This window comes from Oryzias latipes, chromosome 16, assembly GCF_002234675.1.
Source record: "Oryzias latipes chromosome 16, ASM223467v1".
NCBI lineage: Eukaryota > Metazoa > Chordata > Actinopteri > Beloniformes > Adrianichthyidae > Oryzias > Oryzias latipes.
The window spans coordinates 3,282,956-3,571,313 of NC_019874.2; the positions used below are offsets into that span (position 1 = coordinate 3,282,956).

The 288,358-nt window shown below is 41.2% G+C and overlaps 3 protein-coding genes across 3 annotated transcripts; 1 reads left to right on the plus strand and 2 right to left on the minus strand.

Annotated features, from left to right (window-relative positions):
* Positions 1-14,664: 14,664 nt before the first annotated feature.
* On the minus strand, positions 14,665-98,234 carry rspo2 (R-spondin 2). The gene is made up of 5 exons (NM_001252245.1): positions 98,135-98,234; positions 65,333-65,521; positions 40,466-40,609; positions 40,031-40,219; positions 14,665-14,780 (listed from the first exon to the last, which is right to left on the minus strand). Exons 1-5 carry the CDS (start codon positions 98,232-98,234, stop codon positions 14,665-14,667), a joined length of 738 nt encoding a protein of 245 aa, NP_001239174.1.
* An 8,468-nt stretch (positions 98,235-106,702) lies between these two features.
* eif3e (eukaryotic translation initiation factor 3 subunit E) lies at positions 106,703-144,853 on the minus strand. Its single transcript, XM_004086632.2, has 13 exons — positions 144,723-144,853; positions 141,422-141,539; positions 141,120-141,237; positions 137,639-137,681; positions 136,518-136,622; positions 127,949-128,074; positions 127,497-127,621; positions 122,806-122,932; positions 122,077-122,178; positions 119,657-119,766; positions 108,196-108,298; positions 107,750-107,884; positions 106,703-106,862 (listed from the first exon to the last, which is right to left on the minus strand). Exons 1-13 carry the CDS (start codon positions 144,810-144,812, stop codon positions 106,827-106,829), a joined length of 1,338 nt encoding a protein of 445 aa, XP_004086680.1. The 5' UTR covers positions 144,813-144,853; the 3' UTR covers positions 106,703-106,826.
* A 20,994-nt stretch (positions 144,854-165,847) lies between these two features.
* Positions 165,848-200,851, plus strand: emc2 (ER membrane protein complex subunit 2). Its single transcript, XM_004086631.4, has 11 exons — positions 165,848-165,924; positions 166,407-166,520; positions 169,207-169,271; positions 169,887-169,972; positions 172,456-172,513; positions 181,162-181,247; positions 181,483-181,542; positions 186,819-186,900; positions 189,154-189,264; positions 191,465-191,569; positions 200,390-200,851. The coding sequence occupies exons 1-11, from the start codon at positions 165,885-165,887 to the stop codon at positions 200,474-200,476; spliced, it is 894 nt and encodes a 297-aa protein (XP_004086679.1). The 5' UTR covers positions 165,848-165,884; the 3' UTR covers positions 200,477-200,851.
* The last annotated feature ends 87,507 nt before the right edge of the window (positions 200,852-288,358 follow it).

Genomic DNA, 288,358 nt, shown 5'->3' on the forward strand with positions numbered 1-288,358 from the left:
GGAGGACCGCAGAAGGCGGACATGCTGCTTTGTTGTCCTGAGAAGCTGTGTAAACTCATCAGAAGTTCACAACCAACTCAAAGCCGTCTTCTCTGCCGCTAACAGCTCCACTGTGTGTCTGTGTCTGTCAGCGGCCGGACACACGGAGAAAGCAGTGACGTCATCGCCCCGCCTCCCCTCTGCTAATGCTTTTCCTAAATGAATATTGCTACAAGTTTCCCAGGGTGGATTTGAAAATGCAAATGCAATCCCCTCTTTGCATTTTCGTTTTAATTATGACACAGAATAAACGGTTTTAAGTATAAAATGAAAAAGCATTTTGAAATATTGCTTTTTCATTTGAATTTTGAGGCATTTGATGCAGCTTCATTTTGAAAATGAAAAAGCATTTCTGTTAATCCATTTTAATTGTCAAATTAGACATTTCTAAATGAATTATGCTACACATTTACCATGAACCTTTTTGAAAATGAAATGTCAAATAACATTTTCTTTATCATTTTAATTAAGTGACAGAAAAAGCAGTGTTGAGGAAGGAAATGAAAAAGCATCTTGGTGGATTGCTTTTTCATTTTATTTTTGAGTCATTTGATGCAGCTTAAAACTGCAGATAAAACAATGTTCCTCCAGAAACCAGGCAAACACAGACCCTCAATACTTGCACGGATCTTATGGAGGAGGGGCTCCAGGGAGAGAGCGTAGAGCATGCCAGACAGAGCACAGCCCTGCCGTATGCCCCGACCCACCTTAAAAGGAGCACACAGACTGCCGTTCACCTTCAGCACACTCTCAGCCTCGGCGTAAAATACTCTGATTTTGGCAATGAAACCAGCGCAGAACCCAAACTTCTCCATAACTTTCCAAAGGAAGCTGTGTTCAACGCGGTCAAAAGCTTTTTCCTGGTCCAGAGAAATCAGACCTGTTCGTATGCCCAAAAGCTCAGAGACCTCCAAAACATCTCGAATTAAAAAGACATTATCGACCATGAGTCTACCTCGGACACAGTAGGTCTGGTCCCGGTGGATGATCTGCTCCATAGCATCCCTCAGCCTATTGGAGAAGGTCCTGGATAAAATTTTGTAGTCCACGCACAGCAGAGAAACGGGTCGCCAGTTCTTAATTTCTTGAAGGTTCCCTTTCTTTGGCAGGAGAGCTACAACAGCTCTGCGACAGGACGTCGGTAGAGCACCAGAGAACAAACAGTCATTGAAAACCTCCAAGATGTCAGGAGCAAGGATGTCCCAGAAAGCTTTGTAAAACTCCACAGTGAGGCCATCAATCCCAGGAGCCTTCCGGCCCTTCATGCTCTGAAGGGCAGCAGACAGTTCAGGAAGCTGGAGAGGCCGGTCCAACTGAGAGTTCATCTCCTCGGCGACATGAGGCAGTCCACTGCAGAACTCGTCCAACAGGCCGTCATCACCATCACACTCACTGGCGTAGAGTGAGGAATAAAAGTCCACAGCCCTCTGTCTGATCTGGTCAGGTCCAAGCAACTCCTCTCCGGTGTCAGACAACAAGGAGTGCATCACCTTCATCTGTCCATGCTTCTTCTCCAGACCAAAAAAGAAGCTAGAGGGAGCATCCATTTCAGAAACATCCTGAAACCGAGACCGAACCAAGGCCCCCTGAACTTTAGAGTCCAGCAGGCGCTCCAAAGTCAACCGTTTTGCTTTTAGGAGCTCAATATGCCCCTGATTTTGAGTGGACTCACTCAAAGACTCCAAGCCCACAATATCAGTCTCCAAGTCTTCAATAAATCGACAGTAATCACGCGTAACGTTGAGAGTGTACTGCTGGCACAAAAGCTTAATTTCACTCTTACCACCGTCCCACCATTGCCCAAGAGAACTAAAATCATGTTTCTTTTGTCGGAACTGAGTCCAAAAGAAACTTAAAACATCCTTAAAACCAGCATCAAACGTTAAAACTGAATTAAAATGCCAATATGCACTTTTAGGCGTAAAATCCTTCACATAAAAGACACAAACCACAAGAGAATGGTCAGTAAAAGCAACAGGAAAGATATTACAGGACTTAAAAACATTAAAATGGTGCTTAAAACAATAAAAACGATCAAGACGGGCGAGAGTCAACCGGCTCTCGTACATGCGGGACCAAGTGTATTGCCGGCAGTCTGCATGCATCCTTCTCCATACGTCCACCAGGCCATGAGAGCAGACCAGCTGCCCCAAAGCGCGCTGTGAGGCCGGATGAGGCTCTATGTGGTTGCGGTCCAAAAGCTCATTTTCAGTACAATTAAAATCCCCCCCCCAAGAATAAAAAATCCTCCAAACTACAGCTATCCAGTTTTACACTGAGTCGTGCAAAAAAACTCTTCCTCTCAGCACCAACAGTCGGAGCATAAACATTCACTAAAAGCACAGCAAAACGCTCAAACACCGCTCTGACCAGTAAAACCCTTCCTGCAACCAAATGTTCCACCTCCGTAGAAATTGGAGTAAACCTCCTGGAGAACAAAAAACCCACCCCACCACTAGCTGAGGTGAGATGGCTCAGAAGGACCTCACCATCCCACTCTCTGTTCCAGTTCACCTCTAGACTGGGATCACTGTGGGTCTCCTGAAGGAATAAAACATCCAGGTGTTTGGCCCTCATGGTCTCAAAGAGCAGGGCTCTTTTCAAGGGTTCTCTGGCACCATTAACATTCAAGCTGCTCACTTTAAAGGAATCCATCAAATAAAAGGGGGGAAAAAAACAGGAAATAAAATAAATAAGCAAACCCATCATGAATTTAAAAACCAAGTTGTTGTCGGACTTTCTGCATCTGTTTCCTCAGTCTGTAAACCTCCTGATCAGTCAGGTCAGACTCAGCTCTGTGTTTTATGAGGTGCTTAGCAGACACATAAAAAGCTTTCAAATCAGGGAAATGCGAGGGAATGTGCAACTTCTTAAAACCTTTAGTCTGTTGCAGAAAACGTTTGAACATCTGAGCTGGATACAGTTTCATGTCCTGACTATTGGACAGCAAAGAGCTGCCCTGAGACAGTTCACTGCAGTCAGACCAGCATCCCTCACTGTCGCTGCCGTCAGTCACAGCCGCCCCCGCCGCTGAGACCACCAGTCTGCTGGCTTTAACGCCCACATCTGCAGACGTGGAGGCCCGCTTTCTTCGTTTCAGAGAAACCCCCAAATTCCCCGATCCACGCGCTTCAGCATCGACGTCATCAATCCCACCTTCTAGACACGCCCCACCGTCACCCACCACACACTCCACAGACGCACCCGAACCACAACACTCAGAGGGCTCCACCGCCCCCTCATCCACACACACAGCTGCGGAAGCATCCACCCCAGACGCCCCACCAGAAACTTCCAACACATCCACCCCCTCAGTGACATTCACGACACCCTCCACCGAAACCCCTCCCTCTGCAACCTGACTCACCGCTTCCTCCACCTGACCGTCTCCACTCACCACGTTCCCATCAGACTCGCCCACCGGCTCAGGCCCGTCCTCCACGGGTTCAGGACAGGCTGCCAATTCCTCCGGAGGACGCTCAACCAAAGCGGCGCTTCGCGGCGCGGGCGCGGGGCGATCAGCGCGCAACCCACGCTGACCATCAGTCGCTCTACCCGCCGCCGCCGCGGCCACGCCCCCCGAGGCAGAAACAGCGCGGTGTGGACAGGCTTTCACCAAATGCCCCTCATCACCGCAACCAAAGCATTTGAACGAGGCAGAAGTAGCAAAAAGCACATAGTCATAATCATCCACACGCACCTTAAACACAGAATTCAAGTCCTCCTCCTTCTTGTGGAGGATCATGAACACATGTCTGCGATGAGACACGACGTGTTTCAGCAGGGGGGACTTACATCCTGACATAACTTTACGCACAGGTGACACCACCTTCCCGTGTTTGGACAGTTCTCGCACCAGAAACTCGTCACTAATGAATGGAGGGACGTTAGACAGCATGATCTTGGTCGCAGGCTGAGAGAGCGGCGTGACGGTTTCAAACACGCCATTGATGGAAATGCCCTTCTCAACCAGCGTGTTCACCTGCTCCACCCTCTACAAACAAAACAACGGCTCCATTCATACGAGCAGCAGATTTAATTGCAGCATGCCCGATAACTTCCCCCACGGCCAGAGCCACATCCTCCACGCTGTGCAGGGAGCCGGCACCTGTTTTAACGCCGTGTTTCCTGGTAAGTGAAGTGAGGGCCATGGCGTCCAGAAGAACGCCACCGGCAGCTCCACACCCACCACCGGAAAAAACCCACAAAACACCAAAAAAAAGCTAACAATACACCTAAACCATCAACAACTAACACCAAAGTGAAAAAGTAAAGAAAAGAAGAACAGAAAAGGCAAAGAAATCAATCACTCCTCAGCTCCTTCAATCACCCTCCTCTCAGAAGAAGAATAAGAATAAGAATAGATTCGATTTATCTGTGCTATTTCTTGGTGCTCAAACTTTTTCTAATGTGTCCATCATTCAGTCATACTTGGTGATGGTCACTACTGATGTCGCCTCAGCTGTCCTGGGGCAGACTGACGGCCCCTCTGCCCATCACCGGGACATTCATGCACATTCAGTGGAGCCTCACTGGAGGCAGGGAGGGTGAAGTGTCTTGCCTAAGGACCCAACAACAGCTGGCTGGGGGGAGCTGGGATCGAACCGCCGACCCTTCCATCAATGGACACTCCGCACTACCGCCTGAGCCAAGAGTGGATTCTCTCTCTCTCCCCCCTTGCTGGGGGGGGGGGGGGGGGGACAGCTGTTTGACCACCGGGGGACAGTCTACCAGCTGTCCCCAACTTACCCCCTTCCTCATATAACCTCATATTAGGGTGAGGGGGTGGGGGGCTTAGCCTGCGATGAGCCTTGGGGGGGGGGGGTTACTAGGCAGTGGCCCCCCTCCTATGGTTGCCGTATGGAGTGGGCCCCCCCTCTTTCGGTTTTATTTGCACCTTAGACATGTAGGGCCCTTGGAAGGGGGGGTGCTTGGACATCACTGCCAGCAAGCAGCAGATGTCCTCCTAGCACCCTACCCGCCAATTTTAACCGCACCTTAGACATTTAGGGCCCCTTGGTGGGGAGGGTGAGGGGACGTCACTGTGAGTAATCAGGAGATGTCCCCTTAGTGCCCTACCCGCCAATTTTAACTGCACCCCCCTTAGTACACACACCCCTCCCCCCTCAATATATGCATCCCAACATAAACACACACACATGCACACCCACACCCTCTCAAACACACATACACGCACACATATTTTGCAAGGAAGGTGGGACCTAGGACCATCTGTCCCCTACCTCTTCCCTGGTGGGGGGTACGGGCCCCTTTGCGACGGCGGCCGTGTCCCCGGGGTGCCGGCTTCCTGTGCCCGGCGGTGCTCTCTCCGCGCGGTGGGGGGGTTCACATCACATCTGAGCCGGGGGTGTTCGTGTCCCTGGGGGGTGGGTTCTGGTCCTTGCTCCTGAGCGCTGGGCCCCGCCAAATTTCCAACTGTGGCCGAGCCTGGTCGGGCCATATTTACAACACCCCTTGTGGGCCCTCTTTTTTCCCCGGGGTTCCCCCCTCCTGGGCGGGGGCGGCGGGCCCCTGCCTTGCTCCTCCCTGGACCAACCGTGGGCCGGGCGGATGGCTGCCTGGAGTGCGGAGCGGGTCTCCCTTGGGGGGTCCTGGCTCGTACCTGGGGTTGGGGCGGGGGGATGCCCGGAACTCCTGGGTGGTGGTGGGGTGCTCGTCTGGGGCTGTGGGCGTCCTTCTCCGGTGGGGCCCTGCGTTAGGCTCTTCCGGCGCGGCGGGGGGGCTGCTCTCCTGGTTGGGCTGGGGCGGCGCTCTCTTTCCCTCCGTGCCTCCCTGCTCTCTGGCTCTGGGGGCCTTGCGGCGGTCCTGCTGGCCCTGGCCTGGGTGGCGGTCTTGGTCGCCCGGGCGGCGGTTGTTCCCTGCCGGTTCCCGTGTGGCGTTGGGGGGATTCCGGCTGCCGCCGCTGCTGTGGCGGGGGTCTGGGTGTGGGGGTGGCTGGGCGCTCCTCCTCCTTCTTTTCACATTCCACCATCCATTTTAGAAGAACATAAACACTCACCTGAGCACAGGTGTTAGCTCACCTTTGCACTAACAGTTTGCATGATTGAATGACTGAAATATTTCACACTAGTTGGTTTTAAGGCATAAGTATGCGTGTGAACACTATCTGTTTTGTGTACATGTCGACAGGTGGACATTTTTGTAGCTAGCAGGTGTGTTTATAACATTTGAGTGTGTGTGTGGACAGGCCCCGCCCTTTTTGTACTACATTTGAACCGTACCATAATGATTAACAACCAGTAAACTTATTGCTTTATGCTGCTTCATGGTCTTATCCCCCCTCCCCTCCTATTATCACCCTCCTACCCCCCCCTCTCCCTAACGTCCCTCTCTCTTCTTCCCCTCTTTCCTTTTCCGTCCGGTCCAACACCAAAGATTTTCAAACATGATTGAAATTAATAAAGTTTGGCCTCAATTACAAAAGGGGTTTGTTCAGTCACACCTTTGGTTTGTCTGAAGATTAATAACCCCTCTTGTTAAAGTAAAATATGTCCAACACAAGAGGCCCTCAGCTCTCATCTGTCTGCCCAGCTGTTGGACAGGACAAGTTAAAAAAAAAAAAAAGAGTGGATTCTCTCAAACATTAAAACCTTCTAAATGTTTTTTGGCAATCTTTGCTTCCTCATTGCTAGCAAATACATTGACACTGATTAGCCACATGCCTTAGTCACACAAATAATTGACCCGTACGGGTGCGGTGGATTTTCGGAAGTTCCGGGCCGGTAGACAGTTGCAGGGAGGAGGGGCTGCATCTGTTCATCCTACGAACTGACTGAGCGGTCTACCATCTTAATATCTTGTCTGGACCACCTGCGGGCCCCATGCAGGTTTGCCCATTTTTCACCTACGGCCAGCCTGTACCCACCCATGAGAACAGTTGTGACTAAGGCCTTATAACCAGCAACAGCAGCGAGATACGATACGTATGAGCAAGAAGCTTCACTTTTTACAGTGAAGGCTGGGAAAGGTGCTCAACCGTTCCTGCACAAGTAGACAAAAAGTAAAGATGGAAAACTGCAGTGGGGTCAAGACCTCCCCTACAGTTTATTTGATTAAACACATGCAGCCCCATAAAATCTGCATGGCTGAGATTGTTGCTGTTTTGCAGGGACCATGCCTGACATCAGTTGTCTTTAGGCCTTTGGCCACAGCTCTACTCCAGAATTATTATTTTATGTGTATCAGTGACGTGCGGTGAGGTTAATGGCTGGTGAGGCACTGACGTCATCAATCAGATTTACAAACATATGAACCATACTGAGTAACTTATTCACCATTTAATTGACAACAGTTAACGTGTTTTGTTTAAAATATCATTTCAACATGTTTTTTCATATACAAACTGCAGCATAGAAAAAAGCACAAACCTTATTATCATCTTACCTTTACTTGTAAATAAAGCCCATATGCCGCTCCTTCTGAAGAAAATGACTTGCCGCTTGCTATCACTTCTTCTATTATTTTTAGCGTCATAATCTCAGGGCTCATCGGCGCCCCCTAACTTGAGGCACGGGGACTTCTGGCCTCACCCAGTTGCTTTTTTGCCGGCGTTTAGCGTTCAGCACAAGAAACACGTCCCTCACAGTTATTTATAAAAACAAACACTGTACATCATATACGTCTGTTAAATTATGTAAACTCAGCTCATATAGTACAAGTGATTGAACCGACATACAGAGAGACAGCAGTACCGACTGACTGCATAGGTATTGCGCAATCCAAGGTGAGGCTCAGCGGGCTGGTGCCTCATCGCACGTCACTTCTTAGTATCTGAACGGCAAATGCGGAAATTCAGCGATTTTGAAAAGAAAAAACACCCAAAAATTATACATTTAAATGGAAAATGACTGCAAAGCACAAATTACTGAACTTAAATATAATAATAATTGAATTTATTTTTCTCTTTTCTTCCCATAATGACAGGTGAGGCACACCCCCCCCTGCCTCTCCTGACTGCACGTCACTGATGTGTATATATATATATATATATATATATATATATATATATATATATATATATATATATATATATATATATATATATATATATTCATAAAATAATAATTCTGGGGTCGATCTTACAAAGTGAGGTAAAGGTTGCTTCAGAGGCATGCTTCTGCATAATCCGGTACTGAATGAGAGCAGGGCGGGGGACAAACATTCCAGAACAATGAAGCCTTCTTCTACCCCCCGCTGTGTCCATACCCACTTAAAATCTGATTACCTACAATTCAACATTTGGCTCAAGTAAACTGGCCCCCTGGAACCAACGCAGGGCCACTGCAGAACAACACATCCTCTCTCAGAAGCCATGAGTGTCAGCTGTGGCTCACATACAGCCTTTCAGGCCCTTACAGAGCACATTATTTCCAATTCAAGTGGTCTTAATATACTTTAATAAGATCTGTTTTTGATTAATTCTCCCTTGAAACCGGTAGTAGCACAGCTACCAGGCAGTGGGCACATATAAAAGTTTGAATGAATGGAGAAGGGCTGCCAGAAAGTCAGGAGGTGGAAACAGAAATCCTGGAGGATTTGTCCTCACCAGCTGGCGTTCCAATCCAATATAATGGTGGTGCCCATGGCTAACAAAGCTGCAGTAAGGGGAAAAGTTTGCCCGGCCTGTTATGTGCTTAAGGTGTGCTCTATACGATTCAGTCGAAGTCATAAAAGCCTTGTGTGTCACATCCTAAGTGGAAGTACAGAGCTGCTCTGCGTATGTTTCCCTCAAGCAAGAAGGGACAATGGCCCTGTGTTGAGCCTGGATTCTGAAATACAGTACATCCAAAAGCAAGGTATTCCAGACCCCCCCCCCCTTCAATTAATAATATTCATTATAATACAACCTAAGGATACACGCAAGGCTAATATAAAAAGAATGCTTGTTCTCAGCAGTAGATGAGGAAATAAGGGGAAAAAAACACGAAAGTCATGTCCGGCCACTACACCTGTTTTAGTGCCTCATGACATTTTCTCCTTTCACCATCTTGACCGAAAACAGAAAATCTGTCAAATTCATCCTTGTAGTACCCAAGGTGAGCAAAGATTTGCAAACCCATGTCCTAAAGGTGAGGAAGAAGAAGCTCAGGACCTCTGACACTGATCTTCATCAACACCTCTGAGTGTTATTTTTTTAAAGGTTTCTGCTACAAAGCAAATCACTGCTATGGGCAATAAAGTTTTATTGATAGACATGTTTATTTGTGGGCCTAACTCGTTATCAACCAACTCAGAATGATGCCAAACTCCTTGCAGAGAGTTAACTTTGAGTTAAATTGTTCCAATTAGTAGAAAGTTTGGTAATAAAAGTCAGCCATTAATGCCCCCATTTAGCCGATTTGTACACACTATGATGTTAAACATATGGCAAATGTGTTTCAAAAATGTCTCCAACTCCTTTGACACCACTCAGTTCCTGCTCATTGCTGCCCTGCCAAACATTATGGTGAACACACATAAAGGTTAATGACTCCAGATTTCCTTCAACTCAAAGAGCATTCAATGGGTCATTATATAGTTATTAAAAAGAGGCAATTATTATACCATTTAATGTCTCCGGAAATTTTTGTTGCTCCACCAGTGTCACAACTTCCACTCCTGCCATTTACACTGGAAAGGTTGGCATCACATGTGCCACAACTGCACACTGCTGAAGGCTGCAGGTGGATGCAGAGCAGAAGCCATGATGTTGTGCGAGTTACATATAATAAATGCAATTATGCATCAACCTGTGCTGCAAGCACAGACTGCTATCGACAATCCATCCAACTTAAAGCCTGCTGCGTTGTTTCCTGTTGGTGGTTGTCCTCGTTGTGCCTTTGAAGAAAGCTATAATAATAGGATCCAGCAGAACTAATAAAAATGCTCTCGCTCAGATTAAAAGGGAGCTTCAGACTCAGCCACGTAACCGCATTCGGCACAAACAGCGAAACACACTTAGAGGCAGAGGCACACAGTTTACAGAAGTGGTTTATACAAGAACGAGCAGTTCTTCTGATGTGTGGATCACTCCTACCTCTCCTATTAACACAGAATGGTGTCAATGTTCCACAATTGGAGAAAGAACAAAAAAAACAATAAATGGAACACAAAAATCTGAAGTGCTGTGGATGTCTGATTAACCGGAAGAGACATCACATCGATGGTTTACTGTCTATTTTCCATTGAGTATACACTGGTTGATGTATGTGCTTTAGTAGTTTTGTGTGCCCAATGAATTCACCTCTGTGAAGTTTCCCTTCCTCAGGTTTAATCCCCAGTCTGGAGCATTGATAGTCTGGCCTGGAGGATGACATCTGTGAATCGTTCATTAACTTGTAACCAGCAGCAGATGTCTTTTAAAACAGCATGCTGCATCTACGCCTTATTTCATTCCAAGAAACGACCATTTTTGCCTGCTGTGCTCAGATGGCTCTATCCTCGTTTCTCTTGCGCTACCAACAATTACACTGGAAGTGCAGTTCATTCCACAATGATAGTTAATACGAGAAAAGAAAGTTTTTTTTATGTCTCCCAAAACTTGTGTGTTTGGTCAGAGAAGCATTTTCCCATTTGCTTTTGAGTAATACAGTTGGCTATCCACTCAGACAAACACAAGCTCAGTTTCATTTCATGGTGATAAAATTGCTGCCATGGATACTAAGTGACTGATAGGAAAAGTAATGTTGGTGCTGAAACAATGAAATGATATTGAGTTGAAACTCAAATGTGTTGTCCTCTCTGTGGCAAATAGTCATGTTTAGGAATCGATGCAAAACCTGGGCTGTGTTTTCAAATGCAAAGACCCACTCTGATGAAAATAGTTTTTTGGGTGAATTTCTTTTTTAAGGTTTTTTTCTATGATGGACAAATATAAAGAAAATTAAGCTTAAAAGTGGATTACTATGTTTTTTTTTTTTTTTTTCCCCCCCCCCCCCCCCCCAAATTGTTGTGAATCAGGAGCAGATGAAAAAAATTCGGTTTGAAAAGGATTGTATTTGTGACCTAGAATATACGCTGGGTGCGCCACAAGCTCCCTGCTCCGCTCCATTCTGAAGGCATCTATTTAAACAAATAGATCCATGTACGTCTTTATTTTCTTTGTCTGAGCTGGCATCTTGCCCACAACTGGATGGCACCAATATTGCGCACCATTTTTGTTGCACCAGTAGTGTTAGGTTGGGGGTGTGAAGGCTTGCAAGGTAGCAGGAGAACGTATAAACAGACAGCTTGATCTAGAAACCCCAGAAGCACTCATTTTGCGTGTTTACCAATAGAGATTGCACAGAACAAACAGTCTCAAAAAGCTAATCGGATGTTGTACCATTATCATCTGTTGAGTTGGTTTTAGGCTCATTCTGAGGTTTTTTGAGTGTGCTAAAAGCAGCATTACGGTATTGACAATCGTTTTGAAGAATTGCACATCAGCCCGTTTTTAGTGATCACACAAAAATTGAAGCATATTAAAACCTCTGAACCACAATGGCCAACCGCTTCAATTACCCCCTGTGCTATCCTAGGCACTTTAACATTGGGAGTTGGGTCATCTAGACCCACTAGACAGTGCTCTGAACCTTTTTTCTTCAATGATTTGTGATCTTCACTGGTGTCCATGGATTACATGAAATCTTTCCACCTTTATCCACCTTTGTCATGGTAGGGAGAACACGTCAATGCAAGGGGGGGGGGGGTCATCTAAGATAGCACAAGGGTTACCTGAGTTAGCTTATTTTGGCTCAAGCCTGGAACTGAGTGACACAGAGACAAATTAATCCAAATTTGATAGTCAAATGTACTTGGGCGTCCTACTGGCTGCCTCGACTGACAACCATAGGTCTACGAATTTCATTATACTGTGACATCTTCTGGCTCACATATGCAGATGATCAAAGATGGAATTGGAGTCACAGGGCTGATGTTGTCTCCCAGCAGCTGTTTGACCTGGAACTAACCTTAACATATGGTTTTGCTGCTCTTGGTGACATATTAGCTTATAGAATGCTGTTTCGGGGGGGCTCCATTTACCCAAGTGATCAACCTGCGCCCACTCAGCAACTGACTTGGAACATTTGAGCCTTCATGGCCACCATAGTGGAGAAACAAGGCTAGAGCACCAGTATTGGAAATCCATCCCAGCCAGATTTAAATCTGGGACTTGAACCAGCAACCCTTTAGCCAAAAGCCCATGTCATTAACCACTAGGCCACAATCCTTTCTCAAGATTTCAACATTCATTAAACTTCTGCAGCCACAAAAGCCTTACTTATGCTTACTAGTTAAAATGATATTGAATAAAATAATTTTTGTGGTGGATTAAACTGGAAGCTTTGTCAGAAAGTGTGAGTGAGAGCAATTTTTGCTCGACATCATTACCCTCATAACTCTCTCAAACGGTCGTGCCATTTTGTCATTTTATGCCTTTCAACATTTTAGGTTGAAATTATCTGTAGTATGTTTTTAGACCACAAAAGACCCCACTTCTGCATTGATGTGTACCAGGGAAGCTAACTGATGAAGGAAAGTATCCAGTAGATCTTGGATTGTATGTGCTTTGGATTGGTCAAATATCCTTTTCACTTCATTTAGTCACTTTTGTGGCTCCTTGGGGCAAAAGTCCCTCAGAGTAAATGTTAAGTTGTGAAAATGAATAGCCTCTGGTGTTAAATCCACAAACACCTGGGAAAGATGTTCGGAACGTTGGAGTCCGGCATAGAGCACATCGACGTTTCCACCATGACATCCACCCTGTGGAAATATCATGCGTAAATTTTCTGGATGGGGGAGGGACAAACCAGAGCAGGAAAACTGTGGTTGGGCTGATATGTGACAGAGTGTAATTCATCTGCTACTGTGCATCCTTAAGCTGTCTGGCAGATCTGGAATTTTTCCCTCTTTTCTCCCTGTACTTGGGTTTAAACTCCATTGATCTAAGGCAAAATTGTCCATGACTTCTCTTAAAGACTTTTTTTTACCCCCCCCCCCTCACACACACACACGCACACCCACACACACACCCACACACCCACACTCCACACTGATTTAGTAACATTTTACATGGCTTCATGGATGTTTCAAAAGTCATAAAAGTAAGAGTGCTGATTGATTAAGTGTTGTGCGACCAATGGAAAACGGCTAAAGCAAGTTGTTAGAGAGTTACAGAACGACACGTGCTAGCTTTGTAGCTCTCATGAGGAAACGGTTAACAGTGCCGTCATGCCGTTAAGGCCCAACAGACCATATCCAATAATTTGGTCTGAGGTAGAAGTAGTGTTGTGCAGCGAAACTTAATGGATTTCCCAAACATCTGCACTCAGAAGTGAGACAAGGATGCAATGGATTCTTAGCTTAGCTGCATGTATTATAGCTACAGACATTACTGAAAACTTTATCATCATACAGACACATAAAATGTAGATTTAATAAAACACAATGTACACATATGCAGTCCTATGACCATACATTTGCTGGAGCCTAAAAATTAAACATAGCATACGTCAAGCGTTTTCTTTCTTCCTTCTTCTTCTTCAAAGCATTGAAATCAGTAGATGAGGTCAAACGACACTTGCATGACAGACGTAAACATCTTCTGCATGTTAAAGATACACACTGCTGTAAGGAAGTCAAAGAATATCTCAGCATAACAGTTATAGCACGAGGCAAAATTAAAAATTATCACTGAACAAAAAAAAAAAAGTACAAAACAGAATTAATAAATAAATCAAATATATACCATATAAATGACAAAGCTACGAAGTGGCTAAGTTTATTATTTGTTTTCAATTATTTCATCTGTAGCTTGTATTACAGCCTTTTTTTCTTATTTCTAAAACATTTAGAACGATGAACGAGTCAATACTGAAAATACAGTAATAAGCTTTAATAATTAGAACAACTATGTACATGGGAATGTTGCCATGCTAGTCATGTGACGATATTCTATTGTTCTTGGACGACACATTACAGTTACAGCATCAAGCAGTCTGAACGTAAACAGTTTGTGCTGAGAATAAAATACTTTGCCTCTAAGCATGGTAATTTCTTTAATATTACTCTCAGGAATGTACAGAACGTAAAGGTCACACATGGGAACACTCAGTCTTCATTTGGAGGGAAGGTGAGGCTAGCTTTGACATAAATACATGAATAATAAAACAGTCTCTCTCAGTTCGAGATGCCAATGCGTGTCCATCGACATCGTTGGCTTCCACCGAACCTCCTCCACTTCATCCCTCCTCGAGCAGCTCGGCTTCCCTTGATACCTCACCTATCGTTGCTCTCTTCTTTGCTCTCCCACCTTCACCTCAAGAGGCCCTGGCACCTTCTGTCAGCCTGGACGGTAATGACTTTGTAATAACGGGAAATTGGGTCAGTTCTGTCCGCTTTAAAGGTCTTCCTTCCGGGAGTGGGGCTGGGGGAGGGGTCAGAGAAGCAGCTGGAGGCGGGGCATGTTAGGTATTGATTTGACACGTTTTCAGAGAAGCGGATCTGTGAGGAGTGTAGTGTCCTGGTAGTTAGAGCATTGGTGGGCTGGAAGGCAGGTGGGGAGGTGGTGACATTAGTCTGTAAGAACATGGGTGCAGCAGCAGCTAGTAGCTTTGTGTTTGTTCACTAGGTATGTTTCAGTTCTCACTGGCTGGAGCGAGCAGAGGCCAAGTGGTCGCTGTGCTGGTTCTGGGCCCGAAACCGCAGCCTCTGCTTGTTCTTCTTCTTTGGCTCTTTGGATCGGTGCTTCCCTGAACCACCTGGATTAACAAAACAGGAGAAAGAGGGACTGGTTAAGTCATTACAACTCTCACTGGCTGTGGTTTTCACAGCCTCATGTTCAGGTTCATCTTCAGAGAACCTCGTGCTGTGATCCAGTGAGTTTGCTAATGTATCGTAAAGCTTCGGTTTAGTGTCATGGCCAGTAAAATTGCTGGGCCACTAAACTGATAAGTGTACTCACACAAGTTTCAAGCATCAAGATGTCTATAAAGATATCACTGCGGGTGTCTCCAACCTTTCTCAAATCATTTTCCAGGACGCAAAAATGGGTGCTAATGTCACAATTTGTGAGTGACTGAGTGGAACATTTTGGAGTTTTTATTTCATAACTTGTGGTTTATGTTTTCATTTTAATGTCAATTTCAGCATTGGGTTGATGTCCCACAGGGAAAAAAATTTAGAGAAATGCTGCATACATGTGGTGTTGGAATAAACGGAAAAAGCCAACTCAAAAAACATGTAGAAACGTCAGAAAAACAACAAATATTCCAACCCCACATGATTGCAGAATAACTTTCTGCACCTAAAAGGTCAATTTATTTGTAGTGCACCAGAATTACAAGGAAAATTAAACATTAACAAGATATATGAACATAATTCATGCCAGTTTGGTGGGCCGCATCAAATTGTTTAACTGGGCCGTAACTTGCCCACCCCTGCTCTAAAAGGAGTCAAAAAGGCCTTTACTGTTTTCTATTATTCTGAAAATGTTGTTTTTGGTAACTTGACCTAGATTTTTTTTTTAGTAAAAATATTGGGACCCTTTAAGTGAGTTTCTATAGTTATGTTTTAGTTTTCTGTGAAGAACACATATGATTGCTTGCTGCCTAATTGAAGCGACTGTAGCACCAACAACAGAAATTCTCTTGATTTGCTTCTCTAGAAAGCACAGGTATTATCTTAAATTCCATTAATAAACAGTTTGTGCAGGTCCAACTCTTAAGTTTACACAAGAATAATACAGATTTTGATGATTATTTTCCTTTTTTTTCTTTCTGAGGACCAAACCTTAAATAAATAACTATTTAGCGCTATACTTTTCAATGTCACTCCCATAAAAAGGCAATACAAGTGCGGGAAGTTGCATAACTCCCTTTCCAAATTGAAGAGGTCCCACTGCCTAAGGTTAATCCATCCCAGGTTTCACTGAGATGGGCAAAGCATGCAGGGAACAGACTTCCTGCTTTGTGAAAGCCTGTGTGGTGGAGGCTGTGCACTCTTCGGCTACCGAACCACAAGGCAACAATCTGGCTGCCAAGGCCACAAATAAGATAACGAGGTGTGTGTGCGAGATGTGTGTGTGCAGGCATGGGGGGTGAGTGTGACGGAATTTGAGGGGAAAAAGAAAACCTAATGGGGGGAAAAGTGGAGTAAGGGTTGGATGATGAGACACTATCTGGAAGCTGATCTAGACCTCAGCGAAATGAGCCACGTTTGTCACAATCTTCAGTTCTGTGTTGTTGTTGATATGCAGGTTGGCTGTGGGTTCACCTGGAGGGCTCCGCCCCCTTCCAATGGCTCTTCATGAGTGGTGCACAGCTGTCTGTACTTTCGCTTAATTTGTTTGAGCTCTATTTGAGTGTGTCCGTTTGTGCTTTGTGTCAGAAGAGAAAATGGTGAAAATGTTCATGTCTGTGTGAGAAAAGTGTATTTATGCAGTGAGGAGTTTTACTGCCATAAACGTCTGTAATCATTCTTTGTGGATTTCACCGATCACAGTTATTTTTAGAACGTAACTCCTGCAATAAACGGTGGAACTCTGTACTGGTGAAAAGATAACGCAGAAATATGCGTAGCTGCAGCCAGAGACAAAGAAATGAGCTTTTTTCATTATTACTGGATGAGAAACAGACACGAAGGACACAGCTGCTCAGTTTTAGTGCAAACTGTGAAACATGTGAGGTCTTTATTAGGATTATGAAAGGAAAGGATCAACTATTTATTGTTTTTTGTTTTTCTAATGTATCAGTATATTTTTCCTGAATTTTTGTCATAGAGAGTGCTATTTGGTCATTGCTTTATTTCATAAATAATGTTATTTATTTTCTTAAAAGGATCATGAATGAATGAAACTTTATTCAAATAGCACTTTACAACTCTTTGAATGTACCAAAGGGCTTCACAATAAAAAAAATCTAAAATGGGAACAAAAGTTTTAAACTAAAAACTCTAGAATCTTCTGTTTAAGAATATAATTTTTAATCCAAATGTTTTCTTCTACATTCCATGTTATATCATTCTCACTGCACACATCTGCTCCTGGTCCGGCCCTTCAATCGATGTGGCCCTCGAGTTAAAATAATTGCCCACCCCTGCACTATCTCCCTGTGGATCACACTTAGATGTGAAACATCAAACAATCTTAGAGCAATTTCCTTCAATTAATTGTGGAATGGTGAAGGTTCTACACCCCCCCCCTTCTGCATTGCCAATCTGATCTAAGGAAATATAACAAAAACATGTTTTTCCGGCCTTGAAGGTCATCAATGAATAAAAAAAGTCACAGGTGCTATTACTACAGGTTAGTTTTCCTAAATTCAATTTAAAGAATACAAATAGTGGAATTATGCGCTAGTTAAATATGACTTTTAGTGCAATCAGTCCACCTCCAATTCCATTTGATGGCAATAAAGTGCCTGTTGCAGCATTAAACCACCCCTTTGTAAGAGGGGAAACCCTTTTCAGTCATTCCTTGAATGCAAGGCTGCATTTAAACTAAAACGACCTGCATTTACTGCAACTGCTTGAAACATAAATAAAGTTAGCAGAGTTAAAAGGAGTTTTTCCTAATTGTTCTAACGAGGGCTGAACATCTTAAACCCAATAGTTGCCATGGGGATGTAGAAACAAATAGAGATGCAGTAAAACAATGTATTTAGTTACAGCGATTTGAGAAAACAAAGTGGAATTATTAGGATCCATAAGAAATTGTAAAAATGTTTTATGAGTAGTTTAAATAATATTTGCTTATTGATCTAAACTGTATTTTATCAAGATGTAAGATTGGCTCTACTTCATTGGGTGTCCTTTTGTTTCTTCACAATCACCTTCTCAGGCCTGCTTTGTTTCAGAGCTTTTTCCAGTTCCTTGTTTTGCTCATGGCTACAGCAAGTTGATGACAGCTGTCATGACAAAGTAGAAGTAAATTCATCCACCCACACTGGGTTTGCACTGTGCAGCACCCTCAAAGTTGTATAGGTCTTTAGGAACCAGAGCCTCCCTGTGAGCTCATGCCTGCTGTAGACTCGTTATTCTACCTGTGAAATGAAGACAAGCAGATGTTTTTCCAGTCTGGGAGATTGTTTTCTTTTGTTAGCAGATGCTGACAAGTCCTGACTTTTATGAGCCAATGAATTATCAGCAGGAACTGATTTCTTCCAATTCTGATTCCCCATAACAAGAAGAAGATTCAGATCAGCAGCCCCCACCAAACTGCCAAAAGACCCTTCACAAACTCTACGGCAAATTTCAAAGATTTTTTAATAACTTAGTCTCTCCGTTGACAGCTAGAGGGCAACCAAGCCCCACATAAGCCCCTTCCCCAAGCATGGGACCAGCGCTCACATCCACCCCATGAACTCCCATTTAGCCTTTCCTCAGGGCACCACAGCCTCTGAACACGGAGCTTTCATCATCTCATATTTACAACTGATGTAATCACTTAAGCTGATTACCAGGGTTCACAGAGGAAACAGTTTAATTTGCCTCAATTGCTTTGAAAACCAAGAACAAATTCATAAATCTCAAGCATGTAAAGATAATTTCGTTTTGGAACGCTCAGTTGGTATCAAATCTTTTTTTTTTTGGTCTAAGTTTTGCGTTGCAGCTGACACTGTGGGCAAAGGAATCAAAGGAGCATGCCTGTTAGGAGTCCGTGGCAGATCCTCTCCACAGCCTTCTTTCTCTTCTACCTGTAATCGCTGTGACTGGACCAATCCTCAACTTCCCCAGCAGTTAGCCTTCCTTCTAACATGCAGCTGTCAGGCTTGGAGAGGAAAAATGAATCAGGTAAATTATCAAAAATCTCCAAAGCATGTTAAAATGTTTGGGAGTTCTGCAGCAGGATGCTTCTTGAGTGTGTGTGAGAATCTGTGTGTTGGAGATACGTAGTCTCTCTGCCTCACAGATTGGGAGGTTCAGTATCACCTACGAGCTTGAGAAACACTTAGTGTCTCATCCAATCTCCTCAGCTGCCAAACCAGCGCACAAAGAAATATTAAACTCGTCTGCACGCACTGTGGTGGACGTTCCTCTGTAACCTCTTAAAGCCAGTCGCCCACTTCTCGGCTTTCCTCTCTCTCGTCTCCATCATCCCTTTTTCCTCCGTGTCCTTGCAATGCTGTTTGAGGCTCTTGGGTAGACGACTGCATGGTCAAGATCCAACAAGGAGTTGAGGAGTGTTCGGCGTATCATATTATTAGGCTCAAACTCCAGAATTATATCTGCTTGTGGAATGGCAATATGACTACTTGCCCAACTGATGCACTGAAAGATAATCAGTCAAATCCATATCCAGGAGGAAGAAAGTCAAAGCCAAAGCTCTCCTCATCTGTGTCAAAACTAATATCTTTGTTTTGGAAAAGGGGACCATATTCAGAAATATGTGTGAGCTTGGTATTCCCTTGAAACTTAGTCCATTTTTACATTCTTGTTTTTTTTCCTCGCAGAGTTAGTGAGAAGTCTTTGCCTTTTTTATTTGCCTCCCAAAAAGGCCAGCATTAGGGCATCCAAACTTCAGCGTGCACTCCCTCTGCTGGGATGAGCCATGTGAAGTCATCCTGTAACGCTTTGGTGGCAGGACAGAAATCAAAGTCCTAATCTTATCTGCACTGCTTTGCGGTCGGAGAAAAATCAATGTTTGACCTCGAGAAGGCATTAAGACATACGGTAAATAGGATCCTGCTCTGCAGAAAGTGCGCCCTTGATCTCCTGTTACCTCTTCCCTCCACTCGACGCCGATGATAAATTAATAATTGTCATAGGACACACTGGAGACATGGGTGGGGAAGGGGCAACAACAACAAAAACATCCAAACAATTCTGCTGAAGATCCCAGTGGACTTAAAGACGGTAAAACCAGCATTTCTGGTGGCTTTTCTTTTTCATAAACAGGCCAAAGCAAGGCCATTATTTGTGAGGGAAGGAGCAAACTACTGGCGCCAGTGAGATTTGATTTCAGTGGCAGAAATTGGATTAGCAGCCATTAAGGGCCTCCTCACACATACATTTATAATGCCGTGAAGGGGAAAGGATCTGCAGCCAGCCAGGGCTTTCTTCACTCACACACCGACAACTCCTCTGTCTGGGAAAATGTTCCGGACGCTGACACTGCCTCGCATTGCTGCTCAACTTAGTTTGTTGGGGATTTCTAGGTAGGACACACATTTAGACCTCAAGTGGCCCACAGTTCATTAAAGCGCAGGGCAGAGGTGAGCCAAGACCGGTACAGCACTTCGTGATGTTGACCGTTTGCAGGAAAATACAGCAGAAATGGGACAGAGCATTTCTAACCAAATAGAACTTGATCCTGATTAAAATGTGCCGTAAAGTCAGACCTGGATAAAGAAGTAAGGGCAAAATAAAAAAATTAGACTTTTGTCACGGAGTAATTTACAAGAAGCTCATCTCGTCAGAGAGCTGACAGGAGGTTCTCTGCAAAGTGTCACTTAGATGCAACAAGGTTACAATGCATGACACTCTTTCAGGATATCCTTCCCTTTCCGCAGGGCTCTGTTTACTGTCATTGCATCGCTTGGTGAGACTCATTAACGTCAACATTAAATAAACAATATTAGAACAAAGGTTGCTCATCTGCTGGATCTCTTTCCTTGATGGAAAAAAAACAGGTTAGCCCACAGTTGGGCTGTTTGATGCTGACATTTGAAGAAAACTGGAAGTGAGAGTTTTTAGGAGAAGTCCCTTTGCTGATGGCAATTGTCAACAAAATATCACTTCTCCGTCTGGATATTGGTCCATCACAGCAGCAAGAAGCAGCCACAACCAGCACGAGAAGCTCATAGAAATGGAGAGGATCCAGAGCTTTTTGAGCCCTGAAGCTGTCTTCCGATTGAGCACCTAAAGCGGAGTGTTTCCATGACAGCTGTTGAATTCGCTTGGATTGGAAAGTGATTATTTCAAGCAATCAAAGCAAAGGTAATGCATAAACAAGACAAGCAACAGAGACGATATATATCAAACATAGGACATTTCACAAAGGTCTCAGCAACATGGTGCGTTCGAGCGACCAGTTTAATGAAAAGTTTATGTAAACGCACATGCACGTTCAAAACTGTCTCGTTTACGCACGTTAACTTTTCAAGTCAGTTTTCCGGCTCTACGTACAAAAGGCGTAGCCATTAAAGGCACGTCGAAAGTTAAACTATTGGACTTTGACCAATAAGGGACTGGGATTTTTTAGTGAGGTCTGGGAGCATTTTTTAATTCATCGAAGTGCCAATTTTTTTTGAAAGTTTTGCATTTATCGGAATAGAGCTGCGGAGGAAAAAGCCTGGAGGAAGATTTGTGAGATTTGCACCGCTGCGACCTTTTGCACCAAGCCTCTTTCCAGTACATGGATTAGTGTCCAGTCTGAACACCACATGCTAATAGCTCATTTAAGGTGCTGAGGTGGATTCAAAAATCATTTTTACAACTACAGCTTCACACACTCAAGTAGAAAATCTAACTTAAAAAAAATACTAATAAATTCCCAGTGGCTTCTTAGGGCACAAAATAAAGCTTAAAATTTGGATCCCAATTTAGGCAGGTCCTTGAAAAACATAAAATATTTATGGTGGATATTAGGGATGCAATGATTGACTTTCCCCATAATTCGGTCCAAACCTCAATTTTTTTGGGTCACGGTTTTGTTTCAGTTTGATAAATAATTTCTGTATTACAGAACAAAAACAAAAAACTAAAGATTCAGAAAGATCCTTTTGCTAATGACCAAGAAACAATATAGAAAAACCTTTTACTTAGCTTTTAAGAAGCCTGATACAATGTCATACAAACGTATTAAACATACTGAATTTAACACATCAGGTGTTCAACTTAAACATTATGTAATTTTGAGTAGTAGGGATGTAAAGTGGTCAGTTTTTTCCATGATTAGGTTTAATGGTTGGTTTTAAACCACCAATTGTGGCATATCTTGTGGATGACAAAACTTAAAGATGTAACACATAAAAATGTGTTGTGCAGTCTTAAGATGTCTTTGTAATTGCCTTTTGTGAAGAAAAGTCGGCAGATGCTGAAGCTGAAGACAACTACAACCAACCAGAGGGAGTTGGACTTCCTCATCTCTGATAAATCAGTTCAGTCATCATGCCTAGTGGTCTGGTGGGGGTACCAGACAACACAGAAGAAGAAATTAGTTCTGCAGAGACATATGACGCAATATGGTTTCTGGTCCATGACAATCTGCCAACCTCCACAATTTCCCCACTTCCACTCGGAGCTGCCAAAATGTAAAGGCTTGTAGTTTATCTTGAAAGCAGAAATGCCAGCACTTATTGTGGCCCCAACACCAATAATGGATATTCTGTGCAGAGACGTCCATGTGGGCTTAAAAACATGAAAGTTATTAGGGAGACAAAATCTTTACTGTTGACCTTCACCTCAAGGTATCACTGTGGATGTTTACATGAAGTTACTGTCTTTGTGGTGATGGCAGCAGCAGAACCAGCATCAGGACTAAGCTGCTGAGTCTGACACGCCTGCAAAACACCGGACTCAAAGAGACTCTGTGGTCTCCTATCTCCAGACTGACTCATCCACACATCTGGGTCTAAGTATACAAAGCTCTCCTGCCTAACGGGCGCTCAGGCAAATGAGGGATAATTAACTCTAGTTGACTTTAATGAATGGTTTAATGTTGTGTTTTATGTCTGATGAGAGAAATATAAAGCTAAACAGTTATCAAAGAGAGACCCAGAGCTGGTTTTCCTGCAGGACCACTTATAGGTCCTTTTCATATGTGTTGTGTGCTCAGGAACATGCTGCCTCAGGACATCATGCTGCGTGTGAGCACAGATACAAGGATCAGGAAACCTGCTGTGATAAACAGAACAGTAGCAAATTCATCCATCAAGCTGGTGAGTACTGCAGATGGGAAATCTGTTTGTCTTCACTCTGAGATAATAAGAGCCGTTTAAGTTGCCTTTAATGTCTTCTGTAGCATAATGAGATTTTTCCAAAGCCTTTGATCCATCCTATAGCTCCCTCAAGCTGTAATATGACGCAGGAAACGTCTTGCGGTGTTACGATAGTCATCCATCAGAGTCGCTGATAAGCATATTATATTAAGATGATGAAATGAATCGGTTTCAATGAGTACGTTTTAGATTGGATCTATTCGCTGCTTCATGACAAGGGCCTTTTAAAGGGGTATGACCCACCATCATTCATGTTTTTGCATCGACATCCTGAAACTCTGGCTACTTAAGGATCTTTGCTTAAAGACAAATTAATACAAATAGATATGGCAACATACCTACGTGTCTTTTCATGCAATCAACCTCTTACTTTTTTTATAACAGATCAGACTTTGCCTCCACAAACAACAAGAATGAATTAAATATGCTGCCTTCTCAAGACCCCAGGATTGTTAAACTTGATAGGAAACCCAAGATTGACACGGGTTCAAGGCAGAAAACGATAATCTGGTCATAGAAGTGAACTCCTTCAGTCAATATTTAATAATGATGGAAGAAATGTTTCAACTGTCTATGCAGTGGAATGTGAAACACCAGGATGCTCTCTGTACCTCAAAAGGTGTAAAAACAAGAAAGTTCAAACATTTCAAACATCTTTTGTGGTGGAGGGTTGATAATGTGGGCCAGTCTCAGAAATGCCTATTCTGCCAGGATTTTGCCCCTCCGGTGTCTGCTCTGCTTTTCCCAGCATTCACCATCATCACCTGCACCTGTTCACCTAGTTGTTTATTGCTTTGCTCACCTCTGGTTCTCTACCAGAAAGCAGAAAGATGTTTCTCTGCAGCTCTCCAGGCTGTTGGTTCAAGTCCTGCTCTGCCTACCTGCCTGACCCTGTTTTGACCTTGATGTGCCCTAGAATCACTCCTGCCTGCCCCCTGTTGGTACTTCTGCCTGCCTATTGAGAAAACCCTGGTTTTGGATTGTGTAGTTGAAAACTTTAACTAAGAAGACAGTGGACTTGGAGTGTAAGAACTGCTGGAAGAGGACGTCTTGGTGAGTCAATCAGCCTCCCTTTCCTGGACTGTGTTGACATCCCTGATCCTAATGCGAACCAACCACCAATGTTTCCTGCCTGTTTAGAGCTGCTGAAATCAACCCGGTGTTGGTACCAAAACCTTTTGGCCTGCAATAAGTGTTCGGGGGCCTGCGACTAATGATGACGTCACACTCTTTGATTGGCTGTATGTTGGTCTGATGACGTGTAAGACTATGATTGGTCTGGATAAATTACGGTTCAGCAGTAGAAGAAGAAATGGCGAGCCCCGTTGTAAACAATCAAAGCCACAGCATAGAGTGAGATGATCTTCTAAACCCGCTTTTATTGTTGTTATGATTCTTATTAAGTGCTCGTTCTCTTATAGTTTTTTAGATCCATGCGGCCAGTGCTTTATTATTGGCAGAACGGACCTGGAAGAAAGGTTCGGATGAGACTAATATGTGCCAACAACATTTAACCACGGATGAACTTTAACTGGAATAACATCAGCCTTTATTTTGTCTGGACCCAACTGGTAACACAAGTTCACATGATTGTTTGGACGGTTTCTCAGGACTGTTCATTCAAAAGCGCCTCCTCCACCTCCCTCCGTCCTTATACCGTCATTATAAACATTTAACTGCAATGTTGTGGTTCTGTTGCCTCCAGGATTCTTTTTTTGGAGATACAAATCTCCCAGGTTCTCCTGAGTCTGGCTGCTCTATGTAACAATAAAATGTAATACGTAACAAAGCACCCTCCCCTACCCGCAAACACAAAGCTACAAGTCCAGCTGCTCTGATCAGAGACATGGTTCACCTGCGTGGAGCAGCCGCTTCATTCTAAAAGCCACAGATCTTTTTACAAAGTGGGTTGTAGCAAAATCTCTTTATAAACACCACAAAGATTAATGTCAGACACAACTTATGAAGGAAAAGAACTTTAGGTTACAAAAGGAAATGTGAAATGAAAATAAGTAGAGCTCGAGCAAATCTCCAGGCTACGTAGTTTGTCCAAGTGAGGCTACCGTAGTGTGACATCATCATTAGTCTCAGACCCCCGAACACTTATTGCAGGCCGAACAGTTTTGGTACCTACCCCTCTTCTGTGCAGAGGTTCGGGTCCTATCCCTCTCGGCCTAGTTTTCTGCCTGTGTGCCAAGACTGAATAATAAATAAAAATGACGGAACAAAACTTTATTCTTTCTGTCAATTTGAAGTGTTTTGCACTTTGGATTCAGTTTTTCCTGAAGTTGAGTATGTTTAAATGTACAGCAAAACCTTGACCAACACCACATGATGAAAAAAGGACAAGACCGCCTGGCAATCCAGAATTGATTAACTGAAGAAGAGAGGCATGGCAGCAGCCCATCAAAGCTCAACCTTAACAAAAAAGATGTGCAGACAACTCAAGCTTCTCCATCAGAACAATGCCAGGTAGAATTAGTGTCTTCACTGTGCTCACTAACAGATTTGTTGATTATGGCTGTTGTCAGGTAGGTGTGTTTTTACAAGTCCAGACATTCTTGGGTCTCCATTTCTGCTGCTCAGAACCCCCCTCCTGTTGTCTCAGTGGGACTGTAAGGGAATGCAGGAGGGGATATGGGGGGATCATGTCCAGCATGAGTTGGTCTTTATCTTTCATTTCTACAAAAGTCCTTTATACCCCCTTCGTTGCCCTCGGAAACCAAAGAGGAAATCTTTTTAAATATCTCAACATGAATAACAACTGTCCCAAAACAGGACTGGCCCCTAATTAGCTGGAAGCCAAACAGAATCAGAAAGGCTCAGACACAAAAACATAGAAGGGGCCAAAAGGATCATATCACATTCCCATATGCAGTCACCCAAAAAACATGGAGGGGGGGGGGGGGGGGTTAAAGCTTGATTGGTTATGTTCTTTCTCTTTCCTATTTACTGTTGCACTATCTCCTACTTTAGTGACTGTTCCCAGCAGAGGGACGTTCTGTTGGATCTCCTGTTGGAGCTACCGTTGCACAGAAGTGAAGCCCTGGGCTGCATCAAGCCCTTGTCAAACAGAAGGCACACAAACAGCTGAGCGACTTCGACAGCCACAATCCCAGGCTGCCTGCTCTGCTCCACTATTAAGGCACCAGCCACACTCCTGTCAATGATTCCCCATCAATTCATCGGAGCACAAGCTTTCAGGCGTACGGCAGACATGATTACAGAGTAATTTCAACACTCATGTCAGAGTATCACCTCACTCAAGCAGAGGTTTTGTGTACTGCAAAAGGCAGCAGAGATGCAGCATAGAAAGTAGAGAGCAAACAAATCAAAGGGACCTCTAAGCTCCCACTAATCCAGAATGAGGCGTCTCATTGCCTGTCAGGATCACGGTCCTGGTCCCTGCCACCCACAGGAAGGTGTCTCTGTGCTTGAAAGGGTTTGACATGGTAACCGAAATGAGGTTGAGTTTCATGACAATGACCGGTTAATCGTGTCTCAGGCTTTTCCTTTACCAGAGTCCCAAAGTCTCACTCTAATCATCTTTTGATCTATTGGAAAGTAGGGATGTAGCGGTACACCTAGTTGGACCGAACCGTTTCAGTACGGCAATTTTGGTTCGGATCACTTTTGTACCGTTTCGTTATTCTGTTTCCCCCCAAATGAATTAACTTTGCGCCGAGGCGGAACTAATGTTAACCGGGAGTTTGCGCCGAGACGCTCAGTGGTGTCTGCGCTCACGCGTGTTTAGGACAGAGTGTGGCAGTGCGTAGCGCAAGAGTGTGTGTAAGCGCACGTTCAGGGTGTGCTGCTCAGTTCACCGGAACAGTAATAAAAACGGTTTCCTTTAAAAGAACGGGGACTGGTTCTTTTTATTAACCCGCTCTGGAGGCTCTGAGGATCCTTTCATTTTTTATTGTTTAGATCTTTTTACATTCAAACATTTTAAATAAGAAAACATGATTCACATGATTGCACGGTTTCTCAGGACTGTGCATTCAGTAGCCGTCTTCTCCAGCTCACACTCCGTCCCAAAGCTGCTCCTCTGCTCGGAGACACAGTTCTCCTGGGAGACCCGGTTTTCCTGAGTCCAGCAGCTCGCTCATGCAGAGCAGACTGCGGTCTGAAGCCTCCTCTGGAGCGCACACCCTAACAAAGCACCCTCCCCTGCCTGCAAACACGAAGCTACGAGGCCAGCTGCTCTGCTCAGAGACATGCTTCACACGGGTAGAGCAGCCGGTAAGTAAGTAAGTCATAGGTTAGTTAAAAATTGGGAAATGTTCTTCCTCCACCAGTTTCATATTGCAAACCTGTTACATCACTGTGTGTTGTTCCTTCATAACGTTGATGAGAGCTCAGTCCTACACAGTCCTGTTAAGTTAACCCTGGCCTCTATTTATCGCTGTAATGGTAGAGCTGTTGGTGTCTTGCCCTGTATTTGTGACTTTTAATGCACAAGACGCACAAGCAGGCCCATACTTGTTTCTTTGTTGTGTCTGCACGTCTGCTCTTTGGGTCCACGCTCGTGGCCATGAGTGGGTGAGAAGCCACAGCTTCTCTCTCAATCACCGGCTGTAATTAAAAGCTGTGATGTCTCCATGCAGACACTCGCTAGAGATGGAGGAAAACAAGGAGTGTGAGGGGGAATGAGAGGAGCTCCTGATGGGAGAGTCAGTGCAACTGTTCACCAGATGTTTTCAGGCTCCTCGCCTTCTTTCTTTTTCTTCTCCAGCCAGACCACTGGAGAGTGAGGACTGTAGCACCCGCAGTGCTGCCTGTTCTAACAGATACGCGCCACGCAAACCTATTTTCCTCTTCAAGCATGAACCTTCTTCTCTAAGCCTCTCCCAGTATTGCATTATAGAATTGGCACAAGCAACAAGTCTGATAACCGATTCACTTCAATATTACATCTTCTGAGCAAAGCTGCAGCTCTAGATACTTTACAATTGGAAACCATTTTGAAAAACACTCAAAAAACAAAATGAAAATATAAAAACAGATTCAAATTAAAAATCCCAAAGGTAAGATAAACTGAAATAGCAGGACATTACAGTAAAAGCAGAAATATTAAAAAAAATTCCCCCCAAAATGTTTGTTTGTATGTTTTATGAGACCTAATAGATCTGGTGTTACAAACACAGACAGACGGCTTGTTCACAGGTGGGGGATCTGAGAACTGTACGCACTGCCACTCTCTTTGTGGACTCTTTGGGGGTGGTGAGTAAGCCAGCACTTTGGGAACGCAGCGTTCTTGTTGGATAATAAAGTGAAACAGAATCTTTAATGTAATGGGGGGCTAAGTCGTTGACTTCTGTGTAGGCTATAAGAAGGATTTTGGATTCTCTGCTGGATGAGCAATCAGTACAAACCCGCCAAAACGGGTGAAGTGTGGCGTCTTTTATGAGTAGCATTTGGATTCTGGCTGTGCCTTTCAGGAACAAGTCTGGAAGATATCTGCAACTGAGATATCTGTTTATATTTTTTTTACTTTGGTGTGTGTGGATATGAGTGAGCGTCTTCATCAGTCTGACTTGATTGAAAGCTTTTCCAGACCCACTGAGAACATGCAGAAGCATTTCAACCGTCTGGGAGGCATGTTGAAGAAGTGAAGCCTGAGGGATGCAGCAGAATCCAAAAATCCCGCTCTAACTACAGCTAACATCAAATTATAAGAAACATGAGCGCCACTCTAAAATATCTCAACATGAGAATTAAATTAGACTGAAAAAGAGAAACAATTTCAGTAGATGTTATTTTTACTATCGGTACAAGAACAAAGTTTGATGTTTTTCACAGTTCAGAGCTGCAGAAAATGAGTCAGATTACAGTGTTTCCTCGTTACTTCAGACCATCTTTTTTTTTTTTTAACAGTACATTGTGTTCTGCATCCTGATTGGCTGTTGATCTTGTCAGTTAATCTCCTTGGTGTCTTCTGTACAGAGATGCTGCGCATGCAGCTTGCCGGAGTTGAGTTACAGAAATCTTCAATCGTGAGCAGATCTTTATTTTCATTCTTTAACACTTATTTATTTTTGTATAAAGGTTACATTTTAAGAGATCAAACGTGTGAAAATGTTCATGTCTGTCTGAGAAAAGTGCATAAAGAATTTAGTGAAGGGTTTTACAGCCTTAAACCATCTGTAATCCTTATTATTAACCTTATTATTACTATAGGATTTTACCTTTTTGGGACCAGAGGGTACTTCCTGTTTGGAACGCAAGAGGGGAAGGTCACTCAGTCCAGTTTTTGTATATAGTCAATATTTTATTGCTCCTTATTTGATGGCGTTGTTGATGCTAGACCTTACACCTCGTTTCTTATGCCATAAAACAAGAACTGAATCAAACTCCTACACATTGACAGTGTTCCACCTGTGAGAAAAAGCTACACTTAGTGAGTTATATGTATTTTTGTCTTCAATTCAACTTTGGATTTTAATCCAACGCAGACTCTGGGTAAAGATGAGAGCAACCGTTCAGAAACTTCTGGCTGTTGGAACATCAACATGGAAGCCAAGAAGATTTGTAGCCCAACATCTAAAGTCAGTCAGAAAGCCAGTTCAGTTAAAATATCACACAACCAGGCCAAATTATCTGAAAAAAAGCATCACACCCCTCATGATTCTTAAAGGCCAGATGACAACAATGTGGAGTATGGAGTCCTGGTGAGCAGCACTGACCCCTCCTCCTCCACTGGTCTTTGAAATGCCTCCACATGTTTATGGCTCATGCCTGTGGTATGACGATGGATTCTCCCGTAAAGAAAAGCCAGCCGGATCATGGGGTGTCTCAAATATTGCTCTGTGAAGACAGCTGCTGACAAAATTGACAGCAGCCACATTTATTTTGGTTAAACAGCATGCCCACTTAGTGGGAAGTTAATCAGAGACCATGCCCCCCCAACTGGCTTTAAGCAGCAAAAACTTCCAAACCATAGAAGCCTATAGAGGAGAGTCTTTGAAAATCACTCTCAGAAAGATCGGCACTAAGTAATTTCAAATATGACATAACAAAACACAAACTGGGAGTAGAGGTGACCCTAACCGACACTGGCAACAAAACAGTGGAGGGCCAGCTTAGTTACTGACACACTCACAAGTCTATCCTCAGTGCAAAGTCTCTGTCTGTCATGTCAGCGTCACAGTCAGACACCAGTCCTGACCTCGAGGCCGGAGCCAGCCCATCAGTGAGTCCAGAGCAGACAGAGTGCTTCTGAGGCCTCGCCAGCTTCTGTGTCGGCCCCTATGGAGAAGCCTTATTAAATAAAGATTAAGCTGTGGCTCCATCTATCACAATAGGCTGCAGAGAGAGGCACAAATATTCACCCTGACAGGGTGGATGGCAATTAGTGCTTGCCTTCTGTCATGGGAAAATGCTTCGTTCTCCGCTCCTGCTGGCGGGACGAACTGATCCGGATTGTCCACTATATTAGCTGGGCCAGAGATCACCGTTAATTACCACCTGTCATTCCACCAGGGCAGGAATCAGAGGAGGATTTGTTTTCTGCACACCAGCCTTTCCCAAACTGGAGAGTTCCTTAACAGAAGTGCTGGCAAACCCAACCTCTGAGCACCTCTGAGCACATGTCTTTTAGATTGGAGGTTATTGCTGACAAAATTATGAAATGAAGGAAAATTAATGTAATGAAACTTGTGCCTTTTTTTTTTCTAGGCAAGTGATTCTGACTCATGATTAAAATACACTGCGATCAGTTCTGCAGAGACAAGCAGAGCATGCTTCATCGGTTTAGCTCAAATGATAATTTTCATTTTGTTAACAAAAGGTGTTCTAGTGGCACATAAGATGGCATTCAATGTTCACAAATGTGTTTATAATTTAAATTTAAAAACTGAAAATAAGCTAGACGTAAAGAGGACCATGTGCAGTGCGTAGCCAAAGACGTCAGAGGTTAGAGTCTGTTTACTCTGAGCTACAACACCTTTGGCTCAGTTGTACAAACAGTAAAACCTGTGCAGCTAGTTCACATTCATGTATTAGCGCTATAATGCTAATTCTGTCTGAGACTGGATTGATCAGTGTTGCAGACTGCCTCACAGACATCACCACCGAGGCGGCCACTGCAGCTCTGTGCTTCATAAAAGAGCTGAGACTGCATAGCAGATGGTGGGCAAGCAGTCCACAAAACTGCAGACTCACTGCAGAGCAAGATACAGCTACTGAGCAAATCCTCTCCAGGTCCCATCTAAGTTCATGTTGGTCCCATGAACCAGACCGTAGGCGTTTGTGCTGCCGTGTAAACAAACTGCCCACCTCAATGATGTCAAATGACCCTAAATACACATGCAGTGCCAGTTGGTCTTCACAGCCCAAGTTAGACAAGCATGAAAGATGAACCGAAACTCCGACACAAACAAAGAAACATACTGTGATTGCTGCCCACATGTTGACTTTACATTGATTAAAAGCTTTCAGGGATTCAGTTACAAATTGGTAACAAGAAGGCTTTTAAATCAGATCTTGTCCAACAGATGAACTGATTTAAACTCACAAACAGAATTTTTTACGGTTGTAGAAAAATCCTTACTTCCCTGCACCTGCCTCCTGCTGCATTTGTTCCTTTCTTCAACAATGTGCTATTGTAAAGGCTCTCTTTACTTGCTACATTCTGAATTTCATTCAACACAGACTAAAGCCATCGACTGTATATGAGAACTGGACTAAGTGACCCCTCACCCCTCGCTATCCAATTAGTAAGATCTCACTTGTTCTAAAAAAAGCCAAAATCCCATAGACTCCTATTGAGAAAAAACAGCTATTACTCTGTCATTTTATTTTGTCAAATACCTATTCTCTACTACTTTTGTTTAACATGTTCTTGATAATCTTATTTTTATGATATTTCTTCTGTAGTCCAAGTTATTCAAATTACAAACTGGCCAATCAGATGCCTCAATAAAAGTAGTTGGTCTCACATCCAAATGTAGGCGCATTTGGTTGACAGATTCTCCCGAGCCCACTTTCAAGTAGCAGGGGTGTGGCCTTCCAAAAAGCTTATTACTGATTGACGAGAGCGAGCGGTTGCCACAGAAACGTTGGCTTGGACCCAGAACCAATGGACTCGGAACCAATCACAGCTTACTGACGACATCTGGTTCCACCATGACAGCATCCATAAGATGAGAAAATGGGAACTTGATTTGATTGGAGCTGGAAGCAGGTCATTTTTGTGATGTCACACTCACCCAGTTCTTCTGTACAGTCAATGACTTGAACTAAACAACAGTTAGCAATTGTTAGCAACGAGTGTGTCAAACACTGTTCCTGCACACAGAACATCAAAATGTGAGTCCAGTTGTAAATGATTGGTGAAACATGTATGCTGGAGCTTCAATAATTCTGAAAGGTTGTTTTTTTTTTTTTGTCATTTCGTGGACAACTTGTGCAGGGCAGCAGGAGTTCATCAAAAATTAGTTGTGGGCATGACTGTTGGTGCGGAAGTAAGCCTCCATTGATATCCCATCATTCCATGGTTTACACTCGCTCCCATTAGCTTTTAGCCCCTTACAACCCCAGGCTAACATTAGCAGTGTAACAGAAACTGCAAGCAATGTCGGAGCTACCCAGATGTACAGTTTTGAACTAGATGCCAGCTCAGATGAAAATGAACATGGTAATGTATCTACTTGTCTGCGAGTGGATGTCAGAATCAGCGACTGTACGTAAAAACTGGACTGATTGACCCCTCTCCCCCTCATGTTTCTAAATGACTGAATTGGCTTGGAGGTGAGGCCTTTTCTATGGGTGATGTTACATTCAGCTGTGTCCATCTGTGTCCATCACAGCCAATGGTCGGAATGGAGTCTTTGGGTGCCCCCACACTCAGAAATGCAGTTTTAATCTTACATTATTTTATGTCCTTCATCATCAAGAAAATGCCCCAACAACTTGTTAAAGGCACCAAAACCACAATATAATTGAAGTGGGTCTTAAAAGATCTGCATTGACTCCCTGTTTATTTAAGAATTAATTTTAAAATCCTTTTGTAAGATGGGTGACATTCACCACCTCTCTCCTCAAAGACTGTTTAACCTTATCTATATTGTCATCTTTACCTGCTTTCTTAGATCATCCTTGACTAACCAAGTCATTGTAAACTCTGTCTACCATGGGGAGCACTATTTCCAGCCAATCTATCGAAGCTACCCAACTTTACAAGTCACTCCCATCTGACAAATAAAACATCCACTCTTCAATAGTAAACACACCTTTTGGGAGGCCACTTTTAAATTTATTTGTATTTTTAGCCATTTTTAACCCTATCCATCTTCAGAACCCACATTAATCCTTTTGACGTTGTGTGGCTGCTGTTTGGCAAAGGCAGGGTTAACCCAAAGAACAGGTTGGTAGTCTGTTGCAGGGGCAAACACTCACATGCACACCTAGGGACAATTTATCATCACCAATCACCTATAAAGCATTTTTTTGCACTGTGGGAAGAAGCCAGAGTGCCCAGAGAAAACCTACAGGAGAACATGCAAACTCCACACAAAAGGACCCAGCTGGGATTCAAACCAGGGTCTTCTCATTGTGGGGCAAGAGCGCAAACCACTACACAACTGTGTGGTCCAGATTTTAAAAGTAAAATAGGAAAAGTATTTTTGGGGATTTTAAAACATCAAATTACTTAATTATATTATTTTTGTCATTTCAATTATCTGTGCAATAAAAAAAACAGACAACCATAACAGGTGGTGAAGTCATGGAATTCAGTGAAGGGGTCGGGTTAAGACAGGTTCTTGAGGTCAATAATCTAGTGCTTTCCTAATTATATCTTAATGTGAACATCAGTAACCTTGGATCCAGCTCATACACTTATATATAGAATAGGTTCTCCAGGGAATCTTTGTCATTAACTGTAGGCATGGATGGATACAAGTTATTGATTGGTTTTAAGTGGAGCTCATTTAAAATATGTCTTTGGCTCTCTTGCAGCTATTATCTTGACAGGATGTGACATCACTGAATCTTGGGTTTTCAAAAATTATTCTTCATATTTAGGTACCTTTATGTTTGCTTGTGTAACAAGTACCCAGCATTTCGTTGGTGAACCGCACTTGGTTCAATACAGGGTGTATTCAGACTGGAAAAATCCGTTGATCTGGATCCAGTCCTGAACTTCCCATTTCAACTGTATTCAGACTGCCATCAAACGATTAGTCCGACTGGAAAGGAACCGAGTCCACCTGGAAAGACGGGTCAGAGAGTGGTTCCCGGTCCCACACCAGGTTCTGCTTGGGTGCATTCACACTGAGAATTTGTTCCGTGTTGTCGGGGAAAACAAACTCTGGTTCAATTTAAGTGGACCAAATTTGTCCAGTCTGACTACGACATTAATTTCCTTTAAGAGGAGTTTCACTCCGGAAAGCAGATGACGGCTTCTTGGATAGAATGCAGCTAGTTCAATTCATAAATGCCACATAAAACATGACTGCATACAAAGAAGGCCTATGTTATTCAGAGGGGCATCTCCTCCTCCAGACTTGGGGGGAATCTGGGGTTGGTCACTTCTCGGGTGGAAGCGGCCGATGTGGTCAGATAAATCAGTTGTCCTGATCTGTTTCAGTAAAAAAATGGAAGCTGGGTACGCTGAACGAAAGAAAAAAAGTGGCTGTTCAAGTTAAACAGCAGGGGAACAATGAAGTGTTTCACCAAACTGAGAAGTAAGTTGTGTTTTTTTTGTCTTTCGAAAACCAGTCGTGGTATCCGGTACAAAGCTCTCTAAGACTTTACAGTGATGAAAGTCAGAATGGAATAAAACTGTGTAATCTGCACAGAAAAGTTATGACAGACAGGATCAGTGGTGGCTGGATCCTTGCTGTCGGATGACTAATGGGATGGAAGGCTTGGCCTCTCCTGAGCCCTACAGCAGAAGGGGTTTCTCTAGTTACACACACAAGAAATCAATACTTCCACAAAGGCCTGTTAGCGCTCCAAAGCACAGGTACACACAGTGGTCCCATGGCCAAGATAATCACTCGAGGTTTCTTCCCTCATTCTTCTGCTCCTTTCCTGCTTCCCCTCCATTTTCCATGCAGTCAGCATGTATTGGGGGTCTTCTTGGGTTCAGCAGAGCACTTGCAGGAGCAATTTGAGTATAAATTGTACTGCACTTCTCCTGAAAGCTGAGTCTCCAGTGTGTTTTGGTTATGGGTTCCAAAATTTGCTAAGCTATAAATTTTTACTATTTCATAACTCTATACTATAAAACTTTTGTCTTTTGGAGGGGTCAATGGTGGGCTTGGCCGGCCTTCATGCCACAAAAGGATTTCCTTTTACCTGCAAATCACAATAGCAGAGCTTCACAAATGTCAGTCCTGCCTGCGTCTGAGAACCTGTAAGCCGATTTACAGAATGTCAGGCGTGTGTGTGCGCTTAAGCTGGACTTTACCCTCTCAGAAATCTCAAATCAGGGATCAGATTAAGAATGGAAGTTTCAAACACTTAGTTGTTATGCATATCCAATGTTACTGACATGACAGTGGCTGCGTTGTTTTGAAGGGCAAAAGACAGCAAAAAGGGCAGGACATGTGCTGACCAAGTTGTCACTCGCATCTTTTTACAAACCAGTGAATCTGAAGACAAGAGTTGCTGGGAATTCTCTGTAGAGACTTTTTTGAAGAAGCAGGCATGCACTGTCATGTGACTGCCCTCTTTACCTCTCCTCTCTTCTCCTTCCTTCAGCTAGAACAACACTTGTTCGGTTGATCAATGCTGACAGAAAATAGCCTTTTTTTTATTGTTTTCCTGCCTACGGACACATGCACTGGATCCAGAGTGTCTCAGAATAATGTTGGCGATTTCTGTCCACTATTTTATATTTTAGCATTTATTTTCAACAAAAATGTGTGTAATGTTTAAGTAATTCCTTTCAGAAAAAGCCCAAAACATATGGAAGAATAACCCTTGTGCTATCCTAGGCACTTTAACGTTGGGAGTTGGGTCATCTAGACCCACTAGACAGTGCTCTGAACCTTTTTTCTTCAATGATTTGTGATCTTCACTGGTGTCCATGGATTACATGAAATCTTTCCACCTTTATCCACCTTTGTCATGGTAGGGAGAACACGTCAGTGTAAGGGTGGGGTCATCTAAGATAGCACAAGGTTAAGCAACATCTTTGATTATGATTAAAGACGATATTACTTCAATTTTCCACCATTCTAATCAGTCAAAGTAGTAACATCGGCTGTGAGTAATCCTCTCATATTCATTTTTGGAGAGCTTTATCTCTATAAAATGTTCTTTTTTACATTCATTTTGTCCGAAAAGTTGAGTGGCTACTAAAATGTGTAAGACGTTGGTTAGTGTGTGCTACACAGGCTTCTGCTTGAGAAACAATTACAGTGGAACCACAAACTAAGCACTATGCAAATGTGCTTTTCTGAAACATTTTTTTACTTCAAACTGTTTCAGAGGTGTCCCTAATCCTAGTGTAAAACTCTTAATGTCTTTAAGTACAAACTACAACATCCACAGCCACTGAAAAACCTGTGCTTGGATTTTTTAGTAAAGGTTTTCAAAGTCCAGATCCTGCTGACATGACACAATTGACAAACTTAGCTGATAATAAGGGTAAATATTTGAGTATTGTTCTTGATTCAAAGCTCTGCTTTGAGAATCAAGTAGAAAAAAAAACTAGACTTAACTCTTACAATTACAGATATATCAAAGGTAAATCTTGAAGTAACCGTGGTCCATCTTGATGCAAATAACCATTTTAATCAGGACAGACTACGTAATAAATTGTATGCAGGATGACTCTAAAACAGCATAAAGCAACCTCTAAATTTCTAGATTAAACATTTCCTTCATTATTTCTTCATCTTTTCTGAATGTAAAATGCATTTCATGTGTGTTTTGTAACTGGCTTTGACCTGCCAAAGTACTGAAGAGGGAAATGAAGCATGCCTGGAATCTCGCAGAGTTACATGTTAATTTATATCTGTGTTAATCAAAACACCTTTTCTCATTATAAATCTCTCATTCCTTCTGTGTACAGTCTGAACTTGATGTCATGTAGTTGTAGTAAAACTGTTTACTTAGTAATTTATTCTTTAAAACATTTGCTTCAGGCCAGCTTTCCAGAAGAAGAAAGAAAAGAAGAAATTCCCAGTGTATCTGTGCTCCTTCCTAAGCTGGCTTTCAACCTACTGGACATTTGAAAGGAAAAACGGAGTCTGACGGTGAACCGCTGTGTAGGTTATCTCTGAGAGTGCTCCACACTGGTTTGGCTGTCATTTTCAAGACACAGCAGAGTTATCAAGGGACTGCTGTTCTGGCAGACATGGACAAAGACCAAAAAAGAACTCTCAGCAACATGTATGATGCATGCTGTTTACAACGGTCTCCTTTACTGGGACTCAACACAATGATCACCTAAAAGCCATCCTTCTTCACATTATCTGATCGTGTTCATTTCTGTGTGATGAACAAAAACACGACCAAAGATCCCTGTGTCAAACAGAGAGAGGAAAATGTGTTGATGTCATCTAAAGCAATCCAAATATGTTAATTCACTGTAATGCAAACCGGGCTGATAGGATGTGTGTTGTAATCAAATTTCAGCTTTCTCTTAGTTTCTATGATTTTATTTATATAATATAGTTATATAATAATTCAGTGCAGATCCCAAACCCAGAGAATCTTCAGAGAAAAGCCGACAGTGGTCTATAGTTTTTATCAATACTTGGGGTGACTGTGGTGCAGGGGTAGAGTGGTCAATCTCTGATCAGAGGGTTGCAGGTTCAGTTCCTACCTTGCCTGCCCATGTTTCCTAGAGCAAGACACTGAACCCCACATTGCACTGGCGCCTTGTATGATTGGCAGCAGAGTCAGTGTGTGCATGAGCGCATAGGACTGTGACTGTGAAGCACTTTGGGCCTTAAAGTCCCACTCAGATCATCTTTTAATCTATTGTAAAAATGTTCTGTATGCCGATTTTAGCCAATAGGGCATAGTTTTTGCAGAGCGGCAGGAGTTCAGAAATTCACCTCTGAGTTGTGGGCGGGAGAGCTGGTGTGGAGTAAGCCCGTCCCCACTTCCTGTCATCCATCCTCCATCATCAGAAAATAGCACAAGAACATGATAAAAATCAACAAGACCACATTCTTCATTGGAGTGGGTCTTTAAAGTAAGGTGAAAAGGCACAAATTACCATTTTTTTTTGTCCATAAAATTGATTTTGTGAATTCAGAATTTTCTAAATTCACTAATTGAAAAAGTAATTACTAGTCATTAGCAAAGCTCCTCTTAAAGCATCATTTTGGCGTGAAAGCTCTCCAAGTCTTTGCAGTTTGCACAAATCCAAGTGTCTTTTAAGGAGGCTCCTAACCATTAACTCTCCAGCAGACCTTCCCCTGTCTGTTCACCTGTGTGTGTGAGGGTGGCCTTCCTTCCCTCTGGGTTGCACTTTAATACCACTTACATCAAGTGCTTATTTTACAACAGATGGAGTTACACGCGACACCCCTGCATCTGCAGAGGGTTTCTTCTCCCATTTGACTTAAGTGGCCCACATTTTCCCTGTGTTTATTTGAAGCTCAGAGTGCTGCATTTCACTGGCTTTTGCCAAGTTGGGATTTTTCACCTGCCGAATGGAATTAACAACACATGCCCCACACTGATATTTGGCTTTATTAAACGGGCCACCACAGTACCTCACAAGACCAGCGACCTCCAAAATGCGTGTGCAGTGACACTTTTAACTCACAGCTTGTGGCAACAAGGGATGCATCCGTCACTGGATGAGGAATTGCACTCGGAGGTTTACAATGACCACATCACCAGGGAGCAGTGGGTTCCAGGCAGACAGACACAGGGAGTCTGCTTTTGGTTTCCATGGAACTCCAGGAAAATGCCTCTGCTATGCATTCATGCAGCATCCCTAACGACTGAGACTTCATACCTGAAGTCTCTGACAGCCGTGTCAGCCATCAACAATGCAGGCTCTTAATTAGAGAGGCTCATAAAGTTGCAAAGGAAAAGGTCGTGCAGCGTGTCAGAGTCAAAAAGAAGTGCTGGGGGGGGGGGGGGGGGGGGGGGATTCCCGAAAAACAGGACACGGCTTTAGGAGCCAAGTGTGCCATGGGACCACTGTTTCCAACCCAAACAGCAGCCGCTGCCCCAGTACTGCTGAAACATGAGAACGTTTTAGAGCTTATTTCAAGTTTATTTACTCTTGCACCACTTGACTGAAAGACCCACCAGTCCAGCTCTCTACGCCAAAAATGGATAAAATCCTTGAGGTTAGAATATTATCCTCTTTCTGCTAAACACCATTCACTTTTTTTTTTCTTTTTTGTTTAGAAACTGAGTGATATCTGCCACTGTAATGGCTTCTCTTTTCTGGGGAATTAAATATTTACACTTGGTTTAGCTTAATCCACAGTTTATGAAGGAAGTAAAAGTACATTAAGGGGAAAATGCGTTTATTTTAAAAGTGCTGCCCTTGCCTCAAATGGTGTGTTTGGACCATCTGTGCAAACGAAAAAAAAAAATTCCTTCAGCTGTATTTGCACACAGAGAAAGGCCATTGACTTTTCATTTACCAGCCGACATAAATGCCACAAAAATCCCTCAACCTGACAGGAGAAACAGAGACAGCTGCTGAGGAAACCTGCAGCTCCCACGTTTAGGAATTCCACTAGGAAGATGAAGGGAGATGGAAGACAGGGGTTTGCAATAAAGTCCAGGAAAAGCGCTTTCTGGAAACAGTGTGCCAAAATCCAATAATAACATTTTATGCAAAAAAACGTCAATGTTAATCTCAGTAACACAGAAATTGAAAATAACAAGGCTGCATGTGATGCACAACTGTTCCACAATAAAGGCAAGCACCATTTTTCTCTTTTGTTTCTAAAGTCAACTTTAGCCTTTTAAGACCTGGCGTCCACATGCGCCGACATCACAATTTGTATTTTATTACCACAATAGTTATTTCTGCTTCACTGGGGCCCTGTGACTACTGTGTATAGAGGTTTAGCTCAAGTCTTAAGATGTCAAAGTAAATGTAAGAACTCAAACTCAAAGGTGCCAATAACCCTTACCTCTCCTGCAATGCCTCATGGCCATTTTGCACATCCTGGACTCGGCGATGGTGGGACAAGGGATTGTGTCCTTGGGTGGTTTCTTTACAATGTGCCGGGTTCGGGTCTCCAGACCCCACTTATAGCCGCAGGTTTTGTTTCTTCTGGTGCAGGCTCCCCAGTCGCTCCACTGCCCCACCTCGCAGCCCTCTGTCAGGGGACATTCAGACCACAGACGAGTGAGAGCAACTCAAGACCCCAGGCTAAGCTTTGATACAGGTTAGAGGGGCTTCACTAAGAAGCCTTGTCTTTGTGTGTGGTCCAAGTTCAACTGCTGTTTTAGAGTCACAAATGGACAGCTACTTAGATACGTGCGATAATGTGCACAGGCGGAAGAACGGATGAAAGACAGTCTTGGTATACCCTTCTGTTGCATGTTTGTTTAGCTTCACATACCTCCACACTCCATGTTGTCCTCCAGCGGCGCAAAACCCTCAGGGCACTTATCAAAGCAACGCCCCTTGTGGAGGTAAAAGCCAGACTTGCACTTGGTGCAGAAGTCTTTGCTGAAGCAAGACTCGCAGTTATCTATCCTGCACCCTGGAGGAAAAAGCAGAAAACGGGGAGAGTTATTGGGGTGTGAGGAACCCTGTCATCTGGAGTTAATTGAGACCTAAAATGTTTGAGAAAGAGTCCTGATAAGGTTACGGTATGTCTTCCTAAAAAATCCTCTGAAGGGGACGTGGTTCACTATTCTCCTCCTCTATTCGACCTCTATCAATAGGTTGGTCTAAAAACATGGACCTATGATGTGCTGCAATAGGAATACTAATATTCGTGATGCTATCTTGTCCCTCTACGCTGCTCAAATTTGTGTCTTTTCCCATAACCCAAAACTAATGAAAAGTAAGGTTTTCATTAAATTGTGAATGATGGCCCATGATCTCAGAGCAATGTGGACCCTTTGGGCTTTGGCTCGCTTTTCAAAGAGGGAAGGTGGGTTTGTTAAATAACATCTTGCCAAATAAATACAGAATGGTTTAGTCAGCAAACCTATCGTCTCCTACTTATCGTCTCACGCCACACCCTGCTGCTATGCATCTCACACAGCACAGCGCTAGAAAAGAAAGACCTGGCAATGTGTCATCAAGCTTTCTGCAAATAGCACGTCAAGCAGGGCTAAATTACAACAACCACACCAACGGGGCGACGCACAGGCCCACATGATTAGAAGGAGTCTCCTGGTGCTATCTAATTTATGCCGCTTCTCAGAAACTCCATGTGGCCCTCTTGCCCAATAACCAGGAGACACCTTTTTTCTGCACTCGCAGGCGCTTTCCAGGTAAAGATGTCATTCCTTCCTCTTTTTGTGACTTGTGAGGGATGGCAACCATGTATTATCATGCGCCTTTCTTTTGACTGCGATACTGTGTGAGAGAGACGGAGGGCTGCTCCTTTATCTGTGACCCCTGCAGGGCCCGGGGAAGGGAAGATTCTCACAATCACACCCCTTAATTACACCATCTCCAGCTAACCATCAGGCCTCCTCCTCGACATTCCTGCAAAACGAGGGGGTCCCTCCCCGCTTCACTTTGAACCCTAAAGTATGGCCTCTGCCCACTCACTCTGGTCTCACGCTTTCCCGACCAGTCTAAACAAACTGCGGACACACATACCAATAAGACGTGGTTAGAGATCGACCCCAAGACAACACAGATGTACTCCACCTTCTAAAACATCATAGGCACTTCTCTCTTCAGCTGTCTCCTATCTCCTCTGGTGATTTGTATGTATTTTGTGCAATGAATTATTGCAGCCAGAATGTTTATTTTTGCTTTTTAACCCATTAAGTTTTTGCTGCTGTGTGTCAAATAATTAAAACTCAGCTAAGTAAGCCCTGTAATCGAAGATGTCTGCTTATTATCTTTGTTTTCTATTAAATGATTTCACTCAAACAAATATGATAGAAATTTGTATTCAAATTGTCTGTAAATGGAAGAGTCAGTGAGGACAAGTTGCAGACACTGCTTGACTGTAAAAGTGTGTCATAATGTATTTATTTAATATTACCAGATGCATAAACTAGCAAAACATTTGGGAACATGTTTAAAAATGTGATCTTTACAAGAAAAAGATTCCAAACTCCACAAATGTATCCAGGCCTGGAAATCTATGGATCAGTTGGGTAACTTTTCATAATACTTTTCTGTTTTATAAAGATAAGCACACAAATGTAATTTAACATTACAAAAAACTAATATATCCATCTCCAAACTGCTCAGATTATTGTTTTTAAGAATAAAATTATGTTTTGCAAGGAGAAGCTCCTCAGTGTCATTCTTCATGCAAGACTTTTCCTTTTCAAGTGAATAACTGCATGATCTAGCTATGAGAGAAAGCCATGACCTTCTGAATGCTTAGTTTAGTAACTGAAGCTGCGGCACTCATTTGTTTGTTTTCAGGCTCAAAAAGAACAGAAAGAAACCATTCTAATTAGAGATCAGTCAGTCTAATGTCGATTACATAAAGAAATGGGGAAAAAACGTTCCAGCTCTTATGGGAGATTCTCCGGGGGGGGGGGGGGGGGGGGGGGGACGACTTTATTCAGTGCTTCAAGTCTGCTCTAAGGCCGTGTAGATAAAATTCCTTCTAACTGTGTTATAGTTGCTGCAAATTGTTTTTCAAGAAGACAAACTTTGAAGAAAGGAATATTTTGAAATGAAAAATCCAGCTGTAGGATGTCCTGTTCACTTTTCTATTATAAAAACAAAACATTTCCATCTAATCCTAGACTTTTGATCTTTAGTGTGCAACTACAATGTGGTAAAAAAATCAGAAATACCGCTTATCACTGTTACCCTCAGTAATTGGTAGGTTATTTTAAAATCTGTCTAATTTATATTTAGAATTAATTAAACAACTAATGTTTTATGTAGATCTAAGCTAGGATGTTAGCTTCTTGGGTGTCAGCTAGGGGTGTGACGAAAACCGCATCACCGCGGATTTAGTGTTAATAAAGAATCAATCACCGATCCTCTGGAGGAAACCTTTCATTAATGTTGTCTTTCACTCTGTAACAACAAACATGAACGCGCACCCCCAACACTTGTGCACGCTCTCACTCCTCTTACACACGCAGCGCGCTGACACACACACACACACACATCCTCATTCTACAACATCTATATAGTTAGTTCATTAGTTAGATAGTTAGTTGTTACTGTTATTTGTTAATAAAGAATACTGCGTTGTAATTATAAATTGCATTAATTTGCGACGTGGCCACAGGGGGATTTTGTGTTTGGCAGCAGCTGCGGGGGGAGGGGTTAACCGCAACTCCTGCTGCTTCATCACCGCGGTGATCAAAAATCCCACACCGTCACAGCTTTAGTGTTAGCCAATGTTGCCATCTCATTAAGGAAATAACTGTTGCTAGGAAACATCATGCTGAATGGGCATGATCATCTCACATGTATGTCTTTGCAAAGTGTGATCTGTGGGAAGGGTGGAACTTCTGTCAGCGAGTCAGGCGTGCTGCTGCTTGGTGTGAAGCAGCTGGTGATATCAGGGCTTTCATCAAAGCTCAATTCATCATTTGGATCACATCAGGGATGTGATGTGCCTTTGGAGATGTATCTCAGGACACACTAAATTAGCTTTTAATAAACTAGTGTCCAACACCAAATTCAAGTGACAGAACCATTGCAAGCGCTCTTATTTACATCATTTAGTCAAGGCTTTGAGATATTAGAACCAAACTGTGATTCGCAGCGTGAATGCCCTGGTTCAAAACACGACTGCAATCTTTCTGTGATGAGTTTGCATGTTCTCACCCTGTCTGTGGGTTTTCTCTGACAGTCCACAAACATGCTTCATAGGTTGATTGGTTGCTCTCTCAGTGTCCCTATGTGTGGGAATACTTGTGTACCCGTGTGACAGACTGGTGACCTGTCCAGAATGTACCCTGACTTCATCCAACAACAGCCACATTATGGCTTTGGATACAGCAGGTTAAGAAAATGGATGGATGGGTTTGATAAACATAAAGCCCTTTGTTGTTCATTGTCATAACTAATTATTATTTGTTGTAAGCCACATTTTTCAAATCTATTATTTCTAATTCATCCTTTCCAGGCTTATCATTCCCTGAGACTTCTAGCTGGTAAACAAACAGTGAAGGAGCAGCAGGGAGACATCTGGTAGCACTCTCAAGCAGTCAGCTTGTCAGTCAATATCAGTAACACAACATTTTACACTCTTGAATCAGCAGTAGTCTTCGGCAAGGTTTTTGATTGATCTTGTTGTAAATACATGATAAGTTATGTCACTTTGTAGGATGGATGAAGTCTATAACACGCACTGAGGCACCATAGAAGTTAGAAGCCAGCAGGGGAAGCCTGGGGGGTCAGAGGTCATGTGAAAGTTAGGTGGGTTCCTCCATGATAAGCATTTATCCTTCAGTCCTGCTATCGGCCATGAAGGCTATCTGGGACAGTGTGGGCTATCTGGAGCACTGCAAGGGCTCCGACATGGACCTCAGACCCAAATCAACAGTGAAGCAGCTTGTCCAGCAGTGCCAGAAACAGATCCAGGGGACCGGGTTCATTCCTCCTGAAGGATTAACCTCAGGACCACCTTTAAAGTCTTCACCGGGGTGCCTGAAGGAGGCTAATGAGAAATAATGAGGTCGTCAGACCCTGCTGAAGTTTCAGTGTATCTGGTTCTTAAATGTAATATTATCAATATCGTCATTCTTTTTATGGGTCTGAGGTATTTTTATATAAATACAGCTTAAAGAAAGCACACGCATGGTGAGGAGCTAAAAAAACTGCCATTCAAGTGGCTGAGGAAGTTCCATTTTGCAGAGTTGCCATCAGCTCTGCATCACTTCCACCGTCACCCCTTTGCCTTTCAGGATGAGTTTTGTGATTTAGCTTTTGCGTGGTTTGCATGTCAAGTGGATGTGATCTAACAGCGGATGCCTGGCAGAATCTGGCCCCTCAGCTGTGGTGTGGTTGGGAAACCTGCTGATTTCATCATAGATACTCAAAGCCTCATGCCAGCTTGTGTCAATTGCTGTCCCCCCACAGGATGACTGCACCATGTGTTATCAGTCCATTAACTAAGAAGGAGCATTAAAAAAGACAACTCAGGAAGCTCATTTACCCAGAAATGGAGCAGGCTGTCAGGCCACACATCCTTCTACCTGGAAAGCATGGATCTTAACAAGAAATCCTACCCAGACTCTGTTTGGCGCTGCATTCATGTCCACGTTGTAAAAATATATTATATTATTATTATATATATCTTTTTCATTTATCATTATAAAACATGTATCTAAACAAATCATTTTTAAAAGCCAAGTCAAATAAAAAATAATCTGTAAATAACTGACTAAAAAATTAAAGAAAGCTCAAACATGATTTAGGTAAATATTAAAGCATAAATATTACGTTAATAAAATGCTGGATTAAACTTTTTTTCCAAAACAAATCATCAGTAAAAAAAAAGGGGGGGGACATAATCGTTTCAGATTTACAAAATATTAAGGGCCTTAGATGTGAGTGAACATAAAATACTGATTTTGCTGTGTAGCAAACAAACTAATAAACTCTCAGAGTGCTGCACCTCAATCTTAGTCTAGGACAAACTTTGCAGTTTGAATGTTTGTAGTTTAAGGACATGGACCATCCTGTGTGATTTCAAAGGCAGCGATCACACGTTGCTAGTGAGACACATCGTCGTACCTACAGAGCAGATATAGAATGTGGGCAAAACACTGCTGGTGTTTTCTATGGGGCACTGAATGTAAAAGTTCTGAAATAAAAAATATGCTGAAAGTTTTGTAACTTTGACACAACTTTTCCAATGTGTCATTTAAAAGCAGTCAGATCTATAAGCTAATTATGATAGCAAACAGAAATTTTACATAGAATTTAAATGTATACATTATCTGCAATGTTAAATCTGTATAGAAAAGTTAAATTTAAGTCCATCCATTTTTCTTAACCTACTATATCTCTTTCGGGGTCATGGGTGCTTGTCCCAGCTCCTGGTGGGTAAAGGCAAGGCGCAGGTCTGTCGCAGGGCACACAATCACACACACACACTTATGGATGCTTAGAGTAACCATAGTAACCTATGAAGCATATTTCTGGACTGGGTAAGCCAGAGTGCCTGGAGAAAACCCACACATGCACGGGGAGAACATGCAAACTCCACACAGAGAGAACCCAGCTGAGATTTGAACCACTGTGAGGCTAGCGTGATAACCACTGCACCACCATGCAGCCTGTGTTTGGATAGTAAGCTAATTTGGCTGTGGACCATAATTTTTTTGGAAAGGTTCTGCAAGTGGAATACAATTTAAAAGCAGGGTGCTTCTGTCCCACAAACCAGACTTTGGACATGCTTAATTGGAAAAAAAAAATACACATTTGAAGCTGCTAATGGCAGATATTTGTGGCTATAGTGCTCAGTATTCAGTAGTATTCGGTCCAGCTCTGCCCTTTTTTTGTTTTGTTTGGATGGGTGAACCTCTGCTCAGATACACAGACATAGGTGAAGCTGAGATGGTGTTACTGTCAATCAGCGCACCCCCCTCCCTCCCAGAGAGATACAATGGAACATGACCGATGTGTCAGCCATGCTCCTAGCTTCTCCACCTAGGGAAACAGTCTGTGATGTGCCCTGCTCGGCTGGCCCTAGCGCTCAAGAAGACAGCACAAGCATCAGATGACCGGTCAAGCACAGAAATCCTTCAACTCATTCAAGGTAGCACACTTTTGAATTCTGTTACCGCTGAGAAGAAATGCTTATTTTCATGGGCTGATGGATTCATTGTACTGACAAAAACTTTGAAAGCAGGGTTTACAGAACTGTCATAAAAGCCAAATATCCAAAACTAACTGCTGCTTTTTATTAGACTGTGCAACTACAACAATCCAAACTATGGGACCAGCTTGAAATGAATGAAAAACTAGACTGTAAATTAGAAAAATAGAAATTGTAAAGTAGAAACTTTGGAAGAGCATTATCACTGATATACAGTAATCCCTCGCTATAACACTGTTTACTTTTCACGGTGTCGCTACTTCACGGATTTGCATCGTGCATTGTATTCTGCATTCTGATTGGCTAAAAAGTCACTCCGCTTCTTCTCTACCTGTGCGTCAATAACGTTGCAGTTTAATATGTAAACGTACGTAAAACAGCTTGCCCAATTTACAACACGTACGTGCAAATTCTCTTGCAGTTTCTCTAAAACCCATAGAAAAAAGAGCGACAAAAACTGCCTATCACTATGTTCTTCTCCTGAACAAACACAGCTGCACCGCGGGCTTCAAAAGAAGAAAACACTGCAGAACGGAGTCAGGATGCAGCGGTTCAATATGAATAGCAGTGAAATACACCTGAGTTACAATTTTTCCGACTGTACTTTGTATTTTTTTCATAATCATTTTAAATTTTCTCCCGTTTGATCCAATTACTCTCGGGTCGCGGTGGGCGGGGCTAATCTCTGCAATTTGAAGCCTTCTGTTCACATTGATGATTCAAATTATCATTTGAGAGTACAGTACAGAAGTTATTTGTTGAAAAAAACGTTTCTAAAGTACTTTTATTTGTGAAACAAATGCTTGAGCATGTAAAATAGTTTGTTCTTTCTTTTAATGTATAATAGAGTTTTTAATTTTATAATACTTGTTCAAAAAATAAAGGTTTCTACTTCACGGATTTTGCCTATCACGGGTTCTTTTTGGAACCTAACCCCCGCGAAAAACAAGGGTTTACTGTACGCCACATCAGAGGAGGGAGGAAACAGGCGGCGCCAACAGCAGACCCTGTTTTCGAGCAAAAATGACATCAGCATAATCTCTATCACCCGATGTTGATCATGTCCACCCTTTCATTAGCCGCGGTTACATGGGAAAAATATCTTGATCGGATCAATGGTCGGATTAGAATTCAACTGTGTACATGGGCCCAGAAAAAAGTTTTCCGATTAGAACTAACGTTTACATGCGCAACACTTTCAAAATACTGGAAGAGGTAACGAATCCCGATGTAAACAAAGTGAGCTGCCGCATACATATCTAGCAGCTCGGTGATATACGAGATGATCTTCTAAACGTGCTTTTGTTAATGTTATGGTTATTATGAAGCGCCTGTTCGCTCATCATTTTATTTTTAATCTGTGTGGTCAGTGCTTTTTTGTGGCAAAACGAAGCCGGAAAAACGGTTAGGTGAAGGCTAACAACATGCGCTAACAACATTTAGCCTGGATGAGCATAAATCGATGCGGGAAATGCTGCAATCTGCATCTTGGCTGCACGTAAATATGTGGGAATAACATCAGCCTTTATTTTGCCGGGACACGACTGGAAACACAAATCCACGTGATTGTTTGAACGGTTTCTAAGGACTGAGCGGCATTTCTGCTTTGAAAAGCTAACACACCGCCCCAAAGCCGGAGACATGGTTCTCCTGAATTTGGCTGCTCGTTCACATAGAGCTGTGGGACAGGTGGCAGTCCGAAGCTTCCCATAAGCAACAAAGCATCCTCCCCTCCCCTCAAACACAAAACTTGAAGTCCGTCTGCTCTGCTCAGAGACCGCACAGGGTCCGGACGTCAGGGAGCACGAAGCGTTATTTTGTTTTGGGGTTGGACCTTGGTAGTCTTTATTTGCGGGCCTTGTTTATTTATTTTCAATAGTTAGATTCTGTTAGGCAGCCTTAGCAGGGAGCTGCTAACTCCGACGGTCCACGTGGCTGGGTCAGTTGTCCCCCTGAAAAATTTTATTTTTGGTCAAGGCTCCAATCCCTCTGTTTTGTTTTTTGTTGGGACCAGCACAGTAATTTATTTCATTTTGTTTTACAGGACACAGGTTATTTCTCCCACTCAAACTGTGTTCCTAAACTTTGGTGTCCATCGTTCATATGTTTTGGCCCCTTTTTTTTGATTTCCCTTAGACTGTGTCAGGTTTGCCTGTCGGGGGCCGTAACAGTTCTACATGTTCAAATTGGGGAGAAAGAATCTCACAATTAAAATATCAACTGTCTCACTGTCAAAATACAATTTATTGCTCATAAAAAATGCTAATTGTAGAAAAGCAGTGAGGAGTCTGAAAACATGAAAAGGATCAAATCTTGAATGTTCAATGTAACTATCCTAATTCACATGTAGAAAACAGTTGTGAAAGCTGTCCCCTGATAGCTGGAAAAGATATCTATCAGAGGACAGCTCTAAAAGCTATTTTCTGGTTCATAATTCTTTGGGCCAAAGCGTTCACTGGTCATAAAGAATGAGAGCAAGTGTTTTGGCCCCAGCTCTCTTTTTAAAACCATTATGAACTGCGACTTTGACAAGAACGTGGCTGCACCGCATTCATGCAGATTTGGCTCAACATGAAGCAGCACACTGAGGTATACTTGCTACAAAACCTCCCTGCATAACTTTGGGGTGACACCCACAGGCACTGGTGTGGGGGCAGCTGAGAAGAACCCTGAGGACAACACTGGAGTTGCTGGACATACTTTATGATTCCTGTTCAACTGTATATTAACTGCTGAAAGCCAATACAGCAAGGCCCAGTCTGAAGTGAGTAAGATATTGTCACACATAATGACACATAAGAACAGACCTGGCTATCAAACTGACGCCACCTCAGTTCCAGAAGCTAACTCTGACTCCTGGGCTTAGTGCCACTTTGGAAATCAGTTAAATGTGACTGCAGTGGAGTAAAACTTTGAAAAAGTGTAGTTTACACTGCTTTTAATCATAATTACTGGTGATTTAAACATTATTACTAATAAAAGCTACAAGTAGCATTTAGCGGGCCTGAGCAAGTGCAACCGTCCCGCGAGCAACGCCCCGCTCGAACCGTTTCATGTTGTTCTTCCTTCTGCATTCTGGAGCTGCAAGCTACTGATAACATGACAGCAGCATCTCGGTGGGGGGTGGGGGGCTGTAATCTGTTGGCTTTAAGGACAGAGACTTTTGCATATAGCATGAAAAACAATTCTTAAACCGAAGCCTCGTTTAGAACAGCTCATTTTCTCATCAAGAAGAAGGCATTTTCAGATTGAGAAGTCGTCAAACAAGCAATGATGATAATTACTAACACTGTACCTAGGATGAGAAAAATGGAAGTGATCTAATTTCCACTACAATGTCTAGACAAGTGTCAGTTATGTCTGATAACTTGGCCAATTAGCTGGCCCGGGATATTGCAAAGTGCAGGTGGTTTTGCATCCAGTGTGATGAGTCTGTGGAAAGCAGCAGCTGTTGTTTTTTTATTAACATCAAGAGAAGAACTCTTGACACAACTGCCCTTACAGACAACTACAAGAGGAGTTGAAATTTTTAACACGGTGAAGGAGTTTTTGTGCAGAAAAAGGTACCATTAGAAAAGCTGGTAGCAGGGACTGCAGACGGGGCTCCTGCTATGATCAATCGACAAACAGGTTTCATCACTCACTGTAAAGCTGACCCAGACTTTCCAAATTGTCTGCATTACTGCTGCTTCATTCACCAGTAGGCCTTATGTGCAGAAGTGATTGGCTCTGGACACATAATAACTCCTATTGTGAAAATCATAAACAAGTTCAACTGCAAAGCCAAACAGCACAGGATTTTCAAGGTGCTATTGGAGGAGATGTCTGCTGAATATGGTGAATATGAATATGAATATGAACTTGCAATTTTGACTGATATTACAGGAAAACTGTATTGCGAGGCAATGACAAAACTATATTTTTTTATGGAACAGCCTGCCGGAGCCAGTGTTTCTTGTGGGGATCTTTTCTGCCAGGGCTTGCTGGCTTGGTTGGTGGTTTTTGCTGCAGTTGTCTCGCTTGCTGGAGCAGCTGGAGTTAAACTTTGCAGCCTCACGGCTGTGAAGTGAACCCCGCTGCTGTCCCAGTCTGGGTGGGCACTGTGGCGATGTTCCTATGGCCAGGCTGGCTCCTGGTATGAAGAGATTCCCAAATACCGTTCCTAACTGCAGAGCCAAGCATGTGTTTACATGTTTAGGTCAAAAATGTGATGAACAGCTTCATGTTGTCTAGTGATGTAAGTTTTTAACCTAATTAAACCTAAACATGTCACCCTGTTACTAATCCAGTTGTGTGTCTAAGTTATATAAAAGCATTGTTTTTATATTTAGAGCTCTAAGTAACCAAACAGTCGTCTATCTAAAAGACCTTTTACAATTGTTCACTTTTAGCAGGTCTCTGAGTACATATGACCAATGTATGGTGGATGTTCAGAGAACTTGTATAAAACTTAAGGTGACAGAGACTTTGGAAAAGTGGCTTCATTGTTCTGGAGTTTTTTGTTTCACCCCTCAGAAGAGTTGACTTGGTGATTTCTTTTAAAAAGCTGCTAAAAAAATTATCTTTTTAAAATTTCATTTTCTAACTTGGTTTTTACATTTTGTGTTCCATTTTTTGTTCTTTTATTGGGAAGCATTTGTTATTTGTTTGGTGTTTAAAGTTGCTACATATTGTATATACACATCATTTTTAGAGACATTGTTATCAGTTGTGTTTGTTGGTGTTGTAGTTTGATTTCATTGAATGTAAAGAAAGGAAAAGAAGTTGCAGCATTGATAAAAAAGGATATAAGAGATATTTATTATCCTATGTTTCATCTGTAGGAGTGTAGTGAGGTTGGGTTTTGTTTTGGAGCATATTCATATGTTTTGTTTGAAAAAAAAAAGATAAAATATTGAGTTAATTGTATTTTGGATGAATAAAAAAAAAAGCAACGATAAGTAATAAAGATGTATAACAGACATAAAAGAACAAATGAAAAAGCAGCTGCCTTTTTGTGGCCAAACTCCTGTCATACTTGCTTGCAACCCCTGGCTAATTAAAATATGAGCAGGAACCCAGCAGGGGAAGGACCGGTGAAATTTGACCCCTGAATCAGGCCTGGCTTCAACAGGTTGTTGCATGTAAGAGGAAAAAAAATCCTAAAATTAACCGGTTCATTTTAAAATTGTGAAAGTATTCAGGGACCATTTGGACAGGTACAGCTATATGTCTGTGAAGTTTGGTCTTAATAGTTGTAAAACAAATTATAATGAAAAAAGATTTGTTTGGAGTCCAGACAGACAGAGCAAAGATTATGTGATGCATAGAATTTCTTAAAATTCATCTGTTCTACCTAAAATTTTGAGGAAAATATGGAAGGCAGTAGGACACAGATCCCTACATTTTTCTAAAGTTTGGTGTTGATATATGAATGATAAGTTATGAAAAAAAATAGGTGTTCATAGTTTTGGCTTAAAAACACCTTTTTTGACTTTTTGGACGTAGAAATGTCTCAAAATTCACCTGTAACTTTTTAAATTCTGAAAATATTTAGGAAGCAGTAGCACATAGATGCCTATAACTTGGAAAAGTTTGGTGCTGATAACTTAAACAAAAGTTATGATAAAGATATTTGTTCAGTCCAAAATTTCACAAGCAAAATTATTGATGAAGTTTCTCGTAGCCCTATAGTGCCGCGTATCAAAGGTAGAGTTTATAAGAGGCATCTAATTCTGAAATCCTAGCTTCCTGAGACAAACGGCTGATTTTCTATGAAGTTTATTTTATGAGTAAGTGCAATCGACCACTTCCTGTTTGGGGGGGGCTTATACAGGCACCGTCAGGTTCAAACACATGAAACTGCAGATTATGAGAGAGGACCCTACTAAGTATCTCCAGTTTTAATTTCATGCACGTGGGACGAAGCACAGAGAAAAGATAGGGCAAAATGCAACAAAAACTGTGTTTTTCAATAATTAGGTGGCGCTATGGAGCTCGTCATAGATTGTCATACCCATGGGTTCAGAATGGAAGTTTCATCAAGTCTATAGAATTTCAGTGAGATCAGACAAGGAATGTGCACGTGAGAGCAACTTTTGTGTGCATGGCGAGACGGCCAACTTTGCCACTCTGTCACGACCACACCCCCGCGTTGAAGTTATGGTTTTTTTATCGGAGTGAACTTCAATGGCTTTTCAACAGGTGGACGTAGTTTTGAGGTGTGTCGGCTCATCCCACTTGGAGCAGTCATGGTCCAAAGAAAACATGTCATTTCCTGTTGCCAGCAGGTGGCGCTACACCTGTTCCAGATTTTTCTACTGCAGATGTGTTCAGAGTCAGACTACAATCAAGCACATCAATTTTTGGATCAGATTAGATTATGCATGGCTGAATAATGGCCATTACTCTTGTCAGGGCGTGTTTTCAAAACGACCTTGAAGTTCGACGCACCGCCATGGTCACGAACAAAAAGAAAAACTTAAAAGCTTCGCAATATAATATCGGACATGGGTCTAGTTTACAAAACCAAAGTTTGGAGTCATTATTCATAAATCTCTAGGGGAAGTTCGTTCTAGTACGAGGCCTGCAAAGACCAAGATCCAGCAAAAATGACATATTGACATCAATATAGCAGACTTCCTGTTTGAGTGACAGCTTGGTACCAGAAGACTTTTTTGTAGGTTTCCCTCTGAGGAACATACCCTGTTAAAATCGAGCTTGTACGTATTAAAGGCCTCAAGAAGGCGACTCTTTTGGTAGAATAATAATAATAATAATAAACCTAACAGGGTCCTTGCACTACGTGCTCCGGCCCTAATAACTGGTGAAATGTTATGACATGACTATTCTGACTACAGTGTGTTTGCCTCCATAATTCAAAGAGGTGCATTTTAAAGGCGAGATTAAAAATGGCAGTCCTGTGTGCCCACTTTTGAGAACTTATCGACCCGAAGAGTGATTTAAGATGCAGTACGACTAGCTTTGTGGACTCAGACCAAGTGGTGCTGAATGCTGTATACTGATATAGCGCTTTTCAACCTTGATTCAAAGCCAAACGCACTTTACAGTCACAGTCCCATTCATCCACACGTTCGCAAACTGATAGCAGCTCTGCTAACCCTGCCACCAACCCATAACCACAATAGGAGGAATGTGTCTTGCCCAAGGACACTTTCACACATGACAGTAAAGCGGGGAATTGAACCTGTGACCATCCAATTATCAGTCAACTACTACCACGGTTGCTCATGGAGTGGATGGAGAATGCAAACAAGTTTCTCACCTTGGCCTGGTTTGGTTTCAGATGTGAGCCACAAACTAAAGCCTAAAGCGAACCAGACTTCCTTGAATAATCATGCAGTTTGAAACACCCTCACTTGGTATTGGGGGAGAAAGCAAGGAGAAAAAGGGACTGTTCACCCGCTGATTAAGGGGCTGTACCAACTTTTTTCCCTCTTCAGCTTATGGTTTTTTATGCTGCTTTCAGCCTTTAAGGCCTTTACTTCACTTTTGCTCTTGATTCTCCTTAAAGTAAACGAAGACCCTCACTCTAAATGGGACCAGGATTTAAATGTTGGATCTGCACTAAAATGCAGGTGAGCTTTCACACTTGCCAAAAAATGGACTGTCAGAGAAAACAAACTCCAGTGCAAATCAAACCTCCCAGTGTGAATGTGCCCTAAGGTACAGACAAACAGTGTTTTTTTTATTGTTTTTTTTTTCATCTTTAATTCCCATATTTTCACAACTATAAGGCACACTTAAAAGTCTTAAATTTTCTCCAAACTGTAGGGGGCGCCCTATAAGGCAGAGGGCCTAATGTGTAGTTGTGGGACGGCGGCAGGGGAGTAGTAAAAGACGACATGAGAACCAACTCAGGTTTTCTCCTGCTGCTTTTTTTCCACAATGACGGTGTATGTGTGTATGTGTGTCTGCTGAAATGTGTGTGTGCCGGGTTCCCGCGTGCTCCCTCATTTGCAAAAGGAGGGGGCAGACACTCAGCCAAGTGAGTGTGTGAGCGTGCATTCAGTTTGTGTTACTCAGGGAGGGAGAACAGTAATCTATCTTGAACCCACTCTGGAAGCTCTGAGGGTCCGAACGGGGAAGTGAACCCCCGGAGGAAGATCCGCGGTCAGAAACATCATCGTAGGAATGGTTCAACACTAGCATGCATATTTTACTGGTATGCTGTGCTAACGTGCCAGCGCCTTAAAACCTGGTGCGCCTTTTGTATGTGTTAAATACCGAAAAATTACCCATTACTGAGACCGCCCCCTATAACCCGGTGCGCCCCTTGGTGGTGAAAACACGGAAAGTCCCACCCATTGACTCTATATGAGAAGTGGACAGAGTGAGTGTGACATCAACATAGAAAATGGCTTACCTCCATGTTGGAGCCAGACAGTAAGCAGTGATTAATCCAAGCTAACACTTCTATGGCAACCACTATAGCCAATCAGGAGTGATTTTGTTGGAAGTCCACACATCTACCACTGAAAGCAGACTCGGGAGAATCTCTCAAACGCTATGAACATTGGACGTGAGATGGGATTTTGGCTTATTGGAGCCAAAGGGTACTTCCTGTTTGGAAAGCCAGGGAGAAGGGGGTCACTCAGTTCAGTTCACATATACAGTCAATGCTCCCATCTAGTCTGTTTTGGAACCAATTAGGTATTTATTGTAAAATATATAATTTTGGTAGAACGTTGACATACTATAACAGGTTCACCTAATACTGTGTTTTATTCTGAAAGTCTGCCAGACAGACTTCCTTTCACTCCATCTTTTAAAGACTTTCTCCTTCTTCCTTTATGGAAATTGGGATTTAGCTGCAACAGCTACACAAACTAGACTTTACCTTAAGCTTCTGGAAACCTCAGACACACAACATTACGTGTGTGGTGTGGCCTTAGGGTCAACTCAATGAATATACTGAGTCCTGCTCAAGGGCTGTGACTGCACTTTGTGTCCTGGACTTTATCTCCCAGAAATTATGAAAGAAAAAAGGAAAAAAGAAAAACATCAACTCTTGACCTAAACATTTATGTGCAACTAAATCAACATAGAATACAGATGCATTTGATGCTGTTGCCTTATCAGACAATTTACAGGCATTACAAGGCTTTGTCCTCCTCACAATACATTACATCGTCGACTCACAAAGTAAAATGTGTCTTTATTTTTCTTCTCCACCCATGCTCTGTGGGTCACATGCCTGTGAATCCTCCAGGGCCCACTTTTAGGAAAACTTTGAGTGAAGTTTAAGCCAGCAAGTGGCTGATTGGATAAGCCGTTTGCCAGTTTACCTCTTGTTTTCAGTCCACAAAAAAATCTTGAATGAGATAAGATCACAAAGACAAACTGTTGTAATAACAAGCAGCTGCTCCTCAAGTGATTGCAGAGGTTGTGTTTAAAAAGCTTGTGAAAAAGAAGATGTAATGCCAAAGATTCGGAAAAACTAAAGCACATGGCTGCTCTGACCACAGCACTGGAGAAATCTATGAGGGGCCGTATAAGACATTATTTATTCTGAACCATTCACATTCATACATTCTTGCTCTCACAGTCATATATACTCTCTTTCGCATACATATATTCTCTTACGCATCCATATATTCTCTCTCTCACATTCATACATTCTTGCTCTCACAGTCATATATACTCTCTTTCGCATACATATATTCTCTTACGCATCCATATATTCTCTCTCTCACATTCATACATTCTTGCTCTCACAGTCATATATACTCTCTTTCGCATACATATATTCTCACTTGCACATCCATATATTCTCTCTCTCGCATGCATATATATTCTCTTACGCATTCATATATTCTCACTTGCACATCCATATATTCTCTCTCTCGCATGCATATATATTACTTTACACATACATACATTCTCACTCTCATTGTCACTCTTAAAAAAGAATGTATGTATGTGAAAGACAAGTATATATGAACGTGTGAGGAAGAGTTTATATGTGTGTGTGAGAGAGGAGTATGCATGAAACGGAAGTTACTTTGCATGAAAAGGAAGGCACTTTGAATGAAAAGGAAGGCACTTTGAATGAAACGGAAGGCAGATGATTTCTCGTGCTCTGATTGGACGAGAGGCCGCCACCTCCCATTTTGAACAGACGCTAACACGAACCAATAAGAAGGCCATCGGAACCTTAAGAAATATTTTATCTTCACCTCAAGTGGTCACAAATCTGTCTGCATCTCTAGAGACACAAAGGAATGTCTCAAATACCAATAATGGTAATAGAAGTGCCACCGAAACAGAAAATCCGTATCCACCTTATTCCTAGCCCCCATGAGCCTTTGCGTGAATTATGGGCGACACTTCCTGTAGACGCTGGAACACGCATTTACATTAAAACAAATTCCTCTTGTTTTCGATCCATAACTACATATAAATGTGGGAAAACCAGCTGTCATTTCTTAAAAAAGGCAACGGTGAGGTGGAGATGAAATATTTGTTAAGGTTCCGATGGCTGCAGGACCCCCGTGGCTACTTCTTGCCGGTTCGTTTTTTTTAAAAAATAAACTTTATTAACAATATCTTGCACATACAAAATACCAAACACAAAACTCCACTGTGTGCAAAATACAATCTTCACGTTCGCCATGAGAATGAACAAAAAAACATAATGATAACCATGTAAAACAGGTTATGCAAAAAGAAAACAAAAATAATAAGGCAAAGGAATCTGTTAAAGTTTCAGGAGAGACCATGTTTCAACTGTTCTGACAGCTTTTTTGTTAGTGGAAGATTTAATACTGTTCACATACAAAACCATTTCTTTCTGAAAAACATAAAACACGGTTTTTTTGTTGGCATATTTACACTTGTGTATAAAGTATTTAGCCATAATTATAAGTAAATTAACTACATATATTTTTTCTGCATTAAGTCTTTCTTGTGTAAAATATCCAAAAATAATATGCTCGTAAAATAATCTATAATCTTCACATAGATGAGTTCTTATAAAATGTATCACATCTTTCCAAAATAGTTGAGTGAAAGAGCAAAACCAAAAAAGATGAGGCACAGTTTCTGGTGAGGAATGACAGAATGAACAGTTTATGTCCAGATCTTTTTTAAACTTAGTAAAGAAATGTTTCACTGGATAAAATTTGTGAAGAATTTTGAAAGAAATTTCTCTGATTTTATTGGTGATGAAATACTTTTGTGGCAGGGTCCAAACCTTTTCCCACTGAATTCTACATCCAAAGCTGTTCCAGTATGAGATAACATACGGTTTTGTGGCAATCTCATTTTGAAACAGAGAACAGATACTTTGATTATTCCTGCTAGCTGAAAAACATACCTTTCCACACCACAAGTCTGTTAATTTGGGATTTCTTGCTGGTTCATGTTAGCGTCTGCACTGTAATCCCTAGCGAGTTGACTGAACTTAAAAATTATTTTGTAACAGATTACGCAACAGTTAAGTTATATTATTAAAACTTTTAAGTTAACATTTATTAAAATTCATATTGTCAGTTGGCTTACATTTGTATTATTTCATATACAAAATATTAAGATTCCTCAACTTATAAAAGAGAGATTATTTACTTAAAGTTTTTAATATTTTCCAACTAAAAAACGCTTTAACTAACTATATTTTTATATTACTTAACTCATAAAATATGTAAAATTCACTCAAATGCTTTATAAATTCTTTAACTCATTAAATGTGTAGCATTGAAAATATTTAAAATTCTTCAGCTTAAAATGTATTCTAAACAGAGATATTGATACTGCCCCACTACATTTTAAAGGCTAACATTGATAAAAACCAACAAACGTGAAGGCCACACAATAGTGATTGCTTAATACACTTTTTTTAATTGCTCTTTAAAAAAAAGCACAAATATCAAGAGGATGAAGAAACAATAAGTGCAATAAAACTGCATTATAAGAGTGCCACACAACATATTGACAAAAAAAGTTGGTTTTGTATTTTACGGCAGAAAAAGCAAATGATCACAACAAAACACATTAGTTACATAACACTTAAACCAACAAATAGTCCATTCTGGAAGACTCACTCAACGAAACATTCTTCAGCGTCAATAAATGTCCTTTCAGTGGTTTGCTGTCCTCAAGGCTCAAGACAGCATTCTGAATAAATATGAAGGCAAGTTCAAGTTTTTTGGGGTGCTGTAGGTCCAGAGCATAGATGTCCCCGAAGAGTTAGAAGAGATCAGTCAGCCAGATCTGTGGGACCACTGACGGCAGCATCCGGAGCGTCACCACGACAACTGAGAAGATACCCACAGCAGTGTCTGTGAGGTCTGGTATTCTGGAAAATACAAAACAAAAAACACAGATGAGTTCAGACCCTCAAAGATATTCATCACACTAATGTCCAAAACTGACATTCCTGCCATCTGTCAATAGGAATCTTTTCATGCTAACATTCTGTTAGCTTTTAATCAACTGGCTATGATGTTTTAAGGACCAACTCCAATTAAAATTGTGTTTTTAAAAAGTTCTTTAGCATTTTTCTGAAGGAGGACATTTATAAAATAATTTAAGACTAAAGCTTCATTTTTCTTTATTCAAATAATGATGGATCAGGAGCAGAAAAGGTAAACGAAACTCCACTCCTTCCAATCAGGAGTCCCTGATGTTCGCCTTTCATCTTCCGTCTCAGTTTTAAAACCATTTAAAAATATCACTCAGTTTACAAACTACAAACAATTGCCCTATTTATTATGTCACTCAATAAAATCTCAATCAATATTAAAGGATTAGTGAAAACCATTGACAGGGAGTCGTGTGCACTTACTGTACAGGTCTTGAAGAAGTTGGAGGCATCTTCATGCAGATAAACAGGAAGTGCAAGGAGGACAAGTGCCCGTCTCATGTTCACATCACGTTGGTCCTAAAAGAATAAAAAGAAATATCCATTACCTTTGAAGCAAATGCAGAGCAAACACTTCCAATATTTACTTAAGGAACTTTAAGAAATAATAAAATGATACCTTTTCTAGATGTCTATTTCTAGTAAGAGGACAATACAGTGTTTATGTCATGATCCACTTCAGGTCAAAGACCCAAAGTCATTTGAAGGCAAGTTACACCATGGCTTCTTACAGCTGTTTACAAATGATTTGTTATCCGTTTTTGAATTATGCACATTAGAAATTCACCTGGAGGTCATAAATCCTAACCAAGCTGGCCAGTTCCTGTCTGTTTTGGTGGACTTAGTCTCAGAAAAGGGCAGCTTTAAGTTACACAAACATGTAAAAACTGCACAATTTCCTCTGACTGCATCTACTCTACATAAATCCATTTCAGATCTTGACAGATGAGTTTTCATGGTTTCAAATGATGGAATGGTGCTAATGCAACATCATTTTATTATTGTAATATACTGTCATAAAGACATGACAATATTCCAAAGTGTCTCCACATACATGGCAGTGGAAACACTTTGGAATATTTGCTATGTAGTACTGCAGTATTATATGTAGTACTGCATAGTGCCAAAGTAACAGAACACAACTTGCACCTCCATTCCATTGTGCCACCTTCAGCCTGCAATCTAAATATGTTTAGTTCAATTGTAAATAATTTCAGCTCTATTTAGACCTTTGGCTAGTTAAAATGTGCATAAATGTTTCCATGCTGCCGTATAAATCTAATAATGGTAATAGTTCAGGATGAATGTATTAAATAAGTATAAAACTCACCCACTGACACCTCTTTTCTGGTGAAATGGTGACTTTCTGGTGAACTTTCTGAAGTTCAGTATCTGAAAAAGTCCAAAAGAGATTTTTCAATGTTAAAAAATGTTTCAATTATATTCTGATCAAAAAACATTTATTGCACTACACAACCTATTGCATTTTTTGTTTTTTTAAAATAGCTCTAGACAAATAACAGACAAGTTACCTGGCTGGCCTTGGCGTCTACCTGGAGGTGAAACACTGAACACTCTGTAGTTCGGTACCTGAACACAACACGAGCACGTTGATTAATTTATTTTTACAAAAACCTTTTTTATAACGGAGATCAGTGATTTATAAAAGCTTAAAGCTGCATTCAAAACCCAATGCTTCCATGTAGCAACCAGGCTTAAAACTGTTGGCGGTAGCTCCTCCCACACAACCGTTAGAGGCTTTGAGTGACATTTTTGGACAAATGTCCAGCAGCAAACTTTAGCCACAGACAGAGGCCTCCAACGCGAATTTCACACGCGGATCATGTTTAGTGTGATTGCAGCATAACAGATCATTTCTACCTCTGAAAAAAAAAAAAACCTCATCACTATCGTAACTTACGGGCAGAAATGCATTTTGGGTTTGGCTCGCCATACGTCTGCTATGACAAACTAATCATGTATACATTTCCACATTAATCTCTAAAACAATCATAACACACATATGTTTAAACAACAGTAAACCACATTTACGGTAGTATAAGAGCATTTTTAAAGCATTCATTCATAAACCATGAACGATACTTACCAAATTAAATCAGGGCTGAAGACAAGACGGCACCATCAGCGATGAGGCGGACGAAAAAAAAACCCGAGGTTGGGGCGTCTTGAAGCGGGACGAAATCGCAACGCTTTGCAGAATAATAAAATGCTCGACTTTCAATTTCAAACGTCGCATACTCGCATTCGGCAAATCCAACATGGCCACCTGAGCTAACGTAGAGAAAACGAAAGACCCTCCCACCAGTACGTGATGACGTCATGACGCTACTTCACGGATCTTAAAATTTTTGAGTGCCAGATACAAATAAGCTTTAAAATATTTAGCACTGTTAAGTTAAATTTGAAAAAATCTTGATAGAGCTTAATACTTTATAGTTGAATCAACTACAAAATGACATTTAAGTTGTGTAACCTTAATAGTTATGAGTCAGTACAAGTGATAGGGTTTAGAGTGTGTTCAAAATGGGAGGTGGCGGCCTCTCGTCCAATCAGAGCACGAGAAATCATCTGCCTTCCGTTTCATTCAAAGTGCCTTCCTTTTCATTCAAAGTGCCTTCCTTTTCATGCAAAGTAACTTCCGTTTCATGCATACTCCTCTCTCACACACACATATAAACTCTTCCTCACACGTTCATATATACTTGTCTTTCACATACATACATTCTTTTTTAAGAGTGACAATGAGAGTGAGAATGTATGTATGTGTAAAGTAATATATATGCATGCGAGAGAGAGAATATATGGATGTGCAAGTGAGAATATATGAATGCGTAAGAGAATATATATGCATGCGAGAGAGAGAATATATGGATGTGCAAGTGAGAATATATGTATGCGAAAGAGAGTATATATGACTGTGAGAGCAAGAATGTATGAATGTGAGAGAGAGAATATATGGATGCGTAAGAGAATATATGTATGCGAAAGAGAGTATATATGACTGTGAGAGCAAGAATGTATGAATGTGAATGGTTCAGAATAAATAATGTCTTATACGGCCCCTCATAGAAATCCAATTGCTAGTTGTTTATTGTTCTTTTAAGCTCTTAGGTAAAAGTTGCTTGCACTGACTCAAAATATTACCATAAAGTTGCATTTATGAAGGCAGAATTCATTAAAATGACACATGGAAAGCAGTTGGAAATGAGCGCCCAGCTGCAGAAAGGAAACTGTATTAGAATAGAGGTTGTGATTCTGATGCCGTGTGACAATACAAGATATTGTTCTTACAGTAGTTAGGTGGGGAAGGGATTTAGTTTAAGTTGCCACACTTCAGCATCAGTTAAAGTCACCAGGAATGCAGGGTAGAAATATATTGGAGGAGAAGATACAAAACAAAAGGAAAAATCATGTTTTTTTCATTTAAAAAAACTAAATACATTATTCTCATATGACAAACACGTAGTTTAGTGCACTTTTCCTGTTAATTCTGTACATCTAACAACACATGACTAATTAATACATGTTACTATTCAGAAGCAGTTAGGCCAACATTAACTGTAATTACCTAAAGTGAGCACTTACTTATCAGCATCACATCTATGTTGAGGATTTTCTATCTTGCTTATGTTTTTGAGGAGTTCCTCTGGGTTTTTGAGCAGCTGTATATTTCAAGCTTTCTTAAGTTCAAACCAGTTTCCTTTGGTCTGTAGAGCACTCCAATTACCTTCAAGTGTCTCCGTTTGTGTCACTGAAAAACGAACACCATCATTCTCACAGTTAGTTTTTACCTTTAACATTATTGACGTTGCCGGCGACAACGTAATTTCACTCGCTCCTTTACATCACGAAAATCTTTTACCTTTTACACCACCAACCTGTGCGTCCGAGAAATGCTAAGACTTGAACTAGAGTCCTCTTGGTGTGACGTAAGAGTGCTAACCACTATACGCTTATACCATTCGACATTAATTTGCCACACTTAAACATTATTCATTCTGTTTGTAGTTCCTTGTATACTTTGTAAAAATGTTCTTGTTTACCCTGTCATGTCCACATGCATTTTCAACCTCTTTGTTCAGTCCAATGCTGAGTTTTCAGCTGGTTAGTGTGAAACACTGAGACGACAGTAAATATTGACCGGATCTGTACAGAAAGTTGTCAGCTATTTCAGTTTTTAGGAGTCTGACTGTGAAGAACTTCCCTTAATGGTTCTTCATGCACACCCTTCATTTGTTGAAAGTAAAGTCTCCACGGGACTGTTGGAAGGTAACATGATGCTGTCTTTGCTACACAGCTTTATGTTTTGAACTACATTTTACTCTTTTTTTAATATAGTTTGTTTGCACAGAATTTTAGAGATAATGAATAGAAAAGTGTTTGGATATAAAAAATGTAAAAAGTAAAAAATTGTAAAAGTATGCAACGCAAATGAAATTTGTTTTTAAACGTAATACATTGTCACCTTAATTGACACAGAATATTCCCAATTTAAAAAAAAATTAATAATAATGTTTTAATTTAGTTATTGTCTGAACCTTACTTTTAGTGAAATATGAAGAGGTTCATATCCAAAATATCACTGTTGATTTCTACTACAATAAGGCCCTTTTTTAATTTAAGGATAATACTTTTTTAGGATCTCATTTATGAATAAAATCAAATAAATGTGAAATGTTTTACAGAAATGCAGTCATGATATCACAAAAAGTCATTCTCAGAATTCTAAAATAGGCATTTCCCTGGTTATCTACCTTGTATGTATAAATATAGACAAACAAATATCTTTCTAGTGACTGTGTCAATAAACTGACTTGTTTTATCCCCCAAAATTAAAACCATTCAAGACCTTTGTCTATATAAAACAACAGAAGATTAATTTCTCTAACTTGAGATTCTTAGATCTCTTTTCTTCCGCCTTAAAATTTGCAATTAATTCAGCTGTCAAATGTGTCTTCGCCCAACCGCTGGTGAGATGATGCATCAGCTCACGTTGAAGACTGCGCTTTGGTCTTCCAACTGTGAAGACCCACTTACATAACATGCAACTCTGAATTAAGCTGTTTTATGCTGACTATTCCAAGTTGGCTGCCTTTAGACATATTGTATAGTCATAATGCAAGGCAGCCAGCAAACATTTTTGTATGTCGGGAAGCGGCAACTGTAAGCACAATCCCTCTACATGCTTAGGCTCTTTAGCCTAAAGGTGCGGACACTGTCTTTGGGGATTCATTTAAGTAAGTCTGTCTGGAGTTTGGCTCAGTGAACTTAAACAAAGCTCCGAATTGCTCTCTGTTTTCATATGAAACCCTCAGCCAGAACCTCAGGCCCTTGGTAAACGGCTAAAGACTCTCCCCCTCCTTTAGAACGTATACCACGCTGACATAAGGTTATGAGATCAGGGTACAAAAGAATGTGGAGAACGCTACAGTTCATTGTTTGGATTTGTTCTTTAACAAGATTTAATCAGAAAATTTCTTAGTAACAGTTGTCTTTTGCAGCTTTTATCAATTCCAAATCAGACATCTAAGTACGCAAGACCAAATGTGGGATTTTTCTCCTGTTTTATCGCATAATGTGAAACAAAGTGATGACCAGTAACACTTTAATCTCTACAATGGGATATACAAGTCATTAATATAACAAAGGGGTAAATGCATCTCTAAATTCCTTAAATTTCTACATTAAACCTGTTTTTGGAGGCTTGCTTTCTTTTCAAGGCGAAATTAATGTAATTCCCCAAAAGAAAGGATGAGTGATTTATTAAAGCTGAATTTAATGTACATATCGATGTTCTTTACATCTGGATGTAAAGCTTTCAGACAAGTACAAGGTCACAGGATGTTCGGTAATGCAGGTGTAAAGCAGTGTAAAGACAGGAAATGGGAAACACGAGTTCATCCATACAGGGAAGTTCACAGGGAACATCCTGCTGTGTGAGCAGACAAACCATTCAAATTCAGGTATGTGTCTCTTCTGGATAACTTGCAATAAATTGTGTGCTGTAGAAAAATGTGATGTTAGAGAAGTGTGCATGCAAGGCTCTTCTGGAGGGGCAAAACGTGGAGTGTGACCAAAGCTGGGTTAGTAAAGCAAAGATGTCTTACTGGAGCACATGTTGAACTCGGGACCCCGCATGCCGTAGTATCCGGCTGGACAGTCGTGAAGACACTCTCCATACTGCCTCATCCTCTCCCGCCGCAGAAACAGGAAGAGTTTGGGTGGGCACTTCACGCAGCCATTAACCGGGGAGCATGTCAAGCAGCCTTTACAGATGGAATGTGTTCCATAGCTAGCTGCAAGACAAACAGGAGAAAGGTTATTGAAGAAATGGAATAAAGCAGAAAAGGCAACTTTACTCCACAATAAGTAACACAAGAAGAAGTTTGCAAATATGTCAAAGTGTGCAATTACTACTTTCTCTGACCTGGATTTTAGATTTACATTTAAAATGTCAAAGTGGCAAACTTTTTTACATTCTCCAAAATGCTCAGGCTAAAAAGCAACAACTATATATTTAATAACTTTACTTAACTCTAAAGGGCAATTTAAAAAGAGGTTACTTCACCACACAAAAATGCACAAGAAAATGATATACAAAGGGACAATAACAGTTCATTACAAAAGAAATTGCATCAGCATATTAGAACTAAGCTTAGCTTCAATCTCAAAGCTCACCCACCAGATGCAGCAAAGCATGTGGCTTCAGTTAACTGTTATTATTAAACACCTGTGACACAGACAAAGAAATGGATTTACAGTTTGACTATATGCGAGCTGAGCAAAGTGGTTTTATTATTATTTTCAGTCAACATTACTTGCTTAATAACTACACAAATAAACTATTTTTATGCATTGGTCACAACTGCACCTCTGCGTGGGGACGGGCTATCTGCAGGTAAAATTCTAAATTTTAAGATTGTGGATTGCCCTGTAAGCCCGTAGGCCAAAAATGTTGAATGCACATTTTTTTTCTGCGGGCATGCTGGGGCATACAGGTCATAGCGAGCACATAAACAACACGCAAGGGGGAAGTAGGTGACACGCAGGCACATGTATGCATTTTTTAACCCTCCCAAAACCTGTGCACTGTGCAAAGAGCCCATTGGTGCAGTTCAAGTGACAGCGCATGCAAGGAGTGTGTACTTTTCACTTGAACAGCACCAACGGGCTCCTTAAGAAAGCTTTGCACATCCTTTAGTGTGCTCTGTGTTTGCAACCTAACTGACTGAAATTAGTGATATGGATATGGAGAATGAAGTTTGTGTGGACATCCTTCGGGCGTCCTGCACCTGTGTGCAGCATTTGTGCACAGTCAGTAAGGAGGCAGTGCACACACCTTACTAGAGTGTGGCGTAACGGGGCACTGTACATCAGCATCATAAGCTTACATAATCCTCACGAATACATCACAATACATTTGCTACACGTACAACAATGGTTGTTCCATTTTCATGACGTTCCTCAAGGCAACTGTCAGACACACCTGTGCTCCCTTTAAGATGCAGCCACACCTGGCTACGACCTCCACGGGCCTGGACAACCCAAAAATCCACAGCACCCATACAGGACAGCCCCCGTATGGATGCATGCGACTACGGCATAACAGAGTGATAAACGTCTATTTGCAGAAACATGTGTGGGAGGGGCAGAGTCACTGGCTGATTATTGAGAAGAGTAAAAAGAAACACATGCCTAACATTGTAGCTTGTTTTCTGGCCTCTTTTTTTTTTTTTTTTAAACCAATCAGTAAATAGTAAATCCAAACCTATATAACCCCTCTACTCTGCTTTATGTCTATCCATTGATGGGAGTAATACTGCCTAACCTAAGCCATCTGGGGCCACTGAGGGTTCACTGTCTTGCCCTAGGACACTTCGACAAGTGACTGGGGTAGCCAGTAATCAAACCAGCAATCTTTCAGCTGAGAGCCAACTGTTGTGCCTCTGAGCTACAGCCACTGACATGCAAACTGGAAGACGGGGATATGGTGGTCAGAATTTTGACGCAAGCCACATGCTGTCTTTGTGTGCGACCTTTAAGTCACTGATGCTCTTACCAACTTTTAACCTTCCTGAGTAAGTGCCAATACTGGCGTATAGCCGCGGTTATCTTGTGAAGCAGAAAGAAACCACATCTTTTAAGGTAACAAAAGCTTCAGAGTCTCTTTTCAATGTTTTATATATATCATTGCCCTCATGCAGGATCTTTTTAACACAAACAATTGTAATAATGCATAGTAACGTCCAACTACCCTGGTGGTTCAGATGAGTGTAACCTTTGTCTCAGTGCTCAACTCTCAATGACTTGCAGTTCACCGGTTGACAGACAGGGCAGAGTTGAGGCAAATCGCAAATGTAGAAGGGCTAACCAGACGAATACAACCCAAATATAAGGAAGAAACCATAATGGATGTATCAGTGTACTAGTTTTTTAAACTCACAGTAAATATGTCAAACTGAACAATTTGTAATTTATGCAAATGCTGGTTCTCCTCTTTGATTCCCTCAACATTCGAATGATGATTGGTTGTGGATGTGAATACTGCATTAATTCTGGTCAGAGCTGGCTTCCTAAATGATCTTGTTGAGACAGCCGATGAAAGCCACCCCAAAACCACAGTGACTCTGGCCACGGCTCCAGTTGCCTGCGGAAAACAAAGCAGCCAGTAAAAGTCAGTTCATTCCACTATAAGTGACTTTCAGTGTAAACTCCTTAGTGTCCCATTTAAGGGAAAATCTCCTTGGGCAAATCCAAACAAGAGCCATTTCAGCTGATCCAAGCCAAGTTTTAAGTATCACAAAAAGGGACTGAGGAGGAGCAGCGCTCATACAGAAGGACCCACCACAACGCTTAATAGAGCACCGTGCAGAAAGCAGCCCAGAGCCTGGAAGACAAAACACACAAAGTCTGCCTTATTGGCCGAAGATCCTCATATTAAGTTCTTCTGAATGGATTCACCCAGACAAAAGTGAAAAATAAGTAGTCCCAGTGCAAGCATCGGTTTTTAATCAGGTGAAAATCAGTCAGCGGTTGTCAGTGGCTTCCTCAGACTCATCTTTTTTTCTATTTCCTTTGTTGGAGGGCTGGAAGATAGTCCGTACAAAAGTATGCTGGCTCGGTTGAGCTGCATTCATCCAACTGAACCAGAGTAGAGGGAATTAAGATTGAGTGCTAATCAGAACGTGTCTCTGATGGTCTTAAGGGATGAGGTTTACGACGACACCCCATCGATCACATCCCCACTGCGATGCAATCTCCAAGTCTATTCATCACACGAGGCTGGTGATGGTTCATCTCCAGTCGGCACTCTTTCACTAAGACATCAAGGAGGAGCCAAAACCCCAAATTATAACAAAATTTGGCTTCTCCAATTCTCAAATGGAAAATTGTGTCTCATGTTCAACTTTTCAAACCAGTGTTTAAGGTATTACTAATTCTAATTTCAGCTGTGCCCACGTAAGCAATGCACAGCAAAGTTATTATTCCGTTTTTATCCTAGAGCCAAAGAAAGTCATTTAAAGCTAATAGGTTATTCTAAGCCCCTTTACTTATCTTTACACCATGATTGGAAATTCTTTATAGGTATGGAAAAACACTCTTTATTTTTTAATACCAACTTTAAAGTCATTAAATTATAATGTACTGGAGCTTTTTTATGCTACTGTCCAAATATTGCGGCCACCGCGTGATGTGGAGGCATGGGCAGAAGATTAGCTGCTGCCTCCCGATTTTGATGCCCCGATTTTTTGACAATCGTTGCCGTGGTCATGAATGCAGTCAGGGGACCCTGGAGACCCCCCTATAAGTCAATTATTGCGCTGCTGCCTTCCTGCCCAACCACCTGTCACTGAACGGCCACCACTCAACCTCCAAATGTGTCCGGGCAGCCACTGCCCAATGTCAAAACATTCTTCAAACCTTCACGGCCGCCGCACAGCGTGTAAACATGCAGCTGCCGCCTCCTGATTCCAACTGCCGCCGAGCGGCCACCTGTCAAATATGCTGGAAAACGTACATTTAGGTCGCCGCGCGGTGGCCTTTTGGGATGTGTGAGCAGATGCTAGCAGATGAATTATTATTTACAATTACCAACTTAAATTTCAGTCATACAACAAACATAAAATGTTATTAAAGGTATTTAAAATACAATATATTGTATTACATTTCTAAATAATAAACTATTTTCACTACATAGGCTGACGGAAGCGCTTAAAAAAGGGAAAAGCAAAAAATCCTTGCATGGTGACTCACTACAAGCCTCTTTATTGTTCAAAGAATTTCGTCCCAGCAAAATAAAATAAAATAAAATAAAATAAAATATGGTGGTGTGGTAATTGGATTACTGGTCGATCAATCAACAACATAATTGCAGACACTGACAGGGCTCCTCATAATGTTTGGCACAAAGATCCAGTTTACTCTTTGTTATCAAACATTTGTTTTTCTAGTTGCTAATCTTAAAATGCATGCTGATTGAGAATAACGTAACCACATGCCGTCTGACAGACGCATATCCCACATCCTGGAATTAGCATGTGACTGGGAAAAGAAACACTGGGGGGAAAGGAATGGCTGTTCAGAGTGGAGAGGAACTCTTGTTGCTGATGACGGTAGATGAGCTTTTGTACGTGTCTGTGGAAAGCCTTGGAGCTTCAGGCCACAGGTATGTCAGGAAAGAGGCCACAATTCAGTGTCTGGAGCTGTGCTGTCCAACTCACGTCCCACACTGCTGGTATAATATCCAGTGTACTTTACATTTATCTGTCGTCTGCCAACAGGTTTCAGACATTCTAAGGGAACATATTTCTACAAACCCCTTTCTACAAAAAGCTTCAGAGTGTAAGAATCTCTTCATCACAGCTGCTTCTTAATGTCAGGTTAAGGCTGCTGTATATTTAACACACAAAAGTATTTAGTCAGCCATCAATTGTGTAAGTTCTTTAAAAAAAGCTGGTCATTTTTTTAATCATATGTTTACGTCAACTATGAGAGACAAAATGAGAAAAAGCAAATTCTGAAAAAAACACATTGTCTGATTTTTAAAGAATTTATTTCCAAAAATATAGTGGAAAATAAGTATTTGATCATCTCCAAACATGTCTGTCATAGTTTAGGTATACTTATGATGAAAATGACAGGCCTCTCTCATCTTTTTAACTAGGAGAACTTGCACATGGATGAATATTTCCCCCCACTGTAGAGTGGAATGTAATCGAAGTTGTACATGTGGTCTTCTTTTTTTTTTTTTTTTTTTGTCTGTTTAAAGCGGGTTTAAGTGAATTCAAATCATGTTTTGACATTTGCCCAGCAGCCCCTTTTCTGGGTTTCACAGCCTCACTAATCATGTCATGCCTTCTACCAACCACTTTAAAACCCAAGTGACCCCGACGTGAAGAGAAGATGAGCTAATCGTTCACACTGGCAGCATGGACGCCAGCTTTACCGTACACGGGTTTCAAGAGAGCAGATGCGTGCACATCAATAAGAATGGCACTACTTGCACACCATAAGCTGATGTCGTTTACAGTTTCAACCACACGGTGCTCATTACACAAAACAAAATAAATCTGCCGTTTCCACTTCTGAAAGATCCCTGTGGGCCCCAAGTGTTGTATTTACAACAGCCAGAGTTCATTCAAATATCATAGGGGAAGCATCCACGAGAACCTTTTAGTAGAAAAACCTAATAAGTGCCTCAGTGTGTCATGTCTAAAGGCTGGCACAAAGCTGCCGCTGATGTGCATGAACCACATGAAGGACCCCTCATATCCTCTTCCTTCACCATTAGTAAAGCCATGATGATTGGATTGTGTTGATTCTAAATCGAGTCAGATGCATTTTGTACATGTGCCTTAGCAAAGGGAAGTTTACATGATGCATATATGTTCAAAAGACCAAATTGGCAATTAGAAAACCCAGAGCTTTCTTTATTTAAATATGAAACACCTGCCAGTTCGCTGCCACAGCATGTGGAAAATGACTTAGCTAGCACGCTTTGGCACAGAAGAAAACCTGTACTGCAGATTTTTGCACAGAATGGAGAAATGTGTTATGATGAAATGAGGTCTACTGGTGGAAATGCTGTCAACAAGCTTGGTGCCCCACAAAATGAAAGAGTTTCTTCAATTCAACAGATTCTTTAACTAACCGCCTGCTACCTTTTTTAACAAACAATCCCCGGTCATTTATCAAGCTATCACTGTGCTCTGCATCCTGGTTGGCTGGAGACCTCGTCAGTCAATCCCATCCATGCCCTGTCTCCTGTAATTTTCCAAATCTTTCACTGTGAGCAGGTCTTTGTCTTCCTTCCATAAAATTTGACTTCTTTTTCTACTAAAGTTTGAACTCTAAAAGTTTAAACAAGAGAGGAAAGTGTAAAAATGTTCACGTCTGTCTGAGAAAAGTGTATGAAGCCTTAAAGCATCCACAACACTATTTTGTGGATTCAACCTATCCTGGGATATTTTTAGAATGTTACTCTTGCAATAAATGGAATATTGTGTCGGCTGATGTGATGCCAACATATCCTCACTGTAATGTTGACAAAAGTGTAAAATATTTAATACAAAAATTACAAAACAAACTTTTCCAAAAACATCAAATGTTTTCTCAATTAAATCTCAATTAAAGACCCATTTCAATGAAAATTAAGTTTTTGGTGTTTTTAATATGTGCTTGTGGCATTCTTCTAATGATGGAAGACGTATAAAAAGAAAATTTTGCTTAATGAAATGAAATGAAATGAAATATCGAAATAAAATATTTTTATCGTCATTGAACATGTACAACGAAATTACAGTGCAATGTTTCGGGTCATAATAAATAAAAACTAAAACTGCGAAATAAGACAATATAAAACACCAGTAGGTTAAATTATGTTTGATAATGGTTGTGAGAAAGCAAAAAATGTCATTTGAAAAAGCTTGTAGTTGTTGTGCCACAAGCTCCCTGCTCCGCTTCAGCCACTCTCTGACAAATACGTCCATGTGTGTCTCCATTTTCCTCGTCTGAAATGACATCTGGATGGATAGCTCAGATATTGCTCGCCCTTTTTGCTGCATCGGTAATGTTCATTTGGGGGTTGTGAGGGACCGTAAGCTAGTTGGAGAGAGTGTAAACAAGGAGATGCTGGTAAGTGTGGGCAGGCTTACACCATGGCAACAGTTCTGACTTCAAAATTTCAAAAAGCAAATTTCTAATGAACCCAAACTCAACAGTTTACAACAGAAATGTGCGCAGCAACTGTGTTCTAGAAAATGACAAAGGCTTTCTGCTTTTGGCATAATCCCAGTTAAAAGACCACTGGGAACGCTTTTACAATTGATGAAAAGAGGATTGAAGTCAAACTTTCTTGATTTAGTTTTGGCTCACAAACAGATGTTTGTAGCAAATGTGTGAAAACTTCGTGACAGGTTGCTAAATAAATTGTTAAATAACATTTGCAGATAAAAGCTAGAATTGGACAGTTCCTAAGCATAAGTGTGAGGCTAGCACGTCATGTACACAAACTGTCGTTTACATATTCTCTTTGAATTTTGAGTCTCAATCTAGTTGCTTGTTGATAAAGTTGACAGTTGTTTCAGTTGCACCTACCGATCTATAAGCAACACAAATTGAGGAAAGTTTGAGGTGGGTTTGAGACACATGTATAACTAACCTCTTAAAAAAAGGTAGTTCCTATTTTTTGAGATTTTAAAGATTTCAGCAACAAACAAAAAAAGATATGGTCTAAGTAGTAAAATTTACAACCCCGTCAAACATTTGAATCTATTTTTAGAAGCAGGAACCCATCCAATATGGAAGCCATGCCAGTCAAGTTTGATCTTGCTGACATGGCATTTATCTGGATTATGGACCAGAGGTTCCATCGCAAAGACTGTTTGCAAGTTGTCCACAGCAGTCAACGCCCAGTGATATTCAACTGCTAACAATCTGTGCTCCTGGGCTGAATATTTGTTTTCATTCATGCACAGCAGACAAAATCTCAGCAGGACAAATGTTGGCATGCTGTTTGATATATTAGAGCCCTCGCCCTGCAGCCATATGCTAGCTGGGAGGTTTGTTCTGAGAGCAATTAGAGCTGTGCTGAGATCAAGCAGAAACCCAAACTCTATCTCAGGTACATTTTCTTCAGGACTCCAAAGCAAGCATGACAGACTGCACTAAGGGCTGCCAAAACCCCTCCACAATTCCACCTACGACCGGCTAAACTTCCTGCTTTCCATTTACCTACCGTCACCCATGAAATCACTCACATCCACCCATTCCAACGTTCTGCAATCCGAGACCCTAACAAGGCAAATTGTGCATAATTTGTTTCTTTTGTGCACTAAACTTACCCTCAAGACCCAGAAGACCCTTTGGTTAAAGGTTTTCACGGATGTGCTGATATGCAGACAGGTACTAAAACGAATGTGTGAAAAAGCCTTTTCCAGTCTTTTGATGTTCTGTAAACTTTGATGGACAACACAAATCAGACTGAGTTTGCGTTGTTGTCAAATTCCTTTCATTTTCATCTTGTATTTGTATTTCTGTGAACAAATAAACATATTACTGGAATAGTTGTTGGATGGCAGCTAGGTTAGCAGGGTAGCCTCATTGTGTCAGTATTTGGTGTAGCTGCAGGAAGTTCAAGGTTTTGTTCGTGACCACACAACAACCAAGTACAGAAGACAATTCAGCAACAAACACAGTCAGGATTTTCCTTAAAAAATGAAACTAAATGAGACAATTACAGGCAGCTGTGACCAACCATGAAGGCCACAGACAACCTGCAATGAGAAAACCAAAAGGAAAACCATCAGGTGGCCACCTATAACATGCACCTGATGGATAGGCAAAAAGAATACAATAAAAAGGTGTAAATATCAACATAAAAGTCATTAATTCAGGATGGTTTCAAGCAGAAACAGTTTTTATAAGAGGTCACCGGGGGGATGCCCGGAACTCCTGGGTGGTGGTGGGGTGCTCGTCTGGGGCTGTGGGCGTCCCTCTCCGGTGGGGCCCTGCGTTGGGCTCTTCTGGCGCGGCGGGGGGCTGCTTTCCTGGCTGGGCTGGGGCGGCGCTCTCTTTCCCTCCGCGCCTCCCTGCTCTCTGGCTCTGGGGGCCTCGCGGCGGTCCGGCTGGCCCTGGCCTGGGTGGCGGTCTTGGTCGCCCGGGGGGCGGTTGTTCCCTGCCTGTTCCCGTGTGGCGTTGGGGGAATTCCGGCTGCCGCTGCTGCTGCGGCGGGGGTATGGGTGTGGGGGTGGCTGGGCGCTCCTCCTCCTTCTTTTCACATTCCACCATCCATTTTAGAAGAACATAAACACTCACCTGAGCGCAGGTGTTAGCTCACCTTTGCACTAATAGTTTGCATGATTGAATGAATGAAAGATTTCACACTAGTTGGTTTAAAGGCATAGGTATGCGTTCGTGAACACTATCTGTTTTGTGTACATGTTGACATGTGGACATTTTTGCAGCTAGCAGGTGTGTTGATAATATTTGAGTGTGTGTGAACAGGCCCCGCCCTTTTTGTACTACATTTGAACCGTACCGTAACGATAAACAACCAGTAAACCTGTCTGCTCTATGCTGCTTCATGGTCTTACCCCCCTTCCCCTCCTATTATCACCCTCCTACCCCCCCCTCTCTCTAACGTCCCTCTCTCTTCTTCCCCTCTTTCCTTTTCCGTCCGGTCCAACACCAAAGATTTTCAAACATGATTGAAATTAATAAATTTTGGCCTCAATTACAAAAGGGGTTTATTCAGACATACCTTTGGTTTGTCTGAAGATGAATAACCCCTCTTGTTAAAATAAAATATGTCCAACACAAGAGGCCCTCAGCTCTCATCTGTTTGCCTAGCTGTTGGACAGGACAAGTTAAAAAAAAAAAAAAAAAAAAAAAAAAAAAAAAAGAGGTCACCTGAATTTAGTTTTCAAGTTGAAGACGTTACGCCTCTTATCCAAGAGGTGCAATTATAAGTAGATGATAAAATAAACATAATTCTATATGAGGTTGCTTTGACTAGACTGTGGTCTGTTGTATAAGTTGGTGCTAAATAGAAAATGTCATTATGTGTCCTGAAAAACATATAATTGACATGCAAGGCAGACTATATTCACATATCATTTGGATTCCAGACATGGAAAATGGAAGATGTGAGCCGATATTAAAACAAAACAGCTTCTATTCTCAGAGTTCTCTGCCGTTTCTCCAAAGCCCTCTATAAATCTAATAATTCACACTACAACATGAACTGTGACTATTGTTTGAGACAGGCTCATATTAAAGAACAGTTGTAAATTGTCAACTGACATAACAAAAAAGTAATTCTCCTCCATCTATGCACACATTTATTCCATATTTGTCATATGGACTAGGGGCAGGGATGGAGAACCTTTGGTTTTGGAACAACAAGTCAGAATGAATTTTGATCTCCAGTGGAAAGCATCACAGTCACCAAATGAATTGTAGGCTTGCCTCGTGGCACAGCGACGACCACCGTTTATCGTACGGCGCACCTATTTACTTAAATGATGGCGCAAGTTTACTGTTGTTCCACACAGACAAAAATGGAGAAAGTTTAGGAGGGAGACTGGCAGATACGGTACAGGAAAGCCAGCAAAACAGACACTTTCTCCAACTTCTCACACTACCACACTCTCTAGACAGATTCTCTATAGATTTAACAGCCACTCTAACCTTTCTGCACCAGATTATCACAAGCTGGTACATGGTAAATGACAGAAACCGCCTACTCTTCTGGCCCTTGACTTCATCTGCCATAAATCTGCAGGTCTTATTTGGCTTTAAAATTAAAAAGAAATAGCAAAGGGGGTGAAGAAAAGAAAGTGTAGATGGTATTTGAGGGCATATTTCTCCTCCAGTTTTGTAGAAAATATGCTGCACTGGCCTCCAGCTCTTTTCCAGCTGGAAATAGTCAGGTTTTGGGATCTAAGTTCTCTTTCCAGTTTTGCGTTAACAGATCATTGTGTAAGCACATGTTTATAATTTAGGAAAGTCGTGCTGCTTTTAATGATTTTGCAACATGAAACTGAGAAAACACATTCGCTGTCAGACATATTAACTGAGCCAAAAAGTCCCTGTGACACGCCGGCCAGGGTGGGAAGTGCACCGACTGGTACCGTCACTTGAAAGGGCGATGGTAAATGGAGTGCCAAATGGGTAAAACAGGCAGTCATGCTGCAAACAGGCTACTGGAAAAGTCACAACAAAGAACAACATCTGTTGCCAAAAATGAAAGTCCACACGGAAAGAACAGTGTTGTGGCACAGAAAGATGACCTGAACTGACCTATGAAAACTAGACCTGTTTTTAGGGGGCAAAGAGCAGTCATCCATATAAGATAACATTTTAATCCTGCGTGACAGGTCAATAAAAGCCTGTACCAACTTTGCTCATGTAGCTACGTAGTTGCTAAGAAGACACATTTATGAAATAAAAGAAGAGAACTGACTGATGTGCACCTATTCACACATTATAAACACATCCAAACTGTGAAGAAGCTTGCGTTGATTTTATTTTTTTATGGCTAAATGTATAGCAGTCAAATAGCAAAATGCTAAATTACATTTTTTCTGTTGTCCAAACATGAGAGAGTTCATTTTTCCTGAGGTCATCTTGCATTGTTAACATGTCTCTTTGACAATGAATCCTTTACTGTTAGAATTGGGCCACATTTAAAAGGAGTGGGCATTAGTGGCCGAGCAGCATGGCTGAGTTTGTGGGTTGCACCTTTTAAAGTTTCCTCACCAAGTTTTTCCACTTTTATTCCTGGTTTGTAAAAAAGTTCTTAAGTCACAGCTAATTAATGCAACGTCATTATACTTTTCTTTCCATTTTATTCTATTCTCAAAGAAAACGACAAAGCTTTTATAACTGTTGCTTCTAAAAAAAAAAACTTACACAGATGTTTCAAAATTGTGCTTAAAATCCTAAAAAGATTTGAATTTTTTACATGTTTTTGATTGCTCATACAAAGACATAGAGCATAAAAGACAACACGGGATGGTTTCATTTCACCTCCAATGTTCACACAGCGCTCTTTGGGATAAATTATCTATGTTCATTTTTAATAGCACCTCTGCATCAAAAACAAGGCCAAATGAATCTTTAGGCTGGTTTACTCTGATAAGATGATTGATGCAGCTATCTTTGGTGTTGGTCCCCTGTCTTGTGGGTGCAGCATGCTGTGCACAGACATGCAGACACATTAGCATACAGAAGTCTGTTGTTTATTCTTTAAAGCATTTTTTCTATACATAAGCTCTTTGTTTTAAGATCCAAATCTTTTATTTTTTGAAAAGCTCGCCTGCAATTATACACATGCATCAAATAAATCAATCAGAAAACATGTCAATGACTGTAAGCAATGTTAAGCTGTGACATCTCAGCCTCATGAAAAGCCCTCGTCCCACTTCCGATTCAGCGCTTTGGCTAACTCTGAGGAGTCACGGAGAAGAAATCGACGTTCTTAATGACAGCACACCAAACCCACGCCAAAATCCCATCTGAGGTGAACACAAGGGGGCTTAAAGAGAGCTGGAAATGCTTTTTCTTAAAGCTGAAACTGACAGATGACTGTGAACTTCATGTCTGAAAGACCCGGCCAGGTGAAAATAGAGTTTTGGGTCTTTTAATCATTTTCTTGTGGCACTTTTTTGATGACAGAGGACACATGTAAAGAAAGTTATGCCAAAAATGGCATTTCTGAGTATTTCTTCATTCAAATCGTTGTGAATCAGGAGCAGATGGAAAAAAATGCAGTTGAAAAAGAGCTAATGTCGAAAACACGCTGGACGGCCCACAGGCTCCCTGCTCCCCTCCTCAATGGGGAAGGGAAGGGGGGGTACCAACAGTCCCATCCACAACTCAGGTTCATCTCTAGTGAACTGCAGCTCAGTAGAAACTATGTCTTAGAAAAAGACAGTTTTTTACATTTTGGCTAAAAAGTATATGACCATAATAAAAGGACCACTGGGAACGATTTCACAATAGATTAAAAGATGATCGAAGTGAGACTTTAATAAGAAAATAGCATTTATCCCTGCATTCCTGTCACATGACAGAAATATTTGTTTGACTTGCTTTGGCTCCAAAAAGATTATTTTAAAAAAACTGGAATTTTACCTTAACAAAGACGCAGGGATAGAGTTTGTCCCTGACGTGGAAAATTTATCCACAATGGTTTCTTCTTTCCTTAAAAGGTCTCAGCCTGTAGTAGTAAACAAAAAAGCGCCTGTGCATCTATGCTCAACCTGACTTAGCATGTAAAAACATGTTGTTTGCGGTTTGCTGACACGGAAACGTGGATCATTTGGTTTACAGTAACAGCTGTGGATGCACAACCTGCTCCTTTAATCTAATATTAACACAAGCAGTGTGCCTTACATATGCTGCCAAAAGATGCAGCAGCAGCACACAAGACCCAGGAAGCTCTGTGATATACTGCATTCTTCTTACCTCATGCCTAGATGTCTACATTAGCAGAAGATTATTAAAGTCCTTGATGCCTTTTGATGGCAAAAAAAAAGCAGAGATTTGTGCAGAGTAGAAATAATTTATATGCTGCTACTGCCTAACTATGAAGCCACAAGGGGGCCTCAGTCTGGGTCCCCCTGTGCCGGTCCCCAGCCCAGAGGAAGTACAGGGTTGTGACAGGACAGGCAGGGAATCCAGCATAAAAATCTCTGCTGAACCACCTGTGTGATCCAGTGAAAGCAGATTGGCTGTTGTGTCCCCTGAAGGGACAAGCCGAACGGTAAACAACATCCTGCAGGACGAATCCCACTGTGCAACTGAATGCACTTTTACTTTAAGCAACAAAAAAAAACTTGTAAGTTTTTGTCTGGAAACTATAAATAAAACTAAGCTGGCTTGACCTCACAGTGCAACATGCAGAATTGAACCTTTTCTCCTGATGACACTTATTCAAGCCTATATCCATAACAATCAAGTTACTGCTATGGAAAGAGAGAAATACAGAGCTTGAAGTGGTCCTGGAGTGACATCAATGCTGCTTCATTGTGGTTTAAAGACCCATAAAGTGTTTTTATAGTTTAGTTCATTAAAAAAAACAAAAAAAACAGAATAAATCTTCATCTTCTGGGTCACTATTTTTAAACTATTTACTCAAATAAAGCAATGCCATAATCCAGGTACTTTAGTTGTGAAGGATGCTGCATTCACGGGTCATTTTTAGTTTTTGATGATAATATACACAACTTTTGAGAAATAGTTAAAGTAATGCAGAAGACACATCCCATGCTACCGAGCTCCAATGACATGTTCCATCCTCCTCATCATCAGTCAGCGTCCTTTCAGACTTCTGCTGAAGAGAGCAGATAAAACCAGTTTTATGTCTCTCAAGCATGGAAACACCACAGGAGATTATCTATGATTCACCAGGATGGACTTTATCATCTTCAACGCATGTGGCTTCTGTTTCTCCCTAACTTTGGTTCATCCATCTTATTCCACTTTCCCGGCGTCATGTTTGAAAACTTTGGTTCTTAGCAATTCAGTCTTGCTCGACTTGACAGTCTTGCTTTAGAAATACAACATCTAATAGTAAGAAATGCAGCAGGAGCTTCATTTATGCACTGGGACTTTATAGCTCAAGCTGATATAAAATATTTCGTCTGCAGGCAAAAGTAAAAAGACTTTAAATATCTGCAGGATTACTTGAACCAGTACATGATAAATCCTGTTGTTTTTTTTTTTTACAAGTTTGTGCCAAAAGCTTTCAGTGTTAGCAGCTAAACTGTAAGAAGTATCATAAATCATTCTATAGCTTTTTTGTTTTTTTCAGAGTTTAAAGGTGATGCATAACACATTTGGAAATAATTAGTTCAACTTTCGAGGAGGTGTTGCAAAATTCTGCAGTTTCTTTCTTTTTTTATAATGCTCGATGTCGTTGGCAAATTCCAGGATTTTAATGTAACAAAAAATATGCAGCGAAATGCAAATGTTCCTGAAAATACAGATAGTTAAATTAAATACTAATATTTTTACATCAATTGATCAAAACCTGCCAAAAACAAACTTAAGAAGGGAAGAAAGTAAAGATTCTTGCATTGACAGTAATCAAAGTGAAAGATTGAAATGGCTCCCAAAAGAGGGAGAACCATGCAGAATGAGAATATTTTACTATTTACACTCCCTCAAATTCACTCAAGCTGTGGGAGAAATGTGTTTTGCCCTCTGAAGGGAGGGAAGAAACAGCTAAGAGGAAAAAGGTGGGTGAAAGAAAAGGTGGAGTGGCTCCTATTCAGACCACATGGTGGTAATTTATCACACATAAACCTCACACCTAATTTTCACACCTTTACTCAATGGGCAGTTCCTCTAGTAATTCACTCAGCCATGCACATGCACGCATGCTAAACTACGCTCTTTTAAGAGGGAGGGACTAACAGCATCAGAGATGAGGATCAGTTTAGTCGGAAGGCGTGCTTGGAATAGTTGCACCGCATGTAGCATTGCAGCAGGACTACCTCCCCAACACCCTCTGCGTTTGTCATCACCCTGACTGAAATCATCTCCACTTTCAGCTCACGCATTTTAAAAACAACAGAGCTTTCCACTGGCCAGAAAGCACAGCATCTCTGGGGTTCCAGATGGGAACGTTCGTATCAAAGATGCTTCTTACTGTCAGCTTCACGCTGTTTTGAGACTTCTTTCTGACCAACAATAGAGTCAAATAGGGCTGGACAGTATGAGGACAACTTGCGATGTGCGATTTTATATGACATGAACAAATAGCAAAACAACAAACAACTAATAAATAACTTCCATTTCACTGCAACAGTTTCATTGAAATAAAAGTCAGCATAAGGAAAACTCCAAATGGCCCTCGTCTACACAGGAGGCTAACATAAAAGGGCATCATTCGATCGGTCGGAGACGTGAAGGGGTCCATCCGATTGGTCAAATGTGTAAAGGAATGTATTTGATTTGTTAAAATACTTCAAACTGCCATAAGATTGTTGTAAACATTTAAGGTAACCAACCATAGGCTGATATGGCAATGACCATGAATTTGCTTCCTATTGTGCAGGCCTGAAGTCAAATTAGTTTGACTAAAATAAAGAAGAAAAAGATGAACAGATGACTGCTACAAATATTCAACCATAAAATTATTAAGAAAAAAAAAAAAGTAAGTGTGAGATTTTTTTTCTGAAACAAAATTTCCATCAATATCTAAAATTAAGGAAGCCATTAAGGTTCAAGTTGGACTGACCTTCATTTACAACCTCACACTTCTTGAAGTCTCAATGAAACTTCTGACGGCTGGATGAAGAGGTTCTTCCAAACCTGAACCACAACTAATATTTGGACTCAAGCATGATCTATCCTGGCTGGAAGTCTGTTACAAAGTTTAGCCCCATTGATCTTTTCAAAGAATACAACCTCGCAAACCTTTTTGACCCACCAGGGCCAAAAGGCAGACCTGAGGTAATCATCAGGGTCAAAAGTGGAGTGCACTGCAGGAGGCAAATGGCACAAACCTGCCTCTAAAGCCTTTAGAACTAAAGCCAGCTAGTTCTGACTACGTCAGTGTGATGTAACTCTTATCCTATCCTAGGCACTTTAACATTGGGAGTTGGGTCATCTAGACCCACTAGACAGCGCTCTGAACCTTTTTTCTTCAATGATTTGTGATCTTCACTGGTGTCCATGGATTACATGAAATCTTTCCAACTTTATCCACCTTTGTCATGGTAGGGAGAACACATCAATGTAAGGGGGGGTCATCTAAGGATAGCACAAGGGTTAAAAATCCTCTGATGAAGATCAAATCGATGAGGAGTGTAAAAACTAATGTTCAGTCTTGAGCTGCCCCATCGCAGGTTCAGTTCACCGCACAGACCGTCTGGGCCAACGCAGTCACTGACTTGATTGTCTTTAGCTACAGTTTCAATGTTTATGAGATTATTTCTTCATTTTGAACTAACCTAAGATTTGAAAGAAAATGGTTGCCAAGCAGAACAGCTCATGGCTGTCCACAATAAACAAGCCCTGATCATCATCCCTCCACCAAAATAGAGTGGTTCCAATCCTGGCTGGGACCCTTCTGTTTGGAGTTCTCCCTGTGCATGTGGGGGTTTTCTTCAGGCACTCTGGCTTCCTCCCACAGTCCACAATACATTCCAAAACATGCTTCCTTAACAAGTGTCCCTGGGTGTGATACTGTGCCCTGTGATGGACTGGCTACAGTCTAGGGTTTACCCCACCCTTGCCCAACAGGACAGGCTCCAGCAACCCCTGACCCCAAATGGGATACAGTGGGTTAAGAAAATGAATGGATGGTGTTTTTATAAAATGCAGTTTGGATTGGGTTTGGTTGAACAAAACAAATCAATATTTTTTAGAAGACAGCTCAGTCCACACTCACTCTTGATGAAAGTCATTTCATTAGCAGTAACTAGTCTATTCCCATCAAATTCTAATAACTGATTACCTACCAAGAAGTATGTGCGCCTGAACACGCCTTTGACGAAGTTCATCTTGTTTTATTGTTGTTTTTTTTAAGTGAAATCAATAACTAATCATTTTTGTAATATTTATTTTTCTTTACATTAAGGTATATTTTTTCCTTGACTGACACGATAAAACCAGGTAATTGAAAACCATGTTAATGTATAAAGTTTTAAGAACAGTTTAAGTGCAACTGATGTTCTTACTACACATTTCATTTTAGAAAAATCCGTCTTCCTCAGCTTTACCAGGTGTCTGTGTTACGTTCGGTGTAATGCTTTCATTCCACATCAGTACACTTTCAGTGATAGCATTCACTGAGGATCTACAGAAGGACAGGATGCCGGTGGTTTTAAAGTAAATCCTGAAGATAATGTGAGCATATACAACGTGGGTTTCTGGAATGAATAAAAACAGTTCCTTTCCTCGTAGGCTGGAGGTCAGAGAGGGGAGAGCAAAATTCATCTGTCTGTACAGAGGGATTTTTTTTTTACAAGTTCAGCGCTTTTGTGCAAGGATCATTTTCACATGTTTTACAAAAAAATGTCTGTGTCAAAGCCATGTTCCATTACCGGGGTTTTGGCCCTAGGGGAGCTGGAGGAAGTGGCAGGGGTGAGGGAAGTCTGGGCATCTCTGCTTAGACGTCTGCCCCACTACCCAGTCCCAGACAAGTGGATGAAGATGGATGGATGGATGGATGGATGGATGGATGGATGGATGGATGATGGATGGATGGATGGATGGATGGATGGATGGATGGATGGATGGATGGATGGATGGATGGATGATGGATAGATGATGGATGGATGGATGGATGGATTAATAGATGATGGATGGATGGATGGATAGATGATGGATGGTATGGATGGATGGATAGATGATGGATGGTATGGATGGATGGATAGCTGATGGATGGATGGATGGATGGATGGATGGATGGATGGATGGATGAATAGATGATGGATGGATGGATGGATGATGAATGGATAGCTGATGGATGGATGAATGGATGGAGGATGGATGGATGATTGAGGGATGGATGGATAGATGGATGGATGATGGATGGATGATTGATGGATAGATGATGGCTGGATGATAGATGGATGGATGGATGGATGGATGATGGATTGATTGATGGAGGAATGGATGATAAATGGATGGATGATAGATGGATGGATGGATGGATGGATGGATGGATGGATGGATGGATGGATGGATGGATGGATGATGGATGGATAGATGGATTGATGGATGGATGAATGGATGATGGAGGAATGGATGGATGGATAGATGGATGATGGATTGATAGATGGATGGATGGATGATGGATGGATAGATGGATGGATGGATGATGGATGGATAGATGGATGGATGGATGATGGATGGATGAATGGATGATGGATGGATGGATGATGGATAGATGATGGATGTATGGATGGATGGATTAATAGATGATGGATGGATGGATGGATAGATGATGGATGGTATGGATGGATGGATAGATGATGGATGGTATGGATGGATGGATAGCTGATGGATGGATGGATGGATGGATGGATGGATGGATGGATGGATGAATAGATGATGGATGGATGGATGGATGATGAATGGATAGCTGATGGATGGATGAATGGATGGAGGATGGATGGATGATTGAGGGATGGATGGATAGATGGATGGATGATGGATGGATGATTGATGGATAGATGATGGCTGGATGATAGATGGATGGATGGATGGATGGATGATGGATTGATTGATGGAGGAATGGATGATAAATGGATGGATGATAGATGGATGGATGGATGGATGGATGGATGGATGGATGGATGGATGGATGGATGGATGGATGGATGGATGGATGATGGATGGATAGATGGATTGATGGATGGATGAATGGATGATGGAGGAATGGATGGATGGATAGATGGATGATGGATTGATAGATGGATGGATGGATGATGGATGGATAGATGGATGGATGGATGATGGATGGATAGATGGATGGATGGATGATGGATGGATGAATGGATGATGGAGGAATGGATGGATGGATAGATGGATGATGGATTGATAGATGGATGGATGGATGATGGATGATAGATGGATGGATGGATGGATAGATGGATGATGGATTGATTGATGGAGGAATGGATGATAGATGGATGGATGATAGATGGATGGATGATAGATGGATGGATGATGGATGGATGGATGGATGATGGATGGATAGATGGATGATGGATGGATAGATGGATGGATGGATGATGGATGGATAGATGGATGGATGGATGATGGATGGATGAATGGATGATGGAGGAATGGATAATGGATGGATGGATGGATGGATGGATGGATGGATGGATGGATGGATGGATGGTGGATGGATGGATGGATGGATGGATGGATGGATGGATGGTGGAAGGATAGATGATGGATGATGGATGGATGGATGGATGGATGGATGGATGGATGGATGGATGGATGGATGGATGGATAATGGATGGATGGATGGATGGATAATGGATGGATAGATGATGGATAGATGGATGGATGAATAATGGATGGATGGATGATGGATGGATTCTGTATCACTGATTTTTGTAAATTGAAACCCACAAAATTTGAGTTTAAAATGTATATAAATATTTAAAGCTGGGCAGCAAAGACAGGCATGGAAGGCGAAGGTGTAAGTGTAGTTGTGAGTGTGTTGAGGTGGGGTTGTGTTTTTCTGTACAGTGATTGGTAGATTTTTGTCTCTCTCTTGTAAATAGATTCCTGCCTCATCAATGTCATGGCTAAACATAGAAAAAAACAGTTCCTTCCGGAGCTTGAAGGTCTGGATGGCAGCATTTACCAATTTTTGGTTGCTGGAGGCATCTGACTGGAAAAAAAGACCCTTAAAAAACAGAGATTGAAGGAGATTGTGCAGCAATAGCCTGTGGCTAGAGCCTTGGGTTGGTTGGTTTTGACCTGAGGCCTACATGCCTCAAAAGCTCCATTAGTAACATGAGTAATGGGAATCCCTTTAAACAGTGCAGCTGTGGCAATTATTTCAATTTAACACAATTTAAAAACTAAATAAATAAATAATTGAAAGCGTCCTTTAAGATTTTTTACACCTAAAATACGTCTAATATATCAGTAAGGAGCCAGTACTCTTCTCTAATTACTAGAGTGCGGCATTAGGGGACCGTATGATGGCATCATCCATACATCAAATGTGTGTTCAATTAGCATTATCCTTATAAACACTTGCCAATACACTTACCACACGCACTACAGTGGTACGTTCCACTTTCATTAGGCCCCTTAAGTTGGCCGCACGAGCTTAAGGGAACTGCAAGGCACACCTTAAGATGCCGTCCTTCCTCTCTACAACCCAAATACCTGCAGTGCCCTTGTAGCTGCATGTAACTAAATTACTGAGGCGCAAGGTACACAGGAGTGTCTTAGGGCTCAGACCCATTTGAATGTTTTTCATTTACAAATCATTTATTTGATAATAAGTCAAAATCTGTATCTTTGTATGTGTTTGATTATTAATTTGTAAAAGTAATTACACAGAAAAACAGGTTCAGGCATTCCTGACCCTTTGCAGGAAGTCTCTTCAGACTGGGTTAGACCTTTATACAAAATAAAAGTGTACCCGGCTTTCTTCCTATTGTGGTTAGGTGGGCATGACCAGGAAAACATGGGTTTAGTAAAAGGACGGATGGATGATTTTCTTCAAGGCCATGCCTTTCATGACTTACGGGATGCATAATTGTTTCCTTCATTCCTCATTTGTCAATGTGCGCAGATGTCCGTCGAGGGTTTTGACCAATCGCTCTTTTAGTTATGAGCTGTTCAAAAGTTTTTGTGGGTTGAAAATTTCGCAGTTTATGCTTATTTTACGTAGTTTATATGCAATTATTACTTAAATCATATGCTTTTTTGGGTGATTTTTTAAGAAACCAACGCAAACTTGTGGCCTTTAACAATCGTTCCACGTATGTCTACATGTGTCTCGCAAATTTTTTACGCATGTACCACCGATGTATAACTTTTACATTGCAGATCACGTTAAAATAACGTAGTTGACCCACAAATCACTAATTAATTGCAAAGAAACAGTGCAATTATCACGCACAGTTCCTGTTCTACGTTGATTTACATTTTTTCTGCGTGGTTCATTCGTATGTGATACATCTGTAAAAATTTTACACGAAAGACCTAAACCTTTCTCACTTTTTCTCATTGCCATAAAAAAACAACAAAAGTCCATCAATAAATGACAGTAATTTTTCATATGGTTTCAGTAATGAGCTGTTCATTTGTGAGGCTGATTTGTTGGCCAAATCACTCCTATTGCTGCCATCAACAGCTTGATAAGATCAAATCTCCAGAAGCAAGTGACCCCTGTGTTGATCAGTGTGACTTACTTTTTTATGGCGCCAAAACTAATATCCTGGGTGGAATGCTGATACATATTGCATTGAGGACCAAGACTCTGATGAGAGCGACAGACGCCTGAAAAAGTATAAGAAGCAGGAATGCAGTCATCAAGAGTATCATCCAGTGGAGCCAAAAAGATCTGCCTTGCACCTACATGCCACTGTTTGCTGCTACAAACAAGCAGCAAATCAGGTTGCCAGGTCCTGGCTGCTGTTTGAAACAATGTTCCAAGGTGCTGGAACTCAACAACAGGAATCGACTTTTTTCTTGTCCAAACAGTTTAAGTAAAACCTGGCTTTCTCACAAACCTCCCGCAGGCCTCAAAGTTTATACCGTTGTTTCAGAAATGGCTTCTCACATGCATATGCATCCACTCGCACTGGTACTCCTGATACTAAGCAGCCCTGCAGTGTCAGCTGCACTTCACTTACAGCACCAAGGCAGTGCCATCTCTAAAACCATTAACTGGTAAACATGTAAACTGGTTCTGACCCCGATCTAGAGATACCTATTAGTGATTAATCTTGCTGGTGACAACTGTTTACACTGCTAAGGCTGCTGCTCCTCAGACCTGGCCCCAGTCCAAATAAAATAATGTCCTGTTGAGAAGGATCGAGCCAAGATGTAACGCAAGCGAGTCAGAAGAAGAGAAAAGACGAGAGGAATTTGAGTAACATTAATGGAGTTCTTTGTCTTCATATTTTCTCGTTGCCACAGTATTGTTTCATCGCCTTAAGCAAGATTAGTGAGAAACACAAATAAATACAAGAAAGTCAAAGGCAGCCACCACAATTGATGAGCGCCAAACAAAAAATGTGCAGAATTCAAATCATAACAGAGCTTGCCGATTTCTCCCACACTTCTCTTTCTTTTTATCAAATGTGTGAGAGGAGGAGCTGTTAGAGTCATGCAGGCAGAGAACCCCAAAACTATATACTGAACCACAACAAACAAAACAGCCACAGCCACAATAAAACAAAAAATCACTGTACTGCTGTGAACACTTCTTGGCTAAGAAGAACAAACTGTCAAAAATGAAACTAGAATCGCGTTGGCAGTGTTCTAGCACTTTCTCTGGCTTCTATAACATCTGACTATGTGCTTTTTTCTTAAAATGTTGTTGGCAGAACAGCAGTCAAACCCAAGGCACATAAAACATCTGTGATAGCACTTAAATATTTAGATAGGTAGGTAATTGTTTGGTTCCTAACATTAACACAATTATGGAGGGAATTAGCCAAGCATCAGCAACTAGCTTGGAAATGTCACCAATCAAGTGACACTTTCAGATTTTGTAATACTTAAATGTTTCTTTTTTTATTAATAGCAACACATACAATTCATTTGGACATGTAAAAACCAGTATCACCATATGTCCTTAATTGAGCTCATGCAGTTTGTGAAATGACACAGCCATGAGTCAAACCATTAACACCATACCCTAAGATACTAACAACTATTTTCATATCATCTGTATTTGCCCAAATGTGCTTTTAGTTAAAATGTTGGAACTATGGCCTTACCCGAAAAAAAAGGATGATTTGTTTTTGCAGTTGCTCAGTGAACATTAGGCAAACAGATTACTCTATCTTTGTCAAACTATCAAACTACCAGGAGTTTGTGCCAAATGGCATGTATTAACTATTTTCACTCTGACATTTTGGTACATTAGTTTAGCAGGTAATATTTTGAAGAAACTAAAAATATATATTACAAAAAAATGAAAAAAAGTTGTATAATTTTGTCAATTCTACAAGTGAAACTTGCATAGTAATTGGAATCATCATATTAAAATGTTTCAACTTCTTGGTTATGATTCAAATACCTTCACTACTCACTACAAAGTACTACAGTATTCCCCCCTTGTTCGCGGAGGTTAGGGACCGGAGACACCCACGAATACAGGAGAACCACCCCCACAGCCAAAGACTATCCGTCACTGACCCTTACTCATCAGAAACCATTCTAAAACATTTCTGATGTTGTGTAAAACGTTTATTAAAGAACATTGGAATTGGAGTTTTATTTGTTTTTATTCAGAACAATTGACTTCATCTCCACTTCCCTCCTCTCCCGCAGCACCGCCTTTGGATGCAAAAGTCTCATACAAGCGTCTTCAGCTGAGTTTTTGGAATGAACTGGAGGAGTCACATTACTGAAAAAGATTCTGTGAATACCGAAACTCGAATAAGCGCAGGAACACTGTATCTAGTACGTTCTCCATTTTGTAGTGCATCCAAATCTACAATTCCAAAAACCAGTGCCCTAGAAGTTTCCCAGAAGTCTCTGCGAAAAACCAGTGTGCTTTAATGCCTACTAGATAGATGAATATAGACCACAATGCATTGCGTTTAAAAAAAATAGTCGTAAAATTCTCTTATTTATTAGATTTTCACTTTGTGAAATCAGTGATGTCATGCTTGTCGTTTAAAAAAAAAAGATGTGAGCTTGGTGTCTGAATTGCTTACAAAATCCAGGGCACTAGATAGTCCCGTACTACATAGACTTTTAGTAGATAGGGATTAGGGAAGGAAGTCGTACATAGCCCTGTTTCATGTAACTGTGATTAAAATGGTATATTTTGCGTTTCAGAAAAGTATGAAATGATATCCTTTTTAGCACAAAATGGTATTTTCAGCTCAAAGCAGAGGTTTAGTGGAAGCCCAGGTTTCTTTGACAGCTGTCTGTACTGTAGGTAATCTTTAGGTAATCTGCATTGTTGGGTTTGGTGTTTCCCATTTTCCTATAGATATTCTCTCAGGTTCCGCTCAGGAAGGTTTGTAAGCAAATCAAGCACAGTAACACAGTCACTAAAGCAGCTTTTGGAACCTTTGACAATTTGGGCAGTTGCCAAGTCCTGCTGGAAAATAGAGTAATCTCCGCAGAGCTTATTGGCAGAGGGCACCATGCTTCAGAATTCAGTGTGCTGGCTCTTTTGACTGTGGACTTCAGAAAACACAGTGAGCCGACACCTGCAGGTGACTAGACGCCCCAAACCATCACTGACTGTTAATACTTCATACTGGACTTCAAGCAATGTGGATTCTGTGTCTCTCAATTCTTCCTCCAGACTCTGGGACCTTGATGTCCAATGCAAAATAAGACAAAATGTATTTTTATCAGAAAAGACAAGTTTGAAAGATTAAACAACAGTCCAGTTCTTCTTCTCCTTAACCCAGGTAAGATCCCATGAATCTCCTTGTGAGGCTTCCCCAAACCACTGAATGGATCACAGTGGACAATCCTCTCAAGAGTATAATCGCTACTGTTGCAAGAACACATTTATCCAACACACTTTCTCCTCCTACTCATTTTTTTTTTTAGTTAATACAGACTCAAAGTCACAACTAAATCCACAGATGTGCTTCTGGGAGTTCACGCCATGCGTTATGAGGGGCTCACAAGACAATCTTTGCACATTGTTAAATAGTGAAATTACGACTTCACAGTTTGTGATATCAACCATCAGACACGGTAGAGAATTTATGATGGTATGGGGCTGTTTTGCTGGATCCAGGTTTGCTGACTAGTACCTACAACAAGATAATGACTCAAAACAAAAACCCAAGCTGTACAGGAACTAGCTGAGGACAAGAGAACAAGATAAAACCTGAAAACATGGGGTTGCCAGCATATTGTCCAGACCCATTACATTGGTTTGGGATGAAGTGGACAGAAGAGGCAAAGCAAAGCAACCTACAGTACAATCATTCCATTTCAAAGAACAACAAGGTATTACAGTGAATACTTTCATAAAACAGGAAATATTGGAGTTTACTAAACTTTGGACCAGTAGTTTACCTGTAAATGGCAATGACAGGATGTCTTTGCCTACAGCCTGCTGTGGTGTCCCCCAGCTTCAAAGTGTCAACGGTTGGCTAAGAGTTTGGCAAGATACACGTAGAGAAGGATGAAACAGAAAAAACCTGACAAAAGAATCTCTTCTTATATTCTGGGTCAAAAGGTTTTTTTATGCCATAATTAGTTTAATTACAGGGCGGCTCAACAAACTTTTTGTTTGCTCTGATACCCACAGATGTGCGTCTAAATCAATGATTCCGTTGCTCTCCTTCAATCACTTCCCTCCCAGTGACCACAGAAATCTGCATGCCATGTCGCCCTCACCGTAAATCCGGCATCTTCACTCTGCTGTCCCATGTCTTTAGGGAGGGAGTCAGAGAGACAATGAGCTCAGCATCAAGCCACAGTAATGACTCCCAGCCTTGTCTCTGATTAAAAACACACCGGGTGCTTCTGCACTCCGCAGGCCGCCGTGAGACAGTACCCTTCTCATACCACAAGGTCTGAGGTCCTGGATATCGAGGCACAAGCATCCACAGCAAAAATGAATGTCTAAGTAAACTAATCATTAAAAATATCCAACAAAAAGGTGAGTAATTGAAAGCACCAACTGGTCCACTAATTCCCCAAATTACTCTTTAATTATTCTACTCCTGTCAGGTTTCACTGTAAGAATCCAATTCAATTCAATTTTATTTGTATAGCCCAAATTCACAACAACAGTCGTCTCGATGGGCTTAACTCATCCAGTTTTTGGTGTAACTTTACCAAAGTAAATATTATTGTCTATCACATAAAGAGTCAGTGCATAACTGTAGGTTACAGCCTCCTTACTTCTCCGTATTTATCCGTTTGCTGCTACGTTAGAGGAAAGTTTCCTACGGAGGCGCTTTGTTATTGACCGGCTTACTTCTCCTTTATACCAAAGGCATTGCATGCAATGTTTTAGTTTGATTTGGCATGTACGCATAATTAGATTTCTCATGGAAGAAAGGAGAGGGGGTAAAAGGAGTTGCGTCCATCTATTGAGAGCCAAGGGGTAGGCAACTGGGGGGGGGGGGGGTAGTCACAGCCCCCTGCCTCCCTGCTCTTGCAGCTATTTGAATAGGCGCTGGTGCAAAGAGACCTTAGCACCACACCAGAGTCTGGTGTCTGTTTGTGTGTAGTTCATTTGTGAGTGTCAGTGTACTTTCTCCAGATGTTCTAGGCTTTTAAGATCAATGCTAAAGAGACATCTATCATTAGACTCAACCCAGAAATATACAGACACAAAAAGCTATTGATCCAATGTGTTTTTAAAGTCACATCACCTTGAGAACCATTTCTAAATGTGCTTTTATCAGCCTGGGCAGGCACTGGTTACTGATAGGAGGTTTTTTCCCAGAGGGGCCAGATACTTGTAGTTAAATTATGTTACCTTTTTATTTATTTATTTTTTGGATTAAGGCACAAATATCAAAAACTCATTTTATAAATTGGAAAAAAATCTCTTTTTAAAGCATTTTTCTTTTGAAAACTTTTCATTGTACATTTTGCTTTTAAATAAAAAGCAATTATGAACGTTAGAAATCCTGTACTTTAAAGGACACAGCTGCAATCCGACCGGCTAGACTTGATGTCATATAACTACAACCAGTCACAAATTGCAATTATTTAATTTCTCCTTCAAAATCCTTTTTCATACAGTTGGCACTTCCATAAGTTAAAAGGAACGGCATCCATTTATCGCTACCAAATCCGGGTCCCCGATTGGTCAAAGTTTGTCCCAGTTTAACTCTCTACACATGACTACTGGCTACACATGAATGGAAGGATTTTAAACGTGGAAGCTTGATACGCACATTTACATTAGGTTGTGCGTTTACATAGACTTCTCATTGGAAGTGGTCGCTTTCACACGTGTTGCAGATGGTGGTGGGAACATACCTTAAAATCTAACTTAGCGTACAACTATTGTGATTTTTTTTAATGGAGAGAAATTGCATAATTTTGCACCAGTTTTCTTAAAACCCTAATGAATTGTGTATTTTCATACTACCGGCTTATTAGATTCTCATTTCTCAAAACACTCATAAAATATGTTTGACACTACCAATTTCCTCACAGTGTTGCCAAAAATCTCTCAGACTTTCTGACTCACAGAAACTAATTGCACCGCTTTAAAATTTGAAGTGAGGTCTATCCTGCAAGTGTTTTCACTCTTTATAAAATGTTTGCACCGCAGCAGTAGAGACTCTGCAGCTAATCAGAGAAAAAGGTTTGCAGAGTTTCTGCAAGGATTGCTAAATCCCAGCTCAATGTGATATTGTTTCAATATTAGCTGCATCTCTAATTAATGCAACTCTAATTGAAAATTGCTGCTACAATAAGCTGAAAACTACATTTTTGACTGGTAAGTTTTGAACATGGGAATTAGCAAGCTGCTAGTGTTACTTCCCATGGTTGTCACACTTCAAGTTAACTTAGCTGCTGTCTTTTGTGATTAGCAAAGAGGAAATAGCTCCTTTTAACAATTCCCGTGATTATATTAAACAGGGTTTCGGAAAAACACAATGGATGGCTATTGTGCTCACATCATTTCCACTGAACAGCTTTTTGCTGGATTCATTTGGAGATTTGAATTAGCCATCTCCTTCTCTGGGCAACTCTCCTACCTGTGAAGCCCTGGTATGACTCATTTTTTTAAAAGCTTCTTTTGTGTTGTTGTTTTATGCGTGCCACTTTGAAACAATTCCCAACATTAGAATCTTTACGGCCCAATAAACTCAAGAGAGTCGGACCAAATTGGCTGGCCGTACTTGGTAGCTTTAAAAGGAAACAAATGAAGGTGTAGCTGCTGCAACAGCGGAGGAAACGGGCAAAGGTGAGGGCTGCAAAAATTGCCCCCAAGCTCTGCAGGGACACTGTCGTTTTTGTCCACTGCTCAGAAGTTTCCAATCACTGCAAGGAAATATGGAGTATATTATAAGATTTTATACAATAACTTGATTTATTTCACATTTCCGCAGAAATCTACTTTTATGGTTAACAGTTGCCATGCCTACAGGAAAAACAACACATGTATGGCTTGTTTAGCCAGAACACTATTAGATGACACAGTTTGCAGTAATCTGTTCACAGTTATGTTGTATGGATGTATGTGATAAATCTACAAATTGTTACAGAGGAAAACTTTAGGTATATGTAAATAAATACAATTTTCACTTCTTAACCAAACAGCACATGACATAAAACAGTAAAAACCATTTTTAGGAACTAACGTCACTTTCTTTAAGTCCCGCTCTGATCATCTTTTGTCCTATCGTAAAAGAATTCCCAGCGGTCTTTTAATTAGGAGTTTGCCGTTCTTAGATACAATTTTAAAAAGCTGTGTTGTTTTCTCAGACATAGTTTCTGCAGAGAGAGCAGCAAGAGATCATCAGACATTCATCTGTGAGTTAAGGGCAGGATTGTTGTTGGGAGTAAGCCTGCGCTCATTTCCCATAATCCCTTTGTTTATACTTTCTCCTGCTAGCTTACAGCCCCGACACCCCGTAGCTAACATTAGCAGTGCAACAAAAACAGCTCATAATATTGAAGCTATCCAGCCATACAGTTTTGAGCCAGATGCCAGATCAGACAAGGAAAGCAAAGACATACATGGATCCCTTTGTCTGCAGGCGGATGTATTGGAATGTAGCACAGCGGGGAGTTTGTGGCCTGCAGATTGGAGTTTGTCTGTAACAGCAACCAGCTCAAACAGGGAGCCGGTCTTTCCACACACTTTACAGCCCAGGTACACGGGCAGTTCTTGTCATCAGTGGAAGTGGTAATCCTCCACTGAAAGCCCTGGCTGGGGTATGTTAGGAGACGAGTGTCGTGAGTTGTGGGATCAATGTCTTCATCATTCCGCCATCCACCTGTGCTCTATTTTTTCTCTAACTTCCTCAAACACTCGACCCCACACGTCTATTCACATGCACTCGGGGAGGCTTGAGAGGGAAAAGACACAACCCTGTTCCTTGACACCAGAGCTCAGGCTCAGGTCAGCTCTAATCCTTCTCAGGTGATGCTGTTCAGATTCAGAGGTTTCAGGCTGATCTGCTTAAATATGCCTTCCTCCTCATCGCGCTCAAAATTCCCCGCTGCTCAGCCAGCACCCGAGGAGCAGGAGGGGGGCAACTGCCACTCTGGAGTTTCGACTGAGGGGACCAGTTTTGCATGACCTTAACAGTTGTCCAGTTTTAAACATGGAGGGAGAATAAAGCCTTTTTTAAACAACTGGACCAGGTAGACGTCACAAGAGAAGGCGTCATCCTGAGCTTTTTTTCCCCCTGTTTTTCCAGAAACAGGAATGGTGACACCCGGTGTGTTTCTTGGAGCGTTCCCACTCATCCTGCTTCGGGCACTTAAAGTATAACATTGTGCTGACGTGCTGGTTCCAACATGAACACTTTCACCAACAACCTTAACCCCACATCCAAATTCTTCCCCTACCCCTCCAGCTTCTTCCTATCCCTCTAATTGTAGGGACATCTGGAGGGTTAAGGGGGTCCGAAATAGATTTTTGAAGGGGAGTGCTCTGTAGACCTCCTCCGTGAGGATAATCCGCGTGGTGCTGTGGCGCAGAGCAGAACCAAAGAAGTTTACCTGTGATTGTAAGTTATGACTTTTCGTTTTAGCAAATCGGATGTTATTATGCTGGCAGCTACGCGCTAAAGTGGCTGACCGGCGACTCTTGATGACATCATCAAGTGAGAGTGATGTCTGCATTAGAAGACACTATTTTTCTGTAACTCTCCATTTGGAGGGCTAAGTGTGGGGGTGGGGAGAAGCCGTAGAGGAAGAATTCAGATTTCTGCACAACTTCCGTAAACATGAAGTATTTCATTAGATTGAAGCGATAAAGCCACACATGATACCCTTGTTGCTGAGATCCATAATGTGACACATGTCTAACGTTCACTCTGCTACGCCGAGACGCTTTCATGTAATCACGGTCCTCCCTCCAAAACATGTGGGATTGCTGCTGAGTAGCAGATTACACAGCTGAGCATGATCTGAAACTGGCTGAGGCCTGCTGGGAATTCAAATTTGGGATTCCAATATAGCCATGGAAGGGTTAAAAGCATTACATGGCAACTTTTCCCCACTCTTGACCGTCGTTACTTATTCATTACGTGTGTAAACAGCTTAGAACCCCTCTGTGCATCTGTGTTCCCTACAGCAGCGCCGGTACTCAGCTTGATTTTATGTAGTCAGCAGGTGGCATCATTAGCCAGAGAATAAAAATGAAAAATAATACCCCTGCGTCTCGCTATGATATCCTAGCAGGGCTCACTGGCATAATTTTCCTGTTTCTAGTGTGCAGGATTGGAAGTAAGGAGGTGTAAATTTAATATACGTCTTCATCTGTTTTGCATTTCATTTGGGAGAAACAGAATGTGCAGAATTACCTCTGCCGTGTGGGTCGTTGGATCATGCCGTGTGCTGTGAGAGGAAGGCATGAAGGGGCACTGAAGGGGCACAGAGATCTAAGGTCACCATATTCCCTCATCATTCTGACAACACCTCACTGAACGATGCTGCTGTGCGCGGCACATCCGTGACCACACATTCAGAGAGCGGTTCGCTAAAACACACAGGGGGGTGTTTTGTTCCTCTGATGAACTGTAGGAGCAAAGTTTCAAAGATCTTTGGGTCTGAGCAGACAGCAGCATAGATTTGCTGGAGGGTCACTGGTTCGAGTCTTGGCATTGACAGGTTCGGTCTGGTTGAAACACATGTTTGCCCTACTTCTGTGGAGCCCTTGAGCAAGGCCTTAGACCCAGTTTGCTCCAGTGAAGCGTGCTAAGTGGCCACAGGTGCATGTGTGGTTGTATTGGGCAGCTCCCAGGTATGAATGTGAAGCTACCCAAGTTAACAGTTTGCTGTCAACAAACGTCCCATCAATAAAGAAACGCTTAAAAAGACAAGTTCTATATAAAGCTGCCAGGAGAAGGGGAGGGGGGGGTACTATTTGGGCTTTTCTGGTTCTGCTGAACATGGATTTGTACGGGATGCTTCCTATAGAACTGTGATGAATATAAGGAATGAATCAGATATGGAGAGCTTGGCAGACTGCCGCTGCTTTCTTAGAATGCCACTTCTGCTCCCTCCCAGCCCAGCTTAATATTTCTTTAAAGGGAAAAACCTGCGCATATTTGCACGGGATTAGTTTGACACGTGTAACATCCGCTCTGAGAGCTGGCAGTAACACTAATGTCCAGCTTACTGCGCTCATCTTGAAGTTTTCCCTGCAGGTCAAACCTGCAATTGAACCTCTTGATCTCATCATCCACAGCTCTTCACTTTCCCCTCTCTGTCTGTGCCGCGCTCTCATGCGCACAGCGCCGCTTGGCTATCCTACATAACCTGTAAAAAGAGTGATCAGACCGTGACGTGCAGAGTCTCCCTCACGCTGCGCGCGGAGAAAGAAAAACGCAGAGGAGCTGAAAACCGTGTGTGTGCCAGTATCCCGCTGTGATTGCCTGATTATTTGCAGATGGGCAGCGCCGGGCTTGAAGAGTGCAGAGGTTCCCCCTGGCACGCTGCGCATGCGATTATATATGTGATTGCCGTGGAACTTCTACTTTCCGCGCCCCGAGGATGTCGGTGATGTGCCACGGCTCTGAGGAGGGCCCTGCGGGGACCACCTTCCCAACCCGACGGACCCTCATTCATTCGGAATTACAACAAAGGAGCAGATCTGCCCCCACCCCCCGCGTGACTCCGCTGAGCGATTGTTCTGTGGGTTTCCGACCGACTCGAAGTGGTTATGAGATCAATTAAAACCAGCTTAGGGAGTTGGAGTGGAGATGTGCGACTCATGTGTTCAAGGCGGAGGATTCCGAATCCGCTACTACACACATTGCATTCAGGGAACAGTTTTGCTCACATTGAGCTGCATCAAAATCTAATATAATTAAAAAAAAATCCTGCATTTGTTTGACTTTCATAAGTTTGTTTTACGCGCGCTTGATCCGGAATTTCCGCCTGCTCTCGTGTGCTCCAGGAGCGTGCGTAAAGACACATTTTCACAAAGTGTAAGTGATCTTTATTTATGCCTGGTAGTGTCTCCCTCTCAGGCACACACATGCGCACACGGAGAGTTCTCAATCCAGTGATGCCACTAGATGCTCTGCCCGTTTTAACCTCGGGGTTACCTCTTTTGTTTCTCCTCCAGCGATGCGACGGCGCCTGACAGTTGCTGTACTCCATACAGTTCAAAACGATCAGGGCAAATGAGAAGAGTCGAAACTGCATCTGGGCTGTTATGTGGACTCCAAATAAAACAAAGAAAAGAAATAAAAAGAAAAGCGCAAACCTGCGCCTCGTATGATGAGCTCTGTCACTTTGGGATACCTCCTTTCAGGTTGTTTTTTTCAGTCAATCCTCAAAAGTGTCCAACATCAGAGATGCTACATGGCATCGCGCTTCCTGTCGGAATCATCTTCTCTGAGGAGTTTATCTTTGAACAAGTTAAAAACACAAATGTCCTTGTTTGGAGAGGAAAAACCAAATGGGTTTTTTCATTGATAAGAGTGACGAAATCAACTATCCTGTTGATGAAGGGATGAACGAACCTCTTCTGTGTGTAAATGTGTTGGAACTATCGCAGATGCAAATGTTTAGGAGCCCTCTTCAAAGATAAAAGAAGAAGAAAAAAAGCGCAAAGTGTGCGTAAAAGTGTCCAAAATCCTCCTCGAAATGATGTTGCGCACCTCTCGGGGTAAAGGTAAAGAGTGATCCCGCTTCAGGTTCCTGCTGAGTGCAAGTGCGGCTCGGAAACGTGCAGCATCCCTGTCAGAGTTCGGTCTTCAGATGAGAACAGAGGTCCGAAGAGGAAGGAAAAATGTGGAAGCGTATGGGAGGGAGGGAAGGAGGAAGGGAGGGGATCTGGGGTTCCTCTCCTCCAGCTCTGTTAAAAGTTCCGCTGGCCTCCTGCGTACCTGCGGTGCCACCCTCAGGAGTCAGTCCCGCAACAGAAAAACTCACGTGTTGCTTCGCTGGTTAAAATTCAGCAGCCGGCCAGTGCGTGGAGCGCGCGCAGAGGCTGAGCCGTGACTGAGTCCACGCTGGTCCTGATGCGCGCTGCCCTTCACCTCATATAGCGATATAGCGGCGTGTCGCTGTCACGTGCAGAGATTTCCACTTGTGTTTCCTTTTATTGGGGATGTTTTAGAGTGGCATTGCGCGAAGTGGCCCCCAGCGCCCGCGCACTGGCTCACTCACTGTGGGCCGGTTCGACATCGCCTCTGGGTCCTAGTGAGCGCAAATAGTTGGAACATTCTGGGAAGAAAAACATTTTTCCTCTGTCTTTTCTTTTTTTTCAGAGGTAATGGAATTTCAGACCGTCTGCGGTGGACCATGGGATTTCTGGTTATATCAACATCTTAAATATGCTTTTACTATTCGAATTAGGATCCAAATCAATCATAAAGGAGTGCAAATTTTTCTGTCCGACTTTCTGCTCAGCATTAGTGACCCCATCTCTGCTGAAGATTCAGACCTTCTTTGAACTTGTCTCTAATAGGAAATCAATGGTGAAACAACATCAGGATTTCATAAAGTCTTTTCCTTTTTTATATAAATGAATGAAGACTTAAGAGGACTGGGGTGATCCTCATCCTCACTCTCATTCACCTCATCAGGAGAGACGCAGCTGCTGTCAGAAGAACCAGGTAATCCACACCTAAGTGTGGGGAAGCAAACCACATGGGGGAGGAGGAAGAGGAGGCAAAATTGTGGGAATGTTTTCTTCAGCATCTAGAAAACAGGAATGTCTTACCCCCCGCAACCACTAGGTGTGGCACTTAATCCGTTTTTAATTTAAAGGAATTAATTTGAAGTGGTTTTTCTATCAGGGAATCTACAAGTGTGGGGTCCGACAGTGAAATGTATCACAGATCGTGGATCACTTATATACGTTGCTGTACTTCAGGAGGTAAAGAAAGGGGGGAAAAAATCTGTGTTTAATAATGTCTGCTGGAAAACCTATGGTGACCTTTGTCCTGGCTTTGTTTATGCGCTCCTCCAGAGAGTGGTGACAGACGGTGTGGTCAGCCGCAGCCATGCCCCTGGTTTGGAATCCCTTCTAGAAACAACATCTAAGAGTGCACGGTTAAGGTGAAGGTGATCATTTAGGCCTCTGGTCCCTTTATTTCATGATGTGTCATGGAGAAAAAGGGGGCCGGTAAACCAATCACTTTGCTCGCCTATCTCCCTCTGCTGCTGCTGCTCGTTGCAGTGCACAGAAGAGGAGGTGACGTCAGCATTTGGATGGTCTGGCTCTGCGCCCTGGAAGCCATAACAGCAATGAGGGGAGCTGCTGTGTACTCGACTCATCAGATGATCCAGGCGGAGATTTCATCACTGTTTGACTGATTGAAGGGCAGAAAGATGGAGGGAAAAAATAGCCAGCTCAGGGTGGTGAGGAACACGTCAGTATCTGAAATGTCAAGAGTCCCCAAATATTCCAAGATGGCATTTTCAATGTCCAAAACTCAGAAAATTCCAAAATGTACAATTACAAACTATGCCCTTTAAGTGTTTATCAACAGTTTTTAATCTTTTTTCAAAAACAAGGGAGATCAAATCTGGATCATTTGATGTAATACGATCTAAACGTTTCCCAGTAGCCCTTCAGCTGATATTGAGAGGAAACTGTTGTCATGGATCTGATGTCAAAGCCATAGTTAACCTTTGGACCTCAGCTCCCAACGCCAATCAGAGCACCTTTAATGCAATTCAGATCCTTAATGCTGAGTTTGAAGGCATGCAATGCAGCTTCAAGAAACCTAAAGCATTTGTGGAACCTTTCTACATAAAAGTTTCCTAGAAACCCACAAATTAATCTTAGGCTGTTCAACAGAATCCATTTGAAGAACAACCAGGCATAGACAAAAAGGGTGGCACTTTCACCTCAGATTTTGTCGCACAACTTTTGGAGCCAATTGCAGGGATCAAGCATTTTTTGTTACTGTCAAGAAGACCTTTGCCCCTATTTGCAGTTGTTTTGGTTCACGGTTATTGGCGACCCGTGCAGGATGAACCCCGCCTTTGTCCTTCAGTGGCTGGGTGAGCTCCAGCAACCCCATGACTCCAAACGGGTATTGAAAATGGATAGGTGGATTCTCTTGGGAAAAGAGTTCCAATTGTCTCAGCTTTAAAGTTTTTTCTTTCTTTCCACAGATGTTCAATAGAGGTTTAACCCTTGTGATATATTGTGGGGTCAAAATGACCCCACCCTTACATTGACGTGTTCTCTCTACCATGACAAAGGTGGATAAAGGTGGAAAGATTTCATGTAATCCATGGACACCAGTGAAGATCACAAATCATTGAAGAAAAAAGGTTCAGAGCACTGTCTAGTGGGTCTAGATGACCCAACTCCCAATGTTGAAGTGCCTAGGATAGGACAAGGGTTAAACATCTGAAGAATACGTACATCAGACGTCAGAGGTGCATTAAGCGACTTGAGGATGGCCATTGCCAGCCTTTAAACAAGCAGACTGATGGATTGGGATCAAAGCATTTTCAGTCCTTCCTAGAACAGCATCTTTTCTGTTCAGGTCTGTTTCAGTGGTTCGATTGCTGAAATAATAAGTCAGTGGAACGTCAATAACCAAGTGGCACTGAAGAGCAGGCTTAACTGTCATTTAAAATGGTTGATGGAGAGAATCTTCAACTCTGTCCTTTTGAAATAAAGCATCATTTTTGACTGTTACGGTCTTCAAACTCAACCAAAGCTTCACATATTAAAGTTCCAGTCTGATCATCTCTTGTTTCCGTGGTCGTTATACCCTTTTTAGTCAAAATAAAAAAAAAAAAACTGTTTATTTTGTATAGCGGCAGGAGTTTATCAGACATTGGCTTCTGAGTTGTGGGTGGGACTATTGGCATAGAGCAATCCCACCCCCCCTTCCCCTCCCTGTGGCTGAGTGCTGGGAGCTCAGCTCTTCATTCACAGCAATTTAGAAAAAAGAAAGACTCAGAAATGCAATGTTAAGCTCGATTTTCTTTAGATATGTCCTCCATCATACAAAAATGACACAAAAACATGTTTTAAAACCAGAAACATATTTTTCTTTTTATCAAAGTGGGTTTTTAGAAGTGGCTGCAAACTCTTTTATAACATTAGTTCTACGGGCAGAAAAGTAGTAGTCTTGTTACAGACACAAGGCTCCAGTTCATCCAAAAACGAGCTTCGCTAAAAGACACTTCAACAAGACTTTACAACCACTTCCACACATCCCGGACTAATGTGTCCAAACAATCTGAGCTCCTCAGAATTTGAAGGTTTTATCTGGCCTTTCTATTTTTGAGCCACATGCACCTTGTAATGACCCCGCTGTGCAAACCCTTGTGATGTCTTCTCTTCATGCCACAATGGAATAATGATAGGTCTACCTGCTGCAGCGCGTCTCTGGACGCAGTTTGCTGCAAAGGCTTATTTTCTTTACCATGGCAAAGATCCTGCTGTTTTCACAATGTACTAGCTCCATTTATAGGTCCAGCAGAGAGTGATGACATTTAATAAAAATGGTTTCATTCGACAACAAGCTCCCATGCTCAGCTATACTGCTGTTCCAGCAGCTAAAACCATTACCTTTAGACATGTAGAAGGAAAATCTAAAATGAAGTACCGCACATTAACCTGAAACATAAATTAACCTGCTGGTAAAGCGATATGAGTGAAAGGGAGCAGCAAATGGAAGCATTAAACTGCATCAGACACTTTTCTCTACAGCATCGCTGCTGCTGCTCCACTTTAGAATATAAAGAGTACCGGAACAAAAGTTAGGAGCACCACCCAAAACGGTTTCAACACTTTTTCCATTTTTTACTCATTACATATCACTTAAAACAAAACCGAATTCATGTGGAAAATGAGCACATTTCCACTTTCATAAACACTTGTTTAAGCTTTCCTCAAAGTTCCGCTTCAGGAAACAGAATAAAAAAATAAAACTAAAAAACTTTATGGTTTATCCCTTGTGCTATCCTTAGATGACCCCACCCTAACATTGACGTGTTCTCCCTACCATGACAAAGGTGGATAAAGGTGGAAAGATTTCATGTAATCCATGGACACCAGTGAAGATCACAAATCATTGAAGAAGAAAGGTTCAGAGCACTGTCTAGTGGGTCTAAATGACCCAACTCCCAATGGTAAAGTGCCTAGGATAGGATAGGAAGGGTTACAACAGTTGAGCTGTGGTCAAAGTTCATCACCAAAGCCTTAAGGTGGAATAAGTAGTCATGTGTTGAGCTGTCTTGGACAGGACTGTCACTTCCAACGAGCCATTAGATATCGACTTGAACTTGGTTTATTTCTTTTAGAAAACTTAAATATGACGCCTAAAACAGAGGTGACTGGCAGCCCGCTCCCAGTGCAGACAAATACTTCAGCTTTTATTATGCTTTCATGCTTTTTGCTGAATGATTAATTAATTCTTGTCTTTAAATGCAGTTGTTTCCCTGCTGCCATCAAAATGTTTGAATGGATCTATAAAAGGGGAGTTCCCAGTAAATGTGCCTGGAAAAGACGCCACATTTATGAACATTTTAGGTTGGAGAGAGCAGATCACCCACTAATCTAACTTCTTACTGGTTGAAAAAAAAGTGAATTCAACAGGTGGCAGCAAATGTTCTACAGTATTCATTTAGTTCTCATTTGTAAAGATCCAACAGAGACTTTAGTTTCATGTGTTATTACCGGCTTGTCACATATTTGATCTTTTAATACCATAACCTTTTTAAATTTCATCTTATATTTGGTTGAAAGTGTTCCACCCATTGTTTTCCTGTTTCTCTTTCTTTCTTCTAGTATCTTCCACCACTTTTTGCTGCTTAACTCCTTCTACCATTTTTCAGCTATTTCAACCATTTAACTATTCAAATGTTCGACTCTTTCAGCTTTTTCCAGCTAGGACTTTTTCAAATCCTTGAACTTTTCAAGATATTCCAGAATTTCTGCCTCCATTGAAATCCATGGGGAATCCTTGAAAACCTTTGCTTCTTTCTGTGGTGCAGAGGCTCGCTGGTTCGATACCCGGCGATCGCATTTTTCACAAAAATACATTTTTTGTTATTGTGCCGTTTTCACTTTTTTATGATCAACTTTGATCATTTCTTTATTTATTTTGCCAATTATTACCCTTTTAGTGTCATTTTCATTTAACAATATAGCATCAACCCTGCATTTTCTTCTGAAAATTCAGCTCCTGCTGGTAGAATATGTTTTTTTATGTCGTGTTATGTTTTTTTATGGTGCTATCCCAACACTGCTGATGCCTAAATGTAGTTGCAATGTTCTGCCAGAGATGAATAAAGTAAATCTTGAGTTCTTTCTTCCACCAGAGGGGAACGCACTCATCAAATTTTTTATTCTGTGTGTTAATAAAGGTGTTACGATTAACCGTTTTTTATGACTACGAACCAACCAGATCAATCTGTCTGAGGCATCGAATCGACCTAGACATTGTAAATATTGTTTCAAAATGAAATCAATTGATCTTGGAAAATATTTAGATTGAAGCTCGTTTGGCTTATTTTCCTACAACATAAAAACGACCGAATGCATCAGTGGACAACACACGTGTGATGTCATTAACACGGATCAGTCCATCATTCCAGTCCAATGTGTGGACAGACTTTGAATAAAGTCATGTGACCATCCAGTGTCTAGAATGTTCTAAGAATGTTCCCTTTGGATTCTTTGGATGTGGAAAAACAACAGTGGTGAACTTTAGGAAACTAACGTGTGAATGGATTTGACATTCATTCTAGTTTACTTGTTTGTTTGGACACAGATTTCAATTAGATTTGATGATCTGGAAGAAATCCAAGAATCTGGAAAACTTCACTGGAATTTTCTGTCTGAGTCTCACTGGTTGAAGTTAGGATGAAGATGATCTGGATCCACTTTAGGACAGAGAATCAGATTCAAATGAACAAATATGGAATGTGAATTGTTTCAGCAAAAACAAATGATATGAATTGATTTGTTGTTAAAATGCATCCTTACATCCATAGTGTTTAGCCAGTTTTTCCCTTCTGTAGTATTTAGCCTTCGTAACCCTTGTGCTATCCTAAGCACTTTACCATTGGGAGTTGGGTCATCTAGACCCACTAGACAGTGATCTGAACCTTTTTTCTTCAATGATTTGTGATCTTCACTGGTGTCCATGGATTACATGAAATCTTTCCACCTTCATCCACCTTTGTCATGGTAGGGAGAACACGTCAATGGTCATCTTGACCTTATAGGATAGCACAAGGGCTAAGCCTTAGTCAACTGCCCTTACAGGTCTGCAGTCAAAAATGGTCAAACCTGTGTGGGGCACGCATGTGGTCTGCACTGTAGAGCGGAAGTGTTCAGGTGCAGTCATGCTGCAGGCGACGGCTCGTGGCAAACACTTCTACAACATGAAAAGGTAAGTAAGGAATCGTACGCTCCATTGTCAGGCGTCCCTTAAGGTGGCCTCACGAGAATCAACTGAGACACGCCTTTAAGATGCAGCTGCTCCTGTCTTTGACCCAAAAACTAGCAGCACTCGTATGAGAAGAAGGCCTTAGAGATGATGAAATAAGCAAACAGCCAGGAGTTATTTTTGTTCTCAAAGATGCTCCAGCCTGGAAATCGAAGATTTTCTCTTTAGCCATAGAGCAACCAGTGGACTTGGGCCGTCTTGAGTGTTGTGAAGTTCAGCATGGCATTTCATCTTTTTAGAGATGGGACTGCTGAACTCTCAAATGTCTCTTTTTCACACACCATCACAGATGTGCACACAGAAGGTCTCATCTCTTTCTGGATTCTAAAATAACAAACCTGCCAAACCTTAGAGCATGTTATAAAGTAGCTTTGTTTAGAAGTTCAGTGGAGTGCAGACAAAGACACTTCTTGTTCTTTCGTGATTAAAATGTCCCAATAGTCACTTTATCCATTCAAAAAGAATAGGTAATAAAAGTCCCACACATCGTTTTCATGGAAAAACGCACGAGAGGAGGCGTTAGGTTTCAGCTCAACTGTCCAAAGAGCAGTTATGTTTATCATATGAGTGGGTCAGTGACACATAATGGAAACCAATAAAAAGGAAAGCAGCAGGTCTTGGTCTGTCCTGGTCTGAACAGAACACAGTTTGACTCCTGCTGAGGAGCCTGAACAGCAGGCCAAGCATCTCTGCACCTTCCAGATCTTTGGTCCGACTCTGAATGTTTGTCGTATACATTCTGGATAAAATATGCATGCAAAGAAAATGAGAAGCGCCGCAGGCCTGAAAAGCTGTTTTAGAGAAACAGCAGGGTGGGGTGGGGTGGGGTGTTATTAGAAGGTTAAAAGCAAAGTGGGCTGGGATGGGACATTATAAAGATTGTGACCGTCTGGCTAATGGCTCTTTATGGTTCCCTGGTGTCCTCAGAAAGGCAGGATGACTGGCAGTGAGGGTGACTATGGCTAACTGTACATCACCTCTGCGTGCACCCCTCCCCCTCGCTGGGGCTGCCCGCCACGCTGAAGAGAACCACCGAAACACCATAAAACCAACAGACTAAACAGCCATTCATCATCACTGGGCACTCACCAGCCGCATCACAGCAGCAGTCTGAACTGTCCCGCTCGCTGACTCAATGTGCACATTAAAACTTCATCAAGTATTACTGATACAGAAAGTCCAACCACTCTAACCTCAACAGCCATGTGTAATGTCCAGAAATAAGGCAACAGTGGGTGAAAATGGTTGTGTCGGTCACTTTTATTGAATTTAAACCAACTGTAAAAGGAGATTTTGCTGCTTAACAGACACGCTTGGAGAGAAGATGCGACTCAGCCATGGTGACTCATCTCCGTGGAGGCTAAAATCCAGACTCCTGACCTGCCCAGTTCGGTGTCTGCGAGAAGAAAAACATCCAATTAGACCCGCGGCTGATACCTGGGACCAATCAAAACCAATTCTGATCGTAATTGTGGGAAATGTGAAAGAGGAAAATACATATGTAAGCAGTTATATGCAGACATTTCCCCAACTGGGAAATGTGTGTCCAGCTGCTGGAGTTGACGGGAACTCCGAGCAGCCGGGCGGGAAAGGTTTTCTATACATGAAGGACTTGCAGCCATTAGGACAGCGGGATGTAGCGCTGCTCTGTGAAACTGTTTAAGCTTTTCCAAATGACAAACATCTTTAATGAAGGAGGAACTGCATAAAGGAGGCCACTGCGCACATCCAACTGTTCAAGCTCAAGTGTCTGGCCCATCGTGGATCTTTGAGGAGTAAGTATCTGCATGAAGCTGCAGCTCCAGTGCACATCTTGGGTTTTACCATGAAACTTGTACGGTCAACATCAAAAACACACAGCAAGAAGATGAGTGGACCCTGGGCCAGACACCTGCAGCAGGGAACTCCAGGCTTGACTGATGTCGTCCTAAAGCCTTCACCTTGTTTGCGCTGCAGCCCTGAGTCAGAGAGCCCGGGCCTGGTTTTATGGTGGATGGGAATCTACCTTGTCATTAGGCCTTTGAAGAGGAATGGAGGGATGAAAGCATTACTTCTGTTAAACTTGCTGTTACTGGCTTATTCCGTGTAAAGAAAGCTTTTGTTGATGGCTGTTCATCAACATTCTTCAGCCTTGTTCCTCTCAGCTGCTCATTTCAGGGCCTTTGAAGTCAGATCTTGCTGACCTACTATCTGACCAGTTGAGGAGGGGTTTGGGGCGCCCTACAGCGACGAGGTGGGGGTGGGGAGGGGTCTTGCATGTGTATGTTTTTGCGCATTACTCACCTCGTTCCTGCTGCTGTAGGCCTGCTTTTTCTCAATGTTCATGGCCAACATTTGGCTGCGGAAGGAGAGGCTCTTGGTCTTCTCAATCACCTGCTGGTACGGGGATGTGGCGTTGTTTCCCATGACAACATGGCCCTGGAAACACGGAACACAACGGATGAGACCAGAGTTCATCTCATTTGGTTCTGCATAGACTATTCTGTCATCTCCAGGCTGTAGCTGCATGCTTCTCGTGCATTTCTGGACAATTCTGGGTCATTACAGACAGCCTCTGTGATGTAGAGGCCAAAATGTGAAGCTTCAAAGCTTCACAAACAAATGAAACAGGGTAAGGATTATGGTTCTTTGTTATACCTAACCAAGAACCACCAGAGATGTAATGAAATTGATCTGATTGCTAAGTTGAGCGGGGAAAAAACGGACTAGAGAGGAAGACAAAGTCTCACCAGTTTGGAGTCAATCTTGGCGTCCAGCCTGGCGTTGCGGATGAGGTTGACGATCCATCTCTCTGCTTCCTCGGGAGTCATGTTCAGTTTGTCTGCCAGCATGCTGAAGAGCACACCAAACATGGAAACCGTTAGAAAGTCATAAATACAAGAAAACACAATAAGATGAAATCATAACGGTGGCGTTTGTTGCCTGACCAATGTAGGAGTTTGTCCACAATTACTGGAGCAAAGGCTGTAATTGTGCAGGACATGCAACACTGCATGATCCAGATCCTTGTCAACGAGAGCTGCATTCACACACACAAGAGTTTACACACAGACGAATGAACTCCAGAAGTAATTAACGGTTTTCTTCCTGATGAGAATCACTAGTCCACAGTATTTGAGTGTAGCAACAGGAACGGCAGGATTTCTATTTGTCAAATAGAGGTCGGCCACGGCTGGATGAGCTGCAAAAGTATCACTGCTTGGAGTTGCATCAGCTTGCCGTCAGCTTCAGCTGGTGTGATGAAGTTGTTACAAATATAAAAGGAGTGGGTCATATTCACAGCTGCTCCTACCATGGGGCTTGGGGAGCCTCTGCTGTGGCTGGGGCTGCTCATAGGCCTTAGTTGGGTGGAGGCAAATGCCAGCGGGAAATAATGATGCCTGCAGCCTAGATTTAACTTTTGTTTACACGTTTATATTTGACATTTTCTTTCAAATGTCACAAATGGTAAAATGATGCTCTAAAAACCATATTTTAGCAGAGGGACACTTGCCAGTTTCTTCTGTTTGTCTTTGAGTTTTTGCTCATACCTTATTTTAATCTTAAACTGTTTCGATGCCCATTTGCAGAGACACAAATGAACAGAGATCCTCCAACAGTCAGTTAGCTAAACTTTGCTACAGTAGGACATATTTCAGGATCATTTATGGCTTTTTAAGAGTTATGTGCAGAGGAGGAAATCAAATCTGCCTTTTAGACAAAAAAGAAAGGACAATTGACTTTTTTTTCCCACAAAAAAATGGTTATTTGCTAAAATTGAAAAGCCATAGTTGATTTCATACATTTCTGTATTATCTAGGGGCTTTATTTTCTGCAGGTGTTCGATGGTGACTCTACTGCAAAGTCTTTCGTCAGAGCTTGTAGTGCCGAGTCTGCGTTGACTGATCTTTTTCTTTACTAAACGCTGATCCAGGTACCTGTACAGTTATTACAAATGCCTGAATAAGATGAAACCTTAGCACAGAGCTGGGATTCATTTTGCAGCGATGCATGCAGATCTGCAACTGCATCAAAATAAAATGGTGACTGCTGTTAATGTTGCACTGCAATTGCAAAATGTAATAGTGTTCGTAAATATCCAACAAACTGACAAAAACTGAAAGCAGAGCTTAAAAGAAAGCCTCCTTTAATCCAAGCTTGATTTACAGACTTGCATGAATTACTCGGTTAGAGCTGCAGGGACGACCTCCTGCTGTCTGCGTGGCTCTGGTTACTTCTCCTTTCTGCAGAGGACGACTGTCCACCTGGGTGCTGAGACACATCGTGACTCACTGTGCTTAATGGTGAGCGTCCCTCAAATCAAAGCCAGGTTAGACACTAGCTTTTGATGCAGCTAGACGGAGCTGTGTCACCGCACTACAAGGGGAAGGCCAGGGCGGCTGACAGGCTTTGATCCCTAGCACTTCCCGCTGCAGCTGGCTTCCCCTGTGGCTCAAAATACACAGACCCCTCGACATCCTCATCTAGACCCCCGTCCCCCAACATTTCCTGCCCCCTTTCCTCTGTCTGCTCTCACCCCAATTCATTTAAGGGGAACAATAAATATCATAACCACTATGCGCATGGCTTCAAATTTTTAAGTGACCACATTTCCAAAATCTAAACACCGCTGGAGAATTAAAAAAAAAAGTCACCATTGTGTCTTATTCTCACAAAAAAAACAGGATGACAGAATAATCATTTCAGCAACTAATTTTTACTTCCTGACCCATTAATCACACTTTAAGGGACTTCGTCAGAGTAAGCTGAGGTCTCGTCACGTCACGGATCACAGATCCCACCATTAATGATCATCTCATTCAGTGGTAGGTCCTTGGACTTGGGATTGCTAACATATCTCAGAGCTAAAAACAGAAAATGAGTAGGAAAATAACAAAAGGAGAAATGCTTTTTTGCAACCCATGACTGTTGGTCAAATGGTGGCAAAGCTGCACGAAGAGAGGAGCTGACATGATGTCACAGTCTGGAGTGAGCATCAACAGCAAGTAGGAAGCATTGCCTCAGCAACGTTTGGTCTCCAAGTGACATGAAGCGTCTCTAAACATCCCAGAAAGATACGGGGAAGGAGAGGGAAGAAAGAGATACAGAAAAAAAACCAACTGTGAATGCAGTTCAGTCTCAGAACTGAAGGAAGGCCAAGAGTAAAGACAGAGCAATGGAGCCGTCACTCACACCAACTAACTGAGTAACACCAGCTCTGCTGGACAGATTATGACCTGCGCTAAATGACACATGACGGCTAAATTATAAATAATTACTGACCACCTGTCTGTTCAGAACAGGGTTGGCCGTATGATGACGGAACTTCAGATGGTGATAGAGAACACATGTTGGTGGACATCATAAACGTGGAGGATTTCAAGCCCTAATGTTGGACATCAATTTAAAGACGGGAGATGATCTCTACATTATGGGGGTTTTGTACAGTACATCCACAGGAGGGGGATTTGTCAGAAGAAGCTAAGAACATATCACAATACTCACCACAAAATTTCAAAAGACTTTTTAAAGTGTACTTCGTACTATAATATTATTCTTTTTCTTTAAAAATGCAATAAACAAATTCACGTACCCCAGCAGGGGTTTCTCGAGCATTTCACACAGCTCAAAGAGACTGTTTAGAATCCCACTCCGATCATCTTTCTATTGTAAAACCGTTTCAGGGGTCTTTTTTTTTTAATTTTTTGACAGGGAATAACCGCTTTTACATCATTGTTACATTGTTTCCAAGTTACACATCATTTTACATCATATGTATTTTCAGTCAGTAAATCAGAATTCGTGTTTTTGATCATTTTGTACTCTTCCCCTCTTTTTTATATGAACAGAAGAAAAACAGAACAGCTGTCAATCACACTCCTATCCAAAAAAAAGACGAATCAATAAAATAAACTCACATTATCTTTTGTCTTGTAATAGAGAAGTATTTTATTGTTGGAATTGAATGAATGAATGAAAGTAGTTCTGGTCTAAGAGGTTCAATATATTTCACCCATTTTGCCCACCATCTCAAACCTTTATCTGTTTGCATCTTTATTGCAAAAGTTAGTCTTTCCATAACATAAATGTCATGTATTGTTTTCTACCAATCATACAATGATGGAGCATCTGGTTGTAACCACTTTCTTGTCAAGGCCTGCTTCCCTCCCACCAGCAATATTCTCATTAAATATTGGTCTGCTGCAGACCGCATGTGTTGTATTACTGTTCCCAGGTATAGAGCTAAGGCATTAAAGGGAAAGGTTTCTTGAAATGTCGTCTCCAGACATTTATGGATTTCTTGCCAAAAGGATGTGAGTACAGGACAATCCCAGAATATATGGTAGTGGTTGGCTTCAGATGAGCCACATAACCTCCAACAGCTTGTACCAACACCTTGATGTCTCTTTAGTGTCGGGGTGATGAAGAATCTGATTATGCTTTTCCATCCAAATTCCCTCCAACTATGTGAATGTGTGGTTCTCCATTGGGATTTACAGATATTTTCCCATTCTTCCTTAGAGATGCGCAATCTTCTTTCTCGTTCCCTTAACATATTGAGTGTTTGTGTGTCGGGAGTCCTGTAGACCCTTGTACAGTCTAGATCTTATTCTTCGTCCGCTCCCAGAAGTATAGGCTGTTATAAACACTTTCAGTTTGTCATTGTCTAATTTTCCTGATCCCTCAGCCAAGATCCCATTCAGTCTATGGCGTATCTGAAAGTACCTAAAAAATCCCTGTTCTCCAAACTGTATTCATTCTTACACATTTCAAAACTTTTTACTGCCCCCTTTTTTTATTAGGTTGCAGTATGCTGTGACTCCTGCTGTCCTCCATATTTTAAATCTTGAGTCTGTCCTGTTTGGTATAAAATCTGTGTCGTATGCTCCCCAACGCAGCGCCTTTTCTGCCCCCTCCAAATTACAGTTTTTAACTATTTTCCGCTTTATTTTTAGTGATATTTTTAGCCATGGGTTTTCGTGAAAGTTATTTGTCAGTGGTGGTTTATTTCTTTTCATTCTGGTTTGTAAAATGTTTGAATACCTGTTTTTAAAAGTTTATTTCTATGAGCAACCATTTATTTTTCACTTCAGTTTCAAACAAAGCAATAATTTTTGCACTTTAAAAATAAACTATTTCTTTATCACATTTTCATATCAGGGATTATTTGTATCGAAAAATGTACTTGTTACATTGGTATTTAAGTTAAAGTCTTAGTATTTGTTCTGACCATTCAAATGCACTTTCTCTGTTCACAGATGTATGACAGACTGAAAAGGCTAATAAAGTGATTCAATGAAGTTCATTGTGTCTATAAGTTCTATTAAGCACTTAAATTGTTTTTTTTTTTTTTTTTTTTTTTTTTTTTTTTTTTTTTTAATCAGACACTGGGTTTGTTTTGTGTAAAACCTACCGACATGTTTCGGCAGAATGCCTTCCACCTTCGTCAGGGTCGTCATCAGATGGTGGCGTGTGACGTCTTTAAAAACAGCTGATTTGTGACTGAGGCGGAGTCACCTGTCAAACTTTGACAAGTGACTCCGCCCCTTGATGTCCGTCTTTCCGAAGACAACAGACACCGCAGATGGATCATGGAGGCGGTGGAGATCAGAAAACGAGCCCACACTTCCATGAACCGGGATGAGGGGGCTTTCCTGCTCTCTCACACCTGGAGCAACATCCTCCAGAGAAAGACGGACATCAAGGGGCGGAGTCACTTGTCAAAGTTTGACAGGTGACTCCGCCTCAGTCACAAATCAGCTGTTTTTAAAGACGTCACACGCCACCATCTGATGACGACCCTGACGAAGGTGGAAGGCATTCCGCCGAAACATGTCGGTAGGTTTTACACAAAACAAACCCAGTGTCTGATAAAAAAAAAAACAATTTAAGTGCTTAATAGGCTAATAAAGTGTTTGTATAATCTGTTCAATTTATTTGCAGGTAAAACTAGTTCTGCAAATTTGTTGAATACAGAAGAGCCCATAGCTGTTACTTTTTACTTAATATATTTTTCTTAAGTATTTAAAAAAAAGTCAAATCAAGATGAATCATCAAAATTTAAAAGTCTGATTACTGTGCAATAAACAATATCATTTCTGCAGCCCTAATGGATGGGAAAATTATTTCAAACACATCCAGAATCATTTTATTTACATATAAATTTTCACTCTTGTTCAGTACTCAAATGGAGTTCGACCTTCTGCAAATGTGAAGTACAGCTAGACATCACACTGTCAGTGATTTGAATGAATGTGCATGAGCCTCTTCAGCCCAGATATAACGCTGAGCAATTCACATTAACTTATGGTGCCTTTGACGAGCTGCCAACTAAGAACTGGAAGTTTTCTCCTTCTCACTCAATAAGGCAATGTAGCCACTGTGTTTCTAGAGCCATCTCAGAGAACATCCATCCCATTTCTTCCATTACTTTGACTTGCCTTTCGTGGAGGAGTAAATAGTAGCTTTGAAGTTACTGGACAAACTCTTTTCTCAGGGAGACATGAACATTTTCACACTTTTCTTTTGTGTTAAAACACTCAGTTTAAACATTCATAGACCAATATTATAGAATAAACCAAAGATCTGTTCACGATTAAAGATTTATGCAAATGTGGCAAGCTAAATGCATTCGGCATAATAGATTGATGTACAATGACCTACAACCAAGTTAGGTCACAGAACGCAATGTGCTGTAAAAAAAACAGAAAAAACGAGACTGTGAAAGGTGAACCGCCAGGGACCACTGTTTTTGTTTTGTATAAAACAAAGATAATATAGTAAACAGACTCAGTATGGCCATGGTAACTGGAAAACTTGTTATACATACTTAAAAGCCTAATTTCGTTTGTTTGTTTTTTAAACAACAATGCGCCTTTACCCAGAGACTTATGAATAAATTCTGGTTGCCTTTACCAATGTCGATGGGATTTTTAAGAAGTATACCCAGCTCTATTTAAATGTTTGGTTGGTTGTTATTGTGAATATGCTAACGTCGCTGACGCAGCTAACGTGTAGTGGTGTCGGACTACTGTTTTTTTTACGTCACTGACAAGGTAGGGAGTGAGTGTAGTCACTGTTACATCTGGTGTAGTTGTGAGTTACATGTATTGTTAATAAACTACCGTATTTTCACGATCATAGGGGCGCACCGGGTTATAGTGCGCGGTCTCAGTTACGGGGGATTTTTCAGTCTTTGACACATACAAAAGGCGCACGGGTGTTTAGGCGCGGGCACGATGACGCCTCGTTCGGACCCTCAGAGCCTCCAGAGCTGGTTAATAAAAGAATCAGTCTCTGTTCTTTCAGAGAAAACCATTTTTATGTTTGTTTTTTATTGTTCTCCCTAACTGGTTAGCACAAACTGAATGCTTACACACTCACTTGTGCCGAGTGTCTCCCTCTCTCCTGCACAGGCGCCAGCAGACACTGTCTTTAGGACACACAAACACACACCCAGTGTGTGTTTAAAAAGACTGAGTTGGTTGTGATTTATTTGTAAATTTCAGTCATAAAACAGCATCCAAAATTCTGTCAAAGTCCTCATCTTCTTTATCTGAATAGCGGGCTAAATTTCTAACAAACACGGCAGAGTCTGTCTCGTTGCTGCGCAGTTCCAAGCAAACACGTTAGCCTGAGCTACTGCAATCCGTTCACAAATTGCGTATCTCTACCACGCCGCTCCCATTTCTTTACAATGTGAGTCATCGGGATGTCGAAAGACAGCGGCGCCTCGTCCATGTTGGTGATGTGGCTGGAGGTGTTTGTCTGCGGTCTTCTCACTGCAGAATGAGCGGAAGGTGAACAGCTTTTCATTGTAATCCGCTGGAAGTTACTGCAGCACCATAATCCTCGCCTGGATGGAAAGATGACGGCGTTTCATAAAACGAAAGCAAAAGCTTCCTCTGTAAGCGTTGTTGCCCCTTAGTGGAACGGTGACTGCAGAGAAGATTCTCCAAGCTGATCGTTAATCCATCACTCCAGTCGCCTTGTTTCCACTGAAACTCAGCTGCGTCTTCTTGACTGTCGGAGTTTGTTTTCCAGCTTCCTCCACGTGTGAACCATAGATTCATTCATCTTGAATTCTCTGCAGCTGCTTCCACGTTCCTCCGTGTAGCTGATAGCTGCAGTTTAAACTGTGCTTCAGCCATGTTATAAACCAGTGTGGGGACCCAGGGCTTAGCCCCGCCTATGTCCACTAAGACTCATGGGAAGTGTTGATTCCCACACCATAAGTTAGGTGGCTGTAAAGAGAAGTGACCCTAATGTTGTTTATTTAACTTAATGGGCTTCAATGCCGTAAACCAGAGTGAACAAGTTGCACTTCTACTTATCCCTCCCTTACTCATACTGTAAGGGGTTGTTAGGTGGATGAGGCAGTTGTCCACTCCAGTCAATCAAATGGCAGCTCCGGTCTCGCTGTATGAATAGGGGTGTGTCAAAATATCGATATGGTGATATATTGGCATATTTAGTCCCGTGATTGATTCTCGATATGTCTTCATCAAGTATTGACCTTTTATTTATGTTTGAAGACCCTCTAAAACGTCATATTAATCATCCTTTCGTAAGACGATTCTTCGGAGGATCGATAGGGGGCGCTCGTTGTGAGATTGGAGGTCGAGGGCGGAGGAAGAAGAATGCACATTCAAACAAAAACGCCGTAGGGAAAAAACAAGTAGAATAGCGAGAGCAGCAAGTTAAAAGAGGCGCCGGCAGCATTGAAGCTGCATCAACAGAGTTGTGTGAGAAAGCCATGGCTGTTGCTGGCCTGAAGCCGACACAGCCCGGCGTGAATACCTTTTTTCCAGGAGAAGCTACCACCGCCTTCTGCGAGAGCAGAGGCAATGACAGACGGGATTCCTGTTTAAATGTACAAGGAGCTCAGTCCCTGCAGCGAGGTGGAGAACGAGGGATTCTGGTTTTTATTGAATGCATTAGAGCCACGCTTTGACATTCCCTCTCGGAAATACTGAAAAAATGATCCCTGCACTGTACGCCCAGACCAGAGCTATGACTGGTTTCAATTTTATTTTAGCAACCAACGGATTACAGAGTTCCGTGGTTGTTTTGACAATTTTGGAGAGGCACATGTCAGTCAAGTCAAGGTCAGGTAAAGTGATGAAAACAAATACTGTCTGGTTTCCTCAGCAGGGACTTGATCTAACCCCTTAACCCCTGTAAACATGCTCCGTGCATCATACCGGATCACCGAGTGCCCTGAAAGGCCCAGGGCTCATGGCTGGACCAGTCAAACCCCCGTAATCTAATTTATAAAATCAAGTCTGACAAGGTTTTCCTCCCATGAAACACGTTTGTATAAAAGTTCGGACTTGATCTTTTGTCTCAGAGAGATATCTTTAATACCTAGAGATACTTAGATATGAGACCGAGTTATAAGAGGAAGAGGCTGGAAGGTGTGAGAGGGAGCGCCGATTGGCTCCGACTTGACCAACACTATTGACATCCCTCGGCCTTTAAGCGGAGCAGACAGCCTCCATGCCTGGTTTTATTTTACACAACCATGATCCTGTTCCCTTGGGGCACGGATCATTTTCATTTCGACCCCTTAACTCTCCCTGGCTCCTGAGCTTTCGGCTTCAGCCTAGGGGAGTCCTGTGTGTCTCAATACCAAGCTCACAGTCAAGAAGAGAGGTCAACACTGGGGGTCTGATTTGGTTAGAGGAGAAACCAGAACGGAGAAGCCCCCCCAATAACCCCCTTTTTAACATAGATGCTCCAAAACTAAGGCAATGTTAGACAAAAGCATAGCTGCATTTGCAAGAATATGAACTATGTGGAGGAGCCCCTGTTTTGGCTCTGCACTAACTTAACTTTTTTTTTTTTTTTAGAAACCAAAATGATTGAGCTGACTTTTTAATGACTCAGTTGTGAAGTGGAAAGATCACAAGTGTTGCATCCAAACTGTGGTATAAAAAACACTAGTTATGAAGAGAGGGGGGAAGCACTGCACCAAAAGCTCACGTCTCAACAGTTTACTCAAAATGTCAGAGGACAAGTGAGTGTCGCAGGTCAAAGCAGGGTCTCACCGCAGAAACACGACTACAGAAATAGAGCTTGGAAATCAAACCAGGAAAACAAAGCTACATTGGAAAAACACACTGGGGAAACTGAAAAGTCAAGACAAAAAGATGTGTGTTCGGGCAATTACAAGTGCAGGCTGAATCCGTTTCTCTGGCTATAGTGCATTTTGCATAACCCTTTATGGCATCAAGTAAAGGAATGGCGCCAGCTTCTGGTTTACTATTTTGTCCAAAGCAGTGGGCAAAAAGCAAGCTAAGTATCTGTTAAACCATCAGGGCCAGCAGCTGTAAAAATGTCCTCATTAAAAACAACCATCAGATTCGTCTGAATCCACGCTCGGGTGCAGTAGGCTTCTGGGTAAAGGACTAATGACTTGGAATTTGGGTGTCTGTCAAAAATAGACTTGCTATGTCCATCGTCGCAACTGCGACCAAAATAAATGCGGAAATCCCTAAAACTGTACCCAGTTTAGGCTCCTGCATCACAAACCTCGACAAAAAGACCTGAGGATGCACAACAAATATCACAGTTCAACTTCCTCTTTCAGTGTTACCACTAACTTTTGTGGTCTTTAACAACAAAATGGATCCAGTTGCATTAAGCCTGCCAAAATGAAACCAGAACTTTTAATCAATTCCAGACAAACAGCAACTGGAGATTTCGACAGGGTCCGATCACGTTCCATGGTTCAACCTTGACGACGGACCTCCTAGACTCTGTATAACAGCAATTTAATCATTTTCACATCATCTGAAGTCATTAATTGCTTCTTCCTGCTCTGTTTGTAGACTATGTCTACTCTTTGTAAACTCTTTGGCATTCGCAGCATGTTCCAGAGCTAATAAACTGCTTTCTAAGAGTAGGGGTAAGTTTGCACTGTCAGGGGCAGAATTAACAAAAGAGTGTCGGACATGCATGGCCAGATCTGAAAAACCACATAGTCAAACAAGAATGAGGATGCTCTAAAATGACGTCATGAAAAAATGCTATTTGCTCCAAAACACCAATAATTTGCATTTGGACTTTTCAGTCCGTAAGCTAAAAAGACCAACCGCTTCTCACTGTAACGACACAAAATTTCCAACTTGCACTCAGCAGAGACTTTCAGACCCTTTTGACCTTCATTTACCCAGCAAACATAAGCTGGAATGTTTGGGTGTATTGGAGCAGCTGGGAACATCTAAAGCCATCTAAACCTTGACCTCTCGCTAAAGAAAAGTGTCTGTGAACCAGCCTCAGACAGGTGGTCTTAAAGGTCAAGCAAGCAGAGCAACCTGAGGAGACTTGGGAGCAGTTTAAGCAAACAAAAACTTAATCCGCAGTTAGTGTGGGGGTCAGCATGATTGTGTGGATTGGGCAATAAATACTTATCTGTGGGGTAAATGCCACTAATCACACAACAGATTCTCTTGGTTCCTGTTTGCAAACTATTTTAAATGTCCATCGATGGAAAAAAAGGAAGTACTGCAAATGTTCAGAGATGCTTGGCACAAATCCTGAGTACAAAATGTTACCAGTAGCTTATTTAAAGATACCTACACACCAGGTATTTGACGCACATTTAGCCCATGCTATTCACTCTGGATAAGCAGAACGGGGCTACTTCTTTTTTTTCTACTGTTTACTAGTGCATGTTTGCCACCTACAGCTGGAAGAGGCTTGGTGCAAAATGTCAAAGTGGTGCAAATCTTGCAATTTGGGCACGAAACAGAAACTGTTCCATTTAATGCTAGCATCCTTGAAATGGTGGATATGGATGACCATCATGTTAGGAGAATAGCCTTGGTTTATCTTTGTTTGAAAAAGAAACGCAGATGTCGCAGGCTTGTCACCCTTTCTGGGTTCACCAAGTAAACCAAATCCATACGTCACCACCAAATCCAAGTCCCTGAAAGGTCAAAGTTCAACCTGGTTTAACTGGTAACACATGTTCAATGGCCATGGGTTTTGTACGGAGAGCCTGAAAAAGGTCGTAAAAACGTTCATAGCTACATGTAAATGCAAGAATCTTGAACTCAGAAAAACCTGAAACGCATGTTCACATGTGTTTCCATAGACTTTTCATTGGAAGTAGCTGCTTGAACACGTGTTGCAGAGAGGGGTGTGAACGTAGCTTTTTGTAGAAGCTCATCGGTTCAGTTTGGTTTCAATTGTAAAGCAACTAACTTGATGCTGATGCACTGGTGAATTCTGCAGAAGGTCTCAAAGATGAAGAGTCGGGCATTTTCAATGAAGTCCTCCAGGCAGGCAACCAAGAAGAAGTCGTTCACAAGAACCTGAAAAACAAAAACAAATGATGTGGCAAAGGCTCATGCTAAATTCACAGAATGTCTCTTTGAAAAGTTGAAGGTTGAACTAAGATAAACTATTTAATTAGAAAACTACAGCCGGGACAATCACAAGTTTCAATGCGTCATTTGTCTTTTTGAACAAAATATTTAGAGGAAACAAATCTTTTGTTATTAAATGATTCATGTTGCCCAAGTTTCAACACTTTAAGGCCCGCTGTGCTTTAAACAGCCATGTGAACCACAGAGCATTTTGTTTTTTAAATGAAATATCACCATATGCGTTAGATTTAAAATGGGTTTTAAGTTTCTTTAGACAAAACAAATTGAGTTTTTCCCCCCTAAAGGCTGAGGCATCACCACTAGCTGTTAAAAACCAATCATTAAATAAAAATCAATCAAGAACTAGAATGATAAACTTAAAGAAGGCAGAAGGTCTGTGCGTTTATCAGTACACACATCACTTGAGCCACCTAACAACAAAAACTCCTGACTCGGACTCATTGACATTCTGTAAATGTTGGTGACCCAGCTGGTGCCTCAGAGGTTCGATTGTGCAAAATGTTCACTTTCTCAGCATTTGCTGCATTCCAACTCACTTAAAGAGCAATTTCCCATCACAGACCCCCATTTTGAAAAGTATGGAAGAATTACCAGCTCTTTGTTTAAGCTTAAGCAGCTCTTATCAGACCAGAGTTTTGGTCGAATACCTCCAAACGGCATCAAACTACAACATTATCAAGCAACACACATTTGAGCTTCAACACTGCTTATCTTACACTGATAAACTTTAAACAGCTAAGTACTCTAATTATTGTCATCTTGGTTTAAGGCCACATTCACACAAATTTTGGCTTGAAGAGTTATTTTGTGTGCAATCTAAGGGCCTAACTATTGGTAGCCTCTACTTCTCGCTCCTTGACGTGCCTTCATCTGACATCTGACAATGATTTCAGAAACCAGAAGAGTGGGAAAAGAAGAAAAGGGAACCTGTAAAGCCCAAACAGAACAATTTGGGTAGAGCTAAGCATCCCATTAGAAACACATGAGTTGAGCCATTTCAGGGTGGGGAGCAAACCAAAGTCACAAGAGCTTAAAAATAAAAACCCAATTCTTGTTTTTGCAGCCATCTTCATCATAAAAAAGACGAGTGAAACTCTTTTAAAATCTGTGTTCATCACAGAGACGTAACCTGTGTACGTTAACCACTGAAAAAAAAATGTCTTTGCTACCTTCTTGTCAAGCTTTGATGTGAATAATAGATGCTTCTGGACCTCAACCAAGAAACACTTAGGACAATGTTCATCCTTGCAGGCCATTACAGGAAATCCATTGAAAAGGGGCTGTTAAACATTCTGGAAACCACCCGACTCTTTAATCCTTCAAGACCGCAACTTTAGCTCTGGTGCTGACACTCTTTGAACCAGCGCAACTCTTCGACTTTTTACACAATTAACATATTTCCAACAGAACCGGAAGCTGCTTTTCTTTGCTTAAGAATCATTGCTTTACGTTAATTGTGTAAAGGTCAAAGAGTTATGACGGCCTGATGAAGAAAAAGACGAGGTTCATAGCAGTTTATGGTCTCTAATGGATCTGCTACAAGTAAGCCTAAAATATGAGAGGCAAGAGCAATATTTACCAATTTGTGTAAGATACTGTAAAATATGATGTCTTTACCAATGAAGCTGTTTTTAATCTCTTTTAAATAAACCTAAAAACACAAAAACAATCCAGAAATGGGTTTGTTACAACAGGTTTTCTGCCCTCAGTAGTAAAAGTCACCACATTGACTCTGTTCAGCTTTGTCCTTCACAAACAAAAAGAACCTTTATCCTGCACTACTCGAGTTCTATTTTCACATCAGGGATCAGGGTTACATTTGACCTTTACAGACCACAACTGAAATAAGCAGAAACAAGTGTCTGCGGAGACTTTTGCTTAGAAAGCTCTGACTGTTAACTACTGGCCTCATGGGTCAACGACAAGCCAAGCAGAAGCTGACTAAAGCCTGAGTCATACAGGAGACCGTCCTATCTGCCAGTGCGATACAAGACACAAACTGCGGCTGTTCTGTCTTCATCTGACCCACAGGGACAAAGGCACGGGGCCAGAGAAATCACCATTACTACCATGTTTACCACAAAGTTCACTGTTAAAACTTCAAAGACATGACCCACAAAACAGATGTTCTCAAAGGAGCTTGACTTTGTTAGGGAAAGGAACAATAAACAAGACCATCTACTTCTGATTGGACGGGAGTTAAACGGCAGAACGAAAAGTGAAAAGACTACTCACCGACTCGCATTCTCTGAGCTTCTTCTGGGCACTGTCAAAGTCAAAATTCACGTACAGACACTCCACAAACTCAGTGATTGGATCTTTGTAGGTGTAAGACTCCTAAAGAAACAAAAACAGTTTTTTTTCAGGGATGTCTCCATGTATCCCAAATCATGTAAGTCACTACTGAAACAAAAAGAAGTTCTGGACTAATTGCAGCAAAACAGAAGTTTTTTCCCCCTTTTTTCCCCTTTACAAAGTAAAAAAAAGAAAAGAAAAGACAGTGTTTTGTTTTAATTAAATTGCCAACAATAATAACACAGACAACATGACAAATGATTTGCACACTGGCTACAAAGGCTAATTCAAATAGGCTGAGTGAAAACACTCTGTGATCTTCAGACAGTTTCATCAAAGCGGAAAGAGTGACTTCCTCGCCAACCCAAGGTCACCAGGAGGAGAACACAGAGTCCATCTTTTAGTCATTCATTTTAGTAAAAAGCAACAAGCTTTGATCTCTGAAGTCCCTCTGTCACTGGTCAACAAGTAATGGGCATAGAACATAAAAGTCAGGTGGTTCCCCGCCATTCATCAGAAGTAATTGTTCAGAGACGTTGCCAGCAAGGCTGAAGCTCTAAGATACACCTGCTGTGCTTGACAGGAAGGGCTGGACGCTTCCTGTTCCTTCAGACCCTAATAAACTCAGACTATTTCAGCACCTGATGTTTGAAAAAGAAAGTCTGTTACCTGCTGTATGACCTTCACTAAATCCTTCAGAACCTGCCGGCGCTTACGCACATCCTTGTTTGTGATGACCGCTGTGGTTAGGTAACGCAAGATGTGGGGGCACATTGTCTGGATAGCATTGAGATATCTGAAAATGGGCAGACGAAAAAGTATTCACTTAATAGAGCAATGTTAGCAAAGACATGATCTTTACAAAGACACATATATAACATTCTGGCTGCCTGTCAGGGCCCTGGCATTTGGGATTGGGGAAAATACTTTGCAGCTAAACAGATACATTTTCCAGCAAGACCTTCATCTCTGCAGCTTAAAGCTTTCTCTTTCATTAGTCCTGTGAGAAAGGGGGGAGGAAGAGGAAACCCTGGCAAGGGGATATAGCTCTTGAGCAGGGACCTGCCCGGTAGCAGAAACTTAATCCATGAGGGACTGATGCTCCAACCACAGGTCAACTTGCTAAAGTCTGAAAACAAGAAACACAATGCTGTTACAGGCGGATTCTAATCCCACACTTATTTCAGAAAGAGGATCCTGTACAAACATGCAACGCCAGCACGCAAAATCCACTTTACTTGTCAGGATGGTCGTAAATGTACATTACCTGCGTCACCAGAGCGGTTCTTTAAATATGTGACCACATCTGATCAGAAATAAGGAAGTGGGCCCCTTAAGGTCTCTCAAAGCTATGGCCAGAGGAACACATGGCGCTCAAAGCAACCGTCCTGACAACAGTTTAATTAGCCGGATCAATTAGAGGGACAGGGTCCTGTGGTAGCTGTGATGTTGAGTCTAAAAACAGCAGTGGGCTACATGGCAAAGCCCGTCACCGGTCTCCTTTTAGGAGAGCTCCCTCCTTCTCTTTGTAGTTGTTTGACTTTTAAGGAAGACCACAATGCTTCATGCTGTGTTCCTGATTAACTTACACCTACACACTACTGGGGCCTCAAATAAGGGATCCGGCGGGAGTCCCCGCATCATGTGCAGTTAGACGGTTTTCACTGTAGCCCTGCTTCAATGGGATTTGCTCAGAAATATCGAATTTTTCTCTGAGTATAAGTCAGAGTTTTTCACATAGTTTGGCCAAGGGGTGCGACTTATAAGTGTTTTTTTTTACAAATACATATGCGCCTGTGTTTTACAAATACATATGCGCCTGTGTTTGTTATTTTCCTATCAACAACAACTAGAGGGCACTGCAGTTGATGGAGCAGTATTTGCTACTGACAGGAACCCAGAACAAGAAGCTCCGTTCATTCTTAAGGCCCGTACACACCGGGACGAATTTTCGCCAGCCGTTATTCGCCAGCGGTTTTCAACACGTTTTTTGTGTTCACACCCAGGCGAATTTCGCTGACGATGAGCCGAGCGAACATGCAATTTCATTCCCTGACATTAGATGGCGCTTAATGTAAAACAGAAATACTCCTGTACACAAGGTGGCGCTGCGCAACTTTACGCTTCTTAAAGTCGCTTTTCACTCAGAAGAAGAGAGCAAGTATTTACGTGCTTGTCAGAATCATACAAAGAAAACATGAATATTTCAAGCATCAGTTGCTCCAGCTCCAGTTCCAGCGATGAAGAAATGATTGTTCTGTTGAATGATGAAAGACGTCGGAAAAGACGTCGATTTTGGGAACATCCCATAGTTACGAGAAGAGAAGAACATGGGGAGTTTTATCGACTGGTACAAGAGCTGAAAATGTATGAGCGTTTTCGGGGATTTTTAAAATGTCCGTCAGTGAGTTGCATCTTCGTCTTATTTCTTCGCGGCAGTGTTGACGGTACTTGGCGTGTATCTTCTTCGCCGTGACGTATGTGTGCTCAGCAAGACAGTTTTGTGTTTGAGCACCCCCAAGTTGTGTTTTACTGTAACTTCAGAAGCTCCAGACACGTGTGCAAAAGCGCCATTCTCATTGGTCGAATAGTCTTTGACGCGGCGGGTCAAACCAAAAAAACAAACCCGAGGCGTTTTTTTAAAAATGACGCTTTTACGCGTGGCGTTTTTCGCGTCGGTGTGCACACTCACATTGGTGCCCTTTGTTTAGTCACGAGGTGTTCAACGTCGGCGAATATCGCGCGCGAAATTCGGCCCGGTGTGTACGGGCCTTTACAGTGGGCTCTGCAGAAGTGATATAAAGAGCTTAGTTGACTTGTTAGCATGTTCTTTATGTGATGGGTATTTGAATAATTGTTCATATGTTGTGCCAAAATACTAGATTCCTCTTGTGTTTTATGAATCTAAATAAGCATCAATGTTTTACGGTAGTGAAGTGTGCATATATTCAGTCTATTCTTCTTGTCTATTCTGTTGATATGATTTGCCTTTCAAGATGAAATGTCTGTTCTTGGTCCCGTATTTTATACATTGCTCCCAAAAGTTTAACTTATACTCCAGTGCCACCGGTCTAGGATTTTTTCTTTTGTTATGAATATTTTGGTATCTGCGACTTAAACTCCAGAGCCAAAACTACAATACTATGGATCACCACAAGGAGTCTGGAGGAGAATAAAAAAACAAAAAAAAAAAAAAGGTCCGTTATTTCCGGACTATGGAGCGCACCTGATTATAAGCTGCAACCATAACATTTTTTAAAGGATGAAACATTTTGTACATACAAAAGCCGCACCTGTCTATAAGCCGCATGTGCCCACATTGAAACATGTGTTGTTGATTGAGGATGTGCTGAAATCTTGCGCTGCGTGTGTAAGAAAGAGGAGGGAGCGGTAAAAGCGGAGCGAGGGGAGAACTCGTGAAGCGCAAAAGGGAGGCTCCTTCCTCTTACACACAGCTCGCTGACACACATACTCATTCTACAACACCTATAGAATTAGTTCATTAGATAGCTAGTAGTTACTGTTATTTGTTAATAAAGAATACTGTGTTGTAATTATTACTCGTACCGGTATTCATTTGCGAAACGGCCGTTGGGGGATTTTGTGATGGGGGTAGGGCGCGGACCACAGCACTGCAGCTCCTGCTGCTTCATCACAGAGGTGTTCAAAAATCCCACACCGTCACAGCTCTATTCCAAACAGTGCATGTGACGCGGCAGCAATATGGTAGTAACAGCTCTAACAGGACTGGTTAAAAAAAGCATACCGGTAAAAGTCACTGAGAGCAGCAGCGCGTTTGTGCGTCTGTGCACTGAAACCATGGAAGTCTTCCTCCTCAGTGACGTATTGAAATAGCGTCAGATATTCTTTCGCTACACTCTCTCTCAGTCTCTCCTTCCTTGTAGTTGTCAGTGTCACTCTCATCCTGAGGTAAATTCTCTCCTGAGCTTGCGCTGTCCTCTCCGTCACGCAGCACACCGGCTTTTCCAAACCCGTACCTACGATGGTGGATTTTTTCACACTTCTTTTAACTTGAAAGCTGCGGCATATGCATTTCTTCTTGCATTTTCCATGATGAGGGTCTGTTTGTACTATTCATTCACAAAGCAGGAATTTACATTAAACTTGCGTCTTTCTCGACACATATAACGTATTCTCCCCGTCTCTCTCTTACCCTTTCTGCTCGAGCACCCCTAGTGGCGGTTAGAAAAAATGCATTAAAAAGAAAAAAATGCATAAATTAGCCGCATCATTGAATAAGCCGCAGGGTTGAAAGCGTGTGACCAAAGTAGCGGCTTATAATCTGGAAATTACGGTAACTTGGCAGTAACCTCTGGAGTTCATATTTGTATGACTGACACCTGTGCAAAGCTGCTTTAACCCAACTAACTAGTGCTGCAGCTCATGTAGAATGTGCATGCTGCAGAAACAAGCTGTGAAAGCCCATCTGCTGACTGCAGGGGTAAGAGAGGTCAAATGTGGAGCTGAAGGCCAGCCGCTGGTCACCAACTGCTGCCAAAGGAAGTGCTGGTCAACAGATAGGAAACCAAAGCCAAACCAAGCTCCAGTGGGGAAAACATGAGGTTTCTACACTGTGAAAATGCAAAGCACACAAAACTACCTCAGTTTGTCCAAACAGATGGCTGGGTGCACTTTTCATGAGTAATTATTGGGCTGGCCCCCTTAAATCATTCACAATAAAATGAAAAACCAAGTAAAATTCAGGCAACCAGACATTTGAGTGTGCTGTGTTGTGGTCGCCTGTCATACTGTCTGTGGAGGCCAATCATCTGTACAATTACACAAGCCTGCAATCAGAACTGGGAAGGGGGGTAAAGGGGGTGCAAAGGCATCAAATTGGGTGGTGTGCAAATTTTAACACAGTGTATAAAGTTTCCGATCTGCAATACACATGGCCTGCTTCTGGGCTTGGAGAGTAAACAGACCACACGAAAAACACACACTTCTGAAACCACTTGCAACATACCAGCAGGGTTCACAAGGAAGCCCACCACCCAAAAACTGTTGTTGAAGCACAAATGTTCATTTAAGTCAACTTCATGTCAAAGAAGCAGGAACCCTTTTTTTCCTGCAGCAGTATCTTTACTGCACCCGGGTAAATGAAAAAACTTGTCAGCAGACAGATTCCTCTGTGCTAGTGATGAAGAACAGCCAAAAAAACCTTCATATAATCTTATAAAAGTAGTATAGCGGTGCTACAACTCCAAGTATACTTGTAGCTATATTGATAAATAGTCTAAAGTTCTTAGAATTTAACAAAAAAGGTTCTTCTCTTTAACCTCTGAGCACTTTTTTGATCCTCTAGATAAAAAACACTACAAGAAGATAAAAGTACTTACTGGGGTTGATAGAGAAAGAGCTCGATGATGTTGTCTCTCCCTTTGGGGTGGTTGAAGAAGACGAAGAGAGACCAGTGAATGAGCCATGTCCTCTGCTGGAGAGACTGGAGAGGGGAGCTCACAGACTGTCGAGGACCACGCCAGACACCCAAACATGCAGGAGGAAACACGCACAATAAACAAGGGGGGGGGGGGGCAGTCAAAAACTCCTTAAACCTTGGACTTTTCACTGAAGTACAACAGGAAAAAAAATGTCTGCTTGTCCTCTAAAAGGCAATCAAATACCAGCAACACCTTCATGCTCGGGTTGGAGTTCTTAGGTAGTCAGATGAGTACATGTGGTGAGAAACAAAATGCCACAGCAAAGCTGTACTGCAAGTGAAATGTCAATATGGGAGTCTATGTAAGAGTATCTAAATGCAGTATCAAATTCTGAGAAGTAGGGCATTTACGTTGTTATCAATAGTCTCTCTCAGGCGGGTTAGGTCCTCCATGGCTGCCTCCCAGTTCTGCATCAGGATCTCTGAGGCCAGCTTGCCCCACAGCGAATTCAGGGCGTTCTTGTCTGTGGATGGGACCTAACAAACACATGACACAGCAAACTCCTTCAATGTCCATCCATGTTACTTTGCACACAGCGGTTCAGCAAAGGCAGTCAAAGCAGAATCCCTTTTGCCTGAATCCTGAAGCGGTTTTACATCTCATCCTTCAAGATGAGAAATCTTGCAGATATGAAATGTACTTGTCCGAGTCATGAAGACGCACAGTATTATGTTGTTTCAATTTTCGCATCATAAGACGTTTTCCAACAAACCTATTGATACATGATTGGCTTTGAAATTGCGTTATTACAATTGACTATATGAGAACTGAGCTTAGTGACCCCTTTCCCGTCATTCCAAACAGGAAGTACCAGCTGGTTCCAAGAAGCCAAAATCCCATAGACTTCTACTGACAGATAAATAAACAGTTGTTTTTTCCAGTCATTCCATTTGTCAGAGCAACCAGTCTTGCTCTGTTACCCTTTTTAATGTGTTCTTGCAAATCCCATTTTCTTCATTATTTTTTAATAAAATTTGTTTAGTTATAAACTGACAAATCGGATGCCTCAATAAAAGTATTTAGTGTCTGTTATTCCCCTCATCAAATGTTTGAAACGTTTACAGATTCTCCCCAGCCCGCTTTCAGGGCTTGGGAGATCTACCCCCCTGCCGTTTTTCCAGCTCTCTCTGCAATGCTTGCTGCTGATTACCTGGACCAGGTGTGTTCATTCAACCAGAATCTGGAGACATCTGATTGAGCCAATCAGCAGCTAGCAGGGCGTGGAAATCCAGACAACAGTGGTGGAGGGTGGAACAGGGTGGAAGATCGAGGACCAGGAACGAGTGTAGACAGTTCAGTTTTAGTTCTGAAATTTTAGGCAGGAGATTTGCATTTGCTTTTGTTTTATTCAAAGAAAGAAAGTCCTGGAGACTCTCTTTTTTTGAAGAGAATAACCACCATACCTACTTCTAATCTGCAGAAAATCAGCACAGCTCTGTGTGTATCTCAGTATAATTAAGTTCAAATATGAAGTGATGCTAACAAGACACGTCTTTGAGAGGGTAATTGCTCTCCAACATGGTGCAGGGACCGTTTCTGATTTCCAGAACAACCCAAAACAAACAAAAAAGTATCAGGTAATGAAATACAGGTTGAGGAAAATCAACAGTGCAATCACTTTGGAGTGGACGTTGGCCTATACCCAAGGGCTCATGGGAAACTGTGCCACAGTGGTTCACGATAACGGCAAAGACCAGACGCGGTGACATGAGCCAAGCAGGAAGTCAGGCTGGGTGTCTGCTGAGCATCCAGAGGAACTTTAATGCGGGCAGCCGACCCCCATTTCCCATCTGACAGCAGCAGACTGAGACGCACCACAGAAGCACTTAGGGAAGACTCAAATTAGAGATTTTTGACACATACATGTCATTTTTTAGGGTAATCCCCCCCCCCCCCAACAAGAGTTCCAGTCTTGGAACAAGAGTGTTCGATTACAGAGCAGAACTCGGGTCTATAATGACTGAGTGTTAAGCGCAGAAGTCACAAGAAGGATCCTTATTGTAACTGAGAAAAGAAGCTGGCTGCTCAACCGGCATAAAGGTCAGCGTTTCATCTGTTCAAGTGTTTTGTTTTCTTACTTTTTTCCCCTTTTCTTGGAAGTTCCAGCCTGCTTCATTTGGCTGACCTCCAGGTCATTATGGCAGCTTTCTACACACACATAAACACACATACACACAGTCTGGCTTTCAGTCGTGGCCACGCAAGAAAAGTTCAATACCTGGGTTTTTCCAGCAGTTACCTTAAGTTTCCACTGGTTTGGGAAATGGGCACATTTTCGCTGACTGACCAGCAACAATAAATTTACTGTGTCGAGGATCCGTCGGGATACTCAATCTTTATTCTTAACATTCAATCCCTGCATTAAGAGATGATATGAATAAGTTGCTCTTTTCGGGCGAGGCCACACTGTAACAAGACCTGAGGCATGGATTTTGCAAGGCTGGCTTCCTTCATTTAATTGACTGGGTTTCCCACGTTAAATGACTTTATGGAGCTTCACCTCTCCCATAGGGGGGAGGAGAGAGACAAGGGGCCTATGAGGATGGGAGGTCCACAAAAACACAGAAAACAGAGGGGTAGAGCTGTACACTCTAATGAAATCCATTTCTACCTTTGCCCCCCCCCGGAAATAAAATCTCTAGCATTTCTTAGCGTAAGCAACGTCTATTTCAGGTTAAAGGAGCTAAACTTTAAAAAAGAAAGGTACAAAAAAAGAGGTACACTAACTTTTTTTAAAAACCATCAATGCTGAAAGTGTGTGAATTGGTTTGCTGCAAATGACTTCAGAAACTATAAACAGCTGCTCTCAGAACAGTGAAACATTCATTGCAAAGGTTTACAAAGACTTTCATTGAGTGTTTTTTTTCCTGCAAAAAGTATCAGTCGCCAAGGATGATGTCTTCATTCTCCAGAGAACAAACACGTCCCAGTCCTTAAGGAACACACTAGAAATGCGTTTGATTACCCCCTCAGTGACAACACAAAGTCACACGGACACCAAGGATGTTCTACGTTTTTCTTCTGTTGACTTTTTCCAATAAGAAAAAAAATCCAAAACGCTGACAGACAATTAAAGCCAGCTTACAATGCCTAATGCTGAACTCAGGCGTTTATGAATATTCGTCCAATAGTGATGTTCGATTAGCTGGACTGATATATTAAACAAGATGTCTCTGAAGAGCCCACACCAGAACTACATTTCTACAAGAAAAGACCCAAATCAGAGAGAGATTAACTAAAAAAAAAAAAACGTTAAAGACCTTACTTAGACAACACGAGTTCATAATAAATCCCTTTTTCTAAATGCAAGGGTAACTTAATAGCCAAAGATTACACTGCACGTTAAGTAAAAGGTTCTAAAGAAAATTCTTTAAGCATTTACGATGTCTCTGCTACTTTTTCTAGATGTGTCTAACTATTGTTAAATAACAAAGACAACTTCAGTAAAAACAAAACAATCTTTAATTGATTTTTCTATTGTAGAAGACGAAAAAAAAGTTCTTGAAACCCGCCTATTAATGTCTGAAAAAGTAATTGCACCCCATTAAAAAATGAATGGACTGTGATTACCCACCAATGTGGAGAACAGTTTAAATGTACTTGATTAGTACAAGACTTCCCCAATTCTTTGAAATAAAAGCTTACTGACAAAGTGAGCCACATTAACACATCTGTAAACGACACACACCACGCTGCTATGTAAAGACATTTAGAAACAGCTGTAAAACAACGTGGCCAACATGTATCAATCTAGAAAGGTTAAAGTTATTTCTAACGTTTCTAGACCCAACCACAAGGAGAGCCATTTATCCACAAATGGAGAACCTTGGTGTTAAGCCTTTCTAAGAGTGACCTTCCAACCAAAATGACTAAGAACACAATGACCACTCATCCAGGTCATAAAAGAACTAGACAACATGTGAAGAACTGCAGACCTCATTTGACTCAGTTAAAGCCAGAGTTCATTATTCAACAGTAGGAAAGAGACAGGACTAAAATGGAACCATGGGAAAGTTCCAGGGTTAAAGCTACCGATGACCAAGGGGAAACACAGACTCGTTCCACGTGTAACAAAAACATCAGTTATACCCAGAACTTTAGGACAAAAAAAACACATTCTGAAAAGTCAATTTTCTGTTGCACCTGACGTACAGCAAACAGAAACGAGGCAACTATCAAACATGGTGGCGGTAGTATCATAGTCTGCATCCTCAAGACCTGTACAAATTGTTAAAAATGACAGAACCATGAATTCTGCTCTCCACCAAAAGATCCGGGACAAAAAGTCTGACTTTCAATTCATAAGAATGTAACGTGTTAAAAACAATTTTACAATAAAAGTTTAAGATTTGTATTTTGTTTAACCGTGTTTTTCCTGTTTGTCCCTGCATCGTCATTTTAATCCACTGTTAACCTTAGTAAATCAGGTGTTTTAGAAGTTTAAATTGGGAAAGACTTGAATGAACAGCAGGTTTATAAGAAAATGCAATTGTTGTTCTATTCAGAGATAGCAAAAACAAAGTCAAACAAGGTGCCACCTTCTGCTTCTAACACCAACTAGAAAATACCACATGTTGCAGTTCTTCTAAGGGCCTCTAGAGGCAGCTTATAAATGTGTGTAAATTCCTCAATACTCCAATGTTAAAAACACCTTTTCTTTAAAAAAACAATCATTTTGATTTTTTTAAAAGCAATAATTATGGAGTGTTATTTCTGCCACTACTTTGCAAACAAAACTTTCAAAGTTGCAAACGAAAATATGAAATATTTCCTTTTCAATTTTTTATTTTCTTTATTTGTGTTTGCAAAACACAGGTTTTCGCATGCGTTGTGTCACATCTCACTTTTTTCCTATCTTTGATTTTGCTTCCATAAGTATCAGTTTGACGTGACAAAGCTGCCAAACAACTTCTGATTTGTCCAGATTCTAACCAAGTAAATCGCTGTATTTATCTAACATGTTGACTGCTACTGAGGCTCAGAAGCTGAAGCAGCTATTTTTACCCTCAATTTTGTCTCTTTGGATGAAGAAGTTTTCATTTTTTATCATTTTAAAAATTATTTACACTTTTTTTCTTTTTTAGCATTGAATAATTTTATTAAGTCACATTTGTAAATTTATGGCTGAGGATCTCCAGAAACTATAAAATAAACTGTAAAGTTTATCTGCTGACACTAAATCAACAGGCCTGTGTGTGATCTGTGAATCCTGCAGAGCAAATTATTTGTAAAAAGGTAGATTTTCTTTAAGATCTGTTTGTTAAAACAAAACAGATTTAAAGCACATATTATTTTATGCTACACAAGTGTAGAGGAATAGATTAAGAGCAGTAATAAGCAAAAGAATGATGGCTCAGCAAAGGAGACTCATTGTATTTAGCAGAAGAAGCATTTATAAACTTTATGTTAATTTTCAAAGTGTCTTATGTTTTAAAACTCGTGAGCGTTTTTCCAAAGTAAAAAACAAATTTATTCATGAAAAAAATGCTATTTTCTCAATTTTTCAACATTTAATGATTAAAATAAAACAGTTGTTCAGATACAAATTATAAAGTGTTATTTCCTGCTGGAAGCGCCCCTGCTGCTCATTTTTTGTTCTGCTGCAGACATTTTAAACACGTTAGCCACTACACTGACATGAATAAGTACTAAACTTGGTTTGATTTTAACTGCTTTGTTGCTCCTTCTGGGTTTAACTCTGAGACAAACGGGCCAGACTGGTTGAAAACGGCAGAACCCCGTTGGAACAGAACCGACACAAAGTCCAAAGTCCATGTCTGCCTCCAAGCACCGTCAATATGAGACAGAGACACCTGATTGGTTAGACCAGTGTTTTTCAACCAGTGTGCCGCGGCACACTAGTGTGCCGTGGGAGATGGTCAAGTGTGCCGTGGAAAATTGCCCTCATTAACTGATCTAAAAGCATTTCCCATCTCCAGGAAATCAGCTCTTTGTTCATCCAAACAGGTCCTGATAAAACACTGAGTAGTTAGGAATATAAACGATCATAAAATACTTTTTTCTTTGTGTTTATTTGATTCTATTAAAGACATTTTGATAAGAATGACGGTAATGCGAAATAGCTGCAGCTAAACTGTGTAAGGAAAAGTCCCGCAGCTTTTACTGTCTCCACGACTCCACCAATCATTCTTGAAGGCTTAATCACATGTCATCAGTCTGACCAATCAGAAGTGGTTAAAGTCTCCACTTCCTTGTTCCAATTTAGCTCATAACTCAGTCAGTTCCGACAAAAACACCAGCTAAAGCTCGTCTTTAGCGGTGTAACTTTCCACAGAATCCGGTATCAGACCGTGGAACAAGTGAACAAAACCATGAAGCTCAGAGACGCGAGTCTTTCTGCCGTTTTCTCGCAGTTTTCAGACTACATCTCCCATGATGCATTGGCTTAAAGGGACAGCGTCTTGAAAACACAACGAACATACAGTTTGTATGTAACTTAACTTTTATTACATCTTTTAGAAAAAACATCTGCAACTTCCTGCTTTTTCTGCCACAATTATCACAAAAATGCACGTCAGATTGCCGGGGGGGGGGGGGGGGGGCGCTGTAGATCAAAACAGACTATGAGTTTCTGCTTCTTTTTTTTTTCCTTTTTGGGATGCTGGTGTGCCGCGGGATTTTTGTCAAGGTTAAAGTGTGCCGTGGCTCAAAAAAGGTTGAAAAACACTGGGTTAGACTGTGGACCAATCAGATGCTGTTTGATGGCAGCTTTGTCAGGTCAAACTGAAACTTATCTCAGCAAAATCAAAGATAGGAAAAAAGACAGATGTGACAACGCATACGAAAACGTGTTTTGCAAACGCAAAAATATTTTTTGAAAGCAAAAAATAAATAAATTTGAAAGCAAAAAAAAGATTTTAAGCAAATATTTAATATTTTTATTTGCAACTTAGAAAGTTTTGTGTGCAACGTAGTGGCAGAAATATTCCATACAATATGCACATATTTAGAGGCGTGGGATTTTTGATTGGCAGGCAGGTGTTCTTAGCAGAGCTGTAAAATGTAACTTTGTCCCACCCCTTATTGTGTTTAACATATGGTTTAAGTTGGACTCAATCTAAAGGCTGTGTCACACTTCTAATACGTACAATTTGCACATTCTCCTCGTATGAAATGTCGGTCTTTCGTGATCCATTACGTGACATGCGTCATCCACAAGTGTTTCTTGCGTTCGTCATTCGTCGATGTGCGCAGATGTCCGTCGGGGGGATCAACAGGTCTTTACACAAATTCAGTTTTGAGCTGTTGGTCAGTCGAAAACTACACAGTTCATGCATGGTTTACGTAGTTCGTATGCACTTAGTACATAAATCTTATGCAATTATGCATGGTTCTTCCGATGCGCATACGCAGATTGGTCGGCCTTCCAGGACCGATAACTAAGTAATTGACGCACGAAACACTAATACATTTCATATAAACAGCGCAATAATTGCACACGGTTCATGCACGAGTATTGTGTGACAGGTATATAAATTGGCTGAACCCCGGAGCCTGTTTCGCAGATCTCCCCAGCTGTGGCCCTTTCATCTGAACAATATGCGCAAATTGCATGTAGCTGCAGTGCGACACGGCCTTAAACTCCAGTTCACATGCAAGTGTCATTAAAGCTTTATTTTCATCATGAAGAATCCAATGCATTACTACCCATGTTAAACAAAACTAAGAGGAAGTACACAGAGTTAATAGATGTCAAACAGACCTTCTGGGTTCAGACACTATTGATCACAGGGTCTCCGTTTAACCTCTGATTCAATCTACAAATTACCTCATTTCTGAAAAAGACTAAGGACTCGAGATAGAATCACGACTTTAAATCCCTCATTTGAGATTGAATGCTTTTTCCATTATTACAAATCCTAAAACCTCCCCCAACCTCGTTTGGAACTCCCCACTTCTGCTCATCATTTGTGAGATATAAGAAAAAGCAGTTGGATGACAACAGCTGGTATTGTAAACTTTGTCATAGCCCCAGATTAAAATCCTTCTGAACCAGTGCTGTGCCAAGTAAGAGATGCTGTGCATTAATAAGCACAGAATCTCATAAGTCGTGACCGGGGACTCTCTGACTGCAGCTCTAAAATCAATAAACTGTCTAGTGAGTCCAACATCGTGAGAAGACTATGGGCAAATTATGCAGGCCGCCACTGATCACTGGGCCCCGTTAAAGATCCTGCTCATGTTGTACAGCAGCACTCTACTTATACAGAGGATGTGGGGGAACTGAATACCAATGACGTCAACTCATTCCTTTACATTCCTTTCTCCCTCAAGTTCAGGGCTTTTGCCGCATTTTACATACGTCTTCTAAAACAGACTAATAATATTTAAAAAAGAGGTCAACAAAGAAACATGTTATGTTATGTTAAAATAATTTTAGTGTTTTTAAAAAACATTTCTGTTGTGTATGGAATATGCATTTGGAAAAACAGAGTTCCCTCAACCGGATGGCATCATACAGCACAACCTATATCAGGCTGAATATTCAATGGAGAGTTCAAACATTTTTCATCGTTTTGTCAGCAATTTAAAAGATGATGGTAAAAATCTTAAACATAAGTCCAATTAAGTAAAAAATGCTCAACCCTATTTGCTGCTGAAATAAAAAAAGGTGTTTTTTCCATGTTTTTGGACAAGGTAAAAAAAAAACAGAATACACACTTGCAGTGGAAAAGAAAATGAATAAAAACGATTATTTTTCAAACATGTGAAATCGACATTTGTTTATGGGGTCATAGCTTATTAGGTTGAACAAGTGTCTGCCATTGGGTTTGGCCAGGGGTTCAACTACACAATTTGCATCCATGATGCATATTAGATGCAAATTTGCATCCAGAAGCTCATAAGAGGACTGGGTTGCAATTTTACTGAATGCGAGTGAAAATGCTGAAATCTTACCAAAACTCTGAAGAAGTACAGGTATTCTGCTGCACCAGAGTAGTTTCCACACTCATACTGGAACTTGGCGTATCGGTACAGTGTGTCCAGATACTCCTGACGAAACTTTAGGAGAAACACAAAAGTTGAAAATCACAAGGAACAATCAAACATCGCTAATGTTCACTTGGACCAGCTCAGTGGCCTTGTGGTAGAGTGTCCGCCCTGAGACTGAAAGGTTGGGAGTTCAAATCGATGGCCAGGTCCTACCAAAGACTCTAAAAATGGGACCTTCCTTCTTGAGGGTTAAACCATCCAATGTGTGACTGTGTCTGCAGCCCCCCGCTCCCCCAGAGGACGGCTCAAACACAGAGAACAAACTTCACGCACCAAGGTGTGTGACAGCTAACGGGAATATAACTTTTAATGCAACAGTTTGAAGATAAGAGGAGAAAACTGTTCGAAAGTGCTTCACATCAAGATATTTGAACTACACTGCAGTTGAACATCCTAACTGCTACAGTGTTGAGTGGTGGTTTTTTCTTCTTGAACAACATTTATTTAAGTTCTGCTCCAAATCTGTCAGGCAGCAGTCACATAGAAATGCGCATTTAAATTTATGGGCGTCAGTTCAAGCCTGCTCATTTTCCTACAGCCTGTACAGCTAACAGATGTCACGTATGACAGGATATTGTGCCACATTGTCCCGCCAGTCATACTGATTTTTAGAAACATAAGATTAAGATTAAGTCTTCTCTCTGGCGAGCTGTGGACACAAATACATGGTCAGTGCAGAGGTGCACTAAGGACAACAGGATGCTGGAGTGGGAGGGGACGATTAAGGGGAGGGTAAGGTGCCAAACATCATGACAAATATAGTGCCTCCGGCATGCTTGCGGCTATATCCATGGGTCCGAGTTATTCCATTTATTTTTAACAATTCACCACAGAATGTCAATGTCCACAAGATTTCTGCAAGCCATACAAACCCTGAAAATGAGTTAAAGGTTTTGGGAAGTAATTCTACTTTCCCTACGTGGCCCATCCCTCCACTTTTTGCCCGTGAAGGATACACGGGTTCACTCAAGAGCCATGGGAAACAAAGGGAACATGCCATATTCCAATAAATAAGGCCAACTTACATTGTGCTTGTCCGCCAAATAGTCAAAAAGCATGCGTCCATCTCTGAAAAAGGGCAAAACATGGTAATTAAAGTCCATTCATCAATCTGGAGCATTTGGCTGACAGCTGAGTACTTGGAGATTCCCTCAGATAAACTAACAGAAATCTAAATTAAAGCTGGGCAATTCATCAACTCAATCGATTATTTGAATTTGTTGTTTTAGATTATTTATTTGGGGAAAATCAAGATTTTATTTTCCAAGTGAAACTGCAAAATAGGGCATGCGCTGCGAGAAGCGCCCCAACCCCGTAACTTCCGGTAGTTGCCTCGGAGTAACTTCAGTTTAAACTGCTCAAACAGCGGAACATGGGACGATTTTTACCAGGATCCAGAAAGAACCGGAGGATAAGCCTGTTGGACTTACGGCAATTTAATAATTTTCGGTTAATGATAATGCGATGCCAAATGTTATCATGCTATGCTAACGTGTGTTGCCTATATGTGATCACGGACCGGTTTAAACTATATAGACGTGGCGGATAAATACAACAAAATGAAGTCACAGAACATTTCTAAAATCTGTATTTCATAAATATAATAAGATGAATTTGTATGGATCTTTATTAGTAGTGCCTTTGTAACATTACAGAGCCGGTGTTGAGCTAGCAAAAGCCTAAGCAAGCAATGATTTCTCAGCTCAGCCTCTTCGTCTTTAGCGTTGGTCAAAATAAAAGAACGGAGCGGCTCCTCTAAAGCGTTGCATCTTCAGTGCATTTTACTACTGGGCCTGCAACCAAAAATCTATTTTTGTGGACACCACATAGAATCTATGTGTGTTTGTAGAGTAAATTCCGGCTTATAAATGGAACGAGAGAATGTGCGTGTGCTGGCACATATAATGCGTTCTGCGTCAAATGAATTTCACAGAGGTAAAGGCAGAATCCTTCAATGCTTCAGGCTTTCTCTGCTTAGACGCTCAAGACAACCATGCTTTGGAAGACATTGATTCTTTTCTCTAAAACCAGAAGTTAGTCAACACATAAGTGAAGGCAGACACACCCAAAGGTGCAACTTCTTATTAACCAGAAGTCAAGTCAGGATTTGTTTTGAGCCTTCGATCAGGACTAAGAAAGATTTGAAGAACCAACAGACACAAAGTCTCTTCAGTGTTTCAGGAATACACAATAAGCAATGGTTTAACCTCTTCATCCATGGCACATATCATCAAGTTGGGGCAGATAGATTCCAGTTAACATCCTTGACAGGATATCTGAACTGGGCTGAGTGTGCAATTTGTCCAAACAAAGCTTAGCAAGGCATATTACTACATCAGCTAACTACTGAATAAAAAGACACGAGTCCAGAAGAGGTTTTTATTATTCAGTAAAATTCTTTGTGGTTGGGTTACTGTGTGGATCGATTAATCCCAATGGAAAAGGCACAGAAGTTCAAATGTCAGTCCATGTCTCATTTCCAGAACTGGATGATCCTCTAATTGAGACAGTAAGTTAAAAACAAGCCAATGCATCAGCATAACTTTGACCATAATGAGAGAATAAAACGGGAGAATGTATTTTGGCTGGAGAGACTGCGCTTTATTGACCCCAGATGAGGTTCTTATTTACCAACCAAACCCTAAGAAGAAACAAAAGCAAAAAGGGAATGCAACTGGAAGATGACTCCTCAGAAAAACGGAAGATTTTTCTCCAAACTCCCTAATGACAGCAAACTAACATATGTGCCCCCTTAGGACTGAACCTTCCTGACACCAACATTTAATGTTCAACCATTTCAATCACAGTGGATCCTAAGCCAGTCTTTAAAGGTTTTTACCTAATAAACTTCAATTAGGCATAAAATAGCAATTGTTTTACCTGTCTTTAAGTGTTGACTGGGACAATTAAAGACCAACTCTGATGAAAATTCTGTTTTAGGTGTTTTTAAGCAAGTTCTCCGTTCTGATGATGGAGGACATAGATACAAAGAAAACTAAGCTCAGAATTGCATTTCTGTTTTTTTCTTTAATCAAATTGTTGTGAATCAGAGGCAGATGAACAAAAAAGCAGTTTAAAAAAGGTTCCAGTTGTGACGCAGAAACTACACTCTGCAGGAGACGAGCACCCTACGCCGCTCCTTCTGATGCATCTATTTGCAGACAAATAGATCAGTCTTTGTTTTCCTCACCTGAGCTGGGATCTGACTCAAAACTATACGGCTGGATACTCATGCCGCTCTGCAGAAACTATGTCCAAGGCAACTTTCACACTGCGGGGCTTAATGCTCAATTCGGATTTTTTGAAAAAATCCGATTTTTTTGCAAGACCATTCGCATATCCAAGTAAATCCGAACTTTTGTGATCTCCTGTGTGACCGCGAAACAAGCCAGAATTGACCCGCATGCGCAGAAGAGTACTCAATGGTGAACGACGTCACTCGTTTGCGGAAGTAGCTAACGTTAACAATGGATGTCAACAACAGTGTTGTCAACAGCGGAGCTCCTTTTGCATTGTTACATTTATTTTCACAAAGGAGCCAGAACAATAACAATCTTCTCATTTTAAGAAGGAATTGGAGCCAGGATCGTCTGGACACACTGTTGTGGAATGGGGATGTGTATGTGCTGGGGCTGCGTGCGCGTGTGTGTAAGAGAGAGGAGAGAGAGCGTACAGCGCCAGAGGGAGTGTGTGTGTTTATGGGGGGGGGGCAGCGGAAGTGTGTCGGATGCGCAGATTCGTGTTGTGTGTTACGAAGGAAGGAGAACGGTAATAAAAGGTTTCCCCCAGAATAAATGCTATTGACTCTTTATTAACCCACTCTGGAGAATCTGAGGGTCAGAACAGGGAGGAGGAGGATCCGCCTTTGATCCCCCGCGCTTCTGACCACGGCGGAAAGCGGAGAAAAAAAAAAAAGTCATCACGGGAAAGGTTCAACACCACGCTCGGCCATGTCGCTGGAAATATTTTCAAAAACCGCCCGGTTGCGATAAGAGCCCTTGAGTTTAGACTGAATAGAGCTGTCACCCCAAATATTAATCCAATCGGTGACCTCGCTTCCCTTTCACTGACTGTTCTCAGCAGCATCGTCCGCCATGGTTGATGTCTTTGTCCTCGTTCCCGCCTACTTCAACGCAGAATTATGACGTTTGTAGCGTATCGATGACGTACGGTCGGACTAATGTGGCCTGGCCGTTCAGACGGCGGTCGCATTTGAAATCGGATGCGTATCGGATTCAGGACCACATACCCAAGTGGCCTGGGTCGCATTTGAAAAGATCTGATCTGTGTCGTTCAGATTCAGGTCGCATAGGGGCAAAAAAAAAAGGGAATTGGGTCGGATTGCGACCCAATTGGTTGGGGAAAACGACAGTTTTTTTATTTTGGCAAAATCATAATTGGAAGACCACTGGGAACACAAACGATCAAAAGATGATGGGTCCTTAAAGACTGAAGCTGTCAGGGTTGGAACACCAAAGCAACAGCGGCAAAATGAACAGGCTTCACCTGGTTGACTGCATCTGCTTGGTCGTCTCTGGATCCTCAAACATCTTCACAATGGGCTCCGTTTCTGACTGCAGCTGCTTCAGCTGAGCCACAACTTCTGTCCTCTTCTCCCTTAGAGCTGACACAAGAAGAATACAGAATGATACGTGCCATTGCAACATCATAAACCAGCTGTAAAACAAAGTTTACAGCTAAATCGATTCTGAATTGAGGGTAGTGTGCAGCTGGAGTCCCTCATGGCGTCTATCAAATCTGATCATAAATGTATTGCTGAGCGTTTACACAGAAAAAGAGCTACTTACTATGAGGAATTTCCTTGTCAGGAAACAGGTTTTTGTACACATCCATGGCAAAGTCCACCATGTTGGTGTCACTGAGAAGGTCCAGTTTCCCATGAAGCAGCTCCTGTTCATTGTAGATCTGAAACCAAGCAACAGAAACTCCTTAGAGCAGCGTCCCCAATCTTTTTAACGCCACGGACCGCTATGACGTCACATAAAACCTTCACCGACCGGTCTTTCAAATGATTATTGGAGCGATATTACTATGAAGGAGGAACAAACACGTGACAATATGAACCCTGAGCTTTTATTTTGACAGGCATGTCATAGTACATGGCACAGGAGTCATCATCCTCTCCCCTTCCCACACACTGTCTATTAAATGTAGCTTTCTTTTTTTGGGAGTGGAAGGATCCTCTTCTTTCCCCTTGGCAAAGAAACTTTCCAAAGACGTTTGTTCTTTACTCATTTTGCTAGCTCCTGGGTTTTATTTTAGCGGTATCCTATCATGTGACCGAGAAGAGCGCCTTGGCCTGCTTCAAGAGTGACATAGATGGATGGAACAGAGAATCAGGGAATTTTTCAAAATAAAACATCTTTCAGATTCCAAAATAAAAGGAATGTAATATAAGTTATTTATTCTCTCTGTGCGGCCCGGTACCAAATGACCCACGAACCGGTACTGCTGCCTTAGAGCGGTGTTTTTCAACCAGTGTGCCGCGGCACACTAGTGTGCCGTGGGAGATGGTCAAGTGTGCCGTGTGAAATTGCCCTCATTAACTGATCTAAAAACATTTCCCATCTCCAGGATTTCAGCTCTGTGTTCATCCAAACAGGCCCTGATAAAACACTGAGGAGTTAGGAATATAAAAGATCTTAAAATTACTTTTTCTTTGCGTTTATTTTATTTTATTAAAGACATTTTGATATGAATGACGGCAGTGCGATTTAGCTGCAGCTCCGTCTGTATTTAGGAAAAGTCCCGCCCCTTTACCTGTCTCCACCAATCATTCTTGAAGGCTTAATCACATGTCATCAGTCTGCCCAATCAGAAGTGGTTAAAGTCTTCACTTCCTTGTGCCGATTTAGCTCGTAAAGTCGCTCAGTTCTAACAAAAACACCAGCTAAAGCTCGTCTTTAGCGGTGTAGCTTTCCACAGAATCCGGTATCAGACCGTGGAACAAGTGAACAAAACCATGAAGCTCCGAAAAGCGATCTCCGCCGGCCGTTTTTATGCACTACATCTCCCATGATGCATTGGGTTGTGAGAGTGACAGCGTAAAAGGAGTTCTGTTGTTAAACGTCTTGAAAACAACGAACACACTTCAAACTTTTTTTAAATCTTCTAACTTAACTTTTATTGCATCTTTTAGAAAAACAGCTGCAGTTTCCAGCTTTTTCTGCAATAATTATCACAAAAATGCATGTGAGATTGTGGAGGGGCTGTAGATCAATACAGACTATGAGTTTCTCCTTTTTTTTTCATTTTTGGATGCTGGTGTGCCGCGGGATTTTTTTTAAGCTTAAAGTGTGCCGCGGCTCAGAAAAGGTTGAAAAACACTGCCTTAGAGGATGTCTTTTCCACTGTCACACGTCAATCCGGTTTTCCAGCCTGGTCAATGGAACTGTGCAGACTTTAATACTTCATCACCACATGTAATCGCGTCAAAATAAATACACGTTTGCAGAACCACTTTTACAAATGCACTACAATTTTTAAGGAGACAATAAACAAAGGCAGCTGTCATTCTGCACAGAAGAAGGTAAATAAATAAACAAACTAAATAACGAACAAACCAAATTACAAAAGGATATTGGTTTTTATTCTCTTGGGCTTCTATAAAATAATAAACAGTTAATAAAATAACATGTAAATCATTCATATTACACTGATGTAATATGACTGACAAAAGACTTTAAGGTGTAGGATTATGTTAGATAAATTGATGGAATCTAAACAAGGAATGCTAGCAACAACCAGCTACAAATTAATAGTTGATAAGAATTTGCCTGGATAATTTATTACGCTATTAAATAATCAAACAGTTGGAGCATTTCTGGCTTCTTTTTTTTTTTACTTTTCTGCCCCTTTTCCCTCCTTAGTAAAATGTAGTCACTAACCTTTGTCAAGCAAGCCTGGAGTATGCAGCGTTCTGACAGAATGTAAGTTATATATGAGGCTTTTAAGACCCTTAGAACACTTAGAACAAATGTGATACCTATTTGACCAACCAGGGGTGGAAAGAATAAGAATTTAAGTTAAAAAACTATTATAGTGTCAAAATAAAACTTATAAATAAAAACTATACTTCCTTAAAGATAGAGCAATCCTCTAAACAGTTACTTGAAGTACCTAAAATATAAAATTTCAAGTAATAATATTTTTTTTACATATACTAGTAAGTAATAAAGAAAGATTTATTTTATTTTATTCCTTTAAGGAAAAACAAAATGCATTATTAAAAAGTTATTTGCAAAAAAAGGGGAATCCTAGTTTACATAAAGTCCCTTAATGAACAATTTATTGATAATGAAAAGATCTAAATCCCCTAGTATAACATGGCAAATACGTCACCACGTTTTATCTGACGTAATTACGTATGGATGCCGCCATATTTTGTAGCTCCGACTATGCTTCCCATTTCATAAAAACGTGTTATAATCCTGATTTTAATTCATTAGTATTTATGTATTTCAACTAAAAAGTAATTTAGTAAACCAAAGCAAAGCCGTCCCCATTGTTGTAAAGTAATGAATTTCCCTCTGCTGCGCGGTGTTCTAAAGCCGGTTCTTGCCTACACTTCAAACGTTAAGCATATTTTTTACATCCACTGCCATCTATCTACTTTCCAATAAATAGTCAATTATTGGAATTTCACTGAAATCCCGAACAATTTAGTAGTTTATCCGTTCAACTCGCATGAAAAATCAAACAATGTAAAGTTAAATTCAATGACAAGTACAACTTCCGACACTGTTTTTTCAAATACAATTTGGAAAACTAAAATAAAATAAAAAAGTGGAAACGATAAACTGCCAAATTGTCGGAAGCTTTGATTCAATACATTAAGTAGTATCTTACGCTGTGGTTGATCTATTTAGATTAAGTTTTTCCCGATTCGAGACAAACTATTGTGCTTTTATTTTCTTAACTGGCCTCACCATTTCCTGTTACGCTGCCACATTTCTTCCCCGACGCCAACGAAATGTGGCCAACTGGCAAGCGTGTTTCATTGTCACATCGGTTCAAACCCAGTTATTTTACTTACTAAATGTAACACAGAAATACAGCTAAGTGTGTATGTGGTTTTGTGTTTCGTACCTCTTTGACAGACAGGAACTCCAGCAGAGGAAAGACGAGGTGACGGTCTAAAAAGTGAGCAATTCTGGTGGTCAAGTCATATTCCGCCATGTTTGCTGGGAGGAAAGGGAAGTGGAAGTGTGCAATACGGCTGCGCGTAGACGGACTAGCCAATCAACAACGACGTTCTCAGCATCCTATGCGCGCGCACAAATACTGTTTTCCACATGTATGTTTATGCATATTTTCCCCTTTTTTTCTTTGATTATTCTTTTCTTTTTTCAGAATTCTGTTTGATGAAGAATAATAAAGCTCCAGTTTTGATAAATTAAAAAAAAAATATGTGAAGCTCATTGTACAACACTGATTTTAATTTTAAAATGTAAGATATTTTACTTTCATATTTTCCACTTAAAAGACATGTTTATTCTAGTATACAAAAACAACACATTGAATTCAGAGTTTTAACTCTAATAGTTGCATTCTGAGAAAAATAACTAAATTTTAAATTTAAATTAGAATTCTGGAGAACAAATAAATTCCAGGTTTGTTGTCCAATAATCAAAGTGTTTTACTTTAGGAGTAGACATCTTTATGTTGTGCAAAATAGTTTTTGTCAGTCACCAATTTTGTTTTACTGAAAAACGTTAGAGAAGTCCACACTATTCATCTACGTCAGCGTGATAGAAAAATTGGTCCATCCATTTTCTTAACCTGCTTAATTTCTTTTGACGTCACAGGGTTGCTGGAACCTATCCCAGCTACCAGTGAGCAAGGGTAGGGTACACCCTGGACAGGTTACCATTCTGCTGCAGGGCAACACAGATACACAAAACCACACACAATCACATTCACACCACAATTTGGATGTATCATTTACCTAATGCAGCATGTTTTTGGACCGTGAGAAGAAGCTGGAGTTCCTGTAGAAAACATAAGCATATATGAGGAGAACATGCAAACTCCAAACAGAAAGTTTCCAGGTTGGGTTGTCAGGTTAGGTTGTTAATCCCTACACCAGCGTGTGAGACAACACTCATTCATTCATTCATTCATCTTCTAAGCCGTTTTGTCCCTTTCGGGGTCAGGGGGTTGCTGGAGCCTATCATGGCCACTCGTGGGCAAAGGCAGGGGACATCCTGGACAGATCGCCAGTGTGTCACAGATGAGATAACATGTGAAAAGGAAATCATCCAGGAATCTACATTGTATGATTTTTTAAGTACAATGGTGCAGAACACATATTATTTCTTACAAACAAACAAGAATTATGTTCCCCCACATATCTGCTACGTCTTCTATAAGAAGCTCTTCTACTGTATTCTCCACCGGTTACTTTTCCCGTTTGGACTGCTTATTTGCATGAAAGGTACTTGTCTTGAAACAATCAGACTGCAGCCTCCCCATCATGACTAAGACTAAAGTGCTATCAAAGGACACGAGAGACAAGATTGTTCACCTGAAAAAGAGTGGGATGGACCAATCTACAATAAGCAGGCAGCTTGCTAAGAAGAGATCAACTGTTGGAGCAATTATCAGAAAATGGAAGAAACACAAGACCACTGACAAATCCCTCCACCTGGAGCTCCATGCATATCTCAACTGGTGGGGTACAAATTGTCTTGAGAATGTTGGGGAAACAGTCCAGAACTACATGGATAACTGTTGCATCCTAAGAACACCTTACCCACTGTGAAGCATGAGGGTGGCAACATCATACTTTGGGGCTGCTTTTTTAGTAAAGGGGACCGGACGACTGATCCGTAGGAAAGAAAGGCTGAGCGAGGTCATGTATGGAGAAATGTTGGACAAAAACTTGCTTTCATTGATGTTCTCACCATCAGTGAGAGCTTCCCCTCCCCTTAAGTTCTCCAAAGAATGTCTTACTGTCACCTGAAAACCCTTCAGATTTCCAGTCATCCTGTGTAGCAATGTTGACGCACAGAAACATTCACACAGGGGAATCAAAGTATACATTTTATTTATACAAACACAAGCTCTCCTCCACACACCACAGATACTTTTCCTGCAAGCTGGTTTATGATGTCTTTATTTAGAGAAATCCATTTGAGGGCAAACATGCTCACAATGAGCGCCTAGACAGGACTTTGCTAAAGTTTTAATAAGAACAACACAATCATTTTCAAATGTGTGACTTTTCCTAGAGGTCAGAAAGCCTTCACTGTGCATCTGGACCATCCTTCTTTTCCCCCTCTATTTTCAGAATCTGCCTCATAAAGATGTCCATCTGTTGAACCTAACCAGCAGACAAGAGCCAGCAGTTGCTACTAAATGGTCCATCTCTAATAGGGTTCACTGACACCTTGTTTTCCAACCTCTTTTCATGACAGCCACACTAAAGTCCTGTTTTCTTGCACAGTTTTTCCCTTGTTAGCTTTGCCCTCTTTCCCTTCCATGCTCACTTGTCTTTACAGGCTCGCTGCAGGTAGAAGTGAGTCATAAACGGTTCCCCTCAGTGTGGCCTGTAGCTGTTTTACTGGGTGCTTCTGACACAGCCAGCTTTCACGCAATAGCAACTCCCTTTTTAAATTAAAAAGAGCAAGAAAATGAACAGAACTCTTCTAAAGCATCTCTTGTGCTTCTGGTTTTATTCTAGAAGAAGCTTTGCTGTCAAAAGTGGAAATTATGTATTAGAGATTTTTCACAGAATGTATCAAAATTTTCACTGCAGCAGATACTCTATTTCTTAGCAGAAACTGTTTTAGATTTATATTTCATTTTAATGTGTATTTTAATAGGTTATATCAATAAATTAAATTAATTATAAAAAGGTTTTTTTCCAGTTCTCCTTGTCCATTGAGGTTTCCGTATTTAACCATTTGAAATCCAACCTCCAAAATCACAGACAGAATCTTTTTGATTGTTCTTAAATTTGTTTTAATTTGACCTTATTTGCTCCTAAAGTTGTTCAATAAAAAAAGTTTTATAAGATATGTTTTTGTTTTCAATTTGCATTTCATCTGACAGGTGTTACAGAGATAGCGAGACCCTTTTTCATTTTCCATATTTAAACTCAACAATCAATGGCCAAAATGCAAGACCTTCTATGTGTAATTTTTTTGGCCAAATCCAAATGGCCCTACAAACCAAGAGCTTTGGAAAGCTTTGGATAGTGCCTTCAAAAACGGATGATACTCCCACTCGATGACGTCATCAACAGTCGACGGCTAGCAGCTACATTAGCACGGAGCTGCTATCGCTCGGAAATAAATAACATTGGTTTTATAACTTTGAAAAGAACGAGCTAAAACAAGTCATTACTTACATCTAAACGTAAACCTCTGTGCTTCAGAGCACACCCACTTGAAGAAACGCTTGTCCTCCGCGGCACAGCAAGACACGGAACACTCTCATGCTGGAGGGCTCGGCATCCGTCCGCTGCAAGGTTTAGCCCTTAAAAAACTATTTTGGACAAACCTTCCCCTCCAAATCCCCCTACCATTAGAGGGGTAAGGAGAAGCCATAGAGGTAGGGGAAGAATTCGGATTCAGCCTTAGATTTTGAGTTTTTACATTAAGTTCTGAAAATAGTGTAACGTCTGGCTGAAGGTAATGAAAAGTTGGAGATGGCCGTTTCCAAATGTTAAGCCCTTAATGTAGCTTAAATGGTTGCTGTCGGCCGCAACCACGCCAAACACAGCACAAAACGGAAGACTTGCCCTGATGTCGTCTCCTCATTTGATTTCCACGCTATCACGACATTCTTTTATATTAAATCGTTCCTCCGCTCCCACCCACACTCTTCCAATCACATTCGTCTAACTGATTGGATCACCAATAGAAACACGGAACACAACAGAATCATTTAACGCTAACTGAGGATAGCAACACAGAACAGATTAACACAGCTTACTGTCGGCCACAACACTGCCTCCTCCCTACAAAGCTCCTCGTCCAAATGGGTCACACACAAAGTCAAGGTGGTAGGGAGGTTTTCTTAGTCTCTTGAGCCTCCGTAAAGCAGTTACAGGTGGTGATGTCCCTTGACCTGAGACCACCTGCTGCTGTGGGGGAGGTAAGGCTGGGGAGTTATCAGGGTGACCATCGCCAGGATAAGGGGGTGTAGCTGTCAGGCCCCTGGGGGGGAGTACAGGCCTCCTGGGGTGCTGCTGTGGGCAAACATCACCCCGGCAATGGGCCAACCTGTCTCTGTGCATGGCCACATGCCTTCCCCCAGATGGGAGCTCAACCCTGTAGACCACGTCTCCCAGTTCTTCAAGCAACGCGCTGGGCCCCACCTAGTGATAGTCCAACTTGGGGCATCTGCCCTTCTTTTTCTTCTGCACAGCTGTGACCACACCTTAAGGCCCGTTCACACCGGGACGAATTTCCTCGTGACTAAACAAAGGGCACCAATGTGAGTGTGCACACCGACGCGAAAAAACGGCACGCGTCAAAGCGTAAAAAAAAAACGCCTCGGGTTCGTTTTTTTTTTTTGACGCGTCGCGTCGAAATCTATTCAACCAATGAGAATGGCGCTATTGCACACATGTCTGGAGCTTCTGAAGTTACAGTAAAACACAACTTGGGGGCGCTCAAACACAAAACTGCCTTGCTGAGCACACATACCAGCGAAGAAGATAGACGTCAATTAGCGTCTACACTGCCGCGAAGAAATAATGACGGACATTCTAAAATATCCCCGAACCAAGCACCAGTTGGAGCTACTGATGCTTGAAATATTCATGTTTTCTTTGTTTGATTCTGACAAGCGCGTAAATACTTGCTCTCTTCTTCTGAGTGAAAAGCGACTTTAAGAAGCGTAAAGTTGTGCAGTGCCACCTTGTGTACAGGAGTATTTCTGTTTACATTAAGCGCCATCTAATGTCAGGGAATGAAAATGCATGTTCGCTCGGCTCATCGGCAGCGAAAATCGCCTGGGTGTGAACACAAAAAACGAGGCGAAAAACGCTGGCGAATAACGCCTGGCGAATATTCGTCCCGGTGTGTACGGGCCTTTAGAATCCACTGTCAGGCCACCCACTGGAATGCTTACCGTTCCTAGCCTTAGCAATGAACCTGGAATGTGAAGCCCTTAATGTAGCTTAAATGGTTGCTGTCAGCCAGAACCACGGCAACACAGCACAAAGCAGAGGACTTGCCCTGACGTTCTCCTTGTTCCATTTCCACGCACACATGCTATCATGACATTCCTTTATATTCACTTGTTTCTCTGTCCCCACCCACACCCTTCCAATCACATGCATCTAACTGACTGGAGCACCAATGGAAACACAGAACACAGCAGAATTACTAAACACTAACTGAGGATAGCAACACAGAACAAATTAACACAAATTAAAGTCGGTTGCCCTTGCCCTTTTTATGACATAAAGGTCAAAAGACAAAAACCTCCTTTCAGCATTGACTGGAATATTTTAAACATTTTTCTTGTCTCCAGAAAAAAGGGATGTTTTTCAGATGGGAGGTTTTGTATTTTGATCATTGAATGCGGGTGCTACAAATATATATTCCGAGGTACATGAAAAATTTATAATAAACAATTACCTTCAAGGTTTGGCTTAAAGTACCAATTTCAGATGTTTGTGGAGAATCACACATCAAAAAACTGTAATTTTTGTAAGACAAATTAATGTTTGTTCCTAATACAGGTCAATGAAACAGCTGCGGTTGTTTTTAAGAGCTATTTCCATATTATAAAGAAAAGGTTCTTGTTGTATTTTGGGGTGTGTTAAAACAAAACATTAAAGACTGAAGCTGTAAAGCAGTGAAACATGTGCTTCTGTCCTCAACCTGACCCAGATAGTTTTTCACGCACATAAAATCTAGTTCCTTCCACACTAAATTTACAATTAAATGAGACACACCTAGTAATTTCTATGCCATAAAGCATTAATATGTGACTTCAGTTGAATGTTTTAGTTGTAATAAGAGTACCTTCTTATACACAATTTTAATTTAAAAAATATCCTCAATAACACAGGCAAGGGCAGAAAACCCAAACAGGTTTTTTGTAACAGAATCAAATTCAAAGAAATAAGGAATGAATTAAGACTCTTTCTCTTAAAAAAAAGAAAAGTACACTGAGGAAATGTTTTCATGAGAATGTGTCTCTCCTCCTTTTCTGAAGCAAAACCTTTGCTATTTTGTTGACAATGTACAGTACATCATCATCTTTTGGTTTGTTCTCAAAGCGGTCCCACTGGTCTTTCATTTATTCATTTGATTATGATGTTTTTAGCCAAAATAAAAAAAAACCTGTGTTATATTTTAGGACATAATTTCTTCAGAGCAGCAATAGGTCATGCAAAATTCACATCTGAGTTGTGGACGGGGCTGCTGACATGGAGTAAGCCTGCTCCCTTACCATCTCCCCTCTGTATACGTGTTCTCCTGCTAGCTTACAGCCTCTCACAAACCCAACCTATACCAGTGCAATTAAAAGGACGATCAATATTGGAGCTGGCCAGGCGTACAATTTTGAGCCAGACTCCAGCTCAGATGAGGAAAACAAAAATAGTTATGGATCTACCAGCAGATGCAGCAGTAGAGCAGAGCAGGGAGCTTTTAGCCTGCTATTGTTGCTTCTACGTCACACCTACAAGCTTTTTTTATTTTTTAACTTTTCCTGTCCAACAGCTGGGCAAACAGATGAGAGCTGAAGGCCTCTTGTGTTGGACATAGTTTACTTGAACAACAGGGGTTATAAATCTTCAGACAAACCAGAGGTATGTCTGAATAAACCCCTTTTGTAATCGAGGCCAAACTTTATTCATTTTAGTAATATTTGAAAATCTTTTGTGTTGGACCGGACGGAAAAGGAAAGCAGGGAAGAAGAGAGAGGGATGTTAGAGAGGGGGGATAGGAGGGTGAACATAGAAGGGGGGGGGGGGGGGGGGTAAAACCGTGAAGCAGCAGAAAGCAGCATGTTGCTGGATGGTTATAATCATTACAGTGAGGTGTAATACAGGATGTAATACAGGTCTATAAAGGCGGGGCCTGTCTACACACACACTCAAATGTTATAAACATACCTGCTGGCTCCAAAAAAGTTCACACGTCAACATGTACACACTACAAATAATGTCCACCACTGTAACTATGCATTCAAACCAACTAGTGTGAAATATTTCAAAGTATTAGTGCAAAGGTGAGCTAACACCTGTGCTCAGGTGGGTGTTTGTTCTTCTAATATGGATGATGGCATGTAAAAAGAAGAAGGGAGAGTGCCCAGTCATCCCCACACCAATACCCCACCGCAGCAGCAGCCAGAAACCCCCCAAAAGCCGCACAGTAGCAGATAGAGAACAACCGCCCCCCAGGTGATCAAATCCGCCACCCAAGCCAGGGCCAGTAAGACCCCCATGGGCGCCCCAAAGCCAGAGAGCAGGGAGGCATGGGGGGTACAGAGAGTGCAAGCACCAGCCCAACCAGGAGAGCAGACCCCCGCCGCGCCAGGAGGCCCGAATGCGGGACCCTGCCCCAAAATAGCAGCCATACCCCCAGACGAGCACCCCACCACCACCCAGGAGATGTTGGCATCCCCCCATCCCAACCCCAGGTACGAGCCAGGACCCCCCAAGGGAGACCCGCCCCACGCTCCAGGCAGCCACCCACCCGGCCCACGGTTGGTCCAGAAGAGAGCAAGGCAGGGGCCAGCCATCCCCGCCCAGGAGGAGGACACCCAGAGGAAGAGGGGGTCCACAACAGGTGTTGTAATCATGGCCCAACCAAGCTCGCACACAGTTGGAAATTTGGTGAGGCCCAGCACTCAGGGGCAAGGACCAGGACCCCCACCACAGGGACACGGACACCCCCGGCTCAGGTGTGATGTGATCTTGGTCTTGCCAGAAAACTCAGGGATCCCTCTCCCTGCGTGGAGAAAGGGCTGCCGGCCCCAGGAAGTCAGCACCCAAGGGACACGGCCGCCGTTGCCAAGGGCCCAGTACCCCCTTCCAGGGATGGGGTAGGGGACAGATGGTCCGAGGTCCCACCTTCATTGTGAAATGCATGAGTGTGAGGGTGTGTGTGTGCATGTATGTTTGTTTGTGTTTGAGTGTATATTTTGAGGGGTGTGTGTTAAAATTGGCGGGTAGGGTACTGAGAGGACATCTCCTCATTACACAGTAATGTCTAGTCACCCTCCCCACCAAGAGGCCCTAAATAACCTAAATGACTAATGACCTACAAGCTTTTTTAAATGACATTTTTCACCTTTATCACAATTATTTGAATAAATACTCAGAAATGCTATTTTAATTTAAAAAATTTTAATATATGTCCTCCATCATTAGATAAATGCCACAAGAAAATGATGAAAACACCAAAAACACAATTTTCATTGGAGTGGGTTTTTAAATAGACTATATTGCCATATAGTATTGGCCCCCCATGCCTTGACCCACATATGAACTGATATATGTGAACTGAAGTACCATCCCATTCCTATCCCATAGAGATGCAAATAATGTGGGTCCACCTTTTGGAGTGATTACTGCCCATTTTTTGACACAATTTTTGTCTTTTTGATGTAACAGTTCCACATACCAACAAGCTACAATATTGTTCGCCATTTTTATTGCACCTCTGATGTGAGCTTGGGGGTGCGAGGGGCTGTAAACTTGCGGCTGTGGGAGAGAGTGTAAACAAGGGGATTATGGGAAATGAGCGTAGGCTTACTTCCATACCAACAGTCCCGCCCACTAGGCCACTCCATAGTAAATTTCTGATGAACTCTTCCCGCTCTGCAGAAAATAATGTTCTAGCAAACGACACAGGCATAATTAAAAGACCACTGGAAACACTTATACAATAGATCAAAAGATGATCAGAGTGGGACTTTAAAGTCTTGTCCAGAAAAATTTGGATTAACCCTTGTGCTATCCTAGGCACTTTAACGTTGGGAGTTGGGTCATCTAGACCCACTAGACAGTGCGCTGAACCTTTTTTCTTCAATGATTTGTGAACTTCACTGGTGTCTATGGATTACATGAAATCTTTCCACCTTTATCCACCTTTGTCATGGTAGGGAGAACACGTCAATGTAAGGGGGGGGTCATAGCATAGCACAATGGTTATATCAATCCAAAGAGTGGACATCATGTCAAGCCAAGCTCTGTATTACGTTTTCAGTCCACATTCACTTTTAGCTTTGAACCTAATTCCAAGTTCAAAGATTAAGCACTCAACCCAACTCTTTCCTGTTTTGTATCCAACTGGGGAGTTGGTACGGAAAACGAAAAACTAAGTTTGAAGCAGAAGCCACCAAAAATAAAAAATAAGTTGAAATTTTGATGTTCTAAATTAAAGATTGTGTTTTATAGGGATATGAAATTTCTGGCCATGATGTTTTGTGAGACTTAATAATGTCCAAATCCAGATTATAGTCAGAACCAAAAATGCATATCTTCATGCACAATGGTTATCCATCATTCCATGTGTTTGACTTGCAGAAAATAATCCTCTGCTCTAATGGGAGGAACTCAGAGGGTGCCTCTAGAAAAGGGACGAGCATTCTGTGAAAAACCTCAGCTCATAGATTCACTGAAAGCTTTCTTTGGTCAACAAGTGAATCTGAGAGTGAGAGGAGATGACACTGCCAAAGACACTCACCACTGGCCATGTGCTAAAATCTGTCAAAACAGGAATCAATAAAGTCTGAAGACAAATGACTGCATAGGCTCTGAACGCTGCAAAGCCAAGCATCGTGTGTCTGAGTCTGAAACCCAGCAACTCATTTGAATTTCAATGATTTCTCTGTAAACTTTTTAGATATGCATCAGCTCATTCTGGGGGCATGTCAGGTTATAAATCAGCAGCCCACACTCCTGGTTCAGAGCCCAGAGCTGACTTCAGCATCATCCAACCCCATGGCAGCCGAAGAGAGGTTATCGACCATGCCAGTGGTCCTGAGAACAAAACAAATTCAATATAAGCGTCCATGGTGGGACACGTGTGTAACACATGTCAAACACACAAACAAGAAGTGACTTGTCGGCACACACATCAGTGATATTGCAGATAGCAAAAAGGAGAGTCAATCAATATTTGCCCCTTGGCACTTCTTGTTGTACACAAATTCAATATAGCTCGACAATTTCCCTTTAGAAAAATAACATTATTGAAAACATGCCCCTACATACAGCAAATCCAAAACCACAGCTACAAGTATTGCTACCAGAAGGTAAAAGTGAAATCTGATAACTCCAGATGGGCTTGTTTGGCCTCATAGGTCACGAGAAGACTTTTTTCATTTTCATTTAGAAATCTTAGAGAGTGGATCGGGGCAAAAGCCTTTGAATAACTTCTCTGTTTAAGCAACTTAAGGGAAAACCAGCACACTTAAAGTGCAACAGCGCCTCTTTTTAAAAAAGTCAAACCTCAGCTTCTGTTCCAGATATATATTTTAAATTCCACCAAAACAAAATTACTGTCAGATTGAATGAGGTCCACCAGCTGCTGCACGAAAATGATGTGATTTTTGGATGCAACAGTAAAAAAATGTTCAAAAATTGAACTGCCAAATTGAAGCCTCACTGCCAAATTCTCTCACAGACATCAAACAATTCCCTCCAAAACAGCATGTGATGCTCATGTAAGGGAAGACGGTCATTATGTTCATTTTGGCCGAACCATTTAAAAAGGGAATTGGGAATCATGTGCCAATCTCTGCCTATAGCATTTGGCACTTCAGCTGGAGTTTGAGCAAACCTGCATTGTTGTTGAATTTTAATGGAAAACGATCAACCATTAAATTCAAACCAGCAGCACACATGTGAGGTAATACAACTCCAGGCAGAAAATATGGAAGCAATAGCATTGAATAATGTTCATTTAGCATTTTTGGAAATATTTAAAAGCAAACTACTGTGTAAGACAAATATAAATTTTGGAAAAACAAAAATAATTGCACGATAACATTTTTGAATCACTTCAGAAAATGTTTTTATTTCTGTTTTCTGATATGTACGATGTTAAAGGCAACGAGTTCCTCACTATTTTTCTCCATCATTTTGACTAGATTGAGATATACCTTACAAAATGGAAAAAAGATCATTGAAAGATGGATGGCTACCCAGGAACAGCTGATAGAATGACAAATACTCCTTCCTCATCGGACTTACAGCTCTATGAAAATGATATTTTTTCTCTTTCAACGCCTATATTTTGGGTTATTTTTATATTTTAAAGCAATACATAAAATACATTTGAAGTATTAATGACCGAGCACAATCTTTTACTTATGAGGAAATTGGGAAATGATACAAAAATCCCTTTGTTGGACAGTTCTGTCATTATTGTTTTCTTCAACAGATCTGGATTTAGGATTATTTTGTTACATAAAGGCCAATAATCGAATTGTGTTGACTAGACTAATTGAAGTAAAAAAAAATTTTTGGGTTAAATTAATAACTTTGACCATCTGAAAAGGAGCAACTCTCATCATATTATGCTTCAAACAAGGGCCAGAATTGTTTTCCTTTATTACATAATGACATTGTGTGATAAACACAACCATTCAAATGTATTGAGAGATGTAACATTTTATCCATATATAGCTCTGCAAAACACCGATTTATGAAAATAATGGATCAGTCTCAGGAAGAGGAGGTACATAGTTTCACATTATTTTAAATAAATGTTCACATTTTTTAAATAGTAAAAGTATATATACCTCGCCCTAAATGGTTACATGTTATTAGTGTTTTCATTTACTTCATTAGGACACATACAACACTCCAAGAACAAGCTGGTTTACAGAAACATCCCATAACAAAACAACAACCAATGTTTGAGAAGTGGGTATAAATAGAATAAATATTCTTCACCCATAAATAATCTAAAGGCATACAAGACTTTATGCTAACTTTACTGTGATTATTTTTGTCAAAGGGGATAAAGATTTTGAAGGATTTTGCCCTCCATAATCGCATAATCCCTTCATGCAGGCCAATAACAGCAAACACAGACTAAAATCTTGCTTTTGTGTGAGTCATCACAAGCCTCACTGCTGAATATCCTTTGTTTTATTAAATTGTTTACAAATTTTAATGTAAATATCCAGGAATTATCAGAAAAATACTCTGAAATTTTTAAATGTTTGAAATAACTTTTACACCCAAAAGAGTGAGATAGAGATGCCAGGGGCCAGTGGTTAAAAAAAATCTGATAAACCCTGCAAAGGGTTTATTAGCTGAAGTTAGTTTGTTTTCAGAGAGGTGAAGCAGCATGGTGTGTCCATTTGAAGATGATTTAGTGGATGAAGAAGCTCAGATAATACTTTTTTCCACCGTGAGAGGATGATAAAACCACATATGGATGTTGGAAAGAGAAACTTTTTTACTTTAATCTAACTTATTTATTTGCTTCGATTAAGATAAATCATTTTTTTAGTTAAGTCAGCTTAAAAATAACACGTAGTTTTCAGACAGTTATTTTACTTTCATTCAAATTTATTCAATTAAGTAGGTGTAACTTTGGTGCTGCTGTTAAATCCGCAGCAAGGAATTGTTGGGATACCATTCCCTCTTTCTGTCTGGACGGATCTGGGTACAAGTGTAGATTTATGTCTAAATTTGTTTAGTTGTAGCTGGTTTTACTGTGTTTTGTCTAGCTATTTTGTCCTACTGTGTTTATTTCTTTCTGCACCATGAGTGAGAGGATGAGTTTATTTAGCACCACTAGTGCAACAGTTTAATTTAAGAACTGAAGTTAAAGACAGAGTCATGATTATTAATGCATAATATATATTGTAAATCCACACTGTATCATTTATTTTCATTTTATAAAAATGAGAATATCTTCAGCCTCTAATTTAGACATATGAGAGTTCAAGAAGTACAATAAATTAAGATGGAAAAACATTTAATTGAATTAGTAAAATGACATTTACTAAGATAAATATGTAAATTTGAGTTGTATAAACAATTATTGAGTTGGAGACGTAAGAAATTAGGTTGAATAAATTGCCTTCATGTACTTGCTGTGCACGTGCATTAACCCAGGGTTACCAAGTTGAGCGTAATCACACTAACTCGTATCCGGTCTTTTGGAACCGACATACCCAGAAAAAGCAAGTTCAGGCAGATTTCAGCCCGATTTCAAAGTTAAAGTCAGGGTAGTTTAAATGTGCCTTTTGGAAAAAAAACCAGTAGAAGAAGAAGGGCCATGTCCAAAATGAGGGAACGGGAGACCCAGGAGCATTCTTCAGGACCATTAAACAAAAAATTGATAGCAGATATTTTCGTATTTCCATTTTTATATTTCATACTTCAGATTGCAAGTATAAGGCTATCCCCTTTACATGTGAAAGTGCTTTAGCACAATGGGTTCCTAAAACTTAATAGATTTTTTTTCAGGCTACAGGCAAAAAAGCTTGATATCCAACTGTGGATTACTTGCGGGCTCTTCAGTTTATCAGTGATGGAAAGGTCCATTCAGACTGTCCTTCTCTCCTCTGTATGGAAAGAACTGCCACAAAGGGTACAGATGTAAAATGGGCCATTGGTATGGATAAGATTGTTGTGCTCTGACAATCAAGAAGAAAGTTCCAGAACCTCCAGTCAATGAAACCCATCACTTCTTTTACAATTTCCCATACTAATAAGCATTAGACAGGAACCCCACAAAGAAGACTTCTCTATCCAGAGAAGTGAAGAAATGCACATTCCTTCGGAGCATTATGTATGTTAGTTTGTTGGTAATGTTTTTTCCTTAAAAACATAGAAGGCTTAAAATTGCCTAAATCGCGAAGGCATGTTTTTTAAAAAATTTCCCAAAGTCATTTAATTCTCCCATGTTTCATGTTCGGGTAACTTTGTTGTTTGTACGTCAACAGGCATCTGTTGTCATAGCAATTTTGATTAAAATTCTCAGTAACTATCATATATGTAACAAACTGTTCAGTTTTTTGCGTTTCCTGAAAAATCAGAAAAAATGACTTAGGCAATTATTTTTAGAAGGTGACGATATGGCATTTTGTTTCTGATCTTTGTGGTCTGTTGTTGGGGCTTCGCGTAGATCTGACAGAGATGTGGGAAAGGCAAGCTTATGATCTACTGAGCCATCCTGATGAGCCTCTAAAACTGCTTCCTCTGTGCTGTAGCTGCACAGCTTCAAAAAAGAAACTTCTCTGTTGTACATCCAGTAGGTAGACGTTACTCAGCAGGGTTGCAGGAAGAAATATGAGCAATGTTTACAGTCCAGTTCACATCCTCTGTAATGTCCCAGAAAGTCTGTCACGTTCAACCTCCTAGAACTGATGGTCAGGCTTGGATTTTGAAAACTCTTCACTTTCTGGAAGTTTATGATGATGAAAGGTATTTTATTTAGAAATGTTTTTTGGAATATTTAAGATGACAGAAAATGAATTCTATTCTATACAAACATTTGCTCTCAAAGCTTCTCAGCTGCAGGAGGCGTAAAGGGCGAGAGGAGAAGAGGACAGAAGGGCTCAAGGTGCCCAACATGCTATTTAACACTGGATTCATTCATTCAAGTTTGACTGTTTTTACATACTGATGCTTTAACATCAGTTTTGCATGTTTACCTTTTAATACAATGCATAGCCATTTTGTAACTCATTCAAAAAATGTAATTCTTTCCAAAGTCGTATTTTTCATGATCTGTTGTGGAAAATATTTGCACATCGTTTTCTTTTAAACACAAAGTGATTCTGGAATTTGATTCTCAGTTTCTTTCATTTTTTGATCTTAAACAAGTCATTACCAATAGTTATATTCCTTAAACTTTAATGTGAATACGAAAATGTTAAAGAGCAAAATGTCATAATTTTCTTTTCTACAAAATAAATCAACAGAATGGCTAACCTCCTCAGGAGATTCCTCCATGCATTTGCAAAGGTCCTGATCTAGGACCAGAGTAGCAGTCACTACTGCAAAAGGTGTCAGGGGAGCAATAAATCTTAGGCTTTCTGATGTGCAGAGTGCTGCTCTGACTCTGGCTGAAAATTGTTCTTGGCAAATGAATCAGTAAAGTGGCAAAAAGGGGTTGAGGAAGTGTAATTAGGATGTCCTTCAGTTTCTCCCTCATAACCTCTCTGCCACACTACGGTCAAAGATACAACGAAGGAGCTCCATCCCATGCAATGCACTCCAAAAACGGTATTTTTTGCAGGAAAGGAAAGCAGCTTGCTTCAACTGGAGACATAATTAGATTCAAAAGTCAACAAAATGCTGTCTGCTCGATAGCGCTGATCCCAATTCATCTGTCTTCCTTTTGCAAAATAGTGGGATAGAAAAGGAAATCTGAACACCAAAGCCAACATCTCAAGGATTTCTCAGTGTTCAATCCGTAAGTGATTACTTCAGTCAATGTGAATATATGAAGACTTTGGAAGGAAATATTTGTGTTTATCAAACATGATGCTTCGAGAACAAGGAAAACTATTCTGACAGTCATATGCATGAAAGCAGATCAAAGTTAAACAAGCACCTTTGATCAATAATCTTATTTCATTGGTAAAACATCCAGCTGCATCTCAAAGCTAAAAACAAGACAGTTTTCATCCATTTGGTGGTATTTATTTAAAGCCACTCATGGCGGTTCCGCTCCTCGATAGCACCTTGGTAGATGGAGAAAGCCTTCTGAAATTTTGATCCAGAGGACCTTGTGAGATAGTTTTAAAGTGAAAACCTGACCACATATCAACTGATGTCATATGCAGTCCTGAAAATATTAAGTGCACAGAGAGCTGAGAGAAACTTGAACCACAGTGTGATAGACCTATTTGTATCTCCAAAAGAGATGATTATTTTTTTTTAGAAGCCAGAACTTGTTCAACACTGAAAATGACCTGTTGCATTAACACAACACCATTTGCACAGATCAGAACATATGTATGGAGCCCCGGGCATGACATTATAACAAACAAAAAATAAATAAAAATAAACTATTGTTCCCTCAAGCATCATTTGTGGCCACAATTCAGCATTTTGTTTGCACAAATTACTATTTTATGGCCAAAAATTCGTTTTTATTAGTATTTTATGTGCACAATTTAGCATTTTTTGGCCACAAAGTAATATTTTAGTAGCATTTTGTGGCCACAATTTAGTAATACCAACTGATGATACTACTAGTGGGCACAAATTAATGTTTCATGGCCATAAATTAGGATCTTATTAACATTAGCACTTTGTGGGCACAAATGAGCATCATTTTTTATGGCCATAAAAAAACGTATTTGTGCCCACAAAAAGCTACTTTGTGAGCAGAAAATGGCAATTTGTGGGCACAAATTACTAATTTGTGAAGACAAAGTACTAATTTGTGTCTACAAGGTGCTAATAAAATATTATTTTTTTGCCACAAAACTCTAAATTGTGCCACAGAATGCTAAGTTATGCGCATAAAATACTAAGATGTTGGCCACAAATAATTCATTTGAGGGAACTTTTTTCTTATGTCATGGTTAGGGTTCTGTAAATATGTACGAAAGCCGAGAACAGTCTACTTAATGTTTTTATAAGCATACATAGTTTAAATGGCCCCACCGTTGGCCATTCACAAACATTAAAATAATACAAACAAAAAATAAGCAACGTGAAATAAATTACCTTTAACATAACTCCAATTTGATTGTCCTCATACATATTTATAAACTGGAAAATATGTGTAGAACTTTTCAAATCGTTCAAATCCAGACGTTAACACTAAAAAAAGAAAAACCCATTTGTTTTAAAGTGGTGCGATCTTTAGAATCTTCAAAGTTAGAAAAAAAAAATCTCAAGTACACTCTCTGGCAGTGCTCTATCTACACTATGACAGATTTCTGTAAACTGGCCAGTACTTTGTTGCAATGTCAGAAGTAAAATAATGTAAAAAGCCTTTATGATATTTTACTACAAACACCAATGAATTGTGGGATTTTACTGTAAAAAGAAATGGATGTGGAAATTATCCTTGTCACTAATGGAATTTCCCAGTCACTATAAATCAGAATACAGTAAGAAAAATTCCCACTAAAATATGGGCAATCCCGAACAAATACAGCATTATTTTTTTCTTACCTACTTGGACTAAGTTAAACCTGATATCCCTAAGTACAAAGACTGTTTATTGTAAGCAAGGTCCAATTATTTACATGTGGCGTCACTCACAGTAAAAAATCAAGCTGACGGCATAAATGTATCCACTGATACCACATAAATAGAAAGAGTCCTATCAGGCCTGGCTGGCTTGTGGGACTTCAGAGGCAGATGACAGGTACGGGCTGAGGCATGGACTGTTTTAGAGGCAGAAACTCGGTCCTGGGAGGAGTTTGGCGAGAAGGACTATTGGTTGGCCTCAAAGAGATTCTGAAAAATCTGGAAAATTCGAGGATCTCCTCAATCCCACTGACACGCCTTCTTTTGAGGAAGCAGAGAATGAGGACTTTGGGGTCAGGCTGTCTACCACCCAAGCTGAAGTCACTAAGGTAGTCAATGAGCTCCTCAGTGGCAAGGCTCCAGGAGTGGAGGAGGTCCGCCCTGAGTACCTCAAGTCTCTGGATTCTGTGGGAGCTTCTTGGCTGAACCGTCTCTGCAGCATCGCATGGCAGTCAGAAACTGTACCACTGGACTGGAAGACATTGGTGGTGGTTTCCCTTTTTAAGAAGGGGGACCGGAGGGTGTGTTCCAACTACCGGGGAATCACACTCCTCAGTCTCCCTGGGAAAGTCTATACCAGGGTACTGGAGAGGAGAGTCCATCCGATAGTCGAACATCAGATCTAGGAACAACAGTGCGGTTTCCGTCCTGGTCGTGGAACAGTGCCCCCTTGGTATCATGTGGAGGGTGGTCTGGGAGTATGGGGTTCGGGGAGCCTTACTGGGGACTGTCCGGTCTCTGTTTGACCGGAGCAAGAGCTTGGTTCACATAGCCGGCAGTAAGTCAGACCTGTTCCCGGTGCACGTTGGACTCCAGCAGGGCTGCCCTTTATCACCAGTCTTGTTCATAGTTTTTATTGGAAAAATTTTCTAGGCGCAGCCAGGGGCCGGAGGGGCTGTGGTTTGGGCACCACGGGATTTTCTCCCTGCAGATGATGTTGTCCTGTTGGCTTCATCAAGCCAGGACCTACAGGTTGCATTGGGGCGGTTTGAGGCCAAGTGTGAAGCGGCTGGGATGAGGGTCAGCACCGCTAAATCTGAAGCCATGGTCCTTGATCGGAGAACGGTAGTTTGCCATCTCTCTGTGGGTGGAATGTCCCTGCCCCAGGTGGAGGAGTTAAAATATCTTGGGGTCTTGTTCACGAATGAGGAAAGACTGGAGCATGAGATTGACAGACAGATCGGTACAGCGTTCACCGTTAGGTGGTTGCTGCACCGGTCTGTTATGGTGAAGAGAGAGCAGCCAGAAAGTAAAGCTCTCGATTTACTGGACAATCTTCGTTCCAATATTCACCCATGGTCACGAGCTCTGGGTCATGACCCAAAGAACGAGGTCCCGAACACAAGCCGCTAAAATTTGCTTCTTCCGTAGGGTGAGAAGCTCAGCCACCCGCAGAAACATTTTCTTTGCATGGAATGGACGTTCATGGAGCAGTTTAAACATTACCACTCCAACCTGCTACACCATGGTGGCTGAGTAAGAGCGGCAATGTGTAAACTCAGGGACGTCTCAAGAAGTTGGTTCTCTGAAACACACAAAAAAGTAACACTTTTTAGTTTCATCTTTGTGTCTTTTGTCAGCTGTTCCCAGCTCAGTTATTGGATCACTGTGTCACTATGCATCTTACTTTTACTCAGAAATTTACATTTATTTCATGTGCTGGTATTATGAGCTACTCCTTTAACTATGTCCTCAAATAGTGCAAAACTGAAGCAGAAAGCTGGTCATACACTCCAGTTGTACTTGTTGCAGTAGTAGGTTTAAAGGTTGTCATCTGGTTTTTAAAGTTGAAAACGGCTTTGTCAATTCTGTCAGAATTCTGTCAGAATTGACAAATCCATTTTCAACTTTAAAAACCAAGTCCAGATGACAATTTTTAAACCTACTACTCTGATGGAATTAACCTGGATGAATGAGAGTCTTCACAGACGTATCGTTCTTAGTGAAACTGCTAATGCCAAAATCAATTAGGAGAACACGCAGGACATTTGAGCCAGTCTATGTTAGGATGTTTTCCATTTTTATCTCCTGGTGGAAGATTTCCTTGTCTTGCAGCTCTTTTGCAGCTTGGACTAGCTGTTTGAAAATGATTTGAGGAAGGCAGAAGATAGAGAATCATCAGAAAAAAACCTCATGAAAGAAGACCCCTCAGAGGGAGAAAGGGAAAACTAACTTGTTTTGTGTCTACTCTGTACTTACATGGTAATTACTGTGTATTTATGTGGTACTATTTGGTTCATACCTATGTGGTACATACTGCATATCTTTAATATACTTACTGGGTATTTACATGTTGAGCAACAGTGTCTTTTGTGGTAATTACACATATATATATATATATATATATATATATATATATATATATATATATATATATATATATATATATATATATATATATATATATATATATATATATATATATATATATATATATATATATATATATATATATATATATATATATATATGTGTGTGTGTGTGTGTGTATAAAGAGAGAGAGGATCAGGAATAAGTACATCATAGGGACAGCACAAGAATGGCAGGTTTCCAAGCTTTCCTCTGGGGGTCGGAGGGGAGTGGTAAAAAAATATTGACTAAAAAATATTTAGTCAGCCACCAATTGTGCAGTTCTCCCTCTTAAAAAGATGAGTAATTTTCATCATAGGTAAACATCAACTATAAGACATAAAATGAGAAAAAAAAAAATCAGAAAATCACATTTTCTGATTTTTACAGAATTTATTGCAGCCTGGTGCAGGTCAACTACTTGGTTTCTGGTGTCCTTAGACAGCTCTTTGGTCTTGGCCATAGTGGAGTTTGCAGTGTGACCGTTTGAGGTTGTGGACAGGTGTCTTTATATAGGCAACCAGTTCAAACAGGAGCCATTGACACAGGTAACCAGTGGAGGACAGAGGATCCTCTACAGAAGTTACAGGTCTGTGAGAGACAGAAATCGTGCTTGTTTGTAGATGACCAAATACTTATTTTCCATCATAGTTCATAAACACATTCTCTAAAAATGAGACAATGTGATTTTATGGATTTTTTTTCTCATTTTGTCTCTCAAATTCAGCTATGACAAAAATTACAGGCCTCTTTCCTCTTTTTCAGCAGGAGAACTTGCACCACTGGTGACTGTCTAAATACTTTTTGACCCACTGTGTATCAGTTTGTTAAAGTCATTTGTGTATATATGTATATATAAATAAAAATGAAAAAAAAAACGCCCCTCTCGCCCTGTTGCGGGTGGTTTCTCCTCCAAGCTGGGGTCCTCTACCAGAGGCCTGGGAGCTTGAGGGTCCTGCAGTATCTTAGCTGTTCCTAGCACTGCGCTTTTCTGGACTGAGAGGTCTGAGGTCTTTCCAGGTATCTGTTGTAGCCACTCCTCCAGCTTGGGGGTTACTGCCCCGAGTGCTCCAATTACCACAGGCACCACTGTCATCTTCACTTTCCATGCTTCCTCCAGTTCTTCTCTGAGTCCCTGGTATTTCTCCAGTTTCTCATGTTCCTTCTTCCTGATGTTCCCATCGCTTGGCACTGCCACATCCACCACAACGGCTTTCCTCTGTTCTTTATCCACCACTACAACACCTAGAAATAGACTAGATGTGAAAACAAGGTTCTGTTACAATATGTATATATGTGTGTATGTGTGTGTGTGTGTGTGTGTGTGTGTGTGTGTGTGTGTGATTAATGTAAGGAAACATAAGGAATAAAAAGTTAAATAAAGCAAAATGGGTGGGAATTATTATAATTTTGCTTCTTTCCACTCCCTTTCAAGCAGTTGATTAAACTTCTTTTGTCAAACTTAATATTCATAGTTTCATGTGTCATGTTGTGTGTCTGTGTCTATGTATGTGTTTATGTATGGTTAACAACTGAATTACCAGCAAGTGTATGTGGATGCAAATGTATTTTCCAGTAAATAAATAACAAATTATTCTATTTTTCTCTGTCTAGACGTGTATTTCTGTTGCTTGTTCGATTGAGTTTTATTTTTTAATCAATTTTTCCTATCCAAACCATTTTAAAAGCAAAGTGGTTTCGCCTTCGGTGACGTCACTGTTTCGCCTGCTGTCATATGGGAAAACATGGCGTCTGTGTCAGAAATGTACGATGTGGGCTGGGAGGGTAAGTAAACGTTAATAGTCTTTTTATGTCTTGTTGCCGGGCGTTTTGACATGAATGTGAAAATGTAGATAAAGACCTAGCTGTCTCCTTTGAGTCACAGAGAGGCGCAGTGAGCGTGGGAACATCTCGGCTAATGCTAGTTAGCTTCCGCGTGCTAACTCCAGAGCTTTCGTGAGCTACGATGTACCAACTCGACTGATCTGAGCCTGAATGCAACATTTTTCTGAACAACACAAAGCCTCTCTGTTCTTGTTGAAGCCTTTTTGAAAAGGTTGTGTTGTCATAGTATCACTGAACTCTAGCTGTCATCTCAGAATATCTAAACTAACAACAAACACTGAGTGAACGGAGTGTATGAATGTGTTTAAATTAAACGTTAGTTTGATCATGTAGTGCAGCTTTGCATACAGTTAAGATCAATGTATTTAAAGGGAACGATGGTGGTCTTTGATTTCAAAGTTTAATATTTGATTTGTCCACAGAGATGAGAGACAAACTTCGCAAATGGAGAGAAGATAACCGCAGGAACAGTGAACAGATAGTGGAAGTTGGGGAAGAGCTCATCAGTGAGCATGCGTCTAAACTTGGAGATGACAGTACGTTTGCTTCTACACTTTACTGATTATTAAACACCAAAAGGTGCAGTTCAAATAATGTTTTATTTGTATTTGTTTTAGTAAAGTTTCGTTTTTGACACACTCTATTATTCTATAGTGAATTTAATGTGTTACTACATCAATGTCACAAGGAGCCAAAGTACTGTTTCAAACCACACACTGGACTTTTTGTTGTTGTTGACACCAATGAGCCTCTTCACATGACATCTAAATCTAGTAAATATAACCAGATTACATGTCCTTACTTAGTTTCACTGCAGAAAGCAGAAAATGCAAACACTCCGGTTAAGGTGTTTCAGTCTATTGTTAGCATAAATGACATTTAAACTTCCGGTTATTATTGTCTTCCAAACATTTTAAGACCGCGGCTGTAGAGCTGTCCTGATTTTGGGTCATAAAGACTTTGCTGCACTGCTGGTGTTGTTTCATTCATTATTCATATTGAGACAATTATTACTGGCTTTGATATTGAACATTTTGTCTTCTGCCTACATTATAAATGCATAATTTCCAATATTGCACACAAGATACTTTTGTTTTAACTTAAATACCTGCAGAAATACATCAGAATATTAGGAAGCAAACTATGTTTATTGACCGAAATCTTTTTATCTTATTGCTGTAAGGTGTAAGGAAAATGAGAATATGCTGTTTACATGATCTTTGCAGATTCTGTTGACTCGAACAACAGATGATGTTCTTATTTTTGTGTGTGCATGTAAACGGGCCAAATAAAACACAATTAGTGGTACTGGTAAATTGATTCGAGTGATTTTTATAATACCGCTGACCGGGAAAAGAACAACGACTGCTCATTATTTTAATCATTGGACATGTTAGCTGGTTATAATTAAAACCAAATGGGCAGATAGAGAACTCGATGCCTATTGGGGTGGTGATTCAGATTTGTGTATTTTCCTATTTTAGTCATATAATATTGATGTTGATAAATATGTTCAATCTAAAGAGAAAAACATCTGGCGTTAGCTTCACCTACGGAGTCCTGATAAATCAGATTGGGAAAAGTCATTTAGAATGCACAATTAGTCTTCTAGCCAGAAGCTGCATGAATGGGAATTAAAAAAGAAAAAAGCCAAACTCCCCACACAGTAGCTGCGGTTTCATGTGCAAAATATCTTTGATCGGAGTAGAATTGAACTGTTTGCATGAGCCCAGATTATAACAAAAGTTTACACACGCCACACTTTCAATGGGAATAAATCATTTAGACATGCGCAGAACTCTAAAATACCGGAAACGACCGTAGAAGAAGAAATATTGAGTTTGGCTGTAAACAAACAAAGCCGCAGCATAGAGCGAGACGATCTTCTAAACGTCTTTTTATTATCGTTATTATTACTATTTAGTGCCTGTTCACTCATCATTTTTTTAATGGCCTCATGGACCCGGAAGAAGGGTTAGGATAGGCTAACACGGCTAACAACATTTAGCCCTGGACACACTTAAAATCCGCGCAGTCAGTGCCACAAAGGGCATCTTGGCTGCACGTACATACGTACGTGGGAATTACATTAGCCTTGATTTTTGTCTGGACACGACTGGAAACACAAATTCCCATGATTCTTTGCACGGTTTCTCAGGACTGTGGGGAGCAGCATTTCTGCATTTAGTAGCCGTCTTCTCCAGCTCACGCTCCGTCCCAAAGCCGCTCCTCTGCTCGGAGTCACAGTTCTCCTGGGAGACCCGGTTCTCCTGAGTCTAGCAGCTCGCCAAGTCGGACTGCGGTCTGAGCGGTCTAACAAAGCACCCTCCCCTGCCTGCAAACACAGGTGGAGCAGCCGGCCGGTCCTGTTGGCGCTCCAAAGCTCTCTGGAGTCCCACGCCGTCTATGCGTGACCTAAACCAGAGCAGTAGTGACCCACGATCGGAATAAACTGTTTCTATGCACCACGATCGGATCAACAATCAGCATAACCCACCTTCTCCATTGGAAAGAAATTTTGATCTGAAAGAGTCTGATCAGGCGGAGGATTCTGAACGGTGTGTTTCCATGAGGCATTTTTATTCTGATCAGGTGTTCATTCCGATTACTTTTGTCCGTGTAAACGCAGCTATTGCCTGATGATTGGAGAATTATATTCTCATGTATTTGGGCGACAAAAAAACACAACAAAAAAGCAATGAAACAATTGTAATTAAAAATACAAAAGCAATTCAAGTGGTTGAAATTAAAACCAAAAAAATGCTGAAGTTTAATAAATGGACTATAGGTAGGCATAAAAAAGGGTTGTCAAACTGCCACTGTTGTTCAGAAAGTAGTCCAACATTTGAAATATAAACTCAGACTCATGATTTTGTTATTGACAGTAAACATAACACCAGCATACATTTCATTGATTTTTTTGTTATAAAAACTGAACTTAAATTTCTGAGTTGCAGCCCCGGCAGCAGAAGACATTTTTGTCACCCATCTGAGAAGACATTGTCAAACATGTTTTGTGGTGTTGCTGGATTGATGGTCATTGTTAATGTTACTGAACTGGTCTAGATTCACACACATGTTCATTTGAACTGCACTGTTTTAGAATGGTAAACACAACATGAGCTGGAAGCTAAGATAGGAGTGGGCTTGTTTGTTGCAGTTTGTCATTGTTTGCTGGAAAAGGTAACAACACGTTTGTTTTTGTGTGTTTTTCCTGCCCAGTTTGGATCATTTACGAGCAGGTGATGATCGCAGCTCTGGACTGCAGTCGCGATGACTTGGCTCTGGTAAGCTGTTACCACACTTCCTCACTCCCCCGGAGCCTCAGAAGCAAGAAAGCGTTCACACTGTCCCCACAGCCAGTAGTCCATGTGGTATTGCACTGTGGGTAATTTGGAAAAACTGTTTATTGAAGTGGACTTGGAGGATGTAGCATCCAGTTGTTTGTTAAACATAGACATGATTTTTGGCTTTAATAGGTTTTTTCTTTTTAATTTTATTTGAAGTCGTACATTTCTACGGCAAAATTTTGGAGTTTGCTTCGAGAAATATAACCAAATATTGTTTAAGACAGAATGTGGGGAAAAAAGTCAAATATTAATTCTTTCTTTTTTATTTTTAAAGTTCCAGTCAGTGTGTAAAAACGGCTACTAGCTCTACGTTTTACAGCAGCACATGTGGTTTCCCAAATGAGTAACACAATAACAGCCAATTCTGGTGAGACAGTGAAGTGGTCCTCGCGGCACTCAGAAGATGACGTGTGTTTTGTTGAAAGCATTTGCAGAAATGAAAAGCCTTCCAGTCAACCCGTTTGTTTTGTTTGTAAGATCCTCTGCATCTGGAGTGGAGGAGAACATGTGCCGTTTCTAATTGTTCTTTCTCCTCTGCCCACATCCTTGCAGACCTGTCTGCAGGAACTGAGGAAGCAGTTTCCAGATAGCCACAGAGTGAAGCGATTAGCGGGCATGAGGCTGGAAGCTTTGGAAAGGTAAGCATTCGCTACCAAAAGCTGCACAGGCAGAGGACACAAAAAGCACACAGCCAGTGTTTTGTATTTTGGGCGGCTTTGGGAGAGAAAGTGTCAGCAGTTAGCGTGGCGTGTTTATGTTGGAGCGCTGTGTCCTGGAGAAGGAGGGAGCAAACGGCCAGTGCTGGGGAGTCAAGCTGCCCTACAGCTTGAGTCAGGGATTCCCGGGAAGGAAGCGGTTGGTTCCCATTGTTCTTCTGGGGGTCCCTCGGTTGTTTTTGGTTTGTGTTCCTCTATTCTTAACCTTTTTTTTTTTTTTTTTTTTTTTGCTGCTCCTCATCTTTTCCTCTGTTCATTGTGTCCTCGTCCCGTAAAACCAGCATGACAACATAGCCAGAATGGAGAACTTGACTAAGAAGAATAAACAGAAGGTATTTTGGGTGTGCTGTGCAGAAGACGGGGTAATTCAATCTGTCTATGACCATCCGGGTCACCTTGGCTGTTTTATTGGTTTTTTAGCGTTTCTGTGATAATTGAAGGTGATTGCTTCCTCACTGTCAAATGAAATAAGCCCCTCTGTGGGACCTTATTGGCAGCAGACAGGGCGATGTTTGAATGACACAACTTGAAAGGAAAGCCCCCTCCCCTGGACTCACGCCCCCACACACTTGGCTCCTAAATAAATAAAGCAAATCAAAGTGGCCCATGAGGGGTTGCCTGGTGCCTCTGAAATCTCCCAAAGTGTGGCTGAGTAATAAAGTGAATGTGAGGAAAGCATCAGTGCCTGAAATGGGGCTGCTCCCTGCTAATAGGAACCAGAGTTGCTCCTGTCGGTTGCAGGCTTTGGGCGGGATGGTTTCTGATCAGAGCCATGCGTCTGACTACCAAAGCGTGCATAACATAAAACATCACAGGTCGCATTTATATAGAAAAATCAAGCTTTATTTATAGATTTGAAATGACAAGTAAGGCATACGTGGCTTTTATTTCCAGGATGCTTACGGGTATTATGTGAAAATGATAGTTTCCTGTATCAATGAAGTTCTTTTAACTCAATTCAGAAACGTTTGAAGTAAAACTGAACCAATCGGTCTGCAGATCCAGACAGATGTCAGAAGCAGGGCTGGGAATCACTGTCTAAATACCGATTCACTTCCATTCCAGATTCCACACAATTCTACTTGAAATAGTTTCATTTTCCAAATGTCCTTCCCAAAACAATTTAGTCTGGTTTTCAGGTAGCTGTTACATTTAAACCAAACCTGGAGCCTTGCTTCGTGGGCTGCCGTGGTGCAGCGGTAGGGCGGTCGACCCATGATCGTAATATTGCAGGTTCGATTTCCGCTTTGCACGCCCATGAGTTGAAGTGTCCCCAAACAAGACACTGAACCCCACCTTGCCTCTGGTGGGAGGTTGGCGCCAGTGTGTGAATGTGTGTGTGAATGTGTGGGTGAATGGGTCTGTGACTGTAAAGCGCTTTGGGCCTTGTAGGTAGAAAAGTGAATATAGCTCGTGCTGGTCTGCGGCGCCTTCCGTCCGTGAAACCAGGGTTCGAATCCGGGCTGCTCCCTATTCCCTTCTCTGCCTCTGTGCCGGTCCCAAGCCCGGATAAATTGAGAGGGTTGCATCGGGAAGGGCATCCGGCGTAAAACATTGCCAAGTTAACCATGCGACTCATCCTCGACTGAGAGGTTGTTGCGCTGTGGCGACCCCTGATGGGAAAATCCAAAAGAGAAAGAAGATTTACTTGATAAAATGATAAACCGCTACAATAAAATCTAGCAAAGTAGCAGTTTCTTGCCCTTAAGTTATTTAACCCTTTAAGGGAAATTTAAGGGTTTGAAAAAATTAATATATAATTTGTAAAGTTTAGTTTGATTCTATAAACCAATTTCATTTTTGTTTAAATTCAGCTCTTGTGAAAGGGGCATTTTAATTTGAAATTGAACCAAATAGACATGAATATTCATTCAGACTGTTGGCTTAACTTCAAGATCCTCTCCGATCATCTTTTGATCTATTATAAAAGCGTTTCCAATGGTCTTTTAATTATGATTCTGCCATTTTTAGCCAAAATACAAAACCTGTGTCGTTTTCTAGGCCAGTTTCTGCAAAGTGGCAGTTGTTGTCAGCGGCCCTTCAGTCCTTTCCTCGTTGATGAGAGCTCTCCTTTTACGTGCCCTCACACTAGCTTCCAGCTCCCCACAGCTAAAATCTAGATCTCTCTTCCTAGAAGCGATACCTGCTGCAGCACATATGTGTCCATCTGTTTACTCCTCATGTGCACATGAGCATGAGCGGGCCGGGGGACGGCTGAATCCGTAGGGAGCTTGTGGCTACGTCACAAATAAGTTCTTTTTCAGTTGTGCCTGACTCACAGCGATTTGAATAAAGAAATACGCAGAAAGGCAACTTTGAGCTTCATTTTCTTTATACATGTCCTCCATCATCAGAAAAACTCCACAAGACCATGTTAAAAGTAATTTTACTTTGTGTCTCTGAAGGTATGAAGAGGCCAACAAGCACTACGATGCCATTCTCCAGGATGACCCCACCAATACGGTAAGAGCAAAAAACTAAGATGGGGGGGTGGGGGGGATTTACCTTGGATTGCGGTCTCAGCTTTTTTGAGAACTTAAAATCTGTCAAGGGACTTGGTGTTAGTGGTAGGAGTTAGCTAAGTTAAGCTCCCCTTGGCCCGGCTGGCCTGGACCGCAGTGCTGATCCGCCTATCACCCTCACGACTGAAAAACGTGAAGAGAGTGATTCATGGGCTTATCCAGTGCTGAATGTTTAGTGGAAATGGAACACTGAACACTGAATCATTCAGACCATTAACCTCCTGCAGCACCTTCCCTTTTGTCATCCAGTCAGGTGTGAAACCTGCTGAGGCAAAATCAAAACGGCTTCTTACACTTCTGAACTTCTTGATGTTTTGATGCCTCAGATTCAAAGTTGAGCATCGGTACATATCTGCTCCTAACGGTTTCAACACAAGAAATGTCCTTTAAAGGCTTTCCTAAACAAACTGACTACTTCATTGGTTTTGGTTAAATCCCTACTCCCCTTCTGTGTTTCCTCAGAGACGTTCTGTGCTTCCTGTGCCATTCTGACCTATGGATTAGTTTAAATGTCTTCTATATATTTGTACTCTGCTGGCAGCATGTGGGGAAAAACATCAGAGGCGTTTTTACTTCGAACACCACGCAGAAATTCTTCACACTGTCAGCTAAGTTCTAAAGCAAACACACTGAAAAAACCGATAACCCTTACCTCACTCTGATTCCCCCCCGCTCGCGTACCCTGATATGCTACCAAATGGGACTGAATGTTTGTGGTTTGATACCTTAAAATCTGATGTAACATCATTTCTGGTTTTACATTGAAATTCCAATTTAAATATGCTTTATCTGTCCATTTCACCACTTTTACATGCTCTAGAAATAAACAGTCAACTGAGTTGGGAGTGAAGACATGGGAACTTGGCAGCCAGCTTCCATGTGTGCACGTGCATGTGTGCGTGCGCACATATGCGCGTGTGTGTGGGAGGCTGAGGTCTTGAAAGGTGGCTTATCTGCAACAAGCCCAGCTTTCTGTGGAAACTGCTGTACCCCTCCCAGACGGCGACAAATTCCTGCTGTGACTGATGGGAAAATTGATACACCCACCACCTTTATGGAGGTTTGGTAGAAGAGTTGGAGGAAGAGGGATGGATGCTGGACTGCTGAAGCTTTGGGGATGATGACCATCCGTTTTCTCAGAGGAGCACAAGCAGCTTTTATTCACTGCAGCATATCTTTATTATTAGTCAAGGGTTATAATATTATTAGTTCAATTATTTGCCAGTTCTTTCATTCTTTTAACATTCACAGCAGCTTTACCTGGCACATGTTGTGATCTGTTTTTTTTTTCATTTATTGGTCAAAAAAATATTTCCAACGTTTTTCAGAGAGAGAGTGTGGCAGGTTCATGTTTGTTGGAGGATTCAAACTCCTTTTAGCATTCCCGCATTACCAGAAGTAAAAGTCTCACTACAATCATCTTTTGATCCATTTCAGAAGTGTTGCTATTAGTCTTTTAGCTATGATTATGCTGGTTTTAGCCTAAATCAAATCAAAAACACTGTTCTTTTTCAAGAACACGGTTTCTGCAGAGTGGCAGGAGTTTATTAGAATTTGACTTTTGAGTTGTGGGCGGGACTGTTGCCGCACCCCCACTTCTCGACACCCATGTGTTTAAGCATTCTCCTTCTAGTTTACAGCCTCTCACAACCCCAACCTAACATTACCGGTGCAACAAAAATGGCGAGCAATATTGGAGCTGTCCAGTCGTACAGTTTAGATCCAGATTTCAGCTCAGACGGAGACGTTCATGGATGTATTTGTCTGACAGTGGAAGCAGCAGAATGGAGCAGAGCAGAGCTTGCTGTTGTTGGTTCTATGTCCAAGTTTGGAGAACAAGTTTGACACCAAGAGCCGAATTTCTTCACTGTGAGAGTCAAAGAGCCACACAACACACTGACCTGCCAAGACACACACTCACAAACATGCAATTAAAGCCATATTATTTTCCATAACACACTCCTCTCCCTACAACACAACAGCAAGTATTGTACTTGTGTTTATTTCAAGGAAAGTGTCCACCCTCAATACACACATCAAATGCTGCTTAACACAGTGACTACCCGGAGGTCAAATACCCCCCTTCACATACACTCACACACACACACCCTCTCTCATCTCATACACACACACACACAGACAAACAAACACTCTACATTCTCTGCCTCTCTCTGACACCCAACTACTCAGTGACGGATGGTGAGGTTGATGGCTGGTGAGGCACTAACTCCTCTGAAGTCAGATTTATGATGATAAAAACTGAATATTTCACTATTCATCCAACAGTGTTTAACTGGTAATTCTTTATAACTAATCAACATTCCTCTTTCAATGACACTTACACCAACAAATACACAAACATCTGGACAGAGCATCTGTCTGGTGTCTGAATAATTTATATTCACAATGAACACATTAAATACATTACATTTCAGATGTGTGTAGCATACATTAAATTCCTGACCTTTATTAAAAAATTTTGCTTTTGAAAATTTGTTTTTATATAAAATTTGAAAGCTGATAATTGCTAGAATGTATAAAATATTGTAATGACTCAGTGCAGCGGGGAAAAAGAACTATCTGTGCCCTTTCTTTTCGGTTTTAGAGTCCACTACTTTAAAAACATACAAACAGCGAAACAGCATGGACCTCACTTCTGCTCACAGCCCCCTGACTCATGGTTTTACACCCAAGATTCCTCACTTCCCATGAGTCTTAGGGGCTGAAGGCAGGGCTAACCCCAGTCGTAGCCTCTCTGATCAGTTCCTTGACGCGAGTGTCAGTCAGAACGGACCGATGCCTTGATTTCACGTGTTTCAAGGTAATAAACAGGGACTGGCAGACATATATTGAGGAGAACATCACAGCAGCTTGAGAGCAGCTCTTTTGCACACGGGTATTTTTCCGTTCTCCAAAACGTAACAGGGCCTTCTTTCAAAAGAGATTTCATCTCATTCATCTCAATCATCAGTGACAAGCGGGGATCTCTGGCAGTCAGTCTCTGCAATAAAGGGTCGATGAGAAAAGAGATCTGCGGTCGTTTCTGCTGCAGGTCCTCAAACCACAAAGTAAAGTTTCCGTGCAGCAGCAGCGTCACGTTCTGCAATTTATTCATTTTTATTGCAGCTTTCTGCTGTGAGCTCCTCAAAGAAGGAAAGTGGGATGATGGCCGTTTTGAATGTGTACTTTAGAAAGCTTCAACTTCTCATAAAGGAGACAATTTGTGTCAGATCAGGAAGAGTTTTTCATTTTCCCCGGGATACGTTTGGTTCTTTACTGCCATGACCAATTTTACTGCTTCTAAAAGCTCATAATAATAAACATAGTGACTTGCCATTCTGTTCAGTAAAAAAGTAAGAATCTTCCCATTCTTCCAGAAACGTACTGTGTTCATCTTTATACTCTGAATTAAGGCATTTTGACCATGAGGGTAGCAATCTGTGCGCACATCAAATGTTTCGTTTTATTTTTCCGGCATTGGGCGTAACCCGCGCAAATGATTGGTGGTCACGTATGTGTCGGGAGCAGCATTAAAACACACCCACAGCCAAATTACTTTTAATATTATTCATTTTTAAAACCCTCTGATGGATTTGAGTGTGGTTAAAGAGCGAAAAAAAAACAATGAAATGAGGCACAGTATATAGAAAATATGATGAGACGCAAAGAGCCGCATGCTTATTGGCCGAGAGCTGCGTGTTCGCCACCCCTGACCTACAAGCTTTTTCCAACTGATGTTTTGTCATCTGCTCCTGATGAACAACAGCTTGAATAGAGACATACTCAGAAATGCAATTTTAAGCTTCATTTTCTTATGTACATGTCCCCCATTAAGAGAAAAATGCCACAGGAGCATGATAAAAACATCAAAAACACAATTTTCATTGCAGTGGGTCTTTAATTGGACCTGTGCAATATTGCTTTAAAGCAATGGCCAACAAATTAGCAACAAACTAAAACAATTTCCCATTTCAGTTTGCTGAATTATTTCGTTTTAAATGAAAACAGTAAGGATTCAGTGGTTTGGTTTTGTTCTTGGTCATGTTTTTGGTATTTGTCACTCACTCCACTCTAAAGTTCATGATCCACAGCTGTCTTCAGTTCAGTTAATTACCCCTCAGCCTATTTAAGTGTCTTGGTTTCTGTTCATCCTTGTTAGGTCATCTGCTCTGTGCCACCAGTTTGTTTCTCCCCATAGTTTTGTATGTTTCATGTTTATTAATTACCGGTAAGTGTTTCCTGTTGCCAATCCTGGTCTCCAGCATTTTGGGTCCTCCACCACCAGTTCATGACACAAACAAAAATCTTAGATGTTTAGATGTTCAGAAGATCTAAACATCTTAACCTAACAAAATCAGACTTAGCCGATTTACTGATGACAAAAAGAACTTGATTTTCTTAATTACACATGTTGTCACTGCTGTCATCTGCATCACAGTTTTCTGCATGTATTCATTCATTGTTTTGATAATGGGCGTAGTCATTTCAGTAAATCCCAGGACACCACCCCAAAATGGCAAAGATCTAATAAAGAGTGGCGGGACGTCCTCGGAAAGGGATCGGTCTGTTTCCTGACCTCCTCATGCTTCAGACTGCCACCCATGTGAGCCTTAGCTGTCAGTTAAACCTTTGATTGGGGATGGAACAAAACCCACAAGTATGCTTCCCGTCGGAGGGATGTTAACTTGGAACATTTTTCCCACAATCCTTGTCCTCAGGAGTTGTGAGTAAAAGTAGTACCAAGATACACGGACATGTTTTATGTCACCTGCTTGGATGTGAAGGCGGTCTTTGCTCTTGCTTTCTCTGCTCTGCTCTGAAGTTTTCAGCAGGAGATGAGCTGAAGGAATGGCGGAAAATTTGTGACCTCAAAGAAGACTTGCAAGGCATCCCAGAATGCAAAGCAGAGATTGGAAACTGAGCTGTTGTAATTGCAGACTGTGGAATAGATGTGGTACCCATTTAACAAAATTGTTGAATCAACAAAAATCGTTCAGGTTTTTTTGCCATTCTGCTATCCAAGAAATGTAGCAGTTCCTTAACTTTCAGTGTTCCAGCACCTACAGCTTTAGGTTGACTTTTCCTTTATGTAAACTATATGATCTGTTAGGTTCTGTGTGTGCATATTTGCAAACAAGAATGAAGGGTGTAGTGTTTGACTTTAAATCAACTTACCAATTACAGCAGCATTGAATTTCATTTGTGCCGCACTAAGTGATTCATTGTTTCCCCTTTTACTATTGATATAGCGGTGTAGTAATCACAGGAGGTTAATCAACTGTACATACTCTTGTAAATTTAAAGTATTTATAGCTTAATATTACAAAACAATATCTTTAAAAGGGCTAGTTTCTCATTTCTTTCTCGAGTTCACCTTCATGGTTGTGTGGTAGGTGCTCAGATGGTTCTCATTAACTTCTAAAAAGAATGTTGCGGTGGGTTGTAACCCAGAGTCAGGGATGATGTTAATAATCCTGCCCTCACTCAAACCCTTTTCAGGACGCTCATTAAAAAAGAATGGCAACACCAGAGGGATCAGATCCATGTCAGTTTGTACCAAAGGATCAGAGGAGGCAGAGAGGTGGCTTGGAATTTGCTCTGATAACAAAGTGCAGTTCAAGTCTTCTGGCCTTTCAGCATCCGAGCAGCTTTGGTTTTAGAAGAAGCAAGTGCAGGAACCCACATTCAAAGACACTGGTGTTTGCTTTGTTGATTTTCTTGTTTTCCTAGCTGAGCAAGGATCCCACATGCTAGTCGTTTAGTCTGAAATGGGTGAAACGTTCTGGTCTTTACATCAAATGTTCATGCTTTCAAAATGAACAGGTGTTATTGGTTTTTTTTTGTCCTGAGGGCATAAAGAACTCGCAGTTCTCTGTTTAGAGTACTATATTTTTTGCACCAGATTACAAAGCGACTCGTCAATGAAGGGTCTATTTTCAATCTCATGTCATATAAAAGGTGCACCGAACTTTAAGGCACATTAAGTGAGACAAGAGTCTGAGATCAGTCTGTCAGTCAAACCATAAGTTATTCTAGAACGTATTTGTAACCCGCTACCCGTTAGCCACGTTAGTGTATTCACAACACTTGTAATTCCCAGTCTCAACACGTAAGAAACAGACTGATACCACTAAAACAAATGTTACTGCGACTTCGCTAACTTCCAGCTTTGTCACTAAAATAGTACAACACAACTACACATTAGCTGTGTTAGGGTATTCACAATAATGCACAACCAACCATTTTTACAGAGTGCTGTATTCCTCTCAAAATGTCTTTGACATCAGTAAATACAACCAGAATGAATCCATTTATAAGATGCATTGTTCACTATTCACATTGCATTGCAAAAGTCCCTTATAATGTAGAAAATACAATATAATTGCCAACATTTTGTTAATATATTTGCTTTCCTGCTGCCTGTGTGCTTTTCTTCTCTTATAAGCTAAAATATTGCTTGTCAGTTGAGGTTGGAGCATCTCGGCAGGTTTCTGTCCTGACGTGATGGATAGGTAGATTTCTTGTGATGCCAGTGTCATAGGAGGCCCAAATTTACAGCCGCTAAGACGTGACTCATACACAGCATCAATGGCTTTGCTCAAGAGTGTTGTACAGGAAGCCTCACTTAATCATCTGCCAGTCCATAAATAAAATGGGTCGTGACAGGGCAGTGCACCCTTAATGGAGCAGCAGGCTTCTGTTAAGAGATTCAAGTGGTATCAAAAGGAGCTGGAAGGGGGAGCCAAACATTTATGGAAACCTCACAGAAGCAGGGCTAATACTTTGTAGTTCAGATTGATGAGAATCTAATCCACTTTGAGATCAGTTCAACATCGGAATGAAGCAAAAAGCACTTTTCAGCTGATGGAAGTTGGGGGGGGTTGTGCAGCGCAAGCTGTGTGGAGCGCCGGCGAGAAGACCGGCGTTGGGGTTTGAGGGAGCGTGCCATTTTCCCCACTTAGTGAGGGGATGAGTCACGGCTTAATCGCAGCCACAGAGCAGATTCCAGCTTCATAACACTGACTCACAAAGCGTGCCCATCTCCTGGAAGACATTCAATTCAGTCGTCTCAATGGGCTTCGTACCGATAATTGTAAAGTAAACATACAATCAAAAGGATCATAAATGCATAGAATCTAATAGGAGAATACTAAACTTTAACTAACAGACTAAACTAATCTGGGCATCCCTGCCCTTAGACCAGGGGTGGGCAAACTACGGCCCGCCTCCATGTTTGGTCCACTGAACAATATCAGAGACCCATGTTTTGTTTTTTTAATCTGGCTACACAATCAAGACGTGACATTTTATTCCCCCCTTCTGCAGTCTGTGCTCCAACCTGAAACCCTCTAAAAATCTCTGTCAAACAGAACAGAAGACAGTCTTTCCTTTCTATGTCACAGTTCATCTTTCCTGGTTTAGCTCATTCTTTTAGAGCGATTATGCTGCTTTTTTTAAACAGCGCACCCTGTTCTGTGTCCTGATTGGCTGGAGACCCTGTCAATCAATCTCCTCAGTGTCTCCTGTGCAGAAACGTGGAGCTCTTCAGATCAGAAATCTGTGATCGATCAGATCTTTGTTTTCATTCTAAGATCCTGGACCTCATTTCTATGAAGGCTTGAGAATTTAAACAAGAGAAAATGGTGAAAATGTTCATGTCTGTCTGAGAAAAGTGTATTTATGCAGTGAGGAGTTTTACTGCCATAAACGTCTGTAATCATTCTCCGTGGATTTCACCGATCAAGGTTATTTTTAGAACATAACTCCTGCGATAAACGGTGGAACTCTGTCCTGGTGGAAAGGTAACACAGAAATATGCGTAGCTGCAGCCAGAGACATAGAAATGAGCTTTTTTCATTATTACTGGATGAGAAACAGACACGAAGGACACAGCTGCTCAGTTTTAGTGCAAACTGTGAAACATGTGAGGAGGTGCAGCCCTCAAAGTCTTTATTAGGATTATGACAGGAAAGGATCGACTATTTATTGTTTTTTTTTGTGTTTTTTCAAATGTATCAGTATATTTTTCCTGAGTGTTATTTGGTCATTGTTTTATTTCATAAATAATGTTATTTATTTTATTAAAAGGATCACGAATGAATGAAACTTTATTCATACAGCACTTTACAACTCCTTGAAGGTACCAGAGGGCTTCACAATAATACAATTGATCTAAAATGGAAACAAAAGTTTTAAACTAAAAACTCTAGAATATTCTGTTTTAGAATATAATTTTCAATCCAAATGTTTTAATCTACATTTCATGTTATATCATTCTCATTCCACGCATCTGCTCTTGGTCTGGCTCTTCTATGGAGTTAAAATAATTGCCCACCCCTGTCTCTTGATGGATTGACTGTGTGGCATAAGCAAACATGACAAAGAGAGGCATCTTTTAAAAGATCTTTTTGTTTTATTTTTTATCTCTAGTCAGTTGGAGCACTGGAACAATCCCAAAGTGATCTTATGTGAAGTTAATACAAGCCCTTCAAGGGAAAGAACAGACTGTCACTCACTAAATTTGCTTACCCTCTCCCAGAAAAACCAGAGGAGCTGCATTGCTAATCCTGTTTAATTTCTCCCCCCCAGGCAGCAAGGAAGCGCAAGATTGCCATTCTGAAGGCCCAGGGGAAGAGCACTGAAGCCATAAGAGAGCTCAATGAGTATCTTGAGCAGTGAGTGTCCTAACAGAGGGGAGACAGTCAACTGCCCCTCCTCTTCATCTCCTCTGGCTTTTATTTAAATTAAAAACAAGTCTGCCTTCAATACAGCTGGCACATCCAGACTACCATTAGTGCTATTGTAATAAGTAATTTAAAGCTCACATTTCTTACTTTAATATGTTCCAAACTCCTTCACTCTTTTACTAACTTTCAGGAGGAGAACTGAATGTCACTTTGTGTTTCACAGGTTTGTTGGGGATCAGGAGGCGTGGCACGAGCTGTCGGAGCTTTACATTAACGAACATGAGTGAGTATAGGTTTCTGATTTAGAAGGCAGCAGAGATGCATCACTCAATTAATGTGGATGTTTAATGGGAAATAGGCAGGAAAGCTACAGAAACGTAGCTGTTTATGAAATGTGTAGTGCACAGCAAAGTTTGGCTATGGTTCTCACTTAAAAAACTAGAATCCATAAGTCTGGACTTTTGAAGTCTTTTTCTAGACACTAATTTATACCTGTTCCTAACATATATCTCTTTATTTAAGTGGTTGACAGTTTGTCACATTAGATTATCCATCCATCCATCCATCCATCCATCCATCCATCCATCCATCCATCCATCCATCCATCCATCCATCCATCAGGTTATGGGGTTGCTGGACCAGACCCACCAGCTAAAGTTTGGCGAAGGCCAGTGTGTTGCCAGACCACACACTCACACATGCACACTAAGGGAACAATGTAGAGACGCCAATCAACCTATGAAGTGTTTTTTTTTAAACGGGGGAAGGAAGCTGGAACGCCTGGAGAAAACCCATGTATGCACGAGGAGAACATGCAAACGCCACATAGGCAAACTCCCCCAGTGGGGATTTGAACCTGGGCCTTCTCACTGTGAGACGACACCATCGCGTGCAGCTCTAAAACCATGATCATACCTACACATTGATCACATCTCTATCTGGTAACTTGATCTTCAGATGCTTGTTGAATGATGTTGAGGTATTTTTTTTTCTTCACTTAGAAGTACTTCAATAGGATTTCTCTCTTGAACCCACCCCCTTTCTTTTTTGCATAATGTTAAAAAGACTCCTAGACTTCCTCTCAGTATCTTGGCTCCCAAGAAGAAATGCAAGGTGGATAACCAAAACGTGTTGCTTTTGTAACTTTTTAGTCTTTCATAATTGTCTGGTGCCCACAAGTTAGTAAAGCTGCTCTGCCTTTTGTGTGTTAGTCCGGTGTTGTGTGTCGGTGGTTGCTCTGGTTGGAAGGCAGCGGCAGCAGGAATGTGTAGCACAGTAAGAAGGTTACTTATTGGATATTTCATTCTTTTGTTTGGGTGGGCTCTAATGCTTTAGTACCCAGGGGAAATCCAAGGGTGAGAGGATTATCTCCTGGCTTATCCCAACACTGGTAATATCACAGCATTCACTCCCACAGTTGCTTATCTACAGGCGTGTCAATTTCTTTTCTTTGTTGTCTTATTTGGAGTTACAAACTCCCTGTTTCCCCTCCTCCTCCTCTTCCGGACAGACAGGCATTATCACTACTCTTTTCCAGAGAAACGCAGCAGGAGCCAGACACCCGCTGTAAAGTTCCCAGGAGAAGACTTTTGCTCTACCACCAAACTAGACAAAAAAGATTGTACAGAAGGTTGCTGTTGGTTGGAGTACTTAAAGAAATATTTGGTTTTTAAACAATTTTTAAATTAGGCTATGTATCAAGTTAGCGCTTAGATGATAGAGTTCATGCTATCAGCTCGAATGTTCAGACAGAGGGGAAGGCAGACCATTCGGTAAAAGAAAATTAAAAAGAATTTGAAAGAACCCGCTTTTTTTTTTTTTTTTAAACAACAAAGCTTTTCTGTGGACAAACAAACAAAGAATAAAATAAAGAAAGAAATTCATTTAAAAGATAATAGACGATTGCAGGTTGGAACAAAAGCTCTGTGCTGGAGTTGCACACTGCTTCACTTTTGGTCCTCAGCTTTCTTTCACCGTCTGTCCATGTTGACTGCAGAACACGGCACATTTTACACTGACACAGATTTACTGCTGCCTAAATTAAGAAACCCTGCATTTAGTAACATTTGCTACATTTTAGTAAAACTATCCCTTAATGTGCACAAATGATAACATGTGAGCAGTTGTGCTTAGAGGTTCTGGCAGATGCCTGTTTTTCTGTTTTTTCACACTTGTGTTTTCCACCCAAACGTCTTTAATTCCGTTTAAAAACAGACATTTATGAAAAGACTCCTGGTCTTGGACTTCAACTGACAGATAGCAAGATCTAAGATGACATCGATGGTCCAATATTTTTAATGTGACACGCTGCCTAAAATATTCGGAAGGATGTTGAGTATGTTGCTATATACTCAAGTGTCACTTCAACACAATCCAATGTAGATGTCACTGATTGGACCTGACGTTGGTGGAGAATAAATTAGCTGTTACTCCAGAATGGGAAGAGATCTTCTTTTACACATTTTTCTAATGAAATGCTTCCAACCACATTTTGAGAGCCATAACTTGACAGCGGCGCCCTTGGAGTGTTTAACTCTTACAGTGTCTTTATGGGACTAAGAAGTGCTGTCGCTGTTGGAATCTGTTTTGCTGAAGAAAGAGGATGAATTATTAATGACCTTTAATAAATAATCTTGGTGTCAGAATTCCTGTATATTCCTGGATTGAAAGTATAAAATCGCTATGATTTTATTATTTAAGCAAAAGGTAATTTTGTTTTTCATCCACGTTTTGACTTAATTTTATTTGCTGCCCAAATTTGAGACTTTGCAGCAAAGCTAACTGGTCCTTCAAACCCATCTGCATCCGGAAAAAGACTGTCTTTGGTACACTTGGAATGTTGTGTTAAAATAGTTAAGTCATTCCCACTGGTTTTAATTTCCTCCAAAACAGAACTAATACAAATCCTGCAGCTACACAACAGAGTGAGGACAATGTCACCTGAGGCCTGCAGTAAGGGGCAAACGTACCAGCCATCACTGAGAGCTGTTAGCTAGGGTGAGGTAAGATGACTCAGAAGAAAGAGTTGAAGAGGTAGAGTTCTTGATCTGGTACAAAATGTCGTTTTAGCTTCACTGCAGAGCCTGGCCACTGCACAAGCACATCTGAAAGTCTTTACAAAGAGGAAGTGGTAATTGTAAGCAGCCCCCAACCCTTAGACCCTCAGATCTCCACCTCTACTCAGCTCCTTCCCACTGTTTGTTTCGTTTTTCTCCATCTCCCAGTCATCTAGAACCTGCCATCACCCTATTCTATTTATTGTTTAGAAAAGTATCATGTTTTGACTTCAGATACACTTAAAAGTTCTTTATGTGGCAACATTGTTGAGCAACATAGAAGTCATTTCCTACTTTTTCTGTCTTTATTAGTGTAATTTTCTTAGTCTTTAAAAAAAACTTGATACAACAAAGAAAACTATCCCTGACTGGTTCCATCAGTGGAACTGCTTCTGTTCTGGTCTTGCTGAGCATTCGTTTGGACAGATGTTTTACTGCTTGACTTTAATGCTGCGTCATAGTTTGCTCTGGCCAAGTGTGTGAAATTACAGCAGATTAGTGTGAGGTCAACAGCACAGCAGTATACTGTTGAGAAGTGATCTTATCCCACTATAGTTCTGGTTCGCTAGCTCCCATTGTAGTGGTGACATCAGGAAGGTAGTTAATGTCACATTTAAGGAAGAAAAAATAAGATGTACCAGATTTGTCCTTCGTGTCATAAAAGGCGCGACTGCTTTCTCCTCTGATATCTGTGGATCTTCTCAGTCATCCGATCTTACCAGTACAGGATCTTGTTCTTCAGGACAACTGGACTGTGAAGGTTCATCTACATCGGTGTCCAACTTTTTTCAGGCCACAGACTAATTTATGACAATATTTTTACGCATTGGCCTGTACAAGGGTAAAGTGGATGTCCCAATTTTTTTTTTTACTTCCCGTAACCTCAGCTTCCTTTAACTCTTGAGGGTATAGTGGTTAGCTGCTACAGCTGCTTTAAACTAAATTTCATGTAGGAACCAATAAAATGTGATGGATTTTCATTAGCCCGAAACTGTCAAAGAGGAAGCTAAATTAGGTGCCAATTTCAGCTTCATCCAACACCAATGGTGTGACGAATAAAAGAAAACACAAATCAAGCGTCTCTGAAACGGGTAATTTCTAAATGTTTTTGCCATGCAAGATTCTCTCTCTCTCTCTCTCTCTCTCTCTCTCTCTCTCTCTGTTCTAATAATTCAATAACTACATAGTAAAAGTACGCAAATCTTTGTGAGGTCACAGTGCACGACAAGTCGAACAAGGATATACCAGTCAAAGCCTGGAATTATGCACCAAAGTCAATTTATTCAACTTTAAAGTTGACAACTTCTACTATATCTTTAGTCAAAAATGCTGTTTCTGAAATAATAACTTAAAAACTACATAGTAAGAGTACACAAATCTTTGTTAAGAGATAGCTTTGCTGATTGTATTTATAATATTTTTGTAGTGATACATAATTAGAATAGGTACGGTGTTTGAATGAAAACAGAAAGCAGCGACGATTGTGTTTCATGCTGTGCTGCAAACCGTGTTATTGGGGCGAGCATGACATTTCAAAAGTGCGGCTGGCTTAACCACGGCTGACTAAATGGCGGCCCCTGGTCCATGGGCGAGGCTCTAGAGGCACGTGCTTCTGGAGAACAATGTTGCCAAAGTGGGCTCGGATCCCTCGATCGGGGACCTGCTTACCCAGTAGTAGGGGCCAAGGCAGGACAACAGGTTCAAACGGGGCGTCTGGGTATCGCTTCCATCTTCTGTTTTCTTACTGGCTCTTTTCTGTGAAAAGAGGCTTTTCAAATACTTCTGTCAGAATCAAATTAGAAATTAAACAGCAAAAATATAGGTTGTGTTTTTTTCTTCTTCTTGCTTTTGTTCTCTGCAGCCCGGTATCTACTGCCCCACAGATTGGTACTGGTCCGTGGGCTTGAGGGTTGGGAACCCCTGATCTTTTGCGTCCCCTTTGAGGAGCCTCTTTAGTTCTCACTGCTAATGGAGAATCACAGTATTGATGTCCTGAATGCTTTAGAGATGTGTCAAAAAAGATTTCACATGAGCAGATGCAGATATCAATTATCCACACACACATTAGAATTGTTGGCTAGTGTGGTATTATTTGATGGGGGTTCAAAGGTGGGGACACTTGTTAGTGGCCTGTTTTTGTGTGTGAGACCATAGTTTCCTGAGGAAAGACGTTCTAACAAGATTGTACCTGGAAGATGAGAAATGTCTTAAGCCCCCACCCCCTTTTTATGAAAGGTTTTTCTATTTTAACAGCAAAGTTTTTTTGTTTGTTTTTTTAAACCATCTGTGCTCTCTGTCCAGAATATGCCCTTTTTGTAGCAAAGGGGTTCTGGCAGATGCTCTTAAATCAATGTGGGCTACTTTGTGATGATGTCCCTCATTAAATGACCTTTACTTCCTGTAGTTTACAAATATTCAAAACTATGAACTTAGATGCTGAGGAAGCTAAAAGTTGCAGCCTCAGCATCTGAATCAGTCAGCTCACTCTTTGTCATTTCCACAGTTATGGAAAAGCGGCATTTTGCCTGGAGGAACTGATGATGACCAACCCCCACAATCACTTGTACTGTGAGCAATATGCAGAGGTGAGTCAAACCTGGAATTGCTTCATTCAACAAGGGGTAGGGGTGGGGTGGGGTGAGGGATTAGAGGCATAGATGTTAGTAAAATTCCAGTAAAACCTTTCCAAATCAAACTATATTTATTAAAAAGTGCTTCTCATGCCTTGCGCTACTCCAAGCACGTTAACATTTAAAACACAATATTACAGTAAAAACCCAACCCACCCTTCACCTTTTCCACTCCCCTCCGTTAACACATATGACACATGACCCCCCACACAATGAGTACTTGTAAAAGTAACTTCTAAAAGAGATTTAAAGCTCGACTCTGCTGTGAGAAAGCATTATTTGGGAATCTCTTCGTACCAGGAGTCAGCTCGGCTGTAGGAGCGTCGCCACAGCGCCCACCCAGACCGAAGAATCATTCGCCGTTCTTTTAGAGGAAACCTTTTTTATTACTGTTCTCTGTAACTGAGTAACGCAAAGTTCTGCCCCCCCCCCCTCCTGCACACGCGTGAGCGCATACACACTGATTTCAGCACACACACATACACTCATTCCACAACAATAGTATGTGTTTAAAAAAGGCAGCATGAGCAAAACTGAGTTGGTTTTGATTAAGTTTTTTATATTTCCAGTCATCAATCCGCATCCAAAAACCCATCAAAGTTGTCATCTTCTGGATCTGAAATTAACAGTTGGGCTAAATTTCTATTAAACACGCCAGCTTCCCTTCCATCATTGTCAGAGTCCATCTCGTTGCCGTGTGGCTTCTAATGAATGATGCCGGCTTTTCGGCACTTCGGAAGCAGTACAAGCAGACACATTAGCCCAGGGCTTGGGAACCGGGGGATCCGGAGCAGCGGCTATAGATATAGAATATATCTATATATATATATAGAATAAACAAAAAAAAGAATAAAGCCATAAAAAAATCAATATTAAAATGTATTAGTTGAAAATACTAACAAATTAATTTTAAATATCTAATAAATCCATAAAATGTTCAGAAAATAAAATAAAATACAAAAAAAAAACCTAGAAATTTAAAAAATGAAAATTCATTGAGGTTGACAACTTGTGATGCTCAGTCAGGCCTGTCTGAAAAACTTAAAAGGATTTTCAAACAACATAACATCCCAGTTCATCTCAAACCAGTCAATACCTTCAGACAGAAACTGGTTCATCCAAAGGACAAAATTCCCAGCTACAAACAGAGTAATGTTGTGTACTCTATCCACTGCAAAGAGAACTGCAATGAACAGTATATAGGAGAAACCAAACAACCGCTACACAAGCGGCTTTACCAACATCGCAGAGCCAACCCAAGTGGACCTGAGTCTGCAGTACATCTCCACCTGAAGGCCACAAACCACTCGTTCGAGGACAGTGAAGTCAAAATTCTAGCCAGAGAGAAAGGATGGTTTGAGCGAGGAGTGAAAGAAGCCATCTTTGTCAAGAAGGATAAACCTTCTCTTAATAAGAATGGTGGTCTCAGGTTTATTCTTCCATCAATCTACGGCAGTGTTTTGAAACCTACACAAACCAAACCAGTTCCACCTAGGTCGTTAATAGCTGAAAGAGACGACCATTTGGAGAGGGAGTCACTGGCTCCCCAACCCCCAGCTGAGGACAAAGGACTATTAACGACCCGAAACCACGTAGGCTAAGTGGACAACACCTCCAGTTTCAGGTCTGACTCCTCCCCCATGAGCGCATATATACCAGCTCTTAGACCAGCTAATTCAGAATTGACAAAGCCTCTTGGATAAGAGGTGAAACGTCTTCCAACTTTAAAACCAAGTCCAGATGACATCCCCTAACATACTACAATGGAACCAACCTGGATGAATGAGAGTCTTCATAGACATGCTCAGTCAGGTTGTTGTATTGTCTCATAGCATGAGGGACAAAAGACTTCCTCCGTCTGTCTGTGTATTTCGCTGATGAACATGCTCCTCCTTCTGGTGAAGGAAGCTTCCTCTGTCATTGAACAAAGGACATCCTCCTAAAAACAACACAAAACTAATCATTTAGAGAAATCTTTTAATTTGCTTATTACACAAGTAACAATAAAGAAAAACCTTTTACTCAGCTTATCCTGGTGTAATACATCACAAGACAAATTTAACATATACGTATGCAAATGTTTGCAGTAGGGATGCAACAATTCAATTTCCCTTCAATTCAATTCAATGGTGTAACATAAGGTTAAGTTTTAAACCAGGAATTGTACCATCTCTACTACTAATACATGTCTAATGCCTCCTCACACAGGTGAAGTACACCCAGGGGGGGCTGGAAAACATGGAGCTGTCCAGGAAGTACTTTGCTCAGGCGCTGAGGCTGAACAACCGAAACATGAGGGCGTTGTTCGGGCTGTATATGGTGAGTGTTGTGTTGTATGAGGAAAAAAGAGAAGCCAGCAGAAGCTTTTTTGTAACCATGTGGTTTGTCAAGGTTGAGGCTGGCCACAGTGTGAGTTAAATTAGACTGGACTATGTATGTATGTGTTTGGGGGGGTGGGGAGGAGGCCCTCAGAAAGGTCACTGCTGACTCAGAAAGTGGACTTCAGCTAAGAAAATCTGTCTGTTTGGAGCAGTTTTTCTTTGGAAATATTATTAGATTCTATTTAACTTCTTTTGTTCAACTTTATTTTAGTTCTAATTTCATGTTAGTCAAGTAAAACAAACTGTTTACCTTTTGAGAGCAGTGGAAAAGCCTTTCATTCATATTTGAAACAACAAGCTTTTTCCCTCAAACCCCAGCAGCTGCTTTTTCACTCGACGTTCTGCTGCAGGAGCTGATCTGATCAACCCTAAACATCTGTTCTGTATAGAGCAGTGTATCACCGCCAACTTCCCCAATCACTTTAAGACATTTTAATCAATTCATGATAAGGTTTAACTCTGTTTCCCATTCAATTCAAAATCTTTTTATTTTTAGACTTCCATTTAAACAGCAGTGTTGTTTGGGTCTGGTAATAAGTTTTTCACGACTACTGATCTTACTTTGAAAATGTGAAATAGTTGCACTGGAAACCATTACCTGATGTAAGAAAAAAGAAAAGAACAAAAAAAACTAAATTCATAATTTTACCATTATTCAGATCTCCTAAGAAGGGGTTTATCAGAAATTGTTGCGTTAAACCAGCTGTGAGACACACTGGATTCACATAAATACTGTGTTGTAGTAAGCCTTTTAGTAATATTTGTGTACATATTAGAACAATTAAAATGCAGTACTTCAAGTTTGAAAACAAGATGATTATAAAGAAGAAAAAAAAACAAAGCAGCCGATCCTCAAAATACAAGTCTGAATGAAAAATCCTGTAATTATTTGATTGTGGTCTATTTTTTATTTTTAAAGAGGAAGTTGCCTGAATGGTGTGAAAGGTAGAGCGGACATAAAACCACAAAGTGTTAAAAAAGGGAAGAAAGGTTACAGAAGGGGAGCAGATCTCACACGGAGGGGCCCACATGTTCCTCCATTGTTCACTTCACTTAGTCCAAACAACACAAAGCAGCCCATCACCTGTCAAAGCTCACACAAGCAGGAGGGAGGGCAGGGCAAGGTCACATGTATGACATGTGCAACACGTTAGCTGAAGGAGGTTGGGGGATTAAGCAGCACTTTTTTAGGCTAGTCGTTCCCTGATGCTTAGGTTTTTAATGAGCACCTGAGGTGGGAGTTTATTCTTTTTAGTCGTAAATCTGTCCCCAGAGTGTGTTTTACAGATTGTCAGCTAGTCTCTGTGGTTCAGATCGTGACAGGTGGAAGAAGTTCAGTGAAAGGACAAAAACTTTCACCATCCTAAAGCATCTTGAGTCAGTGTGACAGTGGACTTGGTGCTGACCACAGCTGGGCTGTGGGTTGCGTTCTGACAACCAATGCATGGGGATTCCCCTCCATAATGGCCCAGGCTGTTATTCAGGGATAGCCTGTCAGGGCTGACATCATCTAAATTGAGGTTTCTCGAGGTAAAAAAATAGAAATAGAGAAAATGCTTACTAAAAACAAATACAGAAGCCAAACCATTTTCTTGAAGAAGAAAAAAAAAGAGCCAGGTTGATTGGTGTGTAGTTAAGGTTTCAGCACGTTGGTGGAGAGGGCTTTGAAGTGCAGGAAGGCTAAGCCCTCTGGGGTTTGCTGTGTGGAGATGATGGCAGGAACATGGGAAAGACATGGGATTTGTGGTTCTGAGCAGAGCTGTCGGGCAGGCCCAGACCGTGATTCACAAGCTCCTCCTTTCGCTTCATGTTGGGACTATTTTGAAAGATACAAGCTCCTTTCATCGCACAGAGTCGACGGCGTTTGAGAAATTAGGCCCGTTAAGTGACAATTTACGTATGAGGCATTAAAGCACTCAGTTTTTCCTCCCCATAAATGATTTCCCCTGTGTCATCAGGCCAAGGTCTGCTTTTTCTCTTCATTCTGCCACAATGACTAGTGGATTGGAAGATGGTAAAAGTGGTTGCATATTCATCTCAATTATCCTTTTATTGCTGTTACACCAAGTTTTGATATGAGAACACTTCTCTCCCTGTTCCCTCCATTGCCCCCCACCCCTCTTTTATTTTTCCTGCAGTCTGCAAGTCACATCGCTTCCAGTCCTAAAGTCAGTGCCAAGGTGAAAAAGGACAATATAAAATATGCTGCCTGGGCTGCCACTCAAATAAATAGAGCCTACAAGGTGAGTCACAAATTGCTCTTGCGTAGCTGTGAAATTAGCCTGACTGCATTTTTCTTTTTGCTTCCTCTGTCCTCTACTGAAAGTCGATTTTACTTTTTCCTGTACCCAGACGCTGGAAACCACCAATCGTGCTCTTCTGTTGTGTTTTAGGGTGTTGGCGCACAATATTCAGACATCCTTAAAACCCCCTCATTTGCATAGGGCACCAAACGTATTTACAGCCTGTTGACCAACAAATGCATGCCAAGCCTGATTTACTCCCTTCTACTCACACAGAACTGTGAAAACAACCTTCAAGTCTTTCGGTGTGTCTGGGTACATTTACTGTTAATGTGTTGACTTAAGGCCACAATGTCTGCGAAGACTTCACGTCACAAACTGGTTTCAGACAGGAGCCGCAAGCAGATTTAGAGAGCAGATGCATTGAACTGTAGCAGGACCTTATGGCCTTTTGGAGGCTGACAATTACAAGTAGAGTTGAAGATATTCTAGGTTTTCTTAAATTCACAAATCCCCTACTGTTCTTCAGACTTGCATTGTTAAAAGGTCTTTTTTTTAACCATTTTACCAACATCATTTTCAAACAAAAATTAAATGAAGTAATTGGGTAAAAAATGAAAGTTATTATTGAACAGAAATTTAAGCTGCAGACTTTATAATAGAGGATTTAAAACTAGACCTGGAATATTGGTAATTGGTTAAGTATTAATAAAAAAAATCTAAAATCCAGTGGAATCTTTTTAAATATTAACTAGTCTTTCATTATCCCATTTCATTTTTGCCATCTTATTATTGCTAAAATGCCATTATTGTCACTCAAAGTGTGTGGGGAGAAATTCATTCTCCTCGTTTGACCTCCATCCCTTACGGCAGCAGTGAGCTGCAGTCACAGCCAGTAAGTCGTTTAGTGCTGCACCCAGTTACATGCTCAAGCAGGGAAGCACTTGGTTCCATTTTTAGAGTCTTTGGTATGACCCAACTGGGGATTCAAACCCACAAAGTCTTAGGGCAGACACTCAACCATCAGACCACTAAGGCAGTAAAAGCCGAACTACCAAAAAACTCAAAGCTACAGCTACAACTCATCTCCAACTTTCCTAGAAAGAAATATGTTATAACAGTGTACTAAAGCTTCTACTTCTTTAAAGAAAGTGAGATTCTTTGAAAGCAAAACTAACCCATGCCACTAAAGGAGAGTAAAATGGGAGTGTTTGCCCATAATGAACAGAAATAAAAATGTTGAATGCCAAAAATGGATACTCATGCAACTAATTTGTTCAGCACAGAATCCTGGTGGATACAACTAAGCTTGATCCTCTACTTAGAAAGTACAGAACTATTTGCTCTTTGTGAGGAGATTGAGCTGGTCTATTTAGAACTTTGATTTTTGAGTTCTGTTCTGCTTTTCAGAGAAAGCACCTGGAGAGAAGCTACGGTTGGTGAAATACGATCCAATTTTCTTTAGAACTCTGGCTGCAGCACTTTCAATCAGCTAAAGGTCCTTCAGAAAATCTGCAGACCAGCTTGATAATAAATAATAGCAGTAGTCGAATCTTGAAGTAAAAAATGCATTATTAAATTTTCCTTTACCATTCAAAGAAAATCATGTTGCTGATTTTCGATGTATTGCGGAAATTAAAACGATTCTCCAAACGTGATTTATGTAAGAATTACAAACTTTCCTGGTCTAAAAGTGACATGTTAGAAGTCTGAGCGACTGCTCCTTGTTTAATAGGGAAGTGCTGCTGAGTATCATCAGCAGCAGAAACGTGCTTTGTTGCCTGACCGTGTTAATTCATAGAAGCATTTAAGGACTTTAAAGGATTAACTGTAATAAAAGGATATTCCATGTATGGGATTCATGCAGCACCATCCACTTTAGGACAGTTTTGGGGTTTGTGCTGTATAAGCACTGGTGTGAGGACTCCTGTCTATTTCTTCACTCCCACCTCCAGTTAAGCAACTTCTGAGCTCTCAGGCGAACAGATGCTTGCTGCTGTGGGACTGCTAGCTGATTGATGGCCTCTTAAAAGTGTTGCATTTGTTTTATTAGACTTGAATACCTGGTGATTGTCATACCTCAGTGTCAGGAAAAGGTGGGCAGGTGAGCGCAAGTGGGAGCAGACGTCTTCCAGAGGTCATGACTGAATGAGGAGTACTTTGAAGCATTGTAATTTCTTTGGTGGGGCTGGCTGACATGCAGAAAGCCTGGACATGTAGTGGACATGTAGTGCTTTCGGTGACACTTGATGTCTTGCCTGAACTCTCTAAACAAATTCTGTGATTAGCTCCTGTGTCACGGCGCACAGACTTCTGCTGCCTCCTGACTCTATTATCAGATACTCTAAGTAGATGTTGAGCTGCCTGTTCTGCTCCTGCTGTTGTACAGCAGGGCAGGAGTTAATGTGGTGGTCTCACCTCGGGCTAAGGACATAATTGACTACCAGGCCCGGGGTAATGGAGTATTAGGCAGCAAAGCAATTAATCGCACTGATCATTACAGCTGCAGTGACACATACACACTAAATGCAGAAGAATGAGTCATCCTTGGAAACAGCATAGCCAGTTGTGTTCGCAAGCCAAGTGCCCACTTAAAGATGGAGTTTGGCAAAAGATAAAGGAAAAACAACTTTTGTCGTGTAAGTATAGTTTGAGCTAAGACAGCTGTGCTTTTTGTGAATAAAAGATTTGTTCTGCTTTTTTAAACATTTTTCAGCTGATACACTTACATTTTGGTTACCTCTAAATGATCTTCATCAAGGTGCAACATAGAGAAAGTCTGTTTATTAGAAACTCATCTTCCGCCTCAGAGTTTGACTCCATCATGACCAAACAAACACACAATTCACACAGTGTGACTGTAGAGGTAGAGCTGGTAAACCTTGATAGCCTTCATCCAACTTTTGAACTCGAGTATCAGTCCAGTATTCAGTCCAGATCTCATTTACTGACTGTAAATGAGATCTGGACTGAATGACTCCTCCTCCCGCATTCCAAACAGGAAGTACCTGCAGGTCCCAAAAAGCAAAAAATCCCCTGGACTTCATTAGATCAGTGTTTTTCAACCTTTTTTGAGGCACGGCACACTTTAACCTTGACAAAAATCCTGCGGGCACACCAACATCCCAAAATTTAAAAAATGGAGAAACTCATAGTCTGTATTGATCAACAGTCCCTCTGCGATCTCACATGCATTTTTGTGATACTTGTGGCAGAAAAAGCTGGAAGTTGCAGCGTTTTTTTCTAAAAGATGTAATAAAAGTTAAGGTAGAAGATTTAAAAACTGTTTGATGTGTGTTCGTTGTGGTTTCAAGACGTTTAACAAAGACGACTCATTGTGCGCTGAGATGTTGTCACTTTAACCCAATGCATCATGGGAGATGTAGTGCAAACAGCTGCAGAACGCAGACAGACTTTCGTCTCTGAGCTTTATGGTTTGTTCCAAGGTCTGATACCGGGTCCCGCGGAAAGCTACACCGCTAAAGACGAGCTTTAGCTGGTATTTTTGTTGGAACTGAGAGACTTTATGAGCAGAATCGGAACAAGGAAGTAAAGATTTTAACCACTTTTGATTGGTCAGACTGATGACGTGTGACTAAACCTCCAAAAATGATTGGTGGACAGTTAAAGGGGCGGGACTTTTCTTAAACAGTTATAGCTGCAGCTAAATCGCGGTACCGGCATTCTTATCTAAATGTCTTTAATAGAATCAAATAAACACAAAGAAAAAGTATTTTATGATCTTTTATATTCCTAATTACTCAGTGTTTTATCAGGGCCTGTTTGGATGAAGAAAGAGCTGATATCCTGGAGATGGTAAATGTTTTTAGATCATTTAATGAGGGCAATTTCCCACGGCACACCTGACCATCTCCCACGTAGAGGTAAGATCTTAAGCCCGAGCCCGATTCAGAACCCGACCGGGCCCGAAATTCGGGTCGGGGACTAAAATGACAATCATTACGTTCGGTTCGGGTCGGGCGGGCTTCTCTGTCGCTGACTTTTTTAATAAATATATGCTTATAAAAATGTATACTAAAATGATGTGTGGATAGTAAACTAAGGAATACTTGTTATAAATAAATAATTTGGTTAAAACAGAGAAGGCGCTGTAAGCTAATTGCTATATAACTACAACTAAACAGGAAGCGCAGACGCAGAGCCAGGCCACGCTTTTACGCACGTGTCCTGAATGTAATCTTCCCTCCGCAATAAAGCCTAGTGGGCTACAGTATTTCGCCGCGTAATTAAGCGAGTGCGCATCAAGATCTCTCTTTCACTGTCTTTGTCTGGCCTCTTATTCTGTGTTCCAGCGTTATTTCGTTGTGCAAATGCATTTATCATGATCATAAAAATATGTAGATTATTTTAACCTTGAGAAATCTTGCGTTGTTTTCTGCCAAAAATACTATAGGATAAATTGAAATTTCAGGTTTGCTTCGAGCTCGGCCCTGCACATCAAGTTAATTGGTCGGGCTCGGCCTGGGTTGGGCTTTAATGCCCGCGGGCCTGGGCCGGGTCGGGCTGGATTTTTTAGGCCCGATCTTACCTCTACTCCCACGGCACACTGGTTTAAAAACACTGGACTAGAGAAACAAACAGCTATAACTCATTCATTATAATTGTCAGAATAACCAATCTTGTTCTGTGACCTTTCTAACATGTTCTTGATAATACAATTATTTCATATTTTTTTCTGTAGTGCAAGTTATAAACTGACAAATCAGATGCCTTTTATTAAAGTGTGTGGTCTCATGTTGAACATTCAAAGCGTTTGACAGATTCTCCATAGGTCGCTTTCCAGTGGAAGGGGTGTGGACTTCCTATAAGCTCACTTCTGATTGGCAAAAGTGGTTGCCATAGAAATGTTGACTTAAACCAGTGCTTGTCAATTATTTTTTGCAAGGCCCCGCCTAGGAAAAAGAAAATGTTTCGTGCCCCCCTACCCCCTATCCCCCACACACCCACTTGCCGTGGTGACAATATAATAGGTTAGTATCTATAAAAATTGTGTAAGTATATCTAAAATTGTATACTTTAACATTTAAAAAAGAAAACATCAATATAAATCCACTTTCAACAAATATTTCCTTTATTTTGCCACAGAAACCCTGTTCTAGTCTAAAACAGAAAAGAAGCTTAAAGTGCCTGAAATAAAAAAATCTGTCAGTCCTTATTTAAACTAGAAACATTTTGACCAACTGAACCATCTGATGCTGAGAAAAATAATTCAGTCAATAAATAACATTAAATGTAAATTGATCTGAAACATTAACACAGCAGCACCGATATATTTAACGTTTTTAGTCTAAAGAAATGGGTAAAAACATTGCTGATTTTTTTTTCTTCTAAATGATTGTTCATCTATGATCTCATAAAGTGCAGCTGTTTTCCTGCATTTCCTGCTGTCTTTATGTCAAATACTGACACCAACTAAACCACAGGCAGACGCAAAGAATACATTTATGGAAAATAAAGACATCATTAAAATGTCTGCAATAGTTCATAAAGAATGAGATTATTAGCATGAACTGAATGATCTAAAGGCACGCCATGATCCAGGTGTTGCGCAACAGAGGGAGTGCTCCGTGTGCGCGTTCCACCCGCAGCCTGAGCCCACTACCCCTCCCCTCTGCTTCTCACACATGTGAGCCGCAGGTGACAGGTGACAGGGGCAGCTGTAGGGACGGCAATTGACAGTTTCCGGCTGTTACAAACTTGATAAAACAAACTATGATAGAACAGACAACAGGAAACCAATAGTGGCGCTGATTTTTTTCCAAGCACTAAGCCGCTGTAGCCGTATTACCTGTGCCCAAAACCGCTGCCACTGCGGGGCACGCCGCACTATTTGAGAAGCACTGACTCAGACTGACTTGAGCTAATCACTGCTTATTGGCTATTTCTGGTTCCAACATGGCAAAGTCCATTACATGAAATTACATGAAATCTTTCCACCTTTGTCATGGTAGGAATAACACTTCAATGTAAGGGCGGGGTCATCTAAGATAGCACAAGGGTTAAAAATCTTCAGTTTAAACGCTTACAGTTTCAAGAAAGATCTCTGTTTTCTGCAGACGAGGCCCAAAAATATTGAAGACCGGCCATGAGTCCCGGGGTTATTTAACACACACACCCTACCGAAAACCATGATCACTGAACAGTTTGTAACTTATAAAATGTAAAACAAGCCTGACAGGCAAAGAAAATACAAGGTTAAGAAAAGTAGCCATCTACCAAAATTGTTATTGGAAATGGTGAATGTGAACGCCTGCAGGTTTCACAATGACAGGAACCATGCAGCTTCTATTTCAAAAGCCAGCATCTGTGTTGGTGTATCAGTGCTCATGCCATGGGTAGATTTCACATCTGTGTTCAGCACTTACACTAAATGACATACACATGTTTTTAGCAGTTACAGACAAGGTTTAAACAAGTTCTGCCCTGTTGGTGTTTTAAAACAACATCCCAACCTTAGTTTAATTTGTTGTCTTCAGATTTCATTCAGAGATGTCTTTCTGTGCGGGTCAGGCGAGGTTTAATTGGACAGATGCTTTGTTATGTTCCTGGCTCCTTGCCCAGAGTGAAGAAATCATCCTTCCTTTTTATTATTTACTGGGTGCCCTGTCTGTTGCAAAAATAAATTAGGTAGAAAAATCGTGGGCCCATTTGCATCTGCATGAGTGATCCTGTCCAAGTTTGGGTTTTGATTTGCGGCACTTCCCGTGTCGCTGTCCAACCACAGAGCAGACCTCTGAGACAAGTGTTACGATCTCCTGCCCCAAAGGCCATGGAAGTGGACTAAAATGAGCACGCTGTCCCCAAGTGCATGTTGATCAAAAATAGAACTGCAAAATTTAAATGGTGTATTAGAGCACGATGGTTCCTGTAGTCACTCCTCCTATTGTCTATAGTAATCCAGGCCAGTTCATTGATGCCACAGTTGGACTCTTTTTGATCACTGCAAGGAAGAAAGAAGGGCTTTGGGGCTCGTAGGTGGAAAAGGTTTTCTAGAACAAAATGAATAGTTTCTGTGTGTCTTGTGTATTTAGAAGTTTGGTTTAGTAAGCCCTTTTTAAACTGCAGTGACATTTAGGGATGTTCTGATCAGGGTTTTTCAGCTCCAATCTACGTGTTAAAATGAATAAACAGATCCAGGTTCCTCTTTTATCATTTAAACAGTCCACTAGGTTGAAGTAGTTTGAATAATCAAGTATAACTAGTAAAAATAAGTAACTAAGAACTACTAAAAATGGTGATAATTAGTAGTGTGAGGAAGTTTGGTGACTGGAGCTTTAGTATCTTCAGAACTATTCAACATTTTTTATCTCATTTGATTCATATCTCCATTAAAAATTCTTAAGTATTGATGACTTTCTTTTAAAACTCTTGAATGAATATGATAAATATTCATGACTGGTTCATATCAGTGTAAGTTAGTTTTCTTTGCACTTTGGCAGCCGTCTCACTGCTGTGTCTCCACTTAGTGACTAAAAAAAGAGACCAAATCTTTTTATTTGGAAATGCCTTTGTAGCAGTGTTTGCTGTCAGTTTAAAATGTTGTTTTAATGAAATATTGAGCCCGAAGGTCCAAATATAGGAATATCTTGCTAACTTCACTGAACTGTTTTTTTGGGCCTCCTGCCCAAACTAGTGCCATACTCTGCTGCCCAAGAAATTGTTGCGATCTGTTAATGATGTGCAGATTTCTTTTAGAGTATTTATCTGCAATAATTGGCTTGAACAGCATAGTGCTGATCACAATAATATACAACATCCAAGTCTGAAACTGCGTGATTGGGCCGATTTCCGATCACATGATCAGATCAGGAGTTCCTTGGTGACATCACTGACACCAGTTTAAAGGCCCGTTCACACCGGGACCAATTTCGCCGGCGATTTTCGCCGACGTTTAACGCTTCGTGACTAAACAAAGGACACCAATGAGAGTGTGCACACCGACGCGAAAAAACGCCACGCGTCAAAGCGTCAAAAAAAATACGCCTCGGGTTCGTTTTTTTTTTTTGACGCCTCGCGTCGAAATCTATTCCACCAATGAGAATGGCGCTTTTGCACATGTGTCTGGAGCTTCTGAAGTTACAGTAAAACACAACTTTGGGGGCGCTCAAACACAAAACTGCCTTTCTGAGCACACATACCAGCGAAGAAGATAGACGCCAAGTAGCGTCTACACTGCCGCGAAGAAATAATGACGGACATTCTAAAATATCCCCGAACCAAGCACCAGTTGGAGCTACTGATGCTTGAAAGATTCATGTTTTCTTTGTATGACTCTGACAAGCGCGTAAATACTTGCTCTCTTCTTCTGAGTGAAAGGCGACTTTAAGAAGCGTAAAGTTGCGCAGCGCCACCTTGTGTACAGGAGTATTTCTGTTTTACATTAAGCGCCATCTAATGTCAGGGAATGAAATTGCATGTTCGCTCGGCTCATCGTCAGCGAAAATTGCCTGGGTGTGAACACAAAAAACGTGGCGAAAAACGCTGGCGAATAACGCCTGGCGAATATTCGTCCCGGTGTGTACGGGCCTTTAGGCAGCCACTCCCTGGCACTTTCAGCCCCCACACCAAGCCTCTATCAAAATCCACCTGAACCATGTTCAGGTCCACCTCACTTCAGTTCTTTGAGTTGTGCATGAGCACAGGTTGCTAAACTAAGTGTACCTTGAGGTTTGATGTACTAAGAGAAGATCCTGTTAGCCTGGTGGTTTTTTTATTATTGTTGTTTATTTGCCACAGAAATCAAATGAGATTTTGTTTGCCCCTCCCCCATATATCTCTCTCTGTTCTTCTCTGATGCAGCTTGCTGGCCGTGGGACCAAGGAGACTAAGTACTCTGTGAAGGCAGTGGAGGAGATGTTGGAGTCCATGCAGATCACCATGTCTTAGAAATGCAGAGGCATCATTTCTTCTTTCTCAAACGTGGCAGCTAGGTCTCAGTCATTTTAGTCATTCTTAGTTTTGTCCTGTTTTTAAAGAAAAGGCTAGTAACTTAATAACCTTTATGAACACAGAAAGCTACAGTAAAACAAGAAGTCTGTTGTGATTCAGTCCCAGATGGCAGTTTACCGTCTCCTCCATGTCATTTGCTGTTATTTGCCACTTATGCATTAATGCTAACACCGTCTGATTGAGAAAGAAGAAAACTGTACATTGAATGCTATTTATACAAAAACGATAAGTAGAGATGCTGCCTGTTTGCACTGACCTCTCCTGTCTGTGTCCTTCTGTAAATGAAACAAATTAAACTTTTTTAAAACCTTCCTCTGTGTTGGACTGAATCCTCTAAAGATCTGTTTTGTTTGGGTGGAACAGAGTCTATATGTTGTTTGTTTCCATTCACTGCCACATTTGAAATGTAATAACTCTGGAGAAGGAAGGGGCCACAGCAACAACAGCCATGAAAGCATGATAATGGCTGGAAAATCCCACATTTCAGTTCGCCTTACAACTGCAGCCTTCTGAAAACACCCCTGTCAATTCAGCACGGAGAGTCTCTGAGAATGTGCCAGCTGTCCCGTTGGAGTCTGGGAGCATTTATGGCAAAGACGGAACAAGGAACGGAGCAGCACCTCCAACTGCTTCTGACAGACACACGAGTTCATCTCCAGAAGGAACGGCTTTCTTCATTTATTAATGTCATTTTAAGATGAAAAAGCATCAAGAACAAATTGTGCACATTAACTGCTTTGAGTTGATGAATTTTCTTAGAACGGCTGAACTGGAATTACAGGGGGAAAGCTGTTTTCGAGCAGTTTTATGTTGCAGCTATCTTGTAAATACTGCTGTATTTATGAGCTCATTTATGAACTTGTAAACGAGGAATAAATGTGAGTCGCTGGCTGACACTTGTGTTCATTATTATGAGGAATTGGTTCTCAGTGGCTGTTCCTATGAGGCAATAGTGCCATCTGTAGTCAGGCTAAAGAATTGAAGACTATGGGAATGGGACGGCAGACAGGCATGCTCCAAGTTTAATCAGCAGACGATGTCTTGCAGCTATGACTTATGGATGAGAAAAAGTGACTTTTTATTATTTACAAGCCAAATTTGACTTCCATCCTTGTGTAGTCATAACCAAAACCCAAATTTGAGATGTCAGGGGGAAGAAATCTCCTAACTTCGCTAAACCAATAGCCCAGTTTAGTGTGTATTGTGCTTTCCTAGGCACTTTAACGTTGGGAGTTGGGTCATCTAGACCCACTAGACAGTGCTCTGAACCTTTTTTCTTCAATGATTTGTTCACTGGTGTCCATGGATTCCATGAAATCTTTCCACCTTTATGCACATTTGTCATGGTAGGGAGAACACATCAATGTAAGGGTGGGGTCATCTAAGATAGCACAAGGGTTATTACTGCCTTTAATCTTAGGTGACCCCACCCTTACATTGACATGTTCTCCCTACCATGACAAAGGTGGAAAGATTTCATGGAATCCATGGACACCAGTGAAGATCACAAATCATTGAAGAAAAAAGGTTCAGAGCACTGTCTAGTGGGTCTAGATGACCCAACTCCCAATGGTAAAGGGCCTAGGATAACACAAGGGTTAATCCAGGATTCCCAGGAAGATTAGCTCCTCCAGGATCTTTGCTTCTGCTTGGCTGCTGTGGAGAGTCCAGTTTGGAAGAACAGGATGAGCCCAGGGATCATGAGTGCTGCTGAGCTGTGCTAGATCAGCCAATATGTCGAAGACCGAGAGAAGGCCAGTAATTTACAATTTTTTCTAAATTTTGAAACAATTTCCTATGTTTTCTTATGCTGGGATGATTGTTTGGCTCTACATATTATGCTGCCATAATAAATATGCAATCTCAGATTGGAGCTGAAGGCTTTTTGTGTTGGACAGGTTTTACTATCACAAAAAGAGGTTATATAGCTTCGAGAAGAGAAACCAGGGTGTAGATTTGTATAAACCCCTTTTTTTGTATTATGTTTTATTTTTTGTTACATTTAGTGTGTGTGGGGAAGGAGAGGGGAAGAATGTGGGGGGGGGGGGGGGGTGGAAGAGAGTAAAAGGAAAAGAGGTGAGAAAATGGGGAACCCATGGGCCACCGACCACCCAACAGGCGCCCCGCCTCCGCGAGTCAGCCACGGCACCCGGCCCGAGCATCCCAGAGATCGCTGCGCACCCACAGCCACCCCCCATAACCTACCCTCTACAACCCTCCTCCCCCGCCATATTATCTAAGCCCCCCTCCCAAACCCCCGTAATGCCTTCCCCCCTCTGTGATGGGGAGGGAGAGCCCCAGAGGATCCCAGCGAGCCAGCCCCCAGGTCTGTCCCACCCATGCACTCTCGCACACATACTCACAATCTTCTGGTTACCCCCCATCCCCCCGCCGCCACGCATCAACAAAGTTTTTCTATCGGGTTTAGATCTGGAGACTGCCTAGGCCACTCCAGAATTTTGAAATCTTTCTTATGAAGCCACTCCTTCATTACCTGGGCAGCGTGTGTTTGGGATGGTTGTCATGCTGAAAGACCCAGCCATGTTTCATCTTCAATGCTGATGGAAAGAGGTTTCACTCAGAATCTGACCACACACGGCCCCATTCATTCTTTACTTTACACAGATCAGTCGTCCTGGTCCCTTTGCTGAAAAACAGCCCCAAAGCATGATGTTTCCACCCCCATGCTTTACAGTAGGTCTGGTGTTCTTTGAATGAAACTCAGCATTATTTCTCCTCCAAACACGATGAGTAGAGTTCTTACCAAAAAGTTATATTTTGGTTTCATCTGATATTCTCCCAATCCTCTTCTGGATCATCCAAATGCTCTCTAGCAGACTTTAGACGGGCCTGCACATGTACTGGCTTTAGCAGGGGGACATGGTACGGTGGCCCTGAAGTGCAAAGCATTCAACAAATCACTCGATACAAAAACATTTTTAAGATCACAACAACAATTAAAAAAAAAAAAAAAATTTAAAAAGCAGCATTACATTTTAGAAAACAAAACAAAATTTCACAAACCAAAACTTGAAAAACAAAAATGACAAAAAAAAAACATTTCAGAAAACAAAATTAATTTCCAGGAAAAAAAAGAAATATTAAAAAATGAAAACATTTCAGAAAAAAAAAAATTCCAGAAAAAAAATGAAATATTAAAAAATGAAAAACATTTCAGAAAAAAAAAAATTCCAGAAAAAAAAATGAAATATTAAAAATGAAAAACATTTCAGAAAAAAAATGAAATATTAAAAAATGAAAAACATTTCAGAACACAGAATGAATTTCCAGAAAACAAAACGAAATCTTCAAAAATGAAAAACATTTCCAAACCGGAAGAGGCAGGTACTATGGGACAACGCTGATTGGATGATGATTTTTGTCAATCATTTGAACTGAAAAGTATTTTAAATGAAGCGATGACGGATTTTATCGTCCAAACAACAATGTACTATAATAATCCACGTATTTCCCATTTATATATCAAATAAAAAATGCAGCAAACTGTTAATGAACTTTAAAATTATTTTTTTAACATTTCGCCTGACACACGGTCACCCGGAAGTAGTTTGTGAGCACTTTTACTTTGAACGCTGTGCGCTAATGTCTACGGCTGCGAGGTTCACGCTGTCAATCATCTTCAGGTAAGAATCAATTCTGTGATCTTTTCTTTTGTCAGTCACATGTCTCTAAGGATGTTAATTTTAGGATGTTAAAGTGCTGCTTTGAAAAGATAATTTCTTTTTATCTTGCGCATGCGCAAAAAGAACCCGATGGAGACGAACCGTCTTCACATGATAGCCGTTCCCGTTTTCGGTGACAACATGAGAGAAAAAGCTCCGAGCCAGCCTGATTCTGTGATTTATACAGTAATTACAGTAATTATATGGCATCAGTGTTGCTAAAAATCGACTTTAAGACTGAAATCAGTAAACAAGTTCTTATGGGAAATAATATTTAAGTGCATTGTATATTTTAGAACCATGCATATACACATATACTGAAACTTAAAAATGAACTTTAAAGTTTATAAAATACTTAATTGAATTAACATGTGATATTTCTGCAGGTGAAGTTTCTCAAAGCGAAGTTCCAGAAAGATTTGTGCTGCAGAAGAACAGATGGCAGCTCTACATGGGAATACAAAAAGACTAAAGTCATTCATATCATTGTGCAGTGTACAGGCAAGTCACCATGATTTATGTGAAATGTAATCAATAAATATTATTTAACCTTAATATCTAATTTTTTTTTTTTAAATTGCAGGTCCTTTAAAAAACGTCTTTAACCTGCTGCATAAGCCTGATTAGTTGTAAATGATGCAGTGGGGAGTGAAAAACGAAGCATAATTCCTGGCTTTAGTGTCGGGCTGATGATCTGGAAATCACATCTATGAGGAATCGCATCAAACACGTGTACAACTCCAAACAACTTAATGTTCCTTTAAGCAAAACTCCAGTTTAAAATGTTCATATTAGGCTTGCTTCATTTAGGAGTTTTTCCATGTTTACCATTTTAGGTTTTAAAGCTTTATTAACAAAGATGATGTTTGATTTTCAAAGCTGTTGTTTAGAAATGTTTTTTTGTCAATGAAAAAACTGAATGCTGATGTGAGGATTGTAATAATGGATATGAAAATAAACAAATTTGTTTCATAGCAATGCAGTATATTTATTGAAAACTTAACATGAATACGTTATTCAGTAACAGAAACAAAGAAACAGTTGTGGATTTTCCTTTATGGGCTTCTTCATGCAGTTGATCAAATGTTCCGTTTACATTCAGCATTTACTCAGCGTACCTGTCAGTCACATTTATTAGAGGAAAAAATGCATCTGGGAAAAGTCTGTTTGTGCTTAACAACTATATCAAAAAGAGTCATGTCAGGGAAGTTTTGTCCACATTGCTGCTCAGCATCACATCCAGAGGAAGATGCACAGGTAAGGGACCCCAGTTCCTGCTCATACATGCTTGCAGCTTCCTCTGCACTGGACTCCAGCTCCATTGAAATCCCTGACAGAAATAAATTAATAAATTAAAAATCCCTGACAGAAAAACATTAGCTGCCGTTCATCTTTCATTCAGGAAAAAGTTGAGTTCATCAAAATGAGGAGAAAATGGGTTAAACCAGAAATTCATTAGGGAGGGGTCAAAACACCAAACTCAGAATAAAATACATTATTTCAGTCTTATAAAAAATACATTCTAAAACAATTTGGTATTCCTCCTCTGCCTGAAAGACTAAAACGTTTTTTTTTAAAGAATCTTTTTAGACTACAGACTTTGCCACCTTTAGTTACACACCTGGACGTGTCTGATGATGTGCACATCCAGTCATTTACTGTCATGTTTCTGTGCACTGACACACTCTAAAGTCACAGATCTTAATAGTGTGAATAAGAAGCATTCATAAATGTTATTCTGAGACACAAACTGCTGCAGTTTACCTGACAGCTTTGCTGATTTATGCGGCTGGTACACCTGTCTGAGAATCCTGCCCACGTGACCCCCCCTCTCCAGCTGATGAGGTAACCTGTCATTAACGTATGACTGAAAGATCTTGGATCTGTCTGTAAACACCCACCTAGAAATCACGTTTAACGCTACATTTATTAGATCAAACAAATGTGCCTCCATACCTTATCTGTGGATGGCGGGACTGCATTTCCTGATGTGCGCCGTCTTAACACCCGTTTCTTCGCAGCTGCTGCTTTAGACAGAATCTTCTCACGACATTTTGAAACATTTGTAAACCTGGTTGGTGTTGATATTTCTGGGTGCGTCCTGTCATCACATCTGCTAAATATTCAAAGATTAACGTTTATGTTAACGTTTTACCGTCCCTTTCATTGTTTACCTGCAGAACGGACGTCATCCACACAAACTACTTCCGGGTGACCGTTCTGCTTCAGACGAAATATTCAAAAAATAATTTAAACCTTCATTATCTGTTTGCTGCATTTTTGATTTAATATGTAAATGGGAAATACGGGAATTATCATGGTACATTGTTGTTTGGACGATAAAATCCGTCGTCGCTTCATTTAAAATACTTTTCAGTTCAAATGATTGACAAACATCATCATCCAATCAGCGTTGTCCCATAGTACCTGCTTCTTCCGGTTTGGAAATGTTTTTCATTTTTGAAGATTTCGTTTTGTTTTCTGGAAATTCATTCTGTGTTCTGAAATGTTTTTCATTTTTTAATATTTCATTTTTTTCTGAAATGTTTTTCATTTTTTAATATTTCATTTTGTTTTTCTGAAATGTTTTCATTTTTTTTATTTCATTTTGTTTTCTGGAAATTAATTTTTTTTCTGAAATGTTTTCATTTTGTAATATTTCTTTTTTTTTCTGGAAATTAATTTTGTTTTCTGAAATCTTTTTTTCTTTTTTCTTTTTTATGTTTTGGTTTCTGAAATTTTGTTTTGTTTTCTAAAATGTAATACGCTTTTTAAATTGTTGCTGTGATCTTAAAAATGTTTTTGTATCGAGTGATTTGTTGAATGGTTTGCACTTCAGGGCCACCGTAACATGGTGACCCTGCAGGGTTTGAGTCCCCAGTGGCGTAGTGTGTTACTGATGGTGGCCTTTGTTCCTTTGGTCCCAACTCTATGCAGGTCATTCACTAGGTCCCCTTAGTGGGTCTGGGATTTTTGCCCACCGTTTTTGTGATAATTTTGACCCCACGGGGTGAGATCTTGGGAGGAGCCCCAGATGGAGGGAGATCATCAGTTGTCTGGTATGTTTTTTATAATTGCTCCCACAGTTGATTTCTTCACACCAAGCTGCTTACCTGTTGCAGATTCAGTCTTCCCAGCCTGCTGCAGGTCAACTATTTAGTTTCTGGTGTCCTTAGACAGCTCTTTGGTCTTGGCCATAGTGGAGTTTGGAGTGTGACTGTTTGAGGTTGTGGACAGGTGTCTTTCTATAGGCAACCAGTTCCAACAGGTGACATTAATACAGGTAACCAGTGGAGGACAGAGGATCCTCTACAGAAGAAGTGTTTTTCTCATTTTGTCTCTAAGAGTTGAGTTATACCTATGATGAAAATTAGAGACCACTCTCATCTCTTGGGAGAACTTGCTCAATTGGTGACTGACTAAATACTTTTTTGCCCCACTGTATATATGTTTGTTAAAGTCATATGTTGCGAGTCTTAGAATTGTACCGTACAAGCTTAAAAAAATTATATTTATCAAGTTTTTCTGTGTACTTGAGAAACAAATGTATACTAAGTACTTTGTTCTTGCTTCCATAGGATTTAAGAGGGTCAGTTCCAGCCTGTAGTGGATAACAATGAATCTCAGATGCTGTCATCATCATCAGAGATGTTTACCTCAATAAAGGCAGGACAGAACCTCTGAAATTCTGTAAGTAGTAGTAAACCGTGGACTACAAGAGCAAAAGTTGTCTTTTTAGAGGAGAAAGTTTGGTTTCAGACTGTGGAGAAGATACTGGATTGTCAACTGCAGAATCTCATCTCAACATTTTACTTGCTCGAGATTGGCTGTTTGCACTCTTCTCTGGATTGTCTAGGAGGATTGATGGAAGCTGATGCAGCATGTGGTCTTCTTTAGAAGTTTATGGCACAGTGGGGTCCTGGGCTTTAGGCCTCCACATGGCGGTCTTATGTGGACCACCCATCAATGCAGCTCTGTTTGCACCTGTTGTACACACTGACATAACCACGTGTGTACATAGCCAAAGGTGGAGCAACAACAGCCAATTAGGTCAGGTGAAATAATCTGCAATCTGTAAGTCTTGCAGTTTCCAATCTTGAACTATCCAAACACACCCAAGTCCCACCCTGTTTCAAAATGCCCTGCTCTCTCAAGCTTCTAGCAGCTGCACGTCAACTCCAACAGTACAGGTAAGAACTAACTGTTCCAAAAACTGAGATTAAAGCTTCAAGACAATATAAGAAGCTAAACTTTCTCCTGATTTAGTATTTACACAAAAAATATTTGGGGTTCATATATATATTTGGGTAATGTTGATTTACATTTTTTCTCCTGTCAAAACATGTATTTAGTGAAGCTGTAAGTAAGCAGAAAGACTCAGTTGCAATAAAACATTTTAATAATCAACTTTTTTTATAGTAAATATTGCTTGTAAAATATAGGAAAAATGATATGGTATATAGCTTATTCAGCATTTTTTTTAACATTCCTTAAGTGCCTAAAGCACTTTTAAGTCACAGTCCCATTTGCACACTCTTTCACACACAGATGGCAGCTCCACTGCTGGACACTGGCACCAACCTGTAATCACAAGGAGCATAGTTGGGTTCAGTGTCCTGCCCAAGGATACTTTGACATGTAGGAAGGTGGGAATAAGTCGACCTCCCTGCACTGGCCCACGGTTGTGATGACTTGACTTCCAAGATAACTAAACAGGGTATTTGGCCCCCTTGAACTTTTTAACCTTTTGCCACATTTCAGGCTGCAAACATAAAGATATAAAACAAATTTTTTGTGAAGAATCAACAAGTGCGACAAAATCACGAAGTGAAGTTGTATTTCAAACTTTTTTAACAAATAAAAAACTGAAAACTTGGGCGTGCCTTAAGTTAATACTTTGTAGTGCAACCTTTTACTGTGATTAGGGATTGTGTGTTCAGGGTGATGAGCTGTGTTGCTGTTACACCGAACAGAATGTTTTGGGTTTCATCTGACCAGAGCTCCTTCTTCCACATGTTTGGTGTGTCTCCCAGGTGGTTTGTGGTAAACCTTAAATGACACATTTTATGAAAATCTTTAAGAAATGGGATTCTTCTTGCCCCTCTTAAATAAAGGCCAGATTTGGGCAGTATACAACTGATTGTTGTTCTGTGGACAGACTCTCCAAAACTCAACTGTGGATCTCTGCAGGTCATCCAGAGTGATCCTGGGCCTCTTGGCTGCATCTCTCTTTTTTTTTTAATCCAAGTTTCTTTTTATTTGAGTATTCAGCAAGGTAAAATGGAACATAAGATCAACAAGATATTTCCTAAAAGTAGGGGGTTGTTTGTTTTTCCAGTGTAGGAGGATTAGCCTTCTGGCCAGAAGTATAGTGAAAGCGATAACACTCTTGGATTTACTAGGAAGCCGGAGAGAGAACTCTGATACACCAAATATCGCAATCGAGGCCTCAGGAGCAATGTGTGTCCCCAATGCATTAGAAAAAAGTTGAAAAATGTTGTGCCAGAAGGACCTCAGTGTCGGACAAAACCAAAACATATGTGACAGTGCCTGGTTCCATTTCACATCGATCACAATTAGCATTAACCCTTGTGCCATCCTAGGCACTTTTACATTGGGAGTTGGGTCATCTAGACCCACTAGACAGTGCTCTGAACCTTTTTTCTTCAATGATTTGTGATCTTCACTGGTGTCCATGGATAACATGAAATCTTTCCACCTTTATTCACCTTTGTCATGGTAGGGAGAACACGTCAATGGAAGGGGGGGGGGTCATCTAAGATAGCACAAGGGTTAAGGTCTGGTTTGATTTTAGCTAGCTTTACTTTGGACCAATGCAGTCTGTGAACCACCTTGAATTGTATCACCCTTTTGTCAGGAACTGGTGGTGGAGGACCCAAAATGCAGGAGACCAAGCTTGGTGACAGGAAATAAAACATTTAATAAACAAACTGAAACATGACAAAACTATGGGGAGAAACAAACCGGTAACAAAACAGAGCAGATGACCTGACAAGGATGAACAGAAACCAAGACACTTAAATAGGCTGAGGGCAATTAACTGAACTGAAGACAGCTGTGGATCATGAACCTGAAACTGGAGTGACTGACAAGAAGGAAACCAAAAACACGACCAAGAAAACCAAACTACTGAATCCTTACACTTTTGTCTTAAGCATATTGAGGATGAATAAATATTCTGAAGAGCAGTCTGCCATACATCCTCTGATAGATCTGTAGCCAAATCTTCTTGCCACTTTCTTTTTGGGATGAGTCAGTGGATCTGTGTTGGATGAGTTGATTGCTGTGTAGATTTTGCTGATGAGTCCTTTTGATTGTGGAATAAAGGTCAAGATGTTTTTAAGAAGTGAGTCTGGTGGTCGCGAGGGGAAATGGATGAGTGTGGTAAATAAAAAACTTCAAAGTTGAAGGTATCTGAAAAAGTGGACATCGGGAATTCGAAATTCCCTTTTAGTCTGAAATGATACAAATTGACCTTCCATGAACCGATCCTTCAGGGTTCTTGGACCATTAGCGGACCAATATGTAAAAGAGTTATCAGTTATAGAAGGGATAAACATAATATTTTTCACAACTGGGGCATATATCGACATATTATTGAGGCCCAGGCTTCTCCTAAATTGTGCCCAGATTTTAAATGAATGTTTAACTACTGAGTTCTGTGAAATTTTGTCTAGAGATTGTGACAGTGGTATTGTTGAACAAAGCAGAGAATGTTAAGCGGCAGATTGATATGATATTCATTCAAGATATAGCGTAACCATTTCAGATCCTTATGACTTGATGTCTCTAGCCAATAAAGCAATGTACGGATATTGGCAGCCCAGTAATAGTATTGGAAATTGGGAAGTGTCATTACCCCATAATCTTTGTGGTATTGTAAAATATTTTTGCGAATGCGGGCAGTCTTTTCATTCCATATAAACGATTAAATCAGTTTGTCTAGGTTAGAAAAGAATGTTTTTGTTCAAAATAAAGGTATCGACTGAAATAGATATAGAAACTCAGGTAGGATGTTCATTTTAACAACATTAATTGTGCCTCCCAAATAAATTGGTAAGGATTGCCAGCGTTGCAAGTCTTGTTTTACTCTATCTAACAATGGAATAAAGTTTGTTTTGTACATACAGTATGTTTATAATTGCTTGTGATCCAAATCCCTAGATACTTGAATTTATTCTGGCTTAATTTAAATGGTGTGGAATTTGAAACATCTTTTAGTGCAACAGGATTTATGGGCATCAGTTCACTGTTGTGCATATTTATTTTGTAACCTGATATTTTTCCAAACTCACACAAAAGTGTGAGTAACTGAGGAAGGCTGTGTAGTGGATCAGATGTATATAGTAATCTAAATCTGCCAAATCGGCCAACAGCGTACAAACCCCGGCCACGCGCGCAGCGGCTAAGTTAGCATCTTTCACACTTTGTGTGCAGAATCTCCTCTCTAAATACCTTTAATAGAATCATCACCTCGAAGAGTAATTACCAGAGGTTCAATGACCAAAAGCGAATAATAAAGGTTATAAAGGGCATCCTTGCCTTGTTCCAACTCCCAGCTTAACAAAAGGTGAAAGATTATTATTGGTACAAATTGCTGCGACTGAGGAAGAGTAGAGAATACGGATCCAGGAGATAAACCTTGGGCCAAAGCCAAATTTTTTAAGTGTATAAAAAAGGTAGTCCCACTCCACCCGATCGAATGCTTTCTCAGCATCGAGCGAGAGAACTATTTCCGGTATATCTGGTGGAGAGCGATGAAGAATATTTAAGAATCTTCGAACATTATGAAAAGAATGACGATCTTTGATAAACCCTGTTTGATCATCAGATACGATAGAGGGCAGAACAGTTTCCAAGCGATGTGCTAGTATCTTTGCAAAGATTTTACTATCTACATTCAATAACGAGACAGGCCGGTAAACACTACACTCTAAGTGACTTTTACCTTTTTTTATGTATTAAAGAGATAATAGTCTGGGGCCGGTTTAGCTCCTGCTGGTTTGCGGCACCTTCCGTCCGTGAAACCAGGGTTCGAATCCAGGCTGCTCCCTGTTCCCTTCTCTGCTGCTGTGCCAGTCCCAAGCCCGGTTGGATTGAGAGGGTTGCATCAGGAAGGGCATCCGGCGTAAAAAAAAACATTGCCAAGTTTACCATGCGACTCATCTTCGAGGGAGGGTTGTTTCACTGTGGCGACCCCTGATGGGAGAAGCCGAAAGTGAAAAAAGGAGATAATAGCCTGTCTCATAGTCTCTGGGAGAGAACCCGAGAGGGAGGAATCATCATGGACTGAAAGTAATATAGGGGATAAATCTTTTGCAAAGATTTTGAAAAATTCACTTGGGAAGCCATCAGATCCTGGTGGTTTTCCGCTTTGCATAGAATGTATGGCCTTCTGAATATCTTCTCTTTTAAAAGGTCTCTCCAGATTTTGAGATACTTCCTCATCTACTCTGGACAGATTAAGCTTGCTAAAAAACTTGTCAAAAAGTACTTGATCCTTCTTAGATTCGGAGGTGTATAACTGTGTATAATATGCATGAAACCTTTGATTAATCTCTAAAGGGTCAGTTAACTTCACATTCTGTTCAGTGTTGATGGCTATAACAGCCTGAGCCACTTGCTGATGACGAAGCTGATGGGCGAGTGTTTTACCTATCTTTTCTTCATGTTCATATGATTTATATTGACATTTATTTAAAAGATTTGCAATCTGGGACTTCCGGTTGTGACATGTAAGGAGAGGACGCATAGGAAGAGGCTCCCGGCTCATTTTTTCTTAACCCCTCTTTTAATACATTACACTGCGTAAACTTTGGTATATATTTAGTTGTGGTCGTATCAAGCTCTCTTGGTAAGAATGAACAGCTCTAAATCTGCCAAATCGGCCAACAGCGTACAAACCCCGGCCACGTGCGCAGCGGCTAAGTTAGCATCTTTCACAGCTAGCAACTCTCCGAGCACCACAGGAGCGTCTGAGACCACCCCGCCGCCCGTTGCAGCTGGTGCAGACATTATGGACCAACTAGCGGCTGAGTTCGCAAAACAGAGAACATCACTGAAGGAGGACATTGAAATGGCCATCAAACCAATACAATCCTCTCTGGATTCGCTACAGACAACTCTCCACTCCTTCAAGAGCCGTCTTACCTCCGTGGAGGGGGTTGCCGGCGATAACTTTGAGCGGCTCACAGTTGCGGAGTCTGCCATCAGAATGCTCCAGAATCACAACCAGGAGCTTTTGGATCGATGTGAAGACCTGGAAAACCGCTCACGGAGATCTAATCTCCGCATTCTGAACATCCCCGAAGGCAGCGAAAACAGCAAAGACCCCGTGAAGTTCATGTCGAATGTGCTGATGCAGCTGATGGGACCAGAAGTTTTCCCCGCGCCGCCTGAGCTTGAGAGAGCACACCGGACCCCGACCTCCAAACCCGGCCAAAGATCATCTCCTCGCACGTTCCTGGTCTGCTTTTCTAGGTTCCAGCAAAAAGAAGCTGCGCTACGCTGGGCCCGGAGTCATGAGCTGAAATACCAAGGTGCCACCATCAGAGTTTACCAGGATGTCAGCGCGGCGCTGGCTAAGAAGAGAGCTGCGTTTAACGGCGTCAAACGAGCACTGTACCAGAAGAACATCAAATTCCACCTGCTCTATCCGGCCCGGCTGCGAGTGATGTTCGACAACAACGTGCTGACTTTTGATTCGCCTGAGGAAGCGCAGAAATTTTACGACCAGAAATTTGAGCATGTTGACACTGGACTTCAGGTGTGAGTATTTATGCTATAAATCTTAAGCCAAAAACCACTATCTGACGTAACCACCGTCGTGCGTGGGGTCCCTTAGTTTATTCATGTGTATGCGTGTGTTTTATTTTACCATTATTATAATATTTGATTTTTCGTTCTTAAGTTTTTAATTTTTTTTTTTATTTTTTTAATTTTTTAAACATATTCAGCCTCAGGATCTGACGTTTAAACAGATGCCAAGATATGTTTAGTAGTTTACAATTTTGTATCTTAACTTTGTCTTTTTAATTTTTATTTTATTATTATTATTTTCTTGTTGTTTTTTTCCCCTTCCTTTAACTGATTAGTTAACACGTCAGTTATTTGCTAATGATTGCCTGAACTTTAGTGCTTATGTTCTATTTCAAAGAGCTGGGAGCCCTATGCATAACATAAGGAAATGTGCTACCAGAAGTTCGTAGGAAAAATAGTGTTTAGCCTGCAGCTTGCCTCATTGAGAAGGACAGGTATAGGCTTAGTTCTTAGGTTAGGTTTAAACAGGGTTTTGTTTAAGGGTGGGGAAGGGGACGTCATCACTCTTCTGCAGCATGGACTGCGTTTTTTCTTTGATAAAGTAATTAATAAGCTGTGCACCCTGGCTGTCACTTCTGGGTCTTTTTCTCCCTTATTTTTTATATGGTGAACAGTGCTGATGCAGGAGGAGCTGCTGTACGTTTCATCACTTGGAATGTAAAAGGTTTAAATGGACCTGTTAAACGAGCTAGGATATTTAATCACCTTAAACATTTGAAATGTGATATTGCCTTCCTGCAGGAAACTCACCTACTGGTTAAAGACCAAGTTAGACTTAAAAAAAGCTGGGTTGGTAATATATTTCATTCTAATCTTAATTCTAAAACCTGCGGAACAGTCATACTAATTCATAAAAAAATCCAGTTTGCTGAAACCACCATTATTCCAGACCCTCAAGGGCGGTTTGTGATTGTGTCTGGGCTCCTGTATCATAAGCCTGTGGTCTTGGTAAACATCTACGCCCCAAATTGGGATGATGAAAAATTTATGAGTAAGATAATGTCATTGATTCCTGACCTAAACTCACACCAGTTAATTTTTGGTGGAGACTTGAACTGTGTAATAAATCCAACACTTGATTGTTCAAATCCTAAATCAACAAACCTTTCCAAAAAAGCCAAAATCTTATCAAATTTTATGAACGAGATAGGATGTGTTGACCCTTGGCGTGTTTTGTATCCACAAAGTAAATCATATTCTTTCTTTTCTCCTGTACATCACTCATATAGTCGAATAGACTATTTTTACATTGACCAGAATCTTCTCCCATTTGTTTCAAAAGTTGAATACTCATCTATAATTGAATCTGACCACGCCCCTGTACTACTGGATCTTGTGTTTCCTTACTATAAATCAGAACGCCCCCCCTGGAAGTTTGACAGAAACCTCTTGGCTGAGGATAGCTTTTGCAAAATGATATCCCAAAGAATAGACGACTTCATAGAAACTAACCAAAAAGATGACATCTCCCCCTTCTATCCTCTGGGAAACATTAAAGGCTGTTATCAGAGGCGAAATTATCTCGTATTCAGCTAAAATAAAGAAAATGAGAAGGACCACACAAGAAGAGCTTATCAAATCTATATCTAAAGTGGATGCTCAGTATTCTGCCTCTCCCTCCCCTGAACTCTATAAAAAGAGACTAGACCTCCAAACAAAGTATAATTTGATAGCAACTGAAAAAACAGAACAGCTTCTGTTAAAATCACGGTGATATCTCTATGAACATGGCGACAAAGCTGGACGTTTCTTAGCACACCAACTGAAGTGTCGTTCAGCTGCTCAACTTATTCCCCAAATAACAAAAAAAGATGGCACACTGACTATTGACCCAGCAGAAATTAACGAAGCGTTTACTTCCTTTTACTCCGACCTGTATATGTCAGAAATGACAGAAGATTGCTCGGAGATGGAAATGTTTTTAAATAACTTAGAATCCCCTTTAGTAACAGAAATACACAGGACCAATGCTGAGCTTCCACTGGACCATAAAGAAATCACTAATGCAATACACTCAATGCAAAATGGTAAGGCTCCGGGCCCAGACGGGTACCCTATAGAGTTTTATAAAAAATTCTCAAACAGACTATCCCCAATACTACTTGATATGTTTAATGACTCTCTCTCCCGTGGCTCCCTCCCCCAGACATTAACTGAAGCATCAATTACCCTTCTCCTTAAACCAGGTAAAGATGGTAAAGACTGTGGCTCGTACCGACCCATCTCTCTCCTCAACTGTGATGCAAAGATCTTAGCTAAAGCCCTCTCTCTTCGTTTAGAATCCACAATACAGGATGTGATCTCTGATGATCAAACTGGTTTTATGCCGGGGCGCCACTTATTCAAAAATGTACGCCGACTTTTTAACATAATTTACTCTCCTGCCTCTGTAGCAGAGGCAGAAGTGGTAATTGCACTTGATGCAGAGAAAGCCTTTGATAGGGTGGAGTGGAGATATCTATTTGCATGTTTAAAGAAATTTGGTTATGGTCCCAACTTCATCTCCTGGATCAAGCTTTTGTATAAATCACCCAAAGCCTCCATAATTAGTAATAGCAAGCGGTAACAATATTTTCAGTTGTCACGGGGTACTCGCCAGGGTTGTCCTCTCAGCCCACTACTATTCGCTTTAGCTATAGAGCCCTTATCTATCACACTTAAAACTTTACCATCAATCAGTGGAATTCACAGGGGCTGGAAAGGAACATAGAGTATCTTTGTATGCAGATGATTTATTGTTATATTTGTCAGACCCCATTCTAAACGTCCCTCACATAATTTATGCTTTGAGGAAATTTGGGGCTTTCTCTGGGTACAAATTGAACTTAAGTAAAAGTGAATGTTATCCTGTTAATGATCTGGCTCTCCAAATACAAAATGGCGCCTTGCCATTTCAAATGTCCACAAATGGCTTTAAGTACTTGGGTATCACTATTACAAGAGATATGCAACATCTCCATCAAAAAAACTTCTGTCATTTATTAGAAAAGACCAAATTAGACCTAAAGAAGTGGAGGACTCTTCAACTATCCCTGGCAGGAAAGGTTACTTGTGTTAAAATGACTGTACTCCCCAAATTTCTTTACCTTTTTCAGTGCATCCCCCTCTACATCCCCAAAATATTTTTTAAATCTCTTGATAAGATTTTTGTCTCATTTCTGTGGGATGGAAGGAAACCTAGGATATGGCTTGAATTGCTACAGAGGTCTAAAAATCAAGGCGGTTTAGCCTTTCCCAACTTTCAGTACTATTACTGGGCTTCAAATGTAAAGAATATCTTACACTGGCTCCACAGTCCGAGTGTGGACTGGTGCCGTCTTGAAGCTGCATCATGCATCTCAACTTCCCTCCATGCTCTGGTCACCTCTGACTTGTCTCTCTCTGCCCTTAAATATACCGATAACCCAGTCATCATAAATACTCTTAAAATATGGTTTCAGTTCAGACGGAACTTTGACTGTGGGGATCTCCTGCATTTGAGTCCCATAAATATGACTCACTTGTTTCCCCATGCTAGACTGGATTCTGGTTTCATTCTCTGGAAACAGCAAGGTATTCATTTGTTCAAGACATGTACATAAACTCTGTTTTTGCTAGTTTTGATGATCTTTCAATTAAGTTTAATCTCCCCCGGTCTAGCCTATTCCGTTACTTCCAAATTCGCCACTTCCTTCAGCGTCATACCCCAGACTTTCCATATTTGCCATTATGCTCAGGTATAAAAGCACTTCTAGAAACTCCAGTACATCTTAGAAGATTCCAAAGCTAAACTAGCAAAGATCTATCCTAATGTAGAAGCCAGCTGTGATAGATGTCACCATACCCCTGCTGACTTAACACATATGTTCTGGCTGTGTCCATCTCTGACGTCCTACTGGTCTGTCATTTTTAAAACATTGTCACAAGCTCTCAAAATTGATCTTGAACCTAACGCAGCCATGGCTATATTCGGCATCACAGGTGGAAAACAAGCTATTCTAAGTAAACAAAATAAACATATCATTGCTTTTACAACACTACTTGCACGTAGAAGGATTTTACTTCATTGGAAGTCAAATAAACCACCCAAAGTGTCTCTATGGTTTAGTGACTTGTTACAATTTATGGAGCTAGAAAAGATTAAATACACTCTAAGGGGGTCCAGAGACAAATTTCTATCTGTGTGGGGGCCGATACTATCCTACTTTAATAAGCTCAAAACTGTCCCCGAGTAGCAGCTTCCGACAACTTTCCTGTTTGCTTGTGTTGTCACACTGAGCCTTAGTGGTGCACACCTGCTTATATCTCTTGACGTAATCACACTTTAAATATAATTTTTATTTTCTATTATCATATTTTTCATATTTATATATATATATATATTTTATTTTTTTAATTATTATCTTTATTTTTCTGACGTCTTTCATGTTCTGTGGGATGGGGTGGGAGTGGGGTTCAGCTATGTGTTTGTCTTGTTTACAAAAAAAAAAAAAAAAAAGAGAGCATTGTTTGTATAGTGCCTGACATGTGACCTTGTTTTGTACATGTTCTGTACTTTTGTTGCTCAATAAAAAAGAATTAAAAAAAAAAAAAGATTTGCAATCTGCTGTGTTGTCAACAAATTATATGCGATCTGAAGAAGGAGTTAGCTTGCATATCATCTAATTTCTTGGCTGCATCTCTGATCAATCCTCTCCTTGTTTGAGCTGAAAGTTTAGATGGACGGCCGGGTCTTTGTAGATCTGCAGTGGTCTGATGCTCCTTCCATTTCAATATCATCACTTCCACGGTGCTCTTTGGGATGTTTAAAGCTTGGGAAATCATTTCCATCCAAATCCAGCTTTAAACGTCTCCATAACAGAATCTGGGACCTGCCTGGTGTTCCTTGTTCTTCATGATGCTCTCTGTGCTTTGAACAGACCTCTGAGACGATCACAGAGCAGGAGCATTTATACAGAGACTTGATGACATGTAGGTGGATTCTATTTATCATCATTAGTCATTCAGGTCCACTTTGGATCATTCAGAGATCCTGCACTAAAAGGAAAGGGGCGGAATCATTTTGCACGCCAAATATTTCAGTTTTTTATTTGTTAACCAACTTCATGATTGTGCCCCACTTGTTGTTGATTCTTCACAAAAAATTACAGTTTTATATCTTTATGTTTTTTTTAGCCTGAAATGTGGCAAAAGGTTGAACAGTTCAAGGGGGCTGAATACTTTCACAAGGCACTGTATACTGGTTGGAGACAAAAACGAAACATTCCACCTAAACAAGTGTGTTCCATGAATGCAAGTTTGTGTGACATTTGTACATTTTCTCATCATTTGGTGTTTTAGTCTAGACGTGCCAGTCCATTACGAGTCTCACACATATGCATTTTCTCACCCGCAAAAAGTGAAAGGTTTTAAGGTGGCAGTTGGCAATGTGTTTGGGATCATTGTTATGCAGGAAGATCCAGCCACATTTCATCCAAAATTGTCTCACTGTTGTAAAATCGCTCTGCCCAAAAAACTCTCCATGCATGGCCTCATTCATCCTTTCCTTAATCAGTCATCCTGTCCCCTTTGTAGAAAATCAGCCCCAGCATGATGTTCTCTCCCCCATGCTCCATAGTGGGTATGATGCTCATGGGAAGCCGCTCAGCATTCTTCTCCTTCCATACATAGTGAGTGGTGTTTATAACAAAAAGTTCTATTTGGGTCTAATCTTACCACATGACCTCTCTTCACATTTGCTTCCAACTTAATTCTCCAGCTGCTTGCTTCTTTGTTCGTGAGCTCCCTGATGTGGTCTGTTGCTGATGTGTTGACACCTTGACAACCCTGCCTTCGATGGAAGTGGCTGCTTCTTTTGCTGTCTTCTGTGTCATGGATCACACTTCCTGCCAAAACCCTGCGGATCGAAGGTAAAAATGGTTAATCCCTATTTAAGGACCCTACACAGACCCTGCCTGTCTTCTTACCGCTTGGGTGGATTCCCTCCAGGCTTGTGCCTCTTAACTGGGAATCCATTGATTGTTGTCTCGAGCTCCTGGAAGGTCATGGTTCTCTTGCTTCTTGGCCAGCAGTACGTATATCCCTAATGCCTGAGATGTATTCTTCTTTTTGGGATTGGCAATTCCCACTTCTTCTGTAGTTCAGCCCTTAACTCCCCCAACTAACGTTTCTAATGCAGCTGACGTTTCTCCACAGATACATTCAATGTTCTTACAAGGCAGTGTCTGGTAAGCATTGCTGGGAAGTGCAATCCTTCAACAGGGGCCTGATCTGCTACACCAGGGGTGGGCAAACTTTTTGACTCGTGGGCCACAAAGGGTTCTAAAATTTGATAGAAGGGCCGGACCAGGAGTGGATGCGTGGCGGGATTTGGCAATCCACCTCCCCAGAGAAAGAAATATTATGGAATCTGAACAAAAACATGTTTCATCTCTGATTGAAAATGATTATGTATATTTTAAAACCAAACATTTTGGTGTTTTTATCTTAAATCTGTGACTTTGGTTCTCACTTTTAATGCCAGTTGCAGCAACGGCGTGATGTCATTCACGGAAAGAAGCAAACTTAGAAAAAATGATGCATTTATGAGCTGTTGGGTTTTCAAAATCCATTTTGTGTAGCCCTTTTAAAAAAACATTGGTTGGGAACTGGCACTTTATAATTAACTGCAATTAAATTTTCTTAGAAATGTGTAAAGCAAGACAAAGTGCAAAATGTTGTACCTCATTGGTTTTGTTGAAGTGTCAATCATTTCTTATACAATCGTATTATTGTGTTGGCAGCAAATATACATAAAAATAATACATTTAAACAAATGTGCCTCTGACGAGCCCAGGTGGCCTTGTAAGGGTCAAGTGGCATTGTAAGGGTCAGAAGATGCAACCCCCCGCACCACATTACCCCCTTTTCACCCACCCTCACTGACTGAGTGTCTGCTACACGCCCTCAACACTCCCCGTTTGTCTCTGCCCTCCTAAATTTGTTCAAGGAAAAGGAAACAACACTTCTGCTGTGTTTGTAGACTAAACCTGGTGGCGTGGTTGAGGAGGAATACTCGGACAAAAGTGTTCTTTCCCATATCGTCTGATACAAAAAAGCCACCAACCGAAAGTCCTGTGGACATGCCATAACAATTTCAAAACTTCCTTTGGATATTACCAACATGGTTTCATCAGCAGATTTTGACTTTTTTAGCCTCATCAGCGATTTTGGCCCTATTCATTTTTTTGACACTCCTTCGTGATGTCATGTTTTTTTATGGGCAGGGGTCATTTACTACGTCAAAAATTCATTTTCACCTGGTACCAGGTGCATACAAATTTGGATGCGTTTTTAACTATGTGGCTGGAGAAAACTTTTTACTCAAAAGTGCAGGAAGAAAGAAGAATTGTGAATACAGTACAATATGGTACTTACAGTTCAGGACCACTGTGGACCAGAATAAAGTCTGTCGTGATGACAATAACAGAGCAATCAAGAATAAACAAGTCACAGGTGCTTGACATTTCTGCTCTTTCTCTCCTTACCAGAGGGTGGAGACAAACATTTCATTGCACTTTTTTTGAAACAACATTTTTTAAACCGTTTAAAATTATTATTTCCTGGTGCGCAATGTTCTGTGGTGACATTTCTTTGCCAATGACAGAGAGTAGATAAAAGGAACCAATTTTTCAGCAAACTAATCCGTTACTTGCTGTTTCAGAGGAGGGAGGAATGGAAGAGCTAGAGATGAATGAGCAATGCTAAATCTCGGCCTTTCCAATCACGCAAGCAGGCCTAGGGATGAGATAATGTTCTGGCTTCAGACAGGGATGGCCTGACTCACTTCCTTTTTCTGGAAATGATGATGCAACAAAAGGGGAGAGTTGGACCAGCGCATATGGATCAGTCAAATAACACCTGACATGTAGAGGGGAGCGGGTACAAACATAAAGTAATCTGAAGGACTTCCAAGCCTTCGTTCAGTTTCAATAACTTTGAATAATAAGAAGTGCACACAGCAAGAAAATGCAAATCTATTTGCACAAGTTGCACACATTTAGATTTTTCTTTTTCTTTTTTTTTTTACTTGTCCTGTCCAACAGCTTTTAGACTTTATTTTCACATTCACAACTTTATTCAAAACTATGTCTCACTTTGTTTAATTTGCTGGAAGAGTTGCACAGATTTGATTAAAGTTCATCCTACTCAGTAGTGATAGGCCCTACCACACTTTTAAGTTTCTATTTGATACTGATTACTTTTTACAAACATGGATGGGGGTCTGACTTGGCTTGGGGGTGGTCTTTTTGCTTGTGCTAGGAGGGCTGCCATTTGCACACGTGAGGCTTCTTCTGGCTCTAGGACGGGGTGGAGCAGCCCTCTTAGGGGCCGCGGTTGCTCTGGGCAGCACCTAGCAGGGCTGCTGGATGTGGGGGAGACAGGTAGGCAGGTTGTCTGTGGGCGGGGGAGTGTCCACTATCGTGCTATTCTTCTGGTTGGGCTGAAGCTTGCACTCTCTTTGCTCCTGTGCCTCCCTGCTCTCGGGCATTGGGGGCCTCTGTGGGGGTCCTGTTGGCCTTGGTCTGGGTGGCGGACGTCTTTGCCTGGCGGTTGGATTTCCTCCATCTGCTATACCGTACGGGTGTCAGGGGGGTCCTTACTACTGCTGCTGGTCTTGGTGTGGGGATGACCGGGCATTCTACCTCTTTTTTTACATTCCATCATCCACCCCAGCACAACATAAGCACTCACTCGAGCACAGGTGTTAGCTCACCTTCACACAAATAGTATATGTGACTGAAAGAAATGTTTCACATGTGTTGGTTTGTATATATAAGTATGTGCGTGTGAACTGTAGTTGTGTTGTGTACTTATTGATATGCTTGTATGTGTAGATTTTTGGAGCCAACAGGTACACTATGTTGGTCAAATGTGAGTGTGTGTGGACAGGCCCCGCCCCCTTTAGACTAACATTTATACCTGATAGTAATGATTATAAACTTCAAGTATCTTGTTGCTTGATGATTCTAACCTCCCTTCTATAATACTCCTTCTGTTTTCTTAACCCACCCTTTCCCCCTTTCTTTTATGCCCTTGCCCCCCCCCCAACATCCCTTTCCCTTCTTCTCTCTTCTTCTTTTCCTTCCAGTCCCACAAAAAACTATTACAAATATAATTAATAATAATATAAATAAAGTTTAGCCTAAATTATAGAGGTGTAACGATACGCTAAAATCTCAATTTGGTTCGGTTCAGAATTTCATAGGGCTCGGTTCGGTACATTTCGGTACGGTACTGCTGTTTAACAAATCTGCCTGATATGAATTGCTATTGTCATGGTCTCGCGAGACTTGACAGACTCAAAGAATGGTCAGATAAGTAAAAGAGATTTAATTCACAGCCAGTGAATGAGTAGACTTGAGGTAAGAAGGATCTTGATGCCCCGCCCATAGCTACTAAGACTCATGGGAAGTGTGAAATCTTGTGTGTTGAATCCTTCACCATCACTGACAGAGCTATGAAGAGAAGTGAGGTTCATGTTGTTACGCTGTTTGAGTGTTCGTAATAAATGGGTTTAAATGCCGGAAAGGAGATGCAGCAATCTATTTCTCTGTCTACTCTCTCTCTGAAACTGTTTGAGGGCGTGGGACAAGGACAGTCAACGCAGCTAGTTCATTAGCTGCTCAGCTCTCATTTCCCCGCTACGAGTGACAAAGCAGCTGGGTGGTTACAATGCATCTTCTTTCTCTTTCGGCTTTTCCCATCAGGGGTCGCCACAGGGAATCATCCTTTTCCACCTCACTCTATCATGAACATCTTCTACATTAAAATTAGCCAACTTCGTGTCCTCTGTTAAGACATCCATGTATCTCCTCTTTTGCCGTCCTCTTGCCCTTCTGCCAGGCAGCTCCATCTCCAACATCCTTCTACCAATAAATCCACTGTCCCTCCTCTGAACATGTCCAAACCATCTCAGTCTGGCTTCTCTGACTTTGTCGCTAACACAGGCAACATGAGCCGTCCCTCTGATGTACTCGTTCCTTATCCTGTCTAACCTGGTCACTCCTAAGGAGAACCTCAACATCTTCATCTCCGCTACCCTCCATATCAGCCTCTTGTCTCTGTCTCACTGCTACTGTCTCTAACCCATAGAGCAGAGCTGGTCTCACCACTGTCTTGTACACCTTTCCTTTGAGTCTTGCTGACACTCTTCTGTCACACAACACTCCTGACACTTTCCTCCAACCGCTCCAACCTGCCTGCACTCGCCTCTTCACCTCTTTTCCACACTCCCCATCACACTGAACTGTTGACCCCAAGTACTTAAACTCCTGCACCTTCTTCACCTCAGCCCCCTGTAACCTAACGCTTCTACCATGCATATGCGGGAAAAAAAAGAAAACATGTGCCGAAACGGCACAGAAGTGAACCGAACCAAACCGAAACTGCCGTACCGAAACGGTTCAGCTCAACTACGTGTATCGTTACACCCCTACTAAATTACAAAGGGGTTTATACAAGTATACACCATGGGTGTCAGAAGATCCATAACCTCCTTTTGTAACAGTAAACTCTGTCCAACACAAGAGGCCTTCAGCTCTCATCTGTTCGCTCAGCTGTTGACAGGACAAGTTAAAAGAAAAAAAAAGAAAAAAGAAAAGGGTAAACTGCACAACTCGCAGCTGCCCTGGTCATGTGCCTGATTGAGCAGTTCATTATGCTGTAGGGTGGGGGTTTGTTTTTAGGACAAAACACTGCAGTAACTTCCCTGATGACCAAAAACATCTAAAATGGACACTTTTTTTCTCGTTCATTAATTGGCAATCGATACAATAATGGAGTAGTTGATACCAAAATTGGTGATGTATGGGTATTTGTATTTTGATACCTTGTCAATACTCACTACTACTCAGCCATTCAGTGCATCAATGAGTACATTACAATGCCAAATGGAAAATGGGCAGAAAATGTTCATTCTTCTTTCACAAAGTTGCACCAACATGAACGCAAACTGAATTTTTTCTCTGCGAGTGTTGGAACTTGGAAATAATTTCCTAACAGAGCTGTAGAACAGCCCGCAGAAAAACATGTGTTAGAGAGGGAGCACGGTGGGAACATGTGGTTGTGAACGTGTGATTATGAATGTGCAGACGTTGTGCAGACATACCTTGATGTCAGCTTGAGTTTGTGCGCACATGCGAGTAAGATTCTGTGGTCATTTCAACAATACAAAGAAGTTTTACCCAAGGAATTAAAGCTTTTGGCCTGGGAAAGGGCCTTTTCTCCAAAGTCGCTTGACCAGCAGGCTCCAGACTGGTGCAGTCTTCTTCCAGATGATCTCCTGTGGCCTCCATGAGCCTTTCTGATTGTTGCTTTGGCTGCTTAGCTCCAGGGCCTCTGGCAGAGTCGTGGACTGTGAGCTTATGAAGGCTGTATCCTGTCTGCAGATTCTGTCACATTACAGGGCATGTGTCAAATCTGAGGGTGGCAAGTAGCTGGCTTGCTCAGTTTTTCTTTCCAGACTCGGCCTTTGAAACCACAAATCCCTTTTCTGAGTGTCTTCTCAGCCAAAATGTGCAGGCCCACCCCACACAAGGCAAGGGGCTAATTACATAAAAAAAGGGGGAAAAGCAGCGCTGGCTGCTGATTGAGCTTCCCAGGAGATTGTTTATGGCAAGCAGGGAGGAATATTTTGGAATTGTCAAGCGAAAGACTACAAGACCTACAGTATGTTCTTTTATTAACATAGCATTGTGAGACACAACTCCAAACAACATTTCACTTAAGTCCTGGGTTCAGATTGGAGTCTTTGCCTGGCTCCACACCGCATTCATCCAGGCAACTATGGAGTCCTTACCGCAATCCTGTTTAGGACTAAGTTTTCAACAAACAATAATTTTGAATGGAGTATTTAAGTGCAGATTTGAAGTTATAATAGATGTTTTAGAGATTAAATCACTGAGGAAATAGAATATATTTAGAAAATATAAAATTACAAAAAACAAAACTATTTTTGTTAAATTTTATGGACTTTTTTTTATTGTCTATTTTAAATGAAGTTATAAATAACTTGAGCATAAATTATTTTTAAAAAGTATAGCAAATGTAAGAATATAAAAATTGGATGCTTATTGCTACTCGATTTTGCAAAAGCACTTTTTTTAAACGTAGTATTTGGTGTGGTTTTTTATGTGAAACAAAGAAACTTTCTTTTGAAGCTTCATCATTCACTCTCTCATCCCAATAATGGCAGCAGCTGAGCCTGCTCCACCATGATTTACTAACAAACGAGGAGAAAGTGTGATGTCACAAAGCTGAGGTGTCTCTGGGCTGTCTGCCCTCTGTCCTGCTGATTTTTTTTCAAAGTGATGTCATTCCACCAAATCCAGAAGACATAGGATCATGATGCAAAGCAAGTGAAGTTGTTAAAAAACAAGGAAGACCAACAGCTCTATACCCAGACAATCCAGAGGAGACTGCACACAGCCCATCTCTGTCTTTCACAATGCACCCTGTTTAGGCTGGTATTTGCAACACATGGGCGGCTAAAAGATCAGTTATCTAAAATATATGTAGATTATGTTCATTAGAAAAATCATGATTATGATTAGGCCCTGCAACAGACTGGCGACCTGTCCAGGGTGTCCCCTGCCTTCGCCCACAAGTGGCCGGGATAGGCTCCAGCAACCTCGTGACCCCGAAAGGGACAAAACGAAAGAAGATGAATGAATGAATGACTTTGATTAAAAATAAAACTATATCAGAAGAAATAGACATAGCACTGTTTCACAAATCTTCATAGCATATATTGATCAAGTATCAAAAGTTAAGGACGTTTGCAAATTATTTTTCATTAAGAAAAAACATGAATCCATTTTTGGAGCAAGTGAAGTGTTATAATTAGAGATTAGTCATTTTAACTATCTTCAATAATTGATAAAGCAATTTTTTTTCATCAGAGCTAGCTTGTGTTTTTGATTCACAAACCTGATGAGGATCGCTGGTTTATCCGTCTCCTTTCTCCTGGGGAGCGGGTGGCAGGTCTTGATGGTATTTAGATCCAGGGAAATCCCTTTAGACGTGAGAAATTATTCCACTTGGTGTTCCACAGACACTCCATCGCTCCCAGATTCTGAAGAAATGCTAGCAATGCTAGCGCTGTTAGTAATGCTAGCTCCAGCTGCATTTGGCTTTGTCCGAGGTTTGATCGGTACTCCAGTCAGAATGACATTATTCATCCTTGCTTCTTGTTCCACATCGTCCAGTCTTTTCTCCAGAATGTCCAGCCGGTTATCTTTTTGCTCGTTTTGAGCTTTGAATCTTCGGAAGTCTTCCATTAGCTCCATGAGAGGAGTTATCTTGTCGTTCACTCGCTCCACGAAGCTTGGATGTTGTCGAGTATGTTTTTAAGGTCATCGTAGTCACCTGCTGCTTGGTTTTTCTTTAGGGCCATGGTCAGCTCTCTTTTTTGGAGAAAATCCACTTTTATGATTCTTGAAGATAGTTGTGAATCTTCTCACAATGAGGTGAGAGTACTACTGTGCTACCGTCCAGCCCCCTTAGTAAGACTTATGTTAAATCACCAATGTGTCTGGTATCTATGAACATCCTATCTATCAAACAAGAGTCAATAGCAGAGGCAGGCGTTTGGCACTGGCAGAGAATAATTTGGCTCTTAGTCTTTGGGCGCAATCCACACACAGCTCTGCAGCCCTTTCAAATTTCATTGAAATTTGGAGCTATGTATAAGAGAAATAAAACGCCTTCTGCCTAGAACTAATATCAAAAAGAAAATTTTCTAACATTTTGTATGGTAGTCCTGAAGTGCAAATCATATAAACAAAAAATCACTTGACACAAAAGATTACAACTATTAAAAAAAAAAAACAAGTAATTAATACTTTACTTTTTATAAAACAAAACAAAATGCCAGAAACAAACCTTTTATTTAAAAAAATTAAAAGAAATCTCAGAACAACACAATTGGACTGACTTTGGCAATGTTTTTAGGATGATAAAAACAAGAATGAAAAAACACAACTCAATATCTGCTGCAAAGGCAGTAGATATAAAATGAACAGATATAAAATGTGTTGATTTTTAAATTGCAATGTTGTTTTTCTGTTGTTTGTTTTGCTTTTTTTAATCGCTGTTGTGATCTTAAATATACGGAGCCTGTGTCCTGACATTAAAAAATTGAAATATATCTCGCTCCCACAGATTAATATCTTGTTACCACAAATTAATATCTTGTTCGCACGAAATACTATTCCGTTCCCACAAGATAATATTGTGTTCCCTCGAAATACTATTTCGTTCCCTCAAAATGATTAACTCGTGCGAACATTATAATTAATTTGTGCGAACGCAATAATTATTCACGTCATAAGTCATTCATTAACACGGATATGGTCTCTGTTCGGCTGCTAAAGCCGCTTTCAGCTGTAAATTCTGTGTCTCTGTGACCCACATTCGTTCAAGAAATGAAAAAGAAAAACAAGAATGATCAATTTCTTATTGTCTCAACGAATATAAGGAAAATATCATAAGATTTCTGATACCTGGGTTTGCTGCTTTGGCATACGATTCACCGGACATAGCTCCGCAGCGGAGCTCTTTTGCTTGTCATGCTGGCATTCGGGGAGCTGGCTGGCCGGTAGACAGACAGCCAGCTGATATTGTAGTTTAGGGTCGAATATAGGAATAATAATATTCAGGACTTGTCTTTTAATAACATTCTTACTCTTTAGCAGTCGCTTTACATTCAAAGGCTAGTAAGCTACATGCTAACTAACTAGCCGATCATTTATCCTGTTATTCACGTCATAGATTTACAGCAAATACCTTCACATTTCTGTCTGTGTGTATCTCGTTACATTGCATTGAAGACACGGAGGATGTTTAGAGATCAGATTAATTTATTTTAAAAAGCACAAAAGCATCGGTAATCACGCTCATTCACATCCTGGTACGCTCTCCATCCATCTCACTGCAAAAAGCCGCTTTCTGCCGCTACTTCTGTGTCTCTGTGAGCATTCAATAGGGGTAAAAGTCAAAGCAAGAATGATCAATCTATTATTGTCTCGATGTAAATCAGAAAAATATCATAAGATAGGCTGGCTGCTTTGCCATATTACTTAACTCGTAGCTTCTAGCATCACATCCAGATGTGAGCAATATCCCAAGGTGCACATCGACCAATCACCGTGTACCTGTAACTGAAGTGAAACAACAAGACCAATTACAATAGGGTCCTTGCACTCCGTGCTCGGGCCCTAATGATTGGCTGTACGAAATGCATCTTGGGTATGCGTGATGCATGAAGGGAAATTGCTCACAGCCATGTTTGTAATGCTTGAAGCTAAGTCAATTAGGCGAATGGTATTTCGTGCGAACAAGATATTAATTTGTGGGAACAAGATATTAATCTTTGGGAATGAGATATATTTTAATTTTTTGATGTCAGGACACGGGCTCCGTATGAATATGTGTTATAGTTGAGTGATTTGCTGATGTGATTTGTACATCAGGGCCACTGTAATTTTGAGCTGTTTCTGTTTAAACCTTTATCTTTATGACAGCTTTTCATGCATGATACAGCACTACAGAGTGCCAAAAAATAAAAGGATCGAGATGCAGAAAAATACTGATCCAGCCACCAGTTTTGTGATATGTGCGTATAGTATTAAAATAAGAAAATCAAGCTTTAATTCTTCAGGATAACTGGTGTGCGATGTGATCTGCTAACTCTCTTTGACTTTATACTGGTCACTTTTACACCAGTGTGGCACTGGAGAAGCCTGCTGATGTCCTCTTTTTCTGTCAGGAGCTCTCATCCAAATTAATGTGACATGATTTGTAGCCGATACAACAACAAATACCAACTTGGCAATCTAGCAGTGCATCTGAGAAGGACTTAGCTCATACGAAACGCTAGACTGATTTATTTCATAATTTATAAACAACAGCACCAGTATTTCAGCAGTTCACTTGCAGCTTTTGATTTATTTTTCCACCATTTACGTAGCTCCTATAAACCTGACAGGATTGTTTGTGCTCTTTGTTAACCTACATTCATTGTGGAGCCTGTGAAATTTTATTTATGGGAAACTTCTGTGTGAGAAGGACTATGTTGAAGAAACAAACACAAACGCGCAGAAACGCATTTAAAAAAGCAAGAAACAAAAACTATATTGTGAATCCAACAGACAACAGGAAAAACATAAAACAAACTAGTTCAGTTTATGAGCTGGATCCTCAACTTAGTGCATGGCTGTCCCTCAGTATTTATGTGGGTATCTTATATCTTAACTGTGGATGAAAATAACATATTATAACCCTTCATCTATCTTAGATGACCCCACCCTTACATTGTCGTGTTCTCCTTACCATGACAAAGGTGGATAAAGGTGGAAAGATTTGATGTAATCCATGGACACCAGTGAAGATCACAAATCATTGAAGAAAAAAAGTTCAGAGCACTGTCTAGTGGGTCTAGATGACCCAACTCCCAATGTTAAGTGCCTAGGATAGCACAACGGTTGATTGAAGCGGTTGGCCATTGTGGTTCAGAGGTTTTCAAATGCTTCAATTTTTGTGTGATGTTAAAGTGCCTAGGATAGCACAAGGGTTAATGTCATTTCCTTTTAATGGTGGCTGTATGCGTTAATTGATTCATCTTCTAAACCTATTTTGTCCCTTTTTGTGGTCATGGGGCTGCTGGAGCCTATCCTGGCAGCTTGTGGGCGAGGGCAATTTAGAGCAACCAATGAACCTATGAAGTATGGTTTTGGTGGGAGGAAGCCGGAGTCCCTGGAGAAAACCCACGCATGCAAACTCCACACAGAAAGGTCCCCCATTGGTGTTCTTTTTCAGGTTAAAGATAAATATAATAGATATAAAAGATAGGGAACACATAGGGAACACAAAGGATGTTGTCAAATTGTATTTGTGCGGGGGGGGGGTTACTCGACAAGGGAGTAAGTTGGTGTAGAACTGACCCAGACTGTGGAAGAAGTATGTCGCTTAAAGAAGTATGTCATGTGCAAGTTTGAAGTTTTTAATTCATTTATCCATCTGTCCAATTTCTGATCACGCCAAATCCCTGTCGGGGTCATAGGTTGCTGAAGCCTGTCCAAGCTACTGTTGGGTGTTTCAGGGACACACACCCACATTGGGTCAATTTACAGATACCAATCAACCCATTTTTAGAAGCATTGTTTTTTTTCTTCACGTATCGAACTGCAGTAATGTACACGAAAGCTCTGAAGTTGTCTTTTTTGTAGAACATGTCATAATACAAAATTTGAGTGCATGAATTCAGAAGCATGTGAGTTTGAATGAAAAAAGTGTTAATTTTCTTGATGTTTTTCCTACTTTTTACTTTGATGAGTTCATGTTTGTGCGTTTAAATCAAACTCAATTCTCAACAAAAAATGAAATTACCTGACTTTTTGTATTGGGTTTATTTTCTTTGTGCCAGAAAACATGCAATTAAGGATAAGGTAAAAAGATAATATAACAAGTTGGGATATTCAAATAAAAGCTGTTTATTTTAAAGGAGTGTCAGTGTCTTTGTCTTTGTGGGTTAATTATGACACATTTGACATTGCTTATGTTGCTCCTCCTTGACAGAAGGATAATGCACTGCATTTAAAAATATGGCATGGATCCATTTTAGCCATTACAAATGATTAATAAGTTGTACATCAAATGCAATGAGCTGGGGTAAACCTTAAATATCTGTGGAAGGGAGACAGTAAACAAACATACTTCACACATGTTTGTGATTGAGAATGCCTCCATATTCACCACAATCAGCTCAGGATTTCCAACAGACATTATTATTTTAAAACACGGCTTGATTATTTTGAAACCATCATAATGTTGTAAAACATGCAGCATGTGGTTTGGTTCTGTCCTACTAAAATAATTGACAACCTGTGACAAAGTCTGGCCAGCAGCCTGAATGCCCCAACCGTGTCCATGGTGTCTTTGCAGCTGCAGGATCTCCATGCCACAATGGATTCTGCTTTCTCAGTTCTTTGCTGATGACATTCTCGATTGTCCCATTCTTCTCTAGCCACAGTGGCTGAAAGTGCATGATCTCCAACAGGAATGTCACATTTTGTTTTCTTAACCAACAAGACAGTTTAGCACTTCGGCTCCACAAAGGTTTAATCAAGCCAGACTTAAAGAACAGCAGCTCTGTTGGATCTTGTTCAAGTACAAGTCGTTCTTTTCATGGCAGAACTCTGACTCGCATTTATGAATGCAGCAAGCTGTGTTTACCGACAGTGGTTTTCATATGAGTTTCTGAGCCCCAGCTGCGATTTTCACCACAGAGTTATGTCTGTTTTTTATGATGTGCTGCCTGAGGCTTGAAGATTACACACACTGAACAGTTCCATTTTCTACTTTTCCCTTAATTAGAAAGATTTCATCAGGAAAATATGAAAAATTATAACATTTTCTTATTATGGAGAGGAAAATATTAAATTTGATTGGTGAACCTCTCCTCACCACAAAGATTCTTTCTTTATTTTATTTATTCAAACTTGCCTCAGAAGCAAGTGATATTTAAGGGAGTTCCTTTTTCTACATAAGAGGTTGATTAAAGCTTAAAAGGGGACTTTGAAAACTATTGAAAAGCTGTTTATTTAGCAGCAAATAATACAAAACCTGATATAAACAGATGATTTCATTCAATTACTGCAAACAATGGATTAAACAGTGTCAGAAGTCAGAGATATCTCTCCCCCTCTGGAAATCAGTGGGAACCATCTTCAGAGTTCTAAACAGACTACTACATCTCCCAGCAACCCCAGCGCACAGTTCCTGGACTCTCATTGACTTAATCAATCCAAGTATACTTAAAAACTGCACTGAGCCATTCAGTGTGAAGTGTTGTTTGTACCATTCTGCCTGCATCACTGAGTGGTGTATCCCGACCCGACCCGACCCAACCCGACACGACCCTGTTCTGTATTTGACTCCGGCTGCCTGCCTAGAATCTCGTCTGGATCCTGACTGCTCTCGTTGTTTCTCTGATGCTTCCATGCTTGTTATTGACCCCTGCCTGTCTGACCCTCAATTAGCTTTGTAAACTTTTAGCTGAGCTAATAAACCTGCTACAAATGGATCCAGCTGCCTGTTTTGTGACAAACAGTTTCCATGAATATGCAAATGTGAGGATACCCCAGTGCTAACTTTCAATTCTGCATCTGGTTCTTTTTCTCTAAAAGTCACAGCTTTTATTGAGTTTAAACTTAAACAAAAAATACAGATATTGTTTAATGTTGTCAGTGCATTGCAGGGCTGGCTTGATAAAATCGATTAATCAATCTGAATTTATTCAAGCTTAATAAATTAATAGTCAATCCATAAAAGTAGAGATAGATCTTCAATGCATTTTCTTTACCATTAAGTAATGCAAAACAGCAGGAAAGCTGAATTCCTAGCTTGATGCTAACGTATAATGGAATTTCCAATAGGACGGCTAACGCTCGCACAGTAGAATTTCAGATAAACTCACAGGTATGAATTTTCCAAAGTATTGCAAGGGAACCTTTTTTTAAAGTAACCATTTGTGGTCTATAACACCAGTTTTTTGGTCCGTCTTCTAGAATAATGTGTAATTCTGTAGCACAAGCTTCACCTAGTGGCCAAACTGAAATGCCCTCCAGGAGAGGCAGAACATAATGATCTGCACATTGTTGGTGGAGCTTCTCCTTTTTACAATTTTACAATATTTGAATAGTACCAGATTAATATTTTCAAAACAAAATCTTTGTATTGCTTTAAAAATGATTTTAATAAATTGGAAAAACAAGAAAAATATAAATAAAAATCAACACAGAAATCTACTGTTTGATCATATCAGCTTGGAAAAAATGTCAGCCCAAAGTTCAATTATCTTTGAAAGAATTCAGTCTCTCTGGTCTCCCATAGCCAACTCCATGACTTAAAGGGTGGGGGGCCTAGTCATCACTGCTCCCTGCCGTGGTTCGGGGTGGGGGTCGGGGCCTCCGGTGCCCAGTGGGGGGCGGTGGGGACTCCGTTGGTCGGGGGGTCTGGTCCAGTGCCTGGGTGGGCGGGCTAGGGTGCTGCGCGGTCTTCTGGGCTTGGGTGTGGTGGGGGAGGTTGACTGGTGGTCTGGCTTGGCTGGGGGGGTTGGTCTCTCTGCCTGTGCTGGGGGGGGGTTGGCGGGGGGCCCTGCTCGGGGGGGGGAGGTCCAGCGGCGCTGGATGGGCTGCCCATCTACACCTGGGGCCGGGATCAACCCTTCCCTGGCTCCGGGACTGGGCGGGGCAACCCCCTTGGGACCCCTGGTCGCTCTGGGTGTCATCCGCTGGGGCTGCGGGGTCTGGGGGGGCTTGTCTGCCCTGTCCTGTGGCGGAGGGGGGGGGCTTTCGGGGGGGGGGCACTATCGGTAAGGGACCTTGGGGGTTTGACAGGTCGGGTCTCTGCTGAGGCAATCGGCGGTTGCCCCGGCCGATTGGTTGCCTCGGTCCCGTCGAGGCCTGACCAGAGCTCTCCCAGGGCTGGCGCCTGGGGGTCGGGGCCTGCACTTGCTCCGGGGGAGGCGGCGCTTTCTGGCTCCTCTCTCTCTGTGTTGGGCGGGTGTTGCTGGGCCTGGGACCCCTGGGCTGGGGGGGACCTGGGCCCTATGCTGGGGGGGGCTGGGGGACGGCTGTTTGACCACTGGGGGACAGTCTACCAGTCTACCAGCTTAGTACACATACCCTTTGGTCCTCAAAATATACATTCCAAAATAAACACACACACATGCACACACATGCCCTCACAAACACACACGCATTTCGCAAGGAAGGTGGGACCTTGGACCATCTGTCCCCTACCCCATCCCTGGTAGGGGGTACTGGACCCTTGGCAACGGCAGCCGTGTCCCCTGGGTACTGGTTTCCTGGGCCTGGCGGCCCTCTCTCCACGCAGGGAAGGGGATCCCTGAGCTTTCTGGCAAGGCCAGAAGCCGGGGATTACATCACACCTGAGCTGGGGGTGTCCGTGTCCCTGAGGGGTGGGTTCTGGTCCTTGCCCCCGGGTGCTGTGCCTCGCCAAATTTTCAACTGTGGCCGATCCTGGTCGAGCCATGTTTACAACACCCTCGTGGGCCCCCCTTTTCTCCGGGGTTCCCCCCTCCTGGGCGGGGGCGGCTGGCCCCTGCCTTACTCCCTTCTGGACCAACCGTGGGCTGGGTTGGTGGGCTGCCTGGAGCGCGGAGCGGGTCTCCCTTGGGGGGTCCTGGCTCGTACCTGGAGTTTGGGCGGGGGAATGCCCAGAACTCCTGGGTGGTGATGAGGTGCTCGTCTGGGGCTGTGGGCACCCTTCTCGGGTGGGGCCCGGCGTTGGGCCCTCCTGGCGCGGCGGGGGGCTGCTCTCCTGGTTGGGCTGGGGCAGCACTCTCTTTCCCCCTATGCCTCCCTGCTCGCGGTGGCCCTGGCCTGGGTTGCCCTGGCCTGGGTGGCGGGTGTGATGGCCCGGGGGGCGGTTGTTCTCTGCCTGCTGCCGTGTTGCCTTGGGGGTTCTTGCTGCCGCGGCTGCTGTGGCGGGGGTCTTGGTGTGGGGGTGGTTGGGCATTCTCCCTCCTTCTTTTCACATTCCACCATCCATTTTAGAAGAACATAAACACTCACTTAAGCACAGGTGTTAGCTCACCTTTTCAGTAATAGTTTGCGTGATTGATAGAATGACATATTTCACACTAGTTGGATTGAAGGTATAAGTATGCGTGTGGGAACACTATCTGTGTTTTATCTACATGTTGACATGTGGACATTTTTGCAGCTAGCACATCTGTTTATAACATTTGAGTGTGTGTGTGGACAGGCCCCGCCCTTTGAGATTTGTATTACATCTGAACCTTACCGTAATAAAACACATCCAGTAGCTTGTTGCTTTATGCTGCTTCATGGTTTTATCCTCTCCCCCCTCATATGATCACCCTCCTACCCCCCACCCCTAACATCCCTGTCTCTTCTTCCCTTCTTTCCTTTTCCGTCCGGTCCAACACAAAAGATTTTCAAATATGGTTCAAATTATTAAAGTTTGGCCTCAATTACAAAAGGGGTTTATTCCGACATACCTCTGTTTCGTCTGAAGATTAATAACCCCTGTTATTAAAGTAAAATATGTCCAACACAAGAGGCCTTCAGCTCTCATCTGTCTGCCCAGCTGTTGGACAGGACAAGTTAAAAAAAAAAAAAAAAAGATAGTGATGGATGAAAAATCAATCCTGTCAAATCCACTTTGATGTGCCTTTTTAAAGTTTTTCATATATTAGGTATATTTCAGAAGATGATAGGGAAAATGGCGGCAAGAGGGACAGGCACAATCACAATGTTCCTATTTTATTTTGTACTTTTAAACTTGCTAAAGCCCTTATCCAGAATACTTCAAAGAAAAGTGGACAACAGTTTTCGATTGTTCTATTCACTGCATAATTCGACCAAACATTATGCTGTGAGCTGCCAACAAATGGATAACGTAATAGCGAAAACAAGTATTGGCTTTGGAACCCACGCACTGGCTGTGACATTTGTGTATCCGTCACTTTACAAGTTGAAGATCACCAACCGGACCAGTCCAACAGCTGTAACAAAATCTGTATAGACCAGCGGACTTATCATTACAATCTGTTGGATGTTATCTGAGGACATCCACCCACGCCCAGGCCCTTTCCCCAGAAAAGCTAACCCAGCAGCGGCGGCTACACGCATCACTCCTACCTTACAGGTATGCTCTTCTGCACCCTCGTGTACTTTAGTTTTAGCAAACATCCAGAAAGAATTACCAAGACATACAAAATGTTAGCTGGCCTCTCTGAGCATAATCTTCTCATTGTAGTAAGAAAGCTATCAAGGAAAAGATTTTATTTTTCTGCCGGAGAGAATGACTACATTGGGATCCCAAAAAACATAAAGCGGCTGGGTTGCTCGGTTGGTAAGGTGAAGGACTGACATGCAGGAAACCAGGGTTCAATTCCCGGGGGGAATGAACAAACTATTGAATTGGTGAGCAGTTAACATCACCCAGTGAGGGCCTTTGAGCAAAACTACTGCCTTTAAAACTACTGCCTACCAGCGTGAATGATCATATGGTTATGGTCATAGTGACTGTAGGTGTGAATTTGGAGCCATGCCTCTACCATCACCAAGTATGAATGAAAAATAAATGAATACTGGATGCATTATATGCACTTTGCGCATCTGGAAAAGCGCAGATAAATCCAATCCATTATTATTTTAACCCTCGTGCTATCTTAGATGACCCCACCCTTACATTGATGTGTTCTCCCTACCATGACAAAGGTGGATAAAGGTGGAAATTTTTCATGCAATCCATGGACACCAGTGAAGATCACAAATCATTGAAGAAAAAAGGTTCAGAGCACTGTCTAGTGGGTCTAGATGACCCAACTCCCAATGTTAAAGTGCCTAGGATAGCACAAGGGATACAGGGGGAGTTTTAGAATGCTGTTGAGGAAACTGACTGGAATCAGATGTTAAAGAGAGCTGACTGTGAAATGGATTGTGAATTGTGAATCCCTCTCTGGCGCATTGCAGCCATGCTTTTAATGTGCACTGTCCCTGTTAAATAAATAAATAATTAAATAAAATAATTATAGGTGTAGCAAGCATACTATAGACTATCCAGGTCTAGTGTAGGAAGTATACTAACGGAATTCTTCTTTAGAGTAAATTGAAACATATTAACATGTTTCAATACATAGGTAGTAAGTAAAAAGTATTCCTTAAATACAGTATACTGCCTCACTTTTATTTTGGACTAAGTGTACGTTTAGTACACTGAAATAAACTACTTTATATTGCAATAAAGAAGCTTTGTCTCACTTATTTGAGATGTTTTAAGTGCAAAGTAATGTGAAGTTAGTTGGAGATGAAGACTTGTAAGATGCACAATTCCACTCATCTTATCACAGGTCAAGGTGTTGGCGTATAAATGATGTCATCTCAGGCTCAGATAGTATTACAAAATGATACAATCAGAAAATTGTAACTATGCATCAGCACATCCAGAAGAGCATCAACAAATCTACAGCAGACAAAAAAGGAGATCCAATTTTAATATAAGCTATCACATTTTGTACAATTCAGCAAAGTTAACCTTGTCTTTGGTAACACTTAAATCCAGCTCAATAATCTCAATTGTCACATCCTGCTCACATTTACCCCACTGAATCTCATGGCAATGCTACAACTGTGAGGATCCAGACCAGTAAACTATAAATCATGCTGAAGGGCATGTTGTCTTCATAAAGGTCAGGCATTTTTCATTATAACTGTTTGTCAATGCTAACTTCTTTGAGGAAAAAAAACTAATTCAATTGAAGACTGAGACAGGTCAGGTTCCTTTCCAGCCAGTATTGATGGATTTTTTTCAGAGATGCAAAAAGACCAAAAAACTAAATTAATAACGTTTTTGTTTTTTTTACAGAAAAAAATGTTCCACAAATTTACAACTACCACTGGAATATAAATGTTATAGTAGATTTATTCACATAAAATCATCGATACTTGCATTTACAGAAAAAAGAATCAGATTTGCTCTGAGGTCACATGTTTGCACTGAGGTCTGAAAGAACAGACATTTCATCTGTGTCGAATGTTAAAATTACCCAATTAACAATAAATGGATCTAGAGTCTTGAATCTGTGTTCAACCCATTGAAAAATGTAACTTCGAAGGGAAGCAAAGTAATTATTCAGCTGTAGACACACTCAATGATGGATTGAAGAGTATAGAGTGGTCTATTCATGCATAGGGGGCTCATCCTCTTTGCGACAAGAATATTCTTGCCTTCCCAGGTGTTACGGCTGTGGCCGTATTTGGTTTTGTTTGGTTCTGTTTGCTCTGTGTTTTGTGTATTATTTCTGTATCAGAGTGGGACTTGTGTTTTTTGTGGATCTTTGTTTGTATCTCTGATTATTTTCAGGCATGCTGGCAAGGGCGTGGCCTCCATTTGAACAAGCTGGCGGAGGCAGCCTTTAAAGGCACCACTTGGACCTCCAGCCGGTGGGAAGGGGGCCTTGCTGCAACAGCCTCCACTGCAGCTTGGCCCGCTTCTCCATATTGTTTTGTATTTCACCACTTGTTTAGTTTGTGTTGCATTTTGTTTTGTACTTTGTAGTTCTTTGTGGTTTGTGGTTTTGTCTGTGCCCACTCTGATTAGTCTTTTGGTTTATAGTTATTTGTTAAGTGAAGCTGTAGGGGTGAACTGCCATTTTCTTTAGTACATGTTTTCTCCTGTTTTTGTTAGGTTAAGGAGGTTAGTTTTTGTCTTTATTTTCCTTTTCCTTTGTACAGGTAAGATTACATGTTTCAGTTAGTTGGGGTTTTGTTTGTTATTTTGGCCTGGGTTCACCCTGAAGCCTTTTTGCTTCACTTTTAGTTATTGTTGGTGGTTTATTTATTTCTAAATAAATTTGTTATACTTTGGTATGGAGACATTTGTTTGGTGTGTTTATTTATATTTAGTAGCCAAAACCTTTATTTTATTTTATGTTATGCCCCCCTAGCACCCCTAGACATAGAAGGGGGCGTAACACCAGGGTGGAAGAGAATGTGATGGGTGTGCTGTAGTGTACTTATTAGGGCTCCCCTCTCTCATGATGTGGGTCCTTTGTGGATGTGTGGTGTGGTAACCAGCTCTATAGGGGTGTCTACACCTCATACATATGAATGTGGGACTTTCCTGATGTGTGCAATCTTTGAAGCTTTTGGACTGCTGTCCACCCCAATTTATAGGGCTCTACATCTCCCTGTGGCCTATGTGGTGGCCCTGTTAGTGTGTAGAGCTGTGTCGGATGGTGTCATGACCTTCCTGTCCTCCTCATTTAGTAACCTGCCTGTGTGTCTCTTGTTTTCTGAAAGAAGCTGAAAGAATTGGGACCTGAGGGTAGCCCTGCTCTCCTGTGTTGCTGTGGGATCTGGTGGTTGTATTGACTAGTGGGTTCTCTGATCCTCAAGCCCTCTTGAACTCCAACACCTTATTGTGGTATGTTTGGTATATTTTGTGGTTTTTGGGGAGATGACCACCTCCTGGTAAACAGGGAATCTGATCCAAAAAGGAGGTGCTACATAGTTCTCACCCAACACACCAATACCAACTGTGATTCTGCCTTCAGTGGTGTTCACAGGTTGGTGTTAAGTTGAGCCCTGACTTCACTGCAGTGTCTGCAGGTGGAGTGGAGTGCAATCAGCGCTGCTTGACTTACTTCTGCAATCTCCCATGAATCCACTTTCCTGCAGTATTGCTTTTGAGGTCAAGGGGTTGCTGCAGAACAGGATAAACCAGGTTGATAATCTGTTGAAAGGCCACACAATCACACACACTTTCACATTCACACACATAGACTATTTAAAATCCTTAATTAACCTAAAAAACATGTGTTTGGTCTGTGGGAGGATACCAGAGAAGAACATGCAAAGTCCACACAGAAAATTCCCAGCCAGGATTCAAATTGGGCCTTCTTGCTGTAGTAGTAGTAACCTTTTTATTTTGGACAAGTGAAAACAAGTGTAAAATAGCAAAATAAGACAAAAACAAGACAAAAATTATATAAAACAAGAAAATTATATAAAACAAGACAAGACAAAATTATATAAACACAAGTCCAAAAGGGGAGTGAGAAGAAGAAAAATCTTATAAACTCTCACCCCCTTTTACCTTAAGTGCTTTCTTTCCCAACTAAATCCAGTACTCCCACCATCAAAGTCCAGTGCCCTACCCAAGTGTATATTCGGTTACAGCTGCACATGTAATTCTCATTTCCAAAAAGCATGCAAAAGAATAACAAAACGTATTCTCAAAGTATGCAGATTTATAAATGCTGACTTTCTGTATTTTTTTGTTATTTCACATATTTGTCCATGATCATATTTCTGTATTTATACTTAAATTATTTTATGTTTGGACATTGTTTCAAGCATTTACTGGTTCTGTTCCACAACTTCACGCCACAAACTGAAAAACGAAATCTCTGTATTTGTACGTGAAATATGTATGAGAAATTTATTTTTTTCCCCTGAAATTGTATTTTTCCTCTCTTTTAATAAACAACCTTTGGATATTCGTCGGTAATAAATTTTTACTAGATCGTAAAATTTGAGTAATTTTGATTGTATGAATAATTTATTTGTTTGCTCAAGATAATTGACTTTGTGTATGATTCGTATTGCTCTCTTCTGAAGTACTGAAAGTGAATGTAACGTTGTTTTATAGTTGTTCCCCCAAACCTCTACACAATAAGAAAAATATGGTAAAACCAATGTACAGTATAACATGTGGAGTTATTTGTGGTCCAGAACCAGTTTAGCTTCATTCAAAACAGAAATATTTCTGGATAGTTTAGTTTGTAAGTAGCTAATATGTGCTTTCCAGGTTAGTTTGTCATCAATTATGACCCCAAGAAATTTATTTTCATAAATTCTTTCAAGTTTCACCCCATTTCTGTGCATGTCAATGTTAATATTTTTACCCTTATGGTGACCAAATAACATCATTTTTGTTTTACTTAAATTTAGTGAAAGTTTATTTACATCAAACCACAGCTTCAGTTTTTCCATCTCCTTCTTAACAATTTCTATGAGTTGCTGCAGATCATCCCCATCACAAAACACATTTGTATCGTCAGCAAATAAAACTATCCGTAATCTGTTAGAAACCTTAAATAAATCATTTATATATAAAATAAACAATATTGGTCCCAGAACCGACCCCTGAGGGACACCACAAACAATGTCCAAACATTGGGAACAAGCACCTTCAACCCTTACAAACTGCTTTTTGTTGCTCAAATAGCTTCTGATCCAGTCTAGGACTAACCCCCTAATGCCATACCATTCCAATTCATTAATTAACATACCGTGGTTAATTGTGTCAAAAGCTTTTTTTAACACAATAAATACCCCGATTACCTGTTTTTGTTTTTTATCATCAATTGCATTTGTTATGTGAGATGAAAGAGCTAACATAATCTTGCAACCCTGCAGTATTCCACAAACCCCCAATTTTTCAAAAGAATCTGCATCTTAAATCATTATCAAACATTAAGAAAATTCAACAGCATTGAGATATTTAGCCAAAAAAGCTCACCCTACACAGTGTGACTGTTTAAAACTGGTTAGTAATGATCTTAGACTTATTTGTACAAGCTAGTTTATTAACAAACTCAAATTCATTGTCACACCACATTATTACCTTCTTTTTTTACTCCTGTATTTTAGTTGTAATTGTGTGTAGTTATTTCTACTTGACTGTACTCTGATTCCAATGGTTTACAACTAAGGCAATGGTGATCTACCTCCTCTATGCTGCTGGATAAAAATATTCAACTGTGGAGTTTTTTCCAGCAGAATATTAATGTGTGGAGGAAACTGTCTGAGGGACATTTGGCTCACCATGTGTCATGTTGAAGAAATCCATTAAGTATCTACAAGTACAAAACGATTTGTGTATGTTTAGTCTGTTTTAATGTCATAAAGTTCTTTTTACAATCTTTATGCTTTGTGGTTGTTTGTGGTAAAAAACGTCCACACTTTAGATGAGGTGCTGCAAAACAATTAATAAACTATTAACAAAGTTAATTAATACATTTGTAAAGCTTATAAGCAGTTTAGTAATATGGATTTAGAAGACAATGGTCTGACTTTAGATGTTAATAAATCTTATTAACACTTTCAGGTATTTGCAAGACATCTATAATGCTAATAAATAATTTACTAGCATCTGACACATTAATAAAGCCTATTAATTTTTTAAGTTAGTTAATAAAACTTATTAAGCTTATGAACACTTAGGCTTGTGTGAGACATCTATAATGCTAATAAATATCTTACGAGAACCCCAAACAATAATAATACTTCTTAATTTGTTAACAAAGGTTGTTAATAAATCTTATTAGGCTTATTAAAACTGACACATTTGTTAGGCACCTATAATATCAGTAAATGCATCATTAGCATCTTGAAAACATCCTAATAATAATGCTTATAAATGTGTTAACTAAGTAATTTAATAAACCTTATTAGACTTATTGTACTAATAAATGTCTTACTAACACCCTTTAAATTCATTTATAATGCTTGTTAATGCGTTAACAAAGCTTGTTAAGGAATCTTAATATAAAGTGTTACCAAGGTTTCCTGCACAGGCCTCTGCATGACCCTGAAACTTCATTAACACTGAGGCAAAAAGTAAATCCGGTGGGAAACATTGTTCGTGTTGTTTGACCTGTTTAAGGAGTGGAATCTGTTAGAATGAGCTCCATTTCAAATTTAACGCCTGGCGAAAACTTGGCTCGAAAGCAGAAGACTCCGACTCAGAAAACAGAGTGATGAGTGCTGGATAGACGAATGGTCTGGCCGGAGGGTCTCATTGAGCAGCAGGGGTCCTGTGGTAGGAAGTTGCGGTCTGTAGAAAGCAAGCACAAAACTTGGGAAGAGTAAGGCCTGATACTTATGACCTTCTGGCTGAATTGGACTATGAGGTACATGGAGTGCATGGGAAAATATTTGAATACTTTAAATTCAACAGATTTAGAGACCACAGAAGAGACGTGAGCTCAAAAGCCATCTTTTCTGACAAGCATAAAGGATATTTATACTTCTCTGTGCTCACAGTGAAACCTTGATATATATATATATATATATATATATATATATATATATATATATATATATATATATATAGCACCAGAGCAATAGAGGCTCAGATCTACCACACCAGATAAGACCCAAGGTGTAGGCTGTGCAAAGAGGCGCCTGAAACAATCCAGCACATAACTGCAGGGTGTAAGATGCTGGCAGGTAAAGCATACATGGAGCGCCACAATCAAGGGGCTGGAATAATATACAGGAACATGTGTGCAGAATATGAACTGGAAACCCCTAGGTCAAAATGGGAAACACCTCCAAAGGTGGTAGAGAATGAGAGGGCAAAGATCCTGTGGGACTTCCCGATCCAGACTGATAGGATGGCAATGGCGAACCAACCAGACATTGTGGTGGTGGATAAAGAACAGAGGAAAGCCGTTGTGGTGGATGTGGCAGTGCCAAGCAACGGGAACATCAGGAAGAAGGAACATGAGAAACTGGAGAAATACCAGGGACTCAGAGAAGAACTGGAGAAAGCATGGAAAGTGAAGGTGACAGTGGTGCCTGTGGTAATTGGAGCACTCGGGGCAGTAACCCCCAAGCTGGAGGAGTGGCTACAACAGATACCTGGAAAAGACCTCAGACCTCTCAGTCCAGAAAAGCGCAGTGCTAGGAACAGCTAAGATAATGCAGGACCCTCAAGCTCCCAGGCCTCTGGTAGAGGACCCGAGTTTGGGTGAGAAACCACCTGCGGAAGGGTGATAGGGGTGTTTATTTTTTTTAAATACATTTATCTACATACATACATACATACATACATACATGCACGCACACACACACACACACACACACACATACATATAAATTTTCGCCCCTCTCACCCTCCGCGGGTGGTTTCTCACCCAAACTCGGGTCCTCTACCAGAGGCCTGGGAGCTTGAGGGTCCTGCATTATCTTAGCTGTTCCTAGCACTGCGCTCTTCTGGACTGATGTGTGTGGATTGTTTGTGCTGGATTGTTTCAGGCGCCTCTTTGCACATCTTACACCTTGGGTCTTATCTGGTGTGGTAGATCTACACCTTGGGTCTTGTCTGGTGTGGTAGATCTGAGCCTCTATCGCTCTGGTGCTCAGGGCTTGTTCCTGAACTGCCAGGATCAGTGCGTCAGTGCTGTCCTGTAGGCCAGCCCTTTCTAGCCATTGGTAGGACTTCTTGATATCAGCCCCTTCAGTCATGGTCCGGAGGTACATCCCATGGAGGGGTTTGTCCTCCCATGAGGATCTGTCCTCCAGCACTGTATCGTCTGCTCTCCATTGCCTGAGACATTCACTGAGCACACTGTCATTTGGGGCCTTGAGCTTGATGTACTCATGCACCTTGGATGTTTCATCCTGGATAGTGGCTTCTACGCTCACTAGTCCTCGGCCTCCTTCCTTGCGGCTAGCATACAGTCTCAGGGTGCTGGATTTGGGATGGAACCCTCCATGCATGGTGAGGAGCTTTCGTGTCTTAACATCCGTGGTCTGTATCTCTTCCTTTGGCCATCTTATTATTCCTGCAGGGTATCTGTTAACTGGCAGTGTGTAGCTGTTTATTGCCCGGGTCTTATTTTTCTCATTGAGCTGGCTTCTCAGGACTTGCCTTACTCATTGGAGGTATTTAGCTGTTGCAGCTTTCCTTGTTGCCTGCTCCAGGTTGCCATTTGCCTGTGGAATTCCAAGGTACTTGTAACTGTCCTCAATGTCTGCTATTGTTCCTTCTGGGAGTGAGACCCCTCCTGTGTGGACTACCTTGCCCTTTCTTTGTCACCATCCGGCTACCTTTTTTCGAGCCAGAATGATATCCCAATGTCAGTACTGTAGATCCTGGTGGTGTGGATCAGGGAGTCAATGTCATGCTCGCTCTTAGCATATAGCTTGATGTCATCCATGTAAAGGAGGTGACCCTCGTTGAGTAGTTGAGTCTCGCTGATTTTTGAAACTCATGGTTTTCGATATCAAACGATACATTGGTCACAGTATGCCTCCTGTTGTGAAATTCACCATGCATTTTGGCAGGTAATCTTTCTAACAACATGAAACTCAATTTCTAATGTATGTGTCTATTAGTCAAACTAGCAAGTGTAATTTGTCACAGTCATTTTACCTAAAAAATGAGAAGGTTTCTAAATAAATAAATGAAGCAGGAAGGAGAATGTATTTGAACTGGTACATAAGAGTAAAAGAAAATGGCACAAAGAAAACTAAACTTTAAGAAATAATGTTTGGTGCTATTACTGTATTTTGGGAGCGTCATGTTAGTTCTACTTGAATACTTCCACTTTGGTAAATCTCAAACAACCATTAGCTCATTGGTAATAGATACAATTCTAGAATATTCTGCTTCCTCAAGGACAGACTCCTGCCCCAATCACATTTAATCCAATGATGCTCCATTTACAAATTAATACACAGATGTGTTTTGGGCCGCTGGCCTAACTTTGAGGCTGAGGACGATCGGATGAGTCACCACAGCAAAATCAATGCAAGCCTAATGAATAAATAAATAACTTGCTTTCCTATCTATCTATCTATCTATCTATCTATCTATCTATCTATCTATCTATCTATCTATCTATCTATCTATCTATCTATCTATCTATCTATCTATCTATCTATCTATCTATCTATCTATCTATCTATCTATCTATCTATCTATCTATCTATCGATATAGATATAGATATACATATAGATATAGATATAGATAGATAGATAGATAGATATAGATAGATAGATATAGATAGATAGATAGATAGATAGATAGATAGATATAGATTGGATTAATCTTTTGTGTATTTGATTGTCCTGAGAAAATTTAACAGGAGTGTATATTGAGGGAGAAACACAAATTTAAAACTCGCAAATGTAAAAGAGCGTTTTGCATTAATTCATTCATGTGTATTTTACATTTATTGTCTGCTTTAAACACACAAGGATTTACAAAGATCCATTCTAAAATCCAGGAAAGGTTTATGAACCCCAATAAAATGTTGTTTTGGTCCGTTGCCCAAATGATCAGACCACAAACCATTCAGCAATGGCATTAACAGTCTGCCTTGGCCTGTTTTCGTGCTGCGGCCTGCTCTGCTCTGTAAGAGTCTTGACTCTTACAGACTTCCAGTCCAAGTCCTATATGAGCCAAACACTTCTTATTCTACAGCTCTTAAGAAAAATATCTGGGTTTCTCCATTTTTGTTATTTATTTTTGTTTGTGGCTCTCCTGCCTTGATCACACCTTTTCTGGGATGTTTATGGATGAATGAGGGCCTGAGCTCAGTTATTTTAGCCCTTTTGGTCGGCCAAAATCAATCACAGCACAAACATGCTTGAGTTGAGTTCCTTTTGACCAGAATCCATTTATCATTCCATCCGTCTTCTCTGAGCTATCGTTAACTATGCCAGGGAGCAAGAGTACAAGCAGAGATGCCCAGACGTCCCTTTCCAAAGAAATTTTCTTCAGGTGAAACCCCAAGGTGCTCCAAGATGCATAGTTCCCTCATTGCCTCCTCTCAGGTTTTAACTTTAAACTACAGCCCCCCTCAAAATATTAAACATGATTACAAATGGGAATGGAAAGCAGACTCAAATATGTAGACATTAATCGGCACAAAGACTTTACAAAGATGTATGATGTGAACTATGGACCACTCAACGCTAAACTGCATGCGGATCTACAAAGGTGGAATGCAATAGTATTTTTAGACCTTCACTCTCGAGTTGACTCGATAAGAATGAATATTTTACCACGAATGTTATATTTATTGCAATGTTTACCATTTCCCATTCCCCAAAAGCAATTTGTAGAATGGGATAAGATGTTATCAAGATATGTATGGAGAAGCAAAAAACCCAAAATTAAATACAAAACCTTACAATTAAAAAAAGATCAAGGTGGCAGAAATCTCCCTTGTTTACAAGATTATTTATGTCCTGCCCAGCTGAGGCCTCTTAACTGCATGTGCTCTCCAGCATACGCTGCAGGATGGAAAAATCTAGAGCTGAAAGCCTTTGTGCCGGGGGGCTGGACCAGTAGTCAGGCGCCGGCGGGTTGGGCCAGTCGTCGGGGTTGGTTGAGTCGTCAGTCCATAGGGCAGGCGGGTAAGCAATGAAGTCTGGGGCAGGCGTGGCAAGGTCAGGGTGCACCGGCAGATTGGGCCAGTCCTCGGGTTGTGGCGGGTCAGGCCAGTCATCGTAGTCGGTTAAGTCGTCAGTACATAGGCTAGGCGGGTCAGGCCAGCAATCGGCTTGCGGGTCAGGCATGGAGTCGACTAGCAGGTCAGGCATGGAGTCAGAGACAGGCATAGCAACGTCAGGGTTCTGCCAGCAGTCGGCTTTCGGGTCGGGCCAGTCGTCGAGCTCTGGCAGGTTGGGCCAGTCGACGAGCTCCGGCAGGTCGGCGCCAGTGTGCGTACAGCACCTCCTTGGAAGCAGGGGCGAGTCGAGGTGTGTCTGGCACCCCCTGGGAGTCGGGACGGGATGCGGTGCGACCGGCACCCTCCTGGGAGCAGGGACGGGTCGGGGTGCATCCAGCACCCTCCTGGGAGCAGGGACGGGTTGGGTGCATCCAGGACCACCACTGGAACAGGCTGTGGTGCATCCGGGACCACCACTGGAACAGGAAGGGGCTGGGGTGCATCCAAGACCACCACTGGAACAGGCTGTGGAGGGTCCGGAACCACCTCCGGAACAGGAACGGGACGTTGAAAGGGGCGGTGACGATGACGACAACCCCCCCTCATGGCAAGATGGCTCCCCTTCATGGCAATACAACTCCCCTCGTTAGTAGGAGAGGAAAACTGGAGTAGGTCAAAATCCCAATATGACCTGGTCCTCTCTGCTTCCAGGCAGTAGGTCTCCAGCAACCGCATGTCCCGCTCTGCTGGGTGCAGGAAGAAATATGGCTGGTCCATTCTGTCAGGTTGGGAGGGCTGATGAGCGTGAAGGACCCAAAATGCCGAGACGGGAGGCACACAGTTCCAGGGCAAGGGATTTATTCAACTTACAAAAAGCGCTGCAGAGCAGGAAAACAAAACTAAACTTACTGTGGGCATAGCATGAACACATGACAGAAGGGAGTCAGGAAAGAGACGTTAATGGACCAGCACAAGAGGAAGGCAGAGACAAGACTTGAATACCAACAGCACTGACAAGACACAGGTAAACATGATCAGGACAGATTGGGACTAGGGAAGTAAAACTCAAAACCATGACATAACAGTAAACCTTTCAAAATAAAACAGGAAACAGAACTCAAACGTGACAGAAACAAAAGGGAAAGCAAAAACCGATACAAAGAAGCCCAAACCATGACAGAGGCACGCAGATGGCCCGCACAAAACAGCAAAGTCGTTGACCATTCAGTGACCCCATAGGACAAAAGGGTTAGTGCATTTATTTCCTGCCGGCCTGCTGCAGGCGACAGGTAGTGGTCGGTTATGCAACACACAAGGGTAAGTAAGAGTGAAGTAGGTGATATACAGGTATGTGGTATGCATTTTTCATTTTTTAAACCCACCCAAATCCTCCGCACTGCATTACGGAGCAGTGGACAGGTGGAGCTGGACAGCTGGAGAGGTGTCCTGGGCATGTTCCACTGGGTGGAGGCCCTGGGAAAGACCCACACGTTGGAGAGACTATGTCTGTCGGCTGGCCTGGGAATGCCTCGGGGTCCCCCCAGAGGAGCTGGAGGAAGTGGCTGGGGCGAGGAAAGTCTGGGCATCTCTGCTTAGACTGCTGGCCCTGTGACCCGGTCCTGGATAAGCGGAGGAAGATGGATGGATGCATTAAGGAGGCTTTTATGTTCATGTGATAAGTGTGGGCTTCTGGTGATGAAGTCTGACTGTAGAAATTAAGAAATTAGACAATCAGAGTGTAGTTTGTGTGGACAGGTGTTGTAGGTGCATTTATGAATCACCTGCCAACCCTGTGGTGCCAGCACTACAGCTTCCTAACGACCAGAGTGCGGCGTAAGGCACATTACGACAGCATAACCCATGCGTCATAAGTGCATGTAAATTACATCATTATTTTAAATACTTAATGAGACACTATCTACAGTCACGAAAATGGTACATTCCATTTTCATGACATCCCTTGAGGTGTCCATACGAGCCCCAAGGGAACTCCAAGATACACATGAGCTCTCCTTAAGACCCAGTTGCTCTACGACCCAACACGGGCCCAGACAACCCAATTACCCACAATACTCGTATGGAGGGGGAGGGAGGTTAACCTGTACTGGGACATGTGACTAAGGTTTAAGATTTTGTTTGTTGTGCTTGTGTCACACATGCTTTGAGTTAGCGTAATTTCATCACTTCTGTCTCCTAATGAAACTATTTTTACATTTTGCTCTACTGTCATTTGAAATCTGGTGTTTGAGCCCTGTTTCTCCCTTTTTTCCGCCTGCATCATGTTGTAGCAAACAAGGCATTTGATTATAAGGCTGGAAATTGTTTTTCTATTTAGTTGGTTTAACGTTGCTTTCTGTCTTTATTCAGAAACTTCAAACAACTATAGTTCTGAACTGAAGTTGTTAAATAATTTGAAAAGAATGAATACAAATGTTAGCTGTTGGATGGTCTTAGTGATATAGAGCTTTTCAGTGTTATGTCTCCTGTTTTAGTCACTGGAGTTATTTGGGTGTGAGAAGCTTATGTTTATTTTGCATTGACACACTTATAAACACATACAGAAACATCAGATTTTTTTTAACTACAACAACATTCTAAAGTAAAGTTTTGTTGCTTTATGTAATTATTTCCCAATGGACAGCTTTTACTAATGCATCTAGTTAAAACCTCGTGGTCAGCGTGCTGAAATAATGACATGGGCTGATGACAGACAAATTATGTTTGCCTGAAAAACATAGAATAACACCTACATGTTAAACATGGTCCCTACTAAAGCAGATGTTAGACTGAAAGTTACAAAAAACAGCAATGTAGAAAAGGAGTGTTTGACCTTTGTCAGTGGTGCATTCAGCACCTTCTAACCTCCGATGATTCCCAGCTACGCCTCACATCTGGCGCTACACAAGTGAAGCTCATACATGGAAAGTTACAAACTCTGTGACAGGTATATTTCCATGTGTCCTCCCTTTAAGGCAATAAATCAATCATGATTATGTGCAATAAAAGCAAAAAGGGGGTGTGATTATTATTGCACTAAATGTGGTGTTGTCAGGGGGCTTTTCTTTTACTTCCCTCTGCTGCTTTAAAAATTTTTTTTTTTTTTACTGCTGGTCATAAATGACTGTTTTATGGCTTCACGGTTGCTAGTGCGTGGTCTTGATTCAGTAATAGGGCCCCTCATGTTCTCCCAGGATTGCTTTTATACAGACTGATGTTGTAATTGTGGCTGGTAGAGGGCTATGACACAGCAAAATGCCATGTGGATCTTAGCGGGGTCTGTAAAAACTTCCCCTGGAAATCAGGGCTAAATGATCGTGAGCCTGACCTCTGCATCCTAGCTCTGACGACAGTGGAACCCATACTGGGGGCTTTTCTTCATTTCTGAAAATGAAAAAAGATGGAGATGCCATGTCACCATTTAGACTAATCTAGGTCATACCTAGTGTACATTCAACTCTGCCCATTCCACATAACTGGTACAAACAAAAAGAGTGTTACAGGATGACTTTATGCACTTAGGTCCATGCTGTTACATCACAAAAGACGAGGCTTTTTCACTTTACCAACAGCCTCTGCTTCTTGGGTGGTGCAGCTGGAACACCCTCGTACTTATTATTTTGTACCCACATATTGGATTTCTGAGTAATAATATTTGGCTTACTGGTGACTTTTGGGTTCTGCATTTGGTGCAGACTTGGGCTCAAAACTCAAGACATTCATGTGAAAACATCAGTGATGATACTTCAAAAGAAAGAAAAGAATTCTTAAAAATAAAGAACAGTCCAAATTTGCTTCTATTTAACTTTCTCTAAACACTGACTAATAAATACATGTTCTACCTTGACAAAGAACTTTTAATGATTTTTTTAGTGTAGAAATTCATTATGGCAGAACAAAATTTAAATACATTTAAAATAGCATTTTCACATAGAATGCATTTATATTGCTTGCTTTAATTTAGTGAAACAATGATTAGCCATTCATAGTATATTTGAAACACAAATTTTTAAGACCTCTATCTCATTGCCATGATCCAAACATTTCTTAAAAACCCATTGCTTACAACCTGGTCAACGTTTTCTGTCCTTAATTTAAACTAACCCTGTCATGACGAAAAACGTACCAAATCCTCCAATATATCATCATTGATACTATCTACATCTCATAATGAAAAATATATTGTAAATTCTTTTTGTGGATTTTATCATAGTTTTAAAACAGCATTTTTATTCCCAAAAAAAACAAAAACATATATATATATATATATATATATATGGGAGCTTGAGGGTCCTGCAGTATCTTAGCTGTTCCTAGCACTGCGCTTTTCTGGACTGAAAGGTCTGAGGTCTTTCCATGTATCTGTTGTAGCCACTCCCCCAGCTTGGGGGTTACTGCCCCGAGTGCTCAAATTATCACAGGCACCACTGTCACCTTCACTTTCCAGGCTTTCTCCAGTTCTTCTCTGAGTCCCTGGAATTTCTCCAGTTTCTCATGTTCCTTCTTCCTGATGTTCCCATCGCATGGCACTGCCACATCCACCACAATGGCTTTCCTCTGTTCTTTATCCACCACTACAATGTCTGGTTGGTTCGCCATTACCATTTAATCAGTCTGGGTCTGGAAGTCCCACAGGATCTTTGCTCTTTCATTCTTTACCACCTTCGGAGGTGTTTCCCATTTTGACCTTGGGGTATACCGTCCATATTCTGCACACATGTTCCTGTATTTTATTCCAGCCCCATTGTGGCGCTCCATGTATGCTTCCCCTGCCAGCATCTTACACCCTGCAGTTATGTGCTGGATTGTTTCAGGTGCCTCTTTGCACAGCCTACACCTTGGGTCTTGTCTGGTGTGGTAGATCTGAGCCTCTATCGCTCTGGTGCTCAGGGCTTGTTCCTGAGCTGCCAGGATGAGTGCTTCAGTGCTGTCCTGTAGGCCAGCCCTTTCTAGCCATTGGTAGGACTTCTTGATATTCAGTTATGGTCCAGTGGTACATCCCATGCAGGGGTTTGTCCTCCCATGATGATCTGTCCTCCAGCACTGCATCCTCTGCTCTCCATTGCTTGAGACATTCATTGAGCACACTGTCAGTTGGGGCCTTGAGCTTGATGTATTCATGGATCTTGGATGTTTCATCCCGGATAGTGGCTTCTACGCTCACTAGTCCTTCCTTGCGGCTAGCATACAGTCTCAGGGTGCTGGATTTGGGATGGAACCCTCCGTGTATGGTGAGGAACTTTCGTGTTTTAACATCCGTGGTCTTTATCTCTTCCTTTGGCCATCTTATTATTCCTGCAGGGTATCTGATAACTGGCAGTACATAGCTGTTTATTGCCCGGGTCTTATTCTTGCCATTGAGCTGGCTTCTCAGGACTTGCCTTACTCGTTGGAGATATTTGGCTGTCGCAGCTTTCCTTGTTGCCTGCTCCAGGTTGCCATTTGCCTGTGGAATTCCAAGGTACTTGTAATTGTCATCAATGTCTGCTATTGTTCCTTCTGGGAGTGAGACCCCTCCTGTGTGGACTACCTTGCCCTCTCTTTTTCACCATCCGGCTGCATTTCTCGAGCCAGAATGACATCCCAATGTCAGTACTGTAGATCCTGGTGTTGTGGATCAGGGAGTCAATGTCACGCTCGCTCTTAGCATATAGCTTGATGTCATCCATGTAGAGGAGGTGACTGATGTTGGCCCCATTTCTGAGTCGGTATCCATGGCCAGTCTTGTTGATTATTTGGCTGAGGGGGTTCAGACCTATGCAGGACAGAAGTGGGGACAGAGCATCACCTTGGTATATCCCACAATTGATGGACACTTGTGCAAGTGGCATGCCATTGGCTTCAAGGGTGGTTTTCCACAGCTTTATTGAGTTTGCTATGAAGGCTCTTAGAGTCCTGTTGATGCTGTACAGCTCCAAGCATTCAGTGATCCACGTGTGTGGCATTGAGTCATAGGCCTTCTTGTAATCAATCCAGGCTGTGCACAGGTTGGTGTGTTGTGACCTGCAGTCTTGAGCGACTGTTCTGTCAACCAGGAGTTGGTGTTTGGCTCTTCTGGAGTCTCTACCAATGCCCTTCTTTGTGTTGCTCATGTATTGATCCATGAGTTAAAGAAACTCTTATTTCAGGATATGAAAAAACAAAAAAAACGAAGAAACCTCAGGGTTGTCCACATGAAGGAGGGATCCTCCCCCAGGATGGACAGGCGATTTACCAGAACTCTTAGAGAAGAATTAACTTATCTAACACCACAACTTCATATATAAATATGAGGCCCACACAACATCTGTGCTGAGCTATGTGCAGTTTTGCACAGATGCTGTTCTGCCCACAAAGTCCATCAAAGTGTACCCAAATAGAAACCATGGTTTGACAGTCGAGTGTGGTCTCTGCTCAAAGCTCGGAATGCAGCCTGAGCAGAGCTGAGGAAGGGAATCAACCAGGCTAAATGCAGGTACAGAAAACGTGTAGAGGAACATTTTGGTAAATATTGTAGTAGGTTTAGGATATTACATCTGGACTTGGTTTTAAAGTTAGAAGACGTTTCACCTCTTATCCAAGAGGCTTTGACAATTCTGAATTAGCTGGTCAAAGAGCTGATATATATGCGCTCATGGGGGAGGAGTCAGACCTGAAACTGGATGGTATTGTCAACTTAGCCTACATGGTTTCGGGTCGTTAAGAGTCCTTTGTCATCAGCTGGGGGTTGGGGAGCCAGTGACTCCCTCCCCAAACTGGTCATCTCTTTCAGCTATTAACGACCTAGGTGGAACTGGGTTGGTTTGTTTAGGTTTCAAAACACTGCCGTAGATGGATAGAAGAATAAACCTGAGACCACCATTCTTATTAAGAGAAGGTTTATCCTTCTTGACAAAGATGGCTTCTTTCACTCCTTGCTCAAACCATCCTTTCTCTCTGGCTAGAATTCGCACTTCACTGTCCTCGAACAAGTGTTTTGTGGCCTTCAGGTGGAGATGCACTGCAGACTCAGTTCCACTTGGGTTGGCTCTGTGATGTTGGTAAAGCCGCTAGAGGTTGTTTGGTTTCTCCTATATACTGCTCATTGCAGTTATCTTTGCTGTGGATAGAGTACACAACATTACTCTGTTTGTAGCTGAGAATTTTGTCCTTTGGATGAACTAGTTTTTGTCTGAGAGTATTAACTGGTTTGAGATGAACTGGGATGTTATGTTGTTTGAAAATCCTTTTAAGTTTTTCAGACAGGCCTGAGATATTCGGAATTGAAATACTGTTCCCTTTCGGCTCTTGTTCCTTCTTGTCTTGTTTTTCTGTATGTTGGGATCTGGTGAATGCCCACTTGTGAAATCCACAGGTTCGGAGGGCTTGGCAGATGTGTTGCTCTTCTTTCTTCTTTCCGTCAGAGCTTGTGGGAACCTCCTGGGCTCTGTGTTTTAGTGTCCCCTAACGCCTAGTTTGTGCTGTAAGGGGTGGTTTGAGTCAAATAACAGGTACTGATCTGTGTGAGTAGGCTTCCTGGACACTTCAACCTGGAGCCGTCTGTCCTCTCCAATGATCACAGCACAGTCTAGAAAGGCTAGGGCACAGGTGTCAAACTCCAGGCCTCAAGGGCCTGTGTCCTGCATGTTTTCTAACCAACCTGCCATTGAAGATCTTTATTGGGTAAACACACCTGATCCAGGTAATCAATAGCAGATGAGGCAGGATTTCTGAAAAACCAACAGGAGGTCAGCCTTCGAGGCATGGAGTTTGACACCCCTGGGCTAGGGTGTTGTCCTTTGTGTCTTCCCTGGTGAACTTGATGTTCTTGTCAACTGCGTTGATATGATCTGTGAAAGTCCCCACTTCCTGGATTTTGATCTTGACCCAAGTGTCGTCCACATATCTGAACCAGTGGCTTGGAGTACTACCTGGGAAAGAGTCCAGGGCTCTTTCGACTTCTGCCATGTACAAATTGGCCACAATGGGCAAGATTGGAGAGCCCATAGCACAGCCGTGTCTCTGCCTGTAGAAGTTTCCCCTAAATTGGAAATATGTGGAGTTGAGGCACACTTCCAGCAGTTCGCAGATGTGGTCTGGTGTCAGATTTGTTCTGTCTTGTAACTGAGAATCCTGCAGTAATCTCTTCCTCACTGAAATCACTGCCTCGGTGGTGGAAATGCAGGTGAAGAGGGAAGTTACATCATATTTTGGTAAATAACAACCTCGGGGAGATGTGGAGAGGCATCAGATCCATCACAGACCACAGGAGCAACACGCAGCAGATCACTCATGACCCCACCTTGCCTGACACCTTAAACACCTTCTTTGCACGCTTTGACACTCCTGGCAGCAGAGACACTGGTCATCTCTTACAGCCGGAGGAACAGTCCCAGCCTCTTGTCCTGCAGCTTCATTAGGTGAGCTCTACTCTGAAGAGGATTGACACCAGCAAAGCAGCAAGACCAGGTAAGGTGTCAGGTCGGGTTCTGAAGCTATGTGCACATCAGCTGGCTGGAGTTTTTCTGGAGATCTTCAATCGGTCCCTGCAGCTCACCTCAGTTCCTGTGTATTCTCACCAACAGGCCTCAAATGGTGAGAATCTGGGACTCAACATCATCCACACTGATCCTGAGCACAGGAACACCACCTAAGCCCCGCCCTCTTTACTCTGTTCACCCATGACTGCTCCAATATTCATCCCACAAACCTGGTTCTAAAGTTTGCTGATGACACCATCGTAGTGGGTCTCATATCAAACAACGATGAGACCCACTGCAGAGAGGAGGTCCAGCACCTGACAGGATGGTGTGCCGACAACAACCTCATCCTGGACACATCCAAGACCAAGGTCATTGTGGACTTCAGAAGGTCGAGGAAGAAGGTACACCCCCCCCCCCCCCTTATTCATGGGGAGGAGGGGGAGAGTGTGGACCACATCAAGTTCCTGAGGATCCACATCACTTCCGACCTCACTTGGTCGCTGCACACATCCCACCTGGTGAAGAAGGCTCAACAGAGACTCTTCTTTCTCAGGAAGCTTAAAAGGACTGGACTCTCATCTAAACGTCTGGGGAACTTCTACAGAGCAACCATAGAAAGCATCCTCTGTCTGAGCGCTACGGTGTGGTATGGGAGCTGCACCGCTCAAGACAGGAAGGACTTTGCCCGGGTGGTAAGAAACGCACATGAGATTGTGGGAGGACCTCTCCCACAACTCCACTCAGTGTACGACAGCCGTGTCCGAAGGAAGGCTGGTCGTTTGGCTGCAGACCTCACCCACCCAGGACATCAACTGTTTGTACCTCTTCCATCTGGAAAGAGCTACAGGAGCATCAGAACCCACATGAACAAACTGAGGAACAGCTTCTTCCCCAGAGCTGTGAGGTCCACCCCCCCCCCACAGTCTTAACATAAGCATCTAATCCCCTGTCACCACATAATCGACAGTTGACTATGCTCTGGTTGCACCTTTATGTAATCATGAGTATGCAATACTCATTCCATGTGTGAAATATTCATGTCATGTGTACAGTACTCATACTCCTTTCATGTCCATGGATTACAAAAGGACTGCAGAATGCATGTAAGAAAAAGAATACTCTTTATAAAAACTACTTAAAAAAGAGAACAAAAGAGGCCAAAATTAAATATAAAAAATACAAAAATAAGCTAACGCAGATCATAAGAACATGCAAGAAGGAATATTATGGAAAACTTTTAGAGGAAAACAAAAGTAATATCAAAAAAACATGGGGCATACTTAATACTATTCTAAGAAAGGGTAACAAGGAAGACTCCTATCCAAAGTATTTTATTAGTAAGAGTGAAGAAATAGATCAAAGGGAAGAGATTGCTAAAAGATTTAATGATTTCTTTGTAAACGTGGGACCTGAGTTAGAAAAGCAAATCCCGGATCCAGGAACATTTAGAAAGGATGTGCAAATGTTAATTGACAGAAATCCCAGTAGCATGTTTCTTAACCCAGTAACTGAAAATGAAATATTAAAGACCGTGAGAGGAATGAAGGGTAAACTCTCTACTGATGTTAATGGCATTGATATGGCTTTGGTGAAAACAGTAATCAGTGGAATTCTGAAACCGTTAGAATATATCTTCAATTTATCATTCCAAACAGGTTCATTTCCTAATCAAATGAAAATTATACCATTGTACAAAACCGGGAACAAGCATCACTTCACAAACTATAGGCCAGTTTCTATGTTACCGCAGTTATCAAAGATTTTGGAAAAAATGTTCATAACCCGATTAAACTCTTTCATCGAAAAGCACAAGATACTGGACGAAGGACAGTATGGGTTCAGGTCAAATCGATCAACATCACTGGCCCTGATGAATGTAATAGAAAATATAACAAATGCTATTGATAATAAAAAACATGTAATCGGGGTATTTATTGACTTAAAAAAAGCTTTCGACACAATTAACCACTGTATATTAATTCATAAATTGGATCGGTTTGGCATTAGGGGGTTAGTGCTAGACTGGATCAGAAGCTATTTGAGCAATAGAAAGCAGTTTGTAAAGGTTGATGGTGCTTGTTCCCAATGTTTGGACATTGTTTGTGGTGTCCCTCAGGGGTCGGTTCTGGGACCAATATTGTTTATTTTATATATAAATGATTTATTTCAGGTTTCTAACAAATTACGGCTAGTTCTATTTGCTGATGATACTAATGTGTTTTGTGATGGGGATGATTTGCAGCAACTCATTGAAATTGTTAAGAAGGAGATGGAAAAACTGAAGCTGTGGTTTGATGTAAATAAGCTTTCACTAAATTTAAGTAAAACAAAAATGATGTTATTTGGTCACCATAAGGGTAAAAATATTAACATTGACATGCACATAAATGGGGTGAAACTTGAAAGAATTTATGAAAATAAATTTCTTGGGGTCATAATTGATGACAAACTTACCTGGAAAGCACATATTAACTACATACAAGCTAAACTATCCAGAAGTATTTCTGTCTTAAATAAAGCTAAACTGGTTCTGGACCACAAATCACTCCACATGTTATACTGTACATTAGTTTTACCATATTTTTCTTATTGTGTAGAGGTTTGGGGGAACAATTATAAAACAACGTTACATTCACTTTCAATACTTCAGAAGAGAGCAATACGAATCATACACAAAGTCAGTTACTTTGAGCACACAAATAAATTATTCATAGAATCAAAATTACTCAAATTTTACGATCTAGTAGAGTATTGTACCGCTCAAATAATATTCAAGGCCAAAAACAACTTATTACCCACAAATATCCAAAGGTTATTTATTACAAAAGAGGAAAAATACAATTTTAGGGAAAAAGATACATTTGTCATACATAAAGCACGTACAAATAAAAAGAGATTCTGTGTTTCAATTTGTGGAGTGAAGTTGTGGAACAGAACCAGTAAATGCTTGAAACAATGTCCAAACATAAAATAATTTAAATATAGATACAGGAAGATGATCATGGATAAATATGTGCAAATACAAAAAAATACAGAATGTCAGCATTTATAAATCTGCATACTTTGACAATACGTTTTGTTATTCATTTGTATGTTGTTTGGAAATGAAAATTACATGTATATATGTACATATACACTTGGGTAGGGCACTGGACTCTGATGGTGGGAAAGTAAGGGCTTAAGGTAAAGGGGGTGAGAGTTTATAAGATTTTTCTTCTTCTCACTCCCTTTTGGACTGGTGTTTATATCATTTTGTTTTGTTTTGTTTTGTATAATTTACTTGTCTTTTTCTTGTTTTTGTAAGTTTTGTCTCGTTCTTGTCTTATTCTGTTATTTTACATTTGTTTCACTAGTCCAAAATAAAAAAGACTACTACTACTACTATGTATGCAATATTCATCTTTTTTTACTGAACCGTTTTTGGTATTATCTATTCTTCATATTTATTAGAAGAGCTGCTGGAAACAATTTCATTGTGCACTGCATAATGACAATAAAAGATTCTGATTCAAAAGAGCTGTGGTGGTCTAGACAAAGTAATGGAAAAGTTATTTTTTGTTGAATTATGAATATAATTCCAGCAGACTATCTACCGTATTTTCCGGACTATAAGTCGCTCCGGAGTTTAAGTCGCACCAGCCCAAAAATGCATTATAAAGTAGAAAATAACACAGATAAGTCGCACTAGACTATAAGTCGCATTTTGACGGGAAATTTATTTGACAAAATCTGAGACCAAGTACTAATAACTTGCACATACTCATATGCCACAATCATAGCAGACTGTTTATCTCATAATTTCACAGTAATTCTCTCTATTTATTTATTCCTTTCATGAAGCATCATTGGCCAACTAATACTCTGTTTTCATCCTGTATTTGTCGAAACAGTTGTCATTTTTATTGCATTTCTGAATCTATGAAATCATTGGAAAATAGAATATTATGTTTTTAGCCTTCAAGATCTTACTGTAAAAAAAGTTTGCTGATTCTCTGAGTCACTTAACATCCTCTTAACACTTAACATACCTCATACATCAAATTGACCCAGGAACATCATCTCTGTTCCTCACAAATGAACATAACAGGAGGGTTAACAATGTATTTATTTCAATTTTGTTCTAATATAAGTCGCTGCGGAGTATAAGTCGCACCCTTGCCAAACTATGAAAAAAAGGGCGACTTATAGTGCGGAAAATACGGTATATATAGAGTATTCTTTTCATTTTCATTAGATTCATAAAATAATATGAATCCCCATGTGTACTGCTAAAATATAGAGGTTAGCAAAATGCTAACTCTCTCCACAGGAATGCCAGTCATAGATACATCTTCACAATGTTGTAACTTTTTAAAATGTGCATTTTATTAAAATAACCAAATATATGTTATTTTGTGGGAAATGATCCTCGAATTAAAAAGGCGTGGAAGATGTTGCTCCTGGGTCAAATAAGTTTGAAATCCTGTTCTAGCGATTATGGTCCAGGATATTTTTGTTGTTTTATTTATCTTGAACCTTGTTAAATAAAATTCTGAGTTAAAATACATAGACATTCTGCCAGAAGTAAGGTTAGTTCAGCTTTAAATGCATCAGAACATCTTGTGTTAAGGCAGCATCTTCAGTGTGGATTTTCTTGCTGGATGTCTCTGACTAGCAGGGGTTCTAACTGAGAAGCTGTCAGCAATGCTTTACGTAGCCCATGTTCAATGTTTAAACTGGAAATAAAATAGAAAAACAACATTTCAGGACATGAATGTGAAGGAACACATTTGCATATAAATAAGAACATAAACAAATTTTAGTTATACATGCTAAATTGTTTTTGCACGTGTCACACAAATTCCGCGTGGAAATATAGCATTTGCTTTACCTGTTGTGCTGTTTTCTTATTTACAATTTGCTTTTAAAGTTGTTGTTTTTTTCATGAGGCAGAAAAGCTGCAGCCTACAAATCAAAAGAATGCTTTTTCAGCAATCAAGGAATTAAGCAATTAAGGAAAGCATTTTGTTTAGTAGTTATGCTTTTATGTTCATCAGTACTTGAAGACAAAGTCTTGATTTTTTTGATCAGACATGACTAATTTCTTTCTTTTTTAAATATAAAGTCTACTACTACTACTATGGTATAAATGACTTGACCAACTGCAGCCACATGTCCTAACAGCAAAAAGAATTTGGCAAACTGCCAAACTACCATTTCTTAGTGAGTAGACCTCAGTAACAGTGTGAGAAATGTTTCATTTCAGATTGTGTCACAATGAAAACCCTCATAGTTTGCATTGAAAACATGAGACAAGCAGAGTCCACAGTCATAACTCTTCCTCAGAGGCAGCAGAGGCTCTGGAATGGACGCGGGTGCTGAAGCTGAACAAAACCTGAACGTCGTCAAGGTCACAGTGCCGTAATCCAATCGTGCACATTGCTTTGGGAAAGCGAGCATGTTGAAACAGATGTTTTTCATAGAGGCTTTTGTGGTGTGGAGTTGACGAATGCGCTGTTACTTTAATGCAACATGCTGTGCTGCTGTTGGAGTCGCATTCAATTTTCATCTCCTCTTAATTACTCACAGTGTGCTCTGACTCCCTGAGTGTTGATTTAGAAAAACGTCTTTCAAAACCAGCTCTACTGCAAAAAGCATCTACCCGCTGCAGCTTTATAAGCCTATATTGGTGTGCCCTCTAATGGTCTGCTATAAAGCCTTTTTGACACCATAATTCCACCAATTTACATGTGAATGTGCAGCATGTTTGGGTTTTGGAATCTAAACATTCCAACTAGAAACAGAAATGGAAACCAAAGCCTTTTATAAATATCCTTTTATGATAGATTTTACTGACCTGAAGCTGAAGTGGGAATACTGAGGACTTTCCGACCTGGACACCATCAAAACCTCCCAGTCTGTGCTTGCCAAGGCATTTTATACTTGTCCCCCCGTGCCCTCACTGCACCTGGCTGTGTAAATAAGACAGGGTTTGTGCTGGGCTCTTTTATAATGTTTGGATCAACTTGTGGTCATGAAAGCAGCAATTTAGTCATAAATAATAAGTAAGTCTCATTCATGGCATGCTAAGTCTCATGTGGATGGGTCACAGCTGTCATGTATGTTTGATTTTGTCCTTTGTCTCCCTTCCCTGCACACTCTACACACACACATCAAATCAAATCAACCTTTATTTATATAGCACTTTTTCAACAACATATGTCACTCTAAGTGCTGTGCATAAAATACAATAAAATTTAAAAACAAGATGACAAGACAAACCGTGCGACAACCCCCCCCCCCCTCCAAAAAAAACACAGACACACACACACACTCACACACACATCAATAAATAAATAAATAAATGAATAAATAAATTAAAAAAGTGCTAAAATGATAGAATGTAGAGACCAGGCTTTGTCCTGAAGTGGGGAAACGATATTTTGGGGACATGTCCACACCAGCGACCCCCCAACCCAAGTTCATGGAGAACACTACCACAGAACCCCCCAGATCCGATCAAAAGAGTCAGACCCAGGAGATCCGACTGCAGCGTCCCCGCTCACTGAGAAGGGTCAGTCACTGATGTGGAGGATCCCTCAGAGGAAAACACTGGAGTGTAATTAAATGTAAAAGGAATAAAATTAAAATATATATAAAACAGGGACAAAAAACAATTAATTACATGAACCTTAATAGGCATATGAAATAGTAAGAGCGACTTAATGCACACTCACCCACACATACATACACACGTGTGGACCTTCTTGTAGTCACCAAGAAGCAAATGAAAGTGGACATGCATTTAACAAAATAAAAGGAATCTAGCAGTGCCATATGCCTCTGTCTCGGCTGGTCTCTTGCTTTCAAAGATAAAGGAGATGGTCTTTCAACAACACAATTGCCTTCACGGCAGACTACAGGACCCTTGCTTATCTGTTTGTTGCAACAACAACAAAGGAACAATTTAGAGGCTTAGCACAAGCCGGGCAGGAGAAATACATTTTAAGTGAAGACCTCCAACTGGTCTCTTTTTGAAAGGATGGCTTTTTCTGTGCAAAGATTAGCTTTTTTAGATGTTGGCAGAATTGACTCAGCATTCACACTAACCACTTGTATTAATGAAGTGGCCAGCAACAGTTTCCATTCATGCATAAAACAGCTGCAGTATGAGGTGATTTTTTTTTTGTTGCTTTTCCCAAAATGATCCATTATAAGTCATTATACAAACCCGGTGATAGCTATGAACACCTTTAACCCAAAGTAAGGATTTGATGAATTTCAAAATCAAATTAATCAAAACAACTTGATAATGAAATTCCTGATTAAAAAAACTATTTCTATTTAAACAGAGTTCACCACCAGAGATTCTGCTGAATCCTATTATTATTTGTTGAAGATATTTCTGTCTGGTTTGATAAGGAAAATCATTTATTTCTGTCTTTGGTTAACAAAAAAAGATGTTATACTGCAACTCTAATCAATGCTCACTAGATTATATAGACAGCAATGCATTGCGTTTGAACAATTTTTGAAAAGTAAACTTTGTAATTACATTTTTTTTAATAAACCATCCATGTTTTCATCCTCAGAATACAGTGTATTCTTAAATAAGTTTTGTCAAAATACTTTTATTGGGTTTTTACATAGTAGAATATGTGATGTCCTATTTGCCATTTAACCCTTGTGCTATCTTTTGATGACCCCACCCTTACATTGGTGTGTTCTCCCTACCATGACAAAGGTGGATAAAGGTGGAAAGATTTCATGTAATCTATGGACACCAGTGAGGATCACAAATCATTATAGAAAAAAGGTTCAGAGCACTGTCTAGTGGGTCTAGATGACCCAACTCCCAATGTTAAAGTGCCTAGGATAGCACAAGGGTTACACATAGAGTATATAATAATACAAATATACAATAATAAGTAGATGCCTTCAGAATGGAGCGGAGCAGGGAGCTTGTGGCGCACCGTATTTTCTAGGTCACAAATACAATCCTTCCTTCCTTATCTATCTATCTATCTATCTATCTATCTATCTATCTATCTATCTATCTATCTATCTATCTATCTATCTATCTATCTATCTATCTATCTATCTATCTATCTATCTATCTATCTATCTATCTATCTATCTATCTATCTATCTATCTATCTATCTATCTATCTATCTATCTATCTATCTATCTATCTATCTATCTGGAAACAAGTGTTGTTGTTTTTTTAGAAATCCCCATATTGCTATGCTTTTCTAAATAAAAGTAGCTGAAGCTGCAACCAGCAAGACTATCATCTTTCTATAATGTTACAAAATCACTTTATCCATTGCATTTACAGTAAGCATGCATGAGTCATATTTCTTTTTTTAAGAAAGCCTCTGGAAAGAGCTACTTCTTCATCCTGCAGGGTTTAGCCTCCAGGTCAGTGTGATGCACCAACAGACCCATCAGCCTTATTTTTTTCACAGCAAGCTTGCTCTGTCTCTACTTGCAGACATTTGCCAGGACAGGACTGCAGTTTGATTTTTGTGAAGAACAAGATGCCAGAATCGACCGGTACTTGAGAAACAATGGTGGACCCTGTGTGACACTTCTGGAACCCCAGACGTTCTCCTTGCTGTAATTCACTGCTTATTGTATCTGTAAGATCACAGTTGCTGCCTACAATTGGTTCTGGCAACCTTGGCTCAACAACATTGTGATGACTTGACCAACATGGGGGAGGCTCTTTCCAAAAGGATTGAGAATAAAGGGAGTGGGTATGAGAGAAAATCTTTAATTGCTGCAGGAATCTAAACAGCTTGGGAGAAGTTTCTTGAAAGGGAATGGGACACAGATGATGTGGAAAGCAGCAGTGTGATCCAGCGGACTCAGATTAGCTGGGCTTCTACTTGCAACTTGTGCAGCAGATGCTTTACTTTTAGGCCCAAGCCGCACTGGGACAACAGCAGAGAAATGATCAGTGTGTGTATTCTGTTGCAGCAGTGAAGGTGGGGACAGTCAAGTAGCAGCAAAGAGGGAGTCTTGGGTGAGTACCGTAATATTGACAGATGTGGATGGGGAGGTGTACTCATCCATGATGCAAAAGATAGCACTGACTGAGTAGAGCCAATCCCCCAGCAGACACCATGCTTTCTGATTGATCCCCTTGACGATTCACCCATTTTTGAGTCACCCTTCTTCAAACAGGCAAAAATAGGAAGAATGATGTAGGATGCAGAATCTGGAGTTGTTCTGGTGTATCATTAAACCACTAGCTCTTCCTACTCTTTGTAGTTTGGAAGTGCAGTCTCATTGCTTTGAGTTTGTGCCTAGAACTGTGAGAGTGGTTACCACTGCTTCCTATGGGGAGGTTTAATTCTGTGTTCAAACCCAACAGAAAATATTTGACAAAAGAATAAAAATGTGTCACCAAACACTTACATTCTCATTTCATTAGATCCAGAGTGAAGACACATATGCATCCATTCAAGTGAGTTTAATGCAGGAAACACATGGAAAGATGGAGAGTAATGACTTTAACGTCATCTGGGCAAATTAAACTCTAATAAAACTCAGAGAGAAATTAAATTCTGGCCGGCGAGAGCACTAAACTGTGACTTGATTGATGCATATGGGTTTAAGTAACTCCAAAAATCTGCAGGTGATTTTTTTACTGCCCAGAAAACCATTTATAAAAGGCAGGTTGTTGATACAGTGATGCTGGTTTCCCAGATGAAATACCATTCGCCCGTCAGAAGGAAAGATTTACAGTGTCCTGGTTAAACATTGATCCGTATGGTCTTCTGGAAATTTGTTTGGAATTTCCTATTTGTCTAAAACTGATCATTTGAGCTAAACGAGCTATACCACAGATTCAGACTAGGATTTCCTGCAGATTGTAATAAATATAACACAGACATGGTTGTTAGTGCAAATTAAACATTCTGAATAAGCTCTTTCATGGAAATGAAACCTACATCTAAAACATAATAGACACACACAGATAGCTGCAGCCAGAACAAGTGTTTTTCTTCCTTCCTGAGTTATAACTGTTGCATGGTTTGTTTGGGATTTACTGTAGTATGAAGAAACTACAGGAGGGAGAATTTAAGAATAACAGTATGCGACTGCAGCTATCCGTCTGTCTGACTGAGCAGGATTTCGCACCACAGATTCACACTTTCCACAAGGAAAGCTTTTGTTGTTTAGTTTGGATTAGATGTCCTTGAAGGATTTGATTTATTGATTTATTTCAAGCATTGTATAGTCAAAGCAATAAAGAATTTACGCATATTTATCAAACTCATTACAGAAATGTTGAAATGCATAGGATGAAAGAGTCTTTTTATTTTTTGTGATTTATAACTTTGAGTAAAAGTCCTGTAGTGTTCCTCGCTCCCCCATATTTACTACAAACAGTGGAAGCCTAATTTTCTCCTTCTCTTCCTGCTGTCCTCCTTGCAGAGGTCCTATCAAATGTCTCACGCTTGCTCACCATGTGGTGTGAGTCCTTGTTTCTTCGGTTCTTCCTTCACTCTAGTTTGCCCCACTCATGGTGGGGTTCAGGAGGAGGGCAACTGACTAAAGAGGCTCCTAAAAGCCAAAGCTGAGGGCAGACCACAGGGAGGCCTGATGGATGGAAACCATTATGATAAAAGATCGCTTATGTCTTTGGTAAGGAAAGGCTAAAACCCAGACTAGATAAACACAGATTACTGTGCAGGAAAAACATAATTGCACCTTGAGTCCACTTTAACAACCTGTATAATTTTGTTAACTGATTTTGGTTCAAAGACGGTTGTGCCAGCATGAAACCACAAACTCCCATCTTGGATTTACTTTTAGCTGCCCTTCAGGTTAATATAAATGTGAAGGGGCATGGGGTATGAAAGGGGCAGTGTTCGAACTGATGTGTTGGCCTGTGGCTTAAGTGCCAGTCAGACCATCATCGAGAGAAAGCTATCCCCATGGGACAAGATATCACCATAGCCTGGTTGGCTGACAGCTTCAGAGCCCTTATTGAAAAATCAATGTCCATTTGTGCGTCCAGCTCACCTGGCCGTCTGCCAGCTCGGCTGAAGTCACCTAATGAAGCCTGATCCCGTTACCTGATTCCAGAATCACTGAGTCAAAGTGACTTTGCAGCTGAAGTCATCCACACATCAGGGATCTCAGGGGCGAGTTCGACATGCGGCATGATGTTGTTGTTTTACATTGCATGCTCCTGTACCTTTTGATGTCTACCTGCCTCCTGATGTGAAGATACTTGAGATCACATTGACCATATGCAGAAATAGTTTTTGGCTTTATCTTACGGTTTTTTACCATCAAATTGGAATTATTATACTTAATAATTCCAATTTTAAATGTATAGAGTACAAAAAAAATTAAAAGCATGTGAAAGTTTTTTATCATGATAGTCTGGATAGCAATGACCTGATATTAAGTAAAGACACTCGATTAATACCTGTATTTTGGACCTCAGTCCAGTTTTGTTAATGTGTACATTTAAAAACATGTGCATAGATGGTTAGCATGCAATGAGTCCAGCAACTGAGACCTACAGTCACACAATCATGTTGTACAATTTACCCCATAGTGTAAAAAACTGAAGCTCCAACAGAATTCTGAGGCCTTTGAGAGAGAGAGCTGGCCATCAAAAATAGGTTATGTTTCACATCCTGGAAAAAAACGAATTCTATGATCAACCAAACTGGTCGTGACAAAGACAGAGATTAACATAAATTAATTGAAAAAGAATAAACAGAAAAACAAGCTATAAAAACTGACAAACAAAACATAAAAAAGGTTATCCATTTGAGTAAAAGGAGGAACAAGTGAAGGTTCTTTTGAATGAGCAGATTGTACTTGTAAAGTGTATTGATCTCAATACTTTGCCTTAAAATTATGCTCAGACAGATATACAGCAGGATTATATAGAGCAAAAAACGGATGCTTACACATTACATTTACTTATTCAAAAATTTCACCTGAAAGCAACAGGAAAGATTTGGTATAATTTGATATCTGCATGCCTTCTAATAACTCAAGAAGGTAGAGTAAAACTTTTAAAGTTTCTTTTTTGGCTTAACTGTGTCTCTATTAAGTGTTTTGGTGGTAGTCTGTTGTTCAACGAAACTACGCTTTTGAAAATTTTGTGAGCTTTCCGTTGTGTGGCAAAAAATAAATAATTTTAATTTCTGATCAAAACATAGGTTGTGTTGAAAATTTATCCACAAATCTATAAATTTGGTGCCAACAAACTATTAAAAAGAGATGTGGTATTTTACCCTATATCCAATTATAAGACCATCAGTGAAATCTTGTGTACAATAATTCCTATTACATTTCACAAGGTACTTATCATAGTTGCAATTACTTTTAACCTGATTAGCTTTTTTTGTACAGATATCTTCTAAGCAAACACTCAAGATGATGTAAGAAGACTTTTTCTCCTCAATATTTATTAGAAAAATAAAACCTATTTTTTTTTCCTTTTTTTGGTTTTGCTTTGAGTGAAAACCAATGAGTTAAAAAAAACATCTACAGTAATATTCTGATGCTAAACCAATCCAGCAAGAATATAATATTTGCACTGGTGCAGCATTTAAAAATACAGGGAAACCCCTCTGCCTGGAAGCATGCTTTAAATGACTAATTTTAGCATGGAGTATGAAAACCAACATAGTGCTTGTTAACCAGACTTTGGACTGGAGAATAGATTTTGTGGTTCTCACATTTGTGTATTAACCACAGTATAATTACCAAGGCTTTTCTTTCAGTCAGTCCATTACCAGATGGACAAAGGGACTACTCTGTGATAATATGTTTTGTGATGCATAGTGGCTGCAAATATTGTGGTTTCGGGGATTCCGGGAAACCCTTTCTGTGTGTGTAAATGCACAGCATCGCTGACTAATCATTGCATTGAATGTCAGCTGATTTGAAAGTTTCGTGGGGAAAACTGGGTTTGAAAGCTAGTTTGCTTTGGCACTTTACTTTACTTTTAGTTTACCCTTTACAAAATTTTATTTGCCCATTAAAGACTGGCCAATGGTGGCATCAGATAGCATTTGACTGGGCTGCAAAAGCAAAGCAAGATCCAAGGTAAAACAAGACATCCAACTGCAAAACCCCAATCAGATTTAAACTCCAGTAAGTTTAATTGATTAGGGCAGCAAACCTAATATAGCAATACTCACAAGTAACCTTTGTGCTATCCTAGGCACTTTAACATTGGGAGTTGGGTCATCGAGACCCTCGATAGTGCTCTGAACCTTTTTTCTTCAATGATTTGTGATCTTCACTGGTGTCCATAGATTACATGAAATCTTTCCACCTTTATCCACCTTTGTCATGGTAGGGAGAACACGTCGATGTAAGGGTGGGGTCATCTAAGATACCACAAGGGCTAAATAGCGTTCAGTGCTGACCAAAAACAACACATAGATTTGCCAAATCTTAATTGTCACTAAGATTTTCAAAGTAACAATTGTGGATGGATTTCACATAAGTTTAGCTTTGTACCTCTGTTGTAAAACTAACAGCTAACACTAACATTTAGGGAGGCATTAGCAACAGACAATATGGAGGTGATAGGGTTTTTTTTTTTTTTAAGTTGTAAGGTCATTTTATTTGTTGTAGTTTGTCAGATAATAAATAATAAACAGACTCCTCACTGGGGGTGACAGTGAGTGAATACAAAAAAAACAAAAACAAAGAATAAATTAAATTTTGCATAAAAGGAACAAATAATCTAAAATGTCACCAAGGTGATAGGGTTATGGCCCGGGGTTGCATTAGAGCTTCAAAACATTCAAGACACTTTGTCAAAGTTGGCAGAACTCAGACATTTTGACAGTCAGAAAATGCTGAGTAAGCGTGTCAAACCCAACATCAAACTTAATATCCCTAGAACTGATCCCAACACACTAGCAGCAGATAAAATGCTAATTTAAATTAACTGAATTAATTAATTTAAAAAGCGGGATTGGAGTGTACTAGTCGGAGCAGGATTTAAATCAGAATGAAATCTTTTGACACATTCTTAAATTTGTAGTTTTTTTTTTTTTTTTTTACCAGAGTAATAAATTTGGGGTCAGACAAGCCGTGTAGACAGATCATGTTGCTAAAGCCTTTCTTCAATTTTGTTTGAAGTGAGTCAATTGTTTCCCTGTCCACTTGGCACATGGACATCTGGGAATACGGAGATTTGTTGGGGGAAAAAAACTGCCAAACATTTGACTGCACTTTTAGTCGCCAAGACTTAAAGGTTTAGAAGACAATTTGTTTTAGATATTGGATCAAGCCTTTTTATTATAGGTTGTCTTAGTATGAAACTGAAAATATCTAAAAGAAAAAAGTCAGAAAAGTTTAAAAGTTTTTTTTGACCATTCCCAACTCTTACTCAGGTTTGTGTTAAGGACTATAAGCTGTATGTTCTTAGACTTTGCTTAAAATTATTTGAGGAAACTGCTTCAGATAACAAAAATCTAATCTAATCTGTTCTACCTGGCACAAATTATAAACCTATTTTCCTTCATTCCTTTCTTTCTCATCTACTAGAAAACCAAGCTCCTAAACTCCAAATCTTCACAAGCTCCCAAGTGAACGCTGTAGTTCTTTTTGCTGCCGGTCATCATAAAAGTACAATGCTCTCTGTCCAGCTGGCGCCATTCTCTTCCTTCCACCCCTGGAGAAAAAAGGTGAGTTTTGATGATTAGAAAACTTCCAAAAGTACCTTCATCAAAGACTGGATCTTATTAGGGAGAGGACAGAGGAGGGTTCAGTTCAGTGATGATGAGAGGAAGTGGCTAAGTGGCTACGAAGATGGATGAGGGAATGAAGGGACTACCATACGCAATGCTCTCAATAAGGCACAACATTGCTCAGAGGGAGTGTGTTCTGCCTTTAAAGCAGCTGACGCTTTCAAAGTTGAGCTGGCATTCATTACCAGAGTGACGTAATCTGTCTGCACACCTTGTCTGACCCTGAATTAAAACTGGCTCCAGCTTCTTCTCATAGGAGATCCAGAGGAGAGTTTGTTCTCAGAGGGTCAATGACCTTGGGATCTTGTAAAGAACATGAAACATTATTTTTAAGCAAAAATATTCCCATTACTAGGAATACCCCACATGGTGCTGCCAACTCTCCTGACCGGCCATGTAGTCTCCCCAGTCCCTCCTGTACATGGTAGTTTTACAGAGAGGGTAGTGTGTAAAGCAATTTGGTTGATTAAAAGAAAACATTATAAAGCACTACCTTATTGAATTTGACAGCACGTACAGATCTGGATCTCACCGGCCACTCTGTTTTATTGGCCCGGATAAAAGAGATCACGTCATACCCCCACCTCTGCACTATACTGCCCACCCATTGGGGCCACCCTATTTTTCCTTTCCAGACTTCAGACACACAAACATTGCCAGGAGGACATCCGGGAATACAGAGATTTGTTTAGACCCCGAGTCCTAGACTTTTCCAACTCCCCACCCATGTCTTCGCACCTCTCTAACCTTGGCTATCACAATGAAGAAAGACAAGGATGTGACGGAGGGAATAATGCATAGATGGAATGTAACATTAGGAGGGGATCCTGGCATAAGAAAAAGATGAGTCATTTTGTTTGCCAATAGGTCATTAATCTCTTGAGTGGATAGGTTACAGGTCATGATCCTCGTCCCTATCTGTCCAACACGAATTGTCCCAGCCTTGTAGTCAATAATATGAACTCACTGGGGCCCTTTCTATTTTGGGACAAAGGAACAGGGATTTTTAGTGGAGGGTGATGGCCATCAGTGAATATCAATCATCGGGCAATCTACTGAGTGGAGCCCAAGTACCACCTCTCAGCTTGTCATATTTAGTCCAAGAAAATGAGTAATGGTGATACTGGCGTTCAACCCACTTGTGTACAGAAGTCCCCAGAAAAAGTGGAAGTCCTGTGTTTAGATGACATCATTCATGGCTACTTCAATTACTCAGCAAAAACGGAATAGCAGCACAAACAGATGATGTAATGTGTTGGCTCTGTTTGGCCACCAAATTTAGATTTGTAATGTACACTGGCTTTTTGCATTGTTGACTCCAAAGACTTCATGACATCATTGACACTATTATCTGGCCTCAGAAGAACTTTGATAAAACAAATTTTGTCTAATTTAGTTATGACAAAATACTAAATTATACCTCAGACACCCAGGACAAACATGCTGCTGCAGCTATTCTATTAAAAAACATTGCAATAAAATCTATTCTTTATGTTTGGTTTACCCAAATTTTAGGTCTTTTTAAGGCCATGTCCAAGTTTGACCTTAACTTAACCAAAAGCCTATATACAGCATTTACCAAATCTTATGGTATAATTAGACCTTTTGGGAATAAATGTAACCTACATTTGTGGATAGATAGACATAAGTGAATTTAAATACCTAAAATAAACTAAAAGAAATGATGACACTTTAAGTTATGTTACAGAACTGTCATGGAAAAAAAGCATTCCATATCCAGGATCTTAAGATAACGTTTTTGGAATTGATTAATTCTAAAACAGTAAGAGTAAAATCGGAAACAAAATTAGCTTGTGACAAAAAACAAGAATTGCTAAATGTTTGAACATGTGAAAAAAAATACACGACTATTTGCTGTGTACTCTATGCAGGAAAGGGGGTGGTATTCACCAGTGGGGCTATGACCTGGCTTTTTGGCTTCAGTGTTTTCTTTTAAAAAGCAGCTAAAAACCTATCTTTTTAAAATAGAATTTTTTTAATTCTTTTATATTCTTTTTTCTATTGTGTTTTACCATGTTTTACTGTGAAGCACTTTGTGATTTTTATCTTGAAAGGTGCTATACAAATAATGTTTATTATTATTATCATTGCTAAAATGTTGGTGAGTGGCTACCACATCCCAGGTGTCCTTTGGCGAGACAATAAACCCTTAGTTGTGTTAGGTCAAGCAGAATGCCCACTCCTTCATTGCTGTTTGATGTCTATAACTTTGGATGAAAGCAAAGTGTAAAGGTATCAGAATCAGAATCCTTGATCGTCATAGTACATAATAATACAATCAAATTGTAGCAGCCTATGAGTGGTAAACATACTGTAAATCTAATCAAAATATGTACAAGAAACAATTAAATACAAGTATGAAAAAATAGAATAAAGTGGAGTGTAATAAAGTGAAGCATAATAAATGTAGGGGTAGATGAAAAGTCAGTTATTGCACAGAAAGTCAGTTATTGCACACATAAGTTCTCAATTTGGAGCCGAGTGGGGAGTTCTGCTGCATAATGCAGTATGTAGAGTGCGTAGTAAACAGTACTGTAGTGTGTGTGTGAAACAGTCAGAGTGGGGTGTAGTTAGAGGAAGTATGTGTCTTCCGTATGGTATTTGCCTGTGGAAAGAAGTTGTTCCTAAGTCTGTTTGTCCTGGTTCTGATGGACCTGTACCTCCTGCCAGAGGGCAGCAGGCTGAATAGAGGGAAGGCAGGATGGGTGGAGTCAGTGAAGATGCTAGTCACTCTGCTGAGGCAGTGCAACTGATAAATGTCCTTCAGTGAGAGGAGAGGGCAGCTGATGATCCCTTGCACTGTCTTTACCACTCTCTGGAGGATCAGCCATTCCTCTTCAGTGCAGTGGAAGAACCACACTGTGATGCAGTAAGACAGGATGCTCTTTATGGTTGAGCGGTAGAAGGTTACCAGCAACTCCTGGCTTACATTGTTCTTCCTGAGTATTCTCAGAAAGTACAGGCTCTGCTGTGCCTTCCTGATGACAGCCATGGTGTTGATGACCCATGTGAGGTCATCTGAGATGGTGGTGTCCAGGAGGGTGAGGCTGTAGACCCTCTCCGCGCAGTTTCCGTTGATGTACAGTGCGGATGGATCTGCTCGGTGCTTCCTGAATTCCAGGATGATCTCCTTGGTCTTGATGGTGTTCAGGATGAGGTTATTAGCCTGACACCACCTGGACAGTTTCAGGATTTCATCTCTGTAGGCCATCTCATCACCCCCAGAGATCAGCCCCACTACAGTAGTGTCGTCTGCAAACTTCACTATGGGGTAGCTGCTGTGAGCTGGACTGCAGTCTGCTGTGTAGAGCGCGTACAGCAGAGAACTCAGCACACATCCCTGTGGGGAGCCTGTGCTCAGCATCCGGGTGGAGGAGAAGTAGGGTCCTAGTTTAACTGTATGTGATCTGTTTATGAGAAAGTCCTTGATCTGGGAAAAGGTGAGTGGGTGGAGTCCTAGGTCAGACAGTTTGCTGACCAGAATGTCAGGAATGATCGTATTAAAGGCTGAGCTATAGTACACAAAAAGCACACTGGTGAAGGTGTCTCTGTGTTCCAGGTGGCTCTGCGCAGTGTGGAGGGTGATGGATATGGCATCCTCCGTCGATCTGTTTGCTTTGTAAGTGACTTGGTGCGGGTCAAAAGTTGGAGAAAGGCAGTCTTTGATGTGTCCAACAGCAGCCGTTCCAGATACTTGGTGATGACAGGGGTGAGTGCAACTAGACGGTAGTCCGTGAGGCCGATTTTTTTTTGTTTTGGAATGATGATGAATGACTTTAGACAATCAGGGGTGAAAAGCTTGAGCTAGCGACAGGTTAAAGATTTTTGTGAAGACCTAGGAGAGCTGGTTGGCGCAGGCCTGCAGAACCTTCCCAGGAACTACATCAGGCCCAGCCGCTTTCCTGGGGTTTACCCTGCTGAACATCCATGCCACGTCCTGTGCCTGCACAGTCAGTGGTTTGGAGCTGGGAACAGAGTGAAGATGAGGTGATGGGATTTAAGACTGCAGTGGTTTGGTCTAGAAGCACAAGAAGAACGTGTTCAGCTCTTCCGCTAGTGCAGCACTGTAGTGCGCCTCAGGGCTGGTCTGCCCCCTGATGTTGGTCAGCTGTTGTAGTCCGTGCCACAACTGCCGAGGGTTGTTGTTGGAGAGATGGTCCTATATTTTCCTTTTATAATCCAGCTTGGCCTTCCTGATCCCTCTCTTCAGGTCGACTCTAGCGGCCTTGTACAGTTCTTTGTTCCCTGACCTAAAGGCCGTGTCATGGCCTTTTAGGAGTAGCTTGACTTCCCTGGTCATCTAGGGTTTTTAGTTGTGAAAGACCCGGAAAGACTTTGAGTATCAGAAGGCAGAAAGTGCAAATTAGGGATGGCCCGTTTGACACAGACGGTTCGGCGCGCGTTTCACCTTCATGAAGCAGAGTGGTTCGACACAATGTTTCGGGGCGAGTGTCAACTAGCGCAGATCACGTGGTTGATGACGTATGAAGCGCCAAATGCATCGTGGTCGAACCACGGTTCAGATGTCACTTGTGTTTGCACAGTTGGGGGCACTATTCTCTTTAAATACAAATGAATCCCGAACGTTTCCCAACCAGTTTTATTGTTTCCCCTGTATTGGAATCAGCATCAGTTCATTGGACTTTACCATAGTTCCTGGTAAAAAACGTACTGTCGCTCAGGATCATTTCAACTCGGTTTCTCCTAATTAGAGAGTACACTATGAACGTTATCCATAAAGAAAATACTTCTACAAATATATAATGGCATGGGATATCATTAGTAACAGAGATAACTTAGTGGAAACGTCATGATGTCTGCATCCAGAGATTCTGGGTTAAGACCAGTGAATTACATTTTATTTATTTATTTTTTGCCTTTTGTTTATTTTCTTCATGTATGTGTGTTTTGCTGTGTCAAGCACTCCTCACAGAAAACGTAACTCGTGTTTTACGTTTTTCTTTTATCATCGTTAACAACATTATTTTGTTTTACGTTTTTTCATTATTTCCACAATGAAGTGTTACAAGGAGCTTAGTTGAAGCATACGATATACTTCCAGTCCGCCACCAGATGACGCTGTTCTGTGTGGTTTCAAAGCCCTGAATGGTTGGTTCATTTTTCCGGCACAATTACATGAACCCCAAGGAACGCTTCATGGGGCTTCTATTCCCACCTGTAGGGCAAATCATTTGCAAATCAAACGAGCTTTTCAGGTTTCCGTGTTCAAAACTCTTGGGTTCACACGTGCAAGTTTTCACAACCGTTTCTGGCTGGAACAGGTGACCATTAAATGTTGAAAGTTAAATCAGATCAAACTTTGACCAATCCGGAACTCTGATTTGGTAGGGAAGTATGGATGGTATCCCTTTTAATAGACAGAAATACCAACTGTTTGAAAATTGGTCACAAAGGAGACATTAATAATTGCGGTTTGTGCCCGGCTGTAAATTCTATGACAGTCTTTTATATACTGGAAGGAAGCTGTGAAGGGAGCCTGGATCAAGATTCACAAGATTTGCACCTCTTCAACATTCCGCACCAAGCCTCTTCCAACTGTAGGTAACGGACGTACCAAAAGAATAATAAGAAGAAGCTACTCCCCGCTTGTTCAGTGTGAACACTATGGGGCTAAACTCGCATTCAAGAATGCAGTATTAGAGTTCATGCTCCTTCACACCAAAAGAATAGCAAGGTCCGGGTGTTGGGTCAGTGTCTTTATCAAAGTTGCTTTGGAAACTTACCAAGACGTTGGTACTGACAGAGTACTTGCTGGCTCTTCCTAAAGCCACTTTGGTGAGTAGTTCATAAAACCCTGTCAACAACGGCATAGATGAATCCAGTTATGGGATAAGACCATTGACTGTTCTCTAGGAGAGAACTGGACGGATCTTGCGTGATATCACCCGGAGAACATACCCTACTTCTGGCTCCAGCATAATGAACCCATTTTTAATCGCTATTTTTCTATCATACGGACCTCGCCATTTTGGAGCCAGACAACAGGGATTGGTCCAAGTCATCTGAGTCAACATTTGTATGGCAGCTACTATTGCCATGCATCTAATTGGTCAGTTTATAACTTGAATAACTTGCGATAAAGAAAAAATATGAAAAAAGAAATTAAAATTTGCAAGATGTTAAATAAAAAGTATCAGAGCAAGAATGGTTATTCGAACAAATGCAATGACTGAGTAATAGCTGTTTACTTCTCTATAGAATTCTATGGGAATTTGGCTTCTTGGAGCCAGCAGGTACTTCCTATTTGGAACGCCCAGGAGAGAGAGCTCAGTATGTCCAGTTTCTATATACAGTTAGTGGTTAAGACACGTTATCTTTCAGATGGGCCATGATCACTTTGGTGTTCCTTGAAATGAGCCGGAAATGGGGGCTGGGGTTGCTGGTTGTGGTAGATACAGCAGTCCAGAGATGAATAAATTCAGATCAAGGTTTTAGGCTGGCATCAAGCCTAATTTGAGCTGATAGAACAAAGGAAAGCCCACATTTGAGCATAAACTGCTCATGGCTTTTCATTGAATCATCATGTTAATCATTGAAATATTGTTTTTGTGTTTTTGCTAAGTAAAGAGCCTTGTAATGTCACCACAGTTTTTTAACTTTGTGCTCTGCATGAAAAATGAACGTGTAACCTAACATAACATGACAAAATTATAAAAATCTAATCAAAGGGAAAAACTATGACTCATTAGAACTAGCAATTCCTTGATTTCGTCCTATCACTTTTACTGCTGGATTTTCTTCTGCAACACTGTGAGGTCAGGGAATATGGACGATGAGAAACATGAGAAGAAGGGAGAGGAGAGATCCAGCAAGAGGGGGATGTAGAAGCAGCAGTGTTGGTGCAGAAGAGAGGTAAATTTGAAGGTTAGAATGATGAGAATGCATTGCCTCACATCGGTGCACTGTGCCACAGGGAAACTTGAGATGTGCAAAGATAAGATTGTATGCTAGAGTTTCCCGCAAAGAGCCCTTCTGCACAGTATAGTATTGAGGGAGAATGAGAGGAGGGGAGCTGGGAGGCCAGAAGTATTATTGCGTTAAGACATCAGATCCAGGGCATCATCATCTTTGTATCAGTTGCATAACACTTGTAGTGCCAAAGTAGAACACTCGATAAAATTATGAAACTAAAAAATGAGAGAAAAACATGGAATAAAGTGAGGAGGTGAGGCAAGGGTGTATACGTTCAAAATGACAAAGTAAAGGTAAAAGGAAGGATAGAAGTCTTTACAAGCTTCTCAATACTTCAGGCTATTGGGGCTAAAAGGATTTAGAGACCTGGATAAATTATTCAGGAGGATGTCTTCTAAGACAGACGCCCACTCCTCTAAAATTTTAGAGCACCACTTGATGGTAAATGCTCCCTGGGACAAACCAGAGATTCTTAAAAAAGGTCTGTGCGCTTAACTCACACTACAATTCACACTCCTCCCCTTCTAGCCTTCCTTACCACTCATCTTGACCATACCAAGAATCAATACTTGGAGCCAGATGCTTCACAACACTACACTGACAAAGGAAGGGCTACAGGAGAAAGCCTCCATGTAATGTCCCAAGTCTACTTTAAGCCTTCTGCTATCCTAGGCACTTTAACATTGGGAGTTAGGTCATCTAGACCCCATTAGACAGTGCAAACCTTTTTTCTTCAATGATTTGTGATCTTCACTGGTGTCCATGGATTACATGAAATCTTTCCACCTTTATCCACCTTTGTCATGGTAGGAAGAACATGTCAATGTAAGGGTGGGGCACTGGTTTCCATGGATTACATGAAATACTTTTAGTTTTTGGCAAATAAGAAGAACTACACTGCAAAGAATGAACTTTCCCAGGATTCAGTTCTGTCTATTTGAAAATGTTTCACCACATACATTCAGTCAGAAACTGACAGCTCAAACGTGGGCTGCATATTGCCTATTTGAGGCTTACAGCACAACCAGCCAAGTGTTTTCTGAAAAGAAGCCCAATGCTGCCATCTTCAGGCATCAATGCAAAGCTACAAAATATGGGTTGAGTTTACCAGACACTTTCTTTATGTTGTTTATAATTTATTGTGAAAATTATTTTCTCATTGAAAATAGTTTTCTTATTTTTTTTCAATAAATTATCAATAAAAAGAATGAATTGTATTGTTATTATTGAATGTCTTTAGATATGTGGCTCTAGAGTCATTTGCTCACAAGAAAAGGATATTTCCTCCACTGTATAAATATCCTTTATATGTGTGGAGTATTTTGTAAGTTTCCCCACTTAAGAAAATGAATGACGGTCTGTCATCCTAGTGATAGGCCCATTTGAACAGTGAGATAGAAAATCACAAAGAAAATTAAGAAATCGTCTTTAAAGAATGTATATACTTTGAATTTCATTGAGGGAAATAAGTATTTGAACTCTCTTGTTGGAAAGACTTAGTCTACTTTGGGAAAACCATTATTAGCAGCACAGGGATCAGACGTTTCTTGTACTTGATGAGCAGGTTTCCGCACATATCAGGAGGAATTTTGGTACACTCTTCTTTGAAAATAACTATAAATTATTAAGATTTCGTGGTTTTCACTTGGCAACTGAGTTGTTCATGAGGTCTGGAGACTGCCTCAGCCACTCTATGATCTTGATATGCTTCTTCAGCAATTACTTGGTTGCCTCGGCAATTAGTTTTGGGTCATGATCCTGTTGAAGGACTCATCCTCCCACTGACACAGTGAAGTGGTTCATAGGAACCACTTCAGGCCTGTACATTGCGGCATAAAAAGCATTAAAGCGGCTGGGTAGCTCGGTTGGTAAGGTGGGAAGCTACCATGCAGGAAACCAGGGTTCGATTCCCGGAGGGGAATGAGCAATGGTACTGGGGACAATTACCATATCAATGGCAAGCAGTTAACATCACCCAGTGAGGGTCCTTAGGCAAGACCCTTAACGCTACTGCCTCCCGAGCGCTGTTTCGGCTGCAGCTCACCGCTCCCCAAGGGGATGGGTCAAATGCGGAGAAAGAATTTCCCTTCGTGGGATAAAATACAGTGTATAAAAAATAAAAAATAAATAAATAAAGCATAACTGATGGCTTTCTTGGTGACTGAGGTTCCAGCTGCTTTGAGGTCATCAACTAACTCCTGCTGTGTTGTTTTAGGCCTATTTCTCACTGTTCTCATAATCATGGTAAAACCCACCTGGTCAAATCTTGTTTGGAGCCCCAGACTTAAAGGTGGATTGATTGTCATGTTATACTTCTTGTATTTTGGCACAATTGCATCAACACTTGTCACCTTAACCCCCAGCTTCTTGCTGATGGTTTTTAGTCCCTTCTGATCCTATGCAGGTTCAGTCTTTCCCATATTGGAGCTTTTTGAGTCTGACTGATTGACTGATTCTATGGGCTTTTCTACTGGTGATAGGTTAAAACAGTTGTCTCTAATTAAGATGACAGGTTGATTAGGAGTCTCATTGGTCTGTGTAAACCACAACTCTTAATGGTTGCTAGAGGAACAAATACATCTTTCCTTCAATAAAATGCAAATACATTTATATAAATTCTTAAAAGTTCATTTTTTTTTGTTTTCTTTATAATTTGATTTCTCTCACTCTTCAAATAACCCTACTATAAGGATGACAGACTGTCAATTTCTTTTTTGGTGGGCAAACCTACAAAATCAACAAAATATCAAAAACCTGTTTTCATCCTCCACATTTTTTTTTATATATGATTAATTGTTTATTTACACAAATTTCTAATTAGCCAATCACGTACTAGCAACTCAATGCATTTAGGCATGTAGACAGGATCAAGATGATTTGCTGCAGATCAAACCAATAACAGATAGAAGTAAGGTGATTACAGTGACTGAATGTGGCATAGTTGCTGGTCATTTCATTATAAAGGATCACTGAGACAGCTTTGATGACTTGAACCAGGGTATGAGTTCTATGGAGTGATATTTCTGCCACAACGTTGCACATAAAACTTTCTAAGTCTCAAATAAAAATATTAAATATTTGCATCTCAAAATGTTTTTTTTTTGCTTTTACTTCATTCTTTTGTTTTCAATTTTTTGTTGCTTTCACATTTTTTTTGGCTTTCAAAAAATCTTTTTCACATGCGATGTGTCACATCCCCCTTTCTCCTAACTTTGATTTTGCTGACAGTTTCAGTTTAGTGTGACAAAGCTGCCATCATGTGTTTAAAAATGAAGTCAGACTGCATTTATCGTCATTGAAATCTATGTAGAACTCAAGTCCTTTTATTGATGACATTTGTAAATCGGCTACAGAATGGTTACAGATCTGGGGTGACTTGAAATTTAATCAGAGCTGTGCCTTGCATCATTGTGTGGTTGTGTCTGCAAGAGTTTTTTTGATGATTATATTTCAATAAAAATAAAAATACAAGACTCTTTAAAAAAAAGAAACTGCCATCAAACAGCTTCTGATTTTTCCAGATTCTAACCAATTAAATCGCTGTATTTATCTAACATGTTGACTGCTACTGAGGCTCAGAAGCTGAAGCAGCTATTTTTACCCTCAAATTTGTCTCTTTGGATGAAGAAGTTTTCATTTTTTATCATTTTAACAATGATTCATACTTTCTTTCTTTTTTTAGCAATGAATCATATTTATTAAGTCACATTTGTAAATTTATGGCTGAGGATCTCCCGAAACTATAAAATAAACTGTAAAGTTTATCTGCTGACACTAAATCAACAGGCCTGTGTGTGATCTGTGAATCCTGCAGAGCAAATTATTGGTAAAAAGGTAGATTTTCTTTAAGATCTGTTTGTTAAAACAAAACAGATTTAAAGCACATATTATTTTATGCTACACAAGTGTAGAGGAATAGATTAAGAGCAGTAATAAGCAAAAGAATGATGGCTCAGCAAAGGAGACTCATTGTATTTAGCAGAAGAAGCATTTTTAACTTTTATGTTAATTTTCACAGCATCTTGTGTTTTAGAACTCGTGAGGGTTTGTCCAAAGTAAAACAAAAAACATACTCATGAAAAATGCTATTTTCTCAATATTTCAACATTTATTGATTAAAATAAAACAATAGTTTAGATACAAATCTTAAAAAGTTTTACTTCCTGCTGGACGGAGTCGGAAGTTGGACATTTTTTTTTTCTGCTGCAGACATTTTAAAGACGTTGGTCTGTCATGATTACTGCTGGCAGCTGCACCCCCTCCCTCCTTCCCCTGTGCAATCACCTGGATCTCAGCTATTGGCTGTTTCTATTTTGTGTTTGGGTATTTAGGTTTCTGTCCCTGTGGTGTTAGTGTCACAGTGTCCTGTTTATTAAGTGTCACTGATGAGTGTTTCTTCATGTATTTCGAGTAAATCTTCTGACTACTCAACGTTTGGTTTGGAGTCCTTCCTGCATTTGGGTCCTTCAGTTATGAGTCGTAACATTACACTGCGACCATGACCAACACAGCAGGAAGTTCACATCTTGGGGACTTACCTGGATCATCCGTTGAAGGAGGCTCAGCCGCCGGTGAAGAGCTGTCTGTCCTGGCACGGGAGATGCGTGGTTTCAAGTCTGGTATGCAACAACTCCATGATCGCCTCTCCAGGCTGGAACATGTTCCTTCGTCTCCGACTCCGCCCCGTCAAACCAGACTGGGTCATCCCGAGCCATTCGATGGAATAGCTGAAGACTGCCGGGCCTTCATCACCTCCTGTCGCCTTCACTTTGACTTCAATCCCGACGAGTTCCCCTCCGAGCAGAGCAAGGTGGCTCTTGCTCTGAGCTTTTTGACAGGTCGCACCAAACAATGGGGATTGGCAGAGTGGGAGTGCGGAGCTGACCTTTGCCGTTCTCTCAGAGCGTTTTCCACCCAACTCCTCACGGTGTTCGACCCTACTACACCCCGCTGAGCTGCCGCTTCGGAGCTGCTTCGCCTCCAGCTAGGGACGCGCAGCGCCTCGGACTTCGCCGTGGGGTTTCGGCCTCTGGCTACCAGCACCTGCTGGGCGGACGAGGCGCTAGTCAAAGTGTTTCTTCAGGGTCTCTCCAGCGTCCTCAAAGATGAGTTGGCGGCGAGGGAGATCCCGGAGGAGCTGATTGATCTAATGGTGCGTATTGATCGGAGGATGCGGGAACGGGGTCGTGAGCGACGCAGCAACACCAGCCCCCGCCCCCCGCTTCCTGTGAGTGATCCACTGCCCCGTTCCAGTACTCCGCGCCAGGATTTCGTTCCTCCCCCCGAGCCCCTGCAGCTGGGAATGGGACGTCTGACTCCCGCTCAGCGACGACGCCGTATGAGAGCAGGACTTTGTTTGTACTGTAGACAGTCTGGACACTTTGTGCGCGACTGCCCGGGAAACGCCTGGGTTCACCAGCAAGGAGGGAACTGGTGAGCCGTATTTCCTCTTCACCCTCACGACCCTCAACCAAGGTTTTGATGAACTATCCAGGAGCCCAGAGGGAGCTGGAGACTCTTATCGATTTTGGTTCAGATGGTGACTTTATTTCTCACGAGTTGGTAACCGAACTGTATTATGTGTTATGTAGTATTATGTGTTATGTAAATATGTAATTTTATTTTGATCTTTTAGGGTGATTTTAACATCTACCCAGGGACTGCAGATAAAAAATAGCCCTTTGGCTAACTCTGTCATATTGACAGAAATGTTTATTAATATGCGCTGTCCCCTATATTAAATAAATAATAAAAAAAAATTAAGAGGAGCCCAGATCTTCACTAAATTGGACCTTCGAAGCGCGAACCATCTAGTCCGTATTCAAGAGGGGGACGAGTGGAAGACCGCCTTTAACACTCTTAATGGTCACTTTGAGTATTTGGTCATGCCACGAATGCAGCTGCCGTTTTTCAGTGTTTGATTAACGATGTGCTCAAGGACATGTAAAATAAGGTCGTATTTGTTTATTTGGACGACATTTTGATTTTCTCTCCAGATCTCGAGACCCATGTGCAGCACGTCAGAGCCGTACTCCAGCGCCTCCTTGAAAACCAGCTGAAGTGTGAATTCCACGCACACAAAGTTTCTCGGCCACCTGGATCAGTTCATATGGATGATGACAAGGTGAAGACTGTTCTGGAGTAGCCTGTTTCTACAGGATGCAAACAGGTTCAGCGTTTTCTAGGTTTTGCCAACTTCTACAGGTGGTTCATCAGAGGCTTTAGTGACGTGGCTGCACCCCTGCATGGACTAACATCGGCTAAGGTACCTTTTATCTGGGAAGGGGAAACAGAGCGTTTACTGAGCTAAAAAGACTGTTCTCTACAACTCCCGTCCTTACTCAGCCTGACACCTCCAAACAATTTATTGTGGAAGTGGATGCGTCTGAGACGGGAGTAGGGCCTGTTTTGTCTCAGAGAGCGTCTGATAACTAAGGCCATCCCTGCGCGCATTTCTCCTGCAAGCTCACTCTTGCAGAAAGAAATTACGACATTGGGAACAGATAACTACTTGCTGTCAAACTAGCCCTTGAGGAGTGGCATCACTGGCTGGAGGGTGCATTTCTTGTGTGGACAGACCACAAGAATTTAGAGTATATCAGGACTGCCAAACACTTAAGCCCTCGCCAGGCAGGGTGGGCTCTGTTTTTTGATTGTTTCGCCTTCACCCTCTCATGAAGAACCTCCTCCACGCTCTGGGGCATAGAGGCCAAGGCCCTGAAAAGGCAGTAAGGAAGGACCGAGCCAGTGTCCCAGGAACCACAGTACAACGGCAACTACCTCCACCACCACCGGTCAAAGACTTGGATCCGGCAGCACCAGCACCACAACCTCCTCCATCTAAGGACTCAGCTGCACCAGCGCCACAACAACTTCCGCCAGCTAAGGACCCAGCCGCAGAACCACAACAACAAGCACCAGATTTGGGCCCCAGAAATACCACCATCCGACCAGCTGTGGGTGCCCCCTGCTACATTTACTCCCAGTGAAGACTCACTTTCCTTTTCGTCCCCCCCACTTTCACCCATGGCCTTACCTAGCCATTTTGATAGCCTCATTAAGTCAGGAATTAAGATGGCTCCTCCAACACCTGTGAGCCTCACACCACACAGGAGCTCTCCTACCCCTCCAGCGCCCCCTCCTTATCCTTCACCCAAAGTCCCTCCAACACGTCCTTCATCCAAACCCCCTCCAACACGCCCCCTCTGTCGTTCACCCAAATCCCGTCCAGCTCCCGCTCCTCCTGGTCCATCACCCAAACTACCCTCAACTCGACCTCCCCTGCGCGCCTCTAGAGGTGCTATCCCCCGGAGCTATGATGAAACGGGCCTCCAGTGTCCTAGGAAAGTTTATGTCAAACTGGGGCCCTGTGATGAACAGCTTCCTTCTGTAGCTGTATACCTGTAGTTGCACCACGTAGAATGCAAAAAATCCTCTCCAATCAAATAAATCTAGTTCATATTCCTTGCAAGAAGGTTTTGACCAGTTCCAAGGAAACTAATCTCAAACTTGCTGCACTCAATGTCAGATCTTTATGCAACAAATCATTTTAAATCAATAATCTTATCTCTTCTTTTAATCTTGATTTTATGTTATTAACTGAAACATGGCTTGACAAAAACACAGAAAACATAGTTCTAGTCGAATCAACTCCCCCCAAACTACAAACATGAATCGGAAATACGAGAAAATAAAAAGGGTGGAGGCGTTTTTGCTCTGTTTAGCGATAATATTGCAACCCGCAGAATATCATTTGGTGTGTTTTCATCATTTGAGTATGTGTCCTTTAAGATTGAGTTGAAACAAACTCCTCCCTTACTCTGCATTGTTATGTACAAACCTCCTCAGCACAGCCAAAGTTTCATTGACGATTTCACTGAAATGCTCTCAGTTGTGTGCGCAGACTTTGATGGTCTAGTCATTACAGGTGATTTTAATGTTCATGTTGATAATGTCAATGACAGAAATGCAAAAGAGCTCAATGCTGTCCTTGAAACCTTTGATCTAATTCAGCATGTGAGTTGCCCCACCCACAGCAGAGGGCACACTCTGGACCTGCTCATCACAAAGGGGGTTATTATTTACAATGTCAGTGTGGTTGATGTCGCCCTCTCTGATCCTCTCTGTGTCTTTGACCTGTCTGTTGCTCCCAAACCACCGCCTGGTGCTGCAGTTGTCCAAAGGAGACAAATAAATGAGAGCACTAGGGCACAGTTTGTAGAAATGATAAACCCTGAAAACGCCTCTGGTGCCAATGTTGATGAAATGCTGAATTCTGTTACTTCTAGCATCTTGATGGCCGCAGAACTGAGCGAAAGTGGCGCAAGTCAAAACTCCAGGTTCATTATGGAACGTGTAACCGCCCACCTCGCCCATATCAAAAACCGACACTGCTCTGCGTTGTCTTGCGAAACCTCAGAAAGCCTCATGACACCGGAGGAATTTTCTTGGAGAAGTCTCCATTTATTCTGGTTATAACAAAATATGACGTCAACACGTGCCAGACTATGCCCAAAACTAAAAAATGCAAAGTTCAAATTAGCACAAAACTGAAATATAAAGGAAAAGATTTCTATCATACTCACCTCTACCCGATTAAGAAAATGACAAAAAAAAGGGAAGAGGGGAGGGGGATGCATCAACTTATACTCAGGATCTGCAGGACTCTAATAGCATACAACACAATTGCCAAATGTAAAATAAAAATAAAAATTTGTGTAACTATAGTGTACATTGTGAACCTGTAACACTCTTAACTTCAGTTTAATGTAACCTTCTAGTCCTGAGCCATTCTAGTCCCTCTGTACTGTTTTCAAATATGCCATTTATGTTGAGTTACTAATTATTTAGCCAACAAACACAGCTGTGGGATGTTTTTACGCCTCTGGTGCCAATGTTGATGAAATGCTGATTTCTGTTACTTCTAGCATCTTGAATGTTCTGGATGCCATTGCCCCTATGAAGGTTAAATTGAGAAAACATAGACAGAAAGCTCCCTGGAGGAACGATGATCTAGTCAGGGCACAGAAACAACAGTGCCGCAGAGCTGAGCGAAAGTGACGCAAGTCAAAACTCCAGGTTCATTATGAAATGTATAAGGGGGAGTTGTACGCTTACAACCAGATCTTATGCAGAACAAGGGAAAGGTACTTCTCTGAAATCATTGGAAGTTGCAGCAGCAACTCTCGTGTCCTGTTCACAACAGTAAACAGATCAACTAACCCTCCAACCCTGTCATGATGAGGCATGAAAACAGAGTGACCCAAACGCTGAAACCCGGAAGGAGACTCAGACTAAGAGGTAAGTTTGGGAGGTTTAATTTGGCGGAACGTGAGTGGTGGCGTCTGTCCCAGGGTGAGGAGCGACGGCTGGCTGGAAGAGTCTTGCAGAGCGGGTCCAGGAGCAAAGCACGAGAGACCAGAGGATCGCGACCAGGTGAGTACCAGAGCAGGATTTTCCTGAGGCAGAGCGAGAGGAATAATTAGTGACATGGAGCATGATAACATACAGGAGCGTGACTTGGCCAGACTAAGCACCGTAGGAGGAACAACGATCTGGCATCGGCTGAAGATCCATGAGCTCCTTAAGAAGGCAGCAGTAATGAAGGGGTAAGTGGAAACAGCTGGTCTTGATTCAAGGCAGAATCAGCGGGGGAGGGGGAGAGAGACTGTCAGGCCACCATGACAAACCCAGCTACCAATAGAACTGGTTTGCACACCTAAATGTAATGAGTTTGCTGTATTTTTTAATGACAAGGTTCAGGGCATTAAAAAAGCCATCAACTCCACAACACATATAACTATCGAACGGCCACCTACTTACTCTAAGCTGACTCACTTTGTACCTGTCACTGACCAAACTGTCCAAGAGACCATCACCCGTCTGAGCTCGTCTACATGCTGCCTTGATGTGTTACCCACTAGATTTCTAAAGTCTGTCCTGAACAGTGTGTTGCCATCAATTACTCAAATAGTTAACATGTCTCTTCAATCTGGAATATTTCCAGAGGCCTTAAAAACTGCAGTCATTAAACCTCTCCTGAAGAAAAGCGGTCTTGATCCCACTGTACTGAATAATTACAGACCTATCTCTAATCTGCCATTTTTAGGAAAAGTCCTTGAAAAAGTTGTCTACCAACAGCTCACTGATTTTCTCTTATTAAACAATTCATTTGATGTTTTCCAGTCGGGTTTTAGACCCCATCATAGCACAGAACTGCTCTTATCAAGGTAACCAACGACATCCGCCTGAACACTGATGATGGCAAAGTCACTGTCTTAATCCTGCTAGACCTGAGTGCTGCCTTTGATACTGTTGATCATGGGATCCTTTTGGACAGACTCCAAGACTGGGTTGGCATCTCTGGATCTGCCCTAAGTTGGCTCAAGTCTTATCTGGAAGACAGGA

Bases quoted from the DNA above. Each gene is read 5' to 3' on its own strand.
- rspo2 (NM_001252245.1), bottom strand. From the start codon at position 98,234: ATGCAGTTTCGACTCTTCTCATTTGCCCTGATCGTTTTGAACTGTATG. The intron at 40,610-65,332 runs GTAAGACATCTT...TTTTTCCTCCAG, and splicing joins CGAGTTCAACATGTGCTCCA to GGTGCAGGATAGATAACTGC. The intron at 40,220-40,465 runs GTATGTGAAGCT...GTCCCCTGACAG, and splicing joins GGACAACATGGAGTGTGGAG to AGGGCTGCGAGGTGGGGCAG.
- eif3e (XM_004086632.2), bottom strand. From the start codon at position 144,812: ATGGCGGAATATGACTTGACCACCAGAATTGCTCACTTTTTAGACCGT. The intron at 141,238-141,421 runs GTAAGTAGCTCT...TTCTTGTGTCAG, and splicing joins TGACAAGGAAATTCCTCATA to CTCTAAGGGAGAAGAGGACA. The intron at 122,933-127,496 runs GTAAGTACTTTT...GCCCATTTTCAG, and splicing joins CTCTTTCTCTATCAACCCCA to ATATCTCAATGCTATCCAGA.
- emc2 (XM_004086631.4), top strand. From the start codon at position 165,885: ATGGCGTCTGTGTCAGAAATGTACGATGTGGGCTGGGAGG. The intron at 172,514-181,161 runs GTAAGAGCAAAA...TCTCCCCCCCAG, and splicing joins AGGATGACCCCACCAATACG to GCAGCAAGGAAGCGCAAGAT. The intron at 191,570-200,389 runs GTGAGTCACAAA...TCTCTGATGCAG, and splicing joins AAATAAATAGAGCCTACAAG to CTTGCTGGCCGTGGGACCAA.